A 281,198-nucleotide genomic window follows, 5' to 3' on the forward strand; every position below is an offset into this window, starting at 1 on the left:
AGAAGTATTTTTTAATTATTTTCTAATGCAAAACGTAAGTATACTTTAATATTTAATATTATATAGTTTAATAAAATGTAGACAATTGTGGCCGTGGGAGTTGCCTCAGTTTTGATTATACTAAGTTAGGGACGTAGGTGAGTGATTACGCTTTATTATAATTATAATAACAATTCTTTCAGACCTAAATACCTTAAAAACTATCAGCATAGACGGAGAAGTTCTTGCTAGCGACATTTTTTTATCTATATTTTTAATAGTTTTTATTAGTTGAATAGTTTTCATTTAGTTTGCAAAAACGTAAATATTCGTACCAAAAAGATGGGCGCCATAGTTCTTTCTACGGATACGGACGGCGTTGTCAAATCAAACAAGCAGAGGGCGAAGAGAGAGAGAGAGATTGTTTATTGAAATGTAATTTTCCACATTTTCTTAATTAATAAAAAAAATATCCACGATAATTGTCACCTCTCATTATATTAAGGAAACATGTTGTAATTAATACCTTATAGTAGATCGATATTTGTAAACATTTACTTAATTAGATAATTTAGTTGTTTTAAATAACCCTTTTATTTAACTAAATATTATTATTTATAAAATAAATTTTGCGAAGACTCAATATTATGGATTATTATTTTACTTGAAAAATAAGAATGATTTCATCTTTAAATAGTTTTCTGCGTGTACTTAATATGATTAAAATCATCATTTAACAGTTGAACAATTAGAATAAACATTGATTTTAAGATTGACCTTCTATTATATAATATTTTACTTTAAAACATAAGGCAGACTGCGCATTTCATCGTCTATTCTCATAGTCAAACGGAACCGGAATAAAATATTTCAAACGCTGGCAACCCCTGTTTGCGGCAGGAATTTTCCAGGCAACCCTGTTTTATAGTGTTCAGAAAAAAATAAGCTTTAATTTGATATATAATTCATTAAAAAAACACATGAGTGCAAATTATTAACATTTAGTGACATGTTTAAACCAGGCAACCCTAGACTTGCGGCAGACTGAGAGCTGGCAACCCTTAATTTTTCCAATTCCTTATGGGATTATCTTTCAAATGATGTGCGATTCATATAAAAAACGTATTGGTGCAATTTTCTCCAAAAACGAGTTACGAAAAAATGTAATTAAAGGTGATTGCGGCAGGATTCTTCCAGGCAACCCAGGTGTAATCTGTTCTACTAATCATGTTTTAATCATTAATATAGGTTTAATTAAGAAAACTCGTATATGCAGGATTCAACGGCCGGATCCCAGTCTATATCACATGCTTTCCCATTTGTAATATTTGTAGAATATTTTAAAAATTAGTTTATCATCGTTATACAAATATGCAAGTTTACTAAAATTTATGCCTTCACCTTATATTACGTAACCATACGAATTCCATCAATTCGTCAAAAATGAATTTTCATATGTTATAAACATAAAGAAGATCATATTTGTCCTTATCCACTAAAATGAATAGACTGGCATAGTGTCTAACTAGATATTACACTAGCCAGTTCAAAAGCACCTAGGAAATAAAAAGGTTATTATAAGATCGTTCCATGGATACAAGGATCTGGGGACATCAGGAGGTGATCAATCTACCGCCGTGGCAGTATTGACGTGGACGGACAACGGAAATATTGGTTCGGTGGATCGCACCCTATGAAGGAGGGTGGAAGGTGAGTATATGATCATTCTTATTGACACTTCAGTATAATTTTTCTTATTTGAAACATCAAACGAGAAATTGATGAATGTTATCAAAGAAAAATTGCATTAATTTATTTATTATCATTTATATAATATATATATTTTAAAAAAAAATAATATTTTAATAATACATTTATATGAAAGTGCCCGATGCCGTCGATTGAACCGGTAAGGTGTCCTAAAATTCACTCCTACCCTCTTGTCGACGGCATATTTTTTTATGACAGTCGATGCTTGCCATTCGATGCGCTTTCTATACTTTCCATAGTTTTCTCAGTTATTTCTTAATATTATTGTATTTTATCGTTTTCTACGTTTATATATATGTTTGTGGTTGACTTTTGTATGTAAACTGTGTCGTGATTTACTATTTGTGTTTTAATTATATGTACTTTAAAGTAATGCTTAATAAACTCAGTGTTAACCATGAGTAGAGTTTTTATTCATCTCCATCAACACTACACGGAGCAAGAGAAGACAAGCAAAGCAGCAGCAAAATGACATCGAAACAGGTCAGTAGAATTTTTTTAAATGTGAATATTGTACCCCAATGCTAAACATTTCGTAAAAAACAACATTTGAGGAAAAATAATTTTTAAAAAATCTCAGACGACAGCAAAATATAATTTTTATTTAAGGGTAAATCATAATCGGCTTACAAGGCAATGCTTTCTGAGTAAAAAAATGCCAGTCATTTTAAAGTGGACCAGACCAGTCGCTTTTATGATGCTTGAATAAAAATATATGAAGGTTTTTTTTTATATATTTTTAATACTAAAAAAACCATTAAACGTTTTTTTTCAAAAGTATGGGGTAAATAATGTTTTAAACATCTTCCTTTTTATTTTCGAGACATGTAATGGGTAGCGGAACTAAATGTGTCTTTTTACTTTAATGAAGAAACAAAAAAAAATAATTTCGCCAAATGGAAATCCAACCCATAACTATAGCGACGCCACAACGGTTTGTAATATTATTTATTTGTTGAAACTACATTTTACTTTATTTACATGTATTTTTGCATGTCTATAGATTACATTATAATATTTTATTTTTATTGTTGTTAAAAAAACAAAATCAGGTCTTACTTTAAAATAACATGCAAAAATTCAAAATGAGACTAGTGGCACAGGGGCACAAGTGTGCGGACTGTAGACGCGACAGGTTGTGTGTTCGATTTCCACTTGAATAAATGAAATATTTAATGTTTTCATTTTTTTTGGTGTAATTCTGCCTCTCATTATAGAATGCCTCAAGAACTTGGCGAAAAGTGAGGAACGGAAGTGTTAATGGGATCCTGTTATATGCGTAAAGATAAAAGAAGTCAAAATTTTCAATAAAAGCAACAACATGAGGTTAAGTATTATGGGGTACACTTGTATATTTTTGGATAGTGGAAACTTATCAGTATGTACCCTTTTCACAAAGAAATTCAATAAGGTATATTGCCGAAATCGGTAGTGCTCATAGAATATAAATATTTAGAAATGCTCACAGCTGCTGTTAAAGATTTATTTTGAATATATCTACATACGTGTACGTGTATAAAAGTGTTGTTTGTTTAAAAAATTAAATTATTTTACTACTAGTGGTGCCATTTTAACTATTAATAAAAAAATCGATTAATTATCATTTATTGGTACAGAAAAATAATTTGTTTAGTACCAGCTAGAGATCAAAAATAAATATGCAAATGTGTGTTCTAGTTCTTTACTTACTTCTTACTTTTTAGCTTGACGCTTGGTCCTTTATATTTCAGAGTAGACAGAGAGAATCTAGTGTTGGGACACTCTATTCTCCAATTTCCGCCCAATTTTCGACACAATTGCTACTAAAACTAATATGTTGCTACTAAAGAATGAGGAATTATTTCCAATAATTCATTTCCCCAAATGGAAATCGAACCGACATCCGAGCAAGCGTTCACAGGCCTCTAGAATCGTTAATAATGAAATTAATTACTATGAATTGCTTGTAGAAGCTTAATGGAATAAACATAGTTAAGTAATAATATACGAAACATAATTATGCTATTTCTATCGCTATACGTACTAAGGGAGGTAAAGACTTGGCAGGTTGGTTATGATATTGTTAAAGCGAGACGTCGAAGCCACTGACACTAAAAATACGTGACTGTTTTATACGATCCTATCTTACGAAAATCGCCCTAACGCTATATAAAGAGATTTAAATAAGCTATTCTTTTCCCGATCATGCATCTTTGTTTAATATATAGCAGGAATTACGCGAGGTGTTTTAGTATTATCTAATCGATTTATGAAAAAAACTAGTGGACCCGAACGCGGCTACGCCCGCTTGAACTATACGAATATTTATTAAATATATTTATGATATTATTTTCAGTTTTCAATAGAGAGATGGGTTAAGCAAGATCATTTTGGGTGACGTTTTATAACAACAAACTTTGCAAATCGTTGCTTAGCAACGGTCGCATAGCGACGGTTGTTATTAACATAGCGGAATAAATTGAATGTCAAGTTAATAAGTATTTTATTATATTTGTACATATCGAAAATATTACAAATATGAGAGAAAAAAGTATTCTATGTTCATCCCGAGACGCTCAAGTATCCTCTATATGAGTATTTTATCACAATTAAATCAGCGGTTTGGCCCTGATTGCGTAAAAGACAAACAGACAGACAGAGTTACTTTCTAATTTATAATATAGGTATGGATTGTGTAAAGCTTATACTACAAGCCTACAATCTGTCTTTTTTCATACTATACTATGTATTGAATTCATATAACTTCAAATGTTAATATTCAAATTTCCACTGCACATGTAACGTCATACGATTAAATAAGTGTGAAACATTTTTTAAATAACATTTCAGGTTTAAAATATCTAACGGTATTAAATTTAATGAAGTTCCAAGCTCATATATCCTTTCAGGTAATAGAAAACTTATGAGAAAAATACGCAGACTAGCAATATGAAGGTGAGCGTCTGACGCGGCGTCAGCGAGGGTCATATTGCTTTTCAGCTAACATAAAACCAGAACGATGCATTATTGTGGTTTATAGCCGTGAGGGCAGGTGTCGCCTACATTATCAAATATACACTTAGGGAAATGTTCACTTCAGCCTACTCTTCGTTTTTTTTTTCATATTATCTCCTTGTTTTTACTATGTAAAATTGTATGATCATATTTTTAGAATCGAATTTCAAATATTATTTAACTATTTTGTAAACGTAATGGTTATAGCTTTGATCCGCAATATAGGTGTATTGAATTACTTTCATGTCCCCGCTCTGACAAGACATCATAGTTCGACGTTGAGTTCTGCCACTCAAGTCACAACGTCTGGAAATCAAATGGTAAGTCGAGAACGTAGTGTTTTTATCAGCTTTTCTCTGCCTACCCTGTTTTATATAGATTACAGCGTGAAGCTGAAAATATATCGAGATAGAAAATAAAATATGTAAATATTCTCAGTTTCGTTCATAAAGAAAAAGAAATGACAATTGAATGAAAAATATATGTATGTGTATAACTAAGCAGACAAAAAAAATAACTAAGTACAAAAAAATACTCGAAGTTTTCAAAACATACAAAATGGACGAGAATTAAAGTATCGTATTCTACCTGTAATTACATTGGCCCGCGCTTTCATTTTACGCTGTCTAGGAACGACGTGTCGCTGTGTCGTTTGATACAAAATATGACATGAGCAGTAGAAGCAATAGAGTTTACTTGCAAAATTGTACTTAAAATAAAATTTGTACTTTCACCTTTAGAAAATGTTCATTTTATTCTTGTTTATCCTATTGTATTTGGTTTTTTTAATATCCAAAACTGTCAATTTAAAATGACATACATATTTGAGAAATTCTAATTCAATTATTTCTCCCATTTCATGTCTTACTAAAATTGTAAGCCACTGTCTTAACAAACTACGATAGATACACAGTGCTCTTTATTAACAAAAGATATTAGTATATAAATAAAGTAGTAGATTTTTATGATTGAAACAACGATGTTGAAAGTAATATCAAAACACACTAGCGTGACAAGCCAAGTAAAAGACTGGAAATGTACAATATGTATATTACAAAAACCATTCATTACAAGTTGGTTAAGATATTCATAACTCGTAAGCCAATTAATTTCATCATCATCATCATCATCAACAGCCATCGATTGTCCACTGTTAGACATAGGCCTTCCCCAATTCTCGCCACCACACTCGTTCCTCAGCTCTTCAGATCCATCCGCTTCCCACTAATCTCTTTAGGTCGTCGGTCCATCTACCAGGGGGTCGTCCCACCGGACGTTATGTCCAATTAGTTTACATGCATGATACTTAGCACATTTATTAAAAAATTATGAGTAATTCATACGACAACGTTTCAAAATCGGCATTTTTGTAACTGACTCACGGGCTTATCAAAAACTTAACCCACTTCTAGATGACCTAGAATCTTGATATTTGGTACCAAAGTAATACTATTATAACACTATACAAATGTACAGACTATTATACATATGTGCAGGAAAAAAATTAAAAAATAACATCTTGAATTTTATCTGAAGTGAACATATAACTTGCCACCCATATATCAATAAGGAATAAAACTACAATATTTATCTCCATATAAAAACCTGACATTGAACTTTGAAACATAAACGATAATTTCTTAGTAGAAATCATTTATTATGTTGAAATTAGTCGAATAACTATTTATCACGTACGTCACATGTAATAATGCGAGTACCAGTATACGAGAATGTATCGGGCACAGAGACCGTGAGGCCATTAATTGCTTAGCGATATTATCATTGTCTCTAAATCACTTTACCTATAGATTTATTATTTTAGTTACAATTACCCTGGAGGTGCGCAAGGCCTGGCACACCTCCAGGTGACTGTAAATGTGAGCGGTTATGGATTCGATTCCCACTCGAGGAAATTAAATATATTCATTTGTCCAAGTCAAGTTGAGTCCAAGTCAAACCTCAAGAGTTCAATGTCTCAAGAATTCGGCGGAAAGTGGGGAACGGAAGTGTCTACGAGGCTCCCAGGTTCCCTCTGCCTCCCCTGGTATGTGCGGGATACAGCGTGAAGCTAAAAAAAACTTTTTATCCTGGCTTTCTCGTGTTTTGTTATTTTTGTAGATATTCAAGCTTGTTTAGTCCCTCCGGGTTAATTAAATGGGTTTCTAGTTTAAAATTGGACTTTTATGGCAGGTATGGTAATCTTTCAGCCAACCCTCTTTTCATATCCGGGCTTGGGGTGGACAATTACAACACCGATTTTGAAACTTATTTCCTCGTTTAGCTTTCTCCTAACTTATATATAGCTCATAAGATGTCTTCCTTACGAGATTATCCTGCGTAATTCACATATATTTTACTTCTAAAACTTAGTATTTCAAAGAAATACTTTAGTACACCTTAATACCAAGAATAATTATATTTTAGAGAAGCATTTCTTAAAAGGAATACATAGAAGATTATAACTATAAAGAAGAAAAATATATTAAATTTTTAAAGTTAATGACAATATCGAAGTGCTTGTGTTACCACAAAGGTTTTTTGTTTGCAATTTGAATATAGATATTTTAATATGTTTTTCATTATACAAAAACATTATTAGAAAATTATAATCTGTGTAATTTTCTCTAAATAAGTTTGGAAATGTTTTTGACAAGAAATTTATATAAAGAAGTCAACTAAAAAAGGTATATTTTAAAAGCTTTTATTTAACTTGCAATGTATGTATGTGGGTTCGGGTGAAATCTTGGAGCTCAATTTTGAAGTAGATATCGTCAACCGATTGAGCTGAAATTTTGTATACACGTTTACTTTGGATGACAATGCACGATAAAATATGTGACGTCATTCTAAATGTAATATGGCGGACCATGCAAGATGGCGGAATTGTTATTTTTAATGTATTTCTACAATATGGGTATCAAATGAAAGAACTCGTTGAGAGCAACTCGAAAAATAATGTGATGTCACTCTAAATCCCATAAGGAGGATATCGAAGATAGCCGAGTATCTATTTATTCTACTTCTACAATATAGATATTAAATGAAATGGGTCGTTGACCGTAACTCTAAAAATAATGTGACGTTATACTAAATCCAATATGGCGAAACATCTAAGATGGCGGAATAGTTATTATTTATGCACTTCTGCAATATGGGTATCAAATGAAAGATCTTGCCGAGAACAAATAGAAAAATAATGTGACATCACTTGAAATCCAATAGAATTGACACGATTCAAGTTTTTTGTGCTTTCATATAATGAAAGGTAAAAGGTTTCATATAATGAAAGGTCGCGCGATTTACTTGTGTAACTAAACTAGTGCTAATTTAATTATGTAAAATCTGCTATGTTTCAATTTTTAAAGTTTCAATTTAATTAAATATTGATTAATGCGACAAGCTTTTATGATCATATAAATTGTGTACAATGAGGTTATGAGTTGATAGTTAAAATTTAAAAGACAAATTTTATTTTCTCCTTTTTAGGGCTTTTAAATAAAAGCTTTTTCTAAAAATGATTTTTTGCTTATAATTTATTATATTTATAGTAGGAATTTCAGTCATTTTATAATAGGAATTTTAGTCTATTCATTGGTACCATGTTGATTCAGCTTGTTCTATTCAAATTCAACAAGTAACGAAACATACGTAAGAGCGAGATCCTTGTATCTAGAATGTTAGACGATTGGAATAGAACTACAAATTTCTATACACTCGGTGTGAGCAAATTGAAATTGTGATTTACACATTTGCACAGAATTCATTTTAAAATAACTACAGATTTCTATACGTTTAATAATTTACGATTTAGTATTTATATATATTATTATAAATAGACTTCCTCCTATATAAGTACTTGTGTCGATTTAAACTTATTTTATATTTTTCGATGTGTAAAATTGACCTCAATTCTACGTATATTCCGTTGCAATGCTCATTATGTTATAATAAATTTCTGCTCATATAATTAAATTAATTATAAACGCTATACAAAAGCATAAAACTGTAATGAATAATTGACGATATTATTTTTTCAAACCAGAAAGCCTACTTCATAGCAATATAAAATGTTGAATAGCCTGTCGGGTCAAATGGAACGGCAATAAATCGGTTAAAGTGACGGCAGGACGATAAGTGGCGATCGTTCGATGTGTTTGATAATGGAGGCGACACCTGCCCCTATGGCTATACGAGTACGATAAACCACAAAAATGCAATACGATTTTTATGTCTTTGTGAAACAAATAGACCTTTCTCAAATTATATTCTTATATACTGCAAAGTTATATTTAGTTAAGTTATATTATAGAAAGTTTGAAATGTGTTAGACTTGTCTAGTCTGTGATGGTGATCACGGACTAGGTCCACTGAGTGTCCTAGAATTTTCTGGCTATCATATAAAAAAATGGTAAGAGGAAAGATTGTGCGTATTAATAATTAGTCAATTTAAATACACGTATAATGAAAAAACACCCAAACAAGACGAAACTCAAGCTGTCCTCAGGTGAAGGAAAATATATTTTTTAATAATTTATACCATCGAATGGGAATCGAACCAACTACTTACTCATGTGTGTGCCACGGTAGTTTCACAGTTTGTTTAGAATAAATAATTAAATAAATAAAAAATATCTGTCACAGTCAGTCAGTCAGTTGTCTAGTCTGTGATGGTGACCACGGACTAGGTCCACTGAATATCTTAGAATTTTCAGGCTATCATATAAAAAATTGTAAGAGAAAGAATTGTGCGAATTAAGAATTAGTTAATTTAAATACATGTATAAAGAAATAACACTCTAGAAAACTCAAAAGAAACGAAACTCAAAGCCTTCCTCAGGACGAAGACAATATATTTTTTTAATAATTTATATCATCGAGTGGGAATCGAACCAACTACTTGCTCGTGTGTGTGCCACGGTAGTTTCACAGTTTGTTTAGAATAAAAAATTAAATAAATAAAAAAATATCTGTCACAGATAAAATATAAATCTTTATAAAATTTAAATGAGGAAACAATAGCATTCGTTAATTCCGACCACCACATTTGAACGTGCAACATTTATACCGCGCTCAGCACTTTGCTCAATTTGCTCACATTAGTGATGAAATTAATTAATTGGACAAGTTAAATGTACGTCACTATCAGTGATATGTATTATTACGATTTCAATACTGTATCATATCATTAAATTATGATATATTTAATATTTGAACAACTAACTATTGCCACTGGTTAAAGCTAGAATATTTTTATAAAAACTAATAAATTTTAGCACAATTTTGATGAAACTCATACAAAAGCTAAGTAATAACTTCTTCAAAATTTCCTAAAAGGTAATCTAAAACTATATATAATAGTATTTTTTGTGGTTTCCATTGAAAAATAATAGTTATTTATTTAAAAATAAGCTATTTATGCTAGAAGATAAACTAAATACTGCTATATTGTTGAAAATGTAATAATATACAATTTACGGCGCACTTTAGTTGGTAGAAAGGCACGAGAGTAGCGTAAAATACACCCAATACCACTACGCCGTTAAACATATTATTAACAAGAACATGGCTCTATTTAATAAAATAGGTAAACTAAACGTTATTGTCGATTATTAATAATTTCACACGGAAAATACAAATTATTAATATTATAACTTTTAATAACATTGTTAAATTTAATATTTTGCTAATTAAAACTTAATAAGAACGTTAGTTCAATATTGTATCATTGGTAGCAATTAATAAGGTCAACTAACAGTTCGGCTATTTCTTTCAAAAGCTAGCTTCAATTTTATTTCAGTTAAGTTTTCTCCAATTTTATATTTTACAAGAAATGAAATTGGATATTTATTTATTAAAGAATTCTGAATCTAATGTACGCAAGTCTTTATAAATGGCGTTTAACAGACAGACAAGGAGAATCGTACTCGACATCGCACTTGTATTCGTTGTTATTAAATTCTTTTCTGGTGATAGCAATCGTCTTATTCAATTACACGCGTAAAAGGCATAGGAATTGCCGACAACGAGTTGTGAGTGAAGAACGCCATTGAAAATTCAAATTTATTTTATTAAAGTGTGTGCTTCAGACGTGTGTGCGTGACTTTTCGTATATTCTGAGATAAGATTTTTCTTTCATATGTTATCTGTTATATTCGATACTTTATATTAATTAACCCATTACGCTATGAAGAATCTGTAATACATATATCTAAAGAAATATTTTTAAACTAAACAACGCTTCATCAAAATTTTCATATTTTGAAATAATTTGAAGTTAAAATTAACTTAAGAAATAAAGTAGATTGAGCCAGACAACGGTATTACTCTACAAATAATTATCGATTTTGTGATAAAGGAGTCAAATTAGAAAGTGTTTAGCATATACGGTAGATCATTCATTGTCTTTCGCTACTCTAAAACATATTTTCAAAATTTCTTTTTTTTCTTCTAACCATAAAAAAAAAATTAAATCAGCTTCACGCTGTATCCTGCACATAGCAGGATAGGCAGAGGGAACCTAGTGATAATTATACTTAAATTATTTTTATTTCCCTGCTCTGGAAAAACAAACTACCTTGACGGTAAATTCTACCACCGAACAAGCAATAATCGATTTGGACCAAAAGCGGAAAACAAAGAGTCTTGACACTAGGTAATCTATAACTACCCTACTATGCAGATCACAACGTTCATATAAAAAAACTTATAGTAGTAGAAGAAATATGATTACAAAATCTCATTAAATCTGATGAATAAAACATAGCCTGAACTAAATCAAATGTAAATGATTAATGTGCCTTAAAAACATTTACTTTATATTTAAGAAGATAAAGATACTATAGTAGTATTAAATATTACAATTACTATTTGATGGTTATTGATAACAAAACTTTTCTAAATATTTATTTATGCTACTTTTTTTTTTAATAAAAGTTTCTACACTAAGACAACATCATTCAAAGTGGCGCAGTGGTACAGCCGGTATAATATTTTTATTTCCTTATTCTCTGGTAAGTAAGATGCAGCTTTTATATTCTGCAGCATATCTTGAAAATTGGGTGGAAAATGGAAAACGAAGGCCTTTATCAGAATTGATTGATTCCTATGGATTTCTTAAAATATCGTTATAGTTTTTATCGTTTCTAAAATCCTAGATATATTTATATATTTTTTTTCTATTTACTTTTTGTTTTATATTTTATATAGCAGGGTAGGCAGCACCTAATGTTAAGATATTTCGTTCTTCACCAGATCTCAAGACAATGCCTGTTGAATGGCGGAATTCAACGGGCTTTGTTGAAGGAAGAAGAGAGTAACTTATATTCCCCGTGTAGAAAAACAAATCCACTACCATCGCACTTACTGTCAGACTGTTTCTGAACGGAAGCGGAGAGATTCATCAGAAAAAATTGTCGGTGTCAATCAAATTAAAAAAATATATTGGAGATAATGATTATTCTAGAATAGAATATGCATTTGTGTTTGAGAAACAACGAGCTAAGAAAGAACCCCGGGCGGTGATCAATCTACCTGACGTATCTATGGAGGATAATGGTCCATGCAATAAATAATAAATTCATTTTTAGCACGTTTGAAGTGCATTCGCTTTACAACAATTGGTATGCAACTTAATAGCGTGACATCGCCCGTTGTACATGATAAGTGTGGGTTCAAATAAAAAAAACGTCAAGTTCCAATGCCGTGATGTAAGCGACGAGGGTTCCGTACCAATTTTATGCTTATATGTCAACTGAAAATACAACATAAAATGAACATTAACTTTCACTTGCTCTGTCCGAGTTCCTCTCTCTACCTAACTAAATTTGAAATAATTCTTCCGTATATAATAAGAATAGTTCTTCCGTATATAAATAGAATATTCAATAAACTCCTTTTTTTTTGTTAGAAATTAGTTTATTGTGTATCTGCATGATTTGAAAATTATTATTACTTAAAATATTTTTATTATATATTTTTCAATACGTAATGTTTTGTGCGTATCAATTTTATGAATATAATTCAGGCATTTATCCACGTCTATTAATAAATTATTTTTATTTTGAAAAAATATTTTTTAAAGTAAATATTAAATGTCAACACGACTCCACTATACATAAAAAATAAGTATATAAGCATTCGAAATAGTTTTCTTTGTAATAAAAATAAACTTCAATACAAAAGACTATCTAAATTGAAAAATAACACTCGGATTCAGATATGTTAAATTATAATGAGCATCATCAATTAATTGTATTTCTTACATTTCCTTAAAATCGACAAAAAACGCAAACACGCCAGCAAAACAGAACTAGTTACAATATTACTCTAGTAAATAAAGACGCCAGTCATTAGAGTCCGTACAAAAAGTTTACCCCAATTGTCTTTGCTGAAAACAACTCTAGAACCTAATGATCGTGTCAGTCAATCTGTCCAGCAGTAGACCTAAACCTTTTAGAATTGAGAACGTACCTTTATTTATTGAGACAGTTCCTTTATATTTTTATTTTCGGAAATTTTTGATTGTCCAAAACTTAAAAAAAAACTAAATATATAACTAAAACTAAATATATAAGCGGTGTAATTGCTTCTATATAAATCTAACTATAGAAAGAAATAAGAAACAAGAATATATGTATAGATTTTTTTTATTTTTTCTCTTTCCACTTTTTATACGAGTATATTAGAACACTTTTTCAGTTAAGTCCCTAGTACTATGTGAAGTTGTCCTATAATTTATATGCGTTTATTATTTTAAGAAATGTAAAAATAGCAAGTATTTTAATATGTTTATATAGATAGAGCTTTATTTAAAAGATGTCAGGTGTTATTGCCAAAACCGTATCAATTATAAAAAGTATTAAGAAATCCCAAATAATAAAAATACTCTATAAACAGAAATTAAATATTTTGATTCTAACAGTTACATATACTTAGTGTATTTCATACATAAATATATGTTCTTTCAAACAATTTCTATTGTCAACCAAAAATATATGTTATCAATGAAGATTTGAAAAGGGCAATATTTTATGAGTTCATTTCTAAAGCAGTCAAGATACAATTAATGCCATTCCCAGAAACTCTTAACAAAATCAGTATCGGAGGAATACTTTAGAAGTTTGCAATGTTCTAACGGAAGTAATTGATTTTAATTCTTCTGGCAGTAGGAAGGTACTTTAAAAAGCAGCCGAGCGTTAATGAAAAATTATTATTCTCATTTGAAGTTGTAAGCGAAGAGTTGGCGTTCAGTTCTCGGGTATACCGACTAATAGCCGCTTCCTTCCTTTTTACCTTAATGTACCGGAACATGAAAACATTTTTTTCCAATATTTGTATCGAATTTGTCCATTTAATTAATTTGTTGAATAGATTTTCTGAGAATGATAGAAAATATGTTGCTATTTTTTAGTTATTTTCATAAAATTTATACCTAAAGTCGGGGATGTTTATAAAAAAATCAGCCAATAAATTATATCTAAATGCTTATACTTTATTTTTTAATAATTCTACAATTTTTATATAGTTTATATAAATTTCAAAGTAAACATGTTAATAATATAGTAGAAATGTAACATATATAAAAGGAAACTTCTTTTACAGGCTGTCACATTGGCTCAACTTTTCTTATTCAAATACACTATCATTCAGAGAATTCCCCAACAAACTTAGTTGTGAGCAACATCCGAAGTACTTTCAAACAAAACACACGAGTTTTAGATTCTAAATATATACAGTACGTCGTGTTGCGGATTTTTTACGGATAAGTTTAAATTAAAATTGGCTATATATACTCAATTTATATAGGGCAAAGATTTCTTTTTAATTATAGCTCAATGAACAGTAAATGTCAGAAACACTATTGCTTTATTTAAAAGATTAACATTGTTTTATAAAAGCATTTTTACTATTATAAGCTATTGTTCATTTAAAAAAAAATCTAAAGAAATCTATATTTTTTTCCACTACATCACTCAACGTTATATCACTCTTAAAAGTGAAATAATATTAACGTTAATTAGTTTACGTAAATTATTATTTTTTCATACTTTAAAAATATATTACCTAAAAAAATGTATCTAAAAATATTTTACTCCTTCAACTAAATAAACCTACTTAACTTTCAACTTCATTATTCAAAACCACCAAATTCACACTATATTTTCAATAGTTTTTCTCAATCTGTGCAAAAGGAAAAATAAATTATTAAAATGAAAGGCCAGGGCGATATAAGCTGTTTCTCGTGCCCATAACGATATGATAATTCGATTGCCCATTGTGTATCATTGAGGTCGCTCCCGGCTCGCCCCGCGGGAAATATAAATTTTCAAAGGTAAAAATGTAAAGGATATCATCCTGAATATTTTTATGGCGATCATATAGCTGATATCCTATGAATTTTCAATTTACAATTATCATTTTTATTAATAAAATAATTGAATATTTTAATATGGTACTACGTTATACGTGATACGTGTCGTTTTATAGGCTGGTGTTAAATATGATTTTAGTTTTCGTCAACTAGGTTAGAAGTTTTTTTGCATGGAAATAAAAAAGTTAATATTTCCATTTCCTCTGTTTTTTCTTTTTCACCGCTTTTCGGAAAATGGGCACGAAAATGTGTGTGAAAACGGTGTTTCTAAGCACGAGGCTTCCAGGTTCTTTCTGCCTACCTTGCTAATTGCGAGATACAGCGTGAAAATAAATAAACAAAACAAAATGTTTATATAAATGCAAATATTCAATCAATTAAAATTTAGTGTTTTCACTTGTCCTTATTTCACAGAAGTGTGAACTATTTACCGAGCATATTATTAAATCACCCAACACACCCCGAGCCGCGGCCGGCCGTCGAATTCATTAATCATTTCCATCTGATTTCACTCAGGTCCTGCCAATAAATTCTACGGATCATTATATCATAACAGCCATATAAAGGCAATATATTTTGTACAATCCCAAAATACAAAATATAATTTTCCTTCAACAAGAAAACATGATAGATCTTGTTTTAATATTTATATGACCATAAATTAAATATAAGCAAATTAGCTTCCTATTTTCGAAGACCCTATTAGTCCCCATGCTCAAACAGAGATACAAGTCGACCTAATAAACCCTTTTTTCTTCGAAACAATGAGTAAGCAGCTCTCATGTCAGAGGTCGACGAGTATGTGTTCTGTTTTTTAACTTATATTAGGCAGTAAATAATCTTCTGGTCCTTTAGCTTAACTGCAAACACGGTTGGATAATGAAGATCCTTACCCTAGCGATCCACCCATCACTTTTTGGAACGAAACGTTTTTGCTAAAGAGGGATTAGTCTACCCTCCTACCCTCCCGGCACGATTTTCCTGAGATGCTTTATCATTGGGGCTTCTGACTAACATGAGGTTAACTTGTAATCTTAGCTTTATTTGCTCGTTGTAGCATCTTAATGCCTTCAAGCTCTGTAATGAAGTGGTTTTTGTGTGCGACCCTTTTTTCCATTATCCTCTCCATTTTTATTTCAATGATGATATTGCATGTATACTTCTAGGTAATTACTTGTTACGTTGCATTTTATTATTAGATTTTTTTGTTTTTTACAACGATTTTTTATTTATTTATTTATTGATATTATAAGGAAGTTGATAATATAAATGTAAACTGTGCTTAAAAGTTCTTGTTTGATTAATTAATTTTGCTTCAAATTTATTTACGTTTTAACACGTATAATATTATGTTTATTATGATAATATTTCGAAATGTAAATTCAAAATTAATTTCAGCTACGTTACCCCCACCCCCACTCTACGTAATATCCGCGCAACACCGACGTAGCTGTACAAATTAATTATTAAGATTCATGAAAGTTGCACCTCATTATATTCGCTCATGAATAAACGCTGGCCTTTACGAATTCTGAATACTACGAGTACAAAGAGGATAGAGGGTTTTACATGCAAAGAACTATCCTGAGCCTTTGAAAATTTCAAGCTAATAATACGGGGCACGTACTAGAGTTTCTCATCAAATAGGCCGCTTCTTACATAAAAAAAAATATGGAATACTGTGAAAAACGTCGAGTCAATTTGCGAGCATTTGTCTGGTGGCCTTTATTTGTCGGTCGAGTGAACACGGGCCCCTGGCCACGGTAAATCAGCTTACATTTTTTCAAAGGTTTTCTGTGTTTGGCGGCCCGCGACTCGCGCATCACTGGAACATTTACGGGGTAAAAAACCACTCTGGACTCATTTGCTGATACTCTGTCGGCCTCTTATATTTCGTATGGTAAGTGCTATTAACATTTTTCCTTATTTGCTATGTTATTATAATACTTATTTATTGGTATTGAAATGAATTCTTATGGAGCCAATTTGTGTGTATATATATTTTCTTTTATAAAAGTAATAAATTAATATTATAAGTAGCAATTCATGTTTTAAATTTTTTTTTCCTTGACTTTCTAAAAGTATGCTGATATGCCTTTAAAATATCTTAATTAAATCTAAATATCTAATCTAAATATTTCTAGACAAACAGCAAAAAAATGCAGTGCAATAATAAACGAAATATTTAACATTTTTATTTCTTTGCTCTGACGTCCAGCGTGACATTGAATACCGGCACTCAACACGCAATGCCTCGAGAATTCATCGAAAAATGGAGAACGAAGTGTCTCAACACTAGGTTTCTTAAATTACATGTATAAATAAAGATAAATGTTTACAATCATCAATATTTCATCTTACACCTAACATATTATCTATGGCACATATCGCACAAAGCAAGCCTGTCTAATACTAGGTACTATCTGAATTAACGTGATTAGCCGAGCCAGTCGGCCGTGCCTAATCGAATACTTGTTCGATGAATGCATTTGATTTAATAATCAGTTCGTCTTCTAAATTGATCAATCTTTATTGAATTTGAAATATTTTCAATATCAACAGTGTTCTTGTAAAATTTCACGCTGTATCCCGCATAAAGCACAGAGAGCCTAGTGATAAGACTCTCTGCACCTTACTTCTACCGCGAATTCTGGATGTATTGTGTGTTGAGCGACGCCACTCCATGTTCTGCTTCATCACGAGAGCGACGAAAATGTAAACACTAAATATTTAATTTCCTTGAGGAATATAACCCACAAGCTTACAGCTTACTACGCTTGTGTCGATGCATTACTACTGGGCCTCTTGTAATTGATTATTTCAAAAAAAATACTTCACAAGATAAAAATAAAAAATGTTATTCTTATAGCATACAAACAAGTTTTGTGGAAGTAACTTTATCTATAGCGATTCATTTACATATACGAACGGAAGAAAAAACAAAAAAAAGCATATTTTTAAAGATTAATAATTAAATAAGAAATTATTAAATTTAAATTCAATTCATAATTATCTAATTTTATTTACATAGTAACCAAAGTAAACGTGCATGCAAAATTACGCTTCAATTGGCTGTGGATATTAAAATTAAATAAAATGTCCAAAACTATACTTACAAACATCATTAAGTTAAATACAAACTTGTAACATAAAATGCAATAACAATTAAAAATCAAACGCTATATATTTATCTCATTACAAAAAAATATCCACTGAGCTACTATAACGATACAATCTTTCACAGCCTCTATTCCCGTACAGGCGCATGTAAGCAAAGGCATGTATATCCAAAACCTAATATACCATTCGCGTCACGTCGCGAGTCTATAGTAGTTTTCAATCCGAGAATACTCCCAAACGGGAGTATTTGTCACGTACTGCAACTTTGAGAACGGTATCATTTCAACACTTATGTTGAGATATCATTAGATTATTAGGTTTATAGATACTCGTATACTTTATTCAAGTTCCGAAGCTTTATTTATGGAGGAGAAAGTTAGAGTAGTTTATTTTCGTTCATATTTTTATGGAAAAGAAAATCAGGCCGTCGACTATTGGGATACCGTGTTATTATTAACGCAACAGTTATTAATTTAGTACCCACTCGGCGTTAAGTCACGCCAATAAGTACAGTCTCTCGTCTCGGAATCGGTAAAAAGCGTAAAACAGAGGATATCATCAAGGTTCTCTCTGTCCATCCTGCCCAATACGAGCTAAAACATGAAGTTCAAAAAAAATAAATAAGATGATACAATTTTTGCATAATTGAGGATGTAAATTTATCAGCGCTGCTTTCACTTTTTTTATATTGAAAAATATGTCTTTTAATTTTATTTTGTATAGTAACAAACAAACGTGGTTCAATTTTATTAAAATAAATGTAAAAGAAATATATTTAGTTTGTTTAGACGAAGGACGGCACGTAGCTTCTTTATATGAGCAAAAAAATAAAAATGGAAAAATGATACTTAGTTTTCCATCTATCTATTATAAAGAATTCGATAGATATTATATAAAAATTAGAAATGAGAATATACACGGCTTTTATTTCGTAAAAATCAAATCAAATCGGCTTCACGCTGTATCCCGCACTAAGTAGGGTACGCAGAGGGAACCTAGTGTTAAGACACTCCGTTCCCCATTTTCTGCCAATTTTTTCGAGGCATGCGTCTTGAGGGGCAGAACGCTGGGATTTTGCCTTGGTGCTAGAGCGAAGAAAGGAAAATATTAATAAATAGTAATTAATTTTCTCGAGTGGAGAGCGAACCCACTAACGTCGCATTACAGTCATGCCCTTGCACCCCTGCGCCACGACGCCGATATTTTATTATTTTAATAAAAATTATAGGAAAAATAACACATTTCCAATCTACGTATCCAGCGAGACGATCAATCGTAAAACTAAATGACCAAGTACATACGTGCAATATGATCTACGAGGCCTTCGATCACAATCCATCAACCAAGTCGGTATTCGCCTTAGCCTAGGCTCCCAGACGTACCGCGAAAGCTTTTTCGAATGGTAAAACTTTACATCCCTTTTCCCGATGACAATAGAGAATTGGGGTAAAAAATAAGATGCTGGAGTACCCTATTCCAGACAAAGGGTCTTTCAATGAAAGCCACTTAAGGTGACACTTTACTCCGATTAATGTTATCGCTGCCAGCCAAACTGAATACAAAATGCAAGTCCTCCCCCCTTATATATTAAGGGGGGGAGGACTTGTTTTTTGTATAGCTTTGGCGTTTTACATATTTTATTAATATCACGTTTTCACTTTAAAGTTGCATAATTTTTGTAATGATTGACCGTAAAACCACTATCAGGCTATTTATCGACTGAATATTTTCTTTCTATTATATTAAACAGCGAAAATCTTTAGATTTTTTTTCGGTATAATAATATTAAGTTAAATTACAAACGTCTTTAGGAAGTAAGTTATCGTGCGGTGGTCCCAAAATAAATTGGCACAGGAAATAAACTCGTAGCTCGTGAGAGCCTATAACTTAGTGTTAAATCTCAGTTAAGATATACGACACCGAAAGTTAATTGTTACGGGTTAGGGGAGTCTCGATCCATTTCTTTGTAGAAAAATGTAACGTAAGAAGCGAATACGAAAGTCCGCTTAAACCCGCCTTTGGGGAATAACCGAGCTCTTTAAATATTTCTCAATTTTACCTTAAAATTTTATAGTGGGGCCGGCATGGCACAGAGGCTCAAAAGATGTGATTATAACATGGTTGTTGTAAGTTCGATTTTCAGTCGAGAAATGAATTATTATTTCTTAACATTTTCATTTTGTGGCACCAAGGCAAAAGGCCTGGCGTTGAATTCCGCTACTCAGCAAGCAATGCTTCGAAAAATTCAGCCAAGTGAGAAAGGGAGTGTGTTACTACTAGGTTCCCCAAGTTTCCCTCTGCCTACCCTGCTACAAATAGGATACAGCGTGAAGTGGATTTATTTTTAAATTTTATAGTAACCAAATTTCTTCCATCCATATATTCGACAAACCACATATTCACCAAATAAATAATTCCTTTGTAAATGAGATCGCCTCGTACGTACGCACTCATTCGATATTTCTCCATCGTCTGTCAAATAGACTAGCACAATAAATGTTTATTGTCCTCGAATTACTCGAGTGAGAAACAGTATAAAGAGAAAAGAATGGGGCGTACGGAAGGGACCACGACAAAGGCGATCCTTCTTGGGACCACCAGCCGTGACGACGCCTACATTAAGGTTATCGTCATCCGCCAAACTGAATAGAAAGCCTCGCATGGGAAGCACCCAGTGATTCATGTAACTCTCTCTATTATCATAATGCAATTGTTTATTAGAGCATCGTGTTTCCTTAATACCGAGAGAAAGGTAATAATATTCATGATATATGGTATGTATTTGAGGCCAGTCGTAGCGCAAGCCAGTCGTAGCGCGAGCGGGTTATATTACCACTCAAAATGAAAAAAAAATAATAATTTCATTTCTTCAACATGCAATGGGTTAAAAATTGGGAGGAAAGTAGAGAGAAGAAAATTTAAAACTAAAACATAAATTTTATTTTGAATATTAATAATATTATAGTAGTTTAAATAATGTAAAAATAATCTGAAATTTTATTTTTATTTTTTTATTTTGCTATATAATAGTAATAGTACTGTTACGTAGTTAAAGTGGTAGATACATTTGATCAAATCCTTACTTAAGTGAAACATGCGAGACAGACCGAGGTCGTGGGAAGCCTTATCTAAAGAGCGGATTACACTCCAGGCTACGTTATCTAGTTGTAGCACTTCACATTTGCTTTTCTTTAGCATAATATGTAAATAATATAAGATATATATTGTTATATGTTGAGGCCAGTCACGGCGCAGTAGCTTAAGCGTGCTACTCACAAGTGACAACGTGACAAGTAGTGGGTTTGATTCGGAATCGAGGGAATGATATATTTAATACTAGCGACCCTCTTGCGGCTTCGCCCGCTTTTACTACTGGATTATTCATGTAATGTATGTTTGCAAAGCACTTAAGATAATGTGAAAATTAATTAAACCCTAATGCAACCCGCATTTTTGTAGTTTCAATAAGGATTTTCCAATTGTTTTACACAGCAAGGATTTTTCAGTAGGTACCGTAATTTTAAATCTTTTCAAGTACTTATTAAAATATATTTAAATGACTATTTTTAAACGGAAGAAATTATAAACAAAAACCTACCTAATAATAAGTACTACAAAAAATATGAAACCAAATATATCGCGCTGAAATAATACATTCAACTCCAACTATCCAATACGTGCAAACCCATCTAAATCGTCGTTGCTATAAAGGCAGGCAGGCGGGTTTTTTTTTCGAGCTTGTGGATAATGCTTAAGAGGGTATTCTGTCCCTGATGAAAAGCAAGCACTACGTGGCTGCCTGTGAGGAAAATTAAATAGAATTCATCGGCCGGTAATCGAACCCGGGCCGCCCGCGTGGCATGCGACCATTCTACCACTGAACCACCGATGCGTGTAAGGCAGGCGGGCGCGACGGACGCATGGCGAGTGGCGAGCCGTTTCGCAGCAAGAGTTTTTTGATATTGTAACAACTTCTAAAGTACTTATTAAAATGAAAAACAGTAAAAGACAGTTTTGATCTACATTAAATGGCCAACGTAACTAATATACTTATTTATATGCTGAGAGTAAGGGATAAGTGAAACTTGAGTAACATAGAGCTAATGTGTCAACGGCGGGATGTGTCAACAATTAAATGCGTTTTTCTGTAAAACTATTAGCAATTTCGAAATAGTGTAAAAAGCAAATTTTATCTTCGTTTAACGTAGAAAATTAATAAAGTATTTTAAAGGATAAGGATTAATACCATTATGGAAAAATATGACTCACAATAAAAAATATATTGAAATTATTATTTTTAGACAGAAATATGATCACTACACGTTATTCTTAAAAGATATGAATATGCTCTTGCGGACTTTTTTGTAGATTTTATTAAAAGGCACAATACTCCAGTACATTATTTTCATGTAGTACTTACCATTAAAGCAGCGCATGCGCGAAAGTGTCTCAACGGGTATAAAGTCTTATACATATTTATCGTATTTATGTTAATTTAAATAAGAATGTACAAATAATAAACTATATATAAACCTTCTACGAAAAATACTCGACCTAATGGTGAAAACCGCATCAAAATCCGTTGGGTGGTTTAGAAGAAGAAGAGTTAGAAACAACAGACAGACACGAAAAGCGACTTTGTTTTATAAGATATAGGATTTTCATTTTCTTCGCTCTAGTTAGGTCAAGGCAAAGCGCGGCGAAAAGAGTAAAACGGATATATCTTGAAGGGAACTTGATGGAAAAAAATATAATCAAGTTAATTAAGTTTATTACATATATTAATAAAAATATAATTATATTTTTTTAGAACATCTAAATCCGTTCACTTTAAATTCAACATAATGGAGTCAAAACCGCAGATTTTAGTTTAAAATTACAAAATTAATTCCCCAAAATACTTGTTATGAACAAACTTACTATAAAATTAATAAAATATTCATTATTATATATATATAGTAAAAACATATTATTTGCATAATACTCTGTAATATCGCATAGTTTATTATCGTTAACATTCCTTGAAGTTGGTATATCTCGCAGTCGTATTTTACTTAGAAGATTAAGTTCTTAGACGGAATACTGGATATTCGATGAACATCTGTATAATGGGTATTTGTGAGAGAGGATTGCTTAGAACCTTTTTAATGGGTTTATAATAATCCAATTTAATGCAATTTTTTTATGCTTATATACATTTATTTGTTCAAAATTATTTTTAATATTATTTGTGCTTAACATTGTATCTGCATAGGCAGAGGGATCCTAGAAACTTAGTGTTAAAACACTTCCGTTTACCATTTTCCGCCAAATCCTTGAGGCAATTCGTGTGAAAATTCACTGGAAAATAGGGAACGTTGTATCTTAACACTAGGTTCCTTCTACCTTCTCTGTATAAATATAACATGAAGCTATAAAAGTTTTAAGTTAGAGTTTCTAAAAAAAATATAATGGACCAAAGCCATTATTACTTATATATGCATATTTAAATGCCTCACGGGCAAGATATCTCCTTACTTAACGCTTTACCGGTCCCAGACTGCAACACTAGAGATATATACAAATACATATGTATGTACAACTAGTATGGATCATATTATAAGCTACACTAGCGTAGCAGCTGAGTGCTACGTCTTGGTGCTACGAAAAATATCAATATAGACAATAATACAGTATTCATATTCTAGTCATTGTTGGCGAAGGGGCATAAGGGGCATAGGGGCAGGTAGCGGGTTCCCACTTGAAGAAATTAAATATTTTGATTTCTTCTCTCTGATGTGAAGGCAAAACAGTGCCTCTAGATTTCATAGAAAAGTGAACGGAGTGTTTTAACATTAGGTTACCAGGTTCCCTCTATTTACCCTGGTAGTGTGAAACTAAAAACAAATATTTAACTTAAAAGCTTTTACGTAAAGCATGGTTATAAATTATATACTCATTTTTCTACATTAGTTACACATTCTTAAAGCCGTCATTGCTATAAATTTTCATATTGCAAGGGCAACGCAATATTATGAGGTAAAGTGTGCTGTATTTCATGCCTAGACAGGTAAGTATAAACGTCGTCTAGATTATTTGTCTATAGTTTATTTTTAAGTATACAAACTGGATTTAAAATAAAGATTATATATAGTGTAAGAGTCATTTATAATAATTATTATTAATTTATTGATATTTATTACATAAACAAAGAAAACCTGATAAAGTTCTCACTTGATATAATAAAATATTTTAAATTTTAATTTCCTCGCTCTGGTAACAAGGCAAGCGGCGGCGTTGAATTCCGCCACTCCACCAGCAATGCCTCCGGTGGAAGGTGAGGAACGTTAGTGCCTTAATGAGAACAGAGGCTACTAACACTAGGTTTCCAAGTTCCCTGTGCCTACCCACCTATGTGCGTGATACCAGCAGTTAATACAAAATTAAAAAAATAAAATAACATTAATTGGTCTATAATAATAGATCACAAATTACCTTAGGAATTACAAAAAAATTGAACTAATATAATAATAATTAATACTATTTGCTCTAAGTTAAAATAATAACAGTAAATTCACATACAAAATCGTCTAACATTAAAAGTGGGATGGTTTGGTAATAGAGCTAATTCCAACTCCTACTGCAACTTAGTTTGATTACTAGCATTAGTTTATATTAGTTAAATGGACACAGAAATGGTCACATGTGCAAGGTTTAAATTAATGTCCTAGTAAAACATTTTTTGCTATTTTAATTCGTTTTCATTTCTAATTTAGCAGCACAATGTTTCTTAGTTCAAATTTATTTCAATTTAGTTATATACCTAGAGAAACAAATTAAATTTTGGACTGTAAACTCGACGGTTGTGAGACTTCGAATCCCATTCAACAAGACTATTTTTTTCAATGGTAAGGGGTACCTGGAAGATATCACCTGGTGATAAAGCCGTCTTTTCACCATATTTTTCCTTTGCTTTTCTTTTATTTGTTTATTATTAAGTTGGTATAATAAAATATTAAATAAATATTTTTTTTATTACATTTTCGACAAGACAATAATATATACTTTATTTTAAAAACAATTCATATTTGAAAATGTCTAATTTATTCTCTTGTATAATAAAAGTATATACTTAAAATTAAATACAATTATGTCAATCTAGTAAGTAAAAGACTACATTATTATTCCCTTTCGTATATAATATTAGCTGTAATAGCTAGAGAGCTTTGATTTTTAATGAGATGAAAAGCGATACGTTATACTCGTTTCTCGAATAAGGAAAATATAGGCTTATTTTCCTTTACCATCTATCTTAAGTGTCTAACGTTAATATTAAATGTATTTTTACATACATTACCTTTTTAAGTGTAAGTACTTGCGATTTTTTTTGATACACTCATCAATTATTGAAATTCTTTAATGTATTATATTGTGAAAAGTGCTAGCTAATAATAAATAATATAAGAAAAATTACGTTTTTGGTCACAAGCGACGTAGCCAAGGAGAAGACACACCAAATACCTAGTGTTAACACACGCCGTTCTCCACTTTCCACCAAAATTCAAGAAATTATGGGTTACGTGGTGAAATTTCATATAAATCTTTGCCTTCTGAGAGTTATATATAAATAATTTATTACCTCAAGGAAAGCTAGAACTATTATTTTCTTTTAAAAATTTTAAACCTTTCTTGCGTATAACTTGTATGCTCATTACGTATTAATTCTTGAGCTAATTAAGTTATTGTATATGACTGTATAATGAACAAAACCTAACTGCTCTCAATTCTTACACGAACGAACGACGAAAATAAATGAAAAGATTGTATGCCATTTTTCACCAACTTGTCAATCACAACAAATCCCCTTCTTTTATATGCTTTTCTTTATATTGCGTTGATTTCTCTGTTACCTACTTATTCTCACTGAGAACTAACTTAATGCACTATATAATATATTCTGAAAAATGCAATCCGTTTCACATACATATCCCTGGATTGAGTAAGAGACTGACATATTTCACAGGTCTTCGAAGCGACTCCCCGAATATTGATCAGTGGAATCCTTCATACCGCAACGCCAGATGCGCTCTGAAAATTACTTTCAAATAAATCCGACTTACATAAGTTATATACTCACGTACTAAAACGTGCTCGGTGACAATGGCATAATCATTTATTTATGAAACTGAGGTGCGCGTTTTCCAATCAAAAGTTCAAAAGTTCAAAAGTTCAAAGTTGTGAGATTTATACTATATAACGAACGAACGTAGCGGTTCTAAGTTGAACGATTTAAGGACTCGTAGCGGTCGCTAGTTAAAGTTACAAGTGGTTGAGCATGTAGACCAATTAAAAGATTTTAACTATTCTAAAAGTATATAAATATTAAAAAACATTAAATGATTATAATTTTTTCTGAATTTATGCTGGTGTGAATATAATTCTAATATTTTGGCTGGTGTAAAAATGTAAATATCTAATAATTTATTTTAAAATAAATTATGTATTTTTAAATTATGTATAATTATTTGATATAGAATAACAGTGTAGATTCAAATCACATTTTACTCGTACATTAACAGGAAAGAAGATATGTGATAATACTGACTGCATTTTCACTATCTGAGACTCGTTATCAATTTGACACGAATAATTTTACTATCTTTGGTAAATACAAAAGCTTTACAATCACTTACATTATTAGAACATACTTAGCTTTACCCTATATAGTAAGTTAGCTAGAGAAAACGCAGAGCCAAACGCTAAGATATCTCCATATCTCTTTCGCCTCGTCCACTGGTGTCAACCTACTGTCACTGTCATATATGCCCTCCGAAAGGTCCTCATGCGTTTTACGTAACCTTCCTCCATTTTCTTTAATACTGTTTTTTCAACAAATACCTGGATACGTGGCACTCCACTACTGTGCGGTTTCGTAGAAATTTCCTTCCACGCGCCACCGAACTGTGGAATGGCCTACCCGCGGCTGTGTTTCCAGGTCGGTACGAAATGGGTACCTTCAAAAAGCACGTCTATCTCCACCTCAAAGGCCGGCAACGCACCTGTAGCTCCTCTGGTGTTGCACGGGGTCGTGGGCGGCGGTGATCACCGTCAGGTGGCCGGAACGCTCGTTTGCCTTGTCCTTTTTTCCATAAAAAAATCAACCGAGGTCTCCCCACCTATCTTACCGCTTACTTTTACTTTCTAAATCTTTTTTGCCATTCTTTCATCACTCATTCGTTCAAGACGCCCAAACAAATTATTAGTGTACGTGTCTTTTAGGACCGCCGTTATAATAAAACAACCATCCATGATATATTTTTTTTATTTTAAAATATCATAAAATGATATTAACATCTTATATTTAACATTGATAAATAGTTACGTCCATGCTAAAATGTTTAACTGGATATTAAATATTTACAGTATACTTAAAATTGTCAGATATTATTGTCGTCAATAAACAATTTATTATCAATACACATATTATAATAATTATTAATTATATTTAATTTAAGTTATATTTTTTTGAATTTGCACGTAAAATAATTGCGTGGTTACATATTATGTTAAGATTAACATACTGTTTGAATTAATTTATTATAATTGATATTATAAAATACTATAAGCAAAAAAAAAAACATTAATTATATTGTTAAATTGTTTTTTAAACAAAGTAAGCTCGCACCATATTCTTTATTTTCATTTCTGTCCACATCTAAGGTACAATCGTCCTTACATTTCTACTCGATTTCTTTTGTTATTCATTGGTGATTATTAATTAAATAATAAATAATCGATAAAATATTGAAATGTTACTATAGAAGCCAATTTATTAATGGAATCACTCAATTTTTATTTATTATTTAATTAAATTGATTTATTTATTTACAATACGATTTTAACACAAATTGTAAAAGATTTTTTTCAAAAATAATAATATTTTTATAAAAGAAATGCTGATATTATTGTCACAATTACATTTCAAACGTTTAAACGTATTGCAATATTATTATTAATAATTACATGCAAACGCTATCATTTTGTTGATTTTCTTAAATCCAATATTATAAAATATTTCATGTATAAATAATACATTTTATTATTATAAATATTAACTTACTTATAACTGACATTAAGTCATAATACTGTACAAAGTAATATAAGATTAGAAGCAACCTTTGTAAATGCGATTATATACTTATTCGTTTATAAAATTATTGTCCTAGCATTAGTTGATGATATCGGTAAACAACGTTATTTAAAATAGCTTGTGATAATTTATATACACATAAATACTGTAAAAAATAATTACAAAGCTGCTGTATTAAATATATTTTTAAAAATAACATTTAAAAGTAACTTCAAAATATTTTTTAATAATAAAAAATAATAGTTCTACATCTACTATAAATTCTTTCTGTTACTTATACGTTTAATTATTCTACAATGTATGTACGAAGTTCAAAAAAAACTTCGTTATCTAATAATCTTCGCCCATTCCATTCATATGAGCACAAATATATTTTATAACTATACGGAAGACAAATTTATTAGGTATTTAATATCAAAATGTCAAATTTCTAATCTAAAAGTTTAAAATACTTTAATAATGAATGAAACGAATGTATGTACTTAACGTTAAATGTTCCATGAAGTTTATACAAATATTGCTTAATAATGATTATTCGGTGTAATACCAAATTATTAATAAAATAATAACATACTATATTTTTACATTTACATCGTATACGACTTCGATGTATAATATAATAATAATAATATATTAATTATTAATTATTGTATTATAATAAAATGACATTTTATAATGATTCATGTCACACAAATATACTTGCACTCGCTACTTACTTTGGTCTCTATTATTTATTTTTATTTATTTATTCATTTATTATTGTCTTTACAATCGTCTAGTCGTGTACAAAATACAATAATTTTTTACACATATTATATTTTTTATAATTGTAATCAACAATACAACGCCATGATTTCTCAATTATTTCTTATACAAACATCTTATTATATATACGAGTATTTCGATTTACAAAAGATATATCGTCAAAAATTAAATCAAAACTTTCTAAATACTATATTGATTACTGAACTGCATTTTATAAGCATACAAATTGATATTTTGTAGTTGATAGGTTACCTGATATGACAATTTCGATATCAATAAAATGTTTTTTTTTTAGCGTCATGCTGTATCCCGCACACAACAGGGTAGTCAAAGGGAACTTAGTGTTACGACACTCTGTTCCCCTTTTCAGTAACATGTAATTATAAGAAATTATCAAATTAGCTTGACTAACTTTGTATATTGTATAATTGTTGTAAAGAAGTGTAAAAATTATATTTATTGTAGTTTTTTACGTAATTTTCCAAATTTTTAAAATCTAAAATTATTTCGTGATTATTAATAGTACTGATATAAAAAGTTTGATTTTGTATTTAAATAAAGATTTTATATCTTAATTAACCTTTTAACATTATGAAGCTGTTTAATAAATCATATGTTCTAAAGATTTAGCTCTTATTTAAAAATATTGACAAAAATTAAAGTTGCTGTAATATAGTAGAAATTAATAAGCACTGTAACAAATTTCAGTTTAAAGCTGAGCTACTTAAGTATAACGATTGTTTTTTTTATTTATCAACAATCTCAACATTGTACAGACTACAGCTTACAACAATATTCATTTATTTAAAATTCAACAGCCATTTTGTTATCACCTAATTATGAAAATAATAAGCTAACTACATCCCGTCGACTATACATGTAAAAAAATCGTATTTTCAAATATATTATTAATGTAACATATTCAATTTTATTGTCGAGTTTCGATTTAAACTTTACATTTACAATTATTAAAACAACGTACATAATAATAGTATGATATTCGAAATTTTGATTTTTTTTTTAAATATGTACTTTTACAAAAAAAAAGAAATTCAAACTTATATTATTTAAAAACTAAATACATTCAATAATAATTTATAAGAATGATAATTTAATAATAATAATAAATTTAATAAGATGAGTGTAAAAAGTAGCGGCATTATTATAGACATAGAAACGAGGCGGTCCAGAGGGCCGCACCTTCTGTTTTTCGGTCCTTTGAGCGTATTCATTATGGCTGTTATTCGATGGACTGTAGGCATTAGTATTGTAGAAATTGAAGTTCATATATGATAAATCCAAGCTGTTCTGATTTCTGTCCGTCTTGTGTCGTTTTGGTGGACGCGTTGTTGCGATTGTTGTCCGTTCTGTTGTTGTTGTTGTCGTCGTTGTTGTTGTCGTTGTGGTTGTTGTTGTTGTCTTTTGTGGTGTTTCTGTTGATATAGAGAGGAGAAATGTTTAGTGTTATTTTAATACTTTCAGAATATTATTATGTTTTCAAATAATTATAAATTACTTTAAATACAATATTTTATTAACAATTATTATAAGCTTTTGCAATTACCAATAATTCGCTCATTCTAATGCATAGCAGCTATTATACTTCTCAATAATAATCACAATGAGTAAATTTATAAAGAAAAAGACAGATCAAGTGCTCGTTTTAAAACATAAATTGTAATGCTGATACTTTGAAAATATTTCAGAATGAACTTTAACACGAAAAATTATAACACAGAGATACCTACTTAGAAAAGACTTTTATAGAAAGTAATATTAAAGTAAATTTTAATAAAACGTGGATTTTCAACAAACCTTTTAGCGTTATGGTAGCATTAGCCTTCCCGTACGCGTTGCTTGCGGCGCAAGTGTACTCGCCGAAGTCATTTTTCTTGAGGCGATTAATGGTTAAGTTCATTCGCATCGCATATTCATTCAGGAAGTCCTCAGAAATGATGTACTTGGAGCTATTTAATAGCTTGGCACCTACGGAAAATATATTAAATTATTTTAACAAAATATCATAAATATTAATAGTGGAGAAATTATATTATTATTCTATTTTCTTTTAGTTTTATATGCACCGATATTTTTTAAATTTTTACTGCTGTAACAATAGAACTACATGTTAAAGATATCTTTACACAAAATTATTCCACATGACAAATTATCTGCGTATAGGACAGAAACACGAAGGCAGGGGAAATAAAAAAGAAGAAATGTTTTTTTTTGATATATGTATAAGTGGATATGTATTGATACACAAAATAGTATAAAATATTGAATAGTACCAAAAACCACTTTTAAATACTATTTTATGTCGGAATCGGAATACCTTTCGTAGACTCTATTCACCAAAAAAATTGTAAAATAAAATATATAAAAATATTTATTTATAAAATTTCAATTTCATTAAACAACTACAAGCAGACATGTACTTTTAACTCACAAGGCATTACATATCTGCGACCTACAAACACAGTAAAATTCGATGACCTCATTCAAGCCAGGGTTATTAAAATTGGGTTTACCGTAACATTTTTATTACACACACGTCGAAAAATTCATATAGCATATATACATATGTAAATTATTGACAAAAAAGAGAGAGAGAATAAAAGCTTTTACCGGATTGCGATTTCCCTCGCTGCCACATGGTGAGTGACTTCGGTGAAGCTTCCACGTAGCATTGCAAAGTGACTTGCATGTCCGATGAACGCCAAACAATCAAACTTACCACTTGCACTATCGGCGCAACTGGGTCGAACAAACATACATATATTCATAATAAATAAAAATATTATATATTTTTTTACATATACTATGTCATAAGAGAATAGTTTAGACTGAACTTAGTATATTTTTCCTTCTTCTAGATATTGTATAAGATAAATACCAGAGAAAGGAAATGAAAATATTAAATAATTTCATCCCCGAGTAGGATTCCAACTCGCAACCATCGCGCTTTTAATCATAAGCTTGTACTATTGTGCCTCAATGACCTCATTATTATCATATTTTTAAAATTTTATAATTAATTAGTTCTGAATCTTTGTCACAAGAAATAATTATATAAAAACATAAACCTGTTTTCTCAGAATTAGAGGTATATTTTTAAATAAAAATTAAGATAAATTAATATACCTATCACATTATTAATATGTTAAAACAACAATACTTACAATATACGGAAACTTCGTATCGTCTGCTCTTAGTTGGCGGGATCCCGTTCGCGGCTATACAAAGGTAAGTGCCCATATCGGTCCTCTTCAGGCTTTTCAGCGACAGCGTTGTGCCCACGTAGTTGTCCATTACTAGGAATAAATAAATGGATTTACTTTAATATTTGTATTCTAGCTTAATAGTTAAAAAAATATATTTTACATTTTAGTTTCTTTTGGTTATCTGATATGGTGGTTGGCAATTTTTTTGTTTGTAATTTTTAACTGAGACACTTTTATTCCTCCCTATTCAGGTTCCGTTTACCTTAACTTAACTTAACTGTATTCCAAAAATAATTTGCAGTGTATTAAACATTTTTTTCAATATAAACCCAAATAGTAAAAATAAGCTTAAAAAGAATAAATTGTTTTAACTGAGGCTTGAAGTAAAATTAAATTAAGCCTACAATTTACAGATTCCATTGCAATTGAATATATTTGAATATTGATTTTAAATTTCTTCTAATATAGAACTGAAGAGTTTGTTTCATTGAACGCGCTATTAATTTAAAATACATCACTGGTTCATATTGAATAAATATTTTTAAAATTATTTTCACAATGGATAGTCTATTTATCGAAAAAGTTCTAGGTAATATTACATCACATTTTTCTTTCATTTTTTTTATCTTCTCGCTGTATCCTGCTCACAGAAAGTTAGATTAGGTATAGGTTATACTTCAGAATAACAAAGGCCACATTTATTTAAATACTTAATAATAATGATTTTAAGCAGGCGAAGCCGCGTGTCTCTCGCTAGTATATGCATAAAGCTGAATTCCATATTACAAATTGTAAATATTGTTTCTATTATCATACTATCAATTTGAGAACTCACTTCTCAAACGAGAAAGGCAAATAAGCATCCTGAACGAGCTAAATAAATGGTGAATAAATTCTGGTGCTAAAGTGAGTAACGGTATCACCACCACCTGTGACGGTTATTTATTACAAAATTAATTGCAAATATAATTACTATATGTTGGGATTAAAAATTGCGTACATTTCCATCATAACCCACGAGCTTCGTAAGTACAGCTATTTACAAATGTAGCATGTGATACAATTATTTAAGAACTTATTTTAGGAGCTAAGGAATTTTATTAATTAAGACGCGTATGTTAAAGTTTTTTTTTTCAGCTTCAGATTGTAGAAGCGTATTTTAAAGCTTTTTTTTCAGCTTCACGCTGCATCCCGCATATAGCAAAGCAAAAGAAGCATAGTGTTAAACTCTCCGTTCTGCACTTTCCGCTGCTCGAGCTTCATTGCACGAACGAAGAAATAAAGTCACATATTTCATTCTCCCAATAATAAAGTTGAGCGTTGACTAAATTATCTACTTACTAATTTTATAGTAAATTCAATTTAATAAAACTAGTCATTGGTTCTATTCATATAAAAAATATGTATCGATGGTATATCATGCTAACGGAAACAGCAAGATATTAAAATTATAAAAAAATGTAGTGTGTCTATTATCTATATTGATAAATAAAAATACACTACAAAAAAATATAGAATTCAGGTCATTGAAAATCAAGAAAAGTAAAATACGTTTATGAGATATGAAAATAAAATTAATTCATTTTAATTAGAACTTGCTATATTTCTAGAATATATAAAACAAAACTAAAATATTTATTATTAATTAAAACTTTAACTTGCTAATAAATAGCATCAACTGCGAAGCGTTGCGAAGTAATATCGGCGAAACGTAAACAATATAAGAGTTAATTATAGATCGATTTAGTGCGACATAAGGATCGGGGGAATTGGCTAAATTTATTTGATATGTACCAAAATCCTGTATTTCTTTGTCTCTGAATTTTATAATAACAGTGTCTATAAGTACAGATTGTCATGATGTTTAACCCTTAACTGCTCGCATGGGGTCAAAGCACTTTCGCATATCGAAAAAATGCACTTGCAACGGTTGGAACCTCCCCGCGCGCCCGCTAGCCTCTTAATATACGCTAAAGAACATACATTAGTACCGTTTAGGCCGCTGCAGGTGAAGGTTAAGCCTCTGCTCTCTTGAGCCGTGACCCCGTGCGAGTACTTACGTGACTTTTTTGAGAAAGGTAAGCTTTTTATATTCTATTGTTTTTAATTAGATATTGATATAACTTTGAATGAAATATTATAGTGAATGATAATTTCTATCGTTTTACTGGTTTAGAATTATTTATTTTTTGTATTTTTCGTACAAATATGTTATTTACATAGGTCTTTTTTTATTCCTCAGTTATCAAACATTCTTGCGACAACTTGCAACGGAACTTGTTGAAAGTCATCAAAAACGTCGAACCACGCGGCTATTAGAAGTACATGGTTTGGAAACTCCACCTGCTCCACCTACCACTAAACGTGGGCGGTGCTGGGCGTGGGCGTGGGCGGTGCGGTGCATGAAAAAGAGTGACTGAAAAGTATCCACAAAATGCAGTTAAGGCAAAAAGTTTTTGTGTAATGAGCACTTCATTGTTTACTGCCAAAACTGCAATAACGATGATTGCCATAGTTCCTAAATATTCATGAAATTTTAATGCATGATCTCATGTTGTGCCAAAAATGTTCCTTATTGTAGAAGTTTATATTTTAGTTATTTTTATGCCTTAGAAGATTTTATTTTAAGTTGTGGTTTTTTTGTCTTATAGATTAAATAAAGTACTTTCATAATTACTATTCGCTTGTTTCATTAAAAAAAAGGAATCATCAAATTTTATCCATACAAATTGGGGTCACCACGGACCCCGTGCGAGCAGTTAAGTGATTTTCTTCGTGCGAGCAGTTAAGGGTTAAGATTCATTTTTATTTTAAATTCCATATAAATGTAGGAGATTTAAATTTAAATAATACAACTAAATGTATGAAAAGTTTATTACTGCACCTCAGTAAACTAAATATTTTGTATACGTACTTAGGACTCGTCTTCTGAGTCTTCGTAAATCTTAGTTTCGCTTGAGATTATAAAGATTAATCACAGTCTGAACTTTAAAAGAAGCTTACAAATGGAAATTTAAAATTATATAAAATTATTACTGAAATACAAATATAGTCTGCTGTATTGCCTTATATATTTGTTATCACATTAGTTAAGCATTTCTTAGCATATTGCACAATATTAACCAACCCACCCGCGGCTTCGCCTGCTCGAACTACACAATAATTTATTAACTAATCAGCGTTACACGAAGTGTTCTAATAATATTATCATTTGGAAGATAATAAAAGTAATCAACAAAGCTACTTTCTGTGCACTTGACAGACGGACAGGCGGACGACAAAAAGATCCTAGAACGATTCCGTTTCTTCCTTTTGAGGTATGGAACTCTAAAAATAAACTTACAAATAAAAAAGTATATAATAAAAGATAATAAGTTCTTTGAATTTTATATCATAGAATAATAATTACAACATTTAACAAATTGTCCATTATTTATGCAAGGGCAATCCATAAAGGAAAAACCACGTCAGCGCAAAGCGCCAACAACGGCGAGGCGTTGCCAAACCGATGTTCGCCAGATGTAAACTATCCGAGGGTAATTCACTTATACGAGCCTTTTGATACCCAATGCTGATACTGACCGCAACGACCGATCGATTTGTATTGGATATTAAAATATAATTATGATTCAATGTATTTGTAGGTATTTTAGATATTTAATTTGGATCGTAAAAATAATCTAAACGCTCAAATAATATTTTATTATTTTAGAACAATGAGAAAATTAAAAAAAAAAATCATAAATTAAATAATAAATTATACAGAAGCGATATTTTCTCGATGCCTTTTGTTTGATTAATATTTTACATGAAAATTCCTTATTTCAAGAAACCATAGAGATGAAAATGAAAGCGTTGCAGAAATGTTCCCTAGGTCTGTTAGGACATAGAAAGCTGCCATAGATTGCAGAGCCCAAATTCTTTAAATATCCTAAATTGAAGAACAAATTAACATTTCTAAGTTATTCTGGTCTATACTTAAATAATTTGTAAAAAGTAGAAATTTTGAATTAAAAATTAAAATTCTAATACAGCGTAGGTAATATGGAAACTTTTATTCGTAAGGACAATAAACGACTTCCTTAGCATATTAACAGTAGTAAATAATTAAAATAAGTAAATGCTAAAGTTTAATATTAACAAAGCATAAATCCAAATATTGATATTTGCTATATATAAATATAAAAGTTACAAAAAAATAAGCATAGAATAAGTTTATTCTAATACATTTCTGTAAATACCATAAATAATTAAAACTCTTCCTACAGTATCACAAATAGAAGTCTAGGCGATCTATTTGTAACGAAAACAAGCTGTAGGATGAATAAGTCAATTATGAACGTTAGCTTTTACACAGGATACGATGTCGGCGTATCGGTAATTCTATTACTTATCGATGTTTTAACGTTGTTAAAAATTGTAGCAAGGCTAAACGTTTTAGCTATTTTATTTACCGATTTCTTTTTCTGAAATGCATAAAGTTCTATTTTTGTTTATTATTTTTTATGTTTTTCCGTTGGTTTCTCCGTATTTGTGTGTGTTAAAAATATGTTTTTATTATTTGGAAGGGCGTCCTATCCTATCCTATCCTATCGACTCCATTGTAGGCAGAGGGAACCTCATGTTAAGGCACTCCGTTCCCCACTTTCCGAATTATGGAGTTATTGCGTGTTGTATGGCGGAACTCAACGCCGCGCTATATCTTGGCACCAGAGCGAAGAAATGAATATAAATTTAAATAAATATTACCTTGAGTGGAGATCGAACTCACAACCAGTCGATTTTGCAGCAGTCGTTGTGCCCCTGCGCCATGACTGCTTTTAAATAAATGCTTAGATATAAAACAAATATTTTATATCTAAACTTTCCCTTGAGTTAAAATCAAACCTACACTCATTGCGCATTCCACTTTTCGCATCCATCATGCATAATATATTCTAATAATTACTTTTTATAACTACACACAGGAAAGATAATATTTATACTGAGTTTTTAATAAAAATGTATTGTATTTCTGATTAAAACCTAACATATCCCGGAATAGCGCACCTTTTAATTAAAAGAAATATCTTCTTTCATACACTCGTAATATGTACGAGGTATTTACAAAGGAGCTACAATCGACGTCTCTACACAATTAAAAACATTTTAAATTAGTTTAATTAGATAACGGACATATATGCAGAAAGAAAAACATATGGAAAAAATTCTTTGGATTGAGTTTTTTTGTATTGCCTATCAATGAATCTATGGAAGAAATTTTCGCAACACATTTTATTAGGTACCTGATGTTGCCAGAAAGGCTACAGAAAATGAGGAAATTATCTTTTAAACCTTTAAAGATCTTAATGTTACGAGGAAAAAAATAATAAATGTACAATAACCGGAGAATGTAGTCAAAAGCTCTAGAAATAACAAAAAAAATAATAAAGACTCCCTTTGTCCACCCTTCATCATTCATTCAGGTTAAAAGTAATTATTGTATATATAACAACAATTACACACCTGTTTAGCATTTATCTATCAATTTTAATGTTATATAAAGCAACGTAATTGGCATGCGCATTTCGAAACAAATTTCATGAATTCACCAAGTTCCTCTTAATTAAGCATTGCTAATCCGGCGTAGTTTAATCAAAACATTGCCCCGGCATTCGGCGTTTAGCGTCGACTGTCAAATTAAATTTAAATGCTAACAATTTATAACTTTATTATAGCATACGACCCACGATCCTAAATCTCGGGCGAAGACGTAAAATACTGCGTTACGTACAGTTGACGAAAGATTTGGTTATATTTTTGCAGCAAAATCGTCTTTATGGTTGAAATAATAAGAATCATATGTGTATTTGTTCCGTATTCCGTTAAATCAAAAGCGCCTGCACGGAATTGTGTTTTATTAACGGGTTATAAACTTTGAACGGTACACGTCGTTGGCAACTTGTTAGTAGATTCGTCCAGGCTTTAGCCGTTTATCGTTATTATTACTCACAAGCTAATTGTTTTCCAATCTTATAATGGAAAGGACTGTATTTTAATTTTCTTCATTTTTTTTATTATTAAAATCTCTCTTTGTTAGTACTTTGTTAGTAGTATACACCGTAGTCTTGAATTGTTCCATTCAGCACAAAATAGTTTAAAAATTGTACGAAAAGTGAAGAACGGAGTGTTTTAACACTATTTTCCTTGTGCCTAAATGCAGGAAAAACTAAAAAGGCATAAAGTTTTTTTTTTTAAATATATGTACCTATTAGAATATTATTTTTACTGTGACTGTGGGATTGTGTTTATAATAAGCCTTTATGAAAATAGTAGGTATAGCTGAACGTTTTTAAACTAGACATCGTATTTATCTATCGTTTCAGTTGACAAAGCAAAATGATTTTTTTATAAAGCTACGCGAGAAATTAAAAATGTTCAAATAACATATACAAAACACACCTGAATTAAATAACAATCCTTTTATAACAAACATATAAGATAAAGACATTTTTTGATTTATTTTATTTGTACTAATATTAAAATAGTAAACATTAAAATAATAAAAACATATTTTTTATACCTGATCTAATAAAGTAAAACCTAATAACTCATTGAAGTTTGGCTGGTCAAAAACCAACTGTCTACATAAAATGAAGTTTCTACGTTTGCTGAACCAAATTAGTCTTTCTTAGGTTTGACAAAAGTTCTTAAGTCAACTGATGCAAAACGTCATTTCATTAAGATTTGTCTAAGGGTTTATGTGAGATTCATGTCAATAATCAAACCTAGGAGCTTCAAAGTTTGAGTATCACGATTTTTTTTGCTTCACACTATATCTAGCACATAGCATTGTCGACAAAGGGAACCTAGAAACCTAATGTTAATACACTCTTGTTTCTCACTTTCCACCAAATTCTAGAAGTTACATTAAGTAGCGGAACTCTGACTCCGATATGCTTATAGCATATAGATTAAATTAAAATATAACATTTCATATTAAACCAAGTTTTCGCCTCCAAAAAGTTAATAAATCCTTTATGGGTCTGAGTATACGTGTTTATAATAAAATTCCGCAGTGTATTCTTAGTTTGCCACTACAAAAATTTAAAATATCTGTAAAAAAATTCTAACAAGTAAAGCGTATTACACTGTTCAAGAATATTTAGAGGATAAGCATGTATGGAATTAATGTCTATTAAATGTAATGCAGGACAGCTGCCAGCTAATGTAATAGATTGTACCATTGATTTTGAAAAGAGCAACTTTTTTTTTTTTTTTTTTTATGGAAACAGGACAAGGCAAACGAGCGTTCGGGTCACCTGATGATGATCACCGCCGCCCACGACCCCGTGCAGCACCGGAGGAGCTACAGGTGCGTTGCCGGCCTTTGAGGTGGAGATAGACGCGCTTCTTGAAGGTACCCATATCGTACCGACCTGGAAACACTGCCGCGGATAGGCCATTCCACAGTTCGGTGGCGCGTGGAAGGAAATTTCTACGAAACCGCACAGTAGTGGAGTGCCACGTATCCAGGTGGTGTGGATGGTATTTAAGTTTGTGACGTACTGTGCGGTTGGAAAATTCGGCGGCAGGTAACAGGTCGAACAGTTCTTCAGAACACTCACCATGAAAAATGCGATAGAGAACGCACAGCGAGGAGACGTCTCTACGCAGACCCAAAGTGTCAAGCCTTTCACAGCACATTGGGTCCTTAATGATTCGAACGGCTCTACGTTGTATGCGATCAAATGGGTCAAGCTGATACTGGGGTGCACCAGCCCAGAGATGAGAACAGTACTCCATATGAGGCCGAACCTGGGCCCTATATAGGGCTAATCGGTGTTTTGGCGTGAAGTACCGTCTCGCTCTATTGATGACCCCCAGTTTCTTCGAGGCCAACTTGGCCTTGCTTTCCAGATGATCGCGATACTGGCAGTCACTCGAAACATTAAGGCCCAATATACTGATACTGGGCGCGGCTGAAAGGGGAGTGTTCTGAAAGACTGGCGATACGATAAATGGGGTTTTTTTAGTGGTTAACGCGCAAACCTGTGTCTTCAGGGGGTTAAATTGGACCAAGTTCTTCTCACCCCATGAAGAGACATTCTCGAGGGATGCCTCAACAGAAGACACAAGTTTATTTCGGCACTGTTCAGCGTTTTCCCGAGAAAGACTTGCGCGGCCGGAGTAAACAGCGTCCACCGTGCTGTCATCTGCATAGCAATGAATGCTAGAATCTTCCAGCATGTCATTGATATGCAGAAGAAACAGCGTGGGGGACAGCACGCAACCTTGGGGAACGCCAGCGTTCACGGGCATATGTTTGGAGCAAAAACCGTCGACAGCGACCTTGATGCTGCGCCCAGTGAGAAAGCTGGCGATCCACCAGCATAAGTTCTCGGGAAGCCCATAGGATGGAAGTTTAGCAAGGAGCGCCCCATGCCACACTCGATCAAAGGCCTTCGCCATGTCCAAACTAACTGCCAGGCCCTCTCCCTTGCTTTCAATAGCCGCAGCCCAACGGTGGGTAAGGTAAACCAGAAGATCACCGGTTGAGCGACCATGGCGGAAGCCATATTGACGGTCATTAATCAATCGGTGATCCTCTAGATAAACCAAGAGCTGGCTATTGATGATGCTCTCCATGACTTTTGAGAGTAGGGAGGTGATGGCAATAGGCCTGTAGTTAGATGGATCGGAACCATCGCCCTTCTTCGGGATCGGGTGGATAAGAGCGCTCTTCCATGAATCTGGGACTACGCCGACTGAGTAAGAGTGCCGAAACAAACGCGTTAGCACCGGTGTCAGCTCAGGAGCACAAGAACGAAGCACTAAGGGGGAGATGCCATCTGGCCCGCTCGACTTATGGATGTCCAAAGAGGACAGAGCTCGCCTTACAGCTTTTTTTTGGCTGAACTTAACTTCAGGCATTGAGCTCTGGGACCGCGAGATGGTCGGTGGCGTTGATCCTTGGTCATCCAAAGTCGAGTTCGAGGCAAAGAGAGCGCCCAGGAGATCGGCTTTCTCTTTCGCCGTATGGACCAAGATGTCATTCCCCTTGCGTAAAGGCGGAAGCGAAGGCTGGCTGAAGTTGCCGAGTGCCGCCTTTGAGAGCGCCCAAAACTGGTGAGTTCCGGACGGATAGCTCTCAAGCTTCTCGCCGATTTTGGCGATATGCTCGGACCTTGCTTTGGCAATTTGCCGCTTAAAGGACCTAGAGGCCCGGTTATACTCTCTTTTTGAGGCTTTCACCTTCGGATCCTTAGTAGCCAGTGCCTCGGCCCAGATTTGATATGCCTCGCGTTTGCTAAGGGCAGCAAGTTTGCAAGACGTATCAAACCAAGGCTGTGACTTGCCACCGATGGGCACTACAGTGCTAGGAATATAAAGTTCCATGCCCTGCAGAACCACGTCGGCAACATCAGCGGCACAGGTACTAGGATCATCAGAAGAGAAGCAAACCGGCCCCCAGGGATAAGATGAGTAAAATGTACGTATCCCATCCCAATCTGCTGACTTGTAGTGCCATACGCGACGAGTTGCGGGTGTTCTGCGACTGCCGCGTTGAGTTTCTTGCCGGCTCTTCTCATCAGAACTGCCTTCCGAACCGGTGGTAGCTTTTTGTTCATATGTTCATTCGACGAATCAAAAGTGCTTATAATAATTGCCTATTTGAATAAAGAATATTTTGAATTTGAATTTGAATTTGAAAAATGAAAATTATATTTTTGTGTTCCAAATATTAACAACAATGTTTACTTCTAGTTAAATTCACGTACACGAGAAGTCCCCATAATAATTACATACATATACGATCGCTTTGTGACGTTTCGTAATATCTAAGTTAATTAACTCGACGCCGCCGTCCGCCCAACACCGTCGCGTTCGCGTTGGAGATAACTAATTGTAATTAACTAATCACACACGTCTCTCGGTGTGATTAATTATGTGTCGTTTAAGTATATCCTAGTGACACATATTGATAATGTTTTATAAGAAAAGTCTAATGTTTTTGATAATAATGAAGCCAGTGGCTTAAGGACATAAAGAGAGAGTAAAAGAGAGTGACTGGAAACGCGATAGGTTGTGGTTTCCATCAGCTCTGGAGTCGAGACGAAGCGCGGCGTTGAGTTCCTCCGCCGCACCAGTCTACAGAATTCGTGGGAAAGTGGAGAACAGTAATGTCTTCATTGGAATGGAGTATCTTTATACTAGGTTCCTAGGTTCTCTCTGCATATCCTGCTATAAGCGGTAATACTTTTTGGTAGTAGGTGCTTAATTTATACTGAGTTAAATTTTGTGTAAAAATTTTAGAAACGCGTCATGATTGTATATGCAAGATACCTACAATAATAAATACGAAATCCTACTATAAAATACCAAATATGAATCCATTCATTACTGAGCGAATTTAGATGAAACTTTATAGTAATATAGGTTATACTACAGAATAACACACTCTCTAATTAATGTAAAAAAATTGTATAATTAGAAATGAAATATCACTTCCATATATGATATATCCATATATAAGCACTAACTTAATTATAAGCATCAATGGTTTGCTTGTTAAATAATAACAAAGAAATGGAACATAATGAAACCGACCACCGCGTTTGGGCGGCAATCCTTATTTGTCGAAGCGTGTATAACATGTCCAATTAATACTAAGGCAGCGCGCCCCCACCCCCGCCCGCCCTGTAACTATTACGTCCCCCCTCCGTTTTACTACGACCGCGAGTCTTTTGTTTACGCTTAATGGCTTAAATAAAACGGGTCAAATTTGCAAAACGGGCGGTTACAAAGGTTTTAAATACATAAAAACACCAATCCAATTTACACTTTAACTTCAGGTGGTAAAGCATATATTGCAATTCCACATAAATACTATTGAAACGAGAACGCGTATGTGCTCGTACAAGCCACCCGTAATCGCTTCAAACTCTTGTCTTTTCACCTCTTATTCTAGGGCGGGAATGCTATTACAACTATAAAAGATAACAACTCGTGCCGATTTTCACTTAGCCGCCCATTTAATTTCCTGACCGAAACCCCGATTGTTACGTCACTTTGTTTAAGCTGTAATTGAGTTCTTTGGGAGAGCTTCTTTTCCGAGGAAATGAATATCAATCACGACGTCAGAGGACACTAGCTTTTGAATTAAATTTTTGGAAAATTCTGGCAAAATAGAAAAGGTATCTGCTTTCATTTTACATCACAACCATTCTTTTCAATATCTTAAGGCGATATCTTAATAAATCCCATAAAACTCCAATGTTTTAACCACGCGAGCACCTGCTCCCGCTTCAGGCTGGCTTTGAATGCAAAATTAGTCTTGTTTCTTTTTTACCACTCTATAAAATCCAATACAGATAGAATTGAAAGTAAATTGACGTGTCAATATGAATTTACGATTATTACTGTCTAAATAGAATTTGGTGAAGAAAATTAATGAATACGTCCTGTCACTTTCAAATATTGTCACGTTCGATACAAGCAGGAAAGTGATATATTCTGGAGAACGTGCCTCGAATATTTTTTTGAGTATTGAATATTGATTACTGCGATTTTAAATATGATAGGAATTCATTACTGTGACGTCTGTGATGGCGGTTGTTGTACTGCCTACTTTGATTATAATTGTAAGTAAGTTGGCATTATTCATCTAAAAAATATTTTGCTTCTCACTGAAACGAGGTCAATCGTAGCGCAGTGACAGAGTGCGACTGACAAGTTAGGGGTTCGATTCCCGCTAGGGGGAATGAATTATTATTTACATAAATTTTCATTTCTTCGCTCCGGTTACAAGGCAAAGCGCGGCGTTGAGTTCGGCCAGTCTTATTCTATATATGCCTTACCTATTTTATTAATATTAATATCCTATTATATTAATTACTAGCGGACGCGCGCAGCTTCGCTTGCATATTTAGGGGTGAATTCTAATAAACCACGAAACATATGTTCAATGAAATATTTTTAAGAGTCTAAATTTCAAATTTTATAAAAATCGGTGGCGATTTAAAGATTTTTCCATATTAACTTTCAACCCTTTATTTGCACCCTTAGGGGGTGAATTCTAGAAAACCATGAAACACATGTTTTTAAGAGTCTACATTTTAAATTTTATAATAATCGGTGGCGTTTTAAAGATTTTTCCATACAAACTTTCCACCCCTTATTTGTTTCTTTAGGGGATGAATTCTCGAAAACCATGAAACATGTATTCAGTTAAATACTTTTAAGAGTCTGAATTTCAAATTTTATAAAAATTGATGCCGATTTTAAAAAAAATCTATACAAACTTACAACCCCTTATTTGCACCCTTAGGGGGACAATTCTAGAAAACGATGAAACACGTGTTCAATTAAATACTTTTAAAAATCTAAATTTCAAATTTTATAAGAATCGGTGCCGATTTAAATTTTTTTCCATACAAACTTTCAACCCCTATTCCACCCCTTTAGGGTTAAAATTTTTTAAAATCCCTTCTTAGTGGATGTCCGGATTACAAAAGTAAACATCTGTCCAAATTTCACGTTTCTACCATGAGCGGTTACGGCTGTGCGTGCGTCTTACCTCAGTCAGTGAGGACAAGTCCTTTTATATATATAGATAACTAGTGGGCCCGGACGCGGCTACGCCCGCGAAAATATAAGCCTAAATAACTAAAATAAGTTAAAAAATAATAATAAGTGGAGATTTATTATTAGAAAAAATATCTGAATAACCGAAATGAACAAACAAAAGAAGTAAAAGTACCTAAAGTTTGCCGTGCGCGCGTCCTAAACATTTTTCTTTATTAAATAATGATTAGTTTTTGCGAACAATATTAAATAAAATCCCAAACGATTAAAATTACGATATTTTAAGTGCATAACATCGGTATAGACAACAGAACTGAGATGAATTAATTATAAGCAGCAAATAATTAAATAAAAATTAACAGTAATTCGAAAATATATAAAAATTTACTAATCCATCAAAGTCATCTGCCCGTTCGCGTCGGTCATACTATACCACTCGTGGGCTAGGTCATTTGGAATCAGTGAAATCTTAATTATTTATTAGAATGTTATACAGTAAACCATAATTTCAATCTAGATGAAATGCTAAAAGTGACTATTATATTTATTTTTATAAGGATGAATATCAAATTATAGAAATCATCAAATTTTTGTTAATGTATACAAATCTATATCGGCGCGCGCCATGTACGCGTGAAGCAAACTCACTTTGGGTGACGTTTTCTTAAAACAACAAACTTTGCAAGCCGTTGCTTAGCAACGCGTAGCGACAATTGTTATTAACATGGCGGAATAAATTGCTTGTCAAATTAATTATTTTAATATATTGGTATATATCAAAAATATTACAAATATGAGAAAAAAAAAGTATCCTATGTTCATCCCGGGACCCTCAAGTATCTCTATATGAGTATTTTATTACAATTAAATTAGCGGTTTGGCCCTGATTGCGTAAAGGACAGACAGACAGACAGACAGACAGAGTTACTTTCGAATTTATAATATAGGTATGGATTGGTAATAAATAAGAAACTTTCAACAATTTTAAAAGACGGTCCTATTATTTTGTAACAATAAATTTAAGAATAAATCATTCAAATACTATAAGAAATTGTCAAATAAATAACAGTACCTTAAGCATTTTTCTCATAATTAAAATAATAAAAAATCCAATAGAAATAACTAACCTTTCAATTCACTCCCGTCTTCATCTCTAAACACGACGTTGCGGCCCTCCGTGCGCTTCCAAGAGACAGTGGGCTCTGGAACGCCAGTTGCGGTACACCGGAGTTCCACGGAACCTCCCTCGGGGGCTCCGGCCTCTGACCCGTCGCCGTCCGCTATGTCTGGTGGAATTACGACTGAGAGATGGCCCGTCTATAACAATGTTTGAATTGGGTGAATATTAATATTAGATTTAATTAAGTAATTGCATTATATTTATATTGTTGTTACAAATAAAAATATTAAATTATGATGAACTTCAGATTGTCGCGTAGCAGTTAACTATAAACACGTCTCTAGAATTCAGCAGAAGTAGAGTGTAGAGTGTCTTAACACTAAAGTCTCTCTGCCTACCCCGTTACATGCGGAATACAGTGTAAGGCTGGAAAATTTTCTATTCTAATACTTTTTTACTCCAAAGTTTATTTGACTTTTTAAAGGATTTTTTAGTCAATTTTAAGAAAAACATACAAAAAATAATTATATAGCTAATATGGCATAAATTAAAAATTGTTTATAATTTCATTAATTATAATTACCAACAAAATATAAAAATACGTATATAAATAATAAGACATTAATAGTAACAAAGCTAACATATTATATTTATCATTGTCAAAAAGATAGTAAATGAACGAAAACTCAATGTAGTGTCTCCGGGGAGAACAAGGAGCTAAGTTATCGCTTAATACAGACCCCGGGGACGGAGTAAGCAGTGCTTTCAAAACTAGTTTCCTATTTATATTGTGTTGATATAACTAGAACAACATTATTATAGATATTATTAAAGTATATACTAGATATTGAACTTGAAGCTATTTTGACGGTAACAGATATTTGTTAACGGAATGGTTCCAATCCGAAATCTAATAATCAAGGGAATTAATGCACTGACACGCTTTGATTATCTGTATTTGTTTAAGGGTGAAATTTAAGAAATTTGATATTTTTTGTGATATCTGTGGGAATATTTAACTAGAAGATATAGAGGTCGTCATGACGGTACAAAGGTATGATGGTAATAGAACGGTTGTGGGTTCGACCCCCACTCGGGGGAATGAGTTTTAATTTATTAATATTTTTATGTCTTCGCCTTGGCACCAAAGCAAAAGTCTGGCGTTTAGTACTGCCATTTAACACCAAAAAATCGGCGGAAATTGGGGAACCTTTCTCTCTCTCTGCCTATCCTGCTATATTCGGGATACAGCGTGAAGGTGATTAATTAACATTTAAGAAAAATAATTTTAATGAATATATATGAATTAACTGGACTTTATAGAATAACTATGAATTAACTGACATGATAAGGAGATCGAATAAATATCTGATAAACGAATCGAGTGTCTATCAAGGCATCGATAATTACAAATAATTACGAAATATAATTCTTTGAACTTTAGTAAAAAAAATATATCTCTTATTCTAAGTTATCGAAATTGAAGAAAACATTCTTACGTTTGACTTAACTTCTGTCCTTAAATTGAATTTACAAGTTATGGAAAATATAAGTCAGTATGCTAGAGTCGGGTGGTCACGCATAACTAAACAATGGCAGAGGGTCGAGCTGAATACGTGTTGGAATTATTCAATTTCACACAAAATTTTAAAAGAGATATTCATTTTTTTACTAATATTATATTAATATTTTATTGCCTAAAAGTAGAAAGTATCATGTTTGAGATTTAATATACTTTTTTTGGTTTCACGCTCTATTGCACTTAGCAGTATAGCTGAAGGAAACTGGGGCCCTAGTGTTGAAACACTACATTCTCATTAAGACACTTGTCTTCTCCACTTTCTACAGAACTCTGGCGGCGCTGCGTGTTAAGATGCGGATTAAAATACTTTTCACTACACCTTATTATTGCATATTTTAAAACATTAAATTAAAAAAAAACCTTGCATTAAAAAGTAGACGACACAGCCTAACTAATGACGTAGAACCACAACGCCGTGAATACAGCAAGAAGACGTATGACTCCTTTAGCGAGCACGCACTGTGAAGACTTTGACAAAATTCCAATGGAGTTTGGAGTGACGGCGTGCTTTAGAGATTTATCAAGACCAGGTACCCTCGTTCCCATATATATGTGTGTGTACCGGGATAACATATTTTCTCTTAGCACCCTGAACATAAGGGCTATAATGCGAAAAAAATGCTATATTTTCTAGTTGCCTGTATCAGCTAGCTTTGTTCCTTGATACAATTTCTTCCAATACGTACGTGATCGAATTTCGTCAACGGAAATATATGTAGTCGATACGATGTAAAGGATACGTAACTTCGGGATGAATCTCAAGATACATTTAAAACTTTAACGTTAATGTTCAATGTTTAAAACTTTATAAGTTTTATTAAACTAGTACAGTAATGTTTAAAGTTTGCAACACATTATTACACTTCAAGCAAACATGGTTCATCTGCTGTCATCTTATAGAAAAGCATTAAATATTTGTCGCTGGACGTACTTTGACAAAATTCCGACGGAGCGAGCACGACTGAATGGGTCACATTCCCTTCTCAAATATGCAAAAGTTATATTTTAGTAACATTTCATACTCGACTCTCTATGGTGCTTTGCAGCTGCTCTGAATTTTAGCAACGGTTGCCGTCCTTTTTATAAATAAAACTTATTTTTCTTTTCCAGTTTAAAATTCACAAAGTTGTAGCCACAAGCTTTGGAGAAAACGTTCAAAATGACCAAATAAGCAGTTTTCATTTTAAACTTCTGAAAACAGTATTTACTCATTATATTATATTATGCTGAATAGTTCTATCATATGATACTTAAGCATTGGATTTTTAATAGTGATACCTAGATGATTTTTTTATTACTTTTGGCTTGCATCTTCGTGTAACGTGCACGAAATTTTTGATGCCAGAGAGATGGAACACATTACATTGTTTCCAGCCTTACACTGTAGCAGGGTAGGCAGAGAGAGCCTAGTGTTAAGATACTACATTTCTGCTGAATTCTGGAAGCGTGTTTATAGTTAACTGCGCCGCGACAATCTCAAATTCATCATAATTTCATATTTTTATTTCTAACAACAACAACTCTAGTTATCTATACTTATAAAAAAACACAATAAAGCATATTTAAATAGAACTGATGAAACTAAAATACGAAAAAATAGTTTAAAAAAATAAATAATACACTCTATGATATTTAATTTCGCAACCGGAACATGATAAGTGACATACGTTTTCCACAGCAGTGTAAATTTTTATATCTCGAGACAGCTCGTGTCACATGAATTATGGAAATACTAGAATTCTGTAGAGCGAGCTGAGATTTACATCCCAAACTGCATTGCGAAGTTGCCTTATGGGAAAATATTAACGAGATAGTACTACGCTACTATAAAATACAAGTCCTAAAAATATGAGTATACTAGTGGGCGCGCGCAGCTTCGCCTGCTTATTTGGACCCTTAGTCGTGAATTCTAATAAACCATGGAACACGTGTTCAATTAAATACTTTTAAGAGTCTAAGTTTCAAATTTTATAAAAATCGGTGCCGATTTAATTTTTTTTTCCATACAAACTTTCAACCCCTATTTCACCCCTATAGGGTCAGAATTTTTCAAAATCCCTTCTTAGTGGATGTCCAGATTACAAAAGTAAACATCTGTCCAAATTTAACGTTTCTACGCACAGCGGTTACGACTGTGCGTGCGTCTTACCTCAGTCAGTGAGGACAAGTCCTTTTATATATACCTATAGGTTATTATTTAGCTTGTAAAAGAATGTAAAAGGCTCGTATGCTTGTCCTCTATTTATATAACTTACGTTGTACGTGATCCATCGATACTTTGAAATAAACCAGATCTACTTTCATATTCTAATGGAGTTGGTATGTGAATTCGGAAAAGCGGCTTACTTGGGTCTTTGCGGAATAGAAAAGAATAGTTTACTATATTTCAGTTTTCATATATACGAGTAGGTCTTTCTTATAGTGGTAAATTTGAAAATTACGAAATAAATTTCGATAAATTATTAAATTATTCATTTGTATTTGTTTCTTAAATAATATTCAAATATGTTAAATTAGTTACATAAAAAAACAAGAAACAAGAACGTGTAACTCTTGCTTAAAATACTTATAAAATTTGAAATGTTACTGAAACTAACATTTTTAAATTAAAACTGAAAAGCAGCCTCGAGATCCGCTGTAATTGAAATGTGCGAATTTGTAAAATAAAATTCGGAATATGAGAAACAATAAGAACGTTTTAATAATTTTCAAGCTAACATCAGTGTTGTGGCCACCGGCGTAGTCCAGTTAAAAATATTTTTCCTAAAAGGTTTTCCCAAGGTAAAGCTTTCGAGTTTTCTTACATTTCTTAGAAAACAATTTATTTGCCGCAAGCATTTGAAGCAAAACATATATTTTTATTGGAATACTTTTCCAAACTTTTATTCTTTGACTGAATATTAAAGGAAAAACTTTAACTTGGCTGCTCCCAACGACAGCAGCATTGTTAAGTACGAATGTATCTTTCTTATATTCAAATATGTCTTACATAGTGCTTCACTAGTTTTAAAGTACCTACCCAAACAGTAAAAAATGTAGCTTTTAATCTATACCTATATTATAAATTTGAAAGTAACAGAGTTACTTTCAAATGTCTGTCTGTCTGTCTGTTTGTCTTTTACGCAATCAGGGCCAAACCGCTAATTTAATTGTGATAAAATACTCATATAGAGATACTTGAGGGTCTCGGAATGAACATAGGATACTTTTTTTTCTCATATTTGTAATATTATCGATATATACCTATATATTAAAATATTTATTAATTTGACGTGCAATTTATTCTGCCATGTTAATAACAACCGTCGTTAAGCGACCGTTGCTAAGCAACGATTTGCAAAATTTGTTGTTAGAAAACGTCACCCAAAATGAGCTTGCTTAAAGCATCTCTCTATTGAAAACTGTAAATAATTTCATAAATATATTTAATAATTATTCGTATAGTTCAAGCGCTCGTAGCCGCGTTCGGGTCCACTAGTATTTCTATATTTTTTTATTATTATAATCTATCTTATTTATGTTTAGCTAGATTAGTAATATTTAAAAATAATCTTTGTCTCTAAATAAATAACTCTACTGAAGGTAAAAAAAAATCTTTGTTAATACAACGCCGACGTTCAGCCTGCATACGTAGATGTCTTTTACATGCTAGAAAGCAGGTCGGACGTGCATAACCGACGCTTTAAAAATAATATATTTTTTTAATTTCATAGAGAAATGTTATCATGTGCAATTTCATAAGTTAAATAATAATGATATTCATATTTATTAAGAAGTGAAAAAAGGTCTTAATTTAATAGTATTTATTATTGTTAGTTATTTTGATCGTGTAGTTAAGTAAGGCATATTTAATTGTTTTTTTTTTTCAATTATTTTTTTAAATTATATCTTGCTAAACTAAAATATTTTCAGTTAATGATATATCTTAAATCTTTTTAAATACATATTTGGACATTAAAATTGCTCAAACATATTTTAAAACTATTAATAGACTAAAATCCAATTATAACTTTAATTATATTTTGCAGCTTCTGGGCTACGAAGAGAAGTAACAAAAATTTCTACCCATATAAAAATATTGCAATACTGACTGAGGAAACACTATTATTAATATTAAAGCCTTTTAATTCCTACTAATTGCGTCAAAAACTCATTTGATTTCTACATATTTATGGATTATAACTTAATCGGAGGGGTAAATGTAGTTTATAAATAAATATTCTTGCGAATCAAACTTGGACCCATAACACCAATCAGTCTTTTATAGTTCTTTTAACAACAAAATGGAATTTTCGTTGAAAAAAGCGATTTAAAGCCACAGAAGAATCTTAATAAATGTAGCATACTTTAGATTCAACCAACCGTTTCATAAACTATCTATTAATATCAATAGACCATCCGGTGGAACAATCTGTAAAGTAGCGTCAATTTTAGTCGAAGGTTTCGTCAGTGGCTAACCGACAAAATGTAAAAGACCATGCTTATGGTAAATATACGGTACATTTTCCAAGCTACGCCTTTGGTTGTGTTACGTCAGACCAATTATTTTGGTTTGGGGTGAGCAGCTGACATATGCTATGATGGACGACCCGCGACTGTTTATTACGTTTTTTGCCTTCATCGACCTATTTCTATTTATATTGAAAAATATGACACAATTACGAATTCTGTTTGTTTTTCTGTTATTTATAATTTAAAACTCATTAGTAAATAATGTGAAAAATTAATGTTATGTGTCAAGTAGTATATTATAAAATAATTTAAAAGATCATAGAAAACTACGAACACACTCGTAATCTACATTTATGAGTATATAGTAATATGTAAAACAGAGTTGAACTTGCAGAATTATATTAACATTAAAATACCACACTTGCCACATTTTACATAAAAGGCATCTTATAATATTCAATATATATATTATAATATTCAAAAAAATATTTTTCGTAAGGGTAGCCACCCTTATGAAAAATGAAATACAAGTAGATTCGTCGCGACTCGCACCTGTGGCATAACAAAGGAGCGCTGACTAATGCCTGACGATTTTTCGACTAAGAAATAATTCACTTGTTGATTCCCCGGCGACTTTCCTCTCAGCTCACTAAATATTCTACTTTATTGAAAGCTTTTTTCTTATTATTTTACTTTGATTTTAAAACTTTTGAGGAAAAATATTTATTTTATTTATTTATACGACGTGTTCACAGTTTAATGATATGTGAAAGGGCCATCTCTAGATTTCTTTTAAATTTTAACTTTGAAAATTTATTTATTTAAAGTTGCATATTATATTACATTCAAAATCTACCATTTCATAAGTGGTAGTACCGTTATAATATCCCCATACTAAATTCAAGTAATAGGTACTACAGTACGACACAAAGTAAATTATAAGATAATTCAGTATCAGCTTAAAGATAATCCAATGAACATTGTAAATCCCATATAGGAAGCTGAGCTCTCACAATTTAGGAGTGCCAGAATTTTGGCCGCATTATTCGGCTTTGCGTTATTATATTAAGGTCGAATAACTGTGTAATAACCGCGGCTTACAGTTTACATTTCACTAGGAATACCTTGGGTCCGATAAATTCCATGGGTAACTAAATGCTTACGACGCTAGTGACAACCTACCAACTATGTGTCGAAGAATGTCTCTACGGTGCCAAGACCGAGGCTCCTTAGCGAGGATTCCTCACAGGTCGGAACTATTCTGGTATCGCTCGCTTTGTGGATAAATTAATTTATGTACAGCCTCCGTATAACATTGTATAATGTATGTAATTTGTCGTTTCTGTGTCGGGTTAAGTATTAATAAATGTATAAGAAATAATGCGAAATTGATTTATTTCTAAAACGAAAAAATTACAACATACTTATAATAAAATCGTAATAGGTGGAAGAGGTCGAGAGAGGTCGGAGAGAGGTCTTAGAAGATATTTAAAAAAAAATGTTATTGGGAACCTTTATTAACCTAATAGAATAGAATCGGTCATAAATAAAAAAAGTTATGTCAATTTAAAATTTGACAATTGCAAAATTTGCAAAATTTTTCAAAATTTTCAAATTTGACAAATTTGCTAATTGCCGTAACAGTTATTTTATACAACTGTTTCACTGAATTGAATGAATCTTTAGTTTTTTAGTAATATTTCTATTTCAAGCGGGCGTAGCCCCACTAGCCCACTAGTATAGAATAAAATTTCACAATCAATCAACACAATTCAGTCTTTATGACAAATACTTAGCAATAAGATATAAAGTAAATCTTGATCATATTAAATGGAGCATCTATCGCACAGATGGGCCCCGATTTCGGCAGTAAACATTCGCAAACGGACTTTAATCTCGGTCATAAAAGTAATCCCCACATAAAGTTACGCGAGGATGGACAACATAAGGGAAGGATTTTCTCGCACGAAGATTTTACAGTAATTAAGATAAAACGCCAGGAGTTTTATACGTAACTAGCGGCCCGCCCGCGGCTTCGCCTGCGTGAACTACGTTATTATTAATTTCTGTCTCCATGAGTACCTACGTCCTATAAGGGACGTCCATGCAAAATTTGAGACTCTTAGCATTTGTAGTAACGAAGTTTCATATAAACTTTCAACCCCAAAAACGACCCCTTAGAAGTCGAATATTGCAAATACCCGTCTTAGCGAGCACCTACGTCCTATAAATAACTCCTATGCAAAATTTGAGATTCCTAGCACATGCAGTTTCTGAGATTTCGTGATGAGTGAGTGACCTTTCGATTTTATATATATAGATACAACACTAGTCGTTTTTCAACACAGTTAATCCTCTAGTATGCAATAAAGCTGCTAAAGTATTTGTGTTTCAGGCGAAATTACCCATATTGAAAATACCCTTCAGCTAACAGCCGACTAAAGGCTTATTTAAACATCCCTGTATGCGGACGTGCCGCGCGCGTTCTTCTATAACCTAAGTAACTGCTTACATTAAATTCCACATTGTTATTGAGTAGAGTGGCCTTCGACTTAATAAAATTAGAATAGATACACTGTACACTTTATAAGTATAACAATCTGTTGTTTTTGTGTTTATTTTAACTTTCGTTCGGAAAATATTTGATATTAAAATTGATTCTACGCTTGAAATAATAAATTTTACTGCCTTTAATGAATTATTTCATTTGTAAACTTACTTTATAGCTTCAGTTTACAATTAATATATGCAAAAGATAAATTAATCACGCAAAACAAAATATTAATATTAAATGGTTATCTAATATTTGTTTAATTGATTCGTATTCGTATCTCAACTGCTAATAGGTTTTTAAATTAACTTTTTGACTTGCGTAAAATTTGATATATTGACATTTCAACGAAACGAGAAAAAGGGTTGGAAAAAGATCATCTATCACGGCTCTGTCAACAGTGCTTGCCGTCGATGCCGCAAAAACAATTAGTAGGTCAATATTTATTTGATTGCCCAAACACCGAGGCTTGGGAGGAACGTGACTGCAATATCTTTTTGTCTGTTTGTAAAATCTTTACAAAAACATTATTTGTAATAAACATATCGTACATTAATACATACGAGGCTGTCGTAGTGCAGGGGCACAAGCACAAGGGGGTTGTGAGTTCGATTCCTCGACTCGACTCGGGGTTAATTATTATTTATTTCATAAATTATTATTTTTTCATTTTTTCGCACTGGTACCAAGGCAGAGCGGGTGCTTAGTTCCGCCACTCAAAAGTGTATGTCTTAGTATTAGGTTCCCTCTGCCTACTCAGCTTTATTCGGGATACGAAGTGAGCCTGCAAAAATAGTTTTTTGAATTTGAATTTTTGAATTAAAAAAATTTGAATTTGAATTTGAATTCGAACCCGCTTTTAGACAAGGGCGAGGATGATCGCATGAAGAGCAAACTTTCTAAGTTTGATTTTTTTACATATTTTAAATATATCGAATAATCCTAAATAAATAAATACGATTAAATTTAGGAAAGTAAATACACAAACTTAATTTACCTAATAACGTATAAAGCGATCTCACTGCCCCTAATCACATCATATAAAATAAAAATGTAAAGGCAAACAAAGTCACTGACGCATTTTCATTTGGCCCTCTTGCTAGCAAAAGGAAAAAAATCCTTAAACAATTTCCACTTGTGTGGAAGGAATGTTAATTGTGCTCTTTCACTTAAAAACTCCTGACCGCTCCCATGTTAAAGTTAGCGAATACGTAACTTCAAAAAAAAGAAAAAAAAAGAAAAACAATTCTCGCATACTTAAGTGTTGCCTAACATCTTTTTACTTTGAAAATATTTGTGTAATTGTGCGGGCTCTCTCAAATTTACTTTTACACTTAACAAATGTAACGAGTACATCCCTCGCTGTGCAAATATAGAGGGAACCTTTTTATGTCGCGTTGTTGTAGGAACCTAAGCAAATACCGTATGGGCGGGAGAGATGAGCAATCTGTCTCGTGGCTCAGTCAATACAAATACGTACATATGAGGCTTAAATGTACTACCATATTTTACTCGTATATGGAAATGTTCTATATTACTGTTGATAAAAAGTTGGCCTTTTTTAAAGGAAGAGCAAAGAATTTTCGCTCGCAGCAGTGCATGTTGAATGGTATTTATATCCTACATTGACATGCATGATATTATACTTTAAATATATATTTTATAATATAAGTAAAACGTATATAGAAAACAGAATTATATAAATGTTAATTTCAATGATTATGTAATACAAATAAAACCTCTATATTAAAAAATATATGCCAACTTTTATTTGTTTACCAAACCAAACAACTTATACTATAGAAGTTAAAGGTAATGTAAAACACGTTATTAGGGTCCAACTAAACATTTAGAAGTCTCATGAAGATGTCGCGGTCACATTCCTCTCCTTCACAAATGCCGACATTCCTTAACGAAATTCCACGTCCATGTTAATGTCACTGTACAGTCCAGCAACGAAGGTAAATAACTTATTAACAGTCACTTGTCCTTTGCACTAAAACGTTTACGTGACAAGTCTTATTAAATTAATAATTAACGCTCAAAGAAAAATAATTCAATTTAGGACTATTGTAAATACGAACGTCCCTTAGTTTCATTCGATAGCCCAATAGTCAGTCAGTCCATTCAAATTTCATTCAATAGCCCTAGTTTAGATTTCCACATTTTCCATAGTTCGTGTGCATTAACCAGCGATCATTTAAAAATATTTAAATGTTTCAGTATGATGCATCATATAAATTCATTCATTTAAATATTTTTTGTATTGGATCTGTGTTCCCAATAACCGTGTATAAAAAATAAAACTAAATAAATTCACAACTAGACTAAAATATAAGCATTTTGATAATGGGAAAATAATTTAAACAGACTAACGCTGTGCTAGTAATAGCAGATGTCATAAGCTAGTACCATACGTCATGTTAGTTGAAATGTAGTATTTTTATTTATTCTCATAATAATATTTTTAAAACGTTAGTTTTATTTTAGTTTTAATGTATAAAAATATACCTATGTATATTATATAATATTGACTAGTGGACCCGAACGCGGCTACGCCCGCTTGTACTATACGAATATTTATCCTATCCTATTCTATATCTTATAAAACAAAGTCGCTTTTTGTGTCTGTCTGAACTTTCTAACTCTTCTTCTTCTAAACCACCAAACGGATTCGGATGCGGTTTTTACCATTAGGTCGAGTATTTCTCAGGGAAGGTTTATATATAGTTTATTATTTGTACATTCTTATGTAAATTAACATAAATACGATAAATGTGTATAAAGTCCTACCCGCTGAGACACTTTGGCGCATGCGCTGCTTTAATGGTAAGTACTACATGAAAATAATGTACTGGAGTATTGTTCCTCTTAATAAGATCTGCAAAAAAGTCCGCGATGGCATATTCGTATCTTTTAAGAATAACGTGTAGTGATCATATTTCTGTCTAAAAATAGTAATTTCAATATTTTTTTTATTGTGAGGGATATTTCTCCATAATGGTATCAATCCTTATCCTTTAAAATACTTTATTAATTTTCTACGTTAAACGAAGATAAAAATTGCTTTTTCAACTATTTCGAAATTGCGAATAGTTTTAGAGAAAAACGCATTTAATTATTGACACATCACGCCGTTCACACATCAACTGTATCGAGGCAAGTTTCACTTATCCCTTACTCTCAGCATATAAATAAGTATATTAGTTACGTTGGCCATTTAATGTAGATCAAAACTGTCTTTTCTGTTTTTCATTTTAATAAGTACTTTAAAAGTTGTTACAATATCAAAAAATCCTTGCTGCGAAACGCGCCTCGCGACGTTATGCTTATACAAGCGAGTCCGCCGCGCCCGCCTGCCTTACACGTATCGGTGGTTCAGTGGTAGAATGCTCGCCTGCCACGCGGGCAGCCCGGGTTCAATTCCCGGCCGATGCATTCTATTTAATTTTCGTCACAGGCAGCCACGTAGTGCTTGCTTTTCATCAGGGATAGAATACCCTCTTCAGCATTAACCACAAGCAACGAAGATTTAGATGCCAATGTCATTTAACTATCTAAAAGTAGTAATTTAAATATATTTTAATAAGTACTTGACAAGATTAGTAGCACAGATTTAAAATTACGGTACCTACTAAAAAATCCTTGCTGTGTAAAACAATTGGGAAATCCTTATTGAAACTACGAATGCGGGTTGCATTAGGGTTTAATTAATTTTCATATTATCTTAAGTGCTTCACAAACATACATTATATGAATAATCCAGTAGTAAAAGCGGGCGAAGCCGCAATAGGGTCGCTAGTTAAATATATTTATGATATTTTTTAATAGAGAGATGCGTTAAGCAAGCTCATTTTGTGTGACGTTTTCTAACAACAAACTTTGCAAATCGTTGCTTAGCAACGGTCGCATAGCGACGATTGTTATTAACATGGCAGAATAAATTGCATGTCAAGTATTTTAATATATTGGTATATATCGATAATATTACAAATATGAGAAAAAAAAGCATCCCTAGACCGTCAAGTATCTCTATATGAGTATTTTATCAGACAGAGTTACTTTCGAATTTATAATATATTCTACAGCCAACAGTTGATTAAAATGAAATAAACACAAACAAGACAATTCTGAAGGTTAAGTTAATAAATGTGAAATATAAATAAAATTTATGAATAAACAAGGAATTACAGAAACCACATTTTGGAAGAATATTTAACATGTTCCAGATTCTCAGAATAAAATATTTCGTAACTCGAAATATACGCATAAATTAAAACATTCTCTGTCAGCATAACTTTGAATAACATAAAATTAAACGAAACTGTTATTGCTCAATTAGTTGTTAGCTTAATTTTCAGAACTTTCACAAGAGTAATTAATAATGAAATATATAAATATTTAACTCAGAACTTAATTATTTTACATCCCTTTCTATGTTTATTTATAAAATGTAAACAAAATGTCTTTTAATATTAAGACTAATTGTATTTCTCGATTTTCGATAATTTCGCATATAAAAAAGTATAAGCTTATTTGATCATTTTATATTATTAATCTATTATAAACAAATATCCTTGCTATATACATAGATGTAAGTATATAAAATAAATGTTTATTGCGTGATTCAATAAAAGTAATTAAAAAAATTAATGTGAATCGTTGATAACGCAATTTAATCGGGATTCGACACTTGAACGCAAGCTGTCGAGCGGAATCGATTGCATAAATTTAAAATTTAGCTACAATATCGAAATCCGACAAGCTTTTATTAAATGTAGGGACTTTTTTATATTTTTACATTCATATTATACTCTCTCTCTCTCTCTCTCTCTCTCTAGACCATTATTAGTCCCATCTGATGGTGGGGTCTGCTTTCCTCGTCTTTTGCCTCCACTTCGCTCGACTGAACGCATCGTCAGCGTAAACGTTGCAGGCGTTCATGTCTCTCTTAATGATATCTGCCCATCTCTTCTTCAGTTTTGCTCTTTTTCTGGACCCAGAGATGTTCAGACATTCATATTATACTCACACATAAGTAAATATACAAAAAAAATATAATAGGTAAAACGTCCCCGTCAAAAAAAACAAATGAACTTTAAACTTATCTTTCTCTGCTAAATTACTTTTTAAAACAACAACAATAAATAGAGATATTTTACTATTACTTTAACATTACTATTACGAAGATTGTTTTCTAAAGAAGGTATAACGAAATGACAGTAGTGCCCGATATCAGTCAATTACATTACGCACTTGCAATTTAAATAAAAGGTTGCTGTGAGAACTGCTGAAAAGTTTTTTTTATTTTTGCTTTTAGTGAAATAGAATGCCAGCACGTAAATGTAAAAGGAAAAAGGTGGCATATTAAGGAAACGTATTGTACATGTTAAAGAAAATGTTACGAATTCGATATAAGCAGCTTACGAGAAAGCCTACCGATATCTTAGGTTTATTCAAAGTGGCTGCCTAATGTATGTAGTTTTTGTTTGTCATAAAAACAAAAATAATAACCTAAATGCATAGATTTTTTCTTATATAGATTTTCTTAAAATGGTAATTCAATTGATAATAACGTTCTGTATATACGCTTGTCTTTTTCTATGTGAAAAATTATTTGTTTTCGTCTTTTAAAACACGAAATTCGAAATAAAAATGAAAAACTTAGTAGTACAAAGCTCTCTTGGATGAAAGCTAGTATTTTTTTATATCAGTCAACTTGTAAATATGTACCTAGATTATATCTAATCGACGTAAGGTTTAATAAAATTTATTTATTTTAAATTAAATTAAAAAGTAAATAACTATATAGATACATATAACATTAATGATTTCTTATTAGGAAAAACATATTCCTAAAAGACATTATCACTATTTTACGGAAGTTTAAAACAAAGTGCAGGAAAACGTATTGTAACCTATCTATTCCCAATCCTTAGTCTGGTGAGTTAAGATAAACAATGACATCTGCCTCCTAAATGCTGATCAAGTTGTATGTAATTAACTAAGTGCTCGTGAGCTCGACTCCCCCCAGGGAAATACTAAAATTACTAACCCATATTCCTAAAAGCCCATACATCCGCTGCGAAATAATTAAATTTTAAAACAGTCACAAGAAATGTAAACCGCTCTCCGATTCCGCGTATTGACAATAAACAATGTTGAAAAATATTTATCTGTAGTTATTTAGAATGCAAGAATTATAAACGTAGAGCTAACCTTCTAAAAAATAAAAAAACGATGTATGACTAAGGTGCAATTTTCAAAACTTTTCTTTTTTCAGCTTCTCGTCGTATCCCGCACTCAGCAAGGTAAACAGAGTGATAGGGAATATTGTTTTAAGAGATTTTATTCCACCAAATTCTGGAGTCATTGCGTATTGTATGGCGGAACTCAAGACCGCGTTTTACCTCGACACCAGAGCCAAGAAGTCAAAATATTACACATTTCATTTCTTCGAGTATGCTTATTGTTTCAATACAAACAGCTTCTTCCACTATTTTTCAATATTACTCTCCATTTCAATTTGTTTTCCAATTAACACACTGTTTTTATTAATTTTATTTTTTTAAAACATAAAATCTTATTTACAATACTAAAAATACGAAATACTATCGTCTTTTCTATAGTATAACCACAAAACCAATTCAAACAGCACTACCATATATTTACAAAATAAATTCCCATTCCATACCTGACTCTTCATAGGGTCCGTGTTTATTTGGCACATGTACGTGCCGGAATCCTTGGGCTCCACGCTGGCGATGTACAGCTTCCACGTGTTGTGGCCGTTGTGTGTCACCGATATCCTCGGGTTGATCGTCACCATGTGAGTGTGGATCGCTAGTATTGTCTTCGTATCCGATTTTATCCACGCCACCTATGTAATGTTATATTTTATATAAATATTTCTTATCTTCTTCTTAACTTAATTTACTTTAAAAAATGGTTAAAGAATATTGCAAATATAATTCTCTTTTCTTTTTAATTATGACTTTAGATACCAATTAGGATGATAATTTTTAAAAACTATGTTTTATTGATCGGGTAAAACGGAAAGGTAAACGGAAAGTTGAGAGGTAAACGGTTCTAAGGTCTGGGCAACGTCCCCTCGAAGCAAAACATAAAGTAATATTATTAATAATGTAAAATAAAATAGTTTTTCTGTGTATAGAAATAAAATTTATAAAAATAAAAATATTTTCATCGAAACACCTACATATTTGAAGGCAATTTTTATTACGATATAAAAATGAATCTGAATTAATTTTCATTAAATTTTAATTCTTGTTCCATTACTTTTAAGCCAGCTGAGCACAATTTACTTTACAAATGATTAATTATTATCTATGAATTCAACGATTATTAAATAGCTTTTTAGGTACAAATTAATATTTGTATTATAATTTTAAAATTTCTACTTATTTCTTTAAAATTGAAAATTGTATTTATCTTTTAAAATGTATGAAATTTCAAATCATATTTATTTATATAAAACCACTATCAATCAAAGTAATTGTCGCTGTTATATAGTTCAAGTTTAGCTTTTGTTTGATCGATAGTCATTGAGTCTCCTTCTCTCACGCTTAATGGTATTGGATTATACCATGTGAAATTTCAATAACAGTTTTGTTAATTATAATGATAGTTATAATTATTATTACTGTTAAAATATTATTTATAATTATTATTGCCCCCGATAAGGAATAGAACTCACAACCTGTCACGTTACAGCACTTACAATAGCCTCAAATTAATTAATTAAATATAATATATATATATATATGTTTACCTTAAAATTACTTAAATGATTTACAGTGCACGTAAAATGGATGTCACGTCCCTGTGCTATCGTGATATTCTCCAATGGCGAAAGAAACTCTGGCTCCACCTCACTGTACCCTGACCCCTGCAGCTGACCTGCAATACAAACGTTAAATTATCACTTTAATTTCAGAGTACCGCCTGCAGTATGCTCGTGTTAGGGTAGTTGACCTGTGAATATAGCTTAAGATATAGCATCCATTTAAAAAATATATTTTCTTATGTTCTTTAAATAATAGGAAGTTAAGTTCTTACTTAATATTTTTATCAAAATGTGTAATAACGTATCCTTATAAGCCACGTGAGCTATGATTTTTAAAATCAATATTATACTGAATTTAATTAAGTCGAAATTATATTTTTATCCAATGTACTCGTAGACTTTAAGCTACTTCGTGTATGATTATTAAGGTATGTAAATATATAGTCTGGCTAAAGATATTTTGTAGTGTAATTGTGGACTACAATCTTAACAATATTCAATTGCTTCTGTTGTAGGAAAGGGGAGAGCAAATTGAATTGGTGTTAATTTAGATCTAATGTGAATTTAGGTATCGGTTTCGGTCTAAGTTTTCTCTTCCCGTATAATATACTAAAATGTAAAATAAAATAGAGAACAATAAAATGATTGTTTGTTAATTTTTAAATATAAAACAAAATTTATCTTTAAAAAGAACAAATTGAACACAATAAATTTTAAAAATTATAAATAAAAAATCAGCTTCACGCTGTATCCCACACACAGCATAGTAGGCAGAGGGAACCTAGTGTTAAGACACTCCCTTCCCCACTTTCTGCCTAATTCTGAAGCTAGAAAATCATGTGCATAGTTAACCCCATCTACGACAAATGATGTAATCATTATTTATATAAAAATACTAGTGAGCCCGGACGCGGCTACGCCCGCGAAAATATAAGCCTAAATAATTAAAATAAGTTAAAAAATAATAATAAGTGGAGATTTATTATTAGAAAAAATATCTAAGTAACCGAAATGAACAAACAAAAGAAGTAAAAGTAACTAAAGGAAATTCTTAATATTAGATAAAGTACCTAAAGTTTGCCGTGCGCGCGTACCCAACATTTTTCTATATTAAATAATTATTAATTTTTGCGAACAATATTAAATAAAATCCCAAATGATTAAAATTACGATATTTTAAATGTATAACATCGGTATAGATAACCGAACTGAGATAACTTAATTATAAGCAGAAAATAATTACATAAAAAATAATAGTAATTCGAAAATCTATAAAAATTTACAAAATCATAAGCCCGTTCGCATCGGTCATACTCATACTATACCGCCCGAAGGCTAGGTCATTTGGAATCAGTGACATCTTAATTATTTATTAGAATGTTACACAGTAAACTATAATTTCCATCTAGATGAAATGCTAAAAGTGACTATTATATTTATTTTCATAAGGATGAATATCAAATTATAGAAATCATCTAATTTTTGTTAATGTATACAAATCTATATCGGCGCGCGCCATGTATGCATTAAGCAAACTCACTTTGGGTGACGTTTTCTTAAAACAACAAACTTTGCAAGCCGTTGCTTAGCAACGCGTAGCGACGATTGTTATTAACATGGCGGAATAAATTCCTTGTCAAATTAATTATTTTAATATATTGGTATATAACGAAAATATTACAAATATGAGAAAAAAAAAAGTATCCTATGTTCATCCCGGGACCCTCAAATATCTCTATATGAGTATTTTATCACAATTAAATTAGCGGTTTGGCCCTGATTGCGTAAAAGACAGACAGACAGACAGACAGACAGAGTTACTTTCGAATTTATAATATAGGTATGGATACATAAATTTAAATACAATTTTACGAAAAACAAGAAAGTAAAAAGTAGAAGTTTAAATTTCCTTATTATTTTTGCTAACCGAAGAGTAACTTTCAGATTAAAAGAAAACTTGCTTCTTTTATAAGATTTAGCTCAAATCTATCCGCTCCGGAACAATTACCAGAATGAATGAATCAGCTTTATTTTCCACAGCCAAATTCAAACAAAAGGAGTACAGGTTGAATTGGCCTTTGAAATCAGTTTAAATCGGGTCAGACTCGGACAAACAAAAGTAAATTGCTAACGCTACAATATTAACGATTCCGGCTATAATCGTTAATTTACTTTTGCTAAATAAAATCAAATGACAGTTTTAATATAAATTAATTAATAAAAGTAATAAATTTTATAAATGTAAAAACTTTTACTGCGTTACTGTAAAAAAAATAAATTACATTTACAAACTCATCCATATACATTTTGAACTTTAGATATTTTTTAATTAAGTAACTGTAAATAAACTGCAATGCAACGAGGCCGGTCGTGGCGTAGTTGTACAAGTCAGTCAGTTCCGTCCCACTCGTTGAAGAAAATATTTATGGTGAATTATATTTCCATGGTCTCGCTCTAGTGTTGAGGCAAACCGCAGTGTTGAGTTCCACCACTTAACACGAAATACCTCAAGAATTCGTCGGAAAATGGGGAGTGTCATGATACTAGGTTCCCTCTATCTACCCTCCTACATGAGAGATACAGTGTGAAGCTGAAAAAAAATTGTATCTATCGCATCGCCAACCAACACTTTAGTTTAACGAAAGCTCCAGTTTCCCGCGTACAGTAGGGTAGGCAGAGGGAACCTAGTGTTAAGACACTCCATTCCCCACGTTCCGCTGAATTGCGTGTTAAGTGGCGGAGCTCAACGCCGTGCTTTGCCTCGCTTGTCACCAGAGGAGAAAAAAAGAAATGGGAATATCAATTTAAGTAAATATTTATTTTCGTCGAGTGGGGATCGAACCCACAACCAATCGCTTTTACAGTCACACTGTGCCCCTGCGAAAGCTATACAAAAAAATGTTTCTTGCACCATACATACTCGTAAGTACATCAGAGATCAAAATGAACAGATAGCAATTAGTATCGACCGGCCGTTGTCCGAACACCCATGATTCGGTCTTCGGTCTTCGGCATTCGGCTTCGGCCTTCAGTGATTAGGCAGTTCGCTAAAAAGGGTCACACTAAATGTCCCATACTGTGACATCAAAACGATTAATGGCTTCGTGCGGGTTCCGGAGCTCCGAATATTTTCGTTCAATTCCTCTAATGCGGAACTGGGATTTTATTTTTTTATGTCTTTTTTCTACCAACCTCGATTCTAAATCTGGATGAATTAAAGAGTGATATATAATTTATCTGCTGGACGTTTCTGGGTGAAGCTTTGTAATGGATTAAAGTGCTGATTGTTTTATTTTGTAAACTAATTATATCTATACAATGGGGGCGCTTATTAAATAATGTTTTTTTTCTAATAATATAGGTCATTCAATATTTAAAATTATCTTTAAATTAGGAAAAATATATGAAATATATCTTTTTGCTTTCCTTTAAATTAAATAGAGCTAGAAGATGATGAGAAAACATTTTGTTATATATTTTCTTTATGTTTACTTAACGTAGATGGGAGCAAAGTGGCTGTAGATAGGCGTACATTGGCTGGTAATAAAATAAACTGAAGCACTCCCTCCGTCTGGAGCCCTGAAATGATAGGACGAGGATAAATCTTCCTCTCGCGACACCACATTGCAATATTGGTTTTAGATTTTATAACGTAAAACGCTTTACGACCTAAAAAGTATAAAACGAGATGGAAAAAATAAACAATTGTACGAGTATGTTTCTTTTATCTTTCACATAGTTTATTCGGAGCCTAATTCTGTTTTTCTTTTAATTTCTATTAATAATTAAAATTAATGATTTTAAGTCCATAAAACCAAAACCGGTCACTGGTTCGTATCAATTTCAGAACTGTATGCCAAATGTACATAAAAGAAGACAAATTTACATTTGCGGACGCATGCATTCAGTTTCTATGAAAAGAATTACAATTATAAGTTAGTAATGGTGTTTTTTCTATGAAATATCTTTAAGTTTTAACTTTTTGGATTTTTCCCTTGCCAAATTTCATAATTACTATTATTTGCTAGTCCACTGAAAGTTCTCTACCAACGGTTAAGGTTTCCCTTTTTCGTTTTGAGGTACGGAACCCTAAAAAAGTAATTAATACTGACATATCTATGTATAATAGACTAGCGGACGCGCGCAGCTTCGCTTGCGTATTTAAGAGTGAATTCTAATAACCCCTGAAACATGTGTTCAATGAAATATTTTTAAGTGTCTAAATTTCAAATTTTATAAAAATCGGTGGCGATTTAAAGATTTTTCCATACAAACTTTTAACCCCTTATTTGCACCCTTAGGGGAAGAATTCTAGAAAACGATGAAACACGTGTTCAATTAAATACTTATAAAAATCTAAATTTCAAATTTTATTAAAATCGGTGCCGATTTAAATTTTTTTCCATACAAACTTTGAACCCCTATTCCATCCCTTTAGGGATAAAATTTTTCAAAATCCCTTCTTAGTGGATGTCCAGATTACGAAAGTAAACTTTTGTCCAAATTTAACGTTTCTACCATCAGCGGTTACGGCTGTGCGTGCGTCTTACCTCAGTCAGTGAGGACAAGTCCTTTTATATATATAGAAGATATACCAGGATTATATACGAATAGTAAATGCAACTATGAATGTATGATATCACGACTTGCGGTAAATAATTCACAACACAGCGAGAATCAACGGTCGGTTAAGGGATTAATAGATGCGGGCACTATAATGCTACCAGATCCACCGCAGCCCGATCGCGCATTAATATCATGCGAACAGATAAAATTGTAATTAAATGCTTAAATACGTACTATGCGTGTTAATTATTATATAAATTATTTTTAAATTGAACAGTTTCGACAGAGTGTGTGCTGATATTTTACTCGAATTATCATCTCGTTTAAATTATAGACTTAAACGAGATGAAAATTGAATTGTATTGATATAATGATTTATTTAAATACATTTAATTTCTAAAGACCAGTCGTGGCAGGGGTGGAAAGTGTGATTGTAAACGGGACAAGTCGTGGGTTCGATGCCACTCGAGGAAATTAAATATTAAATATTTTTTTTTATTTCTTCGCTCTGGCGTCGAGGCCGCGGCCGCAAGCGCGGCGTTAAGTTCCGCCACTTTACGCGCAATACCTTCCAAATTCGGCGAAAAGTCGGAAACGGAGAGTCTCATCACTACGTTCCCTCTATCCGCTGTATGCGAGGTACAGCGTGACGTTAAAAAACGATAAGTGTTTCATTTAGATTCTGTACTAAGTATTTTATTTAATTGGGACGCATTTCAACTGTAGGGCTTAAGTTCTAATTAAGAAGAATACTTACGTAACTATGGTGTTTAAATCATGTTTGGCGTTAGGGTTCGCTACTGTATTGTCTTCGTTCGACAAATTGGTCAAATGGTAAAAAATTTGTAAAAATGCTTTACTGTAGAAAAAAAATATAATAAAAACCTTTTGTACCGGACGGGCGGAACTCAAGTGAATGAGCCGCTGACGCCCTGCACACTATAGGTTCCAGATCATGGGAACACGGAGTATGCTGAGACCCCAAGACGTTCTTGTGAGTCGTTCTTGTGAGACGTTCTTGTGAGTCGTTCTTGTGAGACGTTCTTGTGAGACGTTCTTGTGAGACGTTCTTGTGAGACGTTCTTGGGAGTCCTTCTTGTGAGACGTTCTTGTGAGACGTTCTTGCTATACATTGAAACAAGATACTGAAACAGGATGTTGAAACAGGATATTGAAACAAGATGTTGATCACTGTATAACGGTCGGTGACTGTCGGCTCTATTCGTGTCTTGTTCCGATTCTATCTTCTTCCTGTTGTGCTCACCGTTGATTGCCGACTGACTCTGTCTCGCCCGACGCGCACCTCCGTTGCGCGGAGCTAAACGGTAACGAGAGCCGCGAGCCACCGAGCCGTTTTATCTTTATTTACAACAATATTTTTACTATGAATATCACACATTTACATTTATATTTTAATAACTAAAAATCGGATGTTTTTACAATTTATACATATTAAAAGAACATAAAAATATCTATCTATCTATGTATAAAACATTATACTATTTAAGTATTATCTATTATTAAATTACGAAAAATGCTGTTACGATGACGAATTTTACATGAGTTTTTACAATGAAAATTCTCTCTAAAATTAATTACACACATTAGGAATATACAAATCTGTTATTTTGTTACAGAAAACTATGACAAACAATAATTAATAATAAAATTTACTATACGGAAGTTACTATTATATAAAAAGCGATTAATGCGGCAAATCATAGTACAACTATTCAAATACGATATAAAGTCGAAAATTATTATCTAAAACGGAACCCAAATCTATTTATATTTATTATTTAATGTAATTACTTATTTACAAAGGAAAAAACACTATTAATTTAGAAAAGACACTAATAATAACTTTCAAAATTACGAGAGTGGTATGACGTCACTTTTTGCCAAACTAAACAGTCTCTAACATGTTGTGACGAGTTCACAGCCGATGATGCGCGTCGGTTGTCGCGAACATTTCTCCCGCCGTGCAGAATCAGGTCTCGATGTGATGCTGCATCTTTCCCGCGGTGAGCGACGACGTCTTCTTACTTTGGAAGCGGAACGAGTTTTTTGGTTGGCCTTTTCAGAAGACCACCCTTAGTGCGTACTTCAACTATTCGCACTTGTCCATCTGCACCTGGATATACTTTTTCTATGCGTCCTCTTGGCCACGTATTTCTTGGAAGTTGTGAGTCGGCTATAAGTACCGGGTCACCTATTTCATAAGTAGGGCCTCGACCAAGAGGCTCCCGCCGGTGTTGAAGTTCAGGGAGATATTCGCGAACCCAGCGTCTCCAAAACATGTCCGCTAATATCTGTGAGCGTCTCCACTGCTTTTTGCTATCGATGTCGTCCTCACTAAATGTGCCAGGTACAGGTAGACGAGCTGAACCCCCAAGTAAAAAGTGATTGGGTGTTATAGATTCTTCGTCGTCATTGTTTACAGAAACATGTGTGAGGGGACGACTATTCACAGTATATTCTACTTCGCAGAGTAATGTAGCCAAAATTTCTTCTCGGGGATATCTCTCACGAAGAATAGTGTATAGAGCTGTTTTCACGCAGCGAACAAGACGTTCCCATGCGCCTCCCATGAATGGTGCAGATGGTGTTATGAAACGCCATGCGATGCCTCGACGACTGGCTTCTTCTTTGAATGCTTCTCGAAGTTCTTTGTCTGCTCCATGCATGTTTGTACCATTATCTGAGTAAATTTCGGAAGGACATCCTCGACGTGCAGCGAATCTTCGCAATGCAAGTATGGCAGAGTCTGCGCTTAGGCTGGCGGCGATTTCCAGGTGAACTGCTCTAGTGGTAAGACACGTGAAGAGTGCGACGTAACGTTTCACGTGTTGTCTGCCGACGACTACTGTGAGAGGGCCAAAATAATCTAAGCCGGTGTATGTAAATGGTCTTCGATGATGAGCGAGACGGGATTTAGGATGATCACCCGTAGAAGGCTGTGGGGGTTGTGCCTTGCGAATACGACACTTGAGGCACTGATGAACTATCCTTTTCACGGTGGGACGAAGACGAATTACCCAAAAATGTTGACGTACTTCATTTACTGTTATTTCGGTGCTGCTGTGGTGAAGACAACGGTGGGTCCAATCAATATATAACTGTGTGATGTAGTTATCTCCATCTAAGACTTGTGGTTTCTTTGTTTCGTCTTTTATTCCCTCGGCGGCGGCTATACGGCTGCGAAGAACGACAATGTCATCTCGGAGTTCTACGGGTAATGAATGAAGGCGACTTTGTTTGGCAATAGTCCTGTTGTATCTTAAGTCTGTGATATCTTCATTGAAAGATTCTTCTTGAGATGTTCGGATGAGAAGATTTTCTGCTTTTGTAATGTACTTCGAATCCAATATCAGAAAATTGTTGGAATCCATAGATTTCTTGCTATGTAGAGTAGTAGATTTCTTTTGCAATGTTTCTCTTCGTTTGTTCCACGTAGGATCTGATTCCATATTTCTACGTGTTCGCTTATAAAAGATCTTCTCTTTTTTATTTCTGCAAATATCTAAAAATTGCAAGACTCTAGCTGTGGCACGAAGTAGTCGCTCCCATTTTGAGAAGCGTTGTGGATCAGGAATTGCTTCACGTAATTTTGTCTTCAGCTGGAGTTCTTTAACGGTAAAAGTATGTTCTTCACCAGTATTATTTGACACGACCGGTTTTTCGATAGGCCAGGTACTCGGATTTTCTTTCAAGAAGGCAGGCCCGTGATACCATTCATGATCAGCTCCAAAATCAGATGGTACTTCTCTGGTGGCTATATCGGCGACATTGAGCTTAGAAGGTACCCAACGCCATTCTTCAACTTTGGTATATTCTTCAATGGCTGCTAGTCTATGTGCGACAAATGGCTTATAAGACCTGGCTCCATTTCTTATCCACGTCAGAACTGTCTTACTGTCTGTCCAAAAGATTTTGCATTCCGGCGCAATACGATGTTCTTTTATGACAGCTTCTGCTATGCGAACTCCCATGACGGCTGCTTGTAGTTCTAAACGAGGAATTGACATAACCTTGAGCGGGGCTACTTTCGCTTTAGCCATGATCATGTTGACTTGGACTTTTCCATCCGGAGCAACCACCCTCCAGTAGGCAGCTGCTGCGTAGGCTGTTTCACTGGCGTCGCTGAATATATGTAGTTGTACAGATGTGGCATCACTATAACCAGAGTAGCATCGAGGTAAGCTCACATTTTTCAATTTCTGAAGGTGTAGCATCCATTCTGCCCACTGCTTGGAAAGATCTTCATCCAGATGTTGATCCCAATCTATAATTCTTCGCCAAGATTCTTGAAGAATTTGTTTAGCACGAATAGTAACGGGTGAAGCGAAACCAAGTGGGTCATAGAGTGACATAACTATCTTCAGAGCTTCTCTCTTCGTAGGAGCTGTTTTCTTTAATAAACTGGGCGGTAATCTTGCTAGTTTTAAATTGAATCGTAATTCATCGGTTGACGGTCTCCACATTAAACCCAAAATCTTTTCTTCTTTGGTACCCAGGTTAATAGTTTCTGTCATATTTGATTGTTTTTCAAGTTCATTTATTATTTTCGGGATATTTGAAACCCACTTGCAGAGTTTGAAACAAGCTTCTCCGTGGATATGTTGGACCTTTTTGGAAGTTTCTATAGCTTCTTCTATACTTCGGAAACTGTCTAGGTAGTCATCCATATAGTGGTTGTGGATGATAGCTTCCACTGCTTCTGGATGCGTGTCGATGTACCTTTTTGCGTTCCAATCTTTAGCGAATATCGCGGTGCATGGTGAACTCGCAGCTCCAAATATAAGCGACGTCATGCGATATTCTTCAGGAGTTCCCTCCCGCCGGTGTCCTCTCCACAGGTAGCGAAGGGCATCCCTATCTTGAGGTCTTACTTTGACTTGCATAAACATTTCGGCTATGTCGGCTGATACAGCGAAAGCATGACGGCGAAATCTCATCATGACTCCAGGAAGCGATTGAAGAAGGTCTGGTCCAGTCAAGAGGAAATCGTTTAGTGACATACCTTTGGTTTTAGCAGCGGCGTCGTGAACAATGCGAAGCTTCTCTGGTTTAGCCGGGTTTTGCACGTCGAAGTGTGGCAGGTACCATGTTCTACCTGGAAAGATACTTTTAGGTGCCACCTCAGCGTAGCCCTTCTGGACGAGTGATTCCATTTGTTCGGTGTATCTCCTTTTCAGTTCAGGATCACGATCAATTTTTCTCTCTATTGATATGAGCCTCTTCAGCGCCGACTCATAATTATTAACCATGATGCTGTTCTCTGATTTCCATAAAAGTGTGGTTTCAACATGCCCATCTTGTAAACGGTGTGTGTGTTTCTTCAAAATGTTTTCAGCCTTTATTTCTGGATCAGAGTCTGGCCGACGCGGATTAATGATAAGAGATTCCAAGGCAAAGTAATCTCTCAGTTGTTCATCCATTCTATCTTCAATAGCAGTAACTTGATTGACGAAATGGATTTTCTGACCCAATGTCCTATTGTGCGCACCATGTAGCACCCACCCGAGCGACGTGAGTGAAGCGATTGGTTGGTTCTTCGGTCCTATACGGACATCTTCGGCGAGTAGTAAATTCCAATTGTCTTGACCAATTAGAATTTTAGGCGTGGCTGAGTCGTAGGTGAGCTGGTTCTTCAAATCTATTAGATGATCGCAGGCAGCTAAGTCTTCTTCACGAATTGTTTGCGGGGAAAGATTAAGATGCGGAACGGTACGAGCTGTAAAGCTAATCTTCTTTTTCTGTGAATTAGCAAGTGTCACGGTAACACGCCTTGATCCCGGCGTTTCAATAACTATATCCCCGATTGCTTCCATCTTTAAAGGATCCAGCCGTCCCTCAGCACCGACTTCCTTTGCCAAAGCTTCATCTATGAGAGATACAGTTGATCCGTCGTCTAATAGAGCGTATGCGGAGGTTTCTCCCGCCGGTCCATGAACTCTGACTGGTATGATTTTAAGATAAGCATGCGCCTTTGACGGTACCCATGCGTTGGCCACGGTTTCCTTTTCTTCTTGTTGATTTCGAATTTCTGATTTCTCCTTTTTATCATAGTGTAGTAATCGATGATGAGTACCGATGCATCCCTTAATATTGCACTTCTGTGGTTTACAGGAATGTCCTGATTGTCGGAACCGCAGGCATCTGAAGCACAGTCGGTGTTCTTTGGCGAGTTCCCATCTTTTATCTGAGTTGGCATCTTGAAATTTCTTGCAGCTAATACTGTGATGACCTTCTTTGTTACAAATTTTGCACGTACTTTTCACCATTCCATGAAATCTATTAGTTTTCCTTTCTTCGGTAGTATTGTGCGTTCTATGTATCACACGACGAGTAGGCTCTGAGTGCGGGATCTCTGTTGAATAAGGTGTGCGACATGCTGCTTGTTTGGTGAGAAACTCGCTGAAGTGCGTCAGGTCTGGTTTGAATATAGATGCTTGTTCCTCGTACCACCTGGTACATAACGACGATGGTAGCTTTTCACGAAGGGCCCTCGTTATATCTGGCGCAGTGATAAAGTTGTGTAAATCGAGGGCGCGAAACAGATTGACACTGCTTCTTACCTTACTGGCGAATGCATGTATCTCCTTTGGATTGTCAGCACAACGAGGTAGAGATCGAAGCTTGTCATATTCACTATATGCGATTGCATCTGGACGACCGAAATTCATTTCAAGCTCTTCTATGATGGCATCCGGTTTTGAATGAGCTATGAGTTGTGTGTCGACGACTTCCAATGCTTTTCCAGTTAGGCTTCTTCGAATTCTGGCTGTATTTTCAACTTCATTGAAGTATCCCTTAGTGTTTTCATATATGGCCCTGTATGATAGCCATTCATTTAACACTCCACTATATGTAGGAAGATCCATGATGACTTTGGACGCGACGGGAAAATTGTATGACGATGATGGAGGTAACATTGTAGGTTTAGGTACCTCTGTTTTCATACACAACGATGTAGGAGCGGTTTCGGCTTTTTCGCATCTTTTCTTCAAATTTTCTATTTCCTTTTTTAGCTCCTCTATTTCCTTTGTTGAATCTCTCTGTATTGCTTGTTGATTTTCGGAATTGTTGCCGATATTCGGATGTTGAGGCATTCTATAGCATGACGGCACTGGATGTGGTTGCCTCGGAACATCTGCACATGGTGTAAGTGATTTTTGTACGATTTGTGCATTATCTTCAATCCAGGAGCTAACGTAGTCGGTTTTCGATATATTATCTTCCTGGGATTCTGAACTATCTGATTCAGCATCTTCCAGAGCTATTTGCGCGAGTTCAAGCTTGATGCGAAGTATTTCTTCACGAGCATTTCTTGCTCTACGTCTGGATTTCGTAGACTTCTTCGAGTTTGCACGTTTCGAAGTTGTCGACTTTATTTGTGTGCCTTCAAATTGTTCCTCCTTGTTAATTGAAATAATTCTTGAGTCTTCCTTTTCGTCACTTGGTACTATTAAGTTCTTTTCTATTTCGGAATCCTCTTGTGTATTCGTAGGCGGGTGTGTCACCTCTGTGTGACTAGATGAAGGGTCGGCTTCATATCTCAATCCCTCGGATCGACCTCTTGATCTTGTGATAGGCATCTTAGTAAAAACCTACGATAATTGGTAAAACTCACCAAGACGAAACGATAATACTCGAAGGCGGATGCACGAAGATTCTCGGAGACGAACGACGACACTCGAAGGCGGAAGCACGAAGATTCTCGGAGACGAACGACGACACACGAAGGCGGATGTCGGAGGATGATGCACGAACACTCACGAAGACTTACGATAATACTCGAAGGCGGATGCACGAACACTCACGACGTGACTTACGGCGCGATAGATGTCAGCGCAGTAGCGAGCACGACAGTCAATGCGGACGCCAACGGAGGCGGCGGAGAGCGCAGCGGAGAGCGCTATGTGAAGGAGAACACTGCGCGACGGAGAGCACTGCGCGATGTAGTACGATAATACTCGAAGGCGGATGCACGAAGGTTCTCGAACACTCACGATAACACTCGAAGGCGGATGTCAGAGGCTGATGCACGAACACTCACGAAGACTCACGATAACACTCGAAGGCGGATGTCAGAGGCTGATGCACGAACACTCACGAAGACTACAGGCGAGTAAGGCGACTTCAGCACAGTTGCGAGCGCGACAGTCAATACGGAATATACTGCGCGATGGAGCACGGCGCGACGGAGAGCACTACGCGATGGAGCACTTACGAAGACTCACGAAGGCGGATGCACAAAACACTCACGACGTGACGGGATATGTGACGTCAGCGCAGTTGCGAGCGCGACAGTCGATACGGATGCGAAACGCGACGGCGAATGCGTTTGCGAGCGCGACGGAAAACACTGCGCGATAGAGTACTGCGCGACGGAGCACTTGCGCGACGGAGCACTGCGATAACTTGCACGATGACGGATGATGCTTCAGCTTCGGTGAGGAGTCCCCAGATCCGGCTCGAAGGACCAGCACGTTGTACCGGACGGGCGGAACTCAAGTGAATGAGCCGCTGACGCCCTGCACACTATAGGTTCCAGATCATGGGAACACGGAGTATGCTGAGACCCCAAGACGTTCTTGTGAGTCGTTCTTGTGAGACGTTCTTGTGAGTCGTTCTTGTGAGACGTTCTTGTGAGACGTTCTTGTGAGACGTTCTTGTGAGACGTTCTTGGGAGTCCTTCTTGTGAGACGTTCTTGTGAGACGTTCTTGCTATACATTGAAACAAGATACTGAAACAGGATGTTGAAACAGGATATTGAAACAAGATGTTGATCACTGTATAACGGTCGGTGACTGTCGGCTCTATTCGTGTCTTGTTCCGATTCTATCTTCTTCCTGTTGTGCTCACCGTTGATTGCCGACTGACTCTGTCTCGCCCGACGCGCACCTCCGTTGCGCGGAGCTAAACGGTAACGAGAGCCGCGAGCCACCGAGCCGTTTTATCTTTATTTACAACAATATTTTTACTATGAATATCACACATTTACATTTATATTTTAATAACTAAAAATCGGATGTTTTTACAATTTATACATATTAAAAGAACATAAAAATATCTATCTATCTATGTATAAAACATTATACTATTTAAGTATTATCTATTATTAAATTACGAAAAATGCTGTTACGATGACGAATTTTACATGAGTTTTTACAATGAAAATTCTCTCTAAAATTAATTACACACATTAGGAATATACAAATCTGTTATTTTGTTACAGAAAACTATGACAAACAATAATTAATAATAAAATTTACTATACGGAAGTTACTATTATATAAAAAGCGATTAATGCGGCAAATCATAGTACAACTATTCAAATACGATATAAAGTCGAAAATTATTATCTAAAACGGAACCCAAATCTATTTATATTTATTATTTAATGTAATTACTTATTTACAAAGGAAAAAACACTATTAATTTAGAAAAGACACTAATAATAACTTTCAAAATTACGAGAGTGGTATGACGTCACTTTTTGCCAAACTAAACAGTCTCTAACATGTTGTGACGAGTTCACAGCCGATGATGCGCGTCGGTTGTCGCGAACACCTTTTTTATCACAAAAATTGCAAAATTTTAAAAGTAGGTTAATATGTTTCTTTTGTCACTACGTATCTAAAAATATATTTAGCACGTATTACAGCTAATTTTACATAGTTTCCCTCAACCATGTTAAAAGAAAAACTTTGCTTTTACCAACATGATAAAAAAAAACATAAAAAATTATGATTCCTGCCAATTTCAATTTCACGATAATTTCATTTGGCTTCGGTCCCAAATCCGGTATTTAATGTATGACTTGTGCATATTAAGCGTGGATGGGTGCGTAAAATTAATTCAATTTACTTGCAGTTCACTGCTGCTGGAATATAAAACGGAGAGAGAGAATTAATATATAAAAGTCAATCCACTAACAGGTTATAGGTTTCCAGGCCATGAAACGAGACCCCTTTCCCCCCTGACGGTACTTTACAGTACCATAGTACACAAATGTAAAGTTTAGTTTACTTTGGTCCACAAATGAACCAAGTGTTCTTAACACTTACATAGCGTAGTGTTAAGACACTTTCCTTTCTTTTGCCTACCTTACATTTATAAAAGTTTGAATAATATTATATTTTAGTCATTATATTGTCGCCCATACTCAGAATATAGCTTGTGACAATATTGACTCTGTCACCTGCATATAAACAATAGCACCCTAAATTAGTTATCTTGACCTAGTTTAGACTTGTATACAAACAGCATACCTGTACACGAATATCAAACAATGTACGAGTTTCATAAATATTATTTAAAACTATTACTTTTTGTATATATTAAGTCTTAGTTTATTTTTGATAAAAAAATTACAAACTATAACTATTTCCATATGATGATCGCCCAATATATTTCATTATCTTTTAAAATAAAAAAGTAAAAAAAAAATTTTAAGTTAAACGGTTTTATATTGCAGATAAATGTACTAAAAGCTAAAAAATAATTTCATAGAAATTATGATTACTAAAATTTAATCGTGGGGCACGTCCAATATCTACAATTGAAAGACATAGCGTGAGACTTCACCCACCTAGTGGTAAGTAGCAAGTGTCCCCACGATTTTATTTTAGTAATCATAATTTCTATGAAATTATTTTTTAGCTTTTAGTACATTTATCTGCAATACAAAACCGTTTAACTTAAAATTTTTTTTTTACTTTTTTATTTTTAAGTTTTTAGTTTTTATTTCTCATGCTATTCAATTCGTTGAAATGAGGCTCGATGTCTCATTATTGCAAGGTTAATGGAGAATGTTACGAACGACCCCCCCAGAGGTCCAATAGAGGGACAAGGCTATGTACAACCAGATGTGCCTGAATCTTGAGGGGAAAACGCTAACGACATATCATTTTTATCCACCTAGTGCCATACAGTTCTCGGCGCGCTTTTACCTTTTACCTTGGGTGGTACCCCTAGCGACGTATCATTTTTAGGCACCCTATAGCCACACAGTCCTCGACAGGATACCAGATCTTGACTTAGGTGGGAGATTCATATTGTAATTGTGTATAGTATACTGTATTATACTTACCAAGCCCTTTATTTTGATACCCATATTGATGGGATTAAAAACTACATTATCCGCCATTTTGTAGCAGTGGCCATCTTTGATTTTGATTTTGTATAGTGCACTGAATTCTACTTGACAAGCCCTTTCATTTGATACCCATATTGATGGGATCGAAAAAACTAACTTGTCCGCCATCTTGTAGCGGCGGCCATCTTGGATTTTGATTTTGTATAGTCCACTGAATTCTGCTTGACAAGCCCTTTCATTTGATACCCGTATTGATAGGATTGAAAAAAAGTAACTTGTCCGCCATCTTATAGTGGCGGCCATCTTGGATTTTGATTTTGTATAGTCCACTGAATTCTACTTGACAAGCCCTTTCATTTGATATCCATATTGATGGGATTGAAAAAAACTAAGTTGTCCGCCATCTTGTAGCGGCGGCCATCTTGGATTCACAATAATATTGAATATGGATAATTGTATTGTCACCAGAATCAAAGGCGTATACCAAATTTCAGATCAATTGGTTAACGGGAAGAGGGTTAAATTTCAATTACTAAATTTGACCCAAACAAACAAATAAACGGGGTGAGCTAAATAAAACCGTTTAATATAGTAAATATCCATATATTTATTGTTTACCTTTATAATTGCTTCCCAATTACACAATTCTTTGAACGAAAATCTCAAGAAAGCTTAACAAGTACATAAGAGGAGATGTTTTCATTTGGAAATATATTTTTTTAAATAACATATAACATAATTATTTTATTCTATTTTAAACTTATGTACAATATAAATAAAATTTTTAACAATAAACTTTAAAACTGAGCATTTACCATAACTGCCGCCATTTTCAGTGTTGGCATGCGAAGATATAATGGAACAAAACAGCTTAAATGTTTCGCTGAAGACGCGCCTCGTGCACATGTGAGACCGACTGTGGCAAATGAAAATTAATAACCTTTGTGCATACTTTTTGCGAGGCAGCTCTTATGTCTTTAGATATAATGCTTCTCAACGAAAAGTTATTTTAAAATTGAGAAAAATAAATTGTTATTATTGCATAATAGAGATTGGTTTCTGTACTTTATTTAGATTTAAATACTTAACTTTTTAATAATAAATCGCACGGCAACTTGTGCCGAACTGTTTGGCAGTGGCAACCTTAAGAAGCAGAGACCTCTGGTCTGGCTTGCCTTAATTGACCAGCATGGTAGAGTGCAAGCATGCTTGAAAGAATAGGAGTAGGTAGGTAATGGCGGAGAAATCCGCTAACGGGCTCCTCGTGATATTGATACCAGTTCACACCTCTTTGCACCCTGTGAGCAGACCACGCCGAAATTGGACGGTAGAGATAGAGCAGAGGTACCGGTACCTTAGCTGCATTGATGAGACGGCACAGCTGCACGTTTGGCCGTACACAATGCTGTGTTAGTATTGACCTTGTTATACCACAGTAGAACATGGGTATTTTAAATATATATTTTTATTTTTGAACCTGTTATTAAAATATAAGTTATTCTAAAGCAATGTTTTTAATTGGAAATCTACAAAAAGGCAATAAATGTGGAATTAAAATGAATTACAAGTATATAATATAATCATCTGCAAACAAACGACGTAGAATCTTTCTACAATTATTAAACGCTAACAAGATATCAAAATGTGTCACATAATTCACACAGTAGACCAAAGTTTTTATTACCGAATGAAAATTAATAACTCTACGAAATGGTTGGCCCACTCACTTTAAAGAGCATCGGATCCGTTTATCTTAATCTACGACAAAGACCTACAATAATAGTTAGTATGGCACATAAGATTTTATGTAAGTACTAGCGGACGCGCGCAGCTTCGCTTACGTATTTAGGGGTGAATTCTAATAAACCACGAAACATATGTTCACTGAAATATTTTTAAGGGTCTAAATTTCAAATTTTATAAAAATCGGTGGCGTTTTAAAGATTTTTCCATACAAACTTTCAACCCCTTATTTGCACCCTTAGGGAGAGAATTCTAGAAAACAATGAAACACGTGTTCAATTAAATACTTTTAAAAATCTAAATTTCAAATTTTATAAAAATCGGTGCCGATTTAATTTCTTTTCCATACAAACTTTCAACCTCTGTTTCATCCCTTTAGGGCTAAAATTTTTCAAAATCCTTTCTTAGTGGATGTCTAGATTACGAAAGTAAACATCTGCCCAAATTTGACGTTTCTACGCACAGCGGTTACAGCTGTGCGTGCGTCTTACCTCAGTCAGTGAGGACAAGTCCTTTTATATATATAGTTTATTATATGACGCTAGCGAGGACCAATTGAAATGTAACTGATTTTTGTGATTTTGCACTCAGTGGTTATGTATTTAATTCTAAGGGATGGGGGTAAATACATATTAAATATATATATATTTAGGCCAGCTTGAGGCCAGTCGTGGCGCAGGGGCGAGGGGCGAGAGTGTGATGTCGAAAGGGGCAGGTTGTGAGTTTAATTCCCACTGTAATATTTTCATTTTCTAGCTTGGATAACGAAGCAAATTGTGGCATTAAATTGCGCCACTCGAACCGAAATGCATCTATCGTTCGGCGAAAAGTACGGAACGGAAGTGTTTTCATGGGAACGGAGTGTCTTAACACTAGGTTCCCTTTGCCTACCCAGCTATGTGTGAGATAGACACAGAGTCAAAATAAAATATTAAAAAAAATATTTCCCCACCCCGACAAGCATTATAGTGAAAAATCTAAAAGTCCTACAGCTAATAGTATAGTAGTAGGAAAAAAATATTTTAATATTTTCTTATATAAATATTGTTAATAATTAACTTTATAAAATATAAAGTACATCTGCAAAACTACCATATACCAGAGATATCACGTAAACAAGATTCAAATAGTGTTATACGCTCCTATAAGGGCTTACATATGCCGTGATTAAATTAGGTTAAACGGTGTATTATTCTAATAGCCAACACTTGTCAATTGCTTCTTGATACTATTCCATTATAATAATTGTAAAGCCCAAACTTATTTTAACTAAAATCTTTTATGACTTTAAATACAAAAAAGTTTTAATAATTTTTATCTATGAGAAAAATAGGTTGTTTCTAATTATTTTCGTAGCTTTCTTTAAAAAATATATTTGGAAATTAAGCAGTCTATGTTTGAGTGGAAAATACAGAACGAAGAAGTAGGTCACACCTTTATTATTTAAAGAGATTGCGTGTGAAAATAAATTTTTCATTGTATGAGTAAATATAAATACAGACTCATACCTTCAATAAGGACGTTTACTTTTTAATAATTTATTGAAAGAGATCTTTGTTAGGTAAAAAACTGAAAAAGACATTTCACTCTAGCTACACTATGAACACTATGAAAATTACTATAAAACTTCCAATTCAAATCAAATAAATATTATTAAAAATATCGAGAAATATAACAAATTTAGTTCTATTTTATATAAAAGGAATATTGAAATTGGTATATTTTGGGGAATTCAATTCAAAGGCAAATATATAATTCAATAATGGGATTCACGCAGTAATATATTAAATAATATCTATAAAAGTGGTAGCTAAGCATTTAATATACGAACTATTCATATCGAATATCGCACCTATTCGCGGCTTAAGCTCGAACAAGTTTTAATCAAAATACATCATTGTACGCATTTCGTATTTGGTTGGCGGTGTATCCGATTACGTATTTCCAATTATTCAGTATTTCACGCCCATCGACGCCTATAATTACATTCTGATAGAATTGCATTAAATCCGCTATCCATTCGTTTACTAATTTCCATACAATTTATCCAATGATTAGCCTTAATTCGATGCGGTTTTTAATGTGTCTATCAATTACAAATGAAATTATTTGCGTGCTAAAACAATTTAAATGTTGGTATGATAATGAAAACAATGCGGAATCCAAGCGGCGATACAGAGACGGCTCGGGGCTCGTGGGGTTTGAACAATTAAAAGAAAAGGTTGTATAAAGTGTTTTCAATTAAGCTTGGAATGCGCTAAGGCAGCGTCTGTGCGGGTTCCTAACGCCGGAGAGCCGCGTACGTGAGAGAATCTGTGGTATTACGTGTTCCGGATCCTGGACTGCAGCAGCCCGTTCGTGAAGACAGTCATTAAAGTGCAACAATTTGCTAGATCATGTAAAACGGTTTAGTTTTGTTGGTACTTGCCGTGTAAAGTTCAATGAACTTCCTGTGTTAGGATTTTAATTTTATTTTTATAAATAATACTAAATATTATAATTAAAATATGCTTTTAAATTTTTCTTCGCGTTATTAGATTTTTTCTCATAATAACATGACAAAAACAAGTACAAATGAACTCAAATATTTCATATTTTCACATGTAAATTGATGCTAACATGGCGTAGCTGGGTGTCTGATTGGATGCGGTGAAATTGGAAAGTGGGAGATCAAATCGACACGAGGGAAAGTTTTTGTTTGAATTATTTCCGTTTCTCCGGACTGGTTAGACAATGTTTGCCAATTGTTTTTCGGATAACGGAACTTTCATTGTTCCGTTCCGTTGTCCGAAAAGCAATGTTTTTTTATTGAACAGCAATTTGTGACTGCGGTTCTAGCTACTCAGTCTGCAAGCATATAGGAAATCCATGAAATTAAAAGAGAAATGCAAAGCTTTTCTAAAATTTTATGAGTTTCCTATATTATTTAAAAATTTCATGCATACTGAATGGGACAGGAACACATTCTAAATACATAAATGAAGGCAAGTTTAATAAAACATATAATAAAATACATATTATATTTTTATAGCTTCACACTGGGATATAGTTGCACATGAGTGTCTTAACACTAGGTTCCCTCTGCCTATCCTGCTGTGTGCGTGATACAGCGTGAAGCTAATTTATTTATTTTATTTATACCAGTATATATATGTATATTCCATACAATAACATATTATTAATTTCATCTTTCTATGTTATATATGTATTATATAGACGTTTATTGAGCGATTGATTTAAATTAAAGTCTTATTTTTGTACTAAATTTAGCATAAATATCTAAAATATAGCTACTTTATGAACTGATAGTAGATTTGAAGTAGCGGCTTTAATTTATTCAACGTTAGGAAGAGAAAATTAATGTTTTCAAAGAGGCGTAAAGTCGTACCGGACGGTATATTAAGCTTTTCATCGGACTGGCTATTAGTAAGAAACACATTTAGTTACACTCAGTATTTCAAACTGTAGTTAAAATAATGTTCGACTTTAGATATTCTGCATTTACCTATTTGTTTTTATAATTATGTAAATACGTTGTAAATAAAATTTAATAATATATTTCTAAAACGTTAGTTCGTATTAAAAACTTTTCGTATCAGTATTGTATTTACATCTAAAAAGTAATTTTAATTAAATTCCTACTATTTAAAAAAAATGTTTGTAAAATACTTTTCGATACCTATATTCTGTAATAACACTTTTCCCAAATAAAACTATTAAAACGTTTGAAATATCTGAGATAATAATGAAAAATAATAATGGCTGTCATAGAATGACTCTTTTTATTTAATATTTTTAATATATTTCAAATATATAAACTTGAAAAGAATTCTAAAACGAATATATTTTAGAAGAAAAGATAGCTGTCTCCTCCAATATTGCAAGTCATGCATTTCCAAGGAGCAGCGAGATTTCGGCACTATAACGTAAACCGTCAAAATCCAGGGAGCTTTGGGAGAAAGAGTTTATTTCAAACCAATGATCTGTATTTTTATGTCACCTTAGCCATATCTAAGGAAATAATAATAAAATAATTATAGATTTTATTAAAAAAAATAGCTATTCTCGTAACATATTTTTTGAAAGGAAGTCAACTGTAATCTAATTCTTTGCCTTTCTAATATGGAAAAATGTATAATTTTTCGATAAAAGAATTAGAAAATATATTTTTTAAAGTCCAAACAAAAAGGCTTAGGTAAAAGCAATATCTATTTTTATCATATACCATTTTATACTATACGAACGAAAGTAAAAAATACTGACATTTTCATTTTGCATAAATATTCATGATTTTCTATGTCTTCAGTTTAACATTTTATACAATAGCTCAGTATTTTTTTTCTAAATCATAACAGAAAATATTCCCCTTCTCGGTAATTCAACTCACCTGCAACTATAGTGAGGAGCGCGAACGTAGACACCAAAGGCAGCCCCCCAGTTTCCATGGCAACTCTCCGCCGCCGTGCTTCCGTAGTCATTATGAGTATAGACATTTGATAATGCAAATCTACTTTTATCTTAGATTTTTTATATAAAACTACTATAGTCTCGTTACATAATGTTGCTTCTTAGATTATAAAAAATGAGGATTTTATTATTGTCATATCGTTGCAAACCCTCCTCTTTGTTACATCTGAAACAATAAAATGAACTTTTTGTACTATGCAATTTCCAGAGCACTTTTGCAAGCCAAATACTGGCTCTTCATTTTACAACTATTCTTAGAACAATGATTTCAAAGTTTTCTTCAAATACAACAAATCTATTTACAGTGATTTAAATTTGTTTACTTCTTTAATTATAGACATATTTTTTTTCAACTTCACGGTGTATCCCGCACATAGCAAGGTAGGCAGAGGGAACATAATTTTAAGACACTTCGTTACCCATTTTCCGATGAATTCGAGTGAAAAAATGAAAGCAATAAATGAACTATAAAAATACAGTAATTACATTAAAACTCTAATTACATTTAACAAGAATAAGTTTCTACTATGTACAATTAAGAAATATAACGAATCGTCGATCTTAAAACTTGAGAGAGCTTGTAGAAATTAAAAGATTTTATTTCTTCAAAAACGAGTGTTAGAGTTTTGTTTTTTAACAATTTTTATACTTTTGTATCAAACGATATAAAAACTTTGTCGTCTCGCTTGAAAATAAAGCATCTATTAAGAGCCGTTTCGAAGTGTGGCAATTGTTTTTTTATATCTAAACAAAAGCAAAGTTATTACCGATTATCTAAAAAATATGAATATTGAAATTTTATTACAAAGTTAATTTTATTTTAATTATATTTTTTCACAGTAGTTAGTACTAGTTCATGATTTGACTAATAGATAATACTAATAATATGTGCAGTTTAAAGTATTAGCATTGAGACCGTCGTGGCGTAGCACAAGGGTGTGACTGTAACGCGACGGTTATGGGTTCGATTCCCACTTGAGAAAGTGAAATATTTGTTTACATTTATATTTCCATTTCTTCGCTCTGATGTCAAGGCTGCTGCCACTCAACACGCAATGCCTCCAGAATTCGGCAAAAAGTGGAGAACGGAGTGTCTTAACATTAAATTCCCTCTGCCTATCCTGATGTGTACGAGATACAGCGTGAAGTTAAAAAAATAAACAAAAATGACATACAAATAATAACTCAAGTATACACGTAATACATATAAAAGCACCTGTAATATTTCATATCAAACGGTTGAAATGTAACCGTAACTTTTACAACACGTAGAGGGCTGATAACAGGAGGTATAAACATAATGTTTTATTTAGGCGAGTGGATGTACACTTGACCGTACTCCATAGCACATACATATATATGCGCTATGCTCTATGCTTATATATTTAAACGTAAACACAAACGCTTCTTAAAGTCTCTTATCACACAAGAGTTAAAATTGACATTATTTAATAAGCATATAAACATACAAATATCTAGAAAATAGCTAAAAAAATATAATAATAAATATACTTTTATTGTACCTTTAAGAAACAAATGAAACAATGTAAAACCTTAAAAGTAATAAAAAAAGCGATCTCTTCTACGCAACCATTGGATGTTTTAGTTGTATAAAGGTGTACTAATAAAATATTTATATAATTATATAATACTAAAAATATAATACATATATATTTATTATATTTATATAGCTTATGTTTATGGAAATATACTACTACTCTATAGAAATATAACTTGTGGATAGCTGATGATAACACGAGGTAAAACCATAATGTTTCATTTAGGCACCATACGTCCAGAAACCCCTAGCGTGTGTGTTTTACACATAAACCGCGTGTGTTTTACACGTAAACACACACACTAGTTTTTTATTACACCAGTTTCCGCGGCGTAGCGTGAGCGGGCCGAGATAAAACAGAAATGATTGCCGCTCTGTCGGTATATTGTTTTAAGTGTTTTGTTCCATTCCAGCTTTCTGTACTTTTTATTCACGTATAACAAACAACGATCGATCCGACGCGAATGTTCGACTCAGTAGGTTGCTTAATTAATATCAAAGTGGGGTTTGTGGGGGGCCATGTCATTTTCATTTTACGTTTCTGTATGTGTGAATCGATATATATCTATTCGTCAATTGATATTATATCATTTTATAAGCTTTTCTAAAAAAAATTAGTCCCATTAAAAATATATACGACATTTTAATAATCTTTTCAGAATATGTATGTGAATATTCTTTAAGCTATAGATTTTGTGTTGTTAAGAAGACTGGCACGAAAATATCTATTTTATATAAGAATTTACGGCAAAACATAGTTAAAGTGAGCGGATGGAAGGGAATACAATAGTTTAGAGGGAGACCGGGCGTTCGGGTCTATCAATTGGAGCAGGCTCTCGTGGTGGTAACGTCGTCGTCGCGACAATAAACAATACAAACAGCCCGGCCCTGCGTTTGACACCAGCGCTCGGAGTGGATTAGAGCGCTCTACAGGGAGTTCGGCAGCGTTTAGGGAGCGTAATAGCCTGCCGCCGTGACCTGCTTTAGTTGCGACAAATAGAGATTTACGGGATAGCCTCCCGGGGATTTTCAAAGGGAACTCGTTCCTCCTAATAAAATTGAATGGTGTTTACTTGGCGGTTACTTTATACGAAAACCACTTTCCATTCTTCGAGTGAAATTCAATTTATATAACTTTTTTTTTTATAAATTCGAATTCTCATTGTCAGTCTATTCGGCACTCATTCGACAAAAGTGTCCAACAAAGTTTCGAACAATTTAATTTCCCTTGAAATATGTACGAAAAATTTTCCAACATAAAAAGTGTGAGTGAAAGCTTATCACGGACATTAATAAAAAGGACGAGATTAAAATATGTCAATTTGAGAAAAGTTTTACAATATTTTTTACTTTTACTTAGTTACTTACAAATTAAATTATGTATTTTGAATTCCTTTGTTGCGACATAACGTCGGTCGCTGCTGGTATTAACCCCTAATTTCAGAGAGACTCATTCAAGACATTCCACCCCCTAATAATAATTTTACAATTATATACAAAGACAGAGAGTTCCGTTATCTCACGAGTGCCACACACTGATATGAGCTTCCCCGGCTCCGAATCCGTTCCATTGTAATATTTACATTGTATATGTGGAAACCAGAATTACGATTGGCCCAGAATATGAACACTATTCAAATATAAACACTTACGTCTTATTTTGATATCATTACTGTTTTAGTTATTGTAAACAAACATAGATAATTGTTTATGTTTCAATTGAATTTCAGTTTGTTTATTTGCTTAAAGCACTTTGATCCAGGAAATAGTACGGTACGTATGGTAATCTAAAAAAGAATTTATATAAATAAAAGCTAGCTAAAGAAAGCTTGCCCGACTTTAGCAAGGATTTTCGTTTATTGTCTATTCTACTCTAGTTCATTTTTTTAGCGTCACGCTGTTTCCCGTGTTCCAGGGTATTCGAAGGGAACCTAGTAATAAGACATGATGATGAAAAAATTAAATCAAACGAAATTAAAATAATATCTAATGGGAATTAAATCTACAACATACCGCCTTGCACCACTACTAACCTCAATATAAATATTTAAAGCCTAAAATATAAATATTTAAAGCCTAAAATTTTATGTGGGTATGACATTCAAAGATATTAATGTCAATCGTTCTAACATCAATAAGTAGGCTTTAGTAGTGAAGCCCCCTCCCGGAAATTAAAAAATATCGACTGAAATGAAGATTGGGACATAAATCCCATCCTGGCAAACGGCCAAAGTAACGTTAAAGTCAAGAAGTGTTTCAGGCACTTCATTTAGTGTTTTAAAAACTGTTCAAACGAAAATGGAACCAATCGTTTGACTCTAAGCACTTTGATCCTTTTAATTCTACTCATATTTATGACAGCTACTTCCTAACGTTACGTAAATTATACTTTTATCTATTTTGAACAAAATTAAGTATTATTTATAGTTTAAAGGCACATTTTTAATAATTTTTACCTTTTAGTTTCTTCATTGATATATGGATATCTGTTCAACTTTGTACTTTTCAGTTTCTTAACTTGTAGTTAAAAAGCTAAATAGTACAATTAAAGGGCAATGTGGACGTCAACGTTAGAAGTGTTCACAATTTCTTTGAAAATCCATATAAAATGATAAAGTATAACAAACAGGTTACACAATAAGTAAACAACCAGCTTATCATTGAGGCCGCGTCCCCAAAGTTAAAAGGCCGAAGTCACATCTCTCCTTAATCCCGTAATCTACGTTGATTAATATACAAAGAATAGAAAATCATGAGTTAATTGAAATTAAGTTCTTAATTAACATATTATGATAATATAATTTTGTGAAAACTATAATTATGCTGATATTTCAAGCAGCGTTAAAAACCTATTCAAACTATTTTTTTTCAACATAGAGCTACGAGGCTGTTGTGGTGCGGGGGCGGGGGGGGGGGGGGCGTGTAGCTGTAAATGCAACAGGTTGTGGGTTTGATCCCCTCTCGATGATATGAAATATTTCATATTTTCATTTCTTCGTTCTGGTGTCATGGCAAAACGCGGTGTTGAGCTCCGCCACTCAATATGCAGTGCCTTCAGATTTCGGCGAAATATAAGCGGAGTGTCATAACACTTGAATCTCTATGCCTGCCCTGGTAAACATGGGACACAGCGTGAAGTAGAAAAAAATCTAAATTTAATATCTGAAGCACGTGACCAAAGCAAATTCTATAGGACGCTTCAAAATTCCACCACTATCCTGGGCCGTGACAAAGTTAAAAAAGTCTTCAATTAATTACATTCATTGCGGCGCAAACTTTGCTCGTTAACCAACAATTCCCTTAAATTCTCATTCAATTAAGTGTTGAATCCCTTTGCCAGAGTTTTATGAAGAGCTGCCCTGTCACTTGCATGCTTGAAAATATAAAAATTGGTCTTCACTGAATTTATATACAAAAGGTTTTAGGTAAATAGTTCTATATATAAAATTTAAAAAAGAATCTGTCTGGCGAATAAGTGTCTGGTGTCCCGCCCGCAATGCCTCCAGAATGCGTCGGAAAGTGGAGAGCGCAATGTCTATCTCTATAACACTAGGCTGCCTCTGCCTACCCTGCTACGGGATACAGCGTGAATATGATAAAAATAACATAGGTTTAATTTTTTTTGTCTTTTATACCTATATAAATAACCAAGCTCTTTAAAATCCATAAATATTATTTAAATATCAAATAGATATTTCAGAAATATTACACGAATTATTGTAAAAATGATATCAGTTGATTTTAACCTCACGCTGGATCATGCAACATAGCACTCGATTTCTTTCCGCTCAATTTTCGAGACACTGCGAGTTCAGTGGCGGAACTTAACGCCGCAATAAATGAAAATAGTTCATTTGGTGGTGTGCTAATATCAGTAATTGGCTCATCTACTAATATCAGTAATTTCATATTTAAGACTATATTTCATTAATTATATTTACTAGATTCGATTTTATATGAAAACTAGCGACCCTCTTGCGGCTTCGCCCGCTTTTACTACTGGATTATTCATATAATGTATGTTTGCAAAGCACTTAAGATAATGTGAAAATTAATTAAACCCTAATGCAACCCGCATTTTCGTAATTCCAATAAGAATTTTCCAATTGTTTTAAAATAAACACAAATAAATAACACAAATAACAGAAAACTTAAACGAAAGAAATTATAAACAACAGACTACCTACTATTCTCTTACCCAAAAATACTTAAACGAAAGATGTAACCAACTATGTCGCGTGGAAATACATTATAATTATTGGATAACTCCAAAATACGTGCAATCACTTCTAAATTTACTTTGCCAGGCGCAGAATTGAAGCATTCTCTCGGCCATCTCCGTAGTAGCTCAGAACGACATCAGAGCGTTGGTCCGACCGTGGTCCCAGGCGAAAACCTGCTTACGAGCAGACACATGGAAGGGGATGCGGGAGGGGATTGGAATTGAACACTCGGTTTCTTGAGGAAGGCCTAGATTAAACGACCAAGATGACTGCTCATGAGTCGGATTTGGAGGAGGATAGAAAGTTCCTCGGAAGAAGACGTCTGACCTCGGGCGGCCGGGTATGCGGAGTGCTGCTCCTTAGGTGCAGGTGACCCGATACACCGGCGCAACGGAATACGTTGGACGCGAGGCGACCAATGTGTACCTCTAGGGTTTCTATTTTTAGGTTGCGGTGAGTGGCGCGTGGTGTTCACGTAGTATGGTACCTGCGTCACTCGCCGGAGGGTGAGGTTCCGTACGACCTACAGGATTCCTCGTTGAGTAATACTCGCTAGGACATTGTGATGTCATCAATGTATAGTGCGTAGAGAGCAGGTGACAAAATTCTGACTGGGACAACGGCAGCGATCGGGTCGCTGCTAGCACTCTCAACTCTCACGCAAAATGTCCTGTCACTTACAAAGCAGAGCGGCAAAAACATGCGCGACGTGCTGGGGGGTGCCCGCTCTGAGCACTTTATGAAGTAAGCCCGGGTGCCAGACGCGGTAGAATACGCGTGCTACGTAAAGGAAGATTGCTATTGTACACTCTCTCTCGGTTGATCACTGTTGCGTAGTTTACCCAGAGTGGTGTACCCGCTCGCCAAACTGCTCGCTTTGTGGGTGGATGTGTGACTGAAGAAGTGAGAGGAGTAACTTCTCGAACAAATTGGCGACCGTACTAAGAAGGATTATAGATCGATATCCCTCAGCAGCATAATGAGCAGGCCTTTTCCATGCCCGGGGGAAAGAAGCCAGGCGGGTGCGGCGGATCCACTATTATAAGCAAAATGTTGCGGGGCACGACGGACGCGTGATGGGCGGCGAACCGTTAATCAGCAAGGATTTTTTAGTACTGTAATTTTAAATCTGTGCTACTAATCGTTTCAAGTACTTATTATTATATATTTAAATGACTATTTTTAGATAGTTAAATGACTATTTTTAAACGGAAGAAATTATAAACAAAAACTTACCTACTAATAACTAATACAAAAAATATGAAACCAATATCGCGCTGAAATAATACATTTAACTGAAATTATTCAATATGTGAAACGCATCTAAATCTTCTTTGCTATAGAGGCAGGCGGGTTTTTTTTCGAGCTTGTGGTTAATGCTGTTAAAACAGCGACACCGGTTGGGTAGGCACTACGTGGCAGCCTGTGAGGAAAATTAAATAGAATGCATCGGCCGGGAATCGAACCCGGGCCGCCCGCGTGGCAGGCGAGCATTCTACCACTGAACCACCGATGACTGCTCATCACGCGCTTGTGTATAAGTAAGCAAAACGTCGCGAGGCGCGTTGCGCAGCAAGGATGTTTTAGTATTTTAACAACTTCTAAAGTACTTATTAAAATGAAAAAACAGTAAAAGACAGTTCATCTACATTAAATGGCCAACGTAACTAACATACTTATTTATATGCTGAGAGTAAGGGATAAGTAAAACTTGAGTCGGCACAGCTGATGAGTCAACGTCTTGCTGTGTCAACAATTAAATGCGTTTTTCTCTAAAACTATTCGCAATTTCGAAATAGTGTAAAATGCAAATTTTATCTTCGTTTAACGTAGAAAATTAATAAAGTATTTTAAAGGATAAGGACTAATACCATTATGGAAAAATATCCCTCACAATAAAAAATATATTGAAATTACTATTTTTAGACAGAAATATGATCACTACACGTTATCCTTAAAAGATAAAAATATACTCTCGCGGACTTTTTTGTAGATCTTATTAAGAGGAACAATACTCCAGTACATTTTTTTCATGTAGTACTTACCATTAAAGCAGCCCATGCGCGAAAGTGTCTCAACGGGTAGGACTTTATACACATTTATCGTATTTATGTTAATTTACATAAAAATGTACAAATAATAAACTATATATAAACCTTCTACGAAAAACACTCGACTTAATGGTGAAGACCGCATAAAAATCTGTTGGGTGGTTTAGAAGAAGAAGAGTTAGAAACAACAGACAGACACGAAAAGCGACTTTGTTTTATAAGATATAGGACAATAAAATCCATATGTTAATGGATTTGCATTAGCATAATACGAATTGGAGAGTAATATAATCAAACACAAAGCATAGTAAGTAATTAATATCATTACACAGGGATTACATAACAATAATCACCACCCATTAGTTATATATTTATAACGTATTTTAACTTTTCGATAGTATATATTATGATACATGTACATACATTCGACCCCCACTCGACCCCCATTCGATATGTTTATATTTCATATTGAAATTGAAAGGGGGTGGTAAAAGCTCTGAGTTTTTCCAGTCTACTCAGTAATTAACGAGGTACGCTGGACATAAGAGAAAACATCATGTCGAACAGAATATATATATAGATAGATTTGTATAGAATATAATATAATAGATTTGTATGGAATTTGTATTGTATTGTTTGAATTTGATTTGTATGGATTATATGAAATCTTACTGTATGCTAGAGGCACTATAAAAATACTTTTAACTATGACTTGGCAAAGATATTTAATCTCGTTGAATTAAGGTATAATATATGAAAAACATAATTTTAACCGCAACGGAATCTTTGTGTGTAATTTTTTCTTTGCTTTTATTGACTCAATATTATATTTGAAATGTCTATGAAAATGAATATGTACAACTACAGTACAACTAGTTGTTAATTAAGCCTTATATTTTAAAAGCACTATTTTGTTTCTTTTAAAACAAAATTACTACGCTTATATATCTAGTTTATATAAAATCTGGTCTAAAATAAATGAAGAGTGGCATGAGTAGTTAACAAAACTTGAAGCATAATTGACTTTTAAACTTCTAAATAAAATATTTCTGCTCTAAATTGATTCTTAATAACCCCTCGCCTGGTCTTATAAACTGGAGATCACGAGTTCAGTCTTAAAGGTCATTCAATAACTACAACATATTTGTTTCATTTATGTTCATTGATATTATATATTAGATAAATAAATAAATATCAATAAGTACAGTTTATTAAACAATTTCTTGTACTGATATTGAATTATTTTAAATATTAAAATAAAAGTAAAAGAAAACAATAACTAATATTAAATGTAACAATAAACCCAAAAACAATAAAACTAACAGCTTCACGCTGAAGAAACATCATAAAGAATGGTAGACAGAGGGGCTCTGAGACCCCAATGTTAAGACAGTCCATATTCCAGTGAGAGACTTCCGCTCCCCACTTTCCGCCGAATGGAACCCACAACCATCACCGAAGCCGCGACAGCCTCATCACAAACATTGAAATTATATTTTTAATAATTCCAAATGTAGATATAGGATACATTTGTATGAGGTTTCGTCTAGACGGCCACAATAGCTCTTTTAAAGAACCTAAACAAAGGACACAATGCCAATCGTAATGTCTATTATTTGCTGCAATATAAATGAAAAAGCGTTTTTAATCAAAGGTAATAATGAACTTACTGAACAAAAACAACATAATGTATGGAGTTTTCTTTTGAAATTGTAATTATATCAGAAAATGAGATGAAAATTTCGACGTTGTTAGACTCTAATTATCCTGCTAAATGTCGATAGAAATTAGGGAACAAGTATAATTATTAATTAATTGCAGTTCCCAAAAATTATTAAAAAATTAGGCCATCGTAGCACAGTGTGTAACTAACTATAAACAAGTCTATAGTGGGTTCGATGTCGACTCGGGGGAATGATTTATTTAATTTTTATTTCTTTGTTCGTAACAAGATAAATGGTTTACACAGACGGACAGACGGACAACAGAGTGATCTTATAAGGGTTCCGTTTTTTGTTTTAAAGTACCTACGGAACTCTAAAAACAGAATAGAAACACAAATAATGTTTATTACTCTAGCTGTGAAATAATCCATTTACATACATATACACATAGGACGTTTACATGTGTAAACGCAGTATCGCTTTAATATATTTTTTATTTTTAAAGTGCCGAGTGCAGTTTAAATTTTTAAAAACGATTGTAATAAATTATTTACGCATTTCACTCAGAGTAACACTGCATAACCGATATGCTACATATTATACAGCGTTGGTAATTCAACCAATTCCCGTATCTATCTATATATATAAAATCGAAAGGTCACTCACTCATTCATCAGAAACTACATGTCCTAGGAATCTGAAATTTTTCCATAGGAGTTATTTATAGGACGTAGATGCTCGCTAAGACGGGAATTTGCAATATTCGACTCCTAAGGGGTTGTTTTTGGGGTTGAGAGTTTGTATGAAACTTCGTTACTACAAATGATAGGAGTCTCAAATGTTACATGGACGTCACATAAAAGACGTAGGTACTTATGGAGACAGAAATTAATAATAACGTAGTTCACGCAGGCAAAGCCGCGGGCGGGCCGCTAATATTCCATAAAATTGATAATGACAAGCTGATATTGTCCTAAAATAGACGAAAATGCTCTCAGCATTTATTTGCGATATCTAAAATCTTTGTTTTTTTCTAAGAAATTTCTTATTCTTAAAATTACAAATTATTAATTAATTTCCTTTCTCCGATTTCCTTGTAGTATCAATGTATATTAGTATCTAAGTTAAACAAGCTAATGGATATTATGTTAGATATGAATATTATGTTAGATATGTTCAATAAGATATTATTAATATCATTGAGATACATATACAAGAATAGAAAGGAATAAATTATAAGTTTAGATGATAGACATATAAAAAAACAAGTTTTTTTTTATTTAAATAAAACATACAGAGCCTTTGTAGTACAATTATTTAAGCTTCCATATCATGTCTATTTTGGCACGTGTTCCATTTTAATTAAAATTATATGCCGAGATAGAATAAAAGATTCAAGATAACACTTCTTTGTCTTTTACCTTTTGTCAGAGTCAGATGAAAAGAATTTTCAAGTAGTCTGTTGTGAAAGTGGGCAAGAAGAAAGTATCTTTTATCGTCTCTGAATTAAACAAACAATGCACTCGTACAACAATCTTAAATAAAACTTAATGAAACTCGATGAAAACTATCACAACTTAGAAACACAGGAAAATAAGTTGATGCTTACGAGTAAATATTCAAATGTACCTATTAATTGTTTTATACGTTTGTATCAATTAAGTATTTTATTTATATCATGTTTTTTCCTTACCTGGAGGAAAGGGAACCTAAAAACCTGCTGTTAAGCGGTTCGTTCCTATGAAAATACTTTCGCCGAATTTTGAATTTAATTGTTACCAAACCGAGAAGAAAAACATAAATAATCAATTACCTCGAGTGGGAATCGAACTTATAACCTTAAACACTTGTGCCCCATGACAGTGTCTCATATTATTTTCTAAAAATATTAAATGTTTTATACTATAGATAAATGGAAAGACTGTGTCTTACCCGCACCCTATATATACATCGACAATTTCCTTATCGTATATTCCAAAAATACATTCTAATCTATCCCCTAAAGGCAATAATGTCGAGAACCGCATTCTTTTATGTAAATGGCCCGATTTTCTTATCCACACATTTAATAAAACACTGTAAGGGTTACCATGTGCATATAAATTCTAAGGAGGGACAAGTCTTTATATATAATTTTAAGGAAATAATTTAAAATGTTTTTTATGTTAGATAAAATACCTGTTTTAATAATAAATGTAACTTCAAAAGTCAAAATAAAGATAGATTAGAGATTTTGTATGAATACATAACTATGAATGAAACTTCTAAACAATATCTTCTTAAATATGTAGGTTATTAAAAGAATACGAATCGGCTTCACGCTGCATCCCGCACACAACAGGGTAGGCAGAGGGAACCTAGTGTTAAGATGGAGTATCTTAACACCATTCTCCATTGTTTGCCGAATTCTGGAGGCATTGCGTGTTGAGTGGCAGAATTCAACGAATATGAATGAATGATCATTAAAAATTTATCTCTATTTGTAAACAACGATCTCTAGAATGAATTAGTAAGATTTTTTTCTGGTTGGTGTGAACTTTGAGTTGGAGAAAACACATATCACACGATTAGTGGAAATTATGTGGAAAATTGGGAGCTGCAATTAATTAAATCTTAGTACTAAAATACTTAACACATAAGAAAAATTATCTTCTTTGCCATTAAGTGATTAAAAATGTGATCTATTATATAGTCTGCGAAATCTTAGCTAAGCTTTACATTTGGGTGAGTGTTCATATATAGTGTAGGTAAAAAGTCATTTAGCCTTAACCGGTTTATATTGCTTTTTGACAACATTGACGGCCGACTTCTCTTGTGTTCTGAATATCTCACTTTTTTATTGGATTTATTAAAAGTAGAATATAATATTGGCACTATTACTGTACGAAGACGGAATAATTTACGTAAATCAAGAAAGCGAAAAAAAATCCTGAACACAACGCTGTCCTTGTTGTTATAATGAAAAAATCAATATTGACAAAAACGAGACATCTGATGAGAGTGAAAATTATGAGGATGTAATGTCTCTCGTCGAAGAAATGATATCATTTTTGCTGATTTTCATGATTTCGAATAATACACTTTATTTTTAAGTTTTTTTTACTCTTACTTCATAATCAATCACTCACACAGATGCAAAGCTCAGCTTGAGCCTCGCGAACTATTCTTGTCTCGAGCGATATGGATAAAACCTATTAAAATATTAATTAAAAACATACATATACGTTAATAATAATTCGAATATTTAAAGTCTTTTTAATGTGCCACATCCTGTAAGCTTTATAGGCCGTATTTTTACATATTCATCAACTCCAAGTAAAAAGCAATTGTGCGCCAATTAGGCTTATGAAGAGAAGTTTACCATATTTCACATATTTCCAGCGAGGTTATGAAAACGAAGACTTTATTTAGGGGAATTACTTGTAGGGAGGCGGGTTACGCCGGAGGGGGCTCTTATAGAAGCATGTATTGGAAAATGTCTATGTTATTATTTACGCGACGAGGAAAATTTGCGCCGCTAATACCCGTCGTCTTCTTCAGTTATTGAAGTTTTATTACTAAATACCAGTTTCATCCGCGCCCGAGAATTAAGCTCACATTTTATTAATATACATATATAAATGTATATATTAATAAAATGTGAGAATTATATAATTTATTAATATATATAAATATATTATAAATATTTTAATGGTATTCGTAATGTAGTGGAGATTTACGTGACCGAACACGACAGTAAATTCCATATTCTATTCTCTATTGTCTCACGTTACTGCACACAATGTCTCTAATAAACAGAGAGTTATGTGTTATATATATATGGATAATTTTAGCACCCATTTGCACTCATTTCAAACAAAATGAGTGCATACGGCCGCGAACTTCAGTTTGTCAACTTTTATAAATGTACTTCTCGTTGGCCTATAATCCTAAAATTGGTACAGAACCATCTGTGGGCAAGTTCGACTCGCATTTGATCTGTTTTTTAATATTATTATTTTCTATAATAATGTTGATAACTACTAATATAATATAAAACTTCAAGTCTTTCATAAATATAACTTTTTACGTTGCCATACAACGACGTATGTAATAATACTTTAAAGTTCTCATACTACTTGTAATATATGAAAATATCTTAATTCCTTAGACGTTATAACATCGACGCTATAGTAGTGCAGTCACTTTCACAGAGGCCAAAGTCGATATAAATTACGTTTCGCGTTTGATTCTGCTTTTGGCATCTATAGAAAAGAACAGACATACGTATTGTGACGGTTTCATTGAATTCGCATATTTATTATGAATTTTATTGAAAATATTATAAGTTATAAATTTAATTTAATAAGATTTACGATTTCAGAAATCGATTTTTGTTGGTTTTATGTGGATGTGTATTGCAGGCTAAGATCTGAAATTTATGCATAACCTAGAATGCATAAAATACAAGAAAAAAAAGAAAAGAAAAGTGTCAAGCGAATAGTTTACAGTTTTGTGGATACTAATATAAATAAACAAAGTTGAAAAAATTTTACCCTAAAGGAATGTAATAGGGGTTGAAAGTTTGTATGGAAAAAAAATAAATCGGCACCGATTTTTATAAAATTTGAAAATCAAACTCTTAAAAATATTTAATTGAACACGTGTAGTTGTTTAGAATTCACCCCTAAGGTTGTAAATAAGCAGACGAAACTGCGCGCGTCCACTAGTAAATAATAAAACAGAAATAAAAGATTTTTGCTTATAAATAACTATATTTATACTAAAAATAAATAAACAAAAGGAAACATATATGTATATAAACAAATAGTATCTTATCTTCAGTTCAAAGAGGATTAGCTTTGATGGTCTTTGTACATAGCAGGATACACCAACACGCTCTCAACTTGCCTACACAGTTTAAACACGTAGGCTGATATATATATATTGTATAATTGTATTATATAATAATTATTTTGTCAATGGATAAGGTGTCAGTGTAAAAAGTGAATTTTAAAAATGAAAAACTTATTTTTTACTTATCAAAAATATTAATGATACTTCAAAAACATAATATAGTTTTACTAAAATTATGCTAAAATTTCTAGAAGTTTTTGCACTATTTTCTGGTTTAATTTGAAAATTTAAGAATATATATAAGCACGGCTGCTAAAAAATTTTATGATATAAGTAATATTTATAACATAATGTATATTTTGGATTCCACACTGCAATAATTAGTTAATAACAATTCATATTTAACTTTAATCTTAACAACTGTTAAATAACAAAATAATAATCCAAAAATATAAACGAATTTAAAAAGCGAAATATTTTTTCTATCATATTATAACATTTCAAAATAAAGACAAACCTACTTAGTAATTAATTAAAAAAAATAACAAAACATAATTTTCTCCAAACTCGGTATCATAAAAAACCCTCGCATTTAGACAAAAGTGTTACTAGAGCTGAAGATCTGGTTCATTCCAAACAAATTACTTATCTGAACTACAAACTAGTACAAACTTTGATGAGCCAGATTACGAAGCTTGTATTACAATGTAGACGCGAAGCTGTACATATAACAAAAATGTAAAATAAAGTAAAAAGAAAGTATTTGATAACAGAATAAAACTAATGGGTGGTATCTTTTAACTTTTAACTACCAAAAATACGAGTATATATTATTATTGTAACATAATTAACATATTCATTGGATATTATCAGTTTTGACAGGCAGTTTTAATTATTTAAATTAAATAAACAAGAATTGCTTACCTAGTAATAAATCAAAATTATGTTCAAAAATTGTTGTGCTGTATTTCGCAATGTAGTGCTACGATACTGCATTCCCCATTTCCAGATGAATTCGAGGCATTACGTGTTTAGTGGTGAAACTCAACGCCGCGCTATGTACCTTGGTACTAGAGCGAAGAAATATTAAAAAGTAATAATCCATTCCCCCGAGTGGGAATTGAACCTACAACCGTCGCGTTACAATTCCACGTTTGTGTCCCTACACCACGACGATCTTTCTCTTCTTCTTCTTCTCTTATAAATCTATACCTCCTATATTATAAATTCGAAAGTAACTCTGTCTGTCTGTCTATCTTTTACGCAATCAAACTGGTAACTTAATTGTGATAAGATACTCATATAGAGATACTTGAGGGTCTCGGAATGAACATAGGATACCCTTTTTTTTCTCATATTTGTAATATTTTCTATATATATCAATATATTAAAATACTTATTAACTTGTCATGCAGTTTATTCCGCCATGTTAATAACAACCGTCGCTATGCTATGCGACCGTTGCTAGGCAACGATTTGCAAAGTTTGTTGTTAACCACGTCACCCAAAATGAGCTTGCTTAACGCATCTCTCTATTGAAAACTGAAAATAATTTCATAAATATATTTAATAAATATTCTTATAGTTCAAGCGGGCGTAGCCGCGTTCGGGTCCACTAGTATATATATATATATATATATAAAATTTATTTGAATAATTTTATCATGTGAGACTTTATGCTGGCATTATTAAAACCTTCGTGGCTTTATATCATCGGCCGCGACGTCAGACGTCTGACGTTTTGTAATATATATATATATATATATATATGTCACATATTACACATTACAAAACGTCAGACGTCTGACGTCGCGGCCGATGATATAAAGCCACGAAGGTTTTAATAATGCCAGCATAAAGTCTCACATGATAAAATTATTCAAATAAATTTTACATTCGCTTCAATAAAAACCTTCTGCGAATGTGAAAGTTGAATATTAATTTCAGTTGTTCGCATATTCATGTTTACTGCCCGCTTTGCGGATCGGTGCGAAAATTTTATGTATGTTTCTGGAAATTTGGAAAAAAATAACAGTCGTCGAGCTATTTGACATTTCTATCATTAAAAAATATATATTATTTATTAAGATATTTAAGCTGTGTGAAAAGTATTCGTATGTTTATTAAAATAAAAAAAGGCTTGTTTTTGAAAGAGGAAATCTACTTATTTTAGCACTGCATCCAGCACATAGCAGAAAATATTAATAAATAACAATTAATTTCCCCGAATAAGAATCGAACCTACACCATCACACTTACAGTCACTTGCTTGTGCCATTAGGCTAAGAAAAATAAATTAATTAAAAAAGTAAGTACTTATTGCACAACGCAATAAAAACTTTTAATATCTTACCTCAGAGCCAAAGCCTGCTCTTATAAAGTCCTTTATAAGTCCTGAACGAGTTAGTAGCGCCTCAGTTACCATAGTACTGTGCTAGGGATTTATTTCATGAATGATTTTTTGGAATATTCTTCATCATCTCTAAGTTCAGCTCGAGGGACGTTCTTGAAGATAGATATTATTATATAAACAAAAATCTTATAATATAATATATACTAATATTCGATTTTTAATGCATGTTTATTCAAATGGAGATATACAAAAACAGGGGCTTGATTTATTTATAATTTTATATAAACAATTTTCGTTTTAATATTAAAAATGATAAGTTCATTTTAAAAATGATTTATATTTCCTCTTAAAAATGTTTTCGTTGAAAAGGTTGTATTTTGTAATTTATAAAAAAATATATATCTATATAAAATAACCGCGACAAAGTCACGGTAAGTTGCTAGTTTCCGAATGAAATTAACATTTAATTTGCAAAGTAGGAATTTGATATTAAATTGACAACGTTTAATTTCAATATATTTTTTAGACATTTCCAAATGTTTAACATATACTTTATATGTATCTATTGTTTAAATACTAGAGATGCAAACTTGGCTTCGTCCTCTCAAACTTCTTATTATATACAAAATCTCAACATTTGTAAATTATAGCCTATGTTAAATTTAATGATACTCTATTACTGTTAAGTTTCATCAAAATCCATTCAGTACTTTTTGCCTGAAAATGGTACAAACATCCATCCTCGAAAACTAGGAACTTTCACATATATTGATATATCAACTAATAAGTTATTATCAAACAATTTAATATCTATCGCAATATAAAATTCACGAATCCATGAATAGTAATAGAAAACCGTAGTAAATAAATATTAACTAGCACTTCCATTATGTTTATTAAAAGAAAAATCTTGGCATTATTATTATAATATTTAACCTGATGGCTGTTTTCTTTTCGTTGACATTGTTTCATCTATTTGGAGCAAGACAGCCTTCACTGCATAGAACTCCATTGTTTAACATTTTTTTGTCATTTACTCTAAATCGTTTAAAAGTGCAGCTGGGACTCTAGTAAACTTCAATAGCAAAGACAAAACGACGACAAATGGATTTATGAAATTCTTATTTGAAAAAGTTTTTATAGTAATTTTTTTTATCTTGTTTATATTATATTTTTTGATGTCCTTACTGTTTTTGAGATATTAGCTTTGTTTATTTAGATTGTCTACTAGAGACAGTTAATTATTTATATCTATTTATAAATATATCTTTTAAATAAGGTATACAAGGTGGATGATAGTTGCTTGTTTCATTTACTTAACATTTATAACTAAACTCAAACAATTAAAGCAAATATCAATTAATTTTAATAGGCGGACATGTTACTAGATTTTCTTTCTTCTTCTTATATATTTAGAGAAGTTACTCTAAATACATAAGAAGAGTGGAGAAAAAGTCTATCTATATTCCAATACTCTTACATAATTCCATACAAAGTGTATATTGTATAGTGAAATGTGAAATCCTCATCCAGGGCAAATAGCATATATGTAAAAAACATATTCAATATAAATTTTTGATTGTTCATTTAAACACTTATGTATATTCCAGAATACTTATGTTAGTTGTTCATATATGCACCATACATATGCAGCTTAACGCTGTATCCTGTCAGAGATAGGACAGGAGTTGCAGTCAGGGGGGGCTCAAAATACATACAATCAATGTATGTATGTTTGTCATAATATTACAATAACAATAGCTCTTCTAATGTATGACGATATTTGAAAGGTAAATTGGTTCAAAATTTTAATTTTAAAAATTTTGAAAAGTCCTATGACATATTATATTAGTTTTATAAATCTTATATCTAGGTATAGTCATCGGCGCTTTCACGTATAACCTAATTACAGCATAATTTACTTACTTGAAAGGAAAATTCAATCATTTTATAAGGTAAAATTTCTTTTAGATATTTAGTGTGATTAAAAAATAAGTTATTTATTTTATTTTTCTCAATTTTACACTGCTATCGCAGGAACCTAATGTTAAGATAAACCGTTTCAGCCATTGCGTGTTGATTGGCGGAATCAACGCCTCGCTTCTGCCTTGATGCCAGATCGAAAATATTAATAACTATTACTTCATTCCCCTGAGTGGGAATTGAACTCATAACCATCGCATTACAGTAATTCGCTTGCGCCTCGATAGGCTCTTCTATTTCTGCAATCCCAAAATATAATGTAAAATTGACAATTATTCTCTACATTTTCTCTTATTTCTTTTTCCCATCACATATTAAGTTTTACAACAACAATCGTTAAATATTCCAAGGTAGTGTTATATTCAGTAATCCTCCTTTTGATAAACCATAAATAAATTAGGCGCTGACGTAACCAGCTTCGAAGAGCGTCTGATTTGAATCTTTAATTCGTAGAGTACTAGAAACCATTAACGTTCTCCGTACAGGTAATATTTATCGAGCCGATGTAAACATTGTGTGGGTTTTGTGTATCAGATCCGGATCGGATATCCCACCCTATCCTATCCCCGTGTCCTAGATTGAAAATATTCTTCTGTAATACCACGTTGCTAGGAGATTTGTTTTGGAGCAAAGAATTTATCAACAAAGATTTTTTTTGCTATATAGGTATAGCCATTTATTTGTAAAATATTCAGCATTTCTCAGCATCCTTGAATGATACCAATATATAGTCCTCGCAATACAATGTTTACATGAACTTTGTCAGTTCGTTGTTTACATAATACAAAAATATTTTTAGAAAATAAAATTAAACCACTGAAAATACTTCAATGATTTCAAGATTATATTAACGAGTACATATACACTATTCTATATACCAGTATATCTAAGTATGTCGCCTTGTTTGTTATTATTTTCTTGAAAACTAAATAAATTTCGGTATATTTTCATGGGACCATTTTTGACGTAATCTATGAAACATAACATTTCAAAATTGACTAAATAATAAAAAAAATAATTCGATTTGAAAACTTCTTTTACAAAAAAAATACTAATAAAATGAAATACGTGTTATTAGTCAACCTGTTTAAATATAGAAAGTATTATTTTATAGAAACCAAGAAAAAAATATATTACAAAGTTATTATTGAATTACTTAATCTAAATTCTACATAACAGAAAAAGCAATATAAGCACTCGAATGTAAATATTAGTGTAAATATATAACGTGAATATATTTAATACAAATAGTTTGAGGCCCTCTCATAGATCTGACTGACAGTTTTTGCTCATCGACACTTAATTTTACTCAACTGAAACATTGACAGATCCATTGTAATCTCGAACAATAAGGGACCACACAAATTTGTAACAATAATGGCCCTTATAACGGCTATTTTAACTTCATAGTCGCATAATAAGGATCTTATTAATTATCATCTTTTGTTTACAATTAACAATGCAATGAATGACGTTCTATTGCAATTATAATTAAACAAAAACTAAATACGCATACATACATACATGTATAAAGCATATAGAGCCTTAAAAAAAAAAGAAAACCCAAAAACCGCCATAAAATGTATCTAGGTCACGCAAATTGCGAGCAAGCAAAAAAAAAAAAGCAAAACAAATCGCAAAACAATGTTTACAAAAGTTAACAAGTTAGCAAGTGCCGTACGTAATAGTATAATAATAGAGACACTTACATTCGTTTCAAGGGCGCCTTCCCGCGGTGAGATGGCGTGGGGGTGCACGGCACCAGCACCACGTTCAACTTGGCTAACTTCGGCAGCGCGGACGTGGACGCGGCGGCCGCGGGTACCGGCGATTCATTACCGACGATCGTGGAAGCTGCACGCCGCCCGCCCCCCGCGTACCGCCCGCCCTCGCACCCGCCCGCCCTGCGCATGCGCACGCCAACCTCGCTCCTGTTGCATCTAAGGCCGCATCAGACGTGAACCCTATGAATACGGTTAAGCGATAAGTGATAAGTGACGATCGCGATTGTGGGACTGTAGGTGCCGTCTTGAAGGTTGCGCATTTGAACTTTCATTTTGGATTTGTTGTGGTTAGGGTAATATTTACAGAATTTATGATTATTTATATATATTTGTTATTTTTGTTTGATTGCATAATTAGAAAATAAAAAACTTTAAATTCTGTTATTATTAAGAAATTAAAAGAGTATATTACAATATGTGAATGTATATCTAAATACTAAATGACCTAATGACCTATCGTTTCCTATAAAAATGTAATGCTTGTATACATCCGTCAATTCAATAATATGGTAACTTAAACTCTTACATACATGAAAGAACACAAAAAATATTTAAATATTTCGATATAAAAACAAAGTAAACCTTAATCGCATGAACCTTTATCAGGGCAGAACAAGCTATACGTAATCCGTTTAAACATGTTAGACCTTATTTATAGCAGGACTAATAGCATCTAAACCCAAGACCGAGCTTTGGGGAACATTGAACAGAAACCCATTACTGTAAAGAATGTTCCAAAATTTTATTTTATATTTTTAAGATATTATAATAGCTTATGGATGGACATAACATATTTGAAAAGACCTTTCGTAATATGTATTTATTGGTGTAAAATTAAATTTTATATATCTTCTTCTTCTTCTTAACGTGCCTCTCCAGCTAGTGAAGGTTGGCAGTCAACTTCGCATACTTATTTCTGTCCCTAGCCAAATGAATTAAATCTATATATCTTACACAATGCATAATTTTAACATTTTTTTCTTTCAAGTATGCGATACAAATTCCCTCTAGATTAGAAAGTTGCTTTAGTATGATGAAATGTGCGATTGCAACCGTACTAGCATCAACTACACACAGCCAACCCCGTTTTTTACCTTTCCAATTTGGAAACATTTCAATATAAAAGGCAAACAAGTCTACATAATATAATGACAAAAAACTATTAATTGTTGGAAAAGTTGTGAATTCAAGTCTTACTTACTACTTCAAGTTTTTTTTGCATCTTATAAAAGGCAGTGAATATATAATATTTATTATTTTTATAATCTGTTAACTTTAAAGACATTTACACATATTTTATTCTGTATTCATTATGTCATATTTTTCTTAAGAAACGACATTTATTAATGTCACTATAATATATTAGACTCAATACTATTTACTATTAATATACAAGTATGGATAGGAAAACATAGATATATATATATATATATATATATATATATCTACCTGAAATAAATTCAATGAACTGAATATAAAAATATCGAACTCAGTTAATTGGAAGCGCTCTACGCATAGCTTGAAATTGTTTGAAAAGGAACGCTCGTTATAGCGATAGTTCATGATGTTCGATACTTGCACCAGATATTTGAAAAATACATATGCACGTGCAATTAAGAAAATTATTTTGATTTAGTATAACAGTTTTTTTATTATACAAGCAAGTAGGCAAAGCTTCTGCCTACCCCTATTTGCAAATATAGCAAGGTATACAGAAGGTACTCGGTAACGTAGTGTTGAGACAAGAGAGTGAGTGAAAAGAAGAGTGTCATACCTTATGGTAAGACACACCTTTTCATTAGAAATTTCCGTTGTCTAATGTTTTGGAGGCTGCATATCGCGAAAATAATTTATAATTATTTTATTTCATTTAAGGTTAACTTAGGAATACACCGTGATGTTATAGCACTCCCATGGAGCTTTCATTAAAAAAATCTCAAAAGGGATCTTAGTTTAAACAAAAAAACCGACTTTCATGCTTTTAACTTTAAATATACCACGTGTTAGATTTTATTCCATAAATGTCATTAACATTTTGTGGCGTGAAGTCCAAATATTCTGATAAAAGATAGCATTTTAAGAATTTTTTGATTTCAATATAAAAAAATATTTTTCCGTTTTATAGTCCAAGATTGAATATTATATGAAAATAAAAATAATTCATAAATTTAATACATTATTCGTATAAACATTTCTCATGTAAAATTGGCGCTATTCGTAGCGCTTGTAGCCGCGTAGTAAATTCGTAGCATCTAATTTTGAAAAAGTTATGATATTTACGCATTTATTATACAAGTCTAACTTTACTTTTACTTTACTTATATGTTTTCCGCAATCTTAATGATAAGCTGAAGTGACTTTTCTGAAAAAGAAAATAATCTGATAAATAAACGCCCTTGAGCATTTTAGGCCCTTTGAGAGAAGATTTCGGAGATAAAGAAAATGTGGACAGAAAGGTCGCGTTAAAGAACGATACCGCCAAAAACCTGCAAACAGAATGACTTTGATTTTTTTAACATTATTATGAAAAATTCTAATTAAATCCTATTTGAAGGCCAGTCACGGCGCAAGAGTACGAGGTGTGTAACTGTAAATGCGACTAGCTGTGGATATGATTCCGATACGAGGAAATGAAATATTTAGTACTTTCATTCCTTCGGTCTGGTGTCGAGAAAAAGCGCGCTGTTGAGTTCCACCACTCAACACGTAGCTCGAAGTGTCTTAGGTTCACTACACTACTTCCCTCCGCCTTCTCTTCAGTATGTGGGATAGAGTTAGCAGCTAAAAAATCCTATTAAAAAGATAAAAACAGTCAAAAATAAACTGGACAATGTAGAATGAACATAGAATGAAAAAAATAAATTTATAAATGTATAACATTCCATAGTTATATGAAGAAATTTAAATAAAAAAAATCTTATTTAGGTCGTCGAAAAGTAAATATTAAAGGAAAAGCAAAACCCAAACCACATCACCATATACGTTTAAGAGGAACGTTTAATGTACCATTTATTTTCGTTTTGGCTTACGGATTGGATTAACATTAACGCGACAAGTTAGGCCCGCGATTAAGCAGGTAGCCCTTCACCTAAATTAGGTCGGGCTAACCTTCGTCAAAGTCAAGTTAAAAGTCAATCGAATAACAACTTTTGGACCAATCCTTGACCATTTTAACTTCACAACTTCATGACTTCACAAGTTCAAGACTTCACTGTCTTCATTGATTGACTTCATTGATATTATTAAAAGATTCGATTATTTTAAGCTGTAAGTGACAAGACAAGTAGTCTTTTGGCACTCTGTATAAAATAAAGTATACATTATTATTATTATTTTTATACTTAACAATGAATAAAAGTTGAAGTTGAAGTTCCATGTCTTTCATTTTCGCTATTTCATTTTCGTATATATATATATATTGTTTTCCAAACAATTAGTAAGTCTTAGTAGAAGTAGTTAGTAAATAAATAGTACTCTTAGACTATTTCTTGAACCTATTTTAATTGCCTGGCATAGGGACACACTTTGTATCGTCTTATTTATCGAAATCAGTTAAATGTGTAGAAATTTCTTTTGGTATAATTCCATCTAAAAGAAAATCCCTTTGATATCCACCACCTTTAAATTATAATGACATAACAATTCAAAAACTCTTTTATTTTTTGCTTTGATACTAGAGTCAAAAAATAATAATTCATTTTCATGACTAGAGATAGAACCCACAACCAACGCTTTACTATCACACGCTTGTGCCCCTACACTACAAAGGCTTTTTTTATAAAAATAATTAATTTTATAATAAATTTCTTTTATAGTCGAATCGAATCAATGTAAATGATTTCCATTAAAAGGGTCTAACACAAGCACAGGTGTGCAAATTCAAACGTAAATAAGCAAATAGAGAACCCAAATACCTTTCTGTACTATAGCATTAACCATTTTCACAGTTAATTAGTTTTAATTGCTGAATTTTAATTGATATTATAACTAATGCTTTACTTTATATACAATTTAATTTAAAACGTGTACAACTTTTATAAAACAAATATTTATATATTTTATTTATTTGAAAAAAGTATCTGGATTCCATTTTTTGTTTTAACTCAATTAAATTCGATTGTTTTTAGTAGTCATGTGTAATATTAGCAAAATATACTTTCATTATACCTTTAATTAACAGGATTCCGTTATCTATATATGGACCGTTTATTTTGAAAGTGGTGTAAGTCCATTTTTGAGAAAAATGAGCTATCACGTTCATGCTTAATTTAATGTAATTTTTTTATATATAACTAGTCCGTGTTTAACTTCTCAAAAAAAACCCATGTTTTGAACAACTTAAAATCGGTCAGTAAATGAAATTGCATAATCAGCGACATACTAACCTTTAATTTTCTCGAAACAAAAGAAAATGGACTTACACCACTCTCAAAATAAACGGTCCATATATAAAAGGACTTGTCCTCACTGACTGAGGTAAGACGCACGCACAGCCGTAACCGCTGTCCGTAGAAAGATGAAATTTGGACAGATGTTTACTTTCGTAATCTGGACATCCACTAAGAAGGGATTTTCAAAAATTTTAACCTTAAAGGGGTGAAATAGGGGTTCAAAGTTTGTATGGAAAAATCTTTAAATCGCCACCGATTTTTATAAAAATTGAAATTTAGACTCTTAAAAATATTTCATTGAACACATGTTTCATGGGTTATTAGAATTCACCCTTAAATATGCAAGCGAAGCTGCGCGCGTCCGCTAGTTCTATTATAATTTACCTAGACACCAATAGCTTTAATAAAATGCAACGTAGCTAAACAACGCAGTAAGTCATCTAAACAATTTATAAAGGCTTTTGAAACTTCCAAGAGTGTATGCCTAAATTCTTGTTTAAACTTGTGAATACCTTACATTAAACCAAATAGAAGCATTATAGGCCGTCACATACTTAGCTCAGCAAAGAGGTATTACACCACAAAGGAAATAGCTAAATCTTCCCCCATTTCACCTTAACTAAATCGTTAACTTCAGGAATTGTATCACAGTTTATCGCTATGTTTTGTATTTCTAATATTTTTTTATATTTATGTTGGTATAATATCCAAACGATTACATAAATTGAATAGATTTTTTGACTCTGATGAGAGCTTCGATATCTCAAATTCGAGCCGAAAGCAGGAACGGAATCAATAAACGCCGTTGCCTACTTTACGTTAGGTTGTCTCTGCTTACCTACCTGTTATGCAAGAAAATATGAACGATGACTAATGAAAAAACAAAACGCGAATTTGAAGTTTATTTCTTTAAGTTCAATTAAAAATGATAAGAAATTTATAAGAATATAATTATACCAATGAGGTTCTGAGCTAATAGTTAAAATTTAAAGACAAATTTTATTTTCTCCTTTTCAGAGCGTTTAAATAACTTTTTCTAAAAATGTTTTTTAGCTTTTAATTTATTATATGTTAGCCGAAACTATTATTTGTTATAGTTATATAATTTATGACAGCCATTTTTTATTTTATACAGATTAGGACTTAAAACAGCGATATAAAGTTCAGGAAGCTTTTAAAGATCATATCGGGCTTTTCCACTTACAATACTTCCATTTACAGTGCTTTTTGTTTCATTTTGAATGGAAAGTTACGGGTTCAGGGAAATAAGCGAGATATCAAAAGTAGAATAAAACCTGCACAAAAGAAAAAGTCATTTAGGACCTCAATATCTTCTACGTCTATTTAATGATATGATTACGAGAGAGAGGGAGAGAGAGAGAGTATTAATTATTTTAATCATACTTAAATTATATACTAAAATTTAAATGTTCTAGCCCGTCATATAGACCAGTCGTGGCGCAGCGAAAGCTTATGACTGTAAGAGCGACAGGGGTTCGATTCCCACTCGAGCAAATGAAATATTTAACATTTTCATTTCTTCTGTCATGGCTCTGTGTAGAGGCAAAGCGTAGAGTTGAGTTCCACCACTTAACACGTCTTAAAAATATGGGGAAAGTGGGGAGCGGAGTGTCTTAACACTAGAATCTCTCTGCCTACCATTCTAATATAAATTAATTACAAAAAATGTTAAATTTGAATAGCATCGCAATCACATCGTTGGCGCGGCGATAGAAATAAAGGATACGAGAGAGGGACCAATAAAATATGTAGATTTGACTGCGGCCGTATTTTTCTCGGTGTAATCTGCATTATTCAGGCTTTGTCACGAACTTCGACAGTTTAACAGCGTTTATCTCTCGCCTTGCAAATTGAGCTACGACTTTAAGACAAACGGGAGTCTCTTTCATTACCATAAACGACGTGGCCAATTCTTTTTTGGTGAACTGATGGATTGGACCCCATGGTTTGTTTGGACTAGCGTTACCGTTATAGTTCCGTTCCGTTCCGTCATCTTTTACCGGTTTTTTTTTACATTGAGTTAATAGGTAAATTTTATTTTTCTAAACTGCAACTGTGTCTAATAGAAATTGTGAATATATACATTATTTAAATATCCATAAGTATATTATATTTTTCATATTTACCAAATGAATTGAGGTAATATAAAAGAAAATTCTAATTACGGTTAACCTGACAAAATTTATACCACGATTACCCTATTTTATTAGCGAAGTTGAATTGGATTTTATTTTTAAGCAAAGCTCTTCCTTCACAAAGAGCAAAAAAGAATTTTCAACCGCAAAAAAATATGAAGTTGAAAACTATTGAATTTTCTGTGAAAGTTTAGTTACGAAGGTAATTTAAACATTTATTGGATTTTAACAGAAACAGCTTCACGCTGCAGGTATCTCGCACACAGCAGGATAGGCAGAGAGAAGAAAATGATAAGACACTCCATTCCTCACTTTCCACCGAATTCTGAAGGCAGTAGGCGTAGGCGTAACTCAACGCCGCGCTTGCCTCCACAACAGAGCGAAGAAATTATAATATAAATATAAATAAATATTTCATTTTCTCAAATGGGGATCCAACCCACAACTAGTCGTATTTACAGTCACATTTTATACCTCTGCTTAACGAATGGCCTCAATTGATGTAATTTTTTTTTACTTAACAGAAACAAGATATTATATACATTTTAAGGTCTATTATATGTTTCCTAGTCCATGACTACATATACCGTAAGAAGTATATATATGTATGTAATAAGAAACATATACATAAAACGAGAGAGGTTGCAAAAGGCCAAGTGACCACTAGACCAAAAGTAATCGTTGATAGAGTGGGTAAGCGTTTACCAACGTTTGAACATTGACTTGATTTAAGGCCTCCAATATAAAAATATGAAATTTATATAGTAAGCTATAAACCATATAAGCCAGTTAATCTCCGCCTTTGAAGATTTTTCCTCAAATAAATTAGGAGACTGATATTTTCGTTCGACACAAATTATTTGTTTTGTAACAAAAATCTTTTTTTGTATTGTTATTTTAATAGTCATTTTTATTTCTTTAAAAAGAAGAAATATTTAAAAACAATTAATCATATAAGAAATATAGTATATCGTGGCGTTTTCCAAATATAAGCGAGTTTTTGATGCGAGAAAAACTCGTGTTATTCCAATGCTGGCGTAAGCCGGCCACTGTCACTTTGTGAGGGCGTTTCATTTCACAGAAACAATCACTTTTCCGCTTTACAATTGACAGTGTAGCTAGCTTTATAGGTTTAAGCACACGGGTGTTACTCATATGAGAACTATATGTGTATGTATGTTTGTTTATTTCATTATTATTAATAACTATGATTGTAAATAAGATAGGTTATGGGTTCAATCCCCACTCGAGAAAATGAAATATTAAATATTTTTATATGATAGCTCTGATAATGAGGCAAAGCGCGGCGGTCCTCCACTTAACACTGCCTCCAGAATTCGGCGGAAAATAGGGAATGTGAGTGTCATAACGCTAGGTTCCCAGGTGCCCTCTGTGTACTCAGCTACTTGCGTGCAAAAAAAGCTACATGTATTTATGAGGAAAAGTCGTATTTATAAGTTTTTATATTCAATGTAGACACCGCATACATAGAAATATATTTACATAATTAGATTTTCATTTTGAATTTAAAATAATAACGCAAACACTAGTAGGGGTCAGTTTTGACCATGGAATAAAAGCAATATGACGATGTTCTCACAAAGCTGTGAATATTTTCATTTTCTTTACCGCCAACAGTTAACGTTGGCTACGTTGCTGTCTATTTGCTTATTTTTTTGTCTCTGTACTTTTTCCCATAAACTAGGGTAGACAGAGACAAAATAGTGTCAATACACTTAGCCAGAAGTGGAGAACCGCTTCTCTGATTGAATTGGAAATATACCGTCGCCACACAACGTCAGTCAACTCTACCCTTTATATTAGAATGGAAATATGTAAGCTATGAAATACTTAACCATACATAAAAATTGAGTATTAAGTAACTGAGTACTAACTGCAAGTTACGTACCTAGATAATATTTAAAAGCAATTCCTTGACAAAAACACATACAATCTTGAAATTGTTGGTAGAAAACCGTTCTTAATGTTTGTTTACATTATTCCACATGAAATCCTTTGTTTCGTACCTTTTTCCACGTAATTTTTAGCAGGGTTACTTTGACACCAGGTTTCCTTTATCCTCTACTTTCTTACCTTCTTAATTGCACGCTGAGTGGCGTTACTCAACGCTTCATTTCATCTAGTGAACAGAGCTAAAAAAATGGAATAATTTATTTCCCTTCGTAAGAATCGAACCTACGACTGTCATGTTTAAACACTATGAGGCTGCATCGCAACGACATGTGCAATTCTTACATTGAACAATACTTATTAATAGTGCCTAAAACAACTACGTTAACTTAATTACGAATCAATTATTATTAATTAACTACCAATTTGATGTCATATACTCTAATTAGTTCCGTTGACTACCACGTGGGCATATATATAATAAATATATGTATGTACAAATAAAATATGGAAAACATCATTCTATATTAAGAAAAAAACATTTGTTTTTAGTTATTTTTTTTTACCTCTATTGACTTTTTAAATCAATACATAACAACTTTTTTTAAACGGTTTTATTTAGCTCACCCCGTTTGTTTATTTGTTTGTTTGGGTCAAATTTAGTAATTGAAATTTAACCCTCTTCCCGTTAACCGATTGATCTGAAATTTGGTATACGCCTTTGATTCTGGTGACAATACAATTATCCATATTCAATATTATTGTGAATCCAAGATGGCCGCCGCTACAAGATGGCGGACAACTTAGTTTTTTTCAATCCCATCAATATGGGTATCAAATGAAAGGGCTTGTCAATTAGAATTCAGTGGACTATACAAAATCAAAATCCAAGATGGCCAACACTACAAGATGGCGGACAAGTTAGTTTTTTTCAATCCTATCAATACGGGTATCAAATGAAAGGGCTTGTCAAGTAGAATTCAGTGGACTACACAAAATCAAAATCCAAGATGGCCGCCGCTACAAGATGGCGGACAAGTTAGTTTTTTTCGATCCCATCAATATGGGTATCAAATGAAAGGGCTTGTCAAGTAGAATTCAGGGCACTATACAAAATCAAAATCAAAGATGGCCACTGCTACAAAATGGCGGATAATGTAGTTTTCAATCCCATCAATATGGGTATCAAAATAAAGGGCTTGGTAAGTATAATACAGTATACTATACACAATTACAATATGAATCTCCCACCTAAGTCAAGATCTGGTATCCTGTCGAGGACTGTGTGGCTATAGGGTGCCTAAAAATGAGACGTCGCTAGGGGTACACCACCCAAGGTAAAAGGTAAAAGCGCGCCGAGAACTGTATGGCACTAGGTGGATAAAAATGATATGTCGTTAGCGTTTTCCCCTCAAGATTCAGGCACATCTTGTTGTACATAGCCTTGCTCCTCTATTGGACCTCTGGGGGGTCGATCGTAACATTCTCCATTAACCTTGCAATAATGAGGCACTCAACGAATTGAATAGTAGGAGAAATAAAAACTAGAAACTTAAAAATAAAAAAGTAAAAAAAAAATTTTAAGTTAAACGGTTTTATATTGCAGATAAATGTACTAAAAAATAAAAAATAATTTCATGGAAATTATGATTACTAAAATAAAATCGTGGGGCACGTCCAATATCTACAATCGAAAGACATGGCATGAGACTTCACCCACCTAGTGGTAAGTAGAAAGTGTCCCCACGATTTTATTTTAGTAATCATAATTTCCATGAAATTATTTTTTATTTTTTAGTACATTTATCTGCAATATAAAACCGTTTAACTTAAAATTTTTTTTTTACTTTTTTATTACACTGTATAAGTCGTTCAATATTCATAAAATTTAATAATGTACGCTACCCTCTAAAGAAAACATTAAAACAATCCAAACTCATTATCAAAATTTTAATAAAAGAAGCGAAATCTCTGGTAAAGCGGCTAAAAACATTGAATCTCAGATTTGTAGCAAAAAATGTGACAAGTCATCAAATCTACATATTTTATTAGACTCCCTCCAACTTCGACCCTCTGCTGGTTGGGTCCGATCAGGTTTAGTGCCGTTCCTCCATTTTATAAGAATATCGATATTTTGTGATATAAAATCATATCGTGCTAGTATTATAAATGGAAAATTTTATGAGTGTACATGTTAGTTTCACTTTCACCCAAAAACAGCTGAACGTATTTAGGTATCACTTAACAGTTATATAACAATACGTATAAGCGGGCGAAGCCACGCATAAATCGCTGGTCTGGATGTAAATTATAAAAAAATATATGTATTTTCTATTCTACTGAATTTAATGACATAGTAAAATTCTGTGGATGAAATATATGATATGCTAAGTATAATAAACATATACCTATGTAAAATTTATTTCTCTTGTGTTCATCGTAAAAATATTTTCTCTATTAAAAAACGTTTTGTTTATAAATATCTTACTAATTCTCAACTTGTTATATCTATGTAAAAAAAACATAATTAGCCATATCATTTGCATATCGATACGACTGGCCCCAGCAGTATCTAATATTACAGGACTTTCAAATAAGTATCAACGACAGCCGGGCGGTGGCCTCGGCCGACTGCGGCGACACTTCATAAAGAATACTTTTATACCCAAGCCTTTTATTTATGATGTCTTTTCATATCTCTGGCTTCGTTTTATTGTCTGATATGGAAGATATATTATTGAGTTTCCATATTACACTGAGAGGATCGTCCTGAAAAAGTTAATCGAACTTGGCGAGTAGTAATTTGCAAGGCAAGGTGAAGCTCAGTTATTGCTTATATTATACCTTCTTTATAGAAACTATGTATGTATAAAGGAAGTATAATATAAGGTTAATTTATATATATATATATATATATATATGGATATATATAAATTAACAATTCAGTAAAATTACTCGACAATTTCCAAAGATTTCAAAAAGGAAATAATCCTTAGACAAAATACCGATAAATCTATTAAATTCTAATAAAAATCCAAAACAAAACCTCAGCAAAGAATTATATACTGATCCATTTAAAGCAACGCACCTTCCTCCTCACTCGTCTCCCGTAAGGAATTAAAGAGTTGCTATATATTATTCAAATCCAGCATTGTGGAGTTCTTTTTATCGTGGAGTGGCGGTTGCGCGGTACATCGCTCCGCACTTCGGGACGTGACCGAGGCAGTTCAGAGCTGCGCACTGCTGCTAGAAGAGACAAGAGACTATATACAATTCAATTCCAACACATTCGGGAATATTCGGGAATAGCAAACCGTCACATGAGAATACTCTAATGGACTTGATATATGGGCTGCACTGATTGTGAAGCCACGAATTTTGTTGTTTAACCTGTTGTTTATGTAATATTTGTTTATTGTTATAATTAAGGAATAATGTAATAAATTGTTTTTAATATAGAATTCGGTGGAATATGAATGTCCTACTACTAGATTTGGGAAAAGTTTCTGGAAAAAGTAAAACCGGCGGTAGAATAAAGTCATGACTGAAAGAATGGGCGGAAATTAAAAGCGTCGTAGATATATCCTGGCCAGGGACAGGATGAGGGACTGGCCAAGGAAATGCGAAGCGACTGCCAACCTTCACTACTTAGAGAGGCATTATAAGAAAAAGAAGAAGAACACTAGATTCCCAGGTTTTCTTTGCATGCTATGTGCATGGGATACAGGTGACGCTAATATACAAGGTACAAAATCTTTTAAATTTACACCTCATTACGTAAATTTTAAGATCGTTCCATCTGAACTGTATCCATGATCAAATGTTTTATTCCAACCAGTGAAATGCCACGAATGGGTCGGGACCGAATTACTTGTTCGCAAAAATTGTGTGGTTACGTTGTTGGGAATAATGGACATCTGATCCATTGGGAAAACAAACTTCTTGCGAGTAGTGAACTCTAACCTAATATGACGACGTTATTTTATAAATAATCATCTTATTTATATAAAAAGAAGTTCCTTATGCTAATGTTCTTTATTTTTAACTTAATCTTTTTTTTTCTTCACATAATATACTGTCTAAATATGTATAAAAAATACAAAATGATCTCTAATGACATCACATTTACTTGTATTTGTAATAAAGGATTTTTCGTAATATTTAGAATAAATTGAGGTCAGTCATTGGACAAGAGCACAAGCGTACGCCTATAAACCCACCAGTTTGTGGGTTCGATTCCCAATTAAGGAAATGAAATATTTAATATTTTTATATTCTCGCTCTGGTGTGACCGGCAAAGCGCGGCGCTGGGTTCCGCCACTGAAAATGGAGAACTTAATTGTCTTAATGGAAGTGTCTTAACAATAGCATAGTGATATCATTATACTTAATTCTAGTAATAAATATAAATTATTAGTAAGCAATTTAAAGTTCATAGTATCGAAAAACAACAATCTATTTTCACTTGTTTCTTTCCATTGCAATGTCCCTATTTCGTGTCCTTATGTCACGTTATTGTCACTTTTATTTCGTGACGCTCTCATAAAATCATATTTACAAATCCTATCACAGCTGTCGCCGTACCGTCTCTACGAAAATGTAAACAGCTTAAATATGTATAAAAAAAGGGAACAGCTTCAGGGAACCTAGTGTTAGCACACTCTGGTTCCCCAATTTCCACTGAATTTTGGAGGAATTACGTATACGGAGCTCAACGCCGCGCTTTGCCTCGACACCGGAGCGAAAAGGGAAAAATATTTCATTTCCTCGAGTGGGGATCGAACCCACAATCAGTCGCCTTAGTGCGCCTGCGCCACAACTGGCCTCTGTAAATATGTAACTCAAAACAAATAACAAGAGAACCACATAACAAACTATGACCTTACAATTGTTAGTAAGGTCAAGTTGGATATTGCCAAAAAGCAAACAGTCGTTGAGGAAGTTGTAGTTAGTTCGCCAGTTGTACCCATCTCGCGAATAAGATGATGAACCCCCGGGCGATACCAACTTCTATATTGGCACTGGAATGGCTGTTTGAATACGAAATGTGTCTGTTGTACTGTTTGAATTAATAAAGCGTGGATAACTTATAGTTACGAAATATACACGGATCCGGAATGAATTTCGACTATTTGTACATTGAAACAAGTATATGTGATTTGTATATTAAGAAACTAGTAACTGCCCCCGACTTCATCTCTAGTATTACTTTCATTTATATTCCTACTAGTTGACCCGGACGCGGCTACGCCCGCTTGAACTGTACGAATATTTATTAAATATATTTATGAAATTATTTTCAGTTTTCAATAGAGAGATGCGTCAAACATTAAGAGATGAGATGCATGTAAGCTCATTTTGGGTGACGTTTTCTAACCACAAACTTTGCAAATGGTTGCTTAGCAACGACGGTTGTTATCAACATGGCGAAATAAATTGCATGTCAAATTAATAAGTATTTTAATATATCGATAATATTACAAATATGAGAAAAAAAGTATCCTATGTTCATCCCGAGACCCTCTAGTATCTCTATATGAGTATTTTATCACAATTAAATTAGCGGTTTGGCCCTGATTGCGTAAAAGAGAGACAGACAGAGTTACTTTCGAATTTATAATATAGGTATGGATATAGTTGGAACAATAAGCGGACTAATATAATCTAATGTCAAGACACTCCGTTTTCCGCTTTTCACTTGAATTCAAAACATTGTATAATTGGGTGGCGAAACTCCACGCCGCCCTTTCTTAAGAGAAAGGGCGGCGTGAGAGGCTGCGGCAGTTTATAAAAGATAAGATAGCATAGGGTTCCCTCTGCCTATACCGTAAATTCCGTCACATATTTCACATGCATCAACACATGTGCCAACAGTCAACACATACTCTTAGGGGTGTTAGAAAGGACATAGGATGTTTTTTATTAAAAAAACATATTTTAAAAAATTGGTCACAAATATTCTACATATAGCAATAGGCATTTTTACCAGATTGAACGGTTCGTGTGAAATAAAAATATAGTATGTTTTTTATTTGTGACCTTTGTCGTAGTACAAGCCAATACTACATTTTATACAGCGTAGCTTTGCAGTGGAATAGATTTGAAAATTCCATTGAACTGTAAACAGGCGCAGACTGTGGAAATCTAACTGAAAAGTTAGATGGTGATTCCTTTTTGCTTGTTTGTCCATACTAACTCCATTCGATAAAAATCCCTTATTCGCATTTGGATCCCTGATTCTCTTTAAAACATTCTTTAAATTTCTACTCATTTAGGCAAAATCTTTATGGAGGAAAAGAAATTTTGTTGGAAAGTGTCACTGAAATGTTTCTTTCCTTCGCCCAAACTTGTAATATTATTGAACATTTTTGGGACAGCCCAAATATGTTCATAGTAATTACAAATTAAATTTTAATTTATTTCTTTCTAAAATAAAATATAAACATAATTAAGCAGCATTTCATTTTAAGTTTATTATAGCAAAAATCTATATTGAAGTTCAAAATCTTCAACCGGGAAAAGCGACAGTCATCTGACAGGTATCGACTGGAGCCATTAACGCGGCTTCCGCACCGACTGCGTTATACGGCACGACATACAACTTTAACTGAACTTACAGCTTTTACGATTCTGCACGTACAGTGTAAGTACTATAATGGGATAGATGAGTAACTCTAAATCTCCCAACTTTATACATATAATCTCTACAAGCGGGATGTCAGCTCTTAAATTTGGAATAAATTATTTCTTCCTTTTAATAATAATGAAAAGCCTCGACCAACACCTTAAGAGGCTATCGCTTAGCTGTTGGATCAAGAACCGGATACAGAAGGCAGTATTACTTGAGACGGCACGTATTGTGCGGAGGTTCCTCTCTCTGGAGCCCTAGCCACCGATGGCTCGGGCCCATGTCTCGCCCTCGGAAGAGTGGGTTTTTTATATTTTTAAATGTATTTTTTATAAAAATTTATAGTTAAAAATGAAAAATTGATTCACTAATTTAATAAAAGTATATTCTATGAAATATATTTTTTTATTTTTCTATTTTATATAAGTGAAATGTTATTAATGAAAAATATTTAAGAAAAATAGTAGAACTCTCTGTTTTACGATCCACTAAATTCCAAACTGTATACAATTATAATTATTGGAAAATTTTGATCTTAACAGAACTGAAATGGACATAGATAGATAGACATTAAACGCTACATTTGCTGAAAATTCCACACTATTCAAAATAAGCTGTATGTAGCTTACGGAACAAATAAATGGGCACCTACTATAATGAAAATAGTTGCTACGCTTCGTTCTACATACGCCAGGCTCGTATAAAGTGGACATCCCACTCTCAAATACTTAATGTAAACTAATTTAAAACTTTAGTTTACCTTTTAAAAACAAAATGTTAAATAGTAACAGAGCGAGAGAGAACTGTTGCTATCAAAGGGAAATTTATTATGTTTGTATCATAGTAATATTATAAATGTGAATGTAAGTTTGTCTGTTACGCTTTCACGCCAAAACTATTCAAACGATTATCGTGAAATTTTGTATACATATTTTTAGATGCATTAGAAAGGACAAAGAATATTTTTGTTAAAAAAAAATATTTAAAATATCAATTGCTATAAGGTTATAAAAAAAATTCTAAGTCTTCAAGAACTAAAAAACACAAAATAACTTAATAACTTTTAATGTTATTACAATACAACTATTGATACGTGCTAGCTACTGATAAGTTTGAAGTCGGTGCCAAGACCTAAACAAACTTTAAGCGAGAAACCATATACCTTAACATATGTATAGAATATTAAAAACATTTTTTCATCAATTAAAACAACAACACTGTTAACAAAAAAACACGGTTAACTTGGTCGGGTGTGACGATAATAGAAAATTATACCAGTAGGCACCACTAATCTAGTTAAACAATTCTCTATCATACTATAAGACTAAACTTAGCTTAACTTATTTAGTAAAATTAATTGTACTAATACAATTAACAGTTTTCAAATATAAATAACAATAATTTAGAGGATTTAGTGCAAAGTAAGCTAGTTGAGTAATATCCCTAGTTACTACTAACTTACATCAAAGTACGAAATTAATTTCACCATTTAAGATGAACTTACGTGCTGGCTCATCACAGAGCCGTGAGATTTGAAGGCATTAGAATTGAATGTAGATATCGATTAACAAGAGCGTGTAATGGAAGCACGAAATACAAGATTCGACAGCATTTGTACTAATGGGAACTAGGAATACGAATACAACGCATCGCTTAGCGAATTAATAACGATTATTCGAAAGCTCACCATTTCATAGCAAAAATCACATTCATGGCGTTTTTTATTATAGCGTCAGCTTTATCCCGCACACATTAAGGTACACAGAGTTAAGACACTCCGCTCCCCACTTTGCCGCCGATTTCTGGCTTGTTCAATAGCGGAACTTAACGCCGCGCTTTACCTTGATACCAGAGTGAAGAAATTGAAAATAATTAATGTTTCATTTATTAGAGTGGAAATCCAATCCACAACCTGTCGTGTTTCCAGTCACACTTTGGTCCTCTGCACCATTCATGTATTATGAAGAAAATTTTGGAAGTATAATTACATGTAAACCTTAAAACCAATAAATTGCCACTTACAATAGCCACGATCAATCTCTTACTTTGTACTAAAAATTGTGCCATCATTAGAAGAAGCTTTTAAGAGAAAGCAAAATTAGCTTTCATAGAAAAACAGATGGAAGTATTAAAATATTATTCGGTCTTTAAGCTCTTACTAATCAAATATAGCATATTTGTATATACATAACTCCAACATTTTAATGATATTTTAATATTTTTACTATATAAATACAATTAACTATATATATTATACAATACAATTAACTATATATAAATACAATTGAGTAAATTTCAAACATTCCAGTTTCTGTCAGACGCTATCACTTCGACGCCATTACAGTCTGTAGAGGCTCCCCATAACTTTTTACATTGTTTACTATACCTAGATAAACTTAACTAGCTTTGTTGGTGTTCAAAAACTTGTGATGAATCAATTATTTACTTAGCAAAGTCTATAATAATACAAAGTAAACGAAATTTAATTAATTACTGAGTACTTTTAGAAATAGATTGAAAGAAATAGTAGAAGATAAACATTTCATATAATACCGCTGGAATATATTTTAGTAAATTTTAAAGATAACATATAAAATTAAGGAACAGAGTTTTGATTAAGCCCAGTCGTTGTGCTGGGCAAAAAGTGTAACTAAACGTGACGTTGGTTGTGGGTTCGATTCCGACTCGAGGAACTGAAATATTTAATATTTCCATTTTCTTCGCTCTGGTATTACGGCGGAATATGGGGCAAAGAGTGTCTCAACACTAAATTCTCTCTGCATATCCTGCTGATGCTAGAAAAATTATTTGTTTTATTGAATAATCACTGTGTTATACATAAAACATAATTAAATTTTATTTTACAATACACCCACTGACTTTACTTGACCTAACAAAACATAGACCAATTAAAACGAAAATTAATGCTAAACCTAGGCGTTTTCTCTAATACAAAATAGCTAACATTTATTTGTGACCGCATTCAAAAATTCCAAGCCCAACGAAGCTATGCTGAGTGGGATCTCAGAATTAGTAATTAAAATCCTTCAGTCAAAGATACCAAAACATTAGCTTCCATCTACATAGGATTCATGGAATGGAAAACCAGAAAACGGGTGCAGTCGACTGAGAGAGGAAATTGGAACAAACATGTATAACGTATATCGCCAACTCCCGGCCTACAAATACGTATTAAAAAGAATTCGGCATGTCCGAATCGCAATCTCGATATTTCTTTCTTGCCTATGTTATATTTTGAAAGCCTAATTCTGTTTTTGGTCGTTTTTTTCAATCAATGCAAAGAATGATAAGTGAAACGAAGATTTTTAATGTTTAAGTGAAACACACTTAGATTAAACTTTAATTAATTATTAGTACAATTACGTTTATCTTCTTTTTTAAATAGAGACAGAGATTCTACGACAAGTTTCTTGTTTCCCATTTTCCTTTTTCCTCATATTACTTATTTTGTCTTCTCGCCATAGTCTTTCACCGTCTTCCACAGGTTGGCTGGAAGAAATCTCTTAAACAGATAAGTCCACCGAGGCTAACTTTTTTTCTGTTAAATGTATTTTTTTTAATGTTGAATGCAATAAAGAATATTATTATTATGTTCCTCCCATGAAACTTATTTTTCCTTAATATAATTACAGTTAAATATTCTCTGTATATATTATGACAAAGAAGAACATACAAAAAGTTAGTTGTATGACCGCTCACTAACGTGTACGAGATGCGTTGCAAGCAAAACTTTCGAGATATATCGGCGACACTTTATACAAAGCACTCCTCCACAATACTAGCTCTCTTACCATAACCATTTTACGTTGACAATGCAGTTCTCCCGCATCACTCTATTTTGTTCATTATTACTGTGGAATAAGGCATAAATTATTTTCTACAGAATATTTCTCAACACAAGGACAGCCACACGCGGAGAGAGATAAGAACACATCGTAAAAGAACTTCCACCAAAACTCTCTCTCTAACATCAATTTTAATGAGTTCACAAACAAGAGCGTAAATTATGAACTTATAAACTTTAGGTTATTGTAAATGTTCTTTTTTTAACTTGATTGTTAAATTAATTCCATTTTATAAAGTAAAAGTAGTAAATGTTATTATTTAGAAAAATAATATTAAAATATTGGATTTCAAAAAGTTAAAAATTATATAATTTCTAAAGATTTCTCCTTACAATACTTTTATTTAATTTTTATTTATATACTCATTGGGTTTCACTAACAGCTAAGCTCGCAGCTAATAAAGTTATTGAAAATATGCTAACCATGTAAAAATTTTTATCGAGTTAAACACATTTTGCACAACAATTACTGCTAAAGCTTTTCACTGAAAATATCTTTTCTTTTAGATATAAAAAATACTTTATAATATTGTCATATCAACCAACATAAATATAAATTTTTTACTTTTCTTTTTTTATAACTAAGATATTAACGATTAGAGTTAGCAGGTCTATTAAAAAAAAACATGGCGATGTTAAACATTACTGTTCTATGATTTTTTATATCTATACGATAAATCTCATCAGGCTGAATAACTTTTGTCTTTTGTACAAGTGAATTATCGTCACTTTTTTATGGTTTGGCTAACCTTTTAGCATCCATATTAATATGTTCCATTTATTTTATGTCCATAAAAGATGCTCATCAGGGTTAAAACATCACATTCACATTTTGTATATCACATTATTATTTTCTCTTATACAAATCTATTCCTAAAAATGATAAAGAATGAGAATGAGAATGAAGAGAAAGAAGAGAATGAGAGATGAATGAGATATGAAATAGTTATAAGAAAAGATAAGTTTTTATAAATAATAGATAAATAGAAAAGAAAAAGATATGATAAGAAGTCATTTATGAAATAAATAATAATACGTACTATTTATATAAAACAGATCTTTATAATTTGTACTTAATACACAGCAGCAAATATTAACAACGATAATGAAGCAAGCTCATATTGGGCCTGCGGTGTGGGTACAAGACGACGCAACCGCTAGAGGTTAAATACGAAAGAGGGGATTTCTGTTCGTTGCAAAGTTCAACCGCGGATGCCCGACGCGGGTAGAACTAATATTTCAACACACTATACGATTACGATACGATTAATTACTAAACAAAATAATATTAAATAAAAATTTATTTTTTAAAATATTAGTGCATTAAAAAAAATACTGTACACGTATACAGTATAGTTTAATTATTTTGCGCATTCTATTATTTCACAATATAAATATTGAAAGTTAGTGAAAGAAAGTGACACAGGCAAATATTTTTTTTACGTCCATCAGGGTGTCTTTGTAGATGGAACCCACATAAAGGTAGTATGAATAAATAAAATAAAAATACTTTATTTCTTCAACAGATTTTACACAAAAATAATTGTTACAGAGATCTCCTTTTAAGCAAGTAATGCCTGTATTAGGAGACCCCGCTCTTCCAATACAATATCTGTAATATATTAATATCTGCTTTAACATTAAACTCAAAAAAGAAAAAGAAAGAAAGAGAATGAAATTTAGTATCAAACTAGTTAATTTTTAGATAGAGTTTGCAATTCAAAACATAATTAAATAGAAAATCTTTTTTATATTTATTTAACAAACAGTCGAACAGTCTAAATGTAAAGTACGCCAGTGTATTGCTTTCTAACGCACAGCGAGTGTTTGCGAGCGGAGATTGCAATATTATGTACCAATCCCCAGCCTCTTCCTCGCGTTATATATTACCCTATTGCCAGTCGGAGCAATAACAGCCATTGTGAACTTTCTTCAAGACATTCCTTAGGTTTTTTTTTTACTATACTTGATCATTATGAATAAGATAAGATAAAAAGTCTTTATTGCCCATTTATTACAAGAATTACAATGATTTTTTTAGGACATAAAATCCACAAAGGCGGCCTTGTCACTAAAAGTGATCTCTTCCAGGCAACCAATCCAAGGATAAGATACATCTAAGAGGGAAGGCAAAATGTGGTGCAAACTATGAGTAAATTTGAATGTTATCGTGAATGATTTAGCAATTTATTCTAGTGTAATTTTTCTTGTATATAGTATAATTAAATATGATAAAAAATCATTAAAACTTATATTAAAATTGAATTTATATATAAACACTCATATAATTTGTAACAAATATTAGCAGTTAAAAAGAGTGGCCATGAGTTTCTTTGCCTATATCTTCTCATGAGCTCTGACTTTTTCAAGTCAAAATTGTTTTTTTTGGTTATTTTGTTTTGCATTTTTTTCTACTTTTATGACATTTCCAAGTAAATGTTAAGCATTTTTATGGAATAAAGATATTTTGACTTTGACTTTGACTAAAATTTAAGTCGGAAAATCGACATAATAAGTACGAAAGTTACAATTTTCGCCTCAATATTTTCGAGAGCTGTCAATAGAGTTCAGGATGTTTGCCCTGAGCTCAACTTCGCTCTGTTAAAAGCGCCTGCAGTACGGCGTAAATGAAGAAAACTTGACTCCAGACGCTAAGTATGTAATGAAAATAACTTAACTTTTAGCTATTTGTTAAAAGGATTTTGACTTACTTTACATATCTTTGTCTTAGTTTAGCATAATTATATAATTTAGTTGTTGATTCATTAAATATTGTGGTTGTTTTAACATTTATAGTTTTAATCTATGCTAATTTGATATTTTTAACAGTCGTTTTGCAGAACAAGTAAATAAAAACTTGTGATCTATTTTCATTCTGAATTTTCCACACTTTCATAGGCATTCAATGTTTGAAGGCCAAGATCAATTCCTCACTCACATCTGAGTCAAATTCATTAACTATCATATACGGTTAATTTTGAAGTGCTGTTTTTGTCCTCATCTTTAGACTTCATGAATTAGCTTAAAAGAAGCTTCGCCCGCATGATCTATACGATTATTTATTATTATTTAATGTACTTATAATAATTTCTATGTGAATTGAAAACTCTCAAGTTTTTTCCAACACTTTTTATGTATTTCTGACATTTGCGCGTTGAACCAAATAAATTATTCCACTAAATGACACTAGTACAGAAGTACAGTTGAGTCTGAGATTTACGAAAACAAACAAATATGTATATTTTTTAGTTCTTAATTTACAAAAATAAATTTCTATGAAATATACAATTTAAGAGTTATATATATATAACAACATTTCCATTACACAACCAGTTCCATAACAAAGTTTCCGAATATCCCAACAGGATATAAGTTCCCGAGATATGAGATACCTACGAGTACCTATATCACGGGATGTCAACGAGCTATCTTCATAAATCGTGGTACTCGTCACATCCACAGCGAGGCGTGAGGACGGTGGGCGACATGAGTTGTGGGAACCCGGCGCGAACTGAAAATTTAGTGGCACACTGTGTAGTGGATAACTACTCTCCTCTCTGTTTACACTACATTTAACTTGTACGAAGTGGTGCGACGCGACGGCCAGGACTTGCAACTTTGTCTGGATAAATATCATTTGATTTGTTATACTATTATGGAACTTGGTAACTTGTGGAACTTCTTTATCTTTGTATAAATGTATGAAGTAATATAATTGTTGTGAATATTACATACTGTCGTATTATTATAGAATCTAACCTTATGTAAAATAATACTAAAAAATGTTTGCTTATATTCAAAAATACTAAAGATAATGTCAATAGAATTAATTTACATATATATAGGTAACAAGCATATTTTACATTTATTATCTACTAGTGGCCCGCCCACGGCTTCGCCTGCGTGAACTACGTTATTATTAAATTCTATGTCCATGAGTATCTACGTCCTATAAGTGACGTCCATGCAAAATTTGAAATTCCTAGCATTTGTAGTAACGAAGTTTCATACAAACTTTTAACCCCAAAAACAACCTCTTAGAAGTCGAATATTGCAAATTCCCGTCTTAGCGAGCACCTACGTCCTATAAATAACTCCCATGGAAAATTTGAAATTCCTAGCACTTGCAGTTTCTGAGATTTCGTGATGAGTGAGTGACCTTTCGATTTTATATATATAGATAACTTTCATATTTAAATATGATATAGTCAGTTACAACTAATAAAAAATAGAAACTTAATATAAGATATAATACAACAAAAAAATATATATCAATATAATGTGACATCAATAGTAAACTGTCACAATTACTCAATACAAGTGTTGGACAGCTGGAACACCTTGCTTACAAAGCTTTGACCGACCAGACAAACAAGTGGTCCTGGACGCAATAAGCCCGCCATTCCGAACCAATGCTCCACAAATTGACTGACCGAAATGAAGTCTCAACTCCAGCACCAGCGGCCAGCGGCGGTCCGGTGTCAACAGGCCACCAGTTTTATTACTCGCGTCACTATTGAATTCCGATGTTCCGTTTCCGTCTCCGGCTCCGCTACACAGAATGCCTGTTTATGACTGTTTGGTCAATATTGGAGTTTCACAGCTACTGCGATAGGTTTGATACTTTAAGTGGATGCGATTCCTGGGTAGGTCTTATAAGCGTTACTTTTAAAAAATATATTAAATTTTATATGGTATTTCTATTTTTTTTTTATGTATCTCTCTTAATTTTAACATAACAACCCTAACGACATACGACTCTCTCTTCTTCACTTTTCGCACAAACACTATGCATTGGTTTGAAAACTTGACTCGAATGAGATTGGAATTGCCTACCATCGTGTCAGTTGGATTTTTCATTTAGCAAATGGATTTAATAGTGAACTACGCAAATAAATATTAAACCAACTATAATATTATAGAAGTTGATTCAATCTCTTTGCAACTACATTTTGCCAGCATTTTGAAATGAAATATGAATAACAAACTATTCATATAATAAAAACATATATTCATTTAGTTTTTTATAATTATTGCTTTTTAAATTTATTGCATAGATGAAATCTATAATAGATTCGTGAAAACTATAGAATGTTTATTTTTATACCTGTATATTTATATTAAAAAATAATTTACAACGAGCAGCAATACTAAAAATATTAAATCGATATAAAAGTTGTATTTATGTATTGAATAACTAATTGCTAGTCCTATACTCAGTAGCAGCTCCAGCTTCTGAATTAAAGTGCAATGTTGTTATGAATTCGATTTCCATTCCATGATATTTTTCATTTTCTTCGTTCTGGTAGACAAATCGTGGCGATGGGTGCCTCCACCAAACGGAGAAACGTAGTGTTTTAACACTTTTCCCTCTACCTACCCTGCTAGGTATATGCAGAAAAAATCTACATCGTAAAAAGAAATACAGATTCCATAGGGTATAATACAAAATGCAATAAAGTCTAAATACATCCATAGCTGGTTGCATCTGGAATATCCGGAAGCAGTCGTTTGGGGCAAATTAATAACCTCTTCCACCATACGGCGCGAGCCCGACTGCTAATAACGGAACCCACACGGCTTTTATCAGTGTTGCTCATATTTTCATATAAAATTTATAAATGTAGCTGTTTATTGTTTAATTAATTTTGCGTAAGATATGCTACCTCGTTAACGTTTAACGATTGAGTTTATTTATATTTTAATCACAGATTATATCTAATCGTAGTTCAGTTGAAAAGTAATTGATTATAATAATTGTGAATAGGTCATAAGCGTAAACGTGACAGCATGTGGGTTCGATTCCCACTCGATGAAATTAAATATTTAATATTTTCATTTCCTTGCTCTGGTAACGAAGCAAAGCGCGGCGTTTAGTTACGCCACTCAATCCTTCTAAATTCGGCGGAAGTGGGGAACGCAAATGTGTAAATGGGAACAGAGTGTCTTAAACTAGTTTCCCAGGTTCCTTTTGCCTACCCTGCTAAGTGGATTATACAGCGTGATGGTAATATATATATATATATATATATATATATATATATATATTTCAGCTTTATGCTATAGCCGGTAGGTAGCAGGATAAGCAGAGCAAGCCTAGTATTAGGCTGTTAAGACACTCTGCTCCCGAAAAATATATATTCTTTATTTAAATACACTTACACCTAAGCCAATTAAAAATGGCAGTTTAGTCACTCCTGTTGAAGCTACCGTTAGTTAAGAGATAGTTCTATTGCAAAGTGCCGGCAAGAAGCTAAGCTGCTTTTTAAAATATAATTTAATTTCCCTTGCCCCCGTTCTCTTAGAAATAACTTACGAAACGTTAAAGTAGAGAATGACTTATTCTTACATATTATCTACTTGCCAAACAAGAAGGTTTAATACGTAAAAAGTGAGAAGTCGTAAGAAGAAGAAAGAAGAATGGAATGTTACTACAAATAGTAAGGTAAATGGAGCTGTACATTTAAAGTTACGACTAAAACCAAATATTTTTTAAATGAAACACATTCAAGTTAAAAATACATTAGTTGCTGCTATATAGTAATAATGGCGAAACTTATTTCACAAAGTATGAAACAAAATAATTTAAAATATCTTTGTATAAAATATTTTTCCTATTATCTAAATAAAACATGAATATGGTAGAATTGTTTAGAAATCGTTTTACTATTACATATTTTTAATTTCTCTTTAAATTTTAACGCTACCTTTTTTTTACAAATGTGTGTAATATAACCTACATAACTGCATAAAATGTTTTTCCTTCTCATTTAAAAAAAAATATGTAAGAAATTATTTGCATTACAGATTTCTAAAATATGCTTCAGAATATGGGAAATGATAAAATCTTTTATTTCTAGTCACAATGATTATGATGCCTGTTTGATCAGGCAGGTATTGTAATTAAGTATACCGGTATACCTACGTTTTATATCCTAGGCGTTGAGTTCAACCACTCAATACGCAACGGTTCCTCGGAACGGAAATATCTTAACGGGAACGGAGTGTATTAACAATATGTTCCCTATGCCTACTCTGCTATGTGCAGGATATAGCATGAAACTGTATTGCTTACACTATCATATAGATTAACTCCCTATTAACAAGTGTAAAAAATACTTAGATATTTATTTTCGATTTTTTTCTCAATAAATCATCACTAAAACATCAATACTAAAATTAAATAGAAAAACAAATAAAGAAAACAGTGTACACACGCGTGTAGAAAATGCGAAATTTCCCCGAGACGAATACGAGGCGTACCTAATTTTACAATGTAAACTCTTATCTTTGTGACAGTCGAAGCTGCGTGCCATTTACGAAGCAAATCGTTTATAATCAAGTGACGTGACTCGTGACGTCATCAACAACTGTCTGCGGCCAGACATGTAATTTCCCGGGCGTCAATTATCAAGACGCTTTGCGGTCGAAGCCCTTCTGTCACCGTTTTGATAATACCAAAAGATATGAATTTATAATTTTAACTATTGATACATAAATTCTTCTTTGGTTATGTTTCAAAAATAACAAAAACAATATTTTAGCTAGATTTTATTACATTTAAATTTCTTTTTCAATAAATAAATATTTTTCAAAATAATAAAATATTTTCAATATATTCCTTTACGTATATAATGTATAAGCAATGTAAATTCACGAAGATTTCATATATTTCACTCGTATTAAAACATTGCTTGAGCTCAGTAGATTTATAGTAAGCCTTTATAAGGCATACACAGGCTCAATCTATCTCAGGCGTTTACATCGTTAACCTTATGGATGAGTCAAACGCCGTAAGATGAAAGGCTGTCTGATGGCAGTTGCTTTATCCAGTTAACTGCCGGATAATCAATTAACCGTTGACCGGCTGCATCCGGCTGCAACGGAACTATGATGAGGGAGCAGATAAATGGTCCGGAAATCTAGGTCTTACACGGTTACTACCGTTTGCTGTATACATAGTACTAGCTATAATTCCTCGTAGTAGCGCACTGAAACTAAACGATACAGCTCCAGAAATACAAGATTTTTATTTTTATGTCCAACAGAAATGGCTGCAGCGTAGCGTTCTCTTCAAAAATAAGAGTAAGCAAACGGCAGCGACTTATTATTTCAATTCTGTTTATATTTTAAACTTTTGTTCTTCATGATGGTATTATATTTGTATGAAACAAAAACCTTAGTGATTTACTTCGTTAAATAAAAGTTACCAGAATGCTGGATTGTCTCATATGAATCCTGCAGCACGATAAAACTCAGCCAAAACTGACACCAACAAATCTGTTGGACCTTATCTTTCAATCCGAACCCAACGGAATTTAACCCGAATGATTTCCGATTCATTAACCCTCTCTCCGTCCTAAGCAAGACAGACAACATCAGCCTTAGATCTGTATCCTGCGAATCTGCGGCTTAAAGATTAACCGATTCCTCTGCAGAATTGAAGTTATCAACCACGGACGCGAAGAAATCGTGCTATCTCCCCGTAAGACAGGCTTAGTGGGCTCCAATCAAACTAAACAAACTCGACTAATCGCGATTCCATTCTGTATTTGGAGTTTCTTATGTAAGATTAGACAGACGAGACCGAGGTTAAGATATCGTTACCTCAAATGAGTCCCACACGTTCAGCTACTATGTTATTTAATACTACTGCTGTGTTTTTATTGCATGGATTTAGTTTTATTGCTCACTAAAGCTTTAAATGAGAAAATAAACTACAATTTAGTTTTATAAAAGCGTAAATTAATTTAATTAATATTTCATGGTTTCACATTACCTAGGAGGTTTTTGTTAGCAGATTCTTATTATTCAATATGGGGTGAATAGAAAAGAACAAAAATATAATTTTTCAATACTAAATAATAAAGAAATATATTTCATTATTAAAAACCTACTGTTTATTTTAATTAATATAATACATTTAAGAGAATGCAAGTGCGCTTTGTTTTTTTCTCAATCCGTTAAGTAAGCGCCGAGATTGCAACGTTTTATTTTTATACTTTCCGTCGTGTTTGTTCACAACCTGTTAGCGAAAGATCTTTCTAGATTCATTTTTATAGAATAAACATTATTTTACTTTTGTATTGACCATTTCATTATAATATTAGAATTTATAATAATCATGTTTTTCAATATTTATTTAGTATTGTTTCTTTAGACTTATATCGCCTATAGAAGAATTAAAACGCTGTCAAATTGTTCTCTACATTATTTTTCTATAATTAAAAATTCATATTAAATACAAACAGCAAGCACAGGTATATGGAAGTAACAATATCAATCTATGTTTAAGTAGTTTAGTAATAATATCGCAAATAATAGCATTATTTATATAATATTATTATGGAGGCTATTATAGTACAGTAGGTCAGAGTTTGTAAGCACGGTGACTACGGGTTCGACGAATACTTACCTTGAAATTATAACCTCAAAAACAAACAATCGTAAGAAGATTTACATAATACAAAATTAAATTACAGGTTAGATAGCCTAAAAAGATAATAGATACTTAAAACTTAAGCAAGATTCCAGGCAACATATAATAATAATCACCGAAATTTTTTTCAACGGAGAACTCAACCCATAATAATTAAATAAAAATTAAATGACAGGAAATTGTAAATTTTAATAAACGTTTGAACATATACGAGTACATCTAAGGAACATCATTATGGACAGCAGCTATTTATCTTGCAGGCTATCATTGCACCGGTGCAGCTGTATTCTTTGGAAGTAATTAATTGTACTGGCAACCTCATTCATTATGTTATTCTAATAGAATACTATGTTATGTAAGTATTTTGAACATTTAAGTATAATATTGTTTAGCTAAATACTTAATAGCGCGAGGTAAAGCGCGGCGTTGAGTTACGCCATTCATACGTAAAGTGTCTTAACGTGTTAAAACACTCCACTTTTCACTAAATTATTTCGCGATGATATATTTTAAAAGCGTAAAACTGATTTGATTTACTTTTAAAATATATAAATGTATCGATATATTATTTCATATTAAATATTTCATTATTAGCTTTCCGCCGTTAATATATGAAACAGATTTAAAATAAAGAGAATTCATGGCCTATCTGGTTATGATTCAATTAAAGTCAATTTAAAGACTTTAATCGAAAGCTTCATCATGAATTTATGCATACATTTTAATAACGACTTGTTTAACTAAAAATAAAATGAAACTTAAAATGTTAACGCATATATAGATACATTTTATAACTTCACACTGTATCTCGCACATAGCAGGCTAGGCAGAGGTAACCTGGGAACCTATTGTTAAGACAATTTATTCCAATTAAAACACTTCCGTTACCTACTTTCCGGCGAATTCCAGAAGCATTGCGTATTCCGTAGCAGAACTCAACGCCACCCTTTTCCTCGTCGCTAGAGTGAAAAATTAAAAATATTAAATCTTCTCTCTCTGTAATCTACCGTATCGAACCCACAACCGTGATGCTTACAGTCACTCGCTAAGCCATTAGGTACATCAGGCCGGCCTCTACAGTATGTACCCTATGTAGTATTATTTTGAAAAATATATTGTCTATAAAAGTATATTGTCATCCTTCCAATTAGAAGTTTGTTAAATTACTTTATATCGAGGAACACATTAATTATCTCGGGTGGAACGGTCACAGGCTTAACAAATATTGTCCAAGCTCGCTTAACTTTGAAATCGGGACAAAGAAAAATTTTACCAAAATAAATATACAATTTTTTTAAGCATTTTTTTATAAAATACTAAATATTTTAAGCATCGTTAAGATAGTTGCGTGTATGTCTCTATATTATGCAGAAAACGCTACGTTTAAATCCCTATGAAGACTTAAACCACTTTATCCATAAAGTTGGAATACATAAATCATTATAAGCTATTCTACTCAGAATATAATGCAGGAATTTAAATATTACAAACTACTGCATATAAGTATAAAATTAAATTTAATCGTTTACAGTCTCAGGTTAGTTTTGTGTAAATTTTATCAGTGCATAAAAATTCCAAGAGAGGTAGGGGGAGACCTCGGTTGACCTTCGAAAACACAGTATCAAAGATACTGGAGGAAGGTTACGTAAAAAGTATGAGGATCCCCCGGAGGGAATGTATGAAGAGGTTGATGACAGTGGACGAGGCTAAAGAGGTATGTAGAGACCGTAGCGTTTGGCGCTCCGTTCTCTCTGACTACCTCGCTAGGGATAAAGCGTGAAGCTATATATGTATGAAAAAAAAAATGAAAAAAAACCATTTTTAATAAGCCCAAAAGTCAATTTATAACCTTCTGCATCTTGTAGTTAGTTTTATTTTTTATCTGTATTACTTTTTTTTACTGAAAGAAGCCGAAAGATTACTTAGAATATACAAATATAACTTATTTAATAAATTTATATAATTTAATCGACAAATCAATACCTAAAAGTTAAACTAAGGACTATAGATTAGATTAGCCAACGCGTGATCTCTTCCAGGCATGCTAATATGAGTCTCATGCACCATTACGGGTGAAGGGTAGCTGGAAGTTAGATTCTCTTGAAAGTTGAACCGCGGATCAAAGTTCCCTCGTGAGACACGAAACTTGAGTCGTTGAGATTAAAATATTACTTTGACTACAGAAACTCAGTGCGATAACCTACTGACTTCGTTACAGTGTCTTTTGTTATAGCCAGGGTATGAATATTAGTTAAAGAGCTGGAATAGTTTCCAAGGGAAGGTGTTTTCGTTTAAAGCTTTTAGATGTTAACGTTTACTTTAAGTTTTTTTTTTATGTTCCTTTATTAATTGCTATAACTCAGGTATATCTGTTAAATAATTTGTTTTTTTTTTTAATTTCATTAAAATATATTACTGCAAAATAAGAATACTAAGTAAAAATACAAAAATAGTAATATTTTTTTATTGTAGGCAGAGGGAGCCTAGTTAATAGAAATTTAATTATTAACCCTTAAATATTTCATTTCAGTGAACTTCAATGGGAATCGAACCCATAACTTTTTGCGTTTACACTCACACGTTTGTGCGCTACTACTGGCCTTTAAATTTGATAGGTAAGTAATTAATATACATTATATTAAGAATAACCATGAAAATGTACAGTTTAAAAATCATCGTAATAAATATCGGAATATAATTTCTTCCGTTAAAAAGCTTCTTAGAAAACGTTTTAATAGACCTGACAAAAAATAGAGTAACTTTACGACTTTTGCTCTTTTATTATAATACCTTACTCCTAATCTGGCTTTCCAGAACCTATAACATAATGCTGACCCTTCCATTATATTTCCTTTCTTCAGATTAAAATTCCTTTCACTCATAAGACTTAAAGTTGCGGACCAAGACGTGACACTAATGCCACCACAAAGAAAATGAGTACGCGCTATACATTTAAGTAACTAGCAAGGTAGGTTATTGAGTGAAACTTATAATAAAACTAATTTGGAGAGATGGTGATGGAGCCTAGCGTAGAAGGTAGGGCGGTGGCGGCCTGGGGCGTCATCTAATGAGCATCCTGGCCTCCACAATGTACCGAGATGATATTTCTCGGTGCCTCCGACGACTATTATTATATACCGCCAAGCGACCCGCCCGGGGCGCGCCGTGCAAGCCTTTTTAAAATGTGTTTTCGTATATTCGCCTAAAACTTAACCACTGGTTCTGTGCAAAGGTTTCGTTATTTTATGTACTTATTTGGAGAAGTCAGTCATGGCGTGGGGATATAAGCGTATGACTGTAAAAACGACAGGTTATGGGTTCGATTCACACCCAAGGAAATAAAATATTTAATATTTTCATTTCAAGATAATGGAGAACGGAGTGCCTTTCTACTACTAGGCTCTTTCTGCCTAACCTATTGAAAAAAAGTATGCATCTACTGCAAGTACCAGGGAATGTGTGATTAAAATTTATTAAAAGTTCTCTTTTTTTATTTTAATAAAGACTATTAACGCTTAAATACCTTTTTTTATTTACTTAATTTAAAAAAATATATTTTTCAAAAGTGTTAACATTGAGATTAAAATAAAATTTTATATACTTAAATCCGATCTACTTATTTAAATCCAAATCACACTCCTATGAACATAATAATTGATTGTCCTCATAAGTCGATTGGTAATACCACATCGGGTATCAAATATAATATACTCGTATGTAGGTTCGGATACAGCGGTATAAGGTTTAAATCCGACCTAATCCCGGCTTACGAGAGATCACGGCAATCGTTGCGCCCCGCCGTGATAACGTTTTCCATTTGCACGCACGGTACATATGAAAGTAATTTAAACTCGAATGTAAAGACAATTTGCAAAATATTATGGTTAATGTAAATTCTATATTTTAATATATGATACTACTAGCGGACGCGCGCAGCTTCGCTTGCTTATTTAGGGGTGAATTCTAATAAACCACGGAACGTGTTCATTGAAATATTTTTATGAGTTTAAATTTCAAATTTTATAAAAATCGGTGGCGATTTAAAGATTTTTCCATACAAACTTTCAACCCCTTATTTGCACTCTTAGGAGGTGAATTCTAGAAAACCATGAAACACATGTTCAATTAATTACTTTTAAATATCTAAATTTCAAATTTTATAAAAATCGGTGCCGATTTAATTTTTTTTCCATACAAACTTTTTTCAACCAAACAAAATTTTTCAAAATCCCTTCTTAGTGGATGTCCAGATTACAAAAGTAAACATCTGTCCAAATTTCACGTTTCTACGCACAGCGGTTACGGCTGTGCGTGCGTCTTACCTCAGTCAGTGAGGACAAGTCCTTTTATATATATATAGATTATAGGATAAATGTACAAGTATAAAATATAAAAAAATAGTCATTTAAACATTTTTTTGTCCCACTTGCAGCGGAGTAGGCAGGGAGAGCCCGGGAGTGTTAAGACACTCCGTTCCCTGGAGGCGTTTCGTGTTCGTGTTAAGTAGCAGAATTCAATGCCGCGCTTTGCCTCCACACCAGAGCTAAAAATAAAATATGAATTTAAATAAATATTTCATTTCCTCAAGTTTAAATTTAATATTTTATATCTACCCTGCGACGTGCGGGATAAAGCGTGAAACCAAGTAATTTAAGGCAAATTTATTTTATCTTTCTTTATGTTCATTCGACAATTTAAAAATTTCAAACAGCCAAACTCAATTTGAATAAAGAAAATTTTAAATTTCAATTGAAATTTTAATTGTGCGGGATACTGCGTGAAGCTGATTTTATTGTAAAATAATCACAAAACGTCGATTGCTCTTTACAAAACAATACAAAAAGTAACATTCGTAGTACTACAGCTAGAACAACATTAAATATTCAAGAGTTTCGTAAACGATACAATGGAGCAGATAATTTGTCTCATTGAAGGCTGCGAGGTGCCTGATTGTATTGTGAAGAGCGACCGGATCGCCGGCAGCTTTCACGCTGAGAGACTAAGCGCCACCATTCCACCAACTAATCCGCTACCCGAGAGGCATTAGCGATCCCACGCCAATGCATTGTCATGCTCTTATTCTAACGCTCCCAGCCATAGAACTGCTTAAGAGGAATCTCCTCTAGCTATTTATGCCTTGGAATAAATGGAAATGCGCAGCGCATAGTTGTATTGGAATTTTTTTTTTATTTTAAATTTACTGCTGAGTATTTAAAAGGATATTTTTTATTCAAGATATCAATTTTATTTGTAGACTTTAAATAATTAAAATGTACATCTGTAAGGAGATAGGTTATATACTCGTACAATGCAGGTAAAAAAACAATTTATCTTGCAAAGGTTTCCGTTATCATAGAAAATTACCGCAAAATTTATTTAAAACAGCCACAGAAAGCCTAGATTTGCAAATAGACGTTGTTTATTTCGTCTATATTCGAAGCCAGGCGCTCACGTAATCTTCCGCAAACGACACAGCACAGCAGTAAGGCTGCGATAAGCGAAATCGTTTTACGGAATAATCCTTCTGGAGAGGTATTATCTCACTGAGACGTCCACGGCGACGGCAGACAGCTGTAAGCGCCTCCAAGGGCCTTCTTTGATACTACGCGTAAGTACTGCGCTGGCTTCGTTAGATTTCGATTTTTCTATTTAAAAATTAATATAACAACTATAGGTTCTTAAGGATTAATGTCATTGGAACAATAAAGGAAGTTTCCTTTTCTACCTATATAATAAGCTATATCATTTATAATACGAGTACATAACCATATCAGATTTTTTTTTTGAAGAAATTTAATATTTGCATTATTTACTAATTACTTTTTTCATATTTAACAGAATTATATATTTTTTAAGATGGTAAGAAAGATTTAAATATTAACTTAACATATTTTAGTTTCATGCTTTATCTATTACAAAATATCACCGTTTTACATAAATACAGTCGATTTTCGGATATAAGAATGTTAGCTACCTACTATTTAGAGGTAATATCAAATAATTGTTGTTATTTTAAAATATCACATCAAATCAATGAAAATAATAAACATTAATTAAAATGTTATATTTTTTCTAAGCATGAAATTTTATTTCCTTGATTGATATTTCTAAGTGCCCGCGGCGTTATCCCTTGAAATGGCCGTCGAAAGTATCGGATATTTAGAAACCCAAAATCCTTTCGCACGGCCATTTTTGCAAATCAAACCTCACTTGTCAACAATTGGAGGGATTTTAGTACGTGCCTTTTAAAAAAAAATAGTAGCTAATTATTATGGCAAGCTTTCAATGGTCATATATGTTATTTTCTAAAAAAAAAGAACGAAAATGACCATTCTAGATAGGAATATTTTCCTTCATTTACCTAAAAGCCATACCATTGTCCGTCATTTTTACGTATATTGCCTGAATTCAGCATAAAATGTGAGGACTAAAAAACATACAATACTATGTCGCATATGTATTGGGAACGAAAGTACAAAATGATACGAATATTTGAATATTTCAAAAATATCAACAAGCAAAAACAAAAACCTTTTTTGTCTATCTCACTTTTGAACTTCCACTGGCTTTTAACAGAAAAAAATCGGACTAAAAAATTTTATATAGCATTCTATTGATCGGAGAAAAGGAAAAATAAATACGTAATATTCTACTAAAGGATTTTAATTTTCATCACCCTAGTTTTGTAAAAAGTTGAAGAGGAGACTTATCCCCGGTATTTTCCTTTAATTGGGAGCCATTCAATACAGATATTGGATTAATTCGAAGTTATTAATTCGTTTCACTCAAAGGGTAAAAAAAAATAACGAAGTAATTAATTAACCCTCTTTTATAAAAATTAAGGCACAAGCTTACACACCAAATGCCTTTAATAAAATTGCTAGATTAACTAGAATTATCCTGTTCTTAATGGGTAATTATAATTACGCTTGGTAATATAAATTAATAATTTTGAAAAACTTTACGCATATTTTATGTAAAAGAGGTCTTACTAAAAACTATATATATGTAGATAATATAGAGACTTATAGCTTTAAAACTTTTGCCTTATAATAAATTGCCGCGTTTTTTTTATTTTTTTTAATATAATGTATATTGCTGCTATTATATATTATACTATGTACCATAATAATAATAATACAATGGCAACACTATTGAAACTTGATAATTATAATAGCATTTCGATATCTATTGGATTCGAAGTTCCCGTTCGAACAACAAAACTTCTGGGCGACCTATTTACTGTACATCGTGTACCTAGTAGGTGCCTACCTGTAACTTCGCACACAATCTGATAGATTTAGTCGATAGTAGACTGACAATCTTGAAACTGTGAAGGTGAAACTTTACTCTGAACACACAACTGAGTTGAATGAAAGTGCATAATGACGTTTTATGCATCAGGCAAGTATAACCTTAAATATTTCTAAAAGTAATAATTGAAATATATTGTTATTGAATTTTGCAAGGGTAAAATAACATCTAGAAGATTATCCGAACATGCTCGATTATCCGAACGTCCCGCCCGCCTAACTCGCAAGTCTTTTACCCCTTTTCTTTTTGACTGGTTAACGCACTTTGGTATGATATATTCATATTTAATGGAATAGAAGAGGGTGGACATTAAACTAAATGTTAAAGCCGACAATTTAAATCTTGATTAAAGTATATACGAGTAATCCAAAAAAGGTCAGTTGAAGATTAAGTAAATCTAAGAAAACTAAATTGAACTATAAGAATTAATGAAATACCGTCTTAGTTAAAGTTAACTCAAAAAAACTTTGAAAAGATTGTGTGGTATATGGGAGTATACCTATACAGCGGACAGCTACTCGTTAAATAAATATCTAATTTTGAAAATAAATATCTAAAATAAATATCTAATTGTGAAACAAATACCTATCTATAGGTGAACTATATAGGACGCTCTAAAGTACGTAGGTACTTCACGTTTAAAAATGAAATATTTCAGTCTAACTTTTTTGAGATTGGCATTACAATATATTTAATTACGGGTAATACCGAATTTCAGGGATAGCGACTGAATCCGGTAACTCGGAAGTGCGGGACGTGCTTCCAGAGGTCTTGGAAGTTGGGGCCGCGTGATTGGCTCCATTGTGAACACTCAATAGGCCATTCCGACCGCATACTGAACCGCTTCAACTTATTACAGGTCCACTTTTACGAATATAGAATAAAAATATTATGAATTTGATTTATGAATAAAAGATTACGATAGTATAATAATATATATATTTACATTTTACTTTTATTGTGCTTATATATTTTTTTATAAAAAATAATACATGTTATCGGAATGTTTAGTTTTTTTTTCTCTTACGTTGTATTTCCAAATGTAGCGGAGAAGGCAAAGGGAACCTGGCAATCTACCGTTCCTGCTTCCGTTCCGCCAAATACTCGAGGCATTGAGTATAGAATAGAGAAAAGAAAAGAAAATATTAGTTACCCAGGAATCGAACCCACAACCGTCCCGTTTACCTTCGCACGCAACACGCATCGGTATCGTCAGACTATGTATATTATCATTACATTTCCATAACAGATATTCAATATATCCAAAAAAATACAGAAAAATAAAATAATCCGGCATCAAAATCACACTGCCCCAAAAGCACAGTTAACGCTCGAATACCCAATTATATCGATTTATCCGCACCGATTATATCGAGCAGATACACATGTCGAAAACTGTATCGATAGCCAAATAAACTAGCAGACCACATCGATTACCTGTCACTGGCAGCCTCCCCAATGACCGCGGTCCGCCAAGACCGTTCCGATACCACGCTCAATACATATCATATTCGATACACGAAACTTCGCATTATGAAATATTATAGCAAATTTATTTTATAGAATAAAAATAACTAGAAATGTCGGCGGATTGAATTGAAGAAAAAGAATTGAAATCTTTTGCTATATCAATAATAAATGTTTTGAAAGTAGGTTTCATGAGTTACTTACGTTCTCAACTCAACTATATGGGATTTCTGTTCCCACTTAAAAAATAACGTACTAGGTGATAAAATAATAATATTACCTTAGATAGTATTTGAGCCCACAACCTTTGCATTTTTAAGAAGCAATGCACGATAGTCAACAATGTCATTATCAACAATTAAAAATTTCGGCGTCGAGTACCGTCAGTCAACACGCGAAACCTCCAGAATTCGGCGGAAAATGAGGAACGGAGTGTCTTAACAGGTTCCTTCTGCGTAACCCGCTGTATGCGGGATATAGCGTGAAGCTAAAAAAATAATAACAAATTAAATTGCAACATTATTGCATATAGTGTTAGAAACGCCATTATTCATGACGTTGTTAATATTACAATGAAAAAACTTTGTCTTGATGATGAAAGTTTCCCACACTTTTAATAAGAAGCCCATTCATAGCATACTTTCGTCAGAGGGTGAAAAGGGTAACGGCCTTATCGCTATAGCTTGTGACACCAGAAAATTAAAAGTGCGCCGTCACGGTTGGGCTATCTTAGGAAATAGGGTGACTGTACCACTACAAAGCTTTATTAATTGGTACTTCTACTGGGCTGGACATCTCTAAAATGTATTGTTATTGTCCCAAATTTAAATTATTTTTGAGTTTAAAAATAATATTTTTGGCTCGATAAAAAACTTATGGTTTCCGAAGCAAAACTTTTTCAGTTTTCAAGTAATTAATCCAATCAATATCATGTGGAGGAACATTTGAGCTATGTACATCTTGTATATATGACTACAACTCTACAAAGTTGTGTTGAAACTTAATTTAGCTAGACTGGTTTGCGGTCACTGTTGAAAAGTTTCAGCCAGCTCTATACTAATGGAAAGCGAACAAAATCACTAGTAACTGAGTTAGAAATGTAGGTATTTGTAAGTCGTGCAACTCAAGCAATTTGTGCAATTTTACTGTCAGCTCCAGAGGCACCTAAAATCGGAAACTGGTGTAACCATTAGTGAGGTATTTTCAGCTAGACGTTACTTATCACGAAAAATCACTCAAATGTCTGTTTGCGGTAGCTTACTTCCCTTTCAATAATTTTTCACATTTTTTTAGTTCTTAAAATTTCGAATTCAAAGTTTAGTTAATACTATTTACTATAAACTTTAATTGTTATTTTTCTTAATTATAATGTACAAGGCGTAATACCGACAGAACACAGTTTTTTATACTTACCTTATATCTGTGCATGTGAACGATTGAGTTCGTGGATATTCAAGAAAGACGTGCTCAGGTAGTTATATAGTTAGGGAATGTTAAGAGGATTATTATCTATTAATGTAACCAAAAGTTTTGCCTTCCACGTCGTGTTCCACCGCCGGATTGGCTCCGTATTATCATAATTTTATTATTTTCACCTGTCAAGGTATACTTAACATTCACATTTTGTGATGGTAAAATATAAGAAGTACTTAACTAAATGAAATTAATATGAATTACATTGTTAATTACAACTCGAACTATAAAAGCATTTTTATATAAATACAGATTAACAAATTTGTATAAATTTGTGTATAAATACATATTATGCAAAAATTGCAAGAGTGATTGGCATATATTGGCTCTATAGAGTTCCTTGGGAAAAGAAGTGGGATACCTGAATTAAAGTTCACAAACATTAATTAATAATTACTTTAGTATATCTATATATTTCAAGTGTTAAGTTTAAACTGTGTGAAATTACAAAGGAGTCAATGATAAGTAAAATATTCTTTCGCATAATCACCCATGTGTGACACAAAGATCGAATGAACTTTAAAATAAGATGTGACATTTATAACAGTTCACGCCTCATATATTTATATAAGATAAATAACCTCCTTTTCTTACAGAAGTCGGTTAAAAAAATATGGTAATTTAATAAAGAATAGAAAATATGGTATTTCAAAAGATTTTTAAAATATTTTTAAATAATAATCACAATTATACGGTAACAGATATTTATTTTTAAATCGGTTTACGTCTTTTAGTGGACAACACTACCCGACGCGCCGCTTGCTAATGTCAGACTTTGCTTTCATCTTATTCGCGAAAACATCCAATTAAAAGCAAATATTTTTTATTTAAATAATCTTGATTAAAGTGAGTTTTGTAAATTTTTAAGTTCAAGATGAGCTTTTAATGTTAAAATGTAAATCTAACTTAAACAATATTTTAGATGCGACCAAAACGCGAATAGAAATGGACCAACAATTTTCATTGTCCTGGAACAATTTCCACGGAAACCTGAGCAAAGGTTTTGCCGGTTTGTTGGGGAACGGTGAATTTGTGGATGTCACTATTGCTGTAGAAGGTCACTTACTGCAAGCGCACAAAGTTATATTGTCAATATGTTCGCCGTATTTCAAAAAAATGTTCCAATTGAATCCATGTCAACATCCCATTGGTATGTATCATATAAAAATCTTATATGATTTGCGACTTCGAATCGAAGTATGACATTTTTAATAGTATTAACTTAAATAAATAAATTGAAATTGCAGTAGTGCTAAGGGATGTCACTCACAAAGCCATGAGAGATTTATTACAATTCATGTATCATGGAGAAGTCAGCGTAAAAAGAGAAGATCTCACTAGCTTTATAGGCACTGCTGAAGTTCTACAAATTAAAGGATTAACCAATAAAGAGGTAAGTTTGCTATAAACTTATAAACAATATATTTCCTTATTAAATATGAATTCAATATTTATGTACCATTTTATTATATGTAGAACCTCCTAAACATAATAAATAAGAATGGTATACTGTGAATTTCTCACACCCTATCATAAAAAATTAAACAAATTATTCCTGCAAGTAAGAATTGAATCCACCATGATTATATTTACAGTAAAATGCTATCCTACTGTGTCTATTTTATACATATTTTCATTTTAGACTGAAGAAGACCCCTTTGATAATGATAAAGAATTAACTAAACAAACTATATCTCAAGATAGTCCAGATGCAGAATCAAGTACTTCTGATGTGTATGAGTCAGCTACAAATGAAATATCAGAAAGTAATGACATAGAATTACTGAAACAAAGACAGTTCATAGAAAAATTACAAAGGCTGAGTAGTCTTAAAAGAAAATCTGAGGAATTTTTACACAAAAATTATTATTCTGATGTACTAAACACTGAGAAAAGACCCAAAGTATCTGATAAACTGACAAGCAATAAATCAAATATCTTACAAACAACTTTTGACAATATTCAAAGTATATATGAAGAAAATCCAGTAGAAATTACAACATCTTTAAATCCTATACAAAAGCAAAGTACTGATAAGGATGATAGTAAAAGTCAAACAACAGAAAATGAGTTGTCATTAAAAACAGAATGTGATGACAGTGATATTATAGTGTCAGACCCGGCTGTATGTACTACCCCCAAGAGCTATGAAAGTTCTAGAGAAATAAAAAAAAATCTGATTATACCTATGGACTATCAATCACCTCAAGAAAGTAAGTAATAAATTTTAATTTTATTTTAATAAAATATATATCTGCAGATTAACTTGCATTATAAATATTATACTTGTATTGTAAATATTATACTTGAAGTTACATGATTGTTATATTGTATTTTTTAAAATATATCACTGGTACCTTTTGCTATTGGGGCACAGCATTAAGGCAGCAACCAGTACAATGTGATGGTTGAGAGTTGGATTTCCATTGATAGGAATGAATTATTTTCTTAACTCTATTAACAAGACAAACACTGCTACTTAACACACACTGGACAGAAAATGTGTAATGGAGTGTCCTTAAACTAGGTTCCTTCTGCCTACCTTATTAAATGAGGGTTATAATATTAACCTAAAAAATACATTATATTATCAACACTTAAATATTTATAATGCAAGTTTACCCTGTTGGTCCCAAAATGGATGAGTAGGTAGAAGTTGCTTAATTAATGCTTTTTGTTTCTTTTGTAAATAGGAATAGAGATTGTGTTGAAAATGCAATCATTTGTTATTTTTCTAGCATATGTTGTTTTCTGTTGCAACCCCCTCATGCTATGAAAACACGATGGCATTTTCAACATTATCAAAATTCCTCAAAAAAAATATTTTGCTATCAATTATAATGAAAATGGCCATCGTGATTTCAGATTGCACCAGCTTTAACTCATTATTCACGGATCTAAAGAATCTAGTAAACGGTAAAGTGACAAACGTAAAAGAGGAGATTCCAAGATATGCAACGGAACACCGTCTTGTTACAATTCCACAAAAAGAAGATGGTAAAAAGAAATATCCACAACGATCGTGTAGACTCTGTTGGCGGATAGGCAAACGACGTGACACTAGATTTATGTGCAACGCGTGTGAATTACCGTTTTGCAAGTCACCGTGCTTTGAAATCCATTTCAGTGATATGTTCAAAGTGTCGCAACTACAAGGAGATTATTATGCACCCTAGATTAAGTCCATGCTTTTATACTCTCTAGAGTTCTAGTTGTAAGAAAAATATATTTTTATATTCCCAAGTGATATGCGTCAATAGTTGAATCATAGATTCAATAAATTTTGGGACCAAATCAATTGAATATATATCAAACTTGAAGTTACTTTAATGAAACTATAAGCATTTAAAATTAGCACAATAACGTCGGTAACCTGTGATACTTAGAATCTGCTTGTGCCAATATGCTGCTTTATATTCTCTATACAATGTGCCATCAATCCTCTGCCATATTTTCTAAAGACTTTATTATGCTCATATTCTAGTCTATTTATTGTATTAAATAAGTTTAACTAAATTTGCATGTGATGGTAAATTCCTTTCTGGTTACTTATGATATTAGTGATCTCTGTATCAATAAAACGTAAGCATAATACAAGATTTATTCACATTCCTATATGTGATAGATATTTTAAGGATTTGGCTTAGATTGTGTATGATGAAATTATATTTTTATAATACTGCGTGATGTTTGACATTATTGAGTGTTTTATATGAATAAATAATGTATACACAATTAGTTTATTTCATTTGAAGCCCAATTTGACTGGACATTTTGTACATTTATTGTGAGTAAATTTTTGTTTTATTTAAATAAATATAGGTAATCTTTTGTTGCAGATGCTCTGTCGCTAGTTATAAACGGATGCGAAAATCAGTTGCCGGCTCGATACAAATATATCTACAGTAGGAAAGGTCATAAACAACTAGTGCATAGAAATTTTGTATACACAAAACACTCAACGACACACGGGAAAACTTCATGGAGATGTGTTCAATATTTTTCACTCAACAGGTGCCCGGCAACCGTTGAAACTATTGATTCAATGATATATGCAGTCAACCATCAGCATAACCACGAAGACTGCTATGAAAAATTATCAAGGAATAATATTTATGAAATGAGTACTTCCCCTAAATAATATTTGTATAGTGTTAGTAATATGTGTTTTGTAAAACAAATGTGGTAGCAGTTTTTTTATAATGTTTTTTTTCTAATGGAGTTTGCTGAAACAGATTATATTTAAAATATAATGCTGAATAATTGAAATTAATAATAATATTTATCTAATGAAATTATAAATCTGCTAATTACTCAAAATTGAAAATGCTGAACTTAAATTTTATAAGAGACGAAAAATGAAAAAACAAAAAAGGCTATTGAATTAAAATAATGAATAAAAAAATTTACTGGTTACCTGTAAAGTCTATTTACAGACGTGAAAAATTGCTTACTTTTTTCAATTGAAATGAATTATTATTATTTTGTAAAAAAAATGAAAATGAAGAAAGAAAAAAAGGAGTTCATTGAAAACTACAACTTATTCGATAAATTAACATTTAATTACACTTGTTACACAATTCGAATATTTTTTTACTTGAGTTATACAGAATAATTACAAGTAACAGTGGATGGATAGATGCGTCAGAAGCCGAACGTTTAGGCCGATCGTGCCTCCCTATCGCTTGTTCCGCTCTCTCGTTCTCGGCTCGGGCGGAATGTGACAAGGAGTCTTACTTTTTCGTGCATGCCACTGGCGTTTATCAACTTATAAGACGTTATCACATCAAAAGCAATTAATATATGTATACTGTACAACTCACCAGTAATAAAAAAATGATACTCCATGAAATGATTTAACAATAGTAATTGTGCCAAATAATGTATTTGTTTTAAAAAAATATTAACATATTTTAAAGTTTGTACTTCATTAGTTGATAAAATGTAAAGTTCCTATATCATGTATAAGATTATAACAACATTGCGTATTTGTGTTATCCATATATTAAAATATTGTAAATAATTAAACTCCACTTAAATTTATAATTTAAAATTTCTTATTTCATCTAGTCATAGACAAACGAAATTATAAATTATGTATGGGATTCTCATCTTACTCTGTAAAAATTAAAAAGAAACTATGTATTATTATAGGATCTATAAACGGATCTAGGTTTATTTAATATAATTTATTGTACATGGTTCAGTAAAAAATATGCTAAAATTATTATATGCCATTGCAAAAATTTTGAAGCAAGAAGGTATCAAGAAAAGAAAGTTGTATATAATATATTTAATTTATAATATTACTACATATTTACAAATAACATTACTAAAATAAATTAAGTTTTTAATAGCTTTGTGCTTTTATTTTCTAATAAAGCGGCCATCCTTTTTCTTGGTCTATGCTTTTTGCTAAATCCAACACCTGAACAAAAGATTAAAGATATTTTAATTAAAATAAAATGTTATCATTTAAGAAATTATAAATAAAATTACGCTACATTTAATTATATCCATTCATTATTGAAATTTTAAAACATTTTAGTAAAATATGTCGTCGTGGCACAGTGTGTCTAACATCGTGACGAATACGAGTTCAATTCCCGCTCAAGGAGATTAAGTATTCAGTATGTTCATTTCTTTGATTCAGTAGTGAAGCAAAACGCGGCGTTGAGTTTTGCCACTTAACACGCAATGCCTTGACAATCCAGCGGAACAACAGGTAACATTAGCTGCATGCCCTGCTATACACAGGATACAGCGTGGACGAAAGAACCAAAATATATTTACTGAAAAGTAAACTCACGGATATCAATATCTGGCTTTTCTTTCAATCCAAACGACTTGGCTACTGCATCTAAATCCATATTCAGCAAATTAAAGACATGTTTCAATTTCTTCACTTCAAATGCTCTTATGTAGCCTTCAAATGCTTCAATAGCCATTGAATGGAATTGGGGATCCTCCATTGCGTTATTTATCTATAAAATAAGTATTAAGATAAGTTTTTTTTGCACTTTCTCCTGCATATTGGTTGAGACATTGCATTGCATTGCAATTGGCGGAGCACAATGCCACGCTTTGCCTTCTACAACGAGAAATGAAAATAATTTATTCCCCCAAGTAGGGATCTAACCCACAACCGTCGCGTTTACATTCAGACGTGCGACGCTACCCAACGAGGCCTTCACTTTGACCATAAAATTGTATTTCTATACAATAATATTAGTAAATAATTAAGTATTCCAAGTCATTTAAAATATTATTTTTCAAGTAGAAAAGGCAAACTTTATAAAAATATCATCTAAACATACCTATACTGTTTAACAACTTTTCACATACAAATAGTACTAAAATGAAGTTTTCAAGAGTTTATAAATATACCAACCTTAGAAGACAAATCACTATATTTATTCCACAGTTCATATTTATCGAGATATATTTTGGCATCTTTCAAGTAATTCACAAATTCAATTTCCTCTGGTCGTAATAGCAACACTGCACGTCCCTCAGCCCCTAAGCCGCGTGCAGTTCTGCCCACTCTGTGAATATATTCCTAAGGAATTAAATAAAATATAAATTATAATAAAATGTTTTTATTTCTCTGTTTTGAACTACTATAAAGTGTAGTTTTAATATATATTTTTTTCAAAATAGTTATTTAAGCATGTATTATAAATACAAATTTTCTAATATAGAAAACTATCCTTGTCAGTAGTTCAAAACAGGAATAAAAGAAATTTGTATTTATTCACTTTCGATGCTTTACCGTCGAAATATTACTAATTAAAGGACTAAGAGTTTTTTATTCATATTAAGATATCTAAATATTCCCCAAAAAATTTAAATAACTTACATTAGTATCTGAAGGTGGATCAAATTGTATGATCCAGTCCACGGCAGGTATATCTAAACCTCTGGCGGCAAGATCTGTACACAGCAGCGCCATCTTCTTTGAATTATAAAATCTATCTATGGTTGCCGTTCTGTCTGCTTGATTCATTTTTCCCTATAAGCAATTATATAAAAAAAAGATTTGTTATAGTTATTTATATGGGAATGAATTAAAAAAAACTGCTTCACAGACACCGCATACAGACACTCCTGTATGCGGGATGTAGCATACAGACAGAGAGAACCTTGTAGGGAACATTACTTATTCTAAATTAATATTATTACATTTACTAAAATCATCCGCACGCAGCGCATTGGAACAATTCAAACCTGTTCCGAGTTTTTTTGCTATGCGTGTCGTAGGCTGCTAGCTAGCATCGCCACGTTTAAAGAGTCGGCTAGAATCGCTTGCGACATTCACTTGTGTATCCATTGCTCTCTTAGCTCTTAGCATTCAATTCTCAACCTTAACTTCTTGCTATTACGTGCTAGTTTAGCTTGTATTTTCTATTGGTATTTATTTAAATTTCTTTATTTCCTTCTGTGATTATTTTCTCTTCACGTATCTGTGAGTTAAATAAATTTGGACAATTTCTCCACAAAATTTGGATTTTTAATTTTACTCATTTAGTGTAAAATAAATAAGATCATATTAAATAGTGGTATCACATCTCAACCGCTATATTGGTGACCCCTAAATTGGTGAGCACTACAATAAATACCTACGTTTACTGCTGGCAAGAAGATTTAAAACGGCAAGAGGCCATTTTGACGACCTTGGCAAGTGACCTCTGATACAAGATGGAGGACGCGACTACATCCAACGTGTGCACAATTGGCGTGCGTATTCCACCATTCTGGCCGGAAGAACCAGCCCTTTGGTTTTCACAAATTGAAGGTCAGTTTGCTTTATCTAATATAACAAGTGATACTACAAAATTTTATTACGTTGCCGCTCAGTTAGATAATCAATTTGCTGTCGAGGTGAAGGATATTATCATTTCTCCTCCCGAGACGGATAAATACATCACTCTTAAAACGCAACTGATTAAAAGATTGTCTGCGTCTCAAGAAAAGAAAGTGATGCAGTTGCTGAGGCACGAGCAGCTAGGTGATCGCAAGCCATCACAGTTTCTGCGATACATGCAAGATCTTGCGGGTTCATCTGTCCCCAAGGATTTTTTAAAAACATTATGGTCGAGTAGGTTACCACAAAACATTCAAACGGTTATAGCTTCACAGCCTGATCTGCCTATCGAAAAATTAGCTGACCTGGCAGACAAGGTGCATGAGATAGCACCCTCATCACCACAGGTCGCAAGCACATCTGCGATGGCCACACCCCCTGCATCCTCCATGTTGGAAGAAATGGCCAAGCAGATCCAACTCCTGACCAAGCAGGTATCGGAACTCTCGAGCCAGGTACGTCACAACTCGGTCTCATCGAAATTTAAAGAGCGTTCCCGGAGCCATTCCAGACATCGCAGGAAGTCGACTACCCGGCAAAAATGTTGGTACCATTTTAAATTTGGTTCAAATGCTAAAAAATGTGTGCAGCCATGTAATTACGGAGAGTCGGAAAACTCTCTGGGCAGCCGGAAGTAGCGGCCAACGTCTGCCCTTTACCTACAGGCCGTCTTTTCATTACCGACCGTATTTCAAAAATGCTTTTCCTCATTGATACTGGCTCAGATCTCTGCGTTTTTCCACGGTTGGCTACCAAGGCGCCCTGTACCAAGACAAAGTATGAACTCATGGCGGCGAACGGTACAGTCATTCATACTTACGGTCCTACATTGTTACACTTAGACCTAGGACTAAAGCGTACTTTCACCTGGAAATTTACCATCGCTGATGTTTCAAAGCCTATTATCGGCGTAGATTTTTTGATATTTTACAATCTTCTTGTAGATTGCAGATGTCAGCGACTCGTCGATGGAAATACCACTCTGTCAGTGCAAGCAATAAAAGAAAATATCTCCGATGACCTTGCGTCAGTCAAAGCCATTTCGGGAGAATCAAAATACCATCAGCTGCTTCATGAGTTTCCAGAGGTAACGAGACCATCAGGTACGTCTTCCTTACCTAAGCATAATACCGTGCATTACATCAAAACCATTCCCGGACCACCGGTTACCAGTAGACCTCGTCTTTTAGACCCAGTTAGACTGAAAGCAGCCAAAAAAGAATTTGACGATATGCTGTCACAGGGAACTGCCCGCTCCTCTAACAGTTCGTGGTCGTCCGCTCTGCACTTAGTTAAGAAGAAGGACGACGGATGGAGACCATGTGGTGATTACAGAGCACTCAATGCTCGCACAGTACCTGACAGGTATCCGATACGCCATATCCAGGATTTTTCCTACCAACTCTCTGGTTGTACAGTATTTTCAACTATCGATCTAGTCAAGGCGTACAATCAAATACCAGTACACGTCAATGATATCCACAAAACAGCCATTACAACTCCTTTTGGACTTTTCGAGTTCCCGTACATGACCTTCGGACTGCGCAATGCAGCACAAACCTTTCAGAGGTTCATGGACGAAGTGCTACGTGATTTTGATGACTTTTGTTTTGGTTACTTAGACGACATTTTGGTATTTTCCAGTTCTGAAGAACAACATCAGCGCCACATCAGACTACTCTTCACCAGGCTCAAAGAGTATGGTGTTTTGATAAACACATCCAAGTGTGTCTTCGGGCAGCGACAGGTAAAATTTCTTGGTTACCTAGTGTCAGATTCTGGGACTCAACCTTTAGAGACGAACGTAAAGAGCATACAGGAGTGCAATGTGCCGAAAACTGCTAAGGAATTACGACGTTTCCTCGGTATGTTCAATTTTTATCGGCGTTTTATTCCCGATGCCGCAAATATCCAAGCACCATTAGATGCTGCGCTTCTAGGACCTAAGATGAAAGGAGCTAAGCCGATCACTATGACACCGGAGATGATGGAAGCCTTTCAAAAATGTAAGACTTGTTTATCTCAAGCCACATTACTGGCTCACCCAGATCCTTCTGCAGAGCTAGCTATTGCCACTGATGCTTCTGATGTCGGAATTGGAGCAGTTCTTCAACAACGTGTTAATAACGTATGGCAACCTCTTGGTTTCTTTTCTAAAAAATTAACATCTGCGCAGAAGAAGTATAGTTCTTACGACAGAGAACTGTTAGCCATTTATGAAGCCATTAAATATTTTCGACACATGGTTGAGGCTCGAAACTTCGCGATTCACACGGATCATAAACCTCTCACATATGCATTCAACATTAACAGGGAGAAATGCTCACCGCGCCAATATCGGTACTTTGATTATATTTCTCAGTTCACAACTATTATTCAATACTTACCAGGACGTTTGAACGTAGTGGCTGATACTCTGTCACGACTGGAAGAGGTGAGTCGATCTATATCAGGCTCTAGCACTTGCTCAAGATACTGATCCTGAACTGCTAGGTCTGCTTCAAAAAGGCTCATCGTTAAAACTGGCTAAGGTAGATTTGCCAGACTCTAACCATAAGTTATACTGTGACGTATCAATGTCTTCTCCGCGCCCGTTCATTACTGAGAAGTTTCGCCGACAAGTTTTTGAAACTTTACACAGCTTGAGCCATCCTGGTAGGACAGCTACAGTGCGGCTGGTTACACAGAGATTCGTATGGCCAGGGATTCGCAAAGACTGTAGAGAGTGGACACGAGAGTGTATACTTTGTCAAAAGAGCAAAGTTCATCGTCATACCCTTGCTCCCTTATCCTCAATTCCAACTCCTACATCGAGGTTTGCACACATCCACCTCGACATCGTCGGACCTTTAACTATTTCGTCTGATTTCAGATATTGTCTTACTGTCATCGACCGTTTCACACGATGGCCTGAGGCATTCCCACTTAAGGACATCACAGCTGATTCCTGTGCTGCCGCTCTTCTCTCTGGTTGGATAGCAAGATTTGGTTGCCCTCTTCGAATTACAACCGATAGGGGTCGGCAATTCGAGTCGCATCTCTTCAAGGCACTATCAGCCATGGTTGGTGCACATCACTTTACGACTACTTCGTATCATCCAGCTTCCAACGGCTTGATCGAGAGACTCCATCGGCAGCTGAAGGCAGCTATCATGTGCCATCCCTCTTCGACCTGGACGGAAGCACTTCCCTTAGTGCTGCTGGGCATCCGTAGCGCTTGGAAGGATGATATTCAGGCTTCAGCGGCTGAGCTGGTCTACGGGGAGCCCCTTCGACTTCCAGGGCAATTTCTTGCACCCTCGGAAGATTATAGGACAGCAGATAGCACAAATCTGGTCACTCGTCTTCGTGCTGGTATGGCACGACTCTCACCGAAGCCCACGTCATGGCATAGGACAGGTCCTTTTTATATGCCAGCTGACCTTGCAGAGACAACACATGTTTTTTTACGGCAGGACCACGTCCGCAAACCACTGGAACCACCTTATGCAGGCCCATACAAGGTTCTCAAGAGGACTCCTAAATATTTCAAAATAGACATATGTGGTAAGCCTAATAACGTTAGTGTGGACAGGATCAAGCCCGCATATGTTACGCGAGAGGCCGTTACTGCATCAAAGAAGATAATAACAGCACCAAAGGCTATCTCTCAATCTGACGTGGAGCAGACACTTGAGAAGCGGACAAGAAGCGGAAGAAGAGTCAAGTTTCCAGACTACTATCGCCCTTAACCAGGTCTCTGGGGGGGAGTACTGTAGGGAACATTACTTATTCTAAATTAATATTATTACATTTACTAAAATCATCCGCACGCAGCGCATTGGAACAATTCAAACCTGTTCCGAGTTTTTTTGCTATGCGTGTCGTAGGCTGCTAGCTAGCATCGCCACGTTTAAAGAGTCGGCTAGAATCGCTTGCGACATTCACTTGTGTATCCATTGCTCTCTTAGCTCTTAGCATTCAATTCTCAACCTTAACTTCTTGCTATTACGTGCTAGTTTAGCTTGTATTTTCTATTGGTATTTATTTAAATTTCTTTATTTCCTTCTGTGATTATTTTCTCTTCACGTATCTGTGAGTTAAATAAATTTGGACAATTTCTCCACAAAATTTGGATTTTTAATTTTACTCATTTAGTGTAAAATAAATAAGATCATATTAAATAGTGGTATCACATCTCAACCGCTATAACCTAATGTTAAGGCTCTCCATTCTCCTTTTTATGCCAAATTTTTTAGGCATTGCGTGGTGAGTGGCGGAACTCAACGCCGGGCTTTCTTCCGGGCCCCTTCTCATAGCAAAGAAATGAAAATAGAACAATTCATTTTTTAGAGTATGAATCGGACCCACAACTGTCGCGTTAAGCCGACACATAATCTTTTTTAAAAGCTTTTTTTACTTATTAAATTACTTTTGAAAGTAAACTACATTAATTATTATTTAATAAAATTTTCATTTCTTCACTCCGGGCCGAAGCGTGGCGTTAAGATCCGCCACTCAACACGCAATGATCGAAAATTCGGCGGAAGTGGGGAACAGAGTGTGCTCTACTATATGCAGGATACAGAGTGATGCTAAAAAAAATTAAAAAATGTACTTACATGTATGCAAAGCACCGATATATCACAATATTTGTTTAGAAATTCATAATGGAATACAACAGATTTGCAACTTGAGAAAAATATCATAATTTTGGAGTCTTGAGTTTTTTTTAAAAGCTTATGTATCCAATGCAGCCGATATTCTGTTTCACACACAACATATCTGGTAACAAAAAAGTATTGGTACATTTTCTATATAAAAAAAACATCGAATTCTGTTTGACTGTAATTGCCATGGTATATATATATATATATATATTTAGCTTCACTTATATAAGGGATAATATATGTGAAGCTAGAAATTTTGTTTTTCCCTAGCATAACCTGTATAATTAAGCTTTATAAATAAAGTTATTGTTATTGACAATTAGTTATTGTCAATATATATATTTATAATTTTTGTTTTATTTACATAATTTTCATTTTACCCTTGTTTAAGACCTTCTACTGTAGCTCTGTCATTATCTTCATTAGCATTAATTATTTGGACTTCCTCTTTCATTGCAGATTTTATTAATGCTTCTGTTGTTTCTGATTGTGTAGCACTAAACAACATTGTTTGCCTATTTTCTGTAATTAATATAATATTCAAAATTAGGTAATTAAAAGTTAATAGTATATTTTTACATTATTAAAATTATTAAACTGGAACAGAATAACCTGGAAAATGGAAATGTCCATGTCTACTCTAGCCAATTAATTTTGTTCTTATTTATAGTTATATTGTAATTCTTTTAAGTGTATTATGAGAGAATTTTATGTTTTGAATCTTGCTATGGTTAAATTTATACGTAGACTTTTTAAAATATAAATTTAAAAGATATGAATATAATAATTATGATCTTACTAGGAAGTCGACTTATGATCTGTTTCAGATCCTCCTCAAATCCATACTGGAATATTTTATCAGCCTCATCTAATATTAAGCAGGAGACTTGTCTATAATCAAATTCTTTTGTTCTCATGTGATCAAATAATCTGCCTGGTGTAGCAACAACAATGTGGACCCCTAAAATGTAAGAAAAATGTTTAAAATATTTCAACCTGTTTATATTTACATATAGTATAAATAATAATGATATTTCTTATGTTTAATAGCATGAAATAAAAAATATTAAATAAGTAACTAACTAACCATTCGCAAGTAGTGCACTTTGAGCTTTTCTATTTTCTCCACCTATAACTAGTACCGCTGATATCATTTCATTATGTGACAGAATATTTTGTAATACTGTAAATGTTTGTAATGCAAGCTCTCTTGTTGGTGAAATTATGATGCAAAATGTGCCTACAAAAAATTAAAAGCGATACTTAAGTTTTAATGTGAATAATTTAGCTTAATATATTTAATTTTACAAAAAGTTTACATTTTGGAATACAGTTTGGAACACTTAAAATATATGATATACCTTGTTTTTGTTGTTTTAAAATTTTTGTTACTAATTCGACCGCGGGGATTAAAAATGCTAATGTTTTTCCAGATCCAGTTTTCGCTGTTGCAACTACATCTGCACCATCTAAAGCCTTTGGCAAAACTTCATCTTGTATTTCAGTTAATTCTTTAAAACCCATATTTTTAATAGCATTTAAAATAGGTTTACAAATTTTTCCACGAAAGTCTCTAAATCTTCTATTCTTAGCTTGGTCACTCATAATGATAAATTTACTCAATACTTTTAAATTGTTATTAACGAGATGTTAAGACTGCCGTTTTATCATCACAAACAAAGTTTTATTTTAATTTGATGTATCTATTAAAAATGCAATTTATAAATTTTATATATGGTTAAAAACAAAGAAGCAATTATTTTCAATCATAATAGAATCGCGAGACAATAACAACAACACATGTTCATTCATATTCATACTTCAACTTCGTACTTCGTGTTCGTAGGAAATATAGGTTATATAGATAATAGACGTCAAGGTGGTGCTAGAAACGCATGATATCGTAACAAATTGTTATTATATAATTTTCCAAACATTAAGTGTACTAAAGTAAAATTTAATACTATTTTTGTTTAATGTACACTAATAATTAATATAATTGTAACAATTTGCATACGGTAAATAAAAGAAATTAAATTAAGCATAGATAACAAATATCGTGTAATTTGACTTTAGAATGTCAAGTTGACGTTTTATTTACCACGCGAGTGCGCTGGAACCCGAAAACGTTTGGCGCACGTGAATTTTTAGTTTAGTAAATAAAAAAATTACGTTTACTTTACACTTATAAAATGCCAACGCCTGATAAAATATTGTTGCGGAAAATTAAAAAACGAGAAAAAAAAAAGCTTAAACTCATTTCACAAAAGGCAAATGGCACACAAGAAAATAATTCAGGTAACCTCCACGACATACGACTTTCATTCATAATATTATATTACAAACAAAATCGTATACACCTAATTAACTGTAACTATTTCTAAATAGATGTTGAGGCGACTAGTGATGATAATGTAGCAATTGATGCAAAGAAGAGAGAAAATGAAGAAATCGCAGTTACAGTACCAAAAAGTAAGCAGAAAAGTTACTTAATTTTGTACTTGAAATTCATTAAAAGTGATAATAGTAAGGAGAATATTTTTATTTAACAAATTTATTGTCATTTAATTATTTTAGAAAAGAAAAAGACACAAAAAGTAGCACCTGAAGATGAACTAGAAATAAAAGAAGAACTACCAGAAAGTGATCAAGATGTAGAAAATAATATTGATAATGATACAAAGAATGGAGATGAAGCCCAATGTAAGTTTAAATGACTTTGACAATTTGTCCGTGCAATTAAGTTGCTTTCACAGCATAGTAAGTTAAGTTGCTTGCACAGACTTTAAGACTTTTGCCATATTACTTCTGTTTACCTATATTTAAAACACATCACTTAACACAGATACAGGTAACAGACATAGTATTCTGAGAGGTCATTTCTGTACTAGAGCAATGGAATACAACAAATTAATTCACAATTAAGGTCTAATGCTATTATGTTACAATAGCTTGTAACATAGTAGTGTATTGTAATATTCAATAACATATTTTAAGGTGACATTTCTTTATTTTTTATAGCTCAATGAGACTAGTCTTTTATGTATGACTGAAAAATGCCTGTCTGGCAAAATTATTTTTGTTTTGAAGGCATTTTGTTCATTATTTCTTATTTAGTCAAGGACCATTATAGTTCTTCTCTAAGTCTTAATACTAGGTTAGAACCCTCTACCCACCCATACAACATCATATAGCAATATCCAAAAAAATCCTGAGATTGCAAGTCCCTACATTATGGTTCAGTACAGTCCAAACATATTTGTTATATAGGTACACAATTCTTTATATATTTATATTAAAGATTAACATATTATTTTTTCAATTTTTTTTTCAAAAATGCTTTTTCTATTTTCTAATCTATATCTATATATATAAAATCGAAAGGTCACTCACTCATCACGAACGAAATCTCATAAACTACATGTGCTAGGAATCTGAAATTTTGCATAGGAGTTATTTATAGGACGTAGGGGCTCGCTAAGACGGGAATTTGCAATATTCGACTTCTAAGGGGTTGTTTTTGGGGTTGAAAGTATGTACGAAACTTCGTTACTACAAACGCTAGAAGTCTCAAATTTTGCATGGACGTCACTAGGACATAGCCATGGAGACAGAAATTAACAATAACATAGTTCACGCGAGTGAAACCGCGAGCGGGCCGCTAGTTACATATAAATATGTATGTTAAATTTATATTACAGTACCTGGATCAAGTTTGTGCTTAGGAATTCTATCAGACCAGAAGTTTTCTTCACTTGAAGGAAAAGTGTGTGAAGCTACACTTATGGGTATTAAAGATATGGGATTTACAACAATGACAGAAATACAAGCAAAAGCAATACCACCTTTACTAGAAGGCAGAGATCTTGTTGGTGCTGCAAGGACGGGCTCCGGAAAAACACTTGCCTTCCTTATACCAGCCATTGATTTAATATACAAATTAAAATTCAAGCCCAGAAATGGTAAGATATTAATAGAAATGTTATGTTATGTATATGTGTATTATTGTTTTAATCTTTAAATAAAAATAAAATATACATATATTGTAATGAATGCCTTAGGTATACTGAATAATTACCAGCATTTTAGCATATCCAAAAAATATCAAATATAAGGATAGGATAAGGATAGGATTATTTAAATATTACAATTTCTTTCACAAAATTATTTTTAGTGTAGTCATTACAGTATATAAAATGTAATTTTATATTTAAACTTGATATGATGACACAAAGGCGAATGTGAAAAATGGACACCATACAGTTTTTACTGAGACAAAAATGTATTGGACTCCAGTTACAACTGTTGAGACATACATTTTTGTTTCAATATTAACAAAAGTATGGTAAGTCTAGAGTTTTTTTATGAACACAGAATGGATATCTGATCTAATTTTTTAAAAGAATATTTTTAATACTTTTATATAAACATTTACTATATAGCAAATTTTTATAGGAACTGGTGTTATAATTTTATCACCCACCAGAGAATTATCAATGCAAACTTTTGGTGTTTTGATGGAGTTAATGAAATACCATCATCATACATATGGATTGGTAATGGGAGGTGCTAACAGAAGTACTGAAGCACAGAAATTGTCAAAAGGTTTGTTAAAATAATTAAATAAAATAAGTTATTAATAAAATACTCGATATATTTATGTTAAGAAAATATTAGAGCTGTTGTGTGTACACAATTGTGGCACAGTGTCCCGTTCACAACCACCACATTTACAATCAGATATTGTGCTGCTGCGCCACAACAGCCATTAGATGAACTTTAAGGCATAATATATATTTTTTTACAGGCATCAATATATTAGTTGCTACGCCAGGTCGACTATTGGACCACTTACAAAATACACCAGACTTTCTATATAAAAATTTACAATGCTTAGTTATTGATGAGGCCGACAGGATATTGGAAATAGGTTTTGAGGAGGAAGTTAAGCAGATTATAAGATTATTGCCTAGTAAGATTGTTTTTTTTTTTCATTCTATCTATTTCATTCTATTTAATGTTTATGATTATACTTTTTTTAAATTTACTAAATACATGTTTCTTTATTTAACTAGCCAGGAGAGCCCTCCCTGGAAATTTTCGCGACAAAAAATAAATTTGCAAAGAATTTCAATTTAAAGTCAGTCAGGAAAGTTTCACAATTCATATACTACATTGCATTTTGTTGTTTTGAATTTTAAAATATATAAAATCTACAAATATCAAAAATGTACAACAATAGGAAATATTTAATTTACCAATTTCAAAAAAAGGAGGAGATTCTATTTACGACACTCTATCTATTTATTTAAAATATTGTATTTAACATTTATTACAACTCTACAGAACGTCGCCAAACAATGTTGTTCAGTGCGACACAAACAAAGAAAACTGAATCACTTACCGCATTGGCTGTGAAACATGAACCCATATATGTGGGAGTGGATGATCACAGGGAACAAGCCACAGTTGACTCTTTGGAACAAGGGTGAGATTTATATTTTTATGTATGCTGTAGTAGCTGCCGATAAGAAGTTTATAAATTTTGGAAGTATGCTAATAATTATAACATTTTATTTTTCAGATACATTGTTTGCCCTTCAGAAAAACGTATGATGGTTCTATTCACATTCCTAAAGAAGAACAGAAAAAAGAAGGTCATGGTGTTCTTATCAACATGTATGTCTGTGAAGTACCACCATGAATTGTTTAATTATATTGATCTGCCTGTCATGTCTATACATGTAAGTAATCATTATTTTCTATTAATTTGTAAATTAAGGCCAATCGTGGCGTAGAAGCATAAAGTATGACTGTAAAACCGACTGGTTGTGAGTTCGATCCCCATTCGAGGAAATGAAATATTTATATAAATTTATAGTTTGGTCGCATTAAACGCATTGTCCCGAAAATTATGTAAAATTGGGGAATGGGGTGACTTAACACTCGATTCCCTCTATCTACCATTGCTATATGCGGGATGCAGCGTGAAAAGACAAAATATTCTAATGAAATGACAATTACAGGGTAAGCAACAACAAGCGAAACGCACAACAACATTCTTTCAATTCTGCAACGCCGAGAGCGGCATACTGCTGTGCACTGATGTTGCTGCGCGAGGACTCGATATACCGGCGGTGGACTGGATTGTACAGTATGACCCGCCAGACGATCCTAAGGTATTTTGTGACGTATTTATTCAAATATTACTAATTTTTATTTTTTTTCTAGCTTAATTGATTAATTCATATTTTAACCAATTTTATCTATTCATTTTTATTGCACAAAATTTGATACAAAAAATGTATGTATGTATGTATTGGAACATTCTGATAATACACCCACTGTTTTTAAAAAAAATTGTGTCTCTGAAAATTAGTTTAATACAACCTTAGCAGGTTTACATTACATCATTGTATCATGTTTTTATCATTTTTAATAATTACGCTTTAAGAAATAATTATTTTTTATTAGCAATAAATTTATATTTTATTCACATTTCGAAAAATCTCTTGTTTTAAGGAATACATACACAGAGTAGGCAGAACTGCAAGAGGTCTTGGTACAAGTGGGCATGCCTTGTTATTCTTAAGACCAGAAGAGCTAGGCTTTCTCAGATATTTGAAACAGTCCAAAGTTACATTGAATGAATTTGAATTTTCATGGAATAAAGTTGCAGATATACAACTACAGGTACCTTTTTGTTTATTGTTAGTTTTAATTTTGTAATATTTAAAATAATTAAATCTATGTTTTTTCATTTAACTTTTTTTTAATCTTAATGCTGTGATTGACTGACTAAAGAATTTTCGAGAAGTGGGCCTTAAGATCGCACTTTTTGTTTTTACCCAGGACAAAGACATTTATTCCTCTGAGTGAGAATTGAACCCTTGACCGTTATGTTTATAGTCAAACGTTGTGCTGCTATGCCACAACAGCTTAGTATTATAATATTTTTTACAAAATAAATATTATTTTCAGTTGGAAAAACTAATATCAAGAAACTATTTCCTCAACCAATCAGCTAAAGAAGCATTTAAGAGTTATCTCCGAGCATACGACTCACACCATCTCAAGACTATATTTGATATAGACACAATTGACTTAGCTAAAGTGTCAAAATCATTCGGTTTTACCGTACCACCGGCGGTAGAACTGAAAGTGACAAGTAAAGGCCCCGTACAAAAGAGAAAAGGTGGGGGTGGTTTTGGATACTTCAAAACTTTAAATAAACCTCAACACAAGAAAGATGAAAAAACAAAAATATACAGACAGAAGGGTAATAATAAGCGAAGTGTAAGCTGAAATTGTGAAAGATACTCAGTTTAGATTAATGATATAATTTTCATTTTTCATTAATTTCTTTACCTACCAATTATTAATTTTGATGATTACAACCTTTAATATACATTTTCATAAATTGACATTATTTTGTCAAATCAAAACTTTAATTCAGAAGCAATAAATATATAACTTATACATAATATCTTGAAATCTAAACTGGCTTCATTCAATAATAAAAAATATATAATTTACATCAGTTGTGTATGTAATTTATATTATGACAATTAAATATTGCATATTAATATAATTACAATTGGGAGTATAATATTTTGTGTACTCTGTTTATGTTATTATAATGTATTTAAGTTTTATATTATAATAAAACAACAGTGATTTTATATTTCGTTTTATTTAAAAAATATTGAACAAATTTCTTTATTTTGTTACCTTCTTTTTGCTTTTCTTAGAATTTACTGTGATATTTTACTAAGAAAGATTATTAGAGAGCTTTAATAAAATGTATACAAAATATGCAAGTATATCTTAGCGATAAAAAATATTTTAGTTAGTTTTCTATAATTTAAAGATTCTGTTCTGGGTGTCGTTCTTCAAATCTCACTTTGTCTTTAGGCAAAATGAGGAAAAGACGAAGAATAAATTTAAAATCTCACTAGATTTGAAATTAAACACGTTAAAACTTTCAAATATACCACTACAACAAAAAAATACTAATAAAAAAATTAAAACCTTAATTTGTCTCATGTTAATGTTTAGTACATTGGTGTAAAATAAACAATTTTTAATAGCTGTAGATATAAAAGAATTTCTTTAAAAGGATACAAAAGTCAACATGGGGTTGTTCCAAAAATCCAAATGATGTGGCAGCCATTTTTAAATCCATCGTTTTTATGTTGAATACTTTATTTAACGGATGTTTATTATAACACCGTAAATACGAGAGGTAAGCTTTTCGAGCGAGAACTTTCATAGTGCCATCTCGTTCTATAAGATTTTGTAACTAAAATATAAGAGAATATTATTTCTTTACATAAGTATTACACATGCGACGATTTATTGCAATTAATAATAACTATTAATGTTTACTATTATTTATAGTGGAAGCTAAAGAATAGTTATATAAATATTTATACCATTCTTTGTATATCATCAGCTGGATCGCCAAAGTTATATTTGTCTAAATAAACTTTCTCTCGTCGCAAGAATTCAATGAATTGTTCCTCCTCAGGCCTTAGTAACAAAACTGCGTTACCATTGTTATTAAGACCTCTGGCCGTCCGTCCCACTCTATGTATATACTCCTGTAAATATAATTTATATATATATTGAACTTAGTAATTCAAGGGCACTATAGTGAAGGTGCACTAGGGTGCAAACATGACGGTTATGGGTTCGATTTCGACTCAGGGGAATGAAATATTCATTATTTTTAAATTAAGTCCTCCACTCAACATACATTGCCTCGAAAATTCGACGGAAAGTGGGAAACGGAGTGTCTTAACACTAAGTTCTCTCTGCCTTCTCTGCTATAAGCATGATACATAGTTAAAGTAAAAAATATAATAAGTAAAAATTATTAATCTACCTTCATATCAGTAGGCGGGTCATACTGTACTATCCAATCTACGGATGGTATATCCAAGCCTCTCGCAGCCACGTCTGTACAGAATAGAGCCCCTTTATCTATGTTAAGGAACTTTTGATATGCTTCTTTTCTTCTTGGTTGACTTTGTTTGCCCTAAAATAAACTAAGATGAAATGAAAGGAAAAAATAGAACCCTTATAGGATCAGTTTGTCTGTTACAAGACTATTTATCGCGAGATTGCGTTGAAGTATGAAACTGAAATTAATGTCAAATATTCAGGCATAGGGTCCTTTAAATTACAGAATAAATAAAGTTTCTAAGTTAATGAAATCTAAAGATTGCTTCATTTTATATGAATTTGAGGTGAAATTTGGTGCAAAATGAGAACTTACAATACAAATAAGGGAAAAAATCAGAAGTGAAAATGTATAGGTATTTCGTAGAAAAAAATAATTACAAACAAAAATTGGTACGGAACCCTCCGTATATGAGTCTGACTCGCATTTGACCAGTTTTTTATTTAATTATACATTTCACATAACTTACATGTATACTTAAGACAAACGCTTTACAGTGTGTCTTAAATAATTCATAATGAAAATCAACAGATTTACACGAAGAGAAAAACACCATTACTTTCATTTTCTTACTTTTCTTGAGCATTTTGTACAACCAGCAAATTCTGTTTTCAACTGGACAAATGCAATATCTGAAAATAGATTGGTAAAATTTTCGTTTATGGAAAAAGACAAGGCAAACGGGCATATGGGTCACCTGGTGATGAGTGATTATCGCCCACGGCCCTGTGCTGTGTTGCGGGCCGCCAAGGTGGTGATAGAAGAGATTTTTGAAGGACCTGCCGCAGCTAGGCCATTCCACACTGAAGTAGCGCGTGGAAAGAAGTGCCTACGAGACCGCACAGTAGTAGTGTCATATATCTAGATGGTGTGGATGGTACTTGAGTTTTTAAAAAATAAAAAATGCTAAAGTCAAAGCTGAAGTCTCTTTAAATCTGTGAATCTATACAAGCCAAATGTTTCTTATATTTAAGAGTCCCTTAAAAATGTTGAGTAGGTGTGTTTGGCCTAAAAAAAGTTGTATTTTTGGTTATTATTACATATTTTTTAAGTCTAAAATTATAAATATTTTCCGACTTACCCTTGTTGAAGTCCATTTGCAGTTGATTGTTTGTTATCTATGATAGATATTAACTTGGGATTACTTTTTAATGCTAATTTAGCAAGATTGTTGACTTTGTCATCTATTGTTGCACTAAATAAGCCTGTTTGCCTTTTTTCTGAAATTTTTGATACAAAATTACAATCATTTAAAAAAATCAATAAGGGCCATCTTGCCGCAGTGGCACAGCATCTGAATGTAAAGGTGACGGTTGTGGTTTCAATACCCAATTGGGATATATATTAGTAATAGGGGTTGGGGTATGAATTAGGGTAATATTTTCACTTTGCTGCTCTAGCAACAAGATAAAGAGTAGCTTTAAATTCCACTTAAAATACAATGCTTCGAAAAGGGCACATGTGAGGTAGGAAATATTTAATATTTCATTTTTTTTACACTAGTAAGGAAGCAACATGCAGTTAGTTCTGCCACTCAACGTCTTAATTGGAATTAAGTGTTTTAATACTAGGTTCCCATGTTCACTCTATCTACCTTCCTAATGTGTAGGATACAGTGTGAATCTAAAAAAATAATTACAGATCTCACTTGGAATTTTTCTCATAATGCCCGTAAGATGTTTCTCGAATCCAGCTTCCAATAACTTGTCAGCTTCATCTAATATTAGATATTTTAGATTGTTGTATTTGAAGTTTCTTGTATTATCCAAATGGTCCAAAATACGCCCAGGTGTTCCAACCACTATATTTGCACCTGTAAATATATTTTTTATATTAGCAACATTTTATAAATTATTTATTTTTTTTATAAACAAAAGAACACCAACCAATATTGCTTAACAGGCACTTAACAAGTACTTGGAACCTAAGCAGCTAAGTGATACAGGTTTAAATACTTGTACACTTAAATTTTGTATCATTAACACTTTAAAAAAATCAAATTCATGAAAATATACATTTTTGAATAGAAGAAATTTGTAAAAAAATCTGTTGTAATAATATTATAAGAATTTTGATAAAGCTCAATAAGAATGTGATTATTTCAAACTTTGCTGTAATAAAGTTTTCCTTAGTGAGCTATTTACACAGATATAACAAATATTTTAAACATATAACAAATATTTTTATATGCTTGAATTTAGTCAGTTATAGAATTTTAAAGTATTATAAAAAGAAATTTCATACCTTTTTGAAGACATGCCACTTCTTTTAATTTTTTTTCTCCCCCAATTGCCAAGCAAATGGACAAACCAATATTAATAGTTATCTTCTTTAACACTTCATAAGTTTGAAGAGCTAATTCTCTTGTGGGTGATATTATGAAGCAACCAATACCTATAGAAAATTACTCTTACTAAATATTATAAGAGACACAGCAAACATGCAATGCAGCATCTGACACAATAGTTGTGGCTTCAATTTCCACTCAGGTTATTGAATTATTTTCATTTTCTCTCTTTGGTAACAAGACAAAATGTAGCATTAAGTTCCACCACTCAACACACAATGTATAAGAAATTATATGGAAATTGGGGATTGGAGTATTTTAATTCTAGGTTTCCTCCACCTACACTAGAACAATATGGAAGATTCAATGTGAACTTTAAATAAAATTACCATCACTTCTTGTAAATCCTAAAGTAATTAATTTATCTACAACTGGTATTAAGAAAGCAAGTGTTTTTCCACTGCCAGTCTTTGCTGCTCCAATTATATCCTCTCCCAGCAACATATATGGTATAACTTTGGCTTGAATTGGTGTTGGTTTGTCAAAATTCATAGTTTGGAGGCATTTTAAGATCCGTCTATCTATTTTACCTTCTAACATACTAAAGCTAATTTGTGTTGTTGTTTCTTGAAGATTCATTTTTCACCTTTATATAAAATATTAAATAATATAATATACGATCTCAACAACAAGAATAAAAATCATAAGTAATGCTTGAATTAAGCTTAATTGATTCTATAAACATACGACTTCTTGATATATATAATTTTTTTTATTAAAATTATTTCTCAATTCTTAGGTTATTTAGAACATTTATTTTGTTTATAATAATATGACAGTGACAGTGATGACATTAATGATTAAGCTATTGTTCTGTTCAGTTCATTAGTTTATGACTTTTAGGAGTATCAGTAGTAGTAGCTTACTTCTCCAACATCACAGAATGGAGATGACAGGATTGCTCACTTAAATAAGATAGATAGATAGATTAAGTAACATTTAATAGACTAGTATAACGGTATAAAAAAGAAAGTTAAATTAAATAGGCCACTACTTGAACAAAGTGATGTCACATATTTTATACGGTACTACTTAAATCTACGTTTTTGTATAAATTATGATAAATGTATACTCATTTGTACAAATGGGATTTAACACAATCGTTAACAAATACTAAAGCAAGCGGCTTAATTTTCTGAGGAAGTACATAATAGATACAGATAGAATTATTTTAGGAGTAGAGAAAAGGACACGGATAGATATTAGTCTTAAAAAAAAATTAGCTTCACTCTGTATCCCGAACACAGCAGGATGTACAGAGGGAACCAAGGCATAAGGGCGGCGTTGAAATCCACAATCTAAAGAAATTTACTGAAAGTGAAGGAGAGTATTTTAACACTAGGGTCCCTCTGCCTACCGTGCTATATATGGGATAAGACGTGAAAAAACGACAAAAATTATACCTAAATTTGCTAGATTTTTATCACAGTAAGACACCGTACCGTACTATCCGATAAACCATTCAGGTTAAAACGTAAAATGGAATGGATTTTAAAGCTAATAGGCTGGAGTCTACATAAAATATTTTCATGAAGTTATGAATGTCACTCGGTCATCGTCAGCGGTCGGTTGTCATTTTTATACACGTTCTATTTATCAAGTTATATTTCACAATTTTCGATAATCAGCGCACGAAGAGTGGTTGTATCTAATCATGATTTATTCTGGTTGGATTAAGCAACTCCAAGTCTTCATATTAATTGTAGTTTCTTGTGTTATTTCCGTTCAAACTGAGGTTCCCAGACCTCGCGGCGTTTCTTTATCTAAAGCGTCGTTATATTCGCCGACTAAAGATTTTACCTGTTTTGATGGAACCAGTACAATACCTTTTAGTTATGTAAATGATGACTATTGCGACTGCTTCGATGGAAGTGACGAGCCGGGTACATCTGCGTGCTTAAATGGAGTTTTTCACTGTACAAATGCTGGACATCGGCCGCAAAACATTCCAAGTTCTCGAGTTAACGATGGTGTTTGTGACTGTTGTGATGGTACAGATGAATATGCTGCTTCAGAGCCCTGCTCAAATAATTGCCAGGAATTGGGTAGAGAAGCTAGAGCTAAAGCTCAACATTTAGCAGATTTACATAAGGCTGGAAACTATATAAGGTTGGAGCTCATTGAAAAGGGAAATAAAAAACGTAATGAAATGGCTGAACAATTGTCCCAATTAGAAAAAGATCGAGATGATGCTCAAAAAATCAAAGAAGAGAAAGAGCTTCTTAAAAATGACTTGGAAGCTAAAGAAAATGATGCACTTAAAATATACCGTGAGGCAGAGGAAAAAGAAAGAGAGAAAAAAGCAGAAATTGAGCGTGAACAGCAGGAAAAAGAAGCTAGTGACCACTTTGTTCGATTTGACTCTAATGGTGATGGTTCATTATCTATTGATGAAATTAAAGTTGCAAATGTATTTGATAAAAATAAAGATGGAGAAGTAGACCAGGATGAAATCCAATATTTCTTTAATGATAAAGAAAGTGTGGAAATGGATGACTTTGTATCCACTACTTGGCCTCTATTAAAACCTCTATTGATGATGGAACAAGGAATGTTCCGTCCTGCAGAACCAGAAGAAGATGCAGAAGAATCTGATGTAGAGGAAAGTCAGAAAGTTGAAGATGTAGAAGATTTAGGCACTGAAGATGACAATGTTGATGATGCCTTACAAGAAGAAACTGAGGATCTTGATTTGGAATCTGATGACACAAAATCATATGATGATGAAACTCAAAATTTAATTAAAGAAGCAACAGAAGCCCGCCGTCAATTTACAGAAGCTGAACGTACTGTGAGGGAAATTGAATCAAACATCAAAAATTTCCAAGAGAACCTAGAAAAAGATTATGGGCTACAGCAAGAGTATGCTACTTTAGATGGTGAATGTTTAGAATATGAGGATAAAGAATATGTATATAGACTTTGTCTATTCCAGAAAGTTACACAGAAATCTAAGAATGGAGGTATGGAAGTTGGTCTAGGAAATTGGGGAGAATGGGCTGGTGAAGAAGGCGACAAGTATTCTGTCATGAAGTATACAAATGGAATAGCCTGCTGGAACGGGCCAAATCGCATGACAATAGTCAATATTAAATGTGGGTTAGAACCTAAAATAACATCAGTAACTGAACCATTCCGTTGTGAATATAAAATAGATTTAGATACACCAGCTGCTTGTGATGATTCAAATTATGCAAACCAGCAGTCATCACACGATGAGCTGTGATAAAGTTAAATCTTTATGCATGTGATGTGTATTGAAAATATTAGGATAGATCACTCATTTCACTATCTGTCACAATAAGCTTAAATGAAATGTAGTCTGGTCAATCCTGTGGTCCTTTTTTTGTAAAATTAGTTTAAATTTTTACTAGCGAAGAAATATAAGTACTATTTGATATATTTATAGTATTCGTCTATTTATAGTATTGTGATAAATAGGCAGTTAAAATATTGTCAATAAACTTTCACTCCCAGTTGCATTTATCATACTTTTCATTTTTACTTAAGAACAATCTTATTTATTAAATTTTAATCAATCTTTTGTATTTAAGACTGACCGAAATAACATTATTGTATTACACATTCCTTAAATATAGTGAGGCTGTTGATCAAACTGGTAAATCATGATTGTAAGCAAACCAATTTAAGCAGTTAATAAAATATTGTTTTTGGTTATATATATGATTATTGTTTAATAAATTATTTTTCCTGATTTATTTCTTATTTTAAATAAATACACTGAATCATGTAATAACTGTTATCATTTATAAGTTACATAGAACTACTTCATTTCTCTTTCTTTAAAGTTTTTTTGAACATTACAAACAATTTTCAAAATTCATCATTTCTAGAGTTGCTTAAAAATTTAAATAATGTAGTATGGACTTCGTGTTGGAATGTTATTGGCTAAAACTGACGTTTTCTTTATAATATTTTTTATTATCTGTATTTGTTGTCAAAGCAGGACGCTGAACCTAATGCTACCGTTGTGTCAAAATATTGGTTCCTTGCGATAATTCGTTTATCTTAATGCTTAATATTTGATAATATATAGTTTATAGAGTGAATACATTAACTATTTTGTAGAATTTAGCTTAGAAAATAAAAAAAATCTTATATATTAAAATGGATACAATATTAGAACAGCAAAGAAGTTATCATGAAGAAAGAGAACGTACTATGGATGCTATGGTTAAAGAAATTTTACATAAAAAGACCGGGGTATGATAGAACCTACTATTTGTTTTTATTCCTTTGCTTTGAGTATTAACATTTAATTTTCAACAGTTATAATCCGTAATGCAATATAACCTTAAAATATTTTTAGCACAGAGAAACTATCAACGCAGATCATCGACTCAAAAATTTACACGACGTAAGTTCTCTCCCTTAATTAAAATATTCAATGATTCTTGAAATCAGAAAAACATAACTTATAAGTTCTACATTTCAGAGATACATTGAATCTACGATAAGACTAAAAGAATTGTATGAAGATAAAAATGGGTTGCGTAAAGAAGAAATCGCTGCATTATCAGGACCAAATGAGTTTCAAGAGTTTTATGCGAGACTTAAACAAATTAAAGAATTTCATAGAAAACATCCTAATGAGGTTTGTTTATTATTCAGTGACCTATATCAATATTCTCATAAGAATCTTAATGAATTGTGTTATTTATCTATAACTATTTATATTATAATTCAAATTGCTTTTTTTATTTTAAAAGATTTGTGTGCCAATGTCTGTGGAATTTGAAGAAATTGCTAAAATTAGAGAGAATCCATCTGAAGATTATACAAGTGAGTTATGTTTGTGCTATATTATTTTTTAATTGTAATTGCAATTAAAACTAATTATTGTTGTTTAATAATAATCTTTCTTCCTACTCAGGCTTGACAAGGCGTTTTGTTTAATTTTGCTACTCAACATATGATTTCTTGACTCTAGTTTCTCTATTTTCTGGCATTAGTCCTTATCTGCTACATCTCAAACTCCAAGACTATCTCAAATTAATGTGTTGCATATGCAGTAAAATTGCGCCTAGTTTTTCTCTATCTGTATATTAAATGCATATATGGAAAAAAAAATAAACTTTAGAGTTTATATTATGGAAAACAAAAATAATAAACTTTAGTGTTTATTTTATACAGCAATTATTTCATTCTATTTTAAATTTTAGCACCAGTGGAATTCACAGATGAAGAGGGTTATGGTAAATATTTAGATCTCCATGAGTGCTATGAAAAATATATTAACTTAAAGGGAATTGAGGTAAGATTTAAATTGTATTTTTATACTGCAATGCTAAATTACAATAACATATTAGTATAAGCTCCACATGATCATAGCAATAAGCAGTACAGTGGTTTTTTTTTGGTAGGAGAAATAACTATTGTGTTTACAGTCAAACATTGTTCCGCTGCGCCATGACTGCCTCAATATACATATATTCTAATAGAAGAATATTATGATAGTTGATAGTTATCAAACTATTGTACTAAAAATTATACATTTTTCAGAAAGTTGATTACATCACATACTTAAGTATATTTGATCACTTATTCGACATCCCGAGAGAGAGGAAAAACAGTGAATACAGAAACTATATAAGGGCATTACTTACATATTTAAAGGATTTCGTTAATAGAGTGAAACCATTGCAAGACCAAGCACAAGAAATGGCTTTAGCTCATCAGGAATTTATAAAACAGTGGGAGGCGGGAAGTTTTCCTGGATGGCCGGTATGTGAATAATATTGCATATAATATATTTTTTGTATTTCATTAATATTATTATAACTGCATACAATGTGACATCATAAGTCGTTGTCTTTTCATTATACATCCTTTATTTACCAAACCAAGAGATTGCTTGAAGTAATACACACCTACTTTGCATGCATCTTATAAACATATGTTTTAATTGCTTTGTGTTATTTGTATCTTATATATATCTATAAAATATATTCTATTCTATTGGTTATATTTATATAGTTAAACTTATTATGGGACATTGTTTAATGTTAGATGTGATGGTTGTGAATTTTATCCAAAATTTTGGGACATTTTATGTTAGATCATATAACTGTATCTTTTGTGTGCATAAAAAAATTGTGCTCTCCAATTTTTTTTCATAAAATTTTAGAAAGAAACAGGAGGTGCATTAACCAATGTGGGTGCCCATTTAGATCTATCAGCCTTTTCATCTTGGGAAGAATTAGCATCCCTCGGCTTGGACAGATTGAAGTCAGCCTTGATGGCTCTTGGTTTAAAATGTGGTGGTACTTTAGAAGAAAGAGCTCAAAGGTATCTCTTACTTATATTAACTATTATCCCATTTTTTTAGCTTCACACTGTATCGCGCACTTAGCAGGGTAGCCAGACAGAAATTGACAAATTAGTATTAAACCACTCCATTTCCCATTAAGACACCACCATTTCCTATTATCTGCCGAATTCCCAAAATATTACTCCCAACTACACACTTTGTCTAGTGAGAAAAATTTTAATATTAAATATTTCATTCCCCCGTTGCGTTTATATATTATAAAGCTGAAAAGGTTGTTTGTAATCTCTGTATCTACAGTCCGAGTTACCTTGAGCACTTAGAATGTGTCATGTCCCATTGAGAAATTCTTAGTTATTTCCATTTGACTATATGTCCCAAGCCACATGTAAAATTTCACTTCTTCACTTACATTTATAAAATTTTGAAATATTGGGTCATCTTTGACTGTAAATACAATGGTTGTTGTTTCCCTAGTTTGCAAGAATAAGAGCGGCGTTGAGTTCCGTTTAATTAACTGTTTTATTCATGTAAAAATCAGATATTAAAGAGTTAAACACTAGGTTCTCTATGTTGTATAGAGCGTGAAGCTGAAATAAAATCTCTTCCATTACAGAGTGACTTACTATAACTAATGATATCTCTCTTTATAGTTATTTTAATGCAATTAATCTATAAATAACCTTTATCTTTATAAGTAATTTGCACTTGAAGTATTGTAAACAATAGTTGTTATTAAAAAGCTATAAAACAGACCTATATAATTATTTGTATTGAAATATATGTATGACGCTTTCCACACCAGAATTATGTTATTAAATTATATTTATGTTTAAACTGTTGTTCCATAATAACGAAAGAAAAATATTTTAATAAAATAAAAACAATGTTTAAAAATTCGACGTAATGAAATATTTAACATTTTCATTTCTTCGGTAATTAGGCAAAATGCGGCGTTGAATTCGGCCACTTCAAACGCAATTTCTTGAGAATTCGGCGGTAAGTGGAGAACAGAGCGTCTTAACACTAGGTAGTGTGAAGTTAAAAACAAAACATAACGAAAGTCGAGTCTGCCCCTTTTGTAAACCAACCACGAGTTTTTTTTTTTAATATTATTGTTTATATATTTATTATTTTTTTATAGATTATTCAGTACTAAAGGTCAAACTGCATTAGACAAATCCCTCGTGGCCAAGAAAGGGGCCAACAAGGCCAAGGCTTCGACTCAACAACGTCACAAAGATATCGCCGCTATAGAAGCTCAAGTATATAGGTAATATACGATTATTATATTTAAAAAAGTAAGTCAAGCGTGAATCGGTCTCGTCTACTGATGCATTCACACGAATTTAATGATTGTGGGATATCAAGCAAAAATATCTTTTTTTTTAATTTATAGAAAATTTCGAAATGTTTTGAACGAAACGAAATTTTATCTTTTATGAAACGAAATGATTAAACGAAATTTTATCCTTTATTATTTTTAGTATTTCCAAATTTTAATAATTTTTGTCTATATTCTGTTATGTATATTACAAAGTTCAAAGTTTGTATTGAAAGTTAAAAAACGTCCTAACTTTTGAAGAGTTTAACATAAAATATGAGACTGAGAGACCGACTGTAAGCGGGTTCCATTCCCACTAGGAGGAATTAATTAGTTTAATTTTCTCCCTAACAAGAGAGTACGACGTTGTATTGGGGAATGGAGTGTCTTTACACTAGGTTGAATGTACCCTGCTATATGGATAATACAACGTCAAGTTAATATTGAATAAATAAAGATAAACACTGTAAAAATAAGGCGTAGAATAGACCTTTCAATCATAGATCACACACTATCTTAAGGGAACATATGACAATATTTATATAACATACCTAGATTTGAGGTAGTAAATAGTAATTTCCTGTTTACTATCTGATATAAGTACTTAGGATGACCTAGATTGTTAACCCTGGTTTGGATTCCCCCTTGTAATAAAATATAGCTGATGCAACAAATGTAAGATTTTATACTTCGTAAGCAAATTATTAATACAATAAGAGATTTAGAACTCTCTAAACGTTTTTTTTTATTCAATTATGTTTAACTCAATCATTTATAAACTGTATATGCAATGCGTGTTGAGTGGCAGAACTCAACGCCGCGCTTTGCCTCAGCACCAGAGCGAAGAAATGGAAATATAAACGTAGATTATATATTACAAAACGTGAAATATTTTTTCACTTCCTCTAGTGGGGATCGAACCTACAACCGTCGCGTTATAGTCACACACACTTAAAAATTGTTATCCTTGCTATTTTCTATATTTGTAATCCTGCAACTAGATTGGATAAAAATTTAGGGCCGATATTAGACATTTTTATGTTTGTTCCACTTTTACGCAAAAACTACTGAACGGATTTAGATGAAATTTTACCCTTAGCGCGCACTGGTGACTTTTGTCACGGTGACAATAAATTTTTTGTCACTGACATGTCACCATACTTTTCGCCACTGCGCGCACTTGCGATGACAGTGACGAAATTTTTTACATTTGATAAAATGAATTTCGAAGAGATGGTTGTCTGTGCACTTATATTAAGAAATAGAAAAAAAGCAAACATAGAAAATATTGGCTTTCAACTTTTCATTTGTCATAGAGCAATGGCCTCAACTCAATTTCGTCAATCAGTATTGTCATTGTCTATTTCATCTTCATGAAAACACACCTTTTGCCTTGTTGATGAACTTGACGCCATTCTTGAAATAAAAATTCGGTGCTGCAATGCAACACGTTGCTGTTTCATGTTTATGCGGAAGACGACTAGTATGGAAACCGCAAGGGGCAGGGGGAACGAAGTGACATTTAGTTGCTAATGCGCGCACGGGCATACAAATCTATGGACGCGGTGACAGTTGCGTCACCGGCGTGTTGCCGGCCTCCGCGGACAAAAAGTCACCCAATTGTCACGTATCCAAATGCGCGCACCTTCATTTAGTGTAATGTACACGGTGACAGTCGCGCAACAGTCACGGTGACAAAAATCACTAGTGCGCGCTATACCTTACAGTAATATTGAATTTTACCTTTGATGTAATTTGTAAACATGTTCTATAATTTGGGTATATTACGACAATTTTCAGTCATTAGTAGTATCTAAATACACAATTTTTACAGATTCGCAAACATAGTAAGTAGTACGCGGGCGTCCACAATAGAGAATGTGACGCGTAGGGCCGCGCGCGCCGCCGGCGAGCGCCGCGACGACAGCGACGAGGAGAGCGACGCGTCTGCCGCCGCCGACCTCGACTCGGACGACGACGAGGTGCCCTACAACCCCAAGAACTTACCGCTGGGTTGGGATGGTAAGGTAAGTGTTGAATCCTGCTGTATACTCTATATCCCGCATGTAACGGGATAAGTAAAATCTAGTGCTATAAAATATAAAATAACTCATTCTTCCGAATGGGAATCAAACCCATTGTCGTTTTATAGGTTCGATTCCCAATATAAATGTGTGTGTCGCTTTTTTATTTATAATTTTTCTATTTTTTAGATGTTAGAAATATATTATATTTCATTTTGTATGTCCCGCAAGTGTTCACTATAAGCAAAAAATATACCTTATAGAATTGAGTTCAACTTACATTGGAAAATCCTTCATTTTAATATATCGATTTTTTTTTCTATTATCATACAAATAATAACTTTACAAACAATAGCTATAAAACATTGAAAAAAAAAAGATTCAGCCCGTTCAATAAAACAGTTGAATAAACAAAACTGTTTTAGCAATAAGCAAGTTTTTCGAACAAATAAATTAATATAACATTAAATTGATATAATATTCTTTTTTATGTACCGATTGTAATAAAACCAACTCTAAATCACAATGGAAGATTGCCAGAATCTATTAGTACACAGTCATGAATTTAAATCGGTTAAGTCGTTTCTCCGATTAGCATGAACAAACGCACAGACAAAACGTATAAAAATAATTGTTGTCGGTTCTATTATATTGCTAAATGCAACCAATGATATTTTTTTCTCATATATCTTTACAGTACCGACACCACGCAGTTACAAATATATAATAAGTATAGATTTTAATATTAATATACGAGTAGGTATCGATAATCTATCATGGATTTACTATTAACGTTGGTTAATGTAATCATGTGAAAATTTGCTCTCTTATAATAAAGATAACAAAACATCATAATGAGGTCGTAAAATAGTGTAAAGTAAAACAGCTTTAAATCTATTAAATGTTTTTATAGTTTGTTATTGTAATTGAAAATATGTTTGTTCATTTCACTATCAAGATGCAATTGTAACATTTAGTATTGTAGTAATTTTATTTCGATATAGGGATGCTCTCTGCGTATAAAAACTAGCCTCATAAAAATGAAGTCTTATTAACATTTTGGCCTATCTTTGTCTTGTTCCGAAATTAATGCTTAGTTAATTTCTAGATATAGCGTGTTGACAACTCCACGATGGACTTTGTGGATAAATGAAATATAGTTATATTTTTCCGAGAGGCAATCGAACTCACAATTATTATACTCTTTCCGTTTACCAATAACGTGTTTTAATTTACCTGTGTTTTTTTATTGTTCTTATAAATATATTTTTTAGCCCATCCCCTACTGGCTGTACAAGTTACACGGTCTTAACATAAGTTACTCGTGTGAAATATGCGGTAACTATACCTACAAGGGGCCCAAGGCGTTTCAACGTCATTTTGCGGAGTGGCGTCACGCTCACGGCATGCGATGTCTCGGTATACCAAATACTGCGCATTTTGCTAATGTCACGCAGATTGAAGATGCACTGGCTCGTAAGTTTTTCGTTTTATTTAATCTGTGCTTTTTTTTCTCTTTAATATGTGTTATATAAATTTGATTTAAATTTTTAAAACGAATATATTTATAATAAAAGACAGGACAGCAATATAATTATGAAAATTCTGTAAAATAACTTTGAATAACTAATTTAAACTATTTAATTTAAATTTAAATTACGGGATTAAAAATTATTTAATTCTAATATAACTTAAACAAAATGTAACTTAAACCCACCTATTAAATAAACATATTTATTTGTTATAGTTTGGGAGAAAATAAAAAATCAAAAAGAAAACGAGAGATTCTTTGCAGAAAACGATGAAGAGTTTGAAGATTCACAAGGAAATGTAGTCAATAGAAAAACTTTTGAAGATCTAAAACGTCAAGGATTGCTTTAAATTATTGATATTATTATTATATATTATAATAATAAATGAAATACATAATTATACTTTACTTTTATGCCTTTACTTTCGTTTTTACATTTAAAATTATAGTACCCATTGCTTAGAATCCATTTAAACTAGTACTAAATTCGAGGATGTAGTCAATTATTACGATATTCATCAGAAATGAATGAAAAAGTACAGATCTGAACTTTTGGATATTGTACATTAGCGAAGAAAACAATAAAAGTAGGAAAATATTCTAAAAACTAGCTACCACTCACATCATTCTCACCAATTGATATTCCGCAAAAACGAGCCTTATTTTTTATTCCACCCAGATTTGATGTTTTTATTAAATTGTTTAGACTAATTTTTAGTTTGCCCGTTCCACGTGGAATGGAATATGCATTCAATGCCAAAGTACACTCATCTATTCCCAAATATTTATTTTGTCTTTTATTAAATGTCAATGTCAATGTGAAGTTTAAATGCTTGTCTATCGCATGTGGGCATCCGACTGTCAGTAATCATAACAAAGTATTTACAACAATTTATATTAATAAATAGTAAAGTGATAACTCATTTTAAGTTATAAAATGTGTTTTATATAAGTAAGGAATGTGAATTATAAATAACAGTTCAACATGTCAGAAGGAAAGAGAAGCAGTCAAATATTTACCGGAGCGCGAGTTTTAGGTTATGTCAGTACACATGTACCTTTTGTGGCACGATTTATTAAAAGAAGAGGAGAAACATTGCTTTGTACTAGTGTGGGAAAATGGTTCCATACCTATGGATGTGATAAATTCCGTTTACTAAGTGTAAGTGGCGAACATCCCGCTCCTATAACATGTATGAGTGGAGACAGTTTTCATGTGTATACGGCAAGTGAAAACGATATATACGCGTGGCGGCGAGGCTGTGAACTCAAACATGTTTACAAAGGGCATCAAGCTACTATACATAAAATTTTACCTTTTGGTATACATCTTATAACTATAGATGAAGATAATGTTCTAAAAATATTTGACATTAAAGAGGAAACAGAGTTTTTAGATCTTCCTTTTGATGAAGAACACTTTAAAATAACAGCAATATGTCATCCACCTACTTATTTAAATAAGATTTTACTTGGCAGCGAACAGGGTCAATTGCAGTTATGGAATATTAGGACATCAAAACTTGTATATACTTTCAAAGGATGGCAATCTCCGGTTGTAGTGACACAACCGGCACCCGCAGTAGATGTGGTTGCTATTGCTTTAAAGAATGGAAAAATTGTCCTCCATAACATTCGTTTTGATGAAATTGTTATGGAATTTAATCATGATTGGGGGGAGATAAGTTCTTTGTCATTTAGAATGGATGGAGTGCCCATAATGGTGACGGGAAGTACTAAGGGTCATTTAGTAATGTGGGATTTAGAAGAAAGAAGAGTTAAGTCTCAAATTCAGTCTGCTCATTTCTCAAGTATTGCTGGCTTGCAGTGCTTACCTTCAGAACCTTTAATGGTTACTAATTCTCAAGATAATTCTTTGAAGATGTGGATATTTGATATGCCTGATGGTGGGGCAAGGTTATTAAAAAGAAGGTAGATGTACTATTTTTCATAAATGGAATATAATGATTTTATTACTGTTTTTTAGCATCTTGAATCTTTTTCACAAAGTAGCTACTACTCATCTCCACACTTTCCAATTACTTTTTGAAATATTTTTGAGTGGCAGAAATTTTGAGTGGGTATCAAACTGAATCATTTTTTTTATTTTATTTTATTAAAATGAGAACTTTTTTCCTATTACAGAGAAGGACATGCATTACCACCAAACTTGGTTAGGTATTGTGAGCCTACCGGTGAGAATATACTTGCAGCAGGCAGGGATAGCAGTTTACATATAATGAACACTGTGACTGAAACATTTAATAAAAGCATGGGTAAAGCTTCACAAAACAAAAAAGCTTCTAAAAAGAAAAGTAAGTTTAAATTATATTAAATTCTCATAATAAAATCAATCTTTACATGTGTTAATTATGTTGAATTTAATCATATAATATCTTGATGATTAGGTAGAAAGTGAGGAACAGAGTGTCTTAACCCTAGGTTTTCTTTGCTCACACTATGTGAAGTGAAAAAATAATGGATAACATCTAAAATAAATAATGCCAATATTGATTATGTGTTTGTCTTTGTCATTATTTGTTCTTATTTATTTTTTTAGAGAGACTACAAATAGATAATCTTATATTACCACCAATAATAAAATTGAGTTCATGTATGCAAAGAGACAAACAGTGGGACAGTATAGCTTCGCTACATGAGCGTAAATATGTGGCAACAACATGGTCCTATAATAAAATATGTATGGGACAACACAAACTAAAGCCCCCAGAAATGGAAAAAGGAGTTCTAGCAACATGTTTGACTGTTACACATTGTGGAAATTTTGTTATTATTGGTAAGTTCTTTAAAATTATTGTGTTGTAGTAGTAGTGCAGTGTTAAGACATTCCCAATTTCTGTCTAATTTTGGCTGTCCGTGCTAAATGGCAAACTCAATGCTGCGCTTTGTCTCTTTACCAAGGCAGGGAAATGAAAATAATTAATTCTACTGAATGGATACGAACTAATAACCGACTTGTTAATAGTCAGATGCTATGATATAATGTGCAATATTATTTAGTATAATATTTTTTTGCTTCCCAATATTATTTCCTAATATTTTATATAAATTTATTTTCCATTTAAGGCTACAGCAATGGTCAAGTTCACAAATTTAACATGCAGTCAGGTATATACAGAGGTCACTATGGAAGTGAGAAGAGGATTGCACATAAGGGGGCAGTAAGAGGCGTTGAGACAGATTTGTGTAATCAAAGGGTTATTACAGCTGGTGCTGATGATAGATTGAAGTTCTGGTATTTTAAATCAAGTAAGTGTATCTTCATTTGCATATTAAATTAAAAGATAAAGTTGGCACAATCCAGTGTACAGAAACAGAAAAATGTATGTGGCCATAATACATCATAATTATGAGAATGCAAAGATGATGGATTTTTATTTATTGTTCTGTCATTATTTTTAATGATCATTCATACAAATGAAAAGGCTTGCCAACAGACGGTATTATACTTCTTAATAGTTTGGCATTAAGTTCTGCTACTTTAGGTGTCTTTCAATGTGTGCACCGTGAAGAATGAAGCTTATTAGCTTGTTTTTATAGTTGTTTGTTATTCCCGACAAATAAGTACTTACTAACAATTAAAACTAGTATAATTTATGTTTCAGCTAAAACTCCATATCATGTACTAAAATTAGAAGAATCAGTGAGTATGACAAAATGTCATAGAGACAGTGGTCTATTAGCTTTAGCGAATGAAGACTTTTCCATAACGCTAGTGGACATGGACACTATGAAAGTTGTTAGGCGATTTGACGGACATGTCGGCAAAATAAATGATATCGACTTCGATTGTCAAAGTCGGTATGTTATTTTTTAAAATATTTATTGATTTTTTATTTAGAGAAGTACCTAGGCTATTAAATACAAACTAAATTATATTAGTGTTTATATTTTTTTTTATCTAGAGAAAAAATTAAAAACAATCTCTTATTGAAGCTCTAAAAATATTAACTTTTTAATCTTTTAACGAATATTTGATGATATTTTTCGCTATGGCATAAGACGAGAAAATTTATATTCTCATCAAGTTATTTCTTAATTAAATTGTTTATATTCTGTTTTAGATGGTTAGTTTCATCATCAATGGACTGCACTGTTTGTACTTGGGATATACCTACCGCTCAACTGGTTGATATATATTCGGTAATAATTTTAAAATCTCATTACGATTACATGTACCGTTTTTCATTATGCGTTCATAGAAAGTTTCATTCACAAAATTTGCTTATTTCTAATTTTAAAACTCTAGTTTAATATTTATTTTTGGATGTATGCTATTGTTCCTGTAATAATACTTTAAAATATCATTAAAAAAGTATCTGCTATTCTGAGGCTTTCGTGACGCAATAAAACAGAACTACTACCTGTAAACGCGAGCATGTTGTAGCTTCAATTTCCACTCAGGGGGATTATATTTAGTTTATTCACATTTCCTCGCTTGGGCAAAATAAAGGGAGGCGTTGGATAAGCCCTTTCGTAACGCGATGTCTTAAATACTGGCATTGTCTCTCCACCTTATTTACTCTCTATCTTTCTATGAGTGAAAAAAATGGCAGTAGTATTTTACTCTTTTCATATAAAATAAGTAATTCATTTTTCTTTTTTTAGCTAATGACATATGCAGGCATAGACTAACGCCCAATGTTAATAATGTATCTCCTATCTCCAGTTAACGTCAATCTTGTATTGTTCGACATATCTATCCAATCACTAACCTGCATGCCGTCTTCCATCTCTGTCTATTTCAATCTATGGTTGCAATTTATGGATTAGGATTGATTTAATAATCATTGGGCGATAGAAAACTTATTGCTAAGACACCAATTTAATCACATTTCGAAACATCGCATATAGTGTGGCTAAACTCATATAATATTTCATTCCCCCACGTGAGAATATAACCCACGTCAGTCATCAAGTTATTTAACTAATACATATATATTAGTAATTATTATTTAATCTGTTTGTTTGTTTTAGGTAGAAAAACCATGTACGTCTCTCAGCATGTCCCCAACTGGGGATTTCTTAGCGACCACCCACGTCGGTGAATTGGGAGTATTTCTGTGGGCAAATAGACTGTTGTATGAAAAAGTATTCTTGAAGCCCATAGATAGAGATGCTGTTGATATACCACAATTAAGTAAGTGTATTAAATATATGTATTTGTAGGTCACACTCAGAGATGTTGATTAATGTTAACTTGTGGTATATTTATGTGGTTTTGTCTAATGAGATTAAATTTCGGGAGATTAGCTCTATTTGCCATCTTGTAGTGATATTTGTTAATGTTATTTAAATATTTGCCAATAACTACAATATTGTACAAGTTTTTTGTATTTTGTTCTATATTGTGCAACATTATCCTGTATACCTCTTATTAGAAGGATAGGTAGAGAGAACGAATGACATTGTTCCTGACGCACCATTCAATTTTTATACATTGAGTGTTGAGTAACAGAAATAAAGGCCGCGCTTTGTCTTGTTACTAGAGCGAGAAAATGGAATCAATGCCCCGAGTGGACCGTACGCGTAAATCGAACCCACAACTGTCACATTTATAGATGACGACAACAACTAAAGATGACCGTAATTTAATCATTTTATTATGTAAGTCGATAATTATAAAAAATCTAATTTCTTTCAGAACTACCAACATCTGCTTCTGAAAAACCAGACATTGAAGACCTTGGAATAATTGACATTGGTGAACCAGAATACAAATCACCGGAACAAATAAGCGAAGAACTCATAACGTTATCTGGCCAACCCACTTCAAGATGGCTTAACTTATTAAATTTAGATATAGTTAAAAGAAGAAATAAACCTAAAACTCCACTAACAGTACCTAAATCAGCGCCTTTTTTCCTACCAACGATACCCAGCTTGGAACTAGAATTTGATTTAGAAAAGGATAAACAGAATAGTTCCGATCATAAACTCTTAATACCGGAATCCTTGTCAACCCTGACGCCATTTGCAAAAAAATTAAGCAGCTGTGAACAAGATGGCGACTATAAAGAATGTATTGAGAAATTAAAAACGTATTCGCCGTCTTCTATCGAAGCGGAAATAACAAGTATGGCGCCGGACGCAGGCGGAAATATAGACTTGATGAAGCAATTTCTTAAACTTTTAGAAATTATATTAAAGTCGAATAAAGATTTCGAATTGGCTCAGTCGTATTTGAGTTTGTTTTTGAAAATACACACTAAGGTAATAAGTGAAGAAGAAGAGTTAAGAAAAGTGTTGGAAATAGTGGAGGAAGCCGCGACACAAGCTTGGTCTAAATTACAGAACCTGTTGTTATACAATATATGTGTTGTAAAAGCATTAAAGGATATGTAATATTATTGTTTTTTTATTTTTATTTCTATTTAGGCATATCACTGTCTATATAACTTTAGGCTTTCGTGAGCACGTCCCTGAGCATTCTCTACAACATTGCCAGATTTCCCGATTTTAATTTTTAATAAGCTATAGACTTAACTGCCTTTGATATAGAGTAAGCCAAACAGTTATTATTTTAAGCAAAGTGCTGGTTTTCGATTAAAAATAATTTTATAATGTTATGTATCACACAATAAATTTAAAATCTCTTTTTTTGTATAAAACACAAACGTCCACCCGCGCGAAGTCGGGACAAGCCTCTAGCTACTTATTATTACCTCTCACCAAAAACTCTATTATCAATTTACCAAATTCCTACGAATCTACTTAATATTAATTTAACTATTTCAATAGGAGGCCACTTAACAGCTTAACTAAGTTAGGCTCTAATATCTGCTCAGTTAATTGGAAGAGATAGGCACTTGTAACTTTTTAAAATAATCGATATTCTTATAGTAAAATACACATACTGTGGAATATCGATAATTGTGATACTTCCAAGCACTTACTCTCCGCAAGATGATCATAGTAGATACGAATTACGATCTTTAAATTATAATTCGATAAAGTATAATGAAAATATACTTAAATTAAGAATATATAGATACCTAGTTAATTTTTTTTTACTTTAAATGACTAGTGAGTGAGTTATATAAAAAAATAATACAATTTCGATTAATATTATTGCAGTAGCATTGTAAAGTATTTGTTTTTTCTGCTTTACATGATTTTTAAAATAAGAAAAAAAAAAGATATATTATAAAGAAATATATAAGAGACAATTCGTTATTAGTAGGTGTACCTATAATAATATACTTAAGTAGACATTAGCCATTAGAAAAAATAAAATTATCAATCGAATAAAATACAGGGCAAAACCGGGATTCGAACTGATCATCGATTATTATAATAAATTTATCATTACAAAACCACAGACGTCCTTTAAAACGTTTATTGAATATTTTCCGAAGTGAATTAAGTCGGGGCCGACTACCGATAGCTGTGAAGCCAGCATTCATTAATGGCCGTCTCATTTTCGCAATAAGTATTCATTTCTACGGCGGAGGGGAGACGTTCGCAATGAAAATCTGATTGCGCTTCCTTTGCGTTATGATTGTACCTACCTACCTACCTCTACCCTAGGTAGAGGTACCCACCTATCAATTTCCTCGGTTCCCTTTGTTGGGAGGATGGAGTGGTAAGTAAATGTTTGCCTTATACTTTCATTACTACGCAATGATGAAAGTATTACGTAAATATTTATTATATAAGTTTATAATTGTATTGTTCTCGCGAAAAAGGTTTTTTATTTTATGTGTTCTTTTATTGTTTGTTTCTATTGTATTATTTGTTGTTTTTATTGATATTAATAATATTTTTTGTTATGATATATTATATCTATTGAGTAACTTAAATTTAGATTAAATTAGTGAAAAAATAAATTAAAATTTTGAATATGCACTTGCATTTATTCTGCAATTAAGTAATTTATGGTACATACATATATATTTTTTCAATCTATATGGCAGGGTACAACAGATACAATCTAATGTTAAGACACTACATTCCCCATACACCCCTTAATTTTCGGTATATTGTGTAACTCAACGTCGCATTTTGTCTTCTTATCTGTCTGAGGAAAAGAAACAATTTGTTTCCCCGTGTGGGAATCGAACTCACAACCGATGCGTTAACCGTCACACGCTGGTCCCACTGCATTACGACGACGGCAGCAATACCTATATACTTAATAACAACATAAAACGCATTTTATATAACTCTTAATATTTTAATAACATTTGTAAGCAAGGAAATGAATAGGACGATATCATTTTCTATTACCGATCTCAATTCCGAGCCATTTAACAGATCCAGTGAAAAGTAGACTTTATAAAGTGGATTTGAGGAGCACGAGTCCATTTCGCGGTCGGTTATGTCCTCTGGGATTATCGTTCAATATTAAATACACGCTTATCTCACCCGCTTAGGTATGGGGGTTTTATAATATTTTTTGTTTTAATTTTGTCGAGAATACTTGCGAAAATAAATTTGTAGAGTATTTTTTTGCAATAATTATTGAATACATAGTGGAAGTTGTAGATGAAGATTTAAAGATTATTTTTAAAATAAGTAATTGGATTCAAATTAGTCCTTTAAAAGTGAATATTTCTTTAATTTTCATGCACTGTCCTCCATGCACTGAAGGTAATTCATCGAATATTCTTTTAATTTACATAAATAGCTACTTTTTTCTTAGTCTATAAGGAATGTATATCTTTCATTAAAATTTCGAGAATTTGGATTTCAGCGATAGTGCAAGAACTACAATGACAGGAATTTATTGTTTTATATAAACAACAATAGAGACTATTTATTTAGGTCGTTTATTTAGATAGCAAACTAGTATTTAAATTGTTACAATTCTATCTTGCTATACGTGATTCTAAGAAAGGTGAAAGTTATAATTCAATTAGCAGTGGCAACCACTAGCCGTTTTCATTTACAGCAAAATAAGTTTTTCTTTCATTTCCTTATTCCAAGTTCGTAGAACGTAGAAACAGGTTTTGTTAAAGGCGTCTTTTGAATTAACAAGCGTTCAGAGTTTTAATTGAATAACTAAAAATAAATCGTTTGTATCGATATAAAACAAATAATTTAGTACGATGAATAATAATATCGGCTTTTGTGAGCAAATTTGTTTAATTTTGTCGTAAATTACGCTAATACAATGAAACGACATTATTAAGCATTACTTATTTGAATTTTACTCTAGGTCTTTTAACTGTTTAGTGAAGATGTTTTGGGTGATTAATCGAGTTATTAATTGATGACTTCTGAAATATATATAATATTTATGTGACAATTTATATTTACAAAAATCGACGTGTTCTCCCCAAGGCTGGCGAGCGCCTCGAGCCACACTCGATCAAAGGGCTTCGCCATGTTTAGAATGTCCAGGCCTTCTCCATTGTTTTTATTAGCTGCAGCGCAGCGGCGGGTTCAGTAAACTTGATCTATCCAAAAGATAAACCAGAAGCTGGCCATTTATCTCCATGATTGGAGAACACAATAAATATCCAACTTGCGAGAGAGCCTGAACTAACAGATTCCTGACGTATAGCTCTCAAACTTCTCACCAATTTTAGCGATGTACTCGGATCTTGCCTTGGCAAATTACATATTAATAACACATATTTGCAAATATCAAAGAAATTCATAATATGTGAATACTACGACTTGCAATGTATTAACACTGGAATGGCTCATACTGGCTGGAACGCCAGTTTGGTATAATCTAGTAGGAACTTGGCATCGCATCCTGATAGCGTCAAACGGCAGTTACACTTCACGGAGTGATTATAAATGGAAATTCAAAGTTAAATTGTGCTGGAGGCGCAAAGACTTAGTCACGCCATGGTTTGCAATGTTGCAAATTGCAATTATTCAGTTTAAGAATAAGTATATACACTTATTGGTAATGTTTTCACTGAATCTCAAAATCACGTGATAAGTATATATATTTATTATTTTCTATTTAATTATTTTAAACACATTTTCAATTATTGTTAGTCTAATAAAAATATTTTAAGGATTTTTGCAGTTTTACAAATGTGCTAAAATAAATATTTGAAATAAATGTAATTACTGATAAGGATGATAAAGGCATCGTGGCGTAGTAGGGCAGCGTATGATTATACAACCACGATGGTCGTAGTTTCGATGTCCACTTTGAGAAATTATTTTGATTTCCCCGCTGCAGGAAGGCAATATGCGGTATTGAACTTAACCAATTAACATTCAATATCACAAACTCGAGAGGAGAGTGAAGTGTTTTAGGATTATATTCTTTCTGAATAAATAAATAAAATAAAAGAAATCACTCAAACGTATCCAGTATTTACTGGATTTTTTTTAATATTTCATATTAGATATAGGTACAAGTAAAAATTATAATATGCTATTAAAATTTTATTATATTTTGTAAATACAGTTGCTATAATAAGGTAAAACTCGATATTATAATTAAATAACAATCACTTGTAATCCGTCATTAATGTCGACAAATTATTTACCAAACTTAATTTACCAGTTTGTTACGTGTACGCAAACAAGAACCTGAATTAAGTGCAGCAGAATTGTTTCATGAAAAGTGTATGGAGTGGAACTGGCTGTTGATCATAGGTTAATTGAAAGCAAACATTGGAGTTTACTTTGTCCGTAGCTCTCGGGCGCATCTGCCTGCCGCTACTCAAAACATAGTAAATAGGATTTTTGATATATCCAAAATGGACAGGTAATTTGATTTAGTGGAACAAATATTATATACAAGTACACATATTAAATACACTCAAGGTTTACGTTTTACGTAAGTTAATGTATGGATTGATACAAATTTGAAGTAATTTTAAGCACACAATATTATTTTTAAATGTATTATCTATCTATATATATAAAAGGACTTGTCCTCACTGACTGAGGTAAGACGCTCGCACAGCCGTAACCGCTGTGCGTAGAAACGTGAAATTTGAACAAAAGTTTACTTTCGTAATCTGGACATCCACTAAGAAGGGATTTTGAAAAACTTTAACCCTAAAGGGGTGAAATAGGGGTTCAAAGTTTGTATGGAAAAAAATTTAAATCGACACCGATTTTTATAAAATTTGAAATTTAGATTTTTAAAAGTATTTAATTGAACACGTGTTTCATCGTTTTCTAGAATTCTCCCCTTAAGGGTGTAAATAAGGGGTTGAAAGATTGTATAGATTTTTTTTAAATCGTCACCAATTTTTATAAAATTTGAAATTCAGACTCTTAAACGTATATAATTAAACACATGTTGCATGGTTTTCTAGAATTCACCCCCTAAGGGTGCAAATAAGGGGTTGAAAGTTTGTATGGAAAAATCTTTAAATCGCCACCGATTTTTATAAAATTTGAAATTTAGACTCTTAAAACCAGATTAATGTACAAATATACCTTCTTTCTTCTTCTTCTTTCTTATACTATTCTTTTTGTGCATAAAAAGACTTTATACATATATTAAATCGGTACATTAATAATAATGAACTTCAGTAGTTAAGTGTATTGTATTGTTTATTATTAAAAACAAATAGAACATTATGTAATTTATTATCAAAAAATAAATATATTCTATAATTTGTATTAAGCCTGGTTAAATATTTGCTAGTTTCCTTTTACACATTTTACGTGAAAGTGGCAAATACAAGGTAATTTAAATCTAAATATACTATTGACATCTAAATTGGATAAAATTAACGACATGAAAGGCTAAATGGAGCTAGCTGCATACAGATAGCTTCGGATCTCGGTTAGAACTCAGGACGTAAGATATTGAGTTTAGCGAATTGCATTTATTCTCCCCAGAGAAATACATTTATGGAAGAACTTCCAACAGAAGGATAGCTTATAATATACTTATGAAGAAATTCTGAGCAACATTACTTGTTCTGTTATTATTTTAGCGAAAATGAGAAAATGTCTAATTAAATTTTAACATTCTCGTTTTTTGAAGTGAAATTACATTTGATATTGCATATTTGGAAGTCTTTGTAATTTAGTTAATATTTAGTTAGAAAGTTTTAATTAAAAATGAGATTCTAAGAATGCAGTAAAATAGTTACTGTTCTGGCACGAACCAATGCCACCCATTCTATTTTTAATCATTTCAATTCAACTAATATAATTAGTTCAGCCCAGAAAAACAAGTTATTAATCTTTTTTTTATTTTCATAAATATTTAATATACGTTTGCATTCATTATTTAAATCTATATACCTATTTATATAATATCCACCATACATGCATCTTTACATATTTTTCATAGATAAAATAGTCTATTTCACTCTCGCATTCATTCAAATGTTTATTCAGTAGATACACACAATCTCGTAGGACGTAGGCGAGCGTAGAATTACTACGACGTTCCAACTTAGTAAGTAGATTGCATCCATTCAATACAAGATTAAGTTACCTAATCATTTTTGTACATAGTATACTATATATCAAAATGATTTGTTATTTTTTATCAGCTTCACGCAGTATCCCGCATTTAGCAGGGTAGGCGGAGGGAACCTTACCTTAAGACACTCCACTCGTCACTTTCCGCCAAATTCTGGGTCATTGCGTGATAAGAGGTGGAAATGAAAGCGCGCTTAGTCTCGAAACCAGAATGAAGAAATGAAAATATTAAATACTTAATTTCCCCAAGTGGGAATCGAACCCACAACCTGTCACGTTTACACTCACACGCTGTACCCCTGGACCACCACTGACCTAAATGTTTAATTCTGTTGAATAATATATGCAATCACAGTTATGAATGGTGTGTGTAATAACGATGTTACTAGACAAATGGAAAACAGTGAAGCCTCAACGTTTGATGTGGCTTTTGAGAGATTAAAAATGGCCTTTTCATGCTTTTCACTAGCACCCAGGTTATAGAGTAAAGGCATTACACTCCCTAGCCGAGCATCCATTTTGATGATTAACTTCTGTGTGAGTTTTCATTAGAAAATATGATGCGCTATTATATAACATGTACGTATGTAGTTTCTATACTTAAATAGCATATTATGTATGTATGCTAATGTGTGCATAACATTTTATTATATATTTATTAGAAAAAACTGTATTCTGCACACAGCAGAGTAGGCAGAAGGAACTTGTGTTAAGACACTCCGTTCCCAATTTTCTGCCGGATTCTGGAGGCGTTACGTTTTGAGTGGCGGGACCCAATCCAGCGCTTTGGCCCGACAACAGAACGAAGAAATGAAAAGATAAATTTAAGTAAATATTTCGTTTCCTCGAATGGGGATCAAACTCACAACCAGTGACGCTTTGTGCCACTGCGCCACGAGTGGCCACGATTTGTGATGTAACTGTCAATATATTAATTTCTTTAAATCTTTGCCTTAAAGAATTTTTAGGGCCTAAGCTGTAGATTGCGCGAATAGCTCGCTTCAGCAAGACAAGGATTGATTTAACAACAGCTGCATTACCCCAAAGTAAAATGCCGTAGGACCATAATATTAACGAAGTAGCTAAAGTAAACACGGCGAGCTGTTTCCACATCAGTGAATAACCTAATTTTACCAGGAAATCTGCTGAGCTCGTCAATAATAAGCGTAGAATCAATTTAAAAACCAAGAAATACTATAAAATGAACAGGATTCACCATTCCAGAGTCATCTTTTGACTCACAATGTATCGGCTTAAAGTCAATGAAAGAGAAAAACAAGATAGATATAAGACAACACTACGTTCCTTTTGCTAAATACGAGAAAAAGCGAGAATCTGAAAAGAAACCTCCCCATCATATCAAAAACATTATATTTCTATAATAAATAATTTGCATGCCCATATATGGAAATATATTGTAAAATTAATACGTAATAATCTAAACCAGTTTACATTTACATGGAAGGTAATCGTGGGGGGGCGCGAAACAAAATGGATTTACGAGCGACATCGCTTCCGAGTGGCGCACGATACGCACGGGGAACGCCTCCGTATAGGAAATTATTTAGCTCTAATTGTATGTTTGTTACGTACATTGGTTTGTAAATCGTTTAGAAATATGATTGTTTGAGATTTTAATTATTTTCATATTTGTTTATTTTACCTTATTTTCTAGTAAAATATCGAATGATTAGTATTATCTCTATAGACTCAATAATGACTTTAAAAGTGGTTATCTAAATGTCGTGACGATGATTGTCGGTTAAAGATTTTGTTTGTAAATGTAAGAAAAGTTTTTTTGGTTTCGCGAATTAATGTTTGAGTTAGCGAAAAGCGAATGAAAAAAAAATGAATTTTCCTGTTTTCAAAATACAGAATATATGTAAACAAAATATTAATAGAGACGTTAATTGCACGAACCTTTAGTTACATTACCATAAAACAATAAATAAAATATTTAATGCTTAAATATAAATATTTTAATTCTTCTATGTAAGTTATTCATTTAAGCATTCGGTTGCTATTCACAATTTTTTTTCTGTATTACATAGTTATTATTATTAGTAAACAACTACCAAATTAATTTAAAAGTATCTTCGTAGCAATATATTTTAATTTAATTAACTTGTATAGTATAAATTAATGTACGTACATCCTCGTATTACATTTCAAACGTTTTAATATCGAATGTAAGCAAATCTTTGCGTAATTAAATTTTATGTTATCTTTCTCTATGAAAGCTTTCCCGGGAATCTTAAATATACACTATAAAATATCAGATATTTTCTTGATTCATCTAGAGAACTTAGAGTTAGTACACTCCCTTCTCCTCAACAAAGTTATTCCACATCATATACATATTTTACTTTGTAAAAACAAGGAAGCTAACAGACGTAACTTACTACATTTAATAATTTAGTAATGTTGATTTTAGTAACGTTAAATAACAAAGAGCTCTCACAATTTTGTTTAGACTAAATATAATTATAGGAGCGTGTTATAACTATTTTAATATATTTTAACTTTGAAACAAAAAATATTGAAAAAGTTACTTTTGAATAATTTTCTCAGTATATGTATATGGGCTTCGTTGAGTGGATGTACTGGAGCGTTAAATTAAGAATTATTGATGTATGTTTCTATAATTTCACATTATTTTTAAAAGCTTTTATTATATTGTAACATATTCAAAACTGCTTTATTTACAAAAAATATTTTCATTTGCTATTTTAATAAGACTAAATTTTATATGTAATTGTTATTTTAATGAATAAACTTTTCATAAATGTGACAATTTTGAACATATGTATTGAACAAAACTTAAAACATATATTAGAACTTTAAGTAAGAGTTCAAAATAGAATTCCGGTGTCAAGTCTACAGCTTTAAATTTTGTTTTCAATTTCACTCTATATCCCAGTAGGCAGAGGGAGCCTAATTTTAAGACACTCTGCTCCCCACTTTCCGCCAAATTCTAAAGGAAATACGTATTGCGTGGTGGAACTCAACGCCGCGCTTTGCCTCGACACCAGGGCGAAGAAATGAAAATATTCAATATTTCATTTCTTCGAGTAATAATGGAATCCACAACCAGTCGCGTTTACAATCACACGCTTCTACCCCTGCGTTACTGACCCCAAAACGATACAACTTTGTATCGTTCTACTATAAAAGTATAAATGGAAGCTACAATTTCCCAACAATCTGTGCATTTGTCATGGGATTATTATTAAAAGCTTTCCTCAAATGCGTAATAACTTAAAAGGGTTTCGAATGAAATATTTATGACGGCTCCGAGTGACATTAACCCGTGTTCCAATTCCCCCGTGTGCTCTACACGGCGCACTGGTGAATCATTTCAGGAACTTATGTAAATAAACATGTCAACATAAAAGTATATTTATTTAACATTAATATACAGTAAGCAAAACAACCATTATAAAGGCAAATAGATATTTAATTCTAATCACATACTGGACGAAGATTATAATTTTGTTTTCAGCTTCACGCTGTATCCCGCACACAGCAGGGTAGGCAGAGGGAACCTAGTTACACCCCGTTCCCCACTTTCTGCCAAATTCTAGTAAATAAATTAAAGTCACTTCATCGAGTGGGGATCGAACCCACAACCGTCACGTTACAGTCACTTCCTTGTGCCGCTATATCACGATGAATAAAAAAATAATATTATTTAATAATATAAACTAAGTTTGTATATTAATTTCAACGTTAGAAATGCAAGTTGGACAACTTGGGTCAGACCAGGAGTAATTTGGCTCGGGCATTCTGATAGCGTAAGCGTCAGTTATGTCTTACAAGTAGTGATTATGAATGGAAATTCTAACTGAGACTGCTAGTGAACTGTTGTAGTATAAATTGGATTTATAATTCGATGTTAAATTGTACTTACTTTATATCGCTATGCAAATCGTGGAAATTTTATCGAACGTTTGGTAAATGAATTAAATTAATTATATAAAAATAATTTTCCTTTTAATCTCTATAGGTTTGTCTTATAATATTATGGGACTGAAGAGTTTGTTTGCCTGAACGAGCTTATCTCAGGAACTACTGGTTCAAATTGAACAAATCTTTTTGCATTTTATAATCCTTTAGTTCAGAAAGGCTATAGAGTATAGCTATATATAAGAGTTAAATATGCATAATTATATCTGTTATAAATAATAATGAAAACCTAAAATATAATGAAAACATAAAAAATAAATAATGAATGAGTGAATTTTCAAAGAACGCTCGATTTGCGCCGAGTCTCCACGTCGATGGATCTGATAATATGCAAATGTAACGCCAGATAACTTCAGTCATAATAAACCGTGCATATTAATCCAGTATTTTCATTTGAAATTCGCTACTACCTAAGAGTTTATAGTAATAATTATTGAATAATTTATTATGTTAGTTTTATATATTTACATAAATATTAAATAACAAGCCTACAATATGTAAGATTGGACGTCTATCTGGCCTCAATCTTAATAAATAAATAGATTTATAGTATTTTACACTTTTTTCAAAATTTATTGACTTTATCTTGCTTAGACTAGACAGAAAAAACTCGCATCATCAGCAGGGTAGGCAGAGGGAACCTTTGTTAAGACACTCCGTTCCAAGCTTTTTGCCAAATTTTTGAGATATTCATCGTGTCGTGTTCAGTGGCGTAACTCAACGCTTCGCTTTGCCTTGTTACCAGAGCGATTCCAAGTGGGGATCGAACCCACGACCGGCCACGTTTACAGTCCGTCCATTCTATTATAAATTTTGTTTAATGGAAATCCATATATGATAATATTATACTAATTGCTTTTAATGGATCCTCTTAATGCAGGACCTGGCATACGTTTTAGTCGTCCATTCTACCTATATTGAAAGAAAAAGGGGTTCACCAGTATGTTAATTACAAAAAGTGCTTTCCCAGCAGTATTATAAAAACAGGATGCCAATGCATATTCATCCATCTTTTAGCAGCAAATTAAAATAAAATACGTATCCACTGGATAGTTGATAGCAGTCATGGAGACTTATTGCAGAAAGGACTTTTAGACAATTCGTAGAAAGTTTAGAAGTTTTAATTAAGTAATTCATACGTAAAGAAGGTGCTAAAGGGTAGGGGGGGGGGGGGGGGGTGGTTGCGCGAAAGTATCCCTATGGAGAACGGAGTGTCTTAACATTACGTTAGGTTGCCAGGGAAAAAAAAACTAAATACTGAACAAAAATTATAAAACCAAATGCTCCTTGTATTATCTAGGATAAATACTTCCTCCAGTACTTTCATGCGAGCTCATTTAGAACGGCTAATTATATTTTATTAGACATAATAAGCTCATGTGAGATAATTTTAGCGGTACCCTGGAAGCCGTAATTATTGTTTTGTTAACAAGCGACGCCGGCCTCATATGCATTATTTTACAGCTTAATTCATATAATTAAAATGTTTACATGGTAACTATATGAAATAAATGTATTAAGAGGATGAGGCCAGTCGTGGCGCAGAGCCACATGTGTGACTGTAAACATGGGTGGTTGTGAGTTCGATCACTACTCGAGAAAATTTTTTTTTTTTTTCGCTTTGGTGTCGAGGCAAAGCGCGGTTTTCATATCTGGAACTCAACATGTAATGCCATCAGAATTCAGTGGAAAATTAAGAACGAAATATCTTAACACTAAGTTTCCACCCTGCTGTTTGTTCGCAGCGTGACGCTAAGAAAATATTATTATTATCTTAAATATTTCATTTCTTTGAGTAGGAATCGAAACCACAACCGACCCCTATAGTCACATACGCCACGTCTGGCTTCATAATAATAGTTATTATACTTAAAATATATTAAAGTACATATAGTTTTCCATTTCATCATTAAATGCATATAGTGCACAGTAGCCAGTAGCAACACAAAATATAAAGCGAGCATGTAAGTAATTTGAATAAGACGCGCAACAGAAGTAATGGCAACGGCAAAGCGGAAGCGGAAAAACGAAACGGCGCAATTTACGAGTGTTCCTTCCGAGCCTTGGCATATTAACACATCGACCGACGCCGGCCAAATAACCCAGCTTACTGTATGAGTAAAATCAATGTTTTATGACGTCATTCATTCTAAATATACGCTAATAATAAATAATAAAAAAAAAATATATATATATTCTATGGTGTTCTGTTTTACATCATTAGAGTTTTTATAAAAAAACTAGTGCACCCGAACGTGGCTACGCCCGCTTGAACTGTACAAATATTTATTAAATATATTTATGAAATTATTTTCAATTTTCAATAGAGAGATGCGTTAAGCAAGCTCATTTTGGGTGACGTTCTCTAACAACAAACTTTGCAAATTGTTGCTTAGCAACGGTCGCATAGCGACGGTTGTTATTAACATGGCGGAATAAATTGCATGTCAAACTAATAAGTATTTTATTATATTGGTATATATCGAAAATATTACAAATATGAGAAAAAAAGTATTCTATGTTCATCCCGAGACCCTCAAGTATCTCTATATGAGTATTTTATCACAATTAAGTTAGCGGTTTGGCCCTGATTGCGTAAAAGACAGACAGACAGACAGACAGACAGAGTTACTTTCGAATTTATAATATAGGTAGGGATAATATATAACAATATTTGCTTCCATTAATATTAATTACTAATTAGCAGTATTTGGTACTTTATAGCTTATATAAGTTCTCACGTTCAATTTATTTTAGTTATTTTTTCAGCTTCATGCCATACCCCGCATATAGCAGGGTACGCAATGGAATCCCAGTGTTAAATATGCATAATTATATCTATTTTTAAAATATCCACTGCACTTCTCTCTTTCCGCCGAATTCCGGAGTGGAGGAACTCAACGATCAGTTTTGCTCGACACTAGCAAACCAATGAAAATATTGAATATTTCATTTGAGTGGGAATCGAACTCATAACCTGTCGCGTTTATCATATAATTGTTATACTGCGCCATGAATGGCCTCAATTTTATTTACTCAAGGATGAAAAAATCGTATATGTAAGCAAATAATCTCTTTCTTTATCATGAAGCATTCCAACCTGCTTTTCTGTTCCAACCATCATAAGGCTATAACATTACACATTGTAAGAGTGCCAGGTATTCAGCTATCAGGGTTGGGATCAAGAGTTTGGAATTGCCTTTGCTATAATAGTGTCATCGTAAATGTCAATTGTTGAACTTTATAAGGTCTACTGAGTAATAAGGCTGTTCTATTTGACCCGTATCATTTTGCATCAATTTTAAATGTGAAATGACGCATAGGACGACTTGAAGAATATCATTGCTTGCAAGATGCCTCAGCAAAGCAGGCTAATTTGCTATAATCTCTATGTATAATAAAACAGTAAAAATACTAATATAAAAGAATAAAAGAAAGCATAAATATTTTTTTTGAATTTCTTGTATGTCTGTCTGTATGTATGATCACGCTAATCTCTGAAAGTACTGAACCGATTTACGTAAAACTTTCACTAATTCCCTTGTTTTAACCCAGTTTAGCATCTAAAGATTGTTTTATCAAAATCGCTTCATAAAAAAAGTTATAGTCATTGGAATGAACTCAAGACATGAGTTTGCCTGCCAATATAATATAGCAATCCATATCTATACTTATACTTGACTGTCAGTCAATTCTGTTTATTAAATAAATAGTCATATAGTTCTAGCGGGCGAAGCCGCGGGGGTGCCGCTAGTATTTGAATAATAAAAAATATAATGAACATATACAAAACGTGTTTGAAATAAATATCAACAAAATGTATTTTTTGTGAACAAATTAAATAGTAAATACGTTATTTGAATAAGATAAAATGAAAATTCAAAAACAAACACCACCAGTATTTGCCAGTACTATTTCCGTCCGCTGGTGTATCAACACACCGCAAAAACCTTTTGCAATTTATATGCACAAACTTGACGCTCTAATGACACGATGCGTTAATAACGAAAGCTATTAAACAGTCACCATTCTGGTTTTTTTATGGATGTAGAATAATTGTATTTTGTATTAGAAGTAGAACATAGAAGTAAAAAAAAATTGACAGGTAAAGAGAATTTATGATAGCGTTAAATTTCCGTGCATGAAATAAAAATAAAAAATAAAGCAGCTTCACGCTGTATCCCGCACACAGCAGGGTAGGCAGAGGGAATTTAGTGTTAAGACACTCCGTTCCCCAATTTTTGCCGAATTCTGGAGGCATTGCGTGTTGAGTGGCAGAACTAAACGCCGTGCTTTTCTCCGGCACCAGAGCGAAGAATGGAAAATATTAAATATTTCTTTTTCTCGAGTGGGGATCGAACCCACAACCGTCACGTTACAGTGCCGCTGCGCCATGACGGCCTCATGAATCTGTCCTTAAATAAACAAAAAGTATAAGCATATCGAAAAGAGCATATTAATAAATATTAATATTAGTATTTGACCAAAATATGAGAAATTATAATTAGCTTATCAAATTTAGTATTCTATATAAGATTTGTTTTCTGGCTTTTCTTTATGTCTGAATGAGCTGTGATTTGTATAATCTAATAATCAATAATATTATATTATTATAAGTAAATGATTATAACAATATAATAAAGTTCATTTATGTTTGACAACTATTGCATAGTTAACCTAAGTTAGTGTTTGAATCCACTCAAATAGTTTTCAAAATCCACCTAATACTAAGTAGGGTACTATTGGCACTTCATTCTAGACCAATTTATAGGATGCTCAAAGAGATTATTCTAATTAAATTGTATCTCAATCAATGCTAACATCGAGATTGGGACAAATAATTGTAGTCCAATGCAATTTGGCAACGTTCATACGGTGTGAGGATATCTTGGTAGTAGGTAAGCAGATGTTATAGAAGCTTATGCAAGAAGCAAGTTATTGGTCTTTTAGTACGTGTTAATTATAATTAAAATAGCATTACTTTCAATACAATTAATTTTTGTAATCTATCTGTGAAAAGGGATTAAAGTGTGTGAAATGATTGTATAATATAAAAGTGTCAAAATCAAATTATAACAAAAGTTAGTAAGTAAGTGCCTTTTATTTTAGTTTTTCATTATTGCTTTTTTTTTAGTTTCACTATATGTATCTCACATAAGCAGGGTAAACAGATGGAACCTAATATTAAGATGCTCTTCTCCTTAATTTCTGCTAAATTGTGGAAGCATTGCGTATTGAGTGGCGGAATTAAACGCCGTGATTTTCTCCGGCACCAGAGTGGAGAATTGAAAATATTAAATATTTAATTTTCTTGAGTGGGAATCGAATCCTTGCTTATGCGCCACTACAGGCCTCAATTCATCAACATTCACATATTAAAATTATTTACAATTAATTAATATATTTACTAAAAAGCGTACTTCGATATTATATTAGTGGTCTCGTTTATATGTATACTATTTATACATTTGCATTGACAGGTGTATGTAGTTAAATAAAGAATTAGTAGAATACTTTGTCATTTTTATATTAAAAAAAATCATCAGAAGTAGAGTAGTAGGTAGAGTAGTACTAAAACCCTCCGTTCTTCACTTTCCGCCAACTTTTTCGAGATGCGGGTTGAGTGGTGGAACTCAACGCTGGGCTTTTCGCATTAGTGCCATAAGGGATCGAACCTACAGCCATCGCATTACAGTCACATCCTTGAGCCCCTACTAAGCCACTACGGCCGAATTATTATATCAATTTATTTTATTGTATTTTTTTACTTTTACTTAATGAATTAACAATTATATTGAAGGAAATACAATATGTAAGCCTGAACTGAATGAATGTTTATAATATAAGGTTATATTTAAATCAACACTGTTCACTCTACCATTATATGTCTATAGACAAAACATAAAATTTTCTCATATGAGCTTTGTATGTCTAATAATATAATTAATTAATTAATTTATGCAGCGTCGAGCATATCATTTACACAATTTCCATTATAAACTTTAGCTTTCGCTTCCAATATGTTAGTAATTGAGATAAATTATACATTTATTTTGCTCTACTGAAACTGAGAGGAGGAATAACTAATATTTTTTTAAAATAAATTTCATTAAATGATGCTGACATATTTTTTGTAATATAACAACAACAAACTGAGTGTTGTAAGTGTTCAAAGATAGAAAAATCTATGTGACCAAGCAATTAAAAAAAAATTACGGACAAAAAGCTTCTTCTTGATTATTAACTCGAATAATAATAATAAAAGATTTTTTTTCAGGCTCTATTATTATTACTCACACAAACGAAAAGCTTAGCCTTAGTAAAAGCAAAACCTCGTGAATTTTATATATATATATGTGTAAAGTATTATATAACTCTACTTCTGAAGAAATTAAGAAATATAATAAACAACATACGAAAAATTGTAAGTACATAGCTGCTGTGTTAGAGATATTTTTACCAATATTTTTTAATTTATTTAACGTTAACTGAACTACACTGAATGAATGAATGAATTTAAATTTAGATTTAATTAATTATGGCTATTTATCTTAAAACAAAGTTACATATAGGAACCTTATAGGAACACAATAAAGACAAAAAAAAACATATTATAATAATCTTTTATACACATACGTTTCCAACGATTCCAATAGTTTGCCCACGAATGCTATTTTTTAAAAAGAAAATAAACTATCTTATCTTTTAATGGAACTAAAGCACTGCTGGCGTAGATGATTTAGTGAAAGTAGATTCAACTGACGGTCCATTTGCATATTATCTGATTTATCGACCGCCCCGAACCCAACGAGGCAACTTCAACTATCACTGGGTTTAACTTAACGTGGAAAATGTTATTTTTCACAATGAAAGAAATATTATGGTTGCAATAAAAGAAAAGATATAAAAATTAAAGGTGATGTCTTAAATTATGATGTTTTTAGTAGGTACATGTGAAATTTCTTTTTGAATGCAAAATAGTAATATTTGTGCATCGCACACAAGCTGCTGTAAACGTGGTTGTGGTTTCGATTCGTGTTCGAGGAAATGAGATATTTAATATTTTTATCTCCTCGCACTGGTAACGAGGCAATGCCTCCCGAATTTGGTGGAAAATAGGGAATGGTAGTGTCTTAAAAGAAACAGAGTGACTTAACACTAGGATTCAAGTTTTTCTCTGCCTACCCTGCTATATCTGCGATCTGAGGGATCTGCGGGTTGCAAGAAGCTAAAATGTTTTTTTTTATAATCCATGTAAAATGAAAAAATGTAAAATATTCTTTTGTTATTTTATAAAGAAAATTAAAAGCGTGCAATTTAATTTCGATACTAACAGAAATGCACTGGTATAAAATGAGCCAGTTTCACAAGTGCCGTACAGCGCTTTCCATATGAAGTAAAAAAAAAAATAAAAGCACCCTTCACAGACCCACTTATTGCTTAACGATTGGAGCTGTCATAAATATAGTACGTGTGCATCGAAAATTAAAGTTATGAATAACTTTTTTACATTTTTTTTATGGCGCATATATTTTGTTTACTAATATTTATAAATTAAGGAAACGTAAAGAAAGATGGGAGAAATATAAAGAAAATTTTAGTGAAATTATCTTTTACGACTTACTCATCTTGTAACGTACTGCTACACCGACTATTTTTCACCGACTTCTGTAAGAAAAGGAGGTTATCAATTCGACTGTATTTTTTTTCTTAGATCAACCGTCAGAGAAATACAGAAGATACATGAATTAGCGTGTGGAGAGCTGAGACACTTCAGCAAATATCTAATTCTTACCCAGAAAATAAACACATTTATTAATATAGGAGTTTAAAACAAAAGTTAAAACAACATTCCACTAACAAATTAATTAAAGCCTCGAATTTAACGTCACCATCAATCACATCCCATCACACAATTCCAGTTAACATCGAGTTAGCATACAATTAACGAGTGTCCCCATATTACGTGCGAGGAGTGTTTGTCGCCACAGGAGCGCAAATCAATGGTAAATCTGATTTGGGCGTCGGCGTTGGTTGCCGCCTGCATTCGTGATCGCAATCAAACTGCTGCGAACGTAAACAACATGAATATTCAACAAAAAGTCGTTTTGTTGTTTTTGTTTAAGGTTATCATTGTAAGATTAAATTATTAATTACTAGTGGACCCGAACGCGGCTACGCCCGCTTGAACTATACGAATATTTATTAAATATATTTATGAATGTTTTCAATAGAGAGATGCGTTAAGCAAGCTCATTTTGGGTGACGTTTTCTAACAACAAACTTTACAAATCGTTGCTTAGCAACGGTCGCATAGCGAGGGTTGTTATTAACATGGCGGAATAAATTGCATGTCAAATTAATAAGTATTTTAATATATTTGTATATATCGAAAATATTACAAATATGAGAAAAAAAAGTATCCTATGTTCATCTCGAGACCCTCAAGTATCTCTATATGAGTATTTTATCACAATTAAATTAGCGGTTTGATCCTGATTGCGTAAAAGACAGACAGACAGACAGACAGAGTTACTTTCGAATTTATAATATAGGTATGGATTATTTTTGTTCTCAGTTTCATGCTGTAACCCGTAGGGGAGGCAGAGGGAGCCTAGTGTTAAAACACTTCCTTTTCCATTTTCCGCCGAATTTTCAAGGCATTGCGTGTTGGGTGGGTGGAACGTTGTCTTTTGCCTTGTTAACAGAGCGAAGAAATGAAAATATTAATAAATATTAATTCCTTCCCCCAAGCTACAATCGTTAAGTTTACAATACTGGTGTCATTGTACCACGATTAAAAAAAAAATAACCCATTAAAAACGGTTTAACTGGATTCGCATTGCTTTCAGGTTAGAATTAGATAAAACTTGAACATTGATGAATATTTATAATAAATAGAAATATTTATTATAAGAATTGAAGGTTTTTTTTTGTATAGTACTGCCCAGAGTACTATATTTACAAATATGTCTTACAACTTTTGGGTCAGCGTAGTCGACTTATACTTAGCAGATAAGTTTGCTCCGTCCACGCTCAGGTAATGGCTTTGTTATGTTCAACATTCAAAGCATCTCGCTGTATTCGAATTTACAACACGTAAACTTGGTTATTGCCTCTAAATAGGCCATGTATTTTTATTTTTTACAAATTCATAAAAGATAGATAAAATTAAGAAAAGATAACGAGATTATGGTGCCAGCGGAACGATACATTCACAGTTTTCAAACTTAAGTTACAGCGATGGAAAGTACGCCTTATAAGCAATGATATTCCAAAATCACCTTAAATCTATTAATTCAATAATAGAATCCTTTTGATTTATTCTGTTTTTTTTATTAAATATCCATAAAAATAGAGACCTTTTTTAAAAAACAGAAGACGAGATAACTAATATTTAGTTATAAATATTTACTAGACGACGCTGTTGATTTACAACTAAATTAACCTGGCAATAAGTAATATCAATAAATTGAGCTTTATATTAAAAAATACTTTGAGGCCAGTAGTGGCGCATGAGCACAATGGTGCGACCGTAAACGCGACAAGATGTTCGGGTTCGATTACGACTCGAAAAAATGAAATATAACAACAACAATAACAAGACAAAACGCGGTGTTGACTTCAGCCACTCAACACGCAATGCCTTCAAAAATTGCCTGAAAGTGGGGTATGAAATTGTCTTAATGGGAATAGAGTTTAATACTAGGTGCCCAGGTTACCTCTGCCTACCCTGGTAAGAAAAAATACGCAGATAAAAAAGCTCATTTTCTGCCTTTTAAGGTTCTACCATGTGACGGGTGTTTTGACATGTGAAAAGCGATGCACACATGATATTATGCTCGATAAACCTTTCATTAGATTACAGCGATGCATGTCGGTTTCCTTTTATGTTAGCTATTCTTTTCCTTCTATCCTAAAAGGGTTTAGAAAAAGGATTTTTACGCTCCTCCGAACCTGTTAAGATGGAGGTAAAAGTGCGTGAGAACGAAACAAGATGCTCCATTGAATAACAGATGGTTCATTAAACTCACATTTTTAATAAAAAAAATACCCCCAGGACCGACATTAGTGTCGCCAACAGATAAATTGTTAAGACAAACAAAGAAATAAATCGAATTGACATTTCTCTTCTTTGGAAGATGTTTCTAATCAAGTTTATAAAATAAAAGCTTTTAATAATATTATATTTTATGACAACTAAAAATATTGACCTTTTTTTGTATTTTATTCCTTTTTAGGTAAATGATTCTGTATATATAAGTTAGCTGGATAATGACGTTATGCAAGTGGTATAACAGTGGTATTATTGCCCAAATACTACGAAACTTCGTGATAACTATTGAAATATATAAGGCCACATATGGAATCTTCATCCATCCATCAGCCTTTCAAAGTCCACTGCTGGACATAGGCCTCCCCCAATGCTCGCCACTCCGTTCGGTCCTGCGTCCTTTGAAGACAGTGGGAACCCGCTGGATTTTATCCCTTTGAATCCAGTGGGTTCCCGCTGTCGTCTTGAGATCGTCCTCGTCGAACCTTCATAAATGTTAAAAAATATGAATTTTATTTAAGTAAATATAATGACAAGTGAGATGCCTTTAAATGTAACTTGATATAAAGATGTGTTTCGTTATAAAAAATGAGAGTAGAAATAGATAAAGAGAAAAAAGAAAATATAACATAAGGATAATTTCCAGGAAAAACCATTCTTTTGTGTCAAAGATAAAAGAAGGCCCACCCTCAAATGATTTTACATAGTTACGTACGTCGTACAACCATCCTTGAAATTGTGCGAGTGGTCCGTACGTATTTAATGTTCGACAGTAAAATAAATTGTATTAGTTTGTGTTGTTGTTGGCAGAGGGAACTTGTGAACATAGTGTTAGGACACTCCAAACCCGTTAAGACACCGAAATTCATTGTATTTAATTGAATTCATTGTATAACCAAAATGTACTATGAATTAAAAATACTGTCATAATATAGGGGCTATTAACTTACCTGCCTATTTTTAGATTGATTATTTCAGACGCTAATTTTGTACTAAAATAAAGATTTATAATAAATATTAGATATACATTTATAATTAATAATTAAAAATTACCTATAGATATGTTTTATTTTACAAAACAAATAAACAGTGTGTTATTTTTCTGTTTACTACATACGAGTACATATTGGGATGGAAGTATTATCTGAATAATATATGAAACACATAAAGGAAATTAAGTTTATTTATGCTATAATGTAAATATTGTATGAAGATATTTTTGACTCGCAATGTTCTGAGTTAATTAATTAAGTCTACAGACTCTATATGTATTTACCTATAAAAACACCGAGGCGAGCTATTTAGTTTATTAATTTTTTATTCTTTAAAGAAATAATTTTCCAGTCGGCCGATCATTGATCACTCCAGTATGAAAATAAAAAATAACGAAAATCAAAGGACGATTTACTCGCTCAGCGATGGCAAAGCAGAGCAGCCATTATTCTATAAATCCATTATAAAATTTCTATAGGGGGAAAAGGAAAAAGTTCAATAAAATTTAATACTTATTCAATTTGTTCAGTTGTATGGATTTCAAATCGTTTAATGCGTATAACTTATTCATTCAATCAATAATTATTTATAAATAACTATTTTGATATAGCCAAACCTAATAATTATTAATACTACCAAACAGAGAGAGAGGGTACTCTGTCCCTGAAGAAATACAAGCACTATGTGGCTTCCTATGAGGAAATCTACAATTGTGGGCGCCCCCTGCGGGACTCGAACCTCGGCCTGTGGCCGTCGAGCGGACTGGGACAGAAACATATAAGTTGTTCTAAATTTATGTACTTACTTGTTTTACACATAGACAATTGGAAGCGTTTACAGTTTTTATGTAGAATTTATTATAATAACACATTTATTAAAATGAAACCTATATGGCAGGCATATTGGCGGAGACACTGCTTCATCATCCATTTCAAAAATCTCTCTTTCACTTAGCAGGTTTTAAAGGAAAAGAAGAAAATAATAAATATTAAGACTACTAATATAGAGTGTTCCAACACAGCTGTTACATTTCGGAAACGTATTAAACATGTATCAAATAAATTCAAGACAACCAACGAAAAGTAAATATTATTCATATAGAAATATTTTAATTTCCGGAATATTTTATTTTTACAGTACGTAAGTATTTCAATGAATTTTCAAAGTCGGAGTCTAATTGCTTCCGCTTGTATTAACTTTATCATTACGTCGTATTACGACAGTATCAGATGTCAAAGCTTCTTATGACAAAAATATTAAATTCCAAAACATATCTTTATGTTCTCTCTTTATTTTATTCAATAGTTAGTAATTCTCTTTGACGGTGCCTTGGTGATTGTTATGTAGAAAATAATATTTAAGGTAGCGGCGTTGGAATCCGTCATTCAACACACAATGGCAATAATGTGGGGAACGAAAGTTTTAATGGGAACGGAGTGTTTTAATACTAGATACAATAAAAAAAGAAATCAAGGGAACTAAATTGCCATTAGCATTTATAACAACAAACAAAATTAACTTCATGGTGTAACGTTTGAATGTTGTGATGAAGCTACATCGTCTATTATTACATCGAATCCGATGCGGGCGAATGAAAACTCATTGCAAACGGCTACAGTGAGTACAAAACTATTAAAATAAAGCTAAAACAACACGATAAATGATTCATAAAAGATCGTTTCAGCTACAAACTATTGTACGTTTTCTCGAAATCTATAAACTTAAACTAAAAGGCACTGTTTCATTATGATATTTTGTACTATACGTCGACGTCGACTCGTACAACTGAAGTTTGCGAGCATATGCACTTATTTTGTATGAAATTAACTACAAATATTAGTTTTATAATGGTTTTTTTTCTATGGAGAAAGTGGTAAGTAAATTTTGACTATTCAAATTTCTTATTTATTTTTATTGTAAGGTCTCACATCGTGATAAATTTCACAACTATAGGTTGACGGGAAGTACGTAGGTAGAAGTAGCAAAATCGATGTTCATATCTTTTGATTACGTTTACTTAGAAACTTGAATTTTTCTGTGCTTCAATAGAAAGAGAGGAAGCAAGAGGGAAACCATTTTCCATATAAAAATATTAGATCTAGAACATCTGATGAACAACTCTAATAGTTTCACTTAACTATAAGAAATAATGAAGTGCCGCCTTAAAAACATTTATACATTGGTACACTCACAGAAATATATTTAACTGTTTTCATTTTCCTGCATCTGGAACACAAAGGAAAGCTTTGGAATTGCCACTCAAAAATTAAATAAAAAAATAATGGAAAATATATATTTAAAATATTAATAATAGTAATTCTTTAAAGACAATAAAAAAATACAGTTCATTTAAAGACACACAAATGTGTAATGGCGGCCTTATCACTAAAAACAATTTTTTACAGGCAACCATAAAAAAAAACAGAAATGTATCTTTTAAAAAGTGCAAAAACTATATTAGAAGTATTATATAACCTGCAATACGTGTATATTATTGCTTGTATTATATACAGAAGTAGTTTATTTTCGCTGTAAAGCAAAACAATAGAAATTTTATCTGGGTGCTCTCGATTCCTCGTGAAGCCATCAAACCATTTGTCGGCATGGCAACGTTCTCCAGTTATTATTTCGGCTGAGTGCGTAAAGTGTTCTTAATTTTTTTTAGCCTTATACGAAATGTATTATATATATATTTAATTTATTTGTATTTTATAGCAATATAAGGAGAAGAATTTAGAGTTAAATTAATATTTTTTATTACTATAGAATTGCTTGCTGTCAACTTCTTTTGTGAACTTTACTAATATTAAGAAATTAATAATTATGTATTTTAGGTTCTATGGCTTTGATAAGGATTGCTATCCCTATATTTATTACTCCTATATAATAACCTGTATGTATAATAAGTATGTATGTACATATATACACATACTCATAGTGTCTTTTATAATTTAAATTGTATAAATTATCAGCTTCACGCTGTATCCCGCACACAGCAGGGAACCCAGTATTAAGACACTCAGTTCCCCACTTTCTGCCGAATCCTGAAGGCATTGCGTGTTGAGTGGCAGAACTCAACGCCGCGCTTTGCCTCGACACCAGAGCGAAGAAATGGAAATATAAACGTAAATAAATATTTCACTTCCTCGAGTGGGGATCGAACCCACAACCGTCGCGTTACAGTCACCCCCTTCTGCCTGGGTCACCCTGGGTGGGTGGGGTGCCTCAACGACCCCATGTATAAATAGTCCTGTTGTTATATTCAGTGTGTGGCTGCAAGAGATCGTAGAACTTTCGCTTCGATCTTAACTTGTCAATAAACTTTGTAACAGCATTGTTGTGCTCACTCTCAGTTTGAACAAAAAGTTTCTTCTTATATTTTATTCATTATACATATACGAATACGAAAGTTTTCAATGCACTTTGCACATTTTAGTTTTAAAAAAAATTTCACTTATTGTAAAATACGTTTTATACTTTAAAAACGTTACACCTACTCTTACTTTCTCACCTTTCCTTTGTAGTTTTATATACTTACTCAATTCAGTATCACAACAAAATAAATTTAAAATATTTTTCTTAATATATTAAAATATATTTATATCAGTGTTACTTACATAATATATAAAATAATACATAATAATCACGCATAATAATATGTATGTACTTCTGAAAAGAATACTAAAAACAAAAAGAAAACTCCAGTGGGGATACCACCCGAATCCAAACAATGTTTAAAAGACAACCGAGTTCCTTCATTAACACATTAGAATAAATTCTTTGAGAAGTAAATATTTTCGAGCAAATATAAGGAAAAATATATACAATAAATAGAACATAAGTTTACACAATCATAGTCAAGTACATTTCCATTGCTTTTATACAAGAAAACGTGTTTACTCCGAGAATTGCGCTTGACAAAGGGTTTGTGAGTGAATACTACTGAAAATCTATCGAAGATTTAAATATGAATATACTATTTATATTTTGTAAACATACAATATGGGTAAAATATTTATTTTTATCTGCTTCACGCTGTATCACGCATATAGATGGAACCTAGTGTTAAGACTCTAGGTCTAAGTTCCTCACTTTCCGCATAATTTTCTATGGCATTGCGTGTTGAGTGGCGGAACTTAACGCCACATTTTATTATTAATACATACTTTTAGATAACAGTGTAGTGACAATGTTTAAGAGGCTGTCAAATTTTACCTCAATATATCGTTATATCCCAATGTCTTGTCAAAAATTTAATTAAAATAAAGGGTAAGACGATTTTATTATTTAAAAAAAAAACTAGAGACTTAAAAGGCACTTCGCTGGCTTAAATTTTTTATATTGTAACCAAAGCATTATATATATTTTATATATTTGTTTTTAATGAAAAGTATCCTATGTCCTTTCTAATATCTCTAAGAATATGTGTACAAAGTTTCATCATAATCGAATGAGTAGTTCTGGCGTGAAAGTGTAATAGACAAACTTACTTTAACATTTATAGTATTAGTATGATGTAGTACATGCTTATAAATATAACGAGTACGCTTCTTTTACGTAACGTACAGCTGGGATTCCCCGAAGACAGTCCTCGCGTTATAAATTATGCAATTTTACTCTATGCATTAAATAACACAAGCGAATATAGGGTCCTTTAACGGCTAAGAACTTTAAGACGCTTAAGGAACTACGAGGGAGTATTTGCTGCTTCGTAATATGTATTTAAAATTTTCATAAATAAAGGTAAATTTGTTGAAAAGTTTTAAATGCCAGTTGTGGCACATGAGCTCAAAGGCACACGACTCGTTGTGGGTTCGATTTCTGTTCGAGGTAATGAAATATTTATTTAAATTTATATTTCCATTGTTTTGCTCCAACATCGAGGCAAGGCGCGGCGTTGAGTTCCGCCAGACAACACGCAATGCCTCCAAAATTCGACGGAAAGTGGGAAAAGAAGGGTCTTAACACAAGGTTTTTTCAAACTAGGTAAAATGCGTAAAAGAGGAACTCCGAATTGAACGTTCGCTATTTACTAGCGATAGTGTGAAAGGTATTTTCTTTTTCCAGACTAACGCAGATACTGGCTATTTAGACCTTTACCGGCAATTCACTTAAAAGCAAGGAGATAAAATAAAAAGAATTTGATTGAGAGACTTTTATCGAGTTGATATTTGATTGAGCGACATTCAAATTTCTTTTTTATTATTACTTATATTGAAAATTTATTTATTTATTATTATTAATCTTATTTTGCTATGTTTTTTAGATACATAAAGAGCAGCGGAACTTAACATTGCACTTTATGTATGTAAATAAGAAATAGATATCTACTATAAGAATTCTGTCAATATTTAAAAAACAGAAATATCGTATGATTTTTCCAAATGTTTTTCCAAATTTTCACCCTTGAAATTATAAGGTTACTTCTTAACAATAAATAAAATTTTATAATTTATTTTATAAAAATATATTTCGATGATGTAAAGAAAACAATAAACACAAAAGACAGAAATTTATATGTATAAAATTTCGTGTTAAAATATGATAAAGATAAAACGATCTTTTATATTCTTTGTTGAAGTAAACAGACAACGATTCAAAGACTGTTAAGCGGCTTCTTTTAGAATTAAAAACACCTGTCGCGTCTTTCACAAGATTATCTTGTTTGCGTTTACCGTTCTTACCTTATACATAAATGTATCCACATTTGTTATTTTAGCCTTATGATGTTTAGGATTTTTGACTGTAAGAGCGATGGTTCTGGGTTCTTGGTTCGATTCCCTGCTAATGAAAGTACGGCGTGGCCCACTCAACCACTCAGTGTCTCCAATTCTTTCGGAAATATGCGGTATACAGTGTGAATCGTTTGATAATTTAAAAAAAGCATAAGTTTTAAAAATATAAATATACACTAACTTCTTGATCGGTTTCAAAAACCTAACAGTTTTAAATAATAATTGTGAACAATGGAGTATTATAATTTTGAACCATATTTTATATCGAAAAGAAATTTATGGTAGCAGCAGGTAAATCCTAAAGTCCATGTGTAAATTATAGAAATTTTGTTTAAAGGGGCTTAAGGAGGAGACTTAATAAATGCAACTTTTCTGTTGCTTAATAAATAATACTTTTAAACATAAGCATGTTAGAATATAAGCGAAACATCAAGGAACGTTCGTTAAGTATTCTTCAGCTCGAAGTGAGGAAAAAGACAGAAATTACACAGTTGCAAGAGAAAGTATCCATGACCCCAATAGGAAATCGAGTGTCATCGATTTATTTTAACCATTTAGGATTGTTCCAGGCCATTGAATTTTTAATCTCAAAGGTGGACGTGAAGTGGTGTGATAAAAAGAGAATTATTGCAAGTGGTAATACAAGAATATTAAATTTTGTATATATGAACAAAATATGTTTATTATTAATACTAGTGAACTGTACTTTTCTTTTTATAGATCAATTTTTTTCAAGGTATTTATTGTGTTTCTTATTTATTTTGACGGCGCCAGGACTGGATTAAAAAAAAATAGTTTGAAATTTCAATATCTATTTTCTTTTTGAAATATAACTTAATATACTAGTATTTTTACAAATACACTTACAACAGCTGAATAGATATGTTTTTCGGGCGTGTGTGAAAATTCGACACTAACCCCAGCTATTTATCGATAGTGCGATAAGCATTTTCTCTTTCAAAAGTTCGAAGCGACTAGACAAGTACCCTTCTATTCATACTTAACAATGTGTGTCTAGCACATATAAGGTTAAAAGAGATTCATATTTTTCATCTAAGCGTTGATTATTTGCAAAAGTAAAAATTATAGGGAGTTTTATATCTCCCTATATTTTTTTAAAAAATTGCCGGACTGCCTATTTGTATACGCCCATCTTTTAAGTCGCTGGAAGGACTTGAATGAGGACTTTTTGTTGTAAACTTATCAGGTCTGGACAGCGTCTAGGGTATAACTGATTTGCAAAACTGACAGTTCTGATATAGAATTGTGGTATAGAATCTGATATGGAATGTAGATATGGTCGGATATCGAAATTGCAAATGCAAAAGACCGTGCAAAGTGGAGTAGGTTTAGTAGGAAGAGCAGATCCTGGCAATAGCCGGTATTAACGCCAGGAGGAAGAAGAAGAAGAAGAAGATCGAAACTACAAGAAGTATGGATATAATTATGTGCTTCCATAACAAACAAATAATGTTCTGATTTCTGAAAATATTTTATTAAAATGAAAATATAGCAAGATTTACATCTGGCCGAAAATAAAAAATACACAAAAATATGTATAAAATACTGTTATGTTTTTTATAAGGTCCTAATAATATTTAGGTTGAGAGTATTTCAATTTAGGTTGAGACTAACTCATAAAAGATTTTTAATTTGTTTTAACTGCAACGAAATTTATTAACCCTATACGATTCAATATAAAACATGATTATCTGAACCAGCACGAAGTTTATTATACTAGGAGTTATTCTTTGTGAAAATTCTGTAGAAGTAAATATCTATTGTACGTTCAACATGCACAAATAGTTTAGTGAGATAGAAATGTAAGCTATAAAATGTTCTTTCATACAAATAATACTTTAAGAAGCATTTTAAGTTGTACAAAGAAGATATTTTCGGATACACTTTACAGAGGTGTTTGAGGATTACAAAATTGTTTACATTGGAATTGGTTTTACTTGAAATTTATTCATTCCGGCTCACGTAGTCTCGGAACGTAGCTAGTGGCAAATTACTTGTTTCCTCATTAAATATTCTATGTAATGTTCTTTTTCGGTGAATTATGCATACATTTTTACTATTTTTATATAGTTTTCTATCTGTATTAAGTAATAAATACGGTCGATTGTATATTTAAAGTTCCGTATCTTTTTAAGGAAAGAAGGAACCTTTATAAGATGTTTTATGTTTTTGTTGTACGTCCATCTGTATTGTTTTATAGTTTAAATAATAATAATATGGTTTTAATTTTTATCTTATGGTTGGGCGTCGATTAAATTATAATTTTGTTCTTTTGAATCATCATCATCATCATCATCAACAGCCATCTTTTGTCCACTGTTGGACATAGGCCTTCCCCAATTCTCGCCACCACACTCGATCCACACTCGTTCTTTTGAATGTCAGTCATATATCATTTCGACATCCAATTTCTGGCATTAAATGGCCGAAACCAATGTTTTATTTTGTCATCGAATCAAACTAAGGAAATTTATTAAAACTAAAACTAAAACGTTAGAGTAATTGCATTCAGTTCATGTTCAAATTGCGCCCCGACGATATTTATATTTTAATATGCATATATGTATCTTATAAAATACTAGCGGACGCGCGCAGCTTCGCTTGCTTATTGCTTAGGGGTGAATTCTAATAAACTTTGAAACACCTGTTCAATAAAATATTTTTAAGAGTCTCAATTTCAAATTTTATAAAAATCGGTGGCGATTTAAAGATTTTTCTATATAAACTTTCAACCCCTTATTTACACCCCTAGGGGATGAATTAAAATAAACCACGAAACTTATGTTCAATGAAATATTTTTAAGAGTCTAAATTTCAAATTTTATAAAAATCGGTGGCGATTTAAAGATTTTTCCGTACAAACTTTCAACCCCTTATTTGCACCCTTAAGGGGTGAATTCTAGAAATCCATGAAACACATATTCAATTAAATATTTTTAAGAGTCTAAATTAAAAATTTTATAATAATCGGTGGCGTTTTAAAGATTTTTCCATACAAACTTTCAACCCCTTATTTGCACCCTTAGGAGGAGAATTCTAGAAAACGATGAAACACGTGTTCAATTTAATACTTTTAAAAATCTAAATTTCAAATTTTATAAAAATCGGTGCCGATTTAATTTTTTTTCCATACAAACTTTGAACCCTTATTTCACCCCTTTAGGGTGAAAATTTTTCAAAATCCCTTCTTAGTGGATGTCCAGATTATGAAAGTAAATATCTGTACGCACAGCGGTTACGGCTGTGCGTGCGTCTTACCTCAGTCAGTGAGGACAAGTCCTTCTATATATATAGATAACAAGAATCATCGCATCAATAAAAGATATCCATGAGAATGTCTTGGACAGCGCAGCGGGACAAAGTCAGCGTGCAAACGCAATAGTAATAGGTTCGATATTTACTCAGAGGAATGTTTATATTAAAAGTATCGCTGCTCTGCCAAAACGCCACACTGGCGGTTAATCCCACCACTCGACACATAAAATCTCGATTATGTGCCAAAAAGTATAAATTGTATTAACACCAGCATTTGCATATGAAAAGGCTTAAAATTTACATAAAAAAAATGAATTTAAAGTCTATATAAAACTATTGAAAAAACTGTTTATGTCTAATTAATATAATTGGTCATGATTGTATTATTAAATATATTTACGATTTTTGTTCATTATAAGTTTTCGGACGTAGAGGTTTCGTTGAAAAAGGAAAAGGAACATGACATGATCGTGTAGACAGATTGCCAAAATCGATTTTCCCGAGAGCGTGGTGGACATTTCCAAATCAAATTGAAATGGAATTTGAATTTCTCATCTTTTAATATAAAAATAAATGTTATTGTAAGAATAATCTCAATTCATTTTAAATAATAAACAAACATTGTTTTCAAACTAAAAAAAAAGTAGCTTCACGCTGTATCCCGCACACAGCAGGGTAGGCAGAGGGAACCTAGAGTTAAGACACTCCGTTCTACACTTTCTGCCTAATTCTGGAGGCATTGCATGTTGAGTGGCAGAACTCAACGCCGCGCTTTGCCTCGAGGCCAGAGCGAAGAAATGAAAATATAAACGTAAATAAATATTTTACTTCCTCGAGTGGGAATCGAACCCACAACCGTTGCTTACCGTTTTCATACTAAATTGCGGTAATATACTCCTAATTTACATAATTTGTTTATGCACATACCCTTCTCTCCAGATTCAATCCTCAAGTCCTATTTATTTGAATTAACAAACCTGGTGCTACTTGAATCCAGATTTAATTAAGAATGACAGCATGATTAACGTTTTCTTTAGAGTTCGGATTATCAAAGGAGACTACCATTTCGACTCTATTAGTAAACGTTCTTAGTTGATTCGTCTCTCCCGACGATAGTTTAATTTGTGTAAATCTTATTTATTATAGCAAAGGAAAGATATAATATAATTAAAAAAATCATAATTGTATTTTATACTGAAATTGAATTTAGGATTAAACTTAGTTATATCTATTTAGGAAAAACAAAAGAATAGTTTTCAAGCTTAATTTTTTTTTTAAAGACGGATAATTACGTTAATTTTGATTTCGGGATTGAAGATAGAGGAAAAGAGAAGGATATTCACCACTATGTACCTAGCTTTTATAATATGCATACCTCATCGATATTTGATCTATTGATTTAAATATATATATATTCTTAATATTTAACTTTTTGAATATACTGTGAATAACATCGGGTATTCAAACCAAAATATATATCTATTATACATCTTTTTTCAATACGAACCTTTTCAATTGGGCCTGTAAAGTGTAATCTACTTTAAAAACACAGTATATCGAACAGGAAGCGCTTTCAAAGTTTTCCGAAACACACTAAAGCAGGAGTTCCCAACCTTTTTCAGCTCGCGGCGCAGTTACAAGTTTGGTATTTTTTGATGGCGCCCTACCCAAGCTAGTTCGCTATTAGAAAAAAAAACAGTCGAAAGTAATAGATACTAATATGAAATTGAGTTTTATTTATTTAAATGAGAAAATAACAATTAAGACAAGAATAATAAAGTACGACAGTTCTTAGTCAATTCAATGTGACGGTTGAGCTTCGTGGTCTCTGCACAGTTTCTCAAGAGATTTTGAGATTTCCGATTTTAGATTTAGGAACCAACTCACGGCGCCCCTTTTTACTGTCTATGGCGCACTAGGGCGCCGCGGCGCACAGGTTGGGAACCCCTGCACTAAAGCATACGAGTATTCATGTCCGTGAGTTTCAATTAATAAAAATCGTATTTACTATGTTTAAATAGAAACGAACATCTAGCGCAAATAGGAAAACTAATAACGAGTACTTCAAAATATGTGGAATACGTTTTATATGGGTTGCGTTTTCATATTTTTAGATGTATTTTTTTATCATTTTTATCACAAAAAGATTGAAAGCTAAATTGAAGAGTTTTTTTAGAGTGTATTTTTTTAATTTAGATATATAAAATATATTTAAATAAGTTATTTTTTTATATTATAAACTAAATGGGGGTTTAATAAACATGGTGAGTGTAGAAAGCTGAAATTTGGAATTTCCTGAAATTCTCTCTTAGTCCTTACATTTATATAACAGAAAAACCATAAAGCGAAGAAACGTTTTAAGTATTTGTAAAACACTACTGAACGCAAGTAAGTAAAGAAACATAAATATATCTACAATAATAAGGCAATATAAGAGCATAAATAAGAAATGCAAAAAGACAGCTCTTAGCCAAGTTCTTATATAATCTTCTTCACAAGCAACAATTTAAAGTTTCATGGAGACGAACTTTTGAACTATTATGTGCGTGTATGTACATATTAAGTATAGTTACACATACCGTTAATTTGTGTCATTTTTTAAAGGTAAAATTTAAAATTTATAATAAATATTTTAGTAAAGCTTATAAATGTGTAATGAGTATTTAAGTCTTATTTAAAATTTAAGTTAAAATTTAAACCAGTTGATTAATACAGTCGCTTGTATAACAAAATATTCCATATACATTCTACAATGGGATATTTTGCTATATACTGTTGTGTTTATCTTCGTTTATTAACATTATTTATAGTTCCTCTGTGAGACAAGACATAACGCGGCGTTATGTTTCACTACATATTACACAATATGTACATATATTTACTACTCGTTGCTGATGAAAATAAATAAATTTCTTTCATCAGTATTTTATAAATAACGCGAGTTTCTCAAAGTTGTATTAAAGTTAAAGATGAAATATCTCAGAAACATTATCTGGTGATATCTAAGCTGTGAAACCTATTAAATATTTTTTCTCACTCGATAAGTTATTTTCTTAAATAATTTTCTATATCTAAACTATACTTATGATAAAATCCAAACCGTACTACCTAGAACCAAAAACAATGTTTTTTTTTTTTACTTTTTGTCCGCTCGTTTGTTCACGCTTATCTAAGAAACTTAACTGATTTTTTTTTGCAGTTTTCACTATTGTCTTTCGGCAAACTTTCCTTAACGTTTAGTGTTTGTTTTATTTCAATCGATTGATAAATAATAAGGTATATATATACCTTTATTATAAGGTTTTATTTTATTTTTCTTTTATATATCTTAAGACTAACAACGTTGTGTAGGTAACTTCAGGTAAATTATCATATAAAATGACATTTAAATGTTATTATGATTCAAAAATGCGAATGATTGCGATTTAAGCAAGAAAATCTAAAGATAATACTGAAATTTTCATATATAAAAGTAAGTTCAAGTTTCTATCTTCTTTTGAATGAGAACGTTTGATGATAATTAACATTTAACAAGCGAAGTTGGGCGGCAAGTTTAAAATTCGTGATTTAACTTTATTTGGCAAATTAATACGAAAATTTTCAAGTCTCGAAGTGAATATTATTTGTTAGGATAAAATTTTGAAGTAATTTAATAATATACACCTGAAGACTTTGTCCTTTTTAACTTCTAAATTAATATTACATACATATATAAACAAAATACAATAAATATTAAGTAGTTAATAGTAGTTAATAAATATTAATAGTTGTGGATTCAAATAAGTTATAGAAAAGTTAGGGTATAGTTGCTTTATCAGTCTAATACCCAGAAATGCTTATTGTCTATTGAGAAGGTTACTGACAAAAACAAGATCTAGAAGAAGAAGAAAGTCTGTGCTTGCCAAGAAGAAGAAGAAAGTCTTTGTGCTTGCCTGATTTGAATGAAAGTTGTCTAAACAATTATTTTAACAAATTAGTCACAACATATTTATAGGGAATTTGAAATGGAGGTTATTTGAAACAATACTATTTCTCAAAATTAAAAATCTTTAGCAAATTCGCTAAATATCACTGCCAACCGTTTACGTCATTTTAAGCTCATAACGCATTTAAACGTCGTTTTTGTTATATTTTGAATGAAATCCTCGGTAGATATTTCCCATGGACTTACACAATACGAGTGAAGTTGACAAATTTAGATTTGTGAGGTTTTACACTTAGTTTGTATGAAATAAATTATAAATAGTAATAAGTTTCATCTTTAGGATTTTTTCCTCCATTTACTCATATTATAAACAATGGAAACAAATTTTAATAAATACTTATCAATAATTGATAATCCTTGAACGTGAGAAAAAAATTAATACCCTTTATTTATACTGATAAGAAAAAAATGAACCCTTGGGAACCTCAAGCATTTATGTGCTAAAAAGTATTCACAAAGAGGCCTGTCCTTCAAAAGTCGTACCGCCGTTTCATAGTTGCAACTCCCCGAAGGTATTCCCGAGCCGCACAACACGTAGTTTTGTTCTTTCCAAGTCTTACATAACAAAGGAAACTGGCATTAAGGTTTCAGGATGAAAACTTCATAAGAAAAAAATATATATTTTCATAACATTTTTTATTTGTTACCTGTGAAGCAAATAAAATCGTCTGCAAGATAATAAACGGAGAATGCCAAGCTAAAATGGCTACGGTTTAACTAATTAGTTATTGCATTTAAAATTATTTTGTAAACGTTAATTGATATTAATTATTTAGATATAAGTACATAGTTGTTTAATAATAAAACTTACGTTAGGTTTTACTATTTTACAAAAGATAAAAATCGCGAAAAAAGTTTATAGAAAATTATAAAACATTCATTTAATAAACACTATTAAAGATATAGTTGACAGTTGAGTATGAAACAATAAAGTGACAGCGACTCTTTTACGTTTTTTTTATTTAAAAGAAAAATCATAAATATACCATCTTTTGGAATTCTAAAGATTAATGTAATAGTAGAAGTGTATGTTTTTTACTACAAGACAAAAGTTACTTGTTAGTTATATATTATAAATTTAGCCCAAAAAAATCACGTCCTATATTCAATTATTAACCGTTTCCACGTTTTAGTTTTAATAAAATTAAGAGTATTAATTATGATTAATGAATATACATACATACGTTTTACATGTAATGTGTCATACATCTAAGCTTTACATTAATCAACTTGATAGGAAAATTAGGACATAATCTAAAATTTCAAAATGCTTACCACAGCTGTGTATAATCCCTGACAGCGCAAGTATTTTACTAAATATATTTTTAATGCAAATAAATACGGATCCATCGCACCTGTCCCAGTGTTGGATAATTTTGTTAAGGAGAACATCGAGCGGAATAATACAAATTACTTCGAGACTTCGCCGTTTTCTAAAACACATTATACTCTTTAAGAGGATTTACCCAACGTATATAATGTTGTACACAATCCTTGTTATTGTAATGAAGGAATTTATCTATTTTTTTGTATGACTTTTATATTCTTTGCAATTTAAATTTGAAATATCTTCAGTCTGTATTTAAATATAGTTTTACAAGTTCAGAAACATTTATTATAAAATGTTTTTGTATACTAAATGAATAAATTTTTAAAATTCATATTATTCAGAAATAAATAAGTTCACATTCTTAATATTAAAAAAGCAAAGCGTAGAATCTTCAATATGACAGTGCCATGCCCATTGCCCACTGGCTACGATAGCGTTAAATGGTTTTATTATATACACACATATATACAAATATATACAATGTAAATAAAATAAAAAAAAGAGTATCAAATAGCGTGGTAATTACAGAATTATTTTCATCTTTATGCAAACGCCCGTTTTAAGCAACAGAAAGAAACGGAACAAGACATTAGTAGGTACACTAGTTTCCTTTCATATTACGAAAGGACCTTGTTTTATAATAATAATTATTACTCGTACAAAAAAATTTAGTATTTAAATTATTCATGTTATTTGATATTATCTAACAAGCTAAAGCCCCAAGCAGCGTGGTCTTGTATTAGACAATGTACTGAGATGCTATTTGATCGTTCCGTCAGTTTTCCCAGTGGTCAGAAGTTCCTCTTTGCCGTCTCCAAGCTCATTGCCAGGCACTTGCCTTTGTGATTACGTAAACTACTGCAAACTTGGAGCATTATAAATACTTAACACTACCATATAAGCCGTAATTGATTCACAAAGAAATGCAAATAAGTACACAACACTTGTTAAAGTTAGTTTTCTTAAATAATTAAATTTCTTTGACGTAGCCAAAGTGCCGCCAGTTCTTACGTTAGCGAAGCTTTTGTGAACTTTTAACGATTTTAATAACTCATTAATATCCGCACTCAGTTGAAATCGGCTGAAGTACCGACCTAGTTTAATTAATAATGAAGTCACCCTATTACGTGCCGATTTACGAGTATAACGATTATATCGATACTTAATTTGTTGCGTTCATCTGCTGCAGTTGACGTTAAAATTCAAAGGTATATTAAATTCATTGTCCAATCTTAAATTAAAAGGACGCTTAGACTAGGCAAAGTTGTAAGTTGTTTACGATTTATACAGGTATACAGGTGGAATTGTCAGGACCACTTTAAATGTAACCACAGTTTCAACTACTCTTTAAAAGCCTAATATAATTCTGAAAAAAAAATAATAATTTCCAAAAAGAAAAAAGTTATTTTTCCAAACAAAATAAATAATAAAATTATCGTTTTAAAATAAAACACCATTTGTAAAGTATAACATAAACACGCACATACTTGCCTGTTAAAGCGGCAACATCGCATACGTATGTGTGCGTTACACGAAATACAGGTATGGATAAAAATAGTGAATTGAAAAAAAATCCTACGTCCAAAATGGTAAGGTATCTTGATTAAATTCTTCAACTTTGGGTTTGAAATATTTTAAACATAAGGAAATATATCACTTATTACCCAAGTGGCTACGAAATTTAATCGGATGTAAAATTACATAAAGTTGATAATTATATTTCATCCCGATCAAATTAAAATACTATTCAGTGAATGGTGTTTATTATTCAATTAAATATTTTTCATGGGAAACCTTTGAAGTAATTTCTTTAGAACCTCAGCTATTATTAAACTTATGCAAAATAGCACAATTTCGTAACTACACCGAGTAAAAATCCATTAAATAAAAATGCAATTATTTTACAAAGGACGCTTTAGATTCTTTCCTGAGTACTTGCCGTCTACTTTGACAACAAGTTTTGAGCTGTGCTGAAATTTCTATTATATTTGGTATTATAGAAACAATCAGTAATAAAAGGTTAAAATAAATTTAATATTAGTATATAAACACTTTTAATTTTAGGCATTCCCATCATTTAATTCAATGAAGTGCGAGAGATTTTCACTTATGTTTATTTTTCTGGTTATCGCTGTATCCCGCATATAGCAGGGTAGGAAGAGGGAAACTAGTGTTAATCTAGTCATTTCCTCGTTAGGGAATCGAATCTATGAACGTCACGAACGATGACACACTCGCTATTGCATGTTAAAAAAAAGCGGAAAATGAAAAATACCACAATCAAAAATTCAATGAGGGAAATTATTCAGGTCAATAACATTCAATTTCTGGTTTATCGATTTAACTATTTATTTATAAGTCCGGAAGATATTTTAAGGGTTTTAGATAAAAATTAAGAAATTTACCAAAAAACCGACTTCCTTTCGTAATCGTACGTCTAGAATGTTCAGAACAACCAAAGAAACACGTTGTAACTTCTTATACCAATTGAGTCAACATTTATCAGGACAACAGAAATGTTTCTTAGAAATTAACTTTAGAAATGAAGTTAGCATTTATTAATTGAAATTATTTTTATTCCTAGCAATTGTAGAATTTTATTTATTATTTATTCTGAAAATGACCATATTAATTACACCAATAATTATGCGTATTGTATACTTTTCCTAAAAATGTTTTTTTGTGTATTTTGTCAACTTAAACCACATAAAGCAATGCGAAGCTGAATGCGCCAAAAATGCTTAACTTTCTACAAGTTTCTAAAGTTGTTATGACTTCAGCAACCGAAGTTCCGTCCAATAACCAATAATCGTTTCATCCAATTACATAGGAAAGTTATATCGCTCATTTCGTTATCTACTGTATTACAGGAAATTCACAACTCTTTTTAGTTATATATTTTGTTCCTGCGACATTCGAGTAAAATTAAAATCTATATTAAGAAAAATAAGAAATCTAAATTTTAATACAAACAAAAAAAAAGATGACGCCGGTATAGCGCAGTGGTTGTGAGTTTGATTCCCACTAGCTGGAATGAAACGTTTAATATTTAAAATTTTCACGTCTTCGCTCTGGCACGGAGTGTCGTAACACTAGGTTCCTTGCCTATTCTTGGTAACTACGGGATACAGCGTGAAGCTAAAAAAAAGAAATAATATAAAAAATCTATTAATTTTCTCTCTTTCATTTCAATTAAGCTCTTGCTTGCATTTTATTAAATGTCAATTCAATAGTCCTACGGAAACTACGTGCATAATATGAAAGTTATCAAGAAAAATACGCTTAGAGTATATTCATCCCGAGCAAACATTTATGAGACGGTTTTTTTCTATTATTTGTAGTTAGGTATATTATTAGGATTATATAAAATACTAGCGGCCCGCCCGCGGCCTCACCCGCGTGAACTACGTTATTATTAATTTCTGTCTCCATGAGTACCTACGTCCTATAAGGGACGTCCATGCAAAATTTGAGACTCCTAGCATTTGTAGTAACGAAGTTTCATACAAACTTTCAACCCGAAAAACACCCCTTAGAAGTCGAATATTGCAAATTCCCGTCTTAGCGAGCACCTACGTCCTATAAGTAACTCCTATGCAAAATTTGAGATTCCTAGCACTGGTAGTTTCTGAGATTTCGTCATGAGTGAGTGACCTTTCGATTTTATATATATACTAGCGGCCCGCTCGCGGTTTCACCAGCGTGAAATATGTTATTATTAATTTCTGTCACCATGACTACGTCCTAGCGACGTCTATGCAAAATTTGAGACTTCTAGCATTTGTAGTAACGAAGTTTCATACAAACTTTCGACCCCAAAAACAACCCCTTAGAAATCGAATATTGCAAATTCCTGTCTTAGCGAGCACCTACGTCCTATAAGTATATCCTATGCAAAATTTCAGATCCCTAGCACATGTAGTTTCTGAGATTTCGTGATGAGTGAGTGACCTTTCGATTTTATATATATAGATAGATATAGATTTTCAATTATAAAGCAATTTTCGTATAATATTGGGTGAGTACAAAAGAAAAATTTTGAATTTTAATTAAGTAAATTATAAGCATACATATGTGATGGCCTATTGTAATAAGATTATAACAATCGTTAAGGAGCTCTAAAGTCTAAGAATTCCAACAAGTAACAAGTTATTAAGTAATAAAGTTTGAAGAACAAACATCTCTCGCCCGCGTGTTCGGTTCGAGTTTCCGAATTTTCCATTTGCCAATAAAGTCGAAACACGAGATGTTAACTTTGTTTGTTAAGTCTTAATCGTTTTAAAATTTACTTCACAATTAAATCTTTGCCAAGATAATATTATGTAGGCGAGTAATATATGATATCTTAAATTAATTGCTTCTATTTTATATATATCGTAAACATGCCTTTACCTGCGGCTTCACCCTTTTCATCGAAAAGAAATAATTAAGATTTATGTATGTATGACACTTAAAGCTTCGAGGTTTTCTTCCTTTGAAACTAGTTCATGAGATTAGCTCTAACTCTTCGGCTTTATAATATTAGTATAGATTATAGTTTTTTTTAATTTGTGAAAAATGTAGTACAATAGTACCTAAATTTTTGTGTAAACATCCTTTAGAACAACAAACAAAAGAATAACATACAAAAATCATCTTTTAATTACATAAAAAAATCTGTTTTCAACTAAAATAATAATCATATTTTTTAAATAGGTAAAAACCTAATAATATAATCATAATTGATAGTCAGTTGTATTGGCTATAAATAATGATTTGGCTAATATATTGTATTTTTTTATATTTTTCCTCGAGAAAAAACCTTCTAAGAGCGTACATTTGGATCTTGTTAAAATGTCAAGTCTATAGATACAATTCTCACCGAATTTACCGAAAAGGCTAAGACTAACGTAAATAGTTCCAATGTATTGAAAGGAAGTGAAAACGGTAAAGTAGAAAGGATAAGTGTGTTTTCGATGTATAAAGAAATTTGGCACCCACTCAGCTATTTACTGGCGATGGTGCGATAAGCGTTTTCTCTTTCAATGCCGTCAAAGAGCTGGCCGTCTATTCAGAGAGTCACTCGACAATATGTTATACATAAAGGAGCAAGGAATTGCAGAGTTCCTCTTGAATAAGACATAGGTATAATATATAAGTAGACATATATAACTTCGGAACTAAGTTACATTGGCTTTTTATTTACATTTTTTTGCTTTTTTTTTCACCTTCATGCTGCATCAGCAGGTAGAGGGAACATAGTGTTAAGACACTGCGTTTCCCATTTTCTGCCAAATTCTAGAGTATATTGGCGGTATTCAACGCCGCGCTTTGTTTCGACATCAGAGGCAAGAAATGGAACAATAAAATATTAATTTTCCTCATGTGTACAGTCACACCCTTGTGTCTGACTTCTTTAAAAATGATCTATGGTATAAAATATTTTTAAGAAAGCATTACAAATTTAAATAAAATGTTGCATTCTAAGGACCTGCCTGATTTCAAATGAAAACAATTTGAATTTATGCTTAAAAAGAATTTCAAATTTAAAGAAAATATACTCTAGCTATAGCTATATAAAGGAAAAATACTTGTCGCCTGTTTAAAATTCATGTTCTTGTTTGTATTTGTCCTACTTTGATTGTCATTACAAATGCAACGACCGCAGCCAGCAATATAATCAGATTTACCACAAATCTGTGGTGTTACGTAGAGCAAACCATCTTCTTGAATATGCAATCATTAAAGGGGCTCTCCATTAATTACGTGAGGCTCGAAGAAAGAAGAAAATGTTCGATAAAATATGACGAAATATCATAAGGGGGGATAGGGGGTGTAGTCAGATATCATTTATGTATTTTTTTGTCAAATGAAATCAAAATTGATCTTTGACAAAGCATAGTCTGTTCTTTTGGCATTTCTTCATAGTCTGTTCCTTTGTCGTCCGACAAAGGAACAGACTATGAAGAAATGCCAAGAAACTGACGTAAATCAATAATTTAATATATATACAAAAAATCTTTAAATAAAAAAACAAAGGCATGTAAGTGGCACATTTGTTATGTAACAGAGTTCACATTACTACCATATCAAAGCAAAAATAAATAGTAAAGCGAAGAAATCTAATCATTGAAAAGTTGATTTCAACGTTAGTACAGGTTTATATTTATATCGTACAAGAAAAGAAAAATATATGTTTTACTGGATATACTATTTAGGAAAAAATTTTTTTTTCGCTTTCTCTTAATGAAAGCTTTATGTTTATATTTACAATTAAAATGAAAAGTTACAATATAAGTATATAATACAATAAAAGTTAGGATATTCCAAAAGAAAGCGCACTTTTGAGCATTTCCTCAAATTTTCAAGAACTTAACAAGCAAGCCATGGAACAATACAACCACGACAAAGAACTGTTTAACGACCTGAATTTATCCTTAACTTTCCACTAATACCGTCATTAAACAATCCTTTGTTTTTAGGCTTTGATAAAAACGCCGACTGGCACCTCTGAGTTCCTAATTTTTATCTTTTGCTTTCACTTCAACAAAGGTAAATACTTTTCAACAAAGACAACAGCCTTATTTGGACTCTTTGTTCCCTTATATTAATTGAGGCTTGTTCTTATATTTACTGAAATCTAAAGAATTGTTGAGGCATTCTCGAAAATTGTTGGTATAAACTTTGGAAACTTGAATGAGATGGATACCGGTAAGGTGTATTTATATTTCTTTTTAAAAAAGGTTTCTTGCACAAGTTTTGCATTATGTCAGTTATAAGCAAGCTTTCGTTTGGAAATATTTGGAAAGCTTTGATTTGGAGCTTACAGTGTTAAAAAGGTGAAACGTTTCTGGTGAACGTTTCAAAAGGTAACGTGTCTGTATTTCTGTAATTCTTTTTTTTCTTTCTTCTGTAAAATTTTGGAGAGGGTCTTATAGGTTTCTAATTTGTGGTCATAAATTGCACAAATAAATTTAATATACTGTTGTTTTGTTATAGTATTTAGTTGTTTTTAGTATGCTTATTTTATTGGTAGAAGATAAATAACTGTCTAATGTTTTTTTTAATAAATGCTTTCTTTATTTTCGTTTCTGACATATAATTATGATATACCTACATATATTTTAAGTAACAAGTATTTCAAAGGTTTATACATTAAACTGTCATACTTACTCGTATTGTTAAAAAATAAGATGAAAAATAAAATATTATTAGTTTTTAGACTACTACAACTAAAATGTCTTAATTATACATTTGTTTATAAATGAATTCACAAATTAACTAATTTTATATTGCACGTGCTAGTGCAAAAAGCTTCGCTTTGAATTTCCAAATAGAAAAACTTCCGCCGGATCCGCATTCATGCTGAACTACAGCGGTTTTTGAATAATAATTTAAATAAGTGCTGGAAAGTATTTGGTCTTATTTAGCTTAAAGTTGTTAAGGCTTAAAAGCCTTTTAGTTTTAAATCGCTAGTAAAATTTTTATTTCATAAATTTAGTATGATAATAGTTATTTGTATTGTATTTCCTCGTCTTGTTAAATATTTTATTATATTTATTTATTCAGATTCATCAGTGGTAATTACATAAATTTTACGATAATAATTTTCTTAATTTTAAATTAAATTAAAAACTAAATTTCTTATCACTAAATGCATTACCTTTTAAGGTGAATACCGCGTTGGAGATTAATTTACAAAATTTTAAATAAACATATTATCGTATTAATTATACGTTTATATGATAATAGGTATGTATGGACCATTAAAACCAGTCGTGGCGCAATGGCACAACACTTCCACCAAACAACACGCAATGAAAAGCGAGGAACGGAGTGTCTTGACACTAAACTGTACTTATTCTTATATCTGCAGGACAAAGTACAGTATTCTTCAAAAATACTTAGTTTACTTTTAATTAATTTCTGTCGTCTAAAACTTTCATAAATGCTTCTAACTTCTTACAAGTCGTTTTAAGTTAAACACGGAAACGTGGTAGTAACGAAGGTGGAACAATTACCTTGACTTAAATGAAATTAATGCAATATTTTAATATTTTTTTTATATTTCATTATTGAGGCCAGTCATGGCGCAGGGGCGCGAAGTGTGAATGTAAACGCGGCTGGTTGTGGTTTCGACTCCACTTGAGGAAATTAAATATTTATTTAAATTTATATGTATTCACTCTAAATTACTATGAAAATCTATTGGGTGGAAATATATGTATAATTTTTATTATCTCCTTAATACACCATACATAAATATAATATAATTTTACGAGGTCTTCTTTCTGCCTACCTAACTAAATGCGAAATAAAGCATAAACTTAAGAAAAGACAGTAATAGTTTGACATTTAATTTCAATTATAAATTTGGCTCCTGTTTAATTACTTTCAAAAAGTTGCTTTTAATATAGATAGACCTTAGATATCTATCTATTTCATTATATTAACGAAACAATTTTAGTAGACTTGTAACAGGTATCTTTTAACAGTGTATATGCATAGTTTGTATGTAAATTGGTTATATAATAACTTACTTTAAATCCAAAATGAAACTTTGCAATATATTTTCGTTTATCAGACTGCATTCACTTGATAATGATATCATTATCATACTGTTTAAAACGTACCCGTTGAAATGGTATGACATTGATTTATGTAAATCATGTGAAATTATTTAAAACTGCATCGAAATTTAAATGTTAATGAGAAAGCAGCTGGCGGTGAAATTAAATATAATTGACTAAAAAATGTGGACAAATACTTGATGAAATCATTAATTATTAAATATGAAATATGAATAAGAAATGTGAGAAGAATAACGCCGAGTGAAGAAATTCCATTAAAATTATTTAATCAAATCTGCTGCGTTTTAATGAAATTCTGAAGAACCATCTACGTATATGTAATTAAGCTTTTGAATTCACAAAATGTAATTGCTAGTTTGTTTGTTTAAATTATTACTATGTAAAAATATATCCTTATTGTGTATTTATTTTATTTTTTTAGCTTGACGCTTTATCCCGCACATAGTAGGTTAGGTAGAGAGGAAAGGGGAGAGGTAACTGGAAATCTAGTGCTTAAATACTTCGTTCCCATTAAGACACTTCCGTTCCCTAATTTTCGCTGAATTCTGGTGGCCTTGCGTGCTGAGTGGCAGAGCTTAACGCTGCCCTTTGCCTCGTGAAACTTAAGTTTCCAATAAACTTTATATCCTTCTTTAATTAACTCAAATACACTTTAAATATGATCGTAGCGCGTAAGTAAATAGCGATAAAATGATATAAAAAAAGTTATTTGAAATCAACAAAGTATTTGGAGTGCATTTACGTTGCATGCACTGAGATTGCAAAGCCCTCTTTACTGCTGAGTGGCGATGGAATAGGAGGAATTCTCTTTTCCCGCCAAAGTGGCTTTTCGTCTTTTCAAGACTCCACACGACAACCGCACTCGTATACGAAACTTTATTTTCTTTTGTACCAAATTGTAGTTATTCGACTGAATGATAATCATTATTTATCCATACCTATATTATAAATTCAAAAGCAACTCTCTCTGTCTGTCTTTTACGCAATCAGGACCAAACCGCTAATTTAATTGTGATAAAATACTCATATAGAGATACTTGAGGGTCTCGGGATGAACATAGGATACTTTTTTCCTAATATTTGTAATATTTTCGATATATACCAATATATTAAAATACTCATTAATTTGACATGCAATTTATTCCGCCATGTTAATAACAACCGTCGCTATGCGACCGTTGCTAAGCAATGATTTGCAAAGTTTGTTGTTAGTAAACGTCACCCAAAATGAGCTTGCTTAACGCATCTCTCTATTGAAAATTGAAAATAATTTCATAAATATATTTAATAAATATTCGTATAGTTCAAGCCGCGTTCGGGTCCACTAGTTTAGTATAAAACATTTCGAATATTATTATTTAAAGTTACATACAGTACTAAATGCAGTTCTGAAACTTATACTATACAGAATTTAACAAGTATTTAAAATTTCAGCGGCACTACTAACTTTTAACTCCATTCTAAACTCACTAAATAAGATTGAGGCACTCCCTCAAGTAATGGCTTTGTTATGTCGCTGTTCTAGTTTTACACAGGAACAAATATACAGATATTTATAACTGTATTCAAGTCTATCACTTGATCGAGCTAAGTGGCGTGCCATTGGAGAGGCCTATGTCCAGCAGTGGATGAGGACAGGCTGATGATGATGATGGTGATGTTTTAAGTGATCGTGGAATTGGAATTATCCTTACTTTTAATAATTATAAGTAATATTATGGATTTTCTATATAAGATTCAACGTTGAGCAAAATATTTGGTGCAACAAAATGAAACTGTCTAAAATAAGAATGCACAAAAAAGATTAATAATAAATATAAGAACACGAACGCAATTCAGTGTATATTAAATAAATAATCGTGTAATGCAAGCCGACGAAGCCGCGGGTGGGTGATAGTATATTTTAAAATAATTCGTATATAATAAAGTTCAAATTAAACATTTTTTCACCATGGATGAATAAATACAAAATAGTTGAATGTAATTCTATTCGCGAATTGAAAGAGTAACTTTATATTGCGAGTTGCTGGATTTCCAGTATTTTAGTATTCATGACGGAATCTGTAGATAGTATCGAGCCTTTAGTTCATCATGTTAACTGAAGTATGACATTTTTTTTTACCATACTGATAAGAATAACAAACTTTAATGGAGTTTTTACATATATTTAGTTGCTGTGCGTATCTAAGGTCTTTGTATATCTTATTACCTACTAGCGACCCTCTTGCGGCTTCGCCCGCTTTAACTACTGGATTATTCATGTAATGGATGTTTGCAAAGCACTTAAGATTATGTGAAAATTAATTAAACCCTAATGCAACCCGCATTTTCGTAGTTTCAATAAGGATTTTCCAATTGTTTTACTCGGCAAGGATTTGTTAGTAGGTACCGTAATTTTAAAGCTGTGCTACTAATATTTTCAAGTACTTTTTTACTTTTACTTTTTGTTTTTTTTTTTCGAGCTTATGGTTAATGCTGAAGGGGATATTCTGTCCCTAATGAAAAGCAAGCACGACGTGGCTGCCTGTGAGGAAAATTAAATAGAATGCATCGGCCGGGAATCGAACCGGGGCCGCCCGCGTGGCAGGCGAGCATTCTACCACTGAACCACCGATGCGTGTAAGGCAGGCGGACGCGGCGGACACATGGCGAGTGGCGAGCCGTTTCGCAGCAAGGATTTTTTTGATATTGTAACAACTTCTAAAGTACTTATTAAAATGAAAAACAGTGAAAGACAGTTTTGATCTACATTAAATGGCCAACGTAACTAATGTACTTATTTATATGCTGAGAGTAAGGGATAAGTGAAACTTGAGTAACATACAGCTGATGTGTCAACGGCGGGATGTGTCAACAATTAAATGCGTTTTTCTGTAAAACTATTCGCAATTTCGAAATATTGTAAAAAGCAAATTTTATCTTCGTTTAATGTAGAAAATTAATAAAGTATTTTAAAGGATAAGGATTAATACCATTATGGAAAAATATCCCTCACAATAAAAAATATATTGAAATTATTATTTTTAGTCGGAAAAATGATCACTACGCGTTATTCTTAAAAGATACGAATATGCTCTCGCGGACTTTTTTGTAGATCTTATTAAGAGGAACAATACTCCAGTACATTTTTTTCATGTAGTATTTACCATTAAAGCAGCGCATGCGCGAAAGTGTCTCAACGGGTAAGACTTTATACACATTTATCTCATTTATGTTAATTTACATAAGAATGTACAAATAATAAACTATATATAAACCTTCTACAAAGAACACTCGACCTAATGGTGAAGACCGCATCAAAATTCGTTGGGTGGTTTAGAAGAAGAAGAGTTAGAAACAACAGACAGACACGAAAAGCGACTTTGTTTTATAAGATATAGGATACCATGCTATAAATCGAAGGCAGAGATTAGAATAGAAAATAATAGTACATCTTTCTGTTAAATTATGAAAAAATATTGAATTCTTGGTAATAGAATCAAAGCAAGACACTATTTCTTATCAAACCCAAGAAATTTCGATACAAATACAGTTTTAATATTCAACTAAAATGGCCTATCAGAGACGTCTTAGTTGTATTGATGATTCTAGTCTAGTTCATTAATCTATACTTATAATAAAATCGTAAGAGAGTCGGTGTCTGTACATATTGGAAACCTTTATTACCCTAATAGATAAAAAATAATGATTTTTTAAATTTTTGTGTGTTTGTCTGTGCGTTTGTTATCGCTACTCCCAGAATCGACTTACCCGAGATTCTGGCAAGCTTCCGAAAACTTATAGGGTTATATTATTTTATTACAATCGGTTCATAAATAAAAAAGTTATGTCAATTTAAAGTATTTAGTTCGACAAATTTGCAAATTTGCAACTGTTTACTGAATTGACTGGATTGACTTTGACTGAATTGACTGGATTGACCAATTTCTTTATTAATATTTCCATTTCAAGCGGGCGTAGCCCCGCACGGGGCCACTAGTTCTAGTATATGATTCTAGAATATATATGTAAGCTATATTATGTTGTGAAATTTTCCATTTAAACTTAAAGTGTACACAAAAGTTTTTAAAGCGGAACTCGTCAAAAATGATTATGCCAATAAGCGTTCGGTAGAGTAAACTTTCCGAATTGTTGTAAAGTTCGGTCGAACAGCCAATCATTTTACGTAATTTTGTTTGCTGGTTCACTTATTGTTCAATGTTTACTGTTTGTGGCTTGACTAACCTAGATTGAGAATACTGTTGCTGAATAATTTAATATTAAGTTATTATTTATATTATGAGATAGGCCAGACCAGTAATTGATAACTCAGATAATAATAATATTAATACAAATTTCCTACATTATGGTACGAAGAGCTGAAGGTCGAGTGTGGTGGCGACGATGGATGGCGATGATGATAATGAAATTTCCAACATATGTATATTTTTCCGCTACCATTTAACACAATATAAAATGATAAGGCAAGAAACGTATATGTATATAGAGTGAGTACTTTAATGAAAATATTTGCATTTCTAAAACTACCTGTTAAGAGGTTAACCAAAAAATATTGTTTATTTTTTTAATACAAATTAAAAGCAATTTGAACATACTATCAGGTTACCTAAGAACTATATTTTATAACTAAAAATTTATTTAATTATTATAATTTTCTTTTAAATATCTGTAATGACAATTTGCTATTAGTTTGACGTCTCCATTACTATATATGAAAATGAAGAGAATAACGTGCGACATTTAAAAGCTAAATGATACATGACGGTGCCAACGCTTCGCTCGACCACAAATCAGGGGGTAAATCTGATTTCGAAAGTCCAACGTGATTGCAGAAACGAATATGCGTCGTTGTTTCAGCAACAGTTGTTTCGACATTGCAGTTATAACATTAAAACTGTATCATATATAATAAAAGTGTATGTTGTAGCTTTTAATAAATAATAATAATATTTTATAACCCATACCTATATTATAAATTCAAAAGTAACTCTGTCTGTCTGTCTGTCTGTCTTTTACGCAATCAGGGCCAAACCGCTAATTTAATTGTGATAAAATACTCACATAGAGATACTTGAGGGCCCCGGGATGAACATAGGATACTTTTTTTTTCTCATATCTGTAATATTTTCGTTATATACCAATAAATTAAAATAATTAATTTGACAAGGAATTTATTCCGCCATGTTAATAACAATCGTCGCTACGCGTTGCTAAGCAACGGTTTGCAAAGTTTGCTGTTTTAAGAAAACGTCACCCAAAGCGAGTTTGCTTAATGCATACATGGCGCGCGCCGATATAGATTTGTATACATTAACAAAAATTAGATGATTTCTATAATTTGATATTCATCCTTATGAAAATAAATATAATAGTCACTTTTAGCATTTCATCTAGATGGAAATTATAGTTTACTGTATAACATTCTAATAAATAATTTAGATGTGACTGATTCCAAATGACCTAGCCTTCGGGCGGCATAGTATGAGTATAACCGACGCGAACGGGCAGATGACTTTGATGATTTTGTAAATTTATAGATTTTCAAATTACTATTATTTTTTATGTAATTATTTGCTGCTTATAATTAATTTATCTCAGTTCGGTTATTTATACCGATGTTATACATTTAAAATATCGTAATTTTAATCATTTGAGATTTTATTTAATATTGTTCGCAAAAAATAATAATTATTTAATATAGAAAAATGTTCAGTACGCGCGCACAGCAAACTTTAGGTTTTTTTTTCTAATATTAAGAATTTCCTTTAGTTACTTTTACTTCTTTTGTTTGTTCATTTCGGTTACTCAAATATTTTTTCTAATAATAAATCTCCACTTATTGTTATTTTTTAACTTATTTTAATTATTTAGGGTTATATTTTCGCGGGCGTAGCTGCGTCCGGGCCCACTAGTAAATAAATAAATAAATAATCATCATAAAGTAGTAGGTGCTAGTGCTACGAGGCCAGTCGTGGCGCAGGAGTACAAGCGTATGATTGTAAACGGGACAAGTTGTGGGTTCGATCCCTTCTTCGCTCTTCGCTTTTATATCGAGGAAGACCGCGGCGTTGAATTCCGCCACTCAACATGCAATACTTCCAGAATTCGGCGGAAAATGGAATGGAGAGTGTTAACACTAGCTTTCTTCTGTCTATTCTGCTGTGTGCAGGATACAGCGTGAAGCAAAAAACAATAACTAATAAAACACATTTCCTAAAATATCTCTTAAGTACGAAGAGCAGTGTTAACGATAGCCCCACGAAAATGCAAACAAACCTAATCTGATTCAACTCTTCAGTGCTGTGAATTTAAAAACTGGCGAAGCTGTCCGCCGGAGGACTACAAGTTACTTATAGCAAATTTGCATCGCAGTATTTACTTGGGGATTGTTTGCATTTCATTAACTCCGGTCAACAAGAGATCTAATTTATCTGCTTGTATTCTACAGTCTGTTGTATTTTAAGTTCAGCAGAATCCTTTATTAAAAACGAACGAGATTTTTTAATGTAAATACGAATACGGATGTGGTGTTATGATAATACTTAATTTAATTAACGGGTATTACTTAAGTATATACATAATTATTATCTAGAAGCAATAGATGTTTGGTTTAAATGAATAATCTATGAATAACCTACTTATAATAAAATCGTAAGAGGGTCGGTGTCTGTACTTGAAAAATATTTAAAAAAATATTATTGGGAACCTTTATTAACCTAATAGAACCCAAAAACCAATGTTTTTTAAAATTTTTGTCTGTTTGTCCGTTTTTCAACATATAAGGTTTATTTTATTACAATCGGTTCATAAATAAAAAAAATATGTCAATTTAAAGTATTTAGTTCGACAAATTTGCTAATTGCCGTAACAGTTATTTTTTACAACTGTTCTACTGAATTGACTAAATCTTCAGTTTTCAATTTCTTTATTAATATTTCTATTTCAAGCGGGCGTAGCCCCACACGGGCCCACTAGTATGAATTATAAGTCTAGTTGTTTAATTTTTAAAGTCTAGTTCACCAAAATCGTTCATTAAATATCTAAATTTATTAGCCTTGACACCTATGTATACTTTTATTTTTGAGATTGTTATTATAAATGTTAATACAGCTCATATGTTGTACATTTCTGAGAAATTTTACGTTATTCAAATTAATTCATATAATATCGGGTCTAGATTAAAATTCTGGGAAATACAACTGAAAAAATAATTAAAAAATATAGATGAATAATTATAAAAATAAGAATGATTCACACCGAATTTCCTCCACCATACACGAACTATGTGGTTTTGGTTTTCTCTTAGACAAAGCAAGTGTAATCTCAGAAACAGTTGTCTTCACCTAACCGCAGTTTGTAAAATCAGTCACTGAATTCTTAACAACAATTACAATAGAATGAACAAACAAGCTTATTATTATTTAGAGGGTATCGAGTGTTTTCAATTTATAATGTTATCTTCCGAAGGTATAATCGAATTTTACATGGGTTTTAATCGGCTTAACATAAACAAATTTATCAGATTAGGTATCTTGCTTTACTATTTTAAACTCTAAATAAAGAATTGATACCCTCATATATTATTACCTTAGTGGATTAAAAGTAACAGTGTATAAATCGGGAAATAATGTACATTTTACATGTATACAAATGTAAATGTATAAATATATGTTTGTTACCTATCTATCTCTATCTATCTACATTAGCTATTATACAGGTTGTAACGCGATCGACGAGTTAACGATTGTGTGAAGGAACTCAGTACGTTTCTATTTCATATTTATATATGTCAACGATTTTCAGTGGTTTAGCATATATTTGAGGATTTATATTTTTTTTGGAAAAGAAACCGACTTTTCCAACATGGATTTTATATACATAACAAAAAGTAGGATGATATGTCTCATATCATTCCAATTTTCATAAGAATAAAATCAAATTTTGTCCATTCCTCTGTTACCAGTTTAGTAATACTGTTATGTTTATTTTTTAACTCACTTAAAAATCGAATTCATATAAGTCCAATCCCAATTATGCCTCACACTGAAATTTTTATCGATATAATTGTCAACCTGTAGTTGGCAACGTTCAGTAGAAACACGCTATCATAAATAATTATAGCACTAATCATAGGACAACGTATATCAAGCTCGAATATCAAAAAGTCAATAAATTTAATTTAATATAATATTCTACCATTTATATATATACTAGTGAACCTGAACGCGGCTACGCCCGCTTGAACTATACGAATATTTATAAAATATATTTATGATATTATTTTCAGTTTTCAATAGAGAGATGCGTTAAGCAAGCTCATTTTGGGTGACATTTTCTAACAACAAACTTTGCAAATCGTTGCTTAGCAACGGTCGTATAGCGACGATTGTTAATAACATGGCGGAATAAATTGCATGTCAAATTAATAAATATTTTAATATATTGATATATATCGAAAATATTACAAATATGAGAAAAAAAAGTATCCTATGTTCATCCCGAGACCCTCAAGTATCTCTATAATAGTAATTTATCACAATTGAATTAGCGGTTTGGCCCTGATTGCGTAAAAGACAGACAGACAGACAGAGTTACTTTTGAATTTATAATATAGGTATGGATTCATAGATGTGTTTAATACAAATAAAACACTCCGACCATTAACAACTATTCCCAGCAATATATTACTGAATTTACGTTTGGGTATAAAATTCTAAAAAACACCCCTAAATTTTCGAAAGTGCTGACTGCGGTTGTAATTTATAGCAAAATACATAACGAAAAAGGCAGTTAAACTTTCATAGAGTAGTCGTTTATGAGAAGCGAGGCCCTATCGAGTGCTTAATCATATGTTTTACTCGGGAAATTGTTCTTGCAATCATTTAAATGAAATAAAACTAGTTGTAAAGTTTGCCTGTACTGTGTACGTATATTACAATTTCAGTTGGAAATTGTATCCCGATTCGGAAAAACCACTTCTCTAAATTAAATATACTCGTAGGTTTGTTTTTAGTTTTTCATATATTTGTTAATATTGATGGGTGTTGATGAACTCGTTAGTTATTTAATGGTTTATATGTTATTCATTCATATTAAATTGTATATAGAATTAAATTAATGAAGTTTAATTATATCAACTTATATTTAAGCTTGTTCAAATTTTAAAAAATATTTTTGAAATTGGTAAGAAAATTTATATTTATTATCTACTCGAATATAGAAAACATATTATAACATAGTAATTAGATTTTCTAAAATAATAACTACTTTCGGATATTAAAGAAATTCATAGAAAATATTATGATTCGAGAGTTTTTAAGAAGTAATAATTTTTGTCTAACATTTTTGTATGGTTCCTGCATCGGTAACTTTTCCTTTTATACCAAATAGCTTAAAATTTTATTTCCGTGAATTTCTTCATAGTAAAACTAAAAAAATCTATTAAAAGTGAAGCATTCAAGTAAATGAGGGCTTCCATATATGTATGTATTTGTGTAACTGCACTGCGGCTCTAGACCTGGTCTAAGAGAAAAGAATCTAGCAATACGAGAGGCCACCGTTTTTCATTAGTTTAATGGACTAACTTTCTGTTACTTTTTGTGATTAAATATTTAAGTTTCACTTCGCGTTGGTAATTATCTATATATATAAAAGGACTTGTCCTCACTGACTGAGGTAAGACGCACGCACAGCCGTAACCACTGTGCGTAGAAACATGAAATTTGGACAGATGTTTACTTTTGTAATCTGGACATCCACTAAGAAGGGATTTTGAAAAATTTAAACCCTAAAGGGGTGAGATAGGGGTTGAAATTTTGTATGGAAAAAAAATTAAATCGGCACCAATTCTTATAAAATTTGAAATTCAGACTCTTAAAAGTATTTAATTGAACACGTGTTTCATGGTTTTCTAGAATTCTTCCCCTAAGGGTGCAAATAAGGGGTTGAAAGTTTGTATAGAATTTAATTTAATCGGCACCAATTTTTATAAAATTTGAAATTCAGACTCTTAAAAGTATTTAATTGAACATGTGTTTCATGGTTTTCTAGAATTCACCCCCTAAGAGTGCAAATAAGGGGTGGAAAGTTTGTATGGAAAAATCTATAAATAGCCACCGATTTTTATAAAATTTGAAATTTAGACTCTTAAAAAAATTTCATTGAACACATGTTTCATGGGTTATTAGAATTCACCCCTAAATACGTAAGCGAAGCTGCGCGCGTCCGCTAGTATTATTATATTTCAACGCGGACTGTTTATACGGTCATTTTTATCTTTTCAGTTCGTTGCTTTAAATTTAACATGTAGATTTGTGACTTTTATTTTTTGTATGTATAACTATATCATATTAATTTAAAGAAGGTTAATGACAAAAATATGTACATAAAAAGTAAAGAACAGAGTGTTTACTTATTTGGCACTCAGGAAAAAAAAACAGAGTAAAAATAATAAACACTACTTTTATATTAAAATAAAATATACATAATTATATAATATGAAAATGCTAATAATATATAACATTATATAAAAAAAGCTATATAAATCTTATAAAATATTCAAAGTAGAACCGTAGGGGTCGTAAATAACGGCACAATTAATGACGTGGAACGCTGATATCCGCAAAACAAGTAGCAGTTAGAATAGATTTATGTCATATTATAAAGGGGCTGTTCCACTCCTAATAAAGGTTTACAATATGCCCTAGAATAGGATTTTAGTATAGGTGTTGAATTAATTAAAACCACTTAACGATCAAGACTTTTAACGTTGCTAGAAAATGGGAAGTTACTATTAATTTATAAATTTTATTTTATTATTTATAAAATATTGCCAAGAACATTGTATTATGTAAAAACGACAATAAATAACACTTCAGAGATTGAAACATATCTTTAGAGTAACTTTTTTTAAATAGTTTGAATCTAAGCAAGCTTCCTGTATTAGATAACTCCAGATTTTTTTATATAATTTTTCTGCAAGGTTTTATATATAAAAAGTTCACAACTACACCTTTGTCAATTTTCTTCACTTTAAGTTGGGGGGCTCTCAACTTTAAGTTTGGGGAGGTCTTATTTAATCATGTCATCCTATATTAATAGTAATTATATAAATCGAAAATAAAAAAAAATCTGTTTTTTATAAATTAATATTTCAGTAGATAATTCGATGAAAATTACAGAGAATCATATGCTATTATATAGATACCTTTTGCAAGTGACATTCCTTTGTATTAATGTCAACTGAACAACCCACCCAACTTCGTCATACCCTTTGTAAAATATTCTTTTATGTGTAAAAAGTAATAAAAATATGGCTGTAATAGTAAATGATTTATAGTAAATAGTTTATATAGACGAGGACAGGTTGATGATGATGATCATGATGATGATAAAATAGTTCATATAGATATTATATTTGGCAACGATGATTTTTATTCCATTGTTAATCTAAAGTATTTTTTTTTTATTATATTTTATTTAATATTCTGATTTTAATTAGTGTTGTTTATTTTTAGGGTTTCTATTCAGGTCTTGGGTCCAATCAAAAGATAGGAGCATTTATGCATCGTTTTTACTGCATTTTGTATAAAGTTCATCGCCTAATCAAAATCAACAGGGTAGGGTACTTCTTGTGAACAATTATGAAATTTTGCATGAAATGTAATAGCAAAAAAATTTATTCAAAAAGAAAAAAAGGAAGCCATTCGTGGCGCAGGGGCACAAGTGTGCGAATGTAAGCACGATTGGTTGTGGGTTCGATCCCCACTCGAGGAAATGAAATATTAACTTAAATTTATATTTCCATTTTCTATGCTCTGGGCGTTGAGTTTCGCCACTTAACACGCAATGCCTCTAAAATTCGGCAGAAAGAGTGTCTTAACACTAGGGGAACCTGGCCTGCCCACCCTGCCTACCTTGATGTGTACGAAAACAGCTGATCAAAACCTATAGCGCGGAACTAGCACGGAACCTGGCACAAAAAATGGAAAAGCCAAGATATTCTAGACAAATTGCGATTAGAACGCCAAATTCAAGTTCCGTCAAGTAAAAGTAAGTTTCTTAAAATGCTGTTTAACTTAATTCCTTATTAAGTAAAAGCAAACTTTTAATATATAACTTAGCTTCTAGTTTAAGTTTTTTGACTTTTTAAGCTATGATTTCAGCGCTTTGCACCGCTGGTCCATACTGCCAAACTTTTTTTACTCTGCTAGGAGGTGACGCGGGCAACGTTGACTCGTTTGGCAAATGGCCAAGTTTCCCAGTTTAGCTACGTTTTAAACCTTCAAAATATTACATTTTGTACGTGTAAATGCAATTTATATGGTGATAAATAAAATAATACGTTACAAAATAATTAAGCAAAGTCGTAAAGTGTGTGTTCATTCATTTTTGTATGTGTTTTTTGTAATTAACAGAAAGTCTCCTTGTAATTAAAAATTTCTTAGTAAAATATATGCATCAAATTTTATGTAAAATTTCAATATACCTGTTTCTTCTTTTTGGCATTAATCCCAGCAGATGTTGCCAGGGTTTGCCTTCTTGCTCAACCTACTCCACTATGTGCGGTTTTTGACATTCTTGGTGGTTAGTCCATTGGCTCTCATGTCCTGCGTCACGACGGCCAGCGCTTCCTTGGATGTCCATGTCTCATTCCAGTGACAGACATAGCATCTGAAACTGTTAACGTATTAATTATGACATATTTATCATGTCACTATAAAACCATACAGCTTTCTTAACAGTATTTAGAAATTAGAGCATTGTACTGTACTTGGTGAATTAACATAAAAATATTACAAACATAACAACAAAAATAAAGAAAAATTGTCAGTTACTATATCAAAATTATTTCAAAAGGAACGTTAACTATGATTTACTATTCTAAACTAAACACGTGAAACAGTCACGTAAATCATCTCCAGTGACAACGGCTTAGAGCGGCTTCGTTACAAAATTTATGAATATTATTTTTTATTCTATTCTGTTTATGTTGGACAATATATTAGTAAACTGCATGAAAAACAATGGTAAGTTAACTAATTTTATATATATATATATGTATATATATATCCATACCTATATTATAAATTCGAAAGTAACTCTGTCTGTCTGTCTGTCTGTCTGTCTGTACCTATATATTATCTATACCTATATATTAAAACTAGCGGCCCGCTCGCGGTTACACCCGCGTGAAGTATGTTATTATTAATTTCTGTCTCCATGACTACGTCCTAGTGACGTCTATGCAAAATTTGAGACTCCTAGCATTTATAGTAACGAAGTTTCATACAAACTTTCGACCCCAAAAACAACCCTTTAGAAATCGAATATTGAAAATTCCCGTCTTAGCGAGCACCTACGTCCTATAAGTAACTCCTATGCAAAATTTGAGATTCCTAGTACTCGTAGTTTCTGAGATTTCGTGATGACTGAGTGACCTTTCGATTTTATATATATAGATAATTAATTTGACATGCAATTTATTCCGCCATGTTAATAACAATCGTCGTTACGCGTTGCTAAGCAACGGCTTGCAAAGTTTGTTGTTTTAAGAAAACGTCACTCAAAGTGGGTTTGCTTAATGAATACATGGCGCACGCCGATATAGATTTGTGTATACATTAATAAAAATTTGATGATTTCTATAATTTGATATTCATCCTTATGAAAATAAATATAATAGTCACTTTTAGCATTTTATTTAGATGGAAATTATAGTTTACTGTGTAACATTGTAATAAATAATTAAGGAGATGTCACTGATTCGAAATGACCTAGCCTACGAGTGGTATAGTATGACCGACGCGAACGGGCAGATGAATTTGATGGTTTCGTAATTTTTTATATATTTTCGAATTACTGTTAATTTTTATTTAATTATTTGCTGCTTATAATTAATTTATCTCAGTTCGGTTATCTATACCGATGTTATACACTTAAAATATCGTAATTTTAATCATTTGGGATTTTATTTAATATTGTTCGCAAAAATTAATAATTATTTAATATAGAAAAATGTTTAGTACGCGCGCACGGCAAACTTTAGATACTTTTTCTAATATTAAGAATTTCCTTTAGTTACTTTTACTTCTTTTGTTTGTTAATTTCGGTTACTCAGATATTTATTCTAATAATAAATCTCCACTTATTATTATTTTTTAACTTATTTTAATTATTTAGGCTTATATTTTCGCGGGCGTAGTCGCGTCCGGGCCCACTAGTATATATATATATATATATAAAAATAATAAATGAATAAAATAAAATAAAATAAAAAGCCTTTTATTTCTTACTAAATTACAGTTTGTAAAAAGTGAAAAAGAAAATTGGAGAAGTATACAAAAGTTATAATGTATATGTATAACTTAACTAATAACGAGATAAGAGGTATAACTAAAATATTATAAATACTACCTATATACATATATGTTTTAATCTTACTAATATTTATTTAATTGATTTTATATTTTTATACATATATTATTGTTATTATTTTTTATTGATTTACTTAATATTACTTTTTTATATTTTTTTATATTATATTCCTAGTTTTCTTTTTTCTTTTCCTTTCATCTTGAGTCTCGATGAATTTGTAGATTGTAAGAACCCCTCTCAACGGAAGGTAAAGGCCTCCTCCAGAGATGACCATTGATCTCTGTCCTTTGCTAGTCGCATCCAGTGAGTACCTGCTATTTTAGTCAAGTCATCGCATATGGTCTGCCCCTTTTTCTTTGGTCCGATGGTCCTAACCAAGATGTAGTCTGTATGGTCCAGCGATTATCTGTTAATCTGGCCACATGTCCAGCCCATCGCCATAATTTCTGTGAGTGGCTAAGAGCGTCTATAACTTTGGTTTTCCGTCTTATATTAACGGTATGGCGGATTTTATTTATTTTCTTAATCTTTAGAATACTTCTTTCCATACTTCTTTGACTTGTTATAATCTTGTTTTTAGTTTTCCTAGTAAATTTCCATGTTTGACAGGCGTGTATATATATATAATTCTCAGTATATAGTATACATCATTTCTCAAATAAGACTCGACCGTTGATCGTCTCTTGAAGGTTGTATAGCGGTATTTAATCTTTAAAGCAAACGAGGGGTCTTATAAGTTTGTCTGTCTTTCCGTCTGTGTGCCTGTTTGTGGCACCGTAGCTACTGAACAAGTGGACCGTTTTGAGGTCGATTTTATAAAATTGATTTTTATTTCTTCGTCATCTTGTTCATCGCGGTGGTATGTTTAATGAAAATCGGATTAGCTCTTTGCTACGAGCTTTTTACCAAGACGAGGTAGCATTATTGATTTAAAATTTATATTTTCATTTCTTCGCTCTGGCGTCAAGGAATATGGCGGCATTGGGTTCCGCCATTCAAGGCGCAATGCCTTTTACATAAATTACAATTGTCTTAACGTTTACTTCCCTCTGCCTATTCTGCTGTGCGGGATACATCGTGAAGAAGAAGAAAATTCCTCACGTGGGGATCGAACCCACAATCAGTAGCGTTTACAGTCATATTTTGTGTCCCTGTCATATAACTGTCTTCAATGCATAATATCGTCACAGTCATTTTGTTAGCATAACGATCCACATAGAAACAATAACGACAATATACGGTTCTCTAGTTTCGACTATGCTCCGTAACGTGTCTCATAAGAGGTGATAATTTTCATCATATTTCGTCGTATGAGAATATAAAATGTTTAGCTGACTGACAGTATTACTTGGCACCAAAGTCTTTATAGTTATGTCGCATAAAAATATATTATTCCTTTATATGTAGGTACTTTAAGGTGATGAATTAAAAATGACTTTATTTTAAGTAGGTGCGTCGTCTTTTATTTTGTTAAATTAAATAAATAAATACATTGAGGCCGCGGCCGTCATGGCGCAGGGGCGTGTGGTGTGGACGTGACGGTTGTGAGATCGATTTTCACGCGGGGGAATGAATTATTATTTATTAATGTCTCGAAAATTCGATAAAAAGTGAAAAAGGAGTGTCTTAACACTAAGTTCCCTCTGCCTACCCTACTATATATATCTTCACGCTGGACAAAGATAAAGCGATAGATTTTGCTAATTAAATATACTTTAAGAATTAAGCATAGAAACGGAAAGCTGTATGTTACCAATAATTCTCTATTCCTCAAACTACATATAGTAAGATATGAATACGTAAGACAAAAAACCATTTTAGTATACATATGTATGGAAAAAAATGGTATAGTACATATACCATGTTAGATTAATAAAATTCCATAAATATATAACATCTAAATAACCATCGCAACAGTGTGACGTAATTTACTGCGTTAAAACAAGCACCCTTAATATCGTAAATCATTTTCGAACCCCCAAAGAGAAAACTGGCCTATGAAATGTTTTTCATATTGGCACAAACTTTAATTAAAAATATTAAATACTATTTTTTATAGGTCAAATTTTCTGAAAAAAAGTATACGTCATCTAATATTTTTATAGCAATTTTTAAATGTATAGTATATTTAGTGAGATGAGCTAAATCAATTAATAATTCGATTTGAAATTGTCTACTTATTTATTTTTATATTTATTGAATTTAACAGTAAAACTCTAAAAAAAAGCCAAAATGCGGCAATAAGGGACCAATAAATAATATTATATAGACGTAATAAAAACCTAGCACAGAATTTCTTTATTCAGAGAAGTATAGAAGTAAAAGTATTCTATCAGCAATATCGATCATATTATTCGCTTTTACTTACTTAGGTACTCTATCTCCTTTTTTTAGCTTCTCACTGTATTCTGCACACAGCAGAGTAGAAGGAACCAAGTGTTAAGACATTCCGTTCCTCATTTTCTGCTGAATTCTTTAAGCATTGCGTGTTGAGTGGTGGAACTCAGTGTCGCAACCTATCGCTATTACAGTAACACACTTTAAATTGTATATTATATAATGCTTTAAAATAAAAAAAAAATACATTTCTAGAAAAAATAATAATAATATTGAATGTGCTCACAGCCTTACGCTACGTAACACGTATATGTCCAGACGTCTTAAAGCCTTATTGGAACACACAGTAAAAGGAAGCATTTTATGACGGACGTGTAATGTAAACGTCCAGTTATGGCACGACCACAACAAAGACCTTATTTCTTAAGGCTTGAAAATGAAACTTTACTATAGTAGTTAAACCATAAAACGGCAGCGAATATAGAATACGAAAAAGTAAATAACTTTTTCTTATTCTACGTAGCGTGTTAGTTTGGTTAATTAAAAACTAGAATAGACTAGAATATGCTATGCATTTGTTTAGGCATATGATGAATTTTATATATTCTCGTTGATCGTAAAAATATCGTGTATATTTCCTATATATTCTTCTCTTCTTTTCTTCTTTCTCTTCTATCTTTTTATGATATATTAGTCAGATTATAAAAAACAGGTATACCATAAAAATATATATGAAATATTATTTCATGAGATATCTTAGAGATACGTACATACATATATATTGTTCATATACGTTAAATAATCAAAATCGGATATAACTAACAATTTTTTATATAGCAAAGTTTGAAGTGGAACATGGAGTGGCAATAAAAGCCAATACCGCTGAGTTATTGTTGCCAAAAATATTCAACTAAAAGCTTTGAGACCTGTATTTCTGTAAATACAGCGAGCCCGGTTGCCATACTAAAACAAAAATATCGAGGATAACCGAACTCCGCTCACTACTTTTCATTACCCTAATGGAGTTATTTTTACGTTGTTCTATCCTTATAATACCAGTAATTTTACTTGACCAAGTTTTCATACAAAAATATTTTTAATTCACCAGATACGGAACATTCACTCAAAAGTTTGTATATTTTTTAATCAATATTATGCTCCTGTATTTGTATTGTTTGCATTTTTTAATGCAGGATTATTGTTTGTAATGAAAAAAACGTAAAATTAATGTTTAGTGCTATATTTCGAAAATATAGTTAAAAATAATGAGAAGAAAACCAGTTTCAGTAATATTCGGTATCCTTATTCGAATTCCCATTTTACCTATTACGTAAAATAAAAAAAAATGTCTAAATTACAATTGTTAGCACAGTTGTCATTTAAGGAAAAATGCAATTGTGTTATTTCAGTCACATATGAGTGTATATGTATAATATTGCTATAATACAGAAAATTAAGTTATTCTTTTCTTGTCCACTTACAAGGGTCTTTATGTACATTCACGGTGGTCTACTAGTACGGAATTTTAAACTACGAGGTACTATTTTATTTTCTGATGGAAAATTACTTATTGCAAAGATACCTGATGGCTTTATATAAAATTCATATTATATTGCAAATTTCACTTTTGGGACACTGTTACTTCGGAATCTGTAAAAGATATTGGACCACTAGATATATGACGAACCTAAGCATTATTCAATATATATGTATATTTTAAAGGAGGTCGGGGAGTTGGCTACAATTTTAGAACTGTTGAGTATTAATAGCGAAGGCTTTGTTAATAACCTTATATTTACAAAAGCATAATCATACAGTTAGATAATTAAATTTCAAATACGATTCACTGAATAGGGAATAATAAATAAGCTATTTCGTTGGTTTTATATGAATAATATTGTATTATAAAATATGTACATTTATTTGTATTATCTCTTTACTAATTCATTGTTATATAGTAACTTTCACAAACTAAATAATTAACGTAATAATATAATTCTATATTGAAACTGTAGGTATTAATTTGTTTTAATTTGATATATTGAAAAAGTTAAATATAAACAAATATTTAAATTTAAGCCCCTTAAGCTTTTAAGCTTTTTAATTCTGCTGTATATTGCAATTCTACTGTGGGCTTGTTTAAGAGAAATTTAGGCCGCATCCACACTATAGTGCCAGTCAGGGTTCGTTCTCAACATCTCATAGAGTCAACGCTAGGCACACACACACACTCCCCTAAAACTCAATACTTCACAGTGAGCGACATACAACAAAGTAAGCTTCCACCAAAAATTTTCAACCACCCAAAAAAAAAAAAGAAAATTTTAAGGCAAGAAAAAAATATTTTTAAGTACTATACGCTAAACAAAGGAAGCATTGCGTTATATTCATTGCGGCTGGAAGCTATAATTACGACAATAACAGGTAACCCATTCACTTCATTTCTTATGCTCCTAAATCACGTTTTTGTTTGCTGATGACAGCCCTTTGTTTTGAAATCGCAATGGCCGGGTTACGCTCATGTTTAACAACTCATAGATTGTACTGATTGTGGACAAAGGGTTCAAATGTTTTAGGTTTTTTTAATAAGATTCAATAAAATAAATAATACCTTTTCAATATTTTATATATTAATTGATAATTTATTAAAGGTTTTAACGATGGCCTCTACACTTAAATTATTCTAGAAAATATTGAACTAAATAGGGTATTGTGCTACCCTATTTTCATTACAGATATAAAAAAATATATAAAGCTTAGAACACTAATTACGAGCAAAAATAACTAAATAAAATTTAAGGGTTAAAATATATTTTTTTGTTTCCTGCATATATGTTCAAATTGTTTTAAATTTGTACGAGTATTAGAAAAATAAAAATAAAAATCTTGTTATCGACATTAATGTCAATGGCCTTAAGGCCCCAGTAATTGACACCAAATTATAGATTAAGAAAGAATATATGGAAGCCAATACAAATCATCTTGTAGTAAAATAAACTATGTTGTACACATATAGCGGGATAGGAATTTATATATTTAAGAAATTTATATACTTATTGTCGGACCTTAAAAAAGGATCGATTATTGGTGTTTATCAATTATTGGTGTCATTACCCTACTCAAGAATGGCTACTTCACGAAATTATATTTCATTTGTTGTGCTGTTCTTAGATTTTGTAATATTTATTAAAGTTAATTGAGATCGATATAGTTGTAAAGATATAATATCAAAATTTGGGTTATTAATGAAATAGTTCAAGTTGGAACGATTCTATACTATTTGATTGAACAAGTTTAAGGGTCAGAACCAAAGTCAATTAATATTGCTTAAATAGGAAGTTGGATTATGTAATCTTCGACATTCGATTAATATTTTAATAATTAAACTAATAATATATGAAGTTAAAGAAGGCAGGGAGAACTTGGGAACTTAGTGTTGAGATACTCCGTTCCCTTTATGACACTTCCGTTCTCTACTCGACTCGTAAAATAAATACTAAATGGACTCGTATACCTAAAACGTTTAAAATAAAATAACATTTACAGGACAAGCGAGTTTAAATTTTAAACTAATAATTAATTTATTTACAACAAAATTATAGTCTACGATCAGCACAAAAGAGGATGCAAGCCAAACAATTCATTACTCGACCCAGGTCGTTAGCATAATATGAAAGTACTACCAAGGTAAAATAGACAAAGCTGTGAGTCAGACTGTTATATAAACGATTTAAAATGCATAGGTGCATATTTCAAGGTTAATTCTTAGGATGGTTTATTAATATAAATATACATATTTGAATGCAGTAAACTTTTTCTACGATAAATATTTTTGGTTCTAGCATTTTATAAAAATATTTTAAAATATTAAAATATTTTTGGTTTTTAGATAGAGATATTTGAGATTTAAAATGTTTGTTTAATTTTAGTTAAATTTGCACAAAATTGGTTCTTACTTTAAATCAATGGCTTATTGTAATATCAGAAGTATATACATAGAAATTTTATGTAGATTTTCTATTACGACAATATCAATTAAAATATATTTTTTTATTGTCTGTACGACAATTCAACTAATATAAAATAAACTTATTTTTGTCCAATAACTGAAATAAATATTCTTCATGACGTAAATGTACTTTTACATAAATTTGAAAGCGTTCCGTTTTAATTGCGCCATAAATAAATGATTCTAATTGGTTAATTATCTTGTGAGATATTATCCTTTGTTTACTGTTCCGCAGGTAGAGTCAAATATACATACATACAAACATACATATCAACATAATTATGTTTAGCACATATAAGAGCTATCGAGGAGTATATGAGTGTGTCATAAATTCTAAGCTAATTACTGGCAAGTGTCAGACGCAAAGCCATATCGCGTAAACAACTTTACGCCATAAGTCAGTTACAATTTCAAATAAACTTCTGCGTATTCCACACGCCTAATGTGGAATGTTAAGATTCGATATCATATCTTATCTTTTGTATTGAATTATGGTTTATATATATTTTTTAGCTATAGCTAAATATATAAACATTTTTCTACAAAAACGCATTTCCCCGAGTGGGATTCGAATCCACGACTATTGTCTTGTTGATGATAGAAGATATATACTGCCCCGTGAAATCTTAATTTAAAGGTAATTTTGGATAAAAGAAATCGCCATAACATTTATGGTGATACAAATGGAAGATGGCAGTGTCTTAACCGTAGGTTCCTTCTGCCTACTCTGTTAGGTGTGGGATATAACGAAAACCTGAAAAGAAACTGCTATATTGAATTATAATTTTGGATATAAAACCACAATTGCGAGCAAAACTACACACTCTTTATTTTTCCAAGTAAAACAGGACTAATATTAACTGGCTTTTATGAAAAGCAAACCCGCCCCAGTTCCGAAGCTTTTATTTCAATTCAATAGGAGATTTTAATAAAGCACCTGAAAAAGTTCTATCCAACGCAGAAAATGAGCTAAATGTATGTTTTAATAAATACTGTAGGAACGTTTTGTGTACAATACATTTTTTACGTTTCGAACTAAATTACAACCTTTTACTGTAGATTTATGTTTCTAAATGAAAATTCGAAACAATTTTTAGTTATTCTTTGTTCTCTTTAATGTATTCTTACATTTTTAATGATGTACAATCGGTTGACCCCAGTAGGTCTGGCGTGGTTTTTGTTTAAAGCGACAGGACGGCTACCTACTAGAATTACCTACACTTAATCTATTTTTTAACCTGTTTTAGAAGGACTTATTTACACAGATTTTTAAATGTTATAGAAATAATTATAATTGTAAATGTCTACAATTACTAAAATTTAAAAAAAAACGTTCACGTTACAATATTTAAAGGAAGTCGTAAAAATAATTTCGAGATTTCATTACTAATTGACGACGTATTCAGACGTAGCAACCGTGGAAAACAGCAGAATGGACTGCCGAGATTGGATTGGGGCCGAGTCCAACTGTATATTAAGGTAAACGTAGAAGCTTCCTATTACGTCCAGTTTTGTATGTCCATTTAAACCTTTTTATGAAGATTTAAAATGTGCTTAAAATATTAGGTTTTAGACTCGTCTTGGCGCAGGTAAACGCCGATAGGTTGTGGATTCGATTCTCACTCGAGCAAATAAAATATTTAAAATTTTAATTTCTTCGCTCTGGTGCGGGTTAAGGGCCTACCATGTTCTACAAGTGGGGTACAGTGAAGTGATGATGAATGAAAAAAAAATTAGATACAGAGATGATAAGGCAATTAAAAATAAATTCATTTTTCGAATAAATCAAATATGTTTCTTATTTTAATCCTGAATTTCCGTTACGTTTCCGTTGTGTATCTTGTGGAGGAAACAGAAATTCAACAGTTCGCTTTGTCTAAACCAGATCAGGCAAATATGTTCACTCCAAACATTGACTGAGTCCTGTATACGAAAACCTGACCTGGGCCTGCAGTGGGCTATGTTAAAAAAATATACATTTAAATCTTACAAAAAAGGTTGTAATTTGCCTACGGGTACAAATTCATCATAACGAGTTAAATAAAAACAAAAAGGTACAACATTAGATGGGCTCCATGATAAGTTATGGAGGTACATTGTATAACAAGGATATAATATATGTATTTAATTATAATTTATACGTATACTATGAAAAGATAAAGATTTTTAGAATTTGTATTCCGCATGTAGCTTGTGGAGAAGGAGAGCCTAGTGTTAAGATACTCCTTTCTCCACTTTCTGCCAAATTCTAGAGGCATTGCGAGTTGAGTGGCGTAAGTCAATGCCGCGCTTTGCCTTTGCTTTGCATCAGAATAAAGAAATGAAAATATAAAATACTTCATTTCATCGAGTGGGAATCGAACTCGCAACTTGTCGGGTTTACAATCACACTTGTGCCCTGCGCTTTGACTGGCCTCAAATAGAAATTACGTTAATTAAAAAGTTAATATTCTTAAATATATCAACGAATTGTGAAAAAAATAAGAACTATAAAACAAATAAAAACTATACAAAAATTCCCAAATGTTAAGGAAGTATTCATTGAGTAAATTTTCGAGTAATTTGCTCTAGAACGTAACTCGCGGTAATCGTTTGATGTGGGAGTGACCGGGTTCTTGATTGCAGACATTTATCTTGTGGTCGGCTAATTAGCTGCGTAAGGTATCGGCTTTGACGTTAGAGGTCGTGTTGCTTGACGGGTCCTCATTGATCGATGGTGTAATATCCTATTGAATTTTAATTCATTTTCATGTTTAGTTTAGTTGAATCCTGCATATAGCAGAAGGAATTTATTGTTAAGACACTCCTTTCTTCACTTTCCGTTGAATTTTCGTTCCATGTTGGAAATTGGAATGCAGCGCCGCGAGTTTCTCTTGGTACCAGAGCGAAGAAATAAAAATATTATTTAATCCTTTCCCCGAGTGGGGATCAAACCCAGAACCGTTGCGCTTACAGTGACTAGCTTATACACTTGCGCCAATACGGCCTCTCACCGAGGGATACTTTTTTATAATACATTAAAACAATAATTTAACGATTAAAACAATATCCAAAAGATAAACATTAACACTTTATTAAAAGCTTTAACGTTAAAAAAAAAGAAATACAGGTTTATTTTTAATACGGATACCGAAGTCTTTTGGTCAGCGTGTCTTAATGAAGGCGGCGCGGAAGTGGTGCTCGTAAATACTGGCGCGTTTCGTTTTCCGTTTCCGCGCGGTTGCCGCCATTACTTCTGTTGCACGTCTTATTCAAATTACATACCCGCTTTATTCAGTGTAGGTACGGAACTATGTTTCGAGAAAATTGCCTACCATAAGGTTATTAAATAATTTAATTTAATCTAATATTTTACAGTCGTTTTTATGTTTATTTAGGTTTTTATTTTCATCAGCTTCACGCTGTATCCCGCGCACTGTAGGGTAGGTAGGTAACATAGTGTTAACACTCTCCGTTCCCCACTTTCCTCCGGATTCTGGAAGCATTGCTTGTTGAGTGGCGGAACTCAACGCCGCAAGGTTTTTATTTTCATTCCTAAAAAACTCATTTATTTTAGGAATGACATTATTAAGCAATTTTTTCATTTCAATTAAGCAGAACAGCTAACCTAAATGTTTATTTAACATCGAAGGTAATAAATCTTCTCTATATAATATCTTCATAATTTTTTTATAAAACATCGTCATTATTGTTTTAATTTCTTCGTATTTTGTATATAAAAATATATCTTGATATTTTTAAACATGAATTCAATCAAATACAATTTTGCTTACTACTGCTTACACGTTGGAAACGCTTTATGCAATAAATTGAAATGTGAGCAGCAGAGAATGCTAAGGACAACTCAGCACTCTACTGTTACAGAGTAAATCATTTTGATTTGTATGAAATGAACGAAATTGAGGACGGTATGTGGCTGTAAGCACGGCGGCTGTGGATTCGATGACCGCTCGGAGCAAGAACTATTAGTTATTAGTATTTTCATTTCTTTGCTCTAGTAACAAGGCAAAGCAAAGAGAAACAAGTATATAAGAATTTCGACGTAGCTCGATGAGAACGTATGGCTTAGTTGGCCAGGGCGTTTGCACGGTTTCCAAGATGTACCAGAGGGCTCAAATCCCACTACGTTCAAAATTCTTATGTTTAACAATGAAAATTTAATAATAAGCATTTATGCGACATAAATTGGCATTATTAACTTAAAATTACCGAAAATAAATATAATATTTTATAAGTGTACTTGGAATTTAGCTTCGAACATTAAGAAATGAGTAAACTTAAATAAATGTACAGTAAAAAATCTGAAACAACTAAGCTTTTGTACAAACTTTATTTATTCACAAGGGTGTGAAGATCGCGCAAAAGTTAGCCAGGATTTTAAAACTTGCAAAGCTTAGAAACAAGTCGCATAAAGCACTTACTTTTTTACAATATTTCTTATATTCGTATATATTTATTATTTTATAAGTATTCATATAAATTTGGTTCAGTAATTCTGTTAAATGTAAATCATTTCACAAAGAAATTTAATAGAATAGTATGATAAACGTTATATTTATTCTTTTTTGTATGACGAAAATATCCCTTTAAAAACCTATGTTTAAAATTTCAAGTAACTGAATTATAATTATGTATGCGCAAATTATTCTTTTTAGGTACTTCCTGCATGCTCATCATATTTAGATCAGTAAAATATCTGTTTTCCAAATACTTTAAAAAAAATATAATTTTATGATACCTTTAAAATAATGTCCAAAAAAGGGTAATTATTTTCCCTTTGGAGTTAACAAATTAACCTTTTGAACGAACGATTAACTAATGAACGATCTTATTTTCGAGAACAAGTTAATAATAAATGTATATAAACGAGGCTTTTTGACTTACATCAAACAAAATAGTATAACAAAAAGTGAAAAATATTTCATAACATTTCAGGAAATGGTTGAAACACTTACATTTAACGGCATATAAAGTTTCCGTCGTGTTTAAAATGCATGTCGTGCAATGTGACTTATAGCACCAAGTCGCGCTGCTACTTCCATCTTGTCTTTTATTTGAAAGATTATGTTCTAAAAGATTCCTTTTAGGCTTTACATATCTTTTTATTAGTGAGAAAAACAAATGTTTGTTTGGTTTTATTTCTATAAAATGTTAAATTGGGGATGTATATGAAGAAAAACAATAAAAAAAGATAACATTTATTTTATCTTTTAGAAGAGCTCTTTCTCTTTAAAGAAACTACTATTATCTATTGATAACTGCTTAAATAAAGAAATATCGCTCTATAGACACAGGAAAGATACACAATTCTTATTGGAGAGATAGGTATGTTGACATGAATTAAGCTTTCAACACGTTGAGGCTGTCGTGGTTTGTGGTTGTGGGTTCGATCCCCACTCGGGGTTATGAATTATCTATATATATAAAAGGGCTTGTCCTCACTGACTGAGGTAAGACGCACGCACAGCCGTAACCGCTGTGCGTAGAAACGTGAAGTTTGGACAGATGTTTACTTTCGTTATCTGGACATCCACTAAGAAGGGATTTTGAAAAATTTTAATTCTAAAGGGGTGAAATAGGGGTTGAAAGTTTGTATGAAAAAAAAATTAAATCGGCACCGATTCTTATAAAATTTGAAATTCAGACTCTTAAAAGTATTTAATTGAACACATGTTTCATGGTTTTCTAGAATTCTTCCCCTAAGGGTACAAATAAGGGGTTGAAATTTTGTATGGAAAAATCTTTAAAACGCCACCGATTATTATAAAATTTGAAATTTAGACTCTTTAAAATATTTAATTGAATATGTGTTTCATGGTTTTCTAGAATTCACCCCCTAAGGATGCAAATAAGGGGTTGAAAGTTTGTATGGAAAAAACTTCAAATCGCCACCGATTTTTATAAAATTTGAAATTTAGACTCTTAAAAATATTTCATTGAACACATGTTTCATGGTTTATTAGAATTCACCCCTAAATAAGCTAGCGAAGCTGCACGCGTCCGCTAGTTTTTTAATATTTTCTTTGGTTTCCAAGGCAAAATTGTGGGGTTGAGTTCTGCTACTAAGCACTCAATGCTTAGAAAATTCTAAGGAAACTGGGGCACGAAATGTCTTAACACTCTTTCTGTATACCCGGCCGTATGCGGGATAAAGCGTGAAACTGAAAGAAAACACCTTTTAACCGTTATTGCCTTAACGTTTACAGTCAAAAAAACATTAAATTACCATTAAAAAATAAATATAACATACTATAAACGTCATTGTTCGTATAAAGGCATATATTCGAATAATGCTCGCTTAACCTTAGTTTGTAGTGAATGAATTCACTTTGTTTAGAGCAAATGAAACGAACTTCCTCCGGCAGATTGCAGCGCTCGTATTTATGTGAGAGTTTGGCTTTTACGGGCAACTCGTATATTGTGTTCTCACCTTTGTTTTTATTATAAAAATACAATAGATTTTTCTTTCGCGTTTAAGTCGATGCATTATTTTTTGTTGACACAGAAAAAAAATAATAGAAATTTAAAGTAGGTCATAAATCTTCTATATATATAAAATCGAAAGGTCACTGACTCATCACGAAATCTCAGCTAACTACGTGTGCTAGGAATCTCAAATTTTGCATAGGAATTATTTATAGGACGTAGGTGCTCGCTAAGACGGGAATTTGCAACATTCGACTTCTGAGGGGTTGTTTATGGGGTTGAAAGTTTGTATGAAACTTCGTTACTACAAATGCTAGAAGTCTCAAATTTTACATGGACGTCACTTATAGGACGTAGGTACTCATGGAGACAGAAATTAATAATAACGTTGTTCACGCAGGCGAAGCCGCGAGCGGGTCGCTAGTTTATATATAAAAACAGTCAGTGTCCTTTCTTGGCGTTTCAGCATTGATATTACTGGATGAAGGTCACATATAAAGTATGAGAAAGGACTGCATGAAGAGGTTGATGACAGTGGACGATTCGAAGTTCTTTCTGGCTACTCTACATTTTCTTTTCATTGGTCTCCACTGTCCGAGTTTTCTCTCGGCCTAACCAAATTTGAATTCTACTAATGCCTCCTTCTAGGTAAGTTTTACAGAGAATTATTATTTTAATATTTATTTTATTTACATATATGTCTACGTACAAATAAAAATGAAATTTAAACTCGTCGCACTTTGGCCTCCGGCTAAGCTCATATGAATTTGTTTGGCAATATCAAAAGTTTTTCTATAAAACTATTTGCCATTCGAATAAAAATATTCGTCTAATCCATTTTCATTTTGCAACTGTCGATTTATCTTTGACTTTTATACTACTTTTTTAGCAACTATAAAAAATCAGAAAATGCGCTATAAATAGGGTCTTGAATTTCGAGGATGTCGTGGTACGCAAAATTACAACAAAATAAAATAAAAATCAGCTTCACGCTGTATCCCGCACACTGCAAGGTAAGCAGATGGAATCCAGTGATAAGACAGTCCGTTCCCCACTTTCTGCCGAATTCTGGAGGCATTGCGTGTTGAGTGGCACAACTCAACGCCGCGTTTTGCCTCGACGCCAGAGAAGAGAGAAGAAATGGAAATATAAACGTAAATAAATATTTCACTTCCTCAAATGGGAATCGAACTCACAACCGTCGCGTTACACCCACACCCTATATATACTAGTATATTGGTATAATAAGGCCAATTAAACGTCAACAAGATAAATGTTTTCAATTAGCTGGTTGTTCCACGACCTTTTTGTCCTTCCCGTCGTGTCGTATGCTTGACAACAAATTACTCACAAATTAGCTTAATCAAGTACATACTTTAACAATTTGTTTTTTTTTTTTAAAGCTAAAATACAGGCAGCCATTTTTAATAGATTTCTTTTTTTTAAAAAAAAACACTAAACATATAACGTAGTGTTTCAAGTTGAAGCACTATAATAATTGTAATTTAAATTGAACAGAAACACAATATCAGAAACTTACTGAAATAACAGTTGGAACTAACTTTGACCAAACTATGGAAAATTTAACGGCAGACTTGTGTTTAGTCTAATTATGTTTCCGCCTCCTTTGCTTTGTTGTATTTTAGTATAATCATTATACTAGTGTTGTTTACAGTAGTTACTTCTAAATATTATCTTTTGAAAAATCTTTTTGTAAGAGTTTTTGTGGCGTCCTTGTGGGACACCATTTAATAAGTTAAACGTGACGGTTTTGGTAATTTTTTTTTTATTATGTGGCCTTAAGTTTCACCAAACATCTCATCAGCCGCTAAAAAGCAATATCTGGAATCCAGGCTAAAAGGGGATGACGGAGTGTCTAGACACTTGGTTATCTCAGCTTGTCCATGCTATGCAACAAAAAAGTCAAGTTAAAAAAATAAGAATGTCCAAATATTTTCACTGAAATTTAAGTTCCTTTATAATCATTATTTTTTTTATAATTGCTAAATGTGCGTCTCCCTAAATTGTAATGAGTGATTTATCGATTTTCAACAGCTGCGCCTTACTTTCCATGCGAAATGAATGTTTAATCAATTAATTTTCTTTGTTTCATATTTTTTCTCTTGAAATAAGTTGTCTATTGCCGATATATATTTTTGTAATTTATGATTTCTTTATATAATTATAAAGAAATCATATACTATTAAAAATTTAATTACATTGATAAAATACAAAATGTAACAATAAATTAGCTGTATTTCATAAAGCATTAATTAAGTATACTTAAGCTGTCTATTGAACAATATTTTGAAGTAATATAATTAACAAACATAAGTCATTATTATTTTATAATAATTAAATTAATGGATTTAAAAGAGTGTTTACTAAAGTTTTAATTTAAAAAGTATTGTAATTATTATTCAAATAACACGAAATATTTTTTTTTAAATGAAGTATTTTATACCTTATTATATTTCTGATTTACTTAGCTTCAATCTGTGTGTGCTTAGTCAGGAAGAACGGAGCGCCAAACGCCACGGTCTCTACATACCTCTTTCGCCTCGTCAGTTGTCATCAACCTCTTCATATGCCATGCCTCTCCGGGAGGTCCGGGAACGGAAGTATCTTAATGTGAACGGAATATCTTAACAATATGTTCCCAGGTTCCCTTTGCCTACCCTGCTGTGTGCAGGATATAGCGTGAAGCTAATGAAATAATAAAATAAATATTGCATATTATAATATATTTTCTAAAGAGTTTATAAGAATGTGTCTACTGTTTCGGTATATTGTTCTTAGGTAGCGTAAGATTTTTTTACCATTTATTACCCAAAAGTTTTTTTATAAAATTCTAATACCAATAACATAGTTTCTATTAAATTAGAAGTAATATATCATTTCAGTAGACGACGAGTGCTCTAATATTGCAGGTAAACTAACTGCAGTCTGCTTTTAAGTAATCAGAGTATGCGGGCCGCTTCCAGGCCCGGGCGAGGTAATCTCGACCAATACTACTAAGTGAACAAAATGCTACTTCTATTTGGAATTCAATAAATTGCCGTACTAAGGTATAAAATATTGGAAAATTTAGACTTGTTATTCACAAGCGTATACTAATGTTTTGCTATGTTTGTTATATTTACGATATTTTTAGTATATCGAAAATATAAATAAAAATATATATTTAAGGAAGGTTATGTAAAAAAGAGATATGGATTGTCAGGATAAGAATTCATTAAGATCAGAAATATCAATTAAAACTTATTTAACGAACTGGTTATCGAACTCTACAGGCATTTCAAGTTCTGTGACGGAACCCAAAAATTAAATGTTTCATTCCTCTGAATGGTACTCGAACCCACAACCACCGCGATTACTGTATTACGACGGTCTTCTTCTTTCTGTCAGTGGGAAAACGTATTACCTATCTGTTGCATTATATTATTTAATTATAATATTGAAGATAGAATATTTAAAAAACAAAAATATATAAAAAGTATTTATTTCGGTACACATAGTACTAGTTTATTTTGATAATACTTATTAATACTGTAGGATGGCCATAGCATATTGGTTCTGGGAGTACACGTTCGAACGTGATGAACAGCTTATGCTCTGGCAACACCGCTTGATTGGGTATCCTTAGATACGTGTGTAAACAAGACGTTGCTTAATTCTAGATATATTACTATTACTTAAATGAAATATTCTATATCTGTACAGTGGAATTTAATGTCTTTTGCGATTTATCTTTAATGTTAGATTAAATAATAAAATAAAATGGTGTCTTTCATAAAACTAAGTTACATTAAAAGAAAGGTTTATAAAATCTATATAAGTTTTTTGTATATTGCTATGCCAAAATATTACTTGGTGTTTGTTTATTGAAGACGTTTATCTGGTATACCAGCAAAATAAACATAATTTGTTTGTTTGGGAATCTTGGTATAGTTCTAAATTTAATTTTATTTAGCAAAACGTTGCTGCTATCGACGACTAATAATCGCTTAATAAATAAATAAATAAATAGGGTTATTTTAAATTGTGTCGCTTTTCTATTTCTCTCGCTTAACAACATCTGCTTCAAAAATGAATACTCTAAGAATATATATTTATTTCTTGTTAAATGTATAATTTAAAGCAAATATATTTTTATTAACTTTTTGAATTTTATCATCATCTACATATAAAACTTCTGATACTAGAAGCACACTGAGTCCATGGTTTTTCTTGCCAGAGCGAGAAAATGAAAATCCTTAAGGGGGATCGAACCCACATTGATCGTTTATAATAAAACGGTGCTCTACTGCGCCAACACGTTTACTTATTTATTCCATTTATTTATTATTAGAAGCAGGTAAACATTTCGGACGCTAGTTTATATTTCTAGAATAATTCCTGCGAGAGGGACGTCGACACCTGACACCGCTTTCCATTAACAGTTAGTGGGCGAGACTATCGGATTTCTATCTCTATTACATTTTCATGGAAGATGTTTGCGTAATGGCATTTTAAGGTGATGTTACTAGTATAATATCGCACTAATTTGATAAAAGTGTTTATAACTTTATTATTCATCATCATCATCATCATCAGCTTGTCATCGTCCACTGCTAGACATAGGCCTCTCCAATGGCATGCCACTGAGCTCGATCTTCAGCTCTTCGCATCCAGCCGCTGCCCGCTACTTTGCGAATATCGTCACTACGTCCTACATTACGCTTGCCGAGGCGTGGTCTCCACTCTAGAACGCGCTTACCCCACGGTCATCGGTTCTGCGGCAAATGTGACCAGCCCATTGCCACTTCAGCCTGCTAATCCTTTGGGCTATGTCGATAGCATTGGTTCTCTGTCGGATAACTTCATTTCGAACTTAACTTTATTATTATAATTCTATATTAGAGGATAATAGAGGCCCCCACGCAATGGCGTAAAGTGGAGAACGAGGAGACTAGGATCCTTCTGCCTACTCATTTATTCTGTATTATTTATGCACTTTGAACTGCTTTCAAAGGTATTTACAGAAAAACAAACAGTTTCTAGAAGCCTATTAGCATTTCTAAAAGTATTTTTAACTCTGTCTGCGAAGTAATTCAAATTGCAATTCCTCCTTTTAATTTGTCCCATACAGTCCGGTCGCACACGTCGCAGCTATCACGTACGTAAGGCCCGTAGAGTGTTTGCCGGCTACTTTATTAGTCTCCTCATTGCATTGCACTGCACTGAACATTCCTTTGAAGGAATCCAAATTCTTTGTGGGAGTATCGAAAGTTTAATTAAACTAATGGAATTCTTCATTTTACTATTTGAATGTGTTGGTCCAGTCCAAAATTAACTTTATCTTTTAAATTAAGGAACTATATGGCGAGCATTAGCTTTCTACTTCTAGTTTTCACAAAGGCGCTACTTTTATTTTAGGATAATAAATTGAGGCTTTTGAGGGCGTCAATCTGAAAAAAGAAATTAAGAGTTAGGTGTATGCTTAAATTGATAGTACTTCTAGTAGACGTAGGATTACTGTTATAAGGGGGTGTTTTAGGTCGATGATAATGTTCTATTTTTGGTTCACTTTATATAAAATTATATAATTTTAACATTTTTTTATTATAGTACGAAATTATATGTAAGAAACATATTTGAAAATAAATATTATAAAATAATGTATAATGTAAGAAAAAGGTTCTTAGCAATATATTTTTCCTTTAATTGGATAAATCCTCTGAAAGGCGAGTCTACGATAAAATCTTTTTTCTTTTGGTAACGATATCGGGAATAATTAAATATGCGGAAAGAAGCTTACCTGGCATTTGTAGCTGTTGGTTACTTCTGGCTTATGGATTTAGAATTTTTTTAATAAAAGTAAAATTTATACTAATACCCGAAAAAGCCCATGGTTTAATAATTTCAATAGATTTCTATTTTTCTAGAAAAAAGCAATTTGAATATTTTTTTATTGAATTTCTAATTTTATTCTTTAAGCCTGCTACGTATGCATTATGTAATCTCAGTTTGTTTACGCCTTAAGGCGATGCGGCACTTGCAAATTTTATACGTTCCGCAAGGCAAATCCAAATTACATAAATTGCAACGATAACGTTGTTAAGTATATTTTATTAGATCTAATATAATAAATAACATTATTGTTTACTAGATGCACTGTAGTAAGTTTATGTTTGTGCTTCACGCTGTATCCCGCGCAACAGGGTTGGCAGAGGGAACCTACTTTTAAGAAACTTTTCGCTCCTCATTTTCCGCAGAATTCTGAAGACATTGCTATGCTTGGCGTCGACACCAGAGCGAAGAAATAAAATATTAAATATTTTATTTTCTTTAGGAATCGAATCCACAACCTGTCGTGTTTAAATATACACGGTTGTGCCCTGCGCTACGACTGGCCTCATGTTATAATGATCTATTAAGAAGTTTATGTCAATTAACTGAGATAAGTATTCATTGATATCTTAGGCTGCTAGCTAGCTGTAGTAGTAGGTATATACTATCAATTGCATCTCTTCCCTTTGACAAGTATTCTAATTTTATGTTCTAATTCATTCTTCCACCGTCCACCAACCTTCCTCCTTCATGTACTCTCCATTCAACGTGTCATTGGCAAAGTAATTTGTGGTTAACTAACGCTCGAGGCGCCCTAAAGAAACTTACTGAACTAACCTAAACTAAGCTTTACTAAACTAGATACTACCTATTGGTAAATGAGAAATGTTATATGCATAATTATTTAAAATACCATATTTTTGATTAATTATTTTATAATATCCATTTTAATATAATATAATCTGCCTGTACCTTAGGGAGATTAATTTACTTATATTCGGATATATCTCTTTGATTTCCGTCCTTTAAATTGTTGGTAGGTATATATATCTAAATGACATATTTCAAATGATTACTGAAGTTAGTATCATTTAATAACATAATTAATTTTACTGTAATTGACTTAAAATAATATTTTACTTATGGAAAGTTACACAAAAATGTATATAAAAATAAAATTTAGATAGGTATTATATATAGATAGATAGATTCGTTTTCTTTTTTTTCATACTCGTTTATAGTCATTACGTAAATAAGAACACATTGGGCACCAATTGTATTTATAAAGTAACTTATTTCACGCAATTTAATATAAAAAACTCTGTTTCGTAGTACAAATTACTCAAATGTTAAACTTTAAAGAAATATGTCCACTACATTGTTTAATCAAAAAAAACATTTATTTATTTTTTGGTAAATACAAGAGCATTAAGGATAAGTGAAAATTTAGTGGTATGATAATAATATTTACGTCATAGAGCCTTATCATTAGGGTTCAAAATTAGGTTCGTGTTATCCAAAATAGAAGTAAATTAACATTTACTGATATAAATTGCACTGTAGCCCTGACGCGGACCTTTTATCGCAGAACATTTAACTTCAAGCTTTACTTTTACGAGGTCAACGGGGAAGTTGGAGAAATATTTGAATTAAAATATTGTACGTTGGAATCAAGGTCATGTTATTGAATTTCCTGTTTGCCAAAAGTCTGATTGTAGGTATTTGTTAGTTTTTCTCATAATATGAAAAATAAATAAAACAAATTAGGAGGGTACACACCTTTTTAAAAGATAAATAAATAAATAAATTTGCTAAGGATATAGATAGGTAAAATAAGCATATATTATTTTTCTTTTTTAATAAAATAAAATAAAATATTAATGAAGAAAGAAAAATAATAATTCTTGTGAAGTTCTTTTAGTTCAGTTTTTGTATTTATTTAAATGATATATAACTTTTTCAATAATTTCTTTATATTGTAAGTTAGTAATATAAGTATTTATTTTGACGGCGTTGAGTTCTGTGACTTCAATGATGTCCCAGAAACTGAGCGGATAGTGGGAAGCGGAATGTCTTCAGTCTAGACTGTCGGGATACAGTGTAAAGGCGAAGAAGGAGGCCAGAACGAAGAAATGAAAATATTAAAATAATTCATTCCCCCGAGTGGGGATCGAACCCATAACCATCGCGTTATAGCACACTGCTCCATGACGACCCCCTGTGTACATATATGTAAACAATACATGCCTTAAATCCTTTCTAACGTTTCAATTAAATTGGAGCCGTTTGACAGAATCATTTTCTTCAAGAAAATTGTAATATTTTTATATCGTCTCCTAGATTTAATTGTGTAAATCCTCTTAAGGGCATTCAGTCGAGATTTTTTACTTTTTTAATTTAATATTGGCATCGGTAAAGTATAATTAAATGGAGCCTACATTGGGTGACTTGGCTCTTTATCAATTTATTTTAATTCTTATTTTGCTAGTTGAAATATAGGCTGTGTTATTTTTCAGTAAATATTAAATGGTGTTTTTGTTATGTTTTAGTTAATATTAATAAAATACAATAAGGAACGGAGGGTTTTAATAGTAGGTTCCTTTTGCCTACCCTGCAGTGTGCTTCACGCTATATCCCGTACAGCGTGAAGCAGATTTTTATTTAACAAAATTTTGAAAGGATGAGTGTGATGTATCATTTAATAGTTCAAATGAACTTTAATTAGTGATGCTATTCTAAGTATGTATTAAATTCGAAAATATATAATTCTGTTAAAATTAGTTTTCTACAATTATACTGTACTAGCGGACCCGGACGCGGCTACGCCTGCTTGAAATATAAGAATATAATTTCTATAGAAATATAATTTCAATCTAGATGAAATGCTAAAAGTGACTATTGTATTTATTTTCATAAGGATGAATATCAAAATGACGCGGTAACGAACGCGGTCGCGTAGCGACGACGGTTGTTATTAACATGGCAGAATAAATTGCATGTCAAATTAGAAAGTACTTTACAATATATTAGTATATATGTGTAATGTAATATTATATAGCCTATAGCACTTCTGAAGAATGCAGCTTTCATACAAAACAAAAACATAGTAAATCGATCCAGTAGATCCAGAGATCTTAGCGTTCAAACAAACAAACAAACAAACTCTTCCGCTTTATTATATTAGTATAGAAGTATAGATATAAGAGACAATAAAAATCTTCTAATCTATATATAGCAAACATTTACTTTCTTTTCTATGATAGGTTTTAATGAAAATAACTACGCATCGCTGTTCATATTATTTATTGTATGAAAATAAAATAAAAATATCGTGTAGACAATTCACTTTCTGTTTAAACTACAATATTATTTGATCCAGTATTCTTAGAATTTTATCGGGGCATAATAAGTTCTATGGAGAAGATCTCAAGTTTGCCAGCTGAGTGCAGTTCCTGGATAGTCACGTACGTATTGAAAATACTGAAAGATAATAAAAGTATTGTGAACTTTTCTGTACAAACATCTATTTGTACATAGAGGATAGAAATAGAAATTTATATTCAAATTGTAAAATTTAATACTTCTACTTCTACTTCATGGTGCACTAGAGATGATGTATTTGCTCAGTCCTCGATAGATGTAGTATATGACAAAAGTCGAGGAAATCTTTATTTTTATAGCATTGACTTTCTTTTTTATTGGTAAATTAATAAAAATAATAAAAATATTCTTGCATTTTTTATTAGTTTCATGCTGTGTCCCACATACGGTAGAGTAGGCAAAGGGAAATAAGTGTTAAGACACTACTTTTCCGAATTTTCCTCCGAATTTTGAAGACATACCATTCTGAGTGACGGAACTTAATGCTACGCTTCATTTCAACATCAGAGCGAAGAAATAAAAATATTAAATACTACACTTGAGCGGGAATCGAACCCACAATCCATCACGTGTATAGTCTCTCTTTGTCCAAACTCTCTGTAAAAAGAAAAGCAGAAAAAGTTAAATTGTTTACGATTCCAGTGCATCACAGGTAGAAAATGCTTATTGCAGCTCTAAGCAACAGAAATGTGTTGGTAATAAAGTAGGCATCAAACGCGCTACGTGCTCTACGACGAGTACGTGATAACTCTTTCATCCTCAACCACTATGTGAAGATTCAACTTTCCTTACCTTGCAAGCTATTGTACTTTGATTATTCTATGGTCAAAGTGCTATAATTTTGATGTGCTAGATTGTATGTGCAATGGTATTCCATTTCTTGATTCTTTTTTTTCTTTTCAGCTTCACGCTGTATCCCGCACACAGCAGGATAAGCAGAGGGAACTTAATATTAAGACACTTCGTTCCCCTTTTTCTGCCGAATTCTGGAGGAATTGCGTGTTGAGTGGCAGAACTCAACGCCGCGATTTGCCTCAACACCAGAGCGAAGAAATGGAAATATCAACGTAAATAAATATTCCACTTCCTCGAGTGGGGATCGAACCCACAAAAGTCACGTTACAGTCACACCCATCTGCCGCTGCCCTACGAAGACCTAATTAACCACCTACATAAATATATGTTAAAAGGAACTAGATTTCCAGGATCTTCCTGACCTTCCGTGGAGCTCGTTTGCGTTTAACAACAAATTATAATAGCATCAAATTAACTGTGTCTTACGAGGACCCTCACAACTTACAGGGTTTATTTCCTTTTGTTTCGTTCACACGACCGTACGCCTAATGCTTTTGTTGAATATTATGTGGTAGTGTTGGTATATTTTCTTAAGATTTTTTTTTATAATATACATTTTTAAGCCATTTGTAGTGAATATTTATGTAAAGTTTAATGTTAAAGTAGATAAGAAATAAAAATTTTAAATCAAAATCAAATCAGCTTTACGCTTTTCCCGCACACAGTAGGGTAGGCAGAGGGAGCCTAATGTTAACTCCGTTCCCCACTTTCTCCTGAATTCTGGAGGCATTGCGTGTTGAGTTGCAGAACTCAACGCCGCGCTTTACCTTGCCACTAGAGCGAAGAAATGGAAATATAAATTTAAATAAATATTTCATCTCCTCGAATGGGGATCGAACCCACAACCAGTCGGTTTTACAGTCACACTTTGTGTCCCTACGCCACGAATAGCCTCAAAAAGTTTTGTTAGTGAGTAAAAATTTATGTATTGGAAATACTAGAAATATTATTCTACTAATTAAAATTAAAATATAATTATGTAGACATTTTCTAAATACAAAATTTAACTCAATATTAGATTTTTTTATCTATATCTTTCTTTTATCTAAATCTATTTCTTTCTATCAAATCTATCGATAAATTAGAATTAGACGCGCTTTTGGGATTACAATTATATAGACCAGGCCTCGAGTGCAATCTAATCTGGATGCAACATGGGGCATTAACCGACATGCCCTAAGTGCATTGCAATATAACGTTGCTTACCACTGCATTTTACTTGTATATAATTTTAGGCTATTTCTGTAGGTATTAGGATTTCTTTACAACAATCATTATTGGGGCCATTCGTGGTGCAAGGGCATTTGTGACTTTAAGCGCGTCATTGTGGGTTCGATTCCCATTTGAGGAAATGGAACACTGCTGTATGCAGAATAACATAAAAATAAGAAGAAGAAAATTGTCAAAGTAGTATTACAATTGATTTAGCCATTCTCAAACAAAGATATAAAAAATAAATTTAATATAAATTCTAAATATAAGACATGAAAGGAAATCACAATCTGGGCTGGAATGATTATGTTGAGAGGCGGAAGAAATAATAATGTACTTTATATTTATTACATTATGGACTAAAAATTTTCATAACATTTAAATCCCAAGTTTCTAAAAGTAGTGAAAATTGTTCTATTGATCGTAATTTTAGTAATAAATAAGTATATAGAGGCACAACGGTGTAACCCTGACGCGACGGTTGTTGGTTCGATTCTTACTCAAGAGAATGAATTATTATTTATGGAGATTTTTTATTTCTTCGCTCTGTCACCAAGGTGCAATGCCTTAAAATTTCAGCGGATAATGGGGAACGAAGTGTTTTAACACTAGGTTCCCTCTGCCTACCTTGCTGTGTGCGGGATACCCCGTAAAGCTAACTTAATTGATTTAAATTTTAATTCAAAACTTTCCCGTGAAAACTATCCAACTAAGACAGCTTCTCTCGCCCATAATTCACGCCAATTTACAGGAAGTCTACCATGTATTCTCTTTTGTTTTTTTTTAAGCGAAGATTATCTTTATTTATGCTTTAGCCTTTATTACGTTAGCAAGCAAACATATTCAAGTTTTACTTTAAGTAATAAGATGAATTACTATTAATTAAACGCCAGACGCTTAGACACCAGAGCGAAGAAAATGAAAATATTAAAAATTTCGTTTCCTCCAGTGGGACTCGAATCCACAACCTGTCTTGCTTACAGTCGCTTATGCCCCTACGCCACGACTGACCTACTATTAGAATTAGTACTATTCTATTTGTAATTCTGTTTTTGTTCTAAAAACTCCAAATTTCGTCCTAAATTCAATGTGAATCGGGTGAAATTCTAACGAGGTAACTAATCAAACACTATATGAATAACCACACAATAGGGGGTGAAAAGGTCGTTCCGAGCTATTCACGTTTGATGTATTTTTCCCCTTTGCGTTGTTTTGAATGAATCCCCTCGAGATCCTTGTACGTATCTAAAGCGAATAATTCGGCGGTAAAATGTCGCTGCCAGTATTGCGTTTTCAAAGAACTTTGTGATTTATGTTAGCAGAAAGAAGCGACAGCCGACATTTTATTATATATATAAGTGTTACTTTCAATTACGCTTTCGACTTATATTAAACGTTGGTAAATTTTAATTTTGCAATAAAATCGCTGATAAATGTTTTCATCTCAAATATATGTTAAGTTTTTATTGTTAATTAACGACTTAATAATATGTTTACTTTAACATACAATATGAATAATGAATATATTTATAATACATACAATTGCATGATAATTATGATATGAATTAGTCTGGGAGCGTCCTTAAAGTTAAAAAATAAAATAAAAAAAATAAAAATCCTGTCAAGTCTGCCTGCCTGTCAAGACCATTTATCTCGAGAACAACTTATTGTTCGTACCTCTTAAGGTATCGAGTTGAAATTAATATTTTTATATTAAATTATTTAAATCTTATGTCCCTTAGATCCAGCACAGTAAAAATTAAGTTTTTAAGAAAAGCAGTCAAAAGATACGAGCAATTATGGATTGATTTTGCTGCATTTTGTATGAAATTCGTCCCGTAATCCGAACCTATAGGGTACTTCAAGTCGATCTACAATTATGAAATTTGGCAAGAAGTAAGAACTGACAACACATAGAAAGGAAAAATTCGAAACTTGAATATTTATAATTATTTATTCCATAGAAAATAACCCTTTCTTAGCAGTCGTGAAAAAAATCAATATGAACTTATATTTGTAGTTCAATTCATACAAAATGAATGCATTTGCCCGCAAACTTCAGTATGTTTTTGTATTCTGAAATTCATATGGAATACTTGGTGGGCGGATACGACTCGCACTTAACCGATTTTTTCTTACATTTAAAATATATTGATAAATTGTGAAACTAAATAAGTATACATTTCCTTCTCCCATAAGTAAAGAAGTACTGTTAAGATAACATTTTTATAAATTTAATTAAAGCAGTCTGATTACAGTCCGCCTTTATACCCAGGGCTATCAATGGAACCGTTAGCTCTTTCATTCCAACACTTTTAGTGAACTCATTTTCATAAAAGCCTTCATTATGCTTCCCTCTAAGTTTGATAACTTTATTTACTGGCACGTAAATCTTGAAACATTCTATTATAGCTTTGGTTTGAATTATAAATATTTATTGTTACAATTTAATTCTATATTCATTTTATATTCCAATAGTTATTTTTGATTTAAAATTGTATATTAATATTATTTTAAAATTAAATAAAATAACTTTGAATAACAAGAGCTTGCTCTATAAAAATTGTAGGCGAGATAAACATCCATAATACAAAAAAAAATGGCCATAATTGAAAGCACTCCGTCAAAAGAGTATCACAGGTTAATGGAAACCCATACAAAAATTCATTCACAAAAATATAACAGAAAAGTGACTCCATTACAGTAATGGAAAATAGTGGGTTCTCGTTTCTAGATTTTTTGTTTTAGTTTAGCGCTGGTGCCGCCGCCGTAGTTACAGAAATACACGTTCCGATGCACGCTTTCATTTGGATATTTTTGTTGGCATGACCCAAAAGTAAGAATCAGTCGAAACCCATAAAGATTTGTTTAATTATAGTTTGAAAAGTGTTTATTGTTTATTGAAAAATGATGATATATAATAATTATTTTTGTTAAATTGCTAGAAATATTCTAAAAAGGTATGAATTTCGTAAAAAACTTCACGTAAATACATTTTTTTTATAAGTATTTTTTTTAAAGTAATTTATGCAATATTTTTATATGTATTGATTTACACATTAAATTAAGTAACAGATTTTTTTGCGTCACGCTGTATCCCGTACATAGTTGGGTAAGCAGAGGGAAGTTAGAAGAAGACACTCAGTTCCGATTAAGACACTTCTGTTACCTAGTTTCCGCCTAAATCTGGAAGCATTGTTACCGATACCACGACAAGAAAAATGAAGATTTAATTTCCTCGAGTGGCAATCGAACCGACAACATATTACATTTACGTTCGCACGCATGTGCTCCACAACTGGCCACAGTTAAATAGTTTTATTGAAAACATGATTTTTTTATTTTATTAACTACTATGCATCTAGTTCGTCTTCTAAAAAGTACCTGAAAAATACTCATACAATTTTTTTTAAACAATTACCCATATTTCAAATATAAACATATCATTATTTAAAGAAATAAAAATAAAAAAATAAATATTCCGAATGGAATCTGAACTCATAACCATCACAATCAATCGAGCATATCCCTGCTGCAGCACGATAGAGGATTTTATTTTTAGTACCCAACGCAAGCATATAATATTTTATTAAATATTAAAACAATAAAATTTTATTGACGGTGTCATAAAAATTAATGCTCTTTATTTACATTTTAGTGACACCGGTATGTAGAGTGGAAGTTAATTAACCATTATGAGTAATAGGTGCTCGTGATATGTTTAAATAATCATTTGTCATCAGTACGATTTTAATGAATTTCGTGCTAATGTTTTAAATTTAAATTAATTGTTTGTTTTTTCAGTTTGTTTTTCAACAATTTTATGGAATTTGCCCACATTGTTGCCCTTTATATATTTCTTATTGCCCTTATATTAAAGTCACACGGTCGTTGCCTAGTCCCGCCACCTGTCATGCCTTACTGTATGTAGTATAACACAATAAATATTTTTTTTTTCTTACCATCAATTGACACAAGTTAAACGATTTTAAAGAGAAAAGTCATTGAAAACTTAAAGTTTTAAAGCTTCATGAATGTGACCTAATGGTCAAAGCGCTTGAACGGTTTTCAAGAAGCGTGGATTTAAATCCTACTACGTTCAAAAAAATTTACGCATTTTCCATAACAATATAATTTCTTATACCCTATTAAATAAACACATCCTCTAATATAGTGGTTTTCTTTATGTCAGTATCAAAAACTTAACGAGTAGTGGCGGACGGTTCAGAGCTCTCGTCAATAAATCACCAACGGAGCGACTACATTTTATCTGTCACTTGTCTTCCTGGTACAAATGGAGGATCAAGTTCTTGTATCATTAGCTGCGGTTATCATATAAAGTGTCATTCACTCCAGAAAGTAGCTTCGTGTTTACATTATATACTAGTGGTCCCCGCGTGGCTTCGCCCGCTTGCACGACATAATAATTTTTTTTCTTATCATAATTAATTTTGGGATTTAATATCATTATCATTTTTATTTAATATCATTATCATTTTTATCCATACATTGATGGCAAAACTTTTATCGGATTCAATAAAGCAATATTATCGCATACAACTTTTTAGATTAACATAACTTTTTTGATTTTGTAAAACAAACAAATAAATGTTGAATGAATCTTGTCAGAATTAAATAGTGCATCGACACCAGAGAAAATGAAAATATTTAATGTTTCACGTTATCGCGAGGGAATCGACTCAGAACATATCACATAGACATCCAACCAGCGCCTCCTTGGGCATCCGGGAGGTCTAGCTCCAGGACAGACATAGCAAGGCACTTGCATCCGACGTAGTTCCTAGGCCGGCGCGCAACATGGTCATACCATCTCAGATGACCCTCTTGGAGCCTATCCGCTACGTCACGGACCCCAAGACTACCTCGACGTAGAGGATATCAACTATCTAGCTTTAGCCCAATTATATGCTTGAAAAATCTAATAACTACAAATAGGTTTAATATAATTATCTGGTCAGTTTTCATTGTGTAAAATATAAACATGTAATACTAACAAACGATATTATTTAGTATGAATAATGTTAATAATTAGTTACCTGAAATATAATGCAGCGTTGATAGCTAATATTGAGTAATATTAAATATATAATCATTAATTATGTACACGTTTCCCTTAGTGTACGATTTGTTATTAATGATATATTTGGTAATTGTAACAGTGTGTACAAATACGATTTTGGAAAGATTTTGAGATTACGTTAATTTTTTTTTTAAGCTTCATCGCTGTATCCTTCATCGTAGACGGAGCCTAGTGTTAAGACACTTCGCTTTTCACTTTCCGCTGAATTTTGGAGGCATTGCGTGTTGAGTGGCGGAAATCAACAAATTTCATAGGTCAACCGGAAGTACCCTATTAATTTTGATTTTTGATTTTGATATAGCTTGGAATAAGCGTTTTTTGAGGTATAAATGGCCATATCTTTTTTTAAAGTAAATGTAGAAATATCATTTTTTCAAGAAGTCAAGGGACTCGATATCTCTAAGCGTTCCTGAGATCTTATTTGAGGCCCTTGACAGACATACATACAGATAAACGGACAGAAAACAAAGTGATCTTATAAGGGTTCCCTTTTGACTTAATAGGTAGGGAATCTTAAAAAAATGTAGAAACGACTAAGCTTATGAATTTTCTCTGACAACCCCCAATACATAAAAGATACGTAAATATATAAACATATTATAAAATAAATTATAAGCAAAAAATCATTTTTAGAAAAAGCTTTTATTTAAACTCTTTAAAAAGGAGAAAATAAAATTTGTCTTTTAAATTTTAACTATCAACTCATAACCTCATTGTACACAATTTATATGATCATAAAAGCTTGTCGCGCGATTTACTTGTGTAAATTAACTAGTACTAATTTAATTATGTAAAATCTGCTAAGTTTCAATTTTTAAAGTTTCAATTTAATTAAATATTGATTAACGCGACAAGCTTTTATGATCATATAAATTGTGTACAATGAGGTTATGAGTTGATAGTTAAAATTTAAAAGACAAATTTTATTTTCTCCTTTTTAAAGAGTTTAAATAAAAGCTTTTTCTAAAAATGATTTTTTGCTTATAATTTATTTTTTACTTTTTAGTTACCACTGGCTAGGTTTCTCACACTAGAGACATGTACCACGATTCCTCTTCTATGGTTAGGAATGATATTGGCGACACTAGACCCTTCCCGATTACAGTGGGGGTTCACCAGGGCTCGATTCTTAGTCCGTTCTTATTCAATGTAGTGCAGCCACCATGGCTGATGATGTATGCCGACGACATAGCACTCATTGACGAGAACCGACTGACACTGGAGCGTAAAGTGAACCTCTGGAAGGGTACGCTTTAGAACGGCGGTCTTAAACTAAATAACCGTCGAAGACCGAGTACATGGCCTGCGGGAGCCCGGACTCGAGCACGATCCTTATAGGTCCTGAGCCAGCCGTTAAGTCAGAAAAGTTCAGGTACCTTGGATCCGTTATGCACGAGTCTGGAGGCATCGATCACGATGTCCATGGCCGGATAAGTGCTGCCTGGGCCAAATGGCGGGAGGTCACTGGTGTGGTCTGTGACCGAAGAAAACCGCCAAGCTCCAGGGATTGATATACAAGAGCATCATACGACCGGTTCTTTTATACGGCAGCGAATGTTGGCCAGCACTATCTCGGTACACTCAGGAGCTTCACGTCACGGAAATGAAGGTGCTGAGGTGGATGTGCGGCGTAACGCGGTCTGACCGCATACGCAACACATTCGTTCGAGGTAGTCTTGGGGTCCGTGACGTAGCGGATAAGCTCCAAGAGCGCCGCCTGAGATGGTTTGGCCACGTTACGCGCTGGTCTAAGAACTACGTCGGATGCAAGTGCCTTGCTATATCAGTTCCTGGAGTGAGACCTCCTGGACGCCCAAGGAAGCGCTGGTTGGATGTCGTGATGCCGGATATGAGAGCCAATGGTCTAACCACCGAGGACGCAAAAGACCGCGCAAAGTGGAGTAGGTTGAGTAGGAAGGCAGACCCTGGCAATAGCCGGGATTAATGCCAGGAGGAAGAAGGTTTCACACACTAGATGTCATATTATTTTTCTAATTATTCTCGGCAAGCCCTTTCATTTGATACCCGTATTGCAGATGTACATAAATAATAACTATTCCGCCATCTTAGATGTTCCACCATATTGGATTTAGAAAAACGTCACATTTTTCGAGTTACTCTCAATGAGCCCTTTCAATAGATATCCATATTGTAGAAGTAGACTAAAATTAACTATTCGGCTATCTTGGATGGTCCGCCATATTGGATTTAGAATGACGTCACATTATTTCCCAAGTTGCTCTCAAGAAGCCCTTTCATTTGATACCCATATTATAGAAGTGCATTAAATATAACTATTCCGCCATCTTGGATGTTCCGCCTTATTAGATTTAGAATGACGTCACATCATTTTTCAAGTTGCTCTTAAGAAGCCCTTTCATTTGATACCTGTAATGTACAAGTGCATCAAAAATAACTATTCTGTTACTTTGGATGGTTCGCCATATTGGATTTAGTATGACGTTACACTATTTTTCTAGTTACTCTCAACAAGCCCTTTCATTTGATACCCATATTATAGAAGTTCATGAAATATAACTATTCTGCCATCTTGGATGGTCCGCCATATTGTATTTAGAATGAAGTCACAAACCTTATCGTACTTTGTCATTCAAACCAAACGTGTATACAAAATTTCAGCTCAATCGTACGAACATACCTTTCATTATATGAAAGCACAAAAAACTTGAATCGTGTCAATTCTATTGGATTTCAAGTGACGTCACATTATTTTTCTAATTGTTCTCGGCAAGATCTTTCATCTGATACCCATATTGCAGAAGTACATAAATAATAACTATTCCGCCATCTTAGATGTTCCGCCATATTGGATTTAGTATAACGTCACATTATTTTTAGAGTTACGGTCAACGACCCATTTTATTTAATATGTATATTGTAAAAGTAGACCGAATAGATACTCGGCTATCTTCAAAATCCTCCTTATGGGATTTAGAGTGACATCACATTATTTTTCGAGTTGCTCTCAACGAGTCCTTTCATTTGATACCCATATTGTAGAAGTACATTAAAAATAACAATTCCGCCATCTTGCATGGTCCGCCATATTACATTTAGAATGACGTCACATATTTTATCGTGCATTGTCATCCAAAGTAAACGTGTATACAAAATTTCAGCTCAATCGGTTGACGATATCTACTTCAAAATTGAGCTCCAAGATTTCACCCGAACCCACATACATACATTGCAAGTTAAATAAAAGCTTTTAAAATAAATATACACTTACATTCATCCTGCTTTACAATAGAAAAAATATATTAAAATAACAACTATGATAGCAAAGGAACAAAGGAACGCAATGTGTAAATAACCATACAATAAATAAAACATAAAATAAAATGCAAATAAAATAAATATTACAGAGAACGGCAAACATTTCTATGCAAATCTAAAACAATAAGAATAATATTATAAAGTAAAGCAGAAACCATTTTATCAGCGAGTCGACTTAATATTCGATAATGATATCATTATAAAATGTTAAAAGCGGATCCACGGGAAACGTAACTGCGGCGGTAACGGTATGACATCGATTTATTTAAACCGAGCTGAATGGTTCCAAACCATTAACTTTTTCAATCTCAAGGGTGGGCATAAAGTGCTGGTGATAACAAGGGCGAAGTATACTTTAAATACTAGATTTAATTTAACGTTTTTAGTTGTTATATTTAATTTGATTAATATATTTCCTTGTAGAAAACAAACAAATCTAAATTATTTTTTATAATATGTAGGTACCAATATTATAGGACTACATATAGTCTAGTAATTTTAAAAAAGCTTTTCTAAGATAGGCCACGTCATTATAGCTCTCGCCGTCTAGTTTGAACAGGACGTTGATAGATAACCAGAAGTATTTTTTTCTTATTATATTCTGATAATATGTTAGCAATTTTATGAAAAATAATTTATATATTTTAAAAAATAAAAATTAAATATTAGTAAACCATAATAAAAGTAAATAAATGATAATAAAAATAAATATATATTTATAAATAAATAAAAATTCTATTACGTAAGTTAAGGATTCATTATATTAATTATATTGATAGCAAAAATAAAATATAAATAAATATATAGCAGTACTAAAAATAGTAATTTTAATTAAAATAACACAGTGAAAAGGCAGTTCGTACTGTTTTAGTTTAAATAAATCTATATAACATACACAAATAAAACATAAAGTTATTTTATATAGGAATATTTTACAATTATTTCATTAACGTGAAATATGGTAAAAGCGGAAGAAGACTGGCTTTTGTTGTGGCATACATTTCCTCGGCCTTTGTTCATACGTTTTGGAGCGATAAAACGTACTTACTACGATGGAAGCTATGCCAGCGAAAACTTTTCTACATTCATATTTTTACGCACACAACTCTTTTACTAACAATAAAATATTAGCAGAGGCCAGTCGTGGTGCAGGAGCACAGTGTGATTGTAAAACCGACTGGTTATGGGTTCGATCCCTACTCGAGATGAAATATTTATATAAAATTATATTTACATTTCAAAAACACGTGCGGCGTTGTGTTCTGCCACTAAATACGCCTCTAGAATTCAAAAGAAAGTGGGAAACGGAGTGTTTTAACACTAGGTTCCCTCTGCCTACCCTGCTGTGTGCGGGATTGATTGATTTATTTAAGTCACATTTTCATATTTTAATAACTTCTAACATTTAATATATTTTTCAAAGGTATATTTAATTTTAATTAAATAAATAAATAATTTATTTATTTTAGCACATAGTTTAATAAATATGTTACCATGTGGGAGGAAGATTAATCACAAGTAAAACAGGTCCAAGTTAAGCTACGATAAAGTTTTTAATTATAAGCATACAATTTTAGTCTTTCGTCTGTTAATATTTCATTCCCTACTGAGATACGGAGTATCAACGCTGTTTTCTCTACTTATTCTGTTAAATGAAGGACTTTTTTTTATTTTTAACCTCCGACGTAAAAAGAGGGGTGTTATAAGTTTGACATGACTGTCTGTCCGTGTGCCTGTCTGTACGATAGCTCCTGAATTAACGAATTGATTAGTGTGGCTTTTTTAATCGAAAGCCTAGTTCTTTGCGGTGGTTTTTGCTATGTTTTTTGAAAATCGGATAAGCTTAACAGCTACGAGCACTTAGCCAAAACGAGGTAGTGATATTTTTGGTCGGGAGTTTTTAAATTTTTAATTCCCATTATACCTACTTTACGTTTCTATGAAAGTCCTAAATATACTCGAATGCTCTCTGTTTCAAAACGTTTCACGCTCAGGCCAACTTCTAGCTCGATCCGAAACTGGAAATAAGATTACGCCGCGCATCCACCAGTAATGGTTTTGTTGTGTTGCGTTTCTAGTTTTACAGCCGTTCGAATTTCCGCTTGCAACAGTTTGTAAAATTTATAAATCCATATTTTCCTTTCGCTGTTTGGATATTTTTTTTTGTCCAATAATCTGGGTAAATGTAATACACAATTTTGATCATTAGGGTTCCGTTCTTTTTAAAGAAAAAGGAACTCTTATAATATTATTTTGTTGCCTGTCTGTCTGTCTGTCAAGACTCTTTATCTTGGGAACGCTTGGATATATCAGTAAATCATGGGGTCTTAAATATGAGTTTATAATCTGAATGAATTTTAATTCCTGAGATAAAGGATCTTGACATACAGACAGACGGACTACAGAGTGATCTTACAAGGGTTCCTTTTTTCCTTAAAAAGTACGGAACCCTAAAAATAACTGTGTCTAAAATGCAAAAACAAGCACGCTGATGAGAGTGCAGTTGACAACGACAATCAATAGATTTCCGATTTTCACATGTCTGTTTTTTAAAACTGTGTTTTTTCTCTCAATAATAGTGATATGTAGGTAAAAATGAAACCAATTTCAACCCACCCATTTTCCACAGAATTCATTGCGTGTTGAGTGGCGGAACTAAACGCTGCGCTTTGCCTCGACACCAGAGTAAAGAAATGCAAATATATATTTTACTAGCGACCCGCTCGCGGTTTCACCCGCGTGAACTATGTTATTATTAATTTCTGTCTCCATGACTACGTCCTAGTCAAAACGTCTATGCAAAATTTGAGACTCCTAGCATTTGTAGTAACGAAGTTTCATACAAAGTTTCGACCCCAAAAACAACCCCTTAGAAGTCGAATATTGCAAATTCCCGTCTTAGCGAGCACCTACGTCCTATAAGTAACTCCTATGCAAAATTTGAGATTCCTAGCACATGTAGTTTCTGAGATTTCGTGATGAGTGAGTGACCTTTCGATTTTATATATATAGATTAATATTGACATTTCTTCACTTATATTAATTTTCTTTCCTCAAATGGGAATCGAACCCTCAACCTGTCGCGCGCCAGGTATTATACTATATTCTATATAAGTATTCTATAGACTTTAAGCCTTAGATTTCTCTTAATATGTCCGACACGAGCGCACATGATATTATAATAGTCATCACCCCAGCCAGCGTCAGGGCGGTTATTGCTTGTCTAGTTTTATGCTTGAATATTTAACTTGCTATTTTCATCCCTTTGCTTTTACTATGCACTTACATAACGAAACTGGAACACATTAGGTTTAGTAATTATTTTTGTATTATATTTAAATGTATAATATAACATTGATTAATAAAAACAGAAGAGAGAGAGAGAGAGAGAAGAGAATATAGTTGTGAATCATTTGGTTCTTTCCGAATTTCAGGTATGTTATTTTTAAGCAAATTTGATCATAATATTAAAATGAGTTCTTTGGTAAGCTTACGAATATCTTAAAATTATTTTTAAAACAAATATTAAAACTTAAACCTTTTCCGGAATTTCAGATTAACGAACTAAAACAATCAATTAACAAGATCAGAGACCGAAAGTTTCCAAAAAAGGAATATAAAGTGCGCTGCCGAATCTGTTATTCATTGCTTCTGCCAATTCCAGTGAGATTTGTTCTAACTTTGTAGCGCCTAAACTAGTACGACTATCACTTTTCAGCGGATTAATTAAACAGAACATTGAAATTTTTAAAGTCAGTTATTTCAGTTTAAATATCAAATTTAAAACATATTCAAATAGTTTAAGTTTTTTACATATTTATAATAGTTAGTACACTCATTAACAGTAACACATGTACTTATAGCTTAGTATAAAGTTAACAAAATCTACAGACCACGTGTTCATAGTAATTAGATATAATGATAATAATAGTAAAAAAGAAAATGTAGAATGGATGTACATACGCATACTATTTTTTTTCTTACGTACTTCTTACGTATTAAGTGAAAAAACACTAAACTACGCTTTTTTAATATTTTCAATATTAAACATTTAATTTCCTCGAATGAGAATCAACCCACAACCTTTGATGTATACAATCTCCTACTTCTGCCACTGCGCCACCACTGGCTTCTCTACCTAATCTCTTACTCTGTTATATGTAAGTATAATTTGATTCTTCAGAACAGTTCAGTTTCTGTACTTATCTTTGTATTTCTTAATTCAACGAACTGCAATCTTCTTCTAAGTAATCAGAAGATTGACATGCGGAACGTTTAGCCAGGGGCGTAAATTCCGGTTCATATTATCGAGTGAATCACATATTACGCTCTACAGTATTTCATATTCCGCTTCTATTATATATACAAACTGAAAAATATATATATATAAATTGTAGATTGTGTGTTAGTTTCATGTATAAGCTACATTACTGAAAAGTTTCATCTAAATTCGTTCATTAGTTTTTGCGTGAAAATCGAACAAGCATTGAAATCAAATTATCACATTTAAAATATTTGTAGGATACTTTAAATAGAACGTTAATTTAATTCGTTAGTTACTTCGTATGTCAAAGTGAATTCGGCAAAAAGTGGAGAACGGAGTGCCTTAACACTAGGTTCCTGCCTACCCTGCTGTGTGCGGGATACAGCGTGAAGCTGATTTAATTTTTTTTAAATTACATTATTTATTGCAAAACCAAATAACTTCGAGACGTCGTAGTTAAAAGGGAAAAAAATGTTAAACATCTTTTACATAAAACGTGAGTTACTATAAAAGATCTCTGGGACAATGTAAATTCCTCCTCTTAATTCCTTCGACAGAAGCACTGAGCACGAATAGGCAGTTATCACGTACGCTCGCTGTTTATGCCTACTTTACTACCGCATGCTCGTTGCATCGTATTGCAGGGAGCACTCTTTTCTTGATAATCACTCTAATAAGACCTAATGTTTAGTGGTAAGTAATATTTAGCCGTTGTGGCGCAGAAGTGATTGTAAACGCGTCGGTTCTGGGTTCAATTCTCGCTTAGGGGAATTAAACGTTTTATATTTTCATTTCTTAGCTCTGGTATCAAAGCATAGCGCGACGTTGTGTTCTGGAAAGAATTCGGCGGTAAATGAGGAAAATATTACGTTCGTATTAAAGATAAAAGTGGGAACTATAAGCATGCTCTGTGCACAGCGCCTGATTGTCATTATTTAAGCTGAGTATTCACAGTTTTGCATTTGACATTTGCACAGTAATAATTATTAAGGATTCTCTGGGGATTGTGCTAACTGTACATTAAATAATGCTAGTATTGTTTAATATTTTCGTTTGGCATAGTCGAAAGGCGAATAAGGAAACTTGATTGTGGGACGATTTGCGATCCTAGTAATGGGGAAGAAGTTAACTTCGTTTCAGGACGGTGTTAAATTTCTCTCCTAACAAGTTTCAGATACATAAGGAGAGCGGAGAATGAAATGTTCTGTTTGGTTCTATCTGCCCACTCTGCTACCCGTGAAGGTAAAGCATAACATATATGTCATTTAATACAAAAAAATAAACAAAGTAAACATGAACTCTAAAATGTTTCTAAAATAGATTTATTTTCAATCATTAGAAAGCCAAAGCACTAAAAATATAAAGTAATTATACTTAGCAAAACTCTACGCATCAAATATGAATATGAAA

General features: G+C 32.2%; 8 protein-coding genes across 10 annotated transcripts; 5 read left to right on the forward strand and 3 right to left on the reverse strand.

Annotated features, from left to right (window-relative positions):
- The first annotated feature begins 1,981 nt into the window (after positions 1-1,981).
- LOC146539934 (uncharacterized) lies at positions 1,982-148,919 on the forward strand. Of its 3 annotated transcripts, none has more exons than XM_085207793.1 (5): positions 1,982-2,232; positions 144,332-144,559; positions 144,657-144,802; positions 145,052-145,622; positions 146,275-147,144. In XM_085207793.1, exons 2-5 carry the CDS (start codon positions 144,355-144,357, stop codon positions 146,583-146,585), a joined length of 1,233 nt encoding a protein of 410 aa, XP_085063919.1. In that variant the 5' UTR covers positions 1,982-2,232; positions 144,332-144,354; the 3' UTR covers positions 146,586-147,144. The 3 variants fall into 3 exon arrangements, with proteins under 3 accessions (XP_085063919.1, XP_085063920.1, XP_085063918.1); XM_085207794.1 differs by lacking the exons at positions 1,982-2,232; positions 146,275-147,144 and adding exons at positions 144,115-144,255; positions 147,249-148,919; XM_085207792.1 differs by lacking the exon at positions 1,982-2,232 and adding an exon at positions 144,115-144,255.
- On the reverse strand, positions 27,518-104,830 carry LOC146539935 (lachesin-like). Its single transcript, XM_085207791.1, has 9 exons — positions 104,691-104,830; positions 84,234-84,479; positions 62,415-62,542; positions 61,317-61,502; positions 46,045-46,234; positions 32,309-32,440; positions 31,755-31,883; positions 30,942-31,112; positions 27,518-30,559 (listed from the first exon to the last, which is right to left on the reverse strand). The coding sequence occupies exons 2-9, from the start codon at positions 84,337-84,339 to the stop codon at positions 30,222-30,224; spliced, it is 1,380 nt and encodes a 459-aa protein (XP_085063917.1). The 5' UTR covers positions 84,340-84,479; positions 104,691-104,830; the 3' UTR covers positions 27,518-30,221.
- Positions 147,953-157,763, reverse strand: LOC146539936 (putative ATP-dependent RNA helicase pitchoune). Its single transcript, XM_085207789.1, has 9 exons — positions 157,284-157,763; positions 157,010-157,162; positions 156,722-156,883; positions 156,303-156,444; positions 155,875-156,037; positions 150,269-150,421; positions 149,801-149,968; positions 149,219-149,393; positions 147,953-148,837 (listed from the first exon to the last, which is right to left on the reverse strand). Exons 1-9 carry the CDS (start codon positions 157,525-157,527, stop codon positions 148,752-148,754), a joined length of 1,446 nt encoding a protein of 481 aa, XP_085063915.1. The 5' UTR covers positions 157,528-157,763; the 3' UTR covers positions 147,953-148,751.
- A 247-nt stretch (positions 157,764-158,010) lies between these two features.
- Positions 158,011-163,319, forward strand: pit (probable ATP-dependent RNA helicase pitchoune). The gene is made up of 11 exons (XM_085207787.1): positions 158,011-158,220; positions 158,311-158,394; positions 158,500-158,625; positions 159,624-159,884; positions 160,378-160,527; positions 160,730-160,894; positions 161,269-161,410; positions 161,507-161,666; positions 161,949-162,101; positions 162,445-162,615; positions 162,904-163,319. The coding sequence occupies exons 1-11, from the start codon at positions 158,115-158,117 to the stop codon at positions 163,225-163,227; spliced, it is 1,842 nt and encodes a 613-aa protein (XP_085063913.1). The 5' UTR covers positions 158,011-158,114; the 3' UTR covers positions 163,228-163,319.
- A 277-nt stretch (positions 163,320-163,596) lies between these two features.
- On the reverse strand, positions 163,597-168,011 carry LOC146539938 (ATP-dependent RNA helicase DDX18-like). The gene is made up of 9 exons (XM_085207790.1): positions 167,564-168,011; positions 167,132-167,281; positions 166,536-166,700; positions 165,969-166,107; positions 165,357-165,519; positions 164,810-164,962; positions 164,358-164,525; positions 164,047-164,224; positions 163,597-163,679 (listed from the first exon to the last, which is right to left on the reverse strand). Exons 1-9 carry the CDS (start codon positions 167,811-167,813, stop codon positions 163,642-163,644), a joined length of 1,404 nt encoding a protein of 467 aa, XP_085063916.1. The 5' UTR covers positions 167,814-168,011; the 3' UTR covers positions 163,597-163,641.
- Positions 168,012-168,762: 751 nt separating this feature from the next.
- GCS2beta (glucosidase 2 subunit beta) lies at positions 168,763-170,985 on the forward strand. Its single transcript, XM_085207795.1, has one exon. The coding sequence runs from the start codon at positions 168,889-168,891 to the stop codon at positions 170,458-170,460; it is 1,572 nt and encodes a 523-aa protein (XP_085063921.1). The 5' UTR covers positions 168,763-168,888; the 3' UTR covers positions 170,461-170,985.
- Positions 170,986-171,206: 221 nt separating this feature from the next.
- Positions 171,207-178,810, forward strand: noi (splicing factor 3a subunit 3 noi). The gene is made up of 11 exons (XM_085207796.1): positions 171,207-171,458; positions 171,565-171,612; positions 171,691-171,849; positions 171,965-172,037; positions 172,418-172,509; positions 172,758-172,979; positions 173,383-173,543; positions 174,668-174,796; positions 176,682-176,874; positions 178,146-178,347; positions 178,619-178,810. The coding sequence occupies exons 1-11, from the start codon at positions 171,363-171,365 to the stop codon at positions 178,750-178,752; spliced, it is 1,509 nt and encodes a 502-aa protein (XP_085063922.1). The 5' UTR covers positions 171,207-171,362; the 3' UTR covers positions 178,753-178,810.
- A 376-nt stretch (positions 178,811-179,186) lies between these two features.
- LOC146539941 (WD repeat-containing protein 36) lies at positions 179,187-184,773 on the forward strand. The gene is made up of 8 exons (XM_085207694.1): positions 179,187-180,334; positions 180,548-180,717; positions 180,963-181,199; positions 181,490-181,672; positions 182,029-182,224; positions 182,488-182,566; positions 183,401-183,563; positions 184,068-184,773. The coding sequence occupies exons 1-8, from the start codon at positions 179,388-179,390 to the stop codon at positions 184,766-184,768; spliced, it is 2,676 nt and encodes an 891-aa protein (XP_085063820.1). The 5' UTR covers positions 179,187-179,387; the 3' UTR covers positions 184,769-184,773.
- Positions 184,774-281,198: the final 96,425 nt, after the last annotated feature.

The sequence above is a fragment of the Heliconius melpomene genome, chromosome 3 (genome assembly GCF_056956725.1).
Source record: "Heliconius melpomene rosina isolate 202511_hmr_F chromosome 3, ASM5695672v1, whole genome shotgun sequence".
Lineage (NCBI taxonomy): Eukaryota > Metazoa > Arthropoda > Insecta > Lepidoptera > Nymphalidae > Heliconius > Heliconius melpomene.

Coding starts and splice junctions, on each gene's coding strand:
- noi (XM_085207796.1), top strand. CDS start 171,363: ATGGATACAATATTAGAACAGCAAAGAAGTTATCATGAAGAAAGAGAA. Junction 172,038..172,417: donor TCCATCTGAAGATTATACAA/GTGAGTTATGTT, acceptor TTTAAATTTTAG/CACCAGTGGAATTCACAGAT. Junction 173,544..174,667: donor TTAGAAGAAAGAGCTCAAAG/GTATCTCTTACT, acceptor ATTTTTTTATAG/ATTATTCAGTACTAAAGGTC.
- LOC146539935 (XM_085207791.1), bottom strand. CDS start 84,339: ATGTCTATACTCATAATGACTACGGAAGCACGGCGGCGGAGAGTTGCC. Junction 46,235..61,316: donor CGGACCCTATGAAGAGTCAG/GTATGGAATGGG, acceptor ACATTGTTATAG/ACGGGCCATCTCTCAGTCGT. Junction 30,560..30,941: donor TGCTACCATAACGCTAAAAG/GTTTGTTGAAAA, acceptor CTATATCAACAG/AAACACCACAAAAGACAACA.
- LOC146539941 (XM_085207694.1), top strand. CDS start 179,388: ATGTCAGAAGGAAAGAGAAGCAGTCAAATATTTACCGGAGCGCGAGTT. Junction 180,335..180,547: donor GCAAGGTTATTAAAAAGAAG/GTAGATGTACTA, acceptor TTCCTATTACAG/AGAAGGACATGCATTACCAC. Junction 183,564..184,067: donor TGTTGATATACCACAATTAA/GTAAGTGTATTA, acceptor AATTTCTTTCAG/AACTACCAACATCTGCTTCT.
- LOC146539934 (XM_085207793.1), top strand. CDS start 144,355: ATGGACCAACAATTTTCATTGTCCTGGAACAATTTCCACGGAAACCTG. Junction 144,803..145,051: donor AAGGATTAACCAATAAAGAG/GTAAGTTTGCTA, acceptor TTTTCATTTTAG/ACTGAAGAAGACCCCTTTGA. Junction 145,623..146,274: donor CTATCAATCACCTCAAGAAA/GTAAGTAATAAA, acceptor TCGTGATTTCAG/ATTGCACCAGCTTTAACTCA.
- LOC146539936 (XM_085207789.1), bottom strand. CDS start 157,527: ATGAGTGACCAAGCTAAGAATAGAAGATTTAGAGACTTTCGTGGAAAA. Junction 156,884..157,009: donor AAGTGCACTACTTGCGAATG/GTTAGTTAGTTA, acceptor CTTACATTTTAG/GGGTCCACATTGTTGTTGCT. Junction 150,422..155,874: donor TATCGGTGCTTTGCATACAT/GTAAGTACATTT, acceptor AATTGCTTATAG/GGAAAAATGAATCAAGCAGA.
- pit (XM_085207787.1), top strand. CDS start 158,115: ATGCCAACGCCTGATAAAATATTGTTGCGGAAAATTAAAAAACGAGAA. Junction 159,885..160,377: donor AAAATTCAAGCCCAGAAATG/GTAAGATATTAA, acceptor AAATTTTTATAG/GAACTGGTGTTATAATTTTA. Junction 160,895..161,268: donor GATTATAAGATTATTGCCTA/GTAAGATTGTTT, acceptor ACAACTCTACAG/AACGTCGCCAAACAATGTTG.
- LOC146539938 (XM_085207790.1), bottom strand. CDS start 167,813: ATGAATCTTCAAGAAACAACAACACAAATTAGCTTTAGTATGTTAGAA. Junction 166,701..167,131: donor AGTGGCATGTCTTCAAAAAG/GTATGAAATTTC, acceptor ATATATTTACAG/GTGCAAATATAGTGGTTGGA. Junction 165,520..165,968: donor GCAAATGGACTTCAACAAGG/GTAAGTCGGAAA, acceptor ATCTATTTTCAG/ATATTGCATTTGTCCAGTTG.
- GCS2beta (XM_085207795.1), top strand. CDS start 168,889: ATGATTTATTCTGGTTGGATTAAGCAACTCCAAGTCTTCATATTAATT.